The sequence below is a fragment of the Pochonia chlamydosporia genome, chromosome 5 (assembly GCF_001653235.2).
Source record: "Pochonia chlamydosporia 170 chromosome 5, whole genome shotgun sequence".
In the NCBI taxonomy this organism is placed as follows: domain Eukaryota; kingdom Fungi; phylum Ascomycota; class Sordariomycetes; order Hypocreales; family Clavicipitaceae; genus Pochonia; species Pochonia chlamydosporia.
Window position 1 is genome coordinate 3,564,028 of NC_035794.1, and position 216,852 is coordinate 3,780,879.

At 49.9% G+C, this 216,852-nt stretch overlaps 72 protein-coding genes and 1 non-coding gene across 73 annotated transcripts; 38 read left to right on the forward strand and 35 right to left on the reverse strand.

The window, feature by feature from the left end:
* Nucleotides 1–658: 658 nt before the first annotated feature.
* Nucleotides 659–3,874, forward strand: VFPPC_06382 (nitrate reductase; the record flags this gene model as incomplete). The annotated part of the gene is made up of 3 exons (XM_018285424.1): nucleotides 659–2,828; nucleotides 2,881–3,777; nucleotides 3,834–3,874. 3 exons carry the CDS (start codon nucleotides 659–661, stop codon nucleotides 3,872–3,874), a joined length of 3,108 nt encoding a protein of 1,035 aa, XP_018142552.1.
* Nucleotides 3,875–4,015: 141 nt separating this feature from the next.
* On the reverse strand, nucleotides 4,016–5,941 carry VFPPC_14025 (sugar transporter; the record flags this gene model as incomplete). Its single annotated transcript, XM_018291796.1, has 6 exons — nucleotides 4,016–4,278; nucleotides 4,342–4,558; nucleotides 4,622–4,718; nucleotides 4,807–5,615; nucleotides 5,682–5,808; nucleotides 5,865–5,941. 6 exons carry the CDS (start codon nucleotides 5,939–5,941, stop codon nucleotides 4,016–4,018), a joined length of 1,590 nt encoding a protein of 529 aa, XP_018142553.1.
* A 2,720-nt stretch (nucleotides 5,942–8,661) lies between these two features.
* On the forward strand, nucleotides 8,662–9,889 carry VFPPC_06384 (NADP-dependent alcohol dehydrogenase 6; the record flags this gene model as incomplete). Its single annotated transcript, XM_018285426.1, has 4 exons — nucleotides 8,662–8,733; nucleotides 8,790–9,066; nucleotides 9,117–9,324; nucleotides 9,373–9,889. 4 exons carry the CDS (start codon nucleotides 8,662–8,664, stop codon nucleotides 9,887–9,889), a joined length of 1,074 nt encoding a protein of 357 aa, XP_018142555.1.
* A 223-nt stretch (nucleotides 9,890–10,112) lies between these two features.
* Nucleotides 10,113–11,078, reverse strand: VFPPC_06385 (dihydrodipicolinate synthetase family protein; the record flags this gene model as incomplete). Its single annotated transcript, XM_018285427.1, has 1 exon — nucleotides 10,113–11,078. The coding sequence occupies one exon, from the start codon at nucleotides 11,076–11,078 to the stop codon at nucleotides 10,113–10,115; it is 966 nt and encodes a 321-aa protein (XP_018142556.1).
* A 634-nt stretch (nucleotides 11,079–11,712) lies between these two features.
* Nucleotides 11,713–13,246, forward strand: VFPPC_14026 (mandelate racemase/muconate lactonizing enzyme family protein; the record flags this gene model as incomplete). The annotated part of the gene is made up of 4 exons (XM_018291797.1): nucleotides 11,713–11,895; nucleotides 11,948–12,553; nucleotides 12,603–12,860; nucleotides 12,914–13,246. 4 exons carry the CDS (start codon nucleotides 11,713–11,715, stop codon nucleotides 13,244–13,246), a joined length of 1,380 nt encoding a protein of 459 aa, XP_018142557.1.
* A 136-nt stretch (nucleotides 13,247–13,382) lies between these two features.
* On the reverse strand, nucleotides 13,383–15,439 carry VFPPC_14027 (C6 finger domain-containing protein; the record flags this gene model as incomplete). Its single annotated transcript, XM_018291798.1, has 5 exons — nucleotides 13,383–13,575; nucleotides 13,625–14,272; nucleotides 14,331–15,173; nucleotides 15,234–15,323; nucleotides 15,387–15,439. The coding sequence occupies 5 exons, from the start codon at nucleotides 15,437–15,439 to the stop codon at nucleotides 13,383–13,385; spliced, it is 1,827 nt and encodes a 608-aa protein (XP_018142558.1).
* A 390-nt stretch (nucleotides 15,440–15,829) lies between these two features.
* Nucleotides 15,830–16,045, reverse strand: VFPPC_16318 (hypothetical protein; the record flags this gene model as incomplete). Its single annotated transcript, XM_018294071.1, has 1 exon — nucleotides 15,830–16,045. The coding sequence occupies one exon, from the start codon at nucleotides 16,043–16,045 to the stop codon at nucleotides 15,830–15,832; it is 216 nt and encodes a 71-aa protein (XP_018142559.1).
* A 1,335-nt stretch (nucleotides 16,046–17,380) lies between these two features.
* Nucleotides 17,381–17,833, forward strand: VFPPC_06386 (hypothetical protein; the record flags this gene model as incomplete). The annotated part of the gene is made up of 1 exon (XM_018285428.1): nucleotides 17,381–17,833. The coding sequence occupies one exon, from the start codon at nucleotides 17,381–17,383 to the stop codon at nucleotides 17,831–17,833; it is 453 nt and encodes a 150-aa protein (XP_018142560.1).
* A 4,351-nt stretch (nucleotides 17,834–22,184) lies between these two features.
* VFPPC_06388 (hypothetical protein) lies at nucleotides 22,185–23,036 on the forward strand (the record flags this gene model as incomplete). Its single annotated transcript, XM_018285430.1, has 1 exon — nucleotides 22,185–23,036. The coding sequence occupies one exon, from the start codon at nucleotides 22,185–22,187 to the stop codon at nucleotides 23,034–23,036; it is 852 nt and encodes a 283-aa protein (XP_018142562.1).
* A 1,094-nt stretch (nucleotides 23,037–24,130) lies between these two features.
* Nucleotides 24,131–25,133, reverse strand: VFPPC_17920 (hypothetical protein; the record flags this gene model as incomplete). The annotated part of the gene is made up of 2 exons (XM_022429591.1): nucleotides 24,131–24,689; nucleotides 24,730–25,133. 2 exons carry the CDS (start codon nucleotides 25,131–25,133, stop codon nucleotides 24,131–24,133), a joined length of 963 nt encoding a protein of 320 aa, XP_022285355.1.
* A 167-nt stretch (nucleotides 25,134–25,300) lies between these two features.
* VFPPC_17919 (transaldolase) lies at nucleotides 25,301–26,629 on the reverse strand (the record flags this gene model as incomplete). The annotated part of the gene is made up of 5 exons (XM_018294072.2): nucleotides 25,301–25,703; nucleotides 25,761–25,914; nucleotides 25,968–26,277; nucleotides 26,343–26,527; nucleotides 26,581–26,629. The coding sequence occupies 5 exons, from the start codon at nucleotides 26,627–26,629 to the stop codon at nucleotides 25,301–25,303; spliced, it is 1,101 nt and encodes a 366-aa protein (XP_018142563.2).
* A 1,479-nt stretch (nucleotides 26,630–28,108) lies between these two features.
* VFPPC_06390 (sugar porter (SP) family MFS transporter) lies at nucleotides 28,109–30,235 on the forward strand (the record flags this gene model as incomplete). The annotated part of the gene is made up of 6 exons (XM_018285431.1): nucleotides 28,109–28,209; nucleotides 28,269–29,035; nucleotides 29,128–29,383; nucleotides 29,451–29,734; nucleotides 29,784–30,009; nucleotides 30,067–30,235. 6 exons carry the CDS (start codon nucleotides 28,109–28,111, stop codon nucleotides 30,233–30,235), a joined length of 1,803 nt encoding a protein of 600 aa, XP_018142564.1.
* Nucleotides 30,236–32,146: 1,911 nt separating this feature from the next.
* VFPPC_16320 (deoxyribonuclease nucA/NucB domain-containing protein) lies at nucleotides 32,147–32,931 on the forward strand (the record flags this gene model as incomplete). The annotated part of the gene is made up of 2 exons (XM_018294073.1): nucleotides 32,147–32,507; nucleotides 32,567–32,931. 2 exons carry the CDS (start codon nucleotides 32,147–32,149, stop codon nucleotides 32,929–32,931), a joined length of 726 nt encoding a protein of 241 aa, XP_018142565.1.
* Nucleotides 32,932–35,914: 2,983 nt separating this feature from the next.
* VFPPC_06394 ((trans)glycosidase) lies at nucleotides 35,915–38,591 on the forward strand (the record flags this gene model as incomplete). The annotated part of the gene is made up of 7 exons (XM_018285432.1): nucleotides 35,915–36,204; nucleotides 36,311–36,509; nucleotides 36,573–36,777; nucleotides 36,833–37,265; nucleotides 37,320–37,891; nucleotides 37,945–38,334; nucleotides 38,392–38,591. 7 exons carry the CDS (start codon nucleotides 35,915–35,917, stop codon nucleotides 38,589–38,591), a joined length of 2,289 nt encoding a protein of 762 aa, XP_018142566.1.
* A 446-nt stretch (nucleotides 38,592–39,037) lies between these two features.
* Nucleotides 39,038–39,889, forward strand: VFPPC_16321 (RNase III domain-containing protein; the record flags this gene model as incomplete). Its single annotated transcript, XM_018294074.1, has 3 exons — nucleotides 39,038–39,413; nucleotides 39,463–39,692; nucleotides 39,740–39,889. 3 exons carry the CDS (start codon nucleotides 39,038–39,040, stop codon nucleotides 39,887–39,889), a joined length of 756 nt encoding a protein of 251 aa, XP_018142567.1.
* Nucleotides 39,890–40,280: 391 nt separating this feature from the next.
* On the reverse strand, nucleotides 40,281–41,432 carry VFPPC_06395 (hypothetical protein; the record flags this gene model as incomplete). The annotated part of the gene is made up of 1 exon (XM_018285433.1): nucleotides 40,281–41,432. One exon carries the CDS (start codon nucleotides 41,430–41,432, stop codon nucleotides 40,281–40,283), a length of 1,152 nt encoding a protein of 383 aa, XP_018142568.1.
* Nucleotides 41,433–42,523: 1,091 nt separating this feature from the next.
* VFPPC_16322 (fungal calcium binding protein domain-containing protein) lies at nucleotides 42,524–42,824 on the reverse strand (the record flags this gene model as incomplete). The annotated part of the gene is made up of 2 exons (XM_018294075.1): nucleotides 42,524–42,696; nucleotides 42,749–42,824. The coding sequence occupies 2 exons, from the start codon at nucleotides 42,822–42,824 to the stop codon at nucleotides 42,524–42,526; spliced, it is 249 nt and encodes an 82-aa protein (XP_018142569.1).
* Nucleotides 42,825–45,908: 3,084 nt separating this feature from the next.
* On the reverse strand, nucleotides 45,909–47,089 carry VFPPC_06396 (yip1 domain-containing protein; the record flags this gene model as incomplete). The annotated part of the gene is made up of 4 exons (XM_018285434.1): nucleotides 45,909–46,279; nucleotides 46,341–46,603; nucleotides 46,655–46,814; nucleotides 46,879–47,089. 4 exons carry the CDS (start codon nucleotides 47,087–47,089, stop codon nucleotides 45,909–45,911), a joined length of 1,005 nt encoding a protein of 334 aa, XP_018142570.1.
* Nucleotides 47,090–50,454: 3,365 nt separating this feature from the next.
* Nucleotides 50,455–51,811, forward strand: VFPPC_14028 (dienelactone hydrolase; the record flags this gene model as incomplete). The annotated part of the gene is made up of 5 exons (XM_018291799.1): nucleotides 50,455–51,159; nucleotides 51,208–51,237; nucleotides 51,281–51,342; nucleotides 51,390–51,451; nucleotides 51,498–51,811. The coding sequence occupies 5 exons, from the start codon at nucleotides 50,455–50,457 to the stop codon at nucleotides 51,809–51,811; spliced, it is 1,173 nt and encodes a 390-aa protein (XP_018142571.1).
* Nucleotides 51,812–51,958: 147 nt separating this feature from the next.
* Nucleotides 51,959–56,134, reverse strand: VFPPC_06397 (ankyrin repeat protein; the record flags this gene model as incomplete). The annotated part of the gene is made up of 6 exons (XM_018285435.1): nucleotides 51,959–52,939; nucleotides 52,986–53,227; nucleotides 53,274–53,831; nucleotides 53,877–54,030; nucleotides 54,085–55,421; nucleotides 55,471–56,134. 6 exons carry the CDS (start codon nucleotides 56,132–56,134, stop codon nucleotides 51,959–51,961), a joined length of 3,936 nt encoding a protein of 1,311 aa, XP_018142572.1.
* Nucleotides 56,135–56,900: 766 nt separating this feature from the next.
* VFPPC_14029 (cupin, RmlC-type) lies at nucleotides 56,901–59,486 on the reverse strand (the record flags this gene model as incomplete). Its single annotated transcript, XM_018291800.1, has 4 exons — nucleotides 56,901–57,205; nucleotides 57,263–58,525; nucleotides 58,587–58,994; nucleotides 59,057–59,486. The coding sequence occupies 4 exons, from the start codon at nucleotides 59,484–59,486 to the stop codon at nucleotides 56,901–56,903; spliced, it is 2,406 nt and encodes an 801-aa protein (XP_018142573.1).
* A 661-nt stretch (nucleotides 59,487–60,147) lies between these two features.
* Nucleotides 60,148–61,053, reverse strand: VFPPC_14030 (50S ribosomal protein L27; the record flags this gene model as incomplete). The annotated part of the gene is made up of 2 exons (XM_018291801.1): nucleotides 60,148–60,749; nucleotides 60,837–61,053. The coding sequence occupies 2 exons, from the start codon at nucleotides 61,051–61,053 to the stop codon at nucleotides 60,148–60,150; spliced, it is 819 nt and encodes a 272-aa protein (XP_018142574.1).
* A 31-nt stretch (nucleotides 61,054–61,084) lies between these two features.
* VFPPC_14031 (hypothetical protein) lies at nucleotides 61,085–61,706 on the forward strand (the record flags this gene model as incomplete). The annotated part of the gene is made up of 2 exons (XM_018291802.1): nucleotides 61,085–61,439; nucleotides 61,513–61,706. 2 exons carry the CDS (start codon nucleotides 61,085–61,087, stop codon nucleotides 61,704–61,706), a joined length of 549 nt encoding a protein of 182 aa, XP_018142575.1.
* Nucleotides 61,707–62,000: 294 nt separating this feature from the next.
* On the reverse strand, nucleotides 62,001–63,602 carry VFPPC_14032 (Glc8 protein; the record flags this gene model as incomplete). The annotated part of the gene is made up of 3 exons (XM_018291803.1): nucleotides 62,001–62,663; nucleotides 62,737–63,434; nucleotides 63,536–63,602. 3 exons carry the CDS (start codon nucleotides 63,600–63,602, stop codon nucleotides 62,001–62,003), a joined length of 1,428 nt encoding a protein of 475 aa, XP_018142576.1.
* A 2,109-nt stretch (nucleotides 63,603–65,711) lies between these two features.
* VFPPC_06398 (N-terminal binuclear Zn cluster-containing protein) lies at nucleotides 65,712–67,965 on the reverse strand (the record flags this gene model as incomplete). Its single annotated transcript, XM_018285436.1, has 2 exons — nucleotides 65,712–67,085; nucleotides 67,180–67,965. The coding sequence occupies 2 exons, from the start codon at nucleotides 67,963–67,965 to the stop codon at nucleotides 65,712–65,714; spliced, it is 2,160 nt and encodes a 719-aa protein (XP_018142577.1).
* Nucleotides 67,966–70,071: 2,106 nt separating this feature from the next.
* Nucleotides 70,072–70,693, forward strand: VFPPC_14033 (HHE domain-containing protein; the record flags this gene model as incomplete). The annotated part of the gene is made up of 2 exons (XM_018291804.1): nucleotides 70,072–70,317; nucleotides 70,379–70,693. The coding sequence occupies 2 exons, from the start codon at nucleotides 70,072–70,074 to the stop codon at nucleotides 70,691–70,693; spliced, it is 561 nt and encodes a 186-aa protein (XP_018142578.1).
* A 2,376-nt stretch (nucleotides 70,694–73,069) lies between these two features.
* Nucleotides 73,070–73,762, forward strand: VFPPC_14034 (alpha/beta hydrolase family domain-containing protein; the record flags this gene model as incomplete). The annotated part of the gene is made up of 1 exon (XM_018291805.1): nucleotides 73,070–73,762. The coding sequence occupies one exon, from the start codon at nucleotides 73,070–73,072 to the stop codon at nucleotides 73,760–73,762; it is 693 nt and encodes a 230-aa protein (XP_018142580.1).
* A 1,578-nt stretch (nucleotides 73,763–75,340) lies between these two features.
* VFPPC_06400 (bZIP transcription factor domain-containing protein) lies at nucleotides 75,341–83,698 on the forward strand (the record flags this gene model as incomplete). Its single annotated transcript, XM_022428508.1, has 3 exons — nucleotides 75,341–75,876; nucleotides 82,568–83,431; nucleotides 83,527–83,698. 3 exons carry the CDS (start codon nucleotides 75,341–75,343, stop codon nucleotides 83,696–83,698), a joined length of 1,572 nt encoding a protein of 523 aa, XP_022284322.1.
* A 469-nt stretch (nucleotides 83,699–84,167) lies between these two features.
* On the reverse strand, nucleotides 84,168–84,815 carry VFPPC_14035 (ankyrin repeats (3 copies) domain-containing protein; the record flags this gene model as incomplete). Its single annotated transcript, XM_018291806.1, has 1 exon — nucleotides 84,168–84,815. One exon carries the CDS (start codon nucleotides 84,813–84,815, stop codon nucleotides 84,168–84,170), a length of 648 nt encoding a protein of 215 aa, XP_018142582.1.
* Nucleotides 84,816–88,840: 4,025 nt separating this feature from the next.
* On the reverse strand, nucleotides 88,841–92,220 carry VFPPC_06403 (calcium-transporting ATPase 3; the record flags this gene model as incomplete). Its single annotated transcript, XM_018285438.1, has 3 exons — nucleotides 88,841–89,533; nucleotides 89,594–91,035; nucleotides 91,086–92,220. The coding sequence occupies 3 exons, from the start codon at nucleotides 92,218–92,220 to the stop codon at nucleotides 88,841–88,843; spliced, it is 3,270 nt and encodes a 1,089-aa protein (XP_018142583.1).
* A 2,679-nt stretch (nucleotides 92,221–94,899) lies between these two features.
* Nucleotides 94,900–95,749, forward strand: VFPPC_16324 (ring finger domain-containing protein; the record flags this gene model as incomplete). Its single annotated transcript, XM_018294077.1, has 3 exons — nucleotides 94,900–95,021; nucleotides 95,103–95,237; nucleotides 95,350–95,749. The coding sequence occupies 3 exons, from the start codon at nucleotides 94,900–94,902 to the stop codon at nucleotides 95,747–95,749; spliced, it is 657 nt and encodes a 218-aa protein (XP_018142584.1).
* Nucleotides 95,750–96,629: 880 nt separating this feature from the next.
* Nucleotides 96,630–98,456, forward strand: VFPPC_06404 (UV-damage endonuclease; the record flags this gene model as incomplete). Its single annotated transcript, XM_018285439.1, has 2 exons — nucleotides 96,630–97,031; nucleotides 97,209–98,456. 2 exons carry the CDS (start codon nucleotides 96,630–96,632, stop codon nucleotides 98,454–98,456), a joined length of 1,650 nt encoding a protein of 549 aa, XP_018142585.1.
* A 656-nt stretch (nucleotides 98,457–99,112) lies between these two features.
* On the forward strand, nucleotides 99,113–100,687 carry VFPPC_06405 (SET domain-containing protein; the record flags this gene model as incomplete). The annotated part of the gene is made up of 4 exons (XM_018285440.1): nucleotides 99,113–99,242; nucleotides 99,302–99,891; nucleotides 99,946–100,179; nucleotides 100,238–100,687. 4 exons carry the CDS (start codon nucleotides 99,113–99,115, stop codon nucleotides 100,685–100,687), a joined length of 1,404 nt encoding a protein of 467 aa, XP_018142586.1.
* Nucleotides 100,688–102,888: 2,201 nt separating this feature from the next.
* On the forward strand, nucleotides 102,889–104,016 carry VFPPC_14036 (hypothetical protein; the record flags this gene model as incomplete). Its single annotated transcript, XM_018291807.1, has 3 exons — nucleotides 102,889–102,912; nucleotides 102,974–103,829; nucleotides 103,886–104,016. The coding sequence occupies 3 exons, from the start codon at nucleotides 102,889–102,891 to the stop codon at nucleotides 104,014–104,016; spliced, it is 1,011 nt and encodes a 336-aa protein (XP_018142587.1).
* Nucleotides 104,017–104,572: 556 nt separating this feature from the next.
* Nucleotides 104,573–106,113, reverse strand: VFPPC_06406 (AP-1 complex subunit mu-1; the record flags this gene model as incomplete). The annotated part of the gene is made up of 4 exons (XM_018285441.1): nucleotides 104,573–104,653; nucleotides 104,715–105,812; nucleotides 105,870–105,998; nucleotides 106,075–106,113. 4 exons carry the CDS (start codon nucleotides 106,111–106,113, stop codon nucleotides 104,573–104,575), a joined length of 1,347 nt encoding a protein of 448 aa, XP_018142588.1.
* A 2,958-nt stretch (nucleotides 106,114–109,071) lies between these two features.
* On the reverse strand, nucleotides 109,072–109,320 carry VFPPC_17918 (hypothetical protein; the record flags this gene model as incomplete). The annotated part of the gene is made up of 1 exon (XM_022429590.1): nucleotides 109,072–109,320. The coding sequence occupies one exon, from the start codon at nucleotides 109,318–109,320 to the stop codon at nucleotides 109,072–109,074; it is 249 nt and encodes an 82-aa protein (XP_022285356.1).
* Nucleotides 109,321–110,565: 1,245 nt separating this feature from the next.
* VFPPC_16325 (hypothetical protein) lies at nucleotides 110,566–111,006 on the reverse strand (the record flags this gene model as incomplete). The annotated part of the gene is made up of 2 exons (XM_018294078.1): nucleotides 110,566–110,766; nucleotides 110,812–111,006. 2 exons carry the CDS (start codon nucleotides 111,004–111,006, stop codon nucleotides 110,566–110,568), a joined length of 396 nt encoding a protein of 131 aa, XP_018142589.1.
* Nucleotides 111,007–111,262: 256 nt separating this feature from the next.
* On the forward strand, nucleotides 111,263–113,064 carry VFPPC_06407 (clock controlled protein; the record flags this gene model as incomplete). The annotated part of the gene is made up of 2 exons (XM_018285442.1): nucleotides 111,263–111,641; nucleotides 111,743–113,064. 2 exons carry the CDS (start codon nucleotides 111,263–111,265, stop codon nucleotides 113,062–113,064), a joined length of 1,701 nt encoding a protein of 566 aa, XP_018142590.1.
* Nucleotides 113,065–114,306: 1,242 nt separating this feature from the next.
* VFPPC_14037 (transcriptional regulator) lies at nucleotides 114,307–115,715 on the reverse strand (the record flags this gene model as incomplete). The annotated part of the gene is made up of 2 exons (XM_018291808.1): nucleotides 114,307–115,382; nucleotides 115,436–115,715. 2 exons carry the CDS (start codon nucleotides 115,713–115,715, stop codon nucleotides 114,307–114,309), a joined length of 1,356 nt encoding a protein of 451 aa, XP_018142591.1.
* Nucleotides 115,716–116,611: 896 nt separating this feature from the next.
* On the reverse strand, nucleotides 116,612–117,313 carry VFPPC_16326 (hypothetical protein; the record flags this gene model as incomplete). The annotated part of the gene is made up of 1 exon (XM_018294079.2): nucleotides 116,612–117,313. One exon carries the CDS (start codon nucleotides 117,311–117,313, stop codon nucleotides 116,612–116,614), a length of 702 nt encoding a protein of 233 aa, XP_018142592.2.
* Nucleotides 117,314–117,625: 312 nt separating this feature from the next.
* VFPPC_17917 (hypothetical protein) lies at nucleotides 117,626–117,805 on the forward strand (the record flags this gene model as incomplete). The annotated part of the gene is made up of 1 exon (XM_022429589.1): nucleotides 117,626–117,805. The coding sequence occupies one exon, from the start codon at nucleotides 117,626–117,628 to the stop codon at nucleotides 117,803–117,805; it is 180 nt and encodes a 59-aa protein (XP_022285357.1).
* Nucleotides 117,806–118,116: 311 nt separating this feature from the next.
* VFPPC_06408 (hypothetical protein) lies at nucleotides 118,117–119,184 on the reverse strand (the record flags this gene model as incomplete). The annotated part of the gene is made up of 1 exon (XM_018285443.1): nucleotides 118,117–119,184. One exon carries the CDS (start codon nucleotides 119,182–119,184, stop codon nucleotides 118,117–118,119), a length of 1,068 nt encoding a protein of 355 aa, XP_018142593.1.
* A 1,316-nt stretch (nucleotides 119,185–120,500) lies between these two features.
* VFPPC_06409 (cholinesterase) lies at nucleotides 120,501–122,302 on the forward strand (the record flags this gene model as incomplete). Its single annotated transcript, XM_018285444.1, has 4 exons — nucleotides 120,501–120,783; nucleotides 120,837–121,073; nucleotides 121,132–121,817; nucleotides 121,865–122,302. 4 exons carry the CDS (start codon nucleotides 120,501–120,503, stop codon nucleotides 122,300–122,302), a joined length of 1,644 nt encoding a protein of 547 aa, XP_018142594.1.
* Nucleotides 122,303–123,119: 817 nt separating this feature from the next.
* On the forward strand, nucleotides 123,120–123,575 carry VFPPC_06411 (hypothetical protein; the record flags this gene model as incomplete). Its single annotated transcript, XM_018285446.1, has 1 exon — nucleotides 123,120–123,575. One exon carries the CDS (start codon nucleotides 123,120–123,122, stop codon nucleotides 123,573–123,575), a length of 456 nt encoding a protein of 151 aa, XP_018142596.1.
* A 1,998-nt stretch (nucleotides 123,576–125,573) lies between these two features.
* On the forward strand, nucleotides 125,574–125,941 carry VFPPC_16327 (fungal hydrophobin domain-containing protein; the record flags this gene model as incomplete). Its single annotated transcript, XM_018294080.1, has 2 exons — nucleotides 125,574–125,849; nucleotides 125,903–125,941. 2 exons carry the CDS (start codon nucleotides 125,574–125,576, stop codon nucleotides 125,939–125,941), a joined length of 315 nt encoding a protein of 104 aa, XP_018142597.1.
* Nucleotides 125,942–127,739: 1,798 nt separating this feature from the next.
* On the forward strand, nucleotides 127,740–128,889 carry VFPPC_06413 (aldo/keto reductase; the record flags this gene model as incomplete). Its single annotated transcript, XM_018285447.1, has 3 exons — nucleotides 127,740–128,179; nucleotides 128,251–128,787; nucleotides 128,847–128,889. The coding sequence occupies 3 exons, from the start codon at nucleotides 127,740–127,742 to the stop codon at nucleotides 128,887–128,889; spliced, it is 1,020 nt and encodes a 339-aa protein (XP_018142598.1).
* Nucleotides 128,890–131,573: 2,684 nt separating this feature from the next.
* Nucleotides 131,574–132,715, forward strand: VFPPC_06414 (1-aminocyclopropane-1-carboxylate oxidase; the record flags this gene model as incomplete). The annotated part of the gene is made up of 2 exons (XM_018285448.2): nucleotides 131,574–131,936; nucleotides 132,005–132,715. The coding sequence occupies 2 exons, from the start codon at nucleotides 131,574–131,576 to the stop codon at nucleotides 132,713–132,715; spliced, it is 1,074 nt and encodes a 357-aa protein (XP_018142599.2).
* Nucleotides 132,716–133,149: 434 nt separating this feature from the next.
* VFPPC_06415 (vitamin H transporter) lies at nucleotides 133,150–134,808 on the reverse strand (the record flags this gene model as incomplete). Its single annotated transcript, XM_022428509.1, has 4 exons — nucleotides 133,150–133,310; nucleotides 133,358–133,522; nucleotides 133,572–134,078; nucleotides 134,130–134,808. The coding sequence occupies 4 exons, from the start codon at nucleotides 134,806–134,808 to the stop codon at nucleotides 133,150–133,152; spliced, it is 1,512 nt and encodes a 503-aa protein (XP_022284323.1).
* Nucleotides 134,809–135,467: 659 nt separating this feature from the next.
* On the forward strand, nucleotides 135,468–136,625 carry VFPPC_14038 (arylsulfotransferase (ASST) domain-containing protein; the record flags this gene model as incomplete). Its single annotated transcript, XM_018291809.1, has 1 exon — nucleotides 135,468–136,625. The coding sequence occupies one exon, from the start codon at nucleotides 135,468–135,470 to the stop codon at nucleotides 136,623–136,625; it is 1,158 nt and encodes a 385-aa protein (XP_018142601.1).
* A 594-nt stretch (nucleotides 136,626–137,219) lies between these two features.
* VFPPC_06416 (C6 finger domain-containing protein) lies at nucleotides 137,220–139,291 on the reverse strand (the record flags this gene model as incomplete). The annotated part of the gene is made up of 5 exons (XM_018285450.1): nucleotides 137,220–137,800; nucleotides 137,854–138,077; nucleotides 138,137–138,577; nucleotides 138,659–138,958; nucleotides 139,056–139,291. The coding sequence occupies 5 exons, from the start codon at nucleotides 139,289–139,291 to the stop codon at nucleotides 137,220–137,222; spliced, it is 1,782 nt and encodes a 593-aa protein (XP_018142602.1).
* A 1,532-nt stretch (nucleotides 139,292–140,823) lies between these two features.
* Nucleotides 140,824–141,232, reverse strand: VFPPC_16328 (hypothetical protein; the record flags this gene model as incomplete). Its single annotated transcript, XM_022429009.1, has 2 exons — nucleotides 140,824–141,116; nucleotides 141,220–141,232. 2 exons carry the CDS (start codon nucleotides 141,230–141,232, stop codon nucleotides 140,824–140,826), a joined length of 306 nt encoding a protein of 101 aa, XP_022284324.1.
* A 185-nt stretch (nucleotides 141,233–141,417) lies between these two features.
* Nucleotides 141,418–142,206, reverse strand: VFPPC_14039 (ThiJ/PfpI family protein; the record flags this gene model as incomplete). The annotated part of the gene is made up of 2 exons (XM_018291810.1): nucleotides 141,418–142,026; nucleotides 142,129–142,206. 2 exons carry the CDS (start codon nucleotides 142,204–142,206, stop codon nucleotides 141,418–141,420), a joined length of 687 nt encoding a protein of 228 aa, XP_018142604.1.
* A 1,143-nt stretch (nucleotides 142,207–143,349) lies between these two features.
* On the forward strand, nucleotides 143,350–143,580 carry VFPPC_16329 (hypothetical protein; the record flags this gene model as incomplete). The annotated part of the gene is made up of 1 exon (XM_018294082.1): nucleotides 143,350–143,580. One exon carries the CDS (start codon nucleotides 143,350–143,352, stop codon nucleotides 143,578–143,580), a length of 231 nt encoding a protein of 76 aa, XP_018142605.1.
* A 1,265-nt stretch (nucleotides 143,581–144,845) lies between these two features.
* On the forward strand, nucleotides 144,846–144,917 carry VFPPC_17298. Its single transcript has one exon. It is a non-coding gene; the product is annotated as a tRNA-Gly (tRNA).
* Nucleotides 144,918–145,662: 745 nt separating this feature from the next.
* VFPPC_06417 (cell wall glycoprotein) lies at nucleotides 145,663–146,988 on the reverse strand (the record flags this gene model as incomplete). The annotated part of the gene is made up of 1 exon (XM_018285451.1): nucleotides 145,663–146,988. One exon carries the CDS (start codon nucleotides 146,986–146,988, stop codon nucleotides 145,663–145,665), a length of 1,326 nt encoding a protein of 441 aa, XP_018142606.1.
* A 1,269-nt stretch (nucleotides 146,989–148,257) lies between these two features.
* VFPPC_06418 (major facilitator superfamily domain-containing protein) lies at nucleotides 148,258–149,941 on the reverse strand (the record flags this gene model as incomplete). Its single annotated transcript, XM_018285452.1, has 4 exons — nucleotides 148,258–148,761; nucleotides 148,816–149,230; nucleotides 149,292–149,424; nucleotides 149,506–149,941. 4 exons carry the CDS (start codon nucleotides 149,939–149,941, stop codon nucleotides 148,258–148,260), a joined length of 1,488 nt encoding a protein of 495 aa, XP_018142607.1.
* An 835-nt stretch (nucleotides 149,942–150,776) lies between these two features.
* VFPPC_06419 (enoyl-CoA hydratase/isomerase) lies at nucleotides 150,777–151,770 on the forward strand (the record flags this gene model as incomplete). Its single annotated transcript, XM_018285453.1, has 2 exons — nucleotides 150,777–151,153; nucleotides 151,254–151,770. 2 exons carry the CDS (start codon nucleotides 150,777–150,779, stop codon nucleotides 151,768–151,770), a joined length of 894 nt encoding a protein of 297 aa, XP_018142608.1.
* Nucleotides 151,771–152,372: 602 nt separating this feature from the next.
* On the forward strand, nucleotides 152,373–153,844 carry VFPPC_06420 (TAF6-like protein; the record flags this gene model as incomplete). Its single annotated transcript, XM_018285454.1, has 2 exons — nucleotides 152,373–152,766; nucleotides 152,841–153,844. 2 exons carry the CDS (start codon nucleotides 152,373–152,375, stop codon nucleotides 153,842–153,844), a joined length of 1,398 nt encoding a protein of 465 aa, XP_018142609.1.
* Nucleotides 153,845–154,117: 273 nt separating this feature from the next.
* On the reverse strand, nucleotides 154,118–154,746 carry VFPPC_14040 (succinate dehydrogenase cytochrome b subunit; the record flags this gene model as incomplete). Its single annotated transcript, XM_018291811.1, has 3 exons — nucleotides 154,118–154,562; nucleotides 154,608–154,659; nucleotides 154,707–154,746. 3 exons carry the CDS (start codon nucleotides 154,744–154,746, stop codon nucleotides 154,118–154,120), a joined length of 537 nt encoding a protein of 178 aa, XP_018142610.1.
* Nucleotides 154,747–155,620: 874 nt separating this feature from the next.
* On the reverse strand, nucleotides 155,621–158,199 carry VFPPC_06421 (C6 zinc finger domain-containing protein; the record flags this gene model as incomplete). The annotated part of the gene is made up of 4 exons (XM_018285455.1): nucleotides 155,621–156,976; nucleotides 157,030–157,503; nucleotides 157,610–157,930; nucleotides 158,080–158,199. 4 exons carry the CDS (start codon nucleotides 158,197–158,199, stop codon nucleotides 155,621–155,623), a joined length of 2,271 nt encoding a protein of 756 aa, XP_018142611.1.
* A 4,145-nt stretch (nucleotides 158,200–162,344) lies between these two features.
* VFPPC_06422 (tRNA delta-isopentenylpyrophosphate transferase family protein) lies at nucleotides 162,345–163,816 on the reverse strand (the record flags this gene model as incomplete). Its single annotated transcript, XM_018285456.1, has 2 exons — nucleotides 162,345–163,658; nucleotides 163,745–163,816. The coding sequence occupies 2 exons, from the start codon at nucleotides 163,814–163,816 to the stop codon at nucleotides 162,345–162,347; spliced, it is 1,386 nt and encodes a 461-aa protein (XP_018142612.1).
* Nucleotides 163,817–164,398: 582 nt separating this feature from the next.
* Nucleotides 164,399–166,071, forward strand: VFPPC_17916 (protein transport protein SEC61 alpha subunit; the record flags this gene model as incomplete). The annotated part of the gene is made up of 3 exons (XM_022429588.1): nucleotides 164,399–164,408; nucleotides 164,580–165,924; nucleotides 165,996–166,071. 3 exons carry the CDS (start codon nucleotides 164,399–164,401, stop codon nucleotides 166,069–166,071), a joined length of 1,431 nt encoding a protein of 476 aa, XP_022285358.1.
* A 3,303-nt stretch (nucleotides 166,072–169,374) lies between these two features.
* VFPPC_16331 (hypothetical protein) lies at nucleotides 169,375–169,772 on the forward strand (the record flags this gene model as incomplete). Its single annotated transcript, XM_018294084.1, has 2 exons — nucleotides 169,375–169,426; nucleotides 169,510–169,772. 2 exons carry the CDS (start codon nucleotides 169,375–169,377, stop codon nucleotides 169,770–169,772), a joined length of 315 nt encoding a protein of 104 aa, XP_018142615.1.
* A 1,767-nt stretch (nucleotides 169,773–171,539) lies between these two features.
* Nucleotides 171,540–176,709, forward strand: VFPPC_06424 (ATP-dependent bile acid permease; the record flags this gene model as incomplete). Its single annotated transcript, XM_018285458.1, has 2 exons — nucleotides 171,540–171,607; nucleotides 171,705–176,709. 2 exons carry the CDS (start codon nucleotides 171,540–171,542, stop codon nucleotides 176,707–176,709), a joined length of 5,073 nt encoding a protein of 1,690 aa, XP_018142616.1.
* A 1,213-nt stretch (nucleotides 176,710–177,922) lies between these two features.
* On the forward strand, nucleotides 177,923–179,152 carry VFPPC_06425 (ABC transporter; the record flags this gene model as incomplete). The annotated part of the gene is made up of 1 exon (XM_018285459.1): nucleotides 177,923–179,152. One exon carries the CDS (start codon nucleotides 177,923–177,925, stop codon nucleotides 179,150–179,152), a length of 1,230 nt encoding a protein of 409 aa, XP_018142617.1.
* A 1,308-nt stretch (nucleotides 179,153–180,460) lies between these two features.
* VFPPC_06426 (beta-hexosaminidase) lies at nucleotides 180,461–182,580 on the forward strand (the record flags this gene model as incomplete). Its single annotated transcript, XM_018285460.1, has 2 exons — nucleotides 180,461–180,512; nucleotides 180,557–182,580. 2 exons carry the CDS (start codon nucleotides 180,461–180,463, stop codon nucleotides 182,578–182,580), a joined length of 2,076 nt encoding a protein of 691 aa, XP_018142618.1.
* Nucleotides 182,581–182,721: 141 nt separating this feature from the next.
* VFPPC_06427 (alpha and gamma adaptin binding protein p34) lies at nucleotides 182,722–183,729 on the forward strand (the record flags this gene model as incomplete). The annotated part of the gene is made up of 3 exons (XM_018285461.1): nucleotides 182,722–182,758; nucleotides 182,847–183,263; nucleotides 183,326–183,729. The coding sequence occupies 3 exons, from the start codon at nucleotides 182,722–182,724 to the stop codon at nucleotides 183,727–183,729; spliced, it is 858 nt and encodes a 285-aa protein (XP_018142619.1).
* A 13,880-nt stretch (nucleotides 183,730–197,609) lies between these two features.
* On the forward strand, nucleotides 197,610–202,276 carry VFPPC_06433 (phospholipid-translocating P-type ATPase, flippase; the record flags this gene model as incomplete). Its single annotated transcript, XM_018285466.1, has 2 exons — nucleotides 197,610–201,793; nucleotides 201,862–202,276. The coding sequence occupies 2 exons, from the start codon at nucleotides 197,610–197,612 to the stop codon at nucleotides 202,274–202,276; spliced, it is 4,599 nt and encodes a 1,532-aa protein (XP_018142624.1).
* Nucleotides 202,277–203,107: 831 nt separating this feature from the next.
* Nucleotides 203,108–204,273, reverse strand: VFPPC_06434 (zinc alcohol dehydrogenase; the record flags this gene model as incomplete). The annotated part of the gene is made up of 3 exons (XM_018285467.1): nucleotides 203,108–203,581; nucleotides 203,629–203,671; nucleotides 203,726–204,273. 3 exons carry the CDS (start codon nucleotides 204,271–204,273, stop codon nucleotides 203,108–203,110), a joined length of 1,065 nt encoding a protein of 354 aa, XP_018142625.1.
* A 2,370-nt stretch (nucleotides 204,274–206,643) lies between these two features.
* Nucleotides 206,644–208,422, reverse strand: VFPPC_06435 (heterokaryon incompatibility; the record flags this gene model as incomplete). Its single annotated transcript, XM_018285468.1, has 1 exon — nucleotides 206,644–208,422. The coding sequence occupies one exon, from the start codon at nucleotides 208,420–208,422 to the stop codon at nucleotides 206,644–206,646; it is 1,779 nt and encodes a 592-aa protein (XP_018142626.1).
* A 481-nt stretch (nucleotides 208,423–208,903) lies between these two features.
* Nucleotides 208,904–210,902, reverse strand: VFPPC_14041 (choline transport protein; the record flags this gene model as incomplete). Its single annotated transcript, XM_018291812.1, has 9 exons — nucleotides 208,904–209,014; nucleotides 209,076–209,158; nucleotides 209,206–209,251; nucleotides 209,301–209,841; nucleotides 209,914–210,175; nucleotides 210,226–210,381; nucleotides 210,434–210,503; nucleotides 210,554–210,758; nucleotides 210,805–210,902. The coding sequence occupies 9 exons, from the start codon at nucleotides 210,900–210,902 to the stop codon at nucleotides 208,904–208,906; spliced, it is 1,572 nt and encodes a 523-aa protein (XP_018142627.1).
* Nucleotides 210,903–211,851: 949 nt separating this feature from the next.
* Nucleotides 211,852–213,523, forward strand: VFPPC_06436 (monoamine oxidase N; the record flags this gene model as incomplete). The annotated part of the gene is made up of 5 exons (XM_018285469.1): nucleotides 211,852–212,026; nucleotides 212,081–212,328; nucleotides 212,378–213,181; nucleotides 213,229–213,272; nucleotides 213,337–213,523. The coding sequence occupies 5 exons, from the start codon at nucleotides 211,852–211,854 to the stop codon at nucleotides 213,521–213,523; spliced, it is 1,458 nt and encodes a 485-aa protein (XP_018142628.1).
* Nucleotides 213,524–213,647: 124 nt separating this feature from the next.
* VFPPC_14042 (fungal transcriptional regulatory protein) lies at nucleotides 213,648–215,260 on the reverse strand (the record flags this gene model as incomplete). Its single annotated transcript, XM_018291813.1, has 4 exons — nucleotides 213,648–214,143; nucleotides 214,221–214,629; nucleotides 214,699–215,160; nucleotides 215,236–215,260. The coding sequence occupies 4 exons, from the start codon at nucleotides 215,258–215,260 to the stop codon at nucleotides 213,648–213,650; spliced, it is 1,392 nt and encodes a 463-aa protein (XP_018142629.1).
* Between the last annotated feature and the right edge of the window lie 1,592 nt (nucleotides 215,261–216,852).

The following is a 216,852-nucleotide window of genomic DNA, read 5'->3' on the forward strand; positions in this document are numbered from 1 at the left end:
TCGCTCTGCAATAAGTGGTATCCGCTGTAATGCAAAAGTACAAGTTGTTTTCAAATTTAACGAACAGAGATTTAATCACGCGTTGGAGGGGCCTCGGAAGATAAAAGAGTTGGGCGTGGTTTCTAGAAGCTGTATTCACGTCACTGTGACGTTGACGTGGGTGACGGCACTTCTTGGTACAACTGCCATAGATTGGATGCAAGGAGTACCATGTTCTTCATCACTGTCGACATGCAGGAACTAATCGCGCTGTACTTGATTGTCGGGTTGCGTGTACTTGGTTGTATATTTTTGGGCTGTTTTACAAAATGTGTCTGGCCACCTAAAAGGAAATTCGGAATGTGTCAAATGCGACCCTACCAGTATGGGAACTCTTATCATGTTCATGCCCATAATTGTCGGAAACTGACAACCTCGATGCTAAAGTCCCTTGCGACTACTGTCTTACACTGCCTTCCGCAGCTAAAACTACTAAGAGTGTGTCGTTTTTGGGCTTTGAGTCTGAAGCCCATGTCGTCTATGACCACGATGAGTTAGTCGTCACGTCACTGTGATGCGACCACTCACACCCACGCCCTCATGCACAAGTCTCAAGACATAAATCATCATGATATAGTTATTTAGAAATATAAATAATCGCAAATCGACCACAGTCAAAATGCCAAGAAATTGGGTCGCTCAAATTGCAGAGCATCCTGGTGCATCATTGGAGCAAATCCAAGGAGAGCCTGATTGGAGAATCAGGCACAACCATCGCACAGGATTCAAAAACCACGACGGTCGCAGACCAGGATTCACAGAGGAATTGCTTCGTGAAGAATTGGAGGATGAGGACGTTGTGGAAGACGCGGAGAAGCAATTTGAACGGCTCCGTCGGAAAGCCCATCAGAATAAGCTCATCAATTTTCGTGACCTGGTGCACGGTATCAAAGACTTTCACTTGGTTCATCCAGACCTTCGGCCCTCAGGTTGGCGATACGTATTGGAGAGTACGGAAGATTGGATCAAGTATGGTCAGAACTGGCCCTGTAACTTGAGACGCCAGGAGCAACAGGAGCAGAAGCAAGGGGACAATGCAGAAGATGATGAGCATAATGCTGAAACCGAGAGTTCCGCTGATGGAACGTCCAGTGATGATGATCAGGAAAAGCCAGACGGTGATGAGTCAACTTCGAATCTGGCAACACTGCTGAAACGGGAGCGGAAATATATCGACGGTCTAGAGAGCAATGATGGACTCGGCAAAAGTCCACAGGCTGCGGCTCGAGTAGATTTAACAATCGACGAGGCAGATCAATTTACCCCAGACAACTGGTTCCCTCGGTCTCCGGAACTCATCCGTGTTACAGGTTCACATCCTGTGAATGCAGAATCACCGCTGACAGAACTGTTTACGGCCGGTCTCATTACACCAAACTATCTGCACTATGTACGAAATCACGGCCCTGTTCCCCGTCTCCACTGGGAATTTCACAAGCTGGAAGTCCTTCACCAAAACAACAAACATGTGTTCTCTATGGAGGACCTAACGACCAAGTTCTACACCATCAATATCCCTGTGTTCATGGCTTGTGATGGAAACCGCCGAAAAGAGCTGAACCAGATAAAAAGATCCAAGGGTTTCAATTTTGGCCCAGGAGCAGGAGGATGCGCTTATTGGAAAGGCGTGTTGTTGCGGGATGTTTTGCTTGATGCTGGCATCGATGATCCACTGTCAGTACAAGGACGGAGAAAAACAGATGTACCTCGCTGGGTAAACTTTGAGGGATCAGACGACCTACCTGAAGGCAAATACTCTACTTGCATAGATCTAGAGTATGCCATGGATCCTCGAAACGACGTCCTACTGGCGTTTCAAATGAATGATAAGCCATTGCCGCCTGATCATGGCTATCCCCTACGACTGATCATACCAGGCTACGTGGGTGGGCGATGTGTCAAATGGCTCAAGCGCATATGGACCAGCGATAAGGAGAACGACTCCTATTATCATATTTGGGATAACCGCGTTTTGCCGTCCTTTGTCACGGACAACAACGGTGAACTTGCAGAGGAGTTGTTCCGCCATAGGAGCACAGCATGCAATGAACAAATTCTCAATTCCGTAATCACACGCCCAGAGCAAGGAGAAAGAATTCCCCTGTCGACAGATCCGGCGGAAACTTACCGATTGCGTGGTATTGCATTCAACGGAGGTGGACGCATCGTACAGCGCGTGGAAGCGTCTGTTGACGGAGGTAGATCCTGGCTATATTGCTTTCGCAAGTTCCCGAAAAGACCGATTCGTCACACGGATAAATTTTGGACATGGATCCATTGGCACGTAGACGTACCGATACTTGATTTGATGAACGCAAAGGAGATTGCAGTTCGGTGTCTGGACGTTTCCAATAATATCCAGCCGTCTGAACTTACCTGGAATGTGATGGGAATGATGAACAACGCGTACTACAAAGTGCAACTGGAAATCACCATGTCTGACAATGAGAATGGAGTTGGTACGCTGCTCTGTCGACACCCAGTTGAGCCTGGGTCCGGTGACGGAGGGTGGATGAAGCCAAGCGTAGAGAACACTATTGAGCAGAAGAAACTAGAAGCTCGAGCGGGGTCTACCGGGAAGCGATTCACACGAGAAGAGATTGAGAAGCATGATGAGGAGAACGACTGCTGGATTGTGGTGGACAAGGGCGTTTACGATGCAACCTCGGTGCTATCATGGCATCCTGGTGGCTCTGGCATTATCCTCGCCCATGCAGGCAGAGTCCACCAAAAAGCCACAGAAGAGTTCAACAGTATTCACGACTCTTATGCATGGGAGAAACTAAATGGTGCGTAAGATTTTCAGGCAGACTATTTTATTATCTACTAACAATAATCTAGAATGCATGATCGGCACAGTGACAGACAAAGTAGCAAAGTTCCTTGATCAACTCAAAGTCCATGAAGAACAGGCAAAGAAAGCCTCTAGCAATAACACCAACCAAGCACTTCAAGAACACCGGTGGACAAAAGTGAAGCTCATTAAACGGGAAGAAGTCAGCCCCGACACGCGATCATACACGTTCCAGCTCCCGGAGGGCAAGAACGTCCTTGGTCTCAACAACGGTCAACACATCGAGTTGGGTTTTCACATGCAGGACAAGATGCTCATCAGACCATATACACCCACACTACCTATCCTACCTCCACTTCAGGTTAATGGCTCTGGAAACTCCACGTCATCTGAGGAGCTTCACGATGGCAAGGGCACATTCGATCTCACCATCAAAACGTACTTTCCAAGTCAAGACGAGCCCGGTGGTGCCATGTCCAATATTCTCGACACTATTCCAATCAATGAAGAAGTTGACATTCGCGGCCCAAAGGGAGAGATCATTTACAGCGGGCATGGACAATTCAGCATTGAAGGCAAGGCCTGCAACGTGAAGTACATATCTTTCGTCATGGGCGGAACGGGAATCACGCCAGGATACTCTATTATTAGCCGTATTGTCCATACTGGCGATGACAACACACAAATACGCGTGTTAGATGCGAATAACACGGAGAATGACATTCTGCTCAAAGACGAGTTCGACTACTTTGAGAAGCACAGTGATGGGAAGGTGAAGGTTGCGCATGTACTTGCCAAGCCGGATGAAAGCTGGGGCGGTTTGAAGGGATTTGTGACAAAGGATATGATGCAGGAGCACTTGTTCCCTCCCGGGGAAGACAGTATTGTACTAGTTTGCGGTCCGCCGGCTATGATAACGAAGGCTGTTCTTCCTGGACTCAAAGGTTTGCTTATCCTATTATACTATTTAAGGTTACGAGTTTATGCCAATGCGTTGCAGAACTTGGATACGTTGAAGATGAGAATATATTTGGATTTTAGAACGGAGTAAATAAGTGCGTTTTAATGAACTCAGCAGAAATAGTGCCACTCATACTAGCACCAACAGTCAAACTCTCAATTCTCATCTCAGAATATCCCCTAAAGCTTGACCCCAGTGTCTCCTACCTCTGTAAAAACGACTTACACACGCTCATAATGGGTCGTGACAGAATCTTTAATGATCTCCTTGCCCAGCTGCTTGTTCTCTGCGTCCGCAATACGCTGTGCTTCAGCTTCAATAAATTCCTGTGGTCGCTCTCGTTGCGTCAATACTCTCTTGCCAAATACGAATGTACCAGGATTCTGAATGAAAATTTCGTCCATATCTTCCAAAGTCCTTCTCGACGTTTCAGGGTAGAGGCAATACACGATCGGAAAGTAAGACCAGCAGAGAATGGCATACACTAGAAGTTGCATTAGTCACACCCAATAAACCAAACCCTAAAACGATGTAGGCAGGTACTTACTCAGATAAAACCTCCATTTGAGGTTGTTTGCACCGACTTTGGTGAATTGGGTCACGATGAACCCTCCCATCCAGTTGGTGGCCGTGGCAGCAGCAGCACCACGAACCCGCCAGCCTAGTGAGTTGATCTCGGAGTTGTAAACCCACGGGACCTTGGCGAAGCTAGTGCCGTAGAAGAAGTAGTACAAGAAGAACATTGATGTTGTTACTCGGCCGAGCTGGTTTGCGCAGATCCAGTTAGTCTATACTATACGTCGCAACAGAGGGCTGCGTCTACTCACAATTCCCTTCCGTGAAGGATCGCTTTCCGCAGTCTTGATGCAGAGCGCGGCAATCAGATAGCATGACCCCATTGTCAGAGCACCATACAGCATCATCCTTAAAATTCGTTAGCTCGCAGCTCAAGAAACCATGGGTATGTACATCCCTGGAGAACTGTTGGAGGGCTAAATGAGGGTAGACTTACTTTCGACGCCCGAAACGATCAATGATCAATAGGCAGCACAGCGCAGCTCCAAGGTAAATAGTACCATTCACGCCAGTCAGAAGACGAGATTCCTGTTCGTTCAGACCGACACTCTGCTGTAGGAGAGTGGGCAAGTAGTATCCCAGTGCATTAACTCCGCTGAACTGCTGCATAAACTGCGTTCCGCACGACAGGAGAAGCCGTCGAAGGTTCTGGGTCTTGTCACGGCATAGAAGTACCTCAGTAGTAGACACACGGGCTTTCCTCTCCATCTCGAGTGTAGACTGAATGGAGAGAAACTGGGCAGCAACATCGGGATCATGAATAGTTTTATCCTTGCCTTCGAGCCGAGCAATGACTTCGAGAGCCTCCTCATGTCTGTCCTTGAGCAGAAGCCATCGAGGAGACTCGGGCGAGAACAAAAGAGCAATAGCCACAATGACGGGAAAGATGAGCTGAAAACCCAAGGGAAAGCGCCACTGCAGAGCGCTTCCTTGGAAATACAGACCGTAGTTCATCCAGTTCGCGAGACAGAAGGCGGCAGTGTTGGACATGGAGCCTACGACCACCAATTTGCCTCGAACCCGGGGCTTTGAGCACTCGGCCTGGTAGACGGGACAGGTTGATGAAGTCAAACCCATGCCGAATCCATTGATAATTCGTCCGATGATCATCTGGGGAAGGTGCCATGATACAATTTGTAGAATTGCACCAACCAGGTTGCAGGTCAGACCGATGGCAACTGACTTCTTTCGTCCGAGTTTATCGCCAAAGGTAAAGGCAACAATGGCGCCAAAGAAGGCTCCAAGCTTTGTGGTTACAGTCAGTAAGATGATGCCATACGGAGCACTCTTCATCGCGATTCTGCTACTTACGGAGAAACAACTGGAAGTAATGCCGGAAATGTTTGGGTCTAACGTCTCTGGGAAATGTTTCTTAAAGTCTGCAGAAATTAACACTCCAGAAAAGACACCTTGGTCGTATCCAAACCAAGCCATTGAACTTGATCAGGGTCAGTATGTCTCGGCGCAATAAGGCAGACCTATAGTGCAACATACCAGGCATTGGCAATTGTAATGACAGTAATGAGCCATGTCCCCGTGAGACGGCTGGAGAGCCCGCCGCCTTTCGCCATATTTAGCGAGGCAATGAAGGTGGTTGATAACAATGTTCCAAGGAAATGTATCCAGAACAACCTGGTGAGAGGCTTGGAAGATGATATGAGTCTTACTTCCAGCAATGAAGTTGGAGTCAACAACTGCGATCGTAGGAAGGGTTCGTTTGAAAAGTCGTCAGGAACTTGCCGACATTAATAGTTGTTTCCTCCAGTCCGGAAATACTTGAAGTCGCCAAGCCCAGTTGTGAACAGCTCCCAGCGACGGAAGACGAGAAACAGCCGAGTTACGCCACCGAAGCCCAGTTGCCAGTATCCTCAACAGCAGCCACACAGATCTCAGTCAAGCGACTCTGATTCGAGAATTCCCCCAAAGTCTCAACTCCTTCTCACTCTCGGTTTGTTCTTAGCGCACCATCCCCGCGCATTTACATGGTGCGGAGAAAGTTGCAAGGAGACAAATTGTCCAAACCGGGGGTCCCCCATGGGGTTTGAAGTGTGGCTCCAAAATCATGACTTGGTCCCGACGCGTCGTCCAGAGTGGCGGCTTCGGTGCCATGACCGGTGACATCTAGGCCGAAGAGTCAATAGACGTGGAACTAGTGGCGGGGATGAGCGGCAGACCCATTCCGTTGAGTCCATCAGTTGGGGTGGGTATAAGCGGCAGTCAAGGATTTAACTTGAGATGGTCTTGGATGCCAACTCTTATTCCCGAAAGATGGCGTTCAGAAACGGTAATCTGAGCAACATCGAAAAGCCAGTGCCAAAAAATGAAGTCCGAGAGAAACCTACTCCGAATCGCCTGCTTGGAACAGTTGTTCACTCCACGTGGTCATCAGGCATCACACTTAGAACACGCAGTCTCTTTTGTTCATTTTTACAGACAAGTAATAGTTTTTTAATACTTTCTTCTGGCGTTCAGATCACCAAGCACAATGGCTTCGCGATTTGTCCTCGTAACTGGCGCAACTGGCTTTATTGGTGCTCACATTGTTGACAACCTACTGTCTCGCGGCATCAAAGTCAGAGGCGCAACTCGATCACTGGCAAAGGGAAATGCCATGATAAAGGCTCGTCCTCAATATGATGGACAACTCGAATTCGTGGAGATTGGAGATTTTGAGAAGCCAACTGGCTTACTTGATGCCGTTGATGGTGTTGACGGGGTCATTCACACCGCAAGTGTAAGTTATTTATCCAGAGGCTCTGGAATGAGCTAACCTTGTTGTACTCCCACAGCCATTTACATACGACACAACAAACAATGAAAAGGACCTTATCATACCCGCAATAAATGGCACGAGAGCCATCATGGATGCCGCCGCTACAAATCCAAAGATAACACGAGTCGTCATCACATCATCCTTTGCCTCAGTTCTTGATGCGAACCGTAAAGGGCCACCTTATTTCACATACACCGGCGCAGACTGGAATCCTTTATCATATGAAGAGTCAATTGATCTCGCAACGAGCGCAGTGATAGCCTACCGAGGCTCCAAAAAATACGCAGAACTTGAAGCGTGGAAATATGTCGAAACGAAGAAGCCCAACTTTGACATTGTGGCATTATGCCCTCCTATGACATTTGGTCCGGTGGTTCATCCTGTTACCAGCGTTGACAAACTGAATGAGTCGAATGCTATGCTTTGGAGAATAGCTAATGGCACAAAACCCTTGCCAGTGTCTCGTGTGCCGTTTTGGATTGACGTCAGAGACCTGGCTACAGCCCATGTCGAGGCGTTGCTGGGGTCGGACGTTGGAGGCGGCCGGTATATACCAGCTTCGCCGGAGCGATTTTCGTACGGGCTTGCGGCTAGAATCATGAGCGAAGAGTTTCCAAAGCTCAAGGGAAATGTGTGCCAGGAGGACCAGTTCATTGATGATAGTCACGGTCTGGACGGCGAGACAGCAGCCAAAGTTCTGGGATATGAGTACCGTTCATTCAGGGATACGGTGCGTGACCTGGTCTCGCAAGCGATTTCTATGAACAATGCTCAGTTGTCGTAGCTGAACATGACACAACTACACGATAGATAGAATAGGCAAGTTCTGTAAGTATATAGTGATACTCTGAAATGCTTCTGTTATATTCAGTGGAGTACATTCTCCAAATTGCGTCAGATGTGATCTTAGCTAAACACCAAAATTGCATTGCTTCATGACAATACGCTTAGTCAATACAGTCGGCGTCCCGTCTTAGTCCCCGTCGGAGTCTTAATCCTCGCGTCTCGTGTAGTGCGTTCTCTACCAGATTACATTGCAAAAATACATGGTACTCGAATTTCATCCGGCGTTAGGGCGGGAAATACACGCCGGTGTCACGGCGATAAGCCACATTGAGATGCAAAGTCGCTGCTTACCGGTGGAGAGAATTTTCGATGTCGGGCTGTGAGATTTATTGAATTGGTAAGCAATAAATCGTGTCATTCGCCATGGGCATTGTATCTGCCATCAGGTACTGCTCCATTTCGTGGACATCATTTTGGTAAAAGGACGGGGATATGCGGCAGACAAATCCGCAGCGTAAACCTTCCCCAGACTATAACGCAGGAACGACACGGAGTTTCCTCAAAAGCTACCGGTTACCATACAGCGAGTTTTTTAGGAAAACTATGAGACTATAACTGCCTTGCTTGACTACTGTCACAATATCGCCTCGAGCTTAAAGTCTAAACGTTGGAGCTACTAGCGACGATCCGATTTGGCACAGCATCACACGAGTAGTCACAGAAGCACAGAACATGTATCCCAACACTTTTGAAGGCTTTGCTATTCCATCAGCCAAAGAATGGAATAGTCCAAAACGATACGAGGTATGTCCCCCCATCCATCTACATGACTTCTCCCCCTCTAACACTCCCATCAACAGTTTAAGCCAAAACCATTTGGAGACCACGACGTCGACGTCAAGATCATCGCATGCGGTGTCTGCGGTTCAGACGTACACACCGCAACTGGTGGATGGGGAAACAAAATTTGGCCCGTGATTCCCGGACACGAAATCATCGGCTATGCCACGAAGGTCGGGCCCAAGGTCACGGCAATCAAGGTCGGACAGCGTGTTGGCGTTGGTGCCCAGATATCCGCATGCCTCGACTGCGACACTTGCAAGAATGACAATGAAACATACTGCAAGAAACAGCAAGGTACTGCTCTCATGCCATTATACGCAGAGCTGCTTACTCAACAAAGGAAGATACATACGCCTCAGTCTACCCGGACGGCACCATCGCTCATGGTGGCTACTCATCCCACATCCGCGCCCACGAGCACTTCACGTTCCCTATTCCAGAGGGTCTGCAAACGGAACTTGTTGCGCCTATGCTTTGCGCGGGATTAACTGCCTACTCGCCACTGGTTCGAAACGGAGTCGGACCAGGCAAGAAAGTTGGAATTCTTGGAATGTAAGTCTCAAATCCCACCATCATATCAACATACTCACGATATTGCAGCGGCGGTATTGGACACTTTGGCATTCTTTTCGCCAAGGCTCTCGGCGCAACTACCTACGCCATTTCCCGGTCGCGCTCAAAGGAAGCCGATGCTCGGAAAATGGGAGCGGATGGCTTCATTGCCACCAAGGAACAAAATTGGGCAGAGGCTCACGAGATGACGTTTGACTTTATTCTTTCCACCACATCCTCGGATGAGGGGTTTGATCTTGCGCCTTATTTGTCACTTCTCAAGACTCACGGGCGCTTTATTGCGGTTGGACTCCCTGAGGGAGAGGGCTGGAAGGTTCGTCCTCAGAGTTTGCTGGCGAATGGGTGCTTGATTGGTAGTAGTCACTTGGGAAGTCGAAAGGAAACGTTGGAGATGCTAAAGTTGGCGGATGAGAAGCAGATTAAGAGTTGGGTTGAGACAATCCCTGTTGGAGAGGAGGGTGTAAAGGAGGCTTTGGAGAGAGTTCATAATGGAAATGTGAGGTATCGGTTTACCTTGGTGGACTATGATCAACAGTTCCAGTGAATAGCAGTAACTAGAATAGAGATAGCAGAGAGTTTAGAACAAACCAGGATCATTCCAAATCAGAAATCGAGTGTAGACATGTGTGTAACTAAAAATGTAGCGCAATGCTCTGCGAGCTTGTTACGTGTGTTCAAGAATCACCCCAGTGACATTGCTCATCACTTACAAACAGAGTACCAGGTTTGGGCCATCATCAAGAGATAGTGATCCAACAACTTCAACTCTATACAGACTCCAATCGTGCTTCAACCTCCATCATCCACGCCACATCAGCAAACAAACTCTCCTTCTCAACCTCATCCAAAGCTCGCATTGGACCCCTCGGAATACCACCATACCCAAACCACTTCTCCAAAATCGCTTTAAACCCAGGAACGGCCCGCTTCGTCAGCTCCCAATCCGCCTTGGCAAGCTCAAGCTGCGCCTTCATAGCATCCTCCCTCTTCCCCCTCACAGCCAAATTATACGCATTCACACACGCCCGAGGAAAGACGTTCGCTGCACCCACGATGGCACCACTGCCGCCAACCTCGACGGAAGGGGTAATAAAGTCGGCTACACCAGAAAATGCAAAGTAAGGTGTTGCTGAAGATGATTTGAAGGCTTCGGAAACGGGGGATGTTGCTTCTGCCACTCGAGCGAGCTTTCCGACACTGCCGCATGTAAATTTTGTGCCAATAATATTGGGATGCTCCGCGAGTTGAATCAATTGGTCTGAATCTAGATCAATTCCTGCAACAGCACCTGGGTAATTGTATATGATGACAGGGAGGGGGCTCTTGTCGGCAACTTTGACGAAGAAGTCCTCGATGGTTGGTTTGTCCATGGCCCATTTGAAGAAACTGGGTACCATTACTAGGACTGCGTCGCCGCCTGCGTCGGCAGCATCTTCACATAATCGAATTGTTCCCTGGATCGATTGATCGGACGCGCCGACTATGATGGGGAGATCAGAAAAGCCAGCGCTGTTAAGGGCAGCCCTTGTGATGCGTGTGACAGCCAGGCGCTCTTCGTCGCTGAGATATACAGCTTCTCCATTTGATCCGTTGGTTACGATTCCTGCAATTCCGGCTTTTACGAGTCGAACGGCATGTTTGCCAATGACTTCTTCGTCAAGGTGTTCGTCGCTGCCTGTCTTGTAGAATACTTGTGTCGGTGCATATATCCCAGGGCGTAGCGGCTTAGGCATTGTGATAGACTTCGCTGCAATGGCCAGTGACAATAATCAGAAACTACTAGGACGACAATGAAGAAATGCCTGAGTGCGGTGCTGCAATAATCTATACATTCGTTTTCGGCTATAAGCCGTTGACAATGCTTACACGATACGTGTGACATCGAGTCCAACTCTTACGACAACCCGAAGTCGAGCATGCGGGATTCTATCCGGTGGCTTCCAGTCTCATCCACTGAATAAGACCCCAGACAAAGCCACTAAACAAGAACTACCCCGACACCAAGAGCCGTCGGAAATAAGCCACGACTTTGATAGTGCCAATTTAGTCGCGGGGGGAGGCGGCAACTCCACCATCTTGTCCCAGTGTGGTCAAACGCCTCAAAATGCAAACAACATGGCTGATCCGCTGATCCCCGGGTGGCAGGCATTATCGATCGATACAGTCTTTGGCGGACGGCGGCATTAGCTTGTGCTCGTAATCAATCGACCAGGTAGCTCGCCGCCGTACGGACCGAGATAGCAATGCGGTCCACACCAGTGACATGCAGGTTGAGAAAGCCAGATTCTTCTCGCCATATTTTATGACTTCAACTTCTGTCCTTTCTGTTTCCATGTTCAACAAAGCTCTGTTTCAGTAATCACCAATATGGGTTCTCTTCAAGCAATCACGGAGCACAATGTGCTCATCGAATCTTTTGAAGTCACCGACTTGCGCTTTCCCACAAGCCTAGACGGTGTCGGTTCGGACGCAATGCACGTTGGAACAAATGGATCACATCCATACATTCAGTTAAAGACGAACCGGCCAGACCTCATCGGTGAAGGCATCGTAAGTTGAGAATTCCCTGAACCTGTTCCAAAGTCTGACTCAATGATGATAGGCATTCAGCAACGGACGGGGCAGCGAGCTAATCTGCATGGCTCTCGAAATCTTTGCCAAACGAGTTGTCGGTAAGACAATGCACCAATTGACCCGTGACATGGGTAAAACATGGCGCTACATGGTCTCCGACTCGCAATACCGGTGGATCGGACCCGAGAAGAGCGTCACACATCTCGCCGTCGCTGGTGTTCTGAATGCGGTCTGGGATCTGTGGGGTAAGATTCTCGGCAAGCCAGTTTGGAAGATCGTCTGCGATATGAGCCCAGAGGAGATTGTTCGTTGTATAGACTTCCGGTACATCACTGATGTTATTACACCGGAGGAGAGTATCGAGATGCTTCGCAAGACGCACAAGAACAAGGAGGCGCGATTGCAAGAGGCGTTAGAGAATCGGGCCGTCCCCGCTTACACGACTTCTCCGGGCTGGCTCGCATTTTCTGGTGATCGCATGAAGGAGGTGCTAGAGGAGACTATTGCGGCTGGCTATACTGTGTTCAAATTCAAGGTGGGAACTAGTATTGAGGCTGATCGAGAACGGCTATCAGCTGTTCGAGAGGTGTTGGGATATGATAAGGGTCATCAGATCATGATTGACGCCAATCAGGTAAGGGTGGTCGGCCCCTCTAGAGTAGAGCTTGCTGACAGAAGTATAGGTTTGGAGTGTACCACAAGCGATCGAGTATATGAAGCATTTGGTCGAGTTTAAGCCCGTCTTTATTGAGGAACCAACGAACCCAGACGATGTGCTTGGGCATGCTGCCATTCGCAAAGCCCTCAGACCATATGGAGTCGGAGTGGCCACTGGTGAGGCAGCTCAGAACCGTGTTACCTTTAAGCAGCTCTTGCAGGCAGAGGCTACGGATGTTTGCCAAATCGATGCTGTGCGGCTGGGCAGTGTCAATGAATGCTTGGTAAGTTCAAAATGGGGCAAGAGAAATAGGATCCCTTCACTGACCCTTTACAGGCTGTTATGCTCATGGCTCTGAAGTTCAACGTTCCTTGTGTCCCTCATAATGGTGCAATGGGCTTGACAGAACTCACTTCGCATCTGAGTGTCATTGACTACATTGCTATTAGTGGCCAGAAGTCGATGCTGGAGTTTGCAGACAGCCACCGGGAGAACTTGAGGCACCCTTCGAAGATTGAAAATGCCTACTATGTTACACCTTTGGAACCAGGGTACTCGACCGGCTATGCGGAGGGTGTGTTGGAGAAGTATACCTACCCAAATGGTACTTTCTGGTCGAGTGATGTAGGGCAGAAAATAATGGCTTCGCCGACGGGTGGAGAGCTATAATATCGCATAAGATGCGGCATTTATGGGTAGTTTTATGAATCAAATTGTTCTGTAGCGTTGATTCCATTGTTGAGTGACTCTATGTGCTGGTGTGAGCCCAGTGTTCCCATCGTTTGTCAGCGTTCTTAGTCATTCTTCAAACGCGGGACAAAATTCGTTGCTTCCTCTGTACGTCTTCTAAAATGTTCACCACCGCTTCAAGGCTAGAGAATGCCCACGGTCGTATGTTGTTAATGGCAACACTTTGTAGGTCATCAATATCAGGAACCAAATGTCGTAAATCCGGGCTCAGCGAGGCAAGAGTCAAGACCACAATGGCCCCAAGAGACCTTGGACTGTCAGCGCATGCACAAAATTGATGCGTTTAGTAATACTTACGACAATGAAAACGTCCATGTGTACTGACTCGGCCTCTGCAGCACCAGAGTTGTGTTGTGAATATAATTGCGACAGCTTTCAATGCACATAGCAGCCTTGTCGACCATCGACTCTGAGATTTGCTCCATACCATGCGTTGCTATATACAGCAAAAATGGTCTGTAGATAATGTGTCGAGCCGCAAAGTATCTGATGCGTAAAACGTGCTCACGAGCGCTGAACTGAACCTCGGGCGAGCCGATGCCGAGAACGGGGCGGTATTCCGCGGGAATTGAAGAGTGCCAAGTCTCCAATTGGGCATGGAGCTCGTCGCACACCGAAATCATAGACGACACGTCTTGGATCGAGAACTCGTCGGGAGCCATGAGCGTTGTAGGCGAGAGGGTTAGAACATGTTTCTTGTTGCTGTAGATGGAGTTGTGCACGCGATTGAGAAGTCTACGAATCGAAATTTCGGCGAGGTAGCAGGTGGACTGCATCAAGTCTAGATTAGTGCAACTCGGAAGGCTTATTTCATCAGTAAGTTGTTGTAGGCCGCTACGTGGTAGTTCAAGCTCGGCCAAGCGGTCGCACTCCACCAGGAAACAGGACCAGAAAAGGCGAATGATGCTCTCTCGAGAGTTTGGTCCTTCTTCTCGAGTACCAATGCTGTATTTGAATGGCAAGTTAGCGCCATGGTATCAACAGTGGCTTAAGAACAACTCACCCAGATAGCTTGAACTGAACTATGGTACATGCCGAATAGATTAAACGCCAGCTCTGAAGTGGGCGCACAATGTAGGCAAAGTAGATACTTGCCAGTACTAGCGCCTGTGGTAGTAGCAGATCGTAAGAAAACGACCACGACGATAAAGAGATAAGCGTAGGCATGGCATGTTGCATGTATTGCATGCCAGGCGGCGAGGTGTCGAATATGTGGGAATCGGGGTCTGCTCCAGCAACGGTGCCCAGCGCGAATATCACCATGCACAATGCAGACGCGATGCTTGAGTCAGGTCCGTGGTCCCAAAATTGCGAATATACCTGCTTGAACTCGTCCTGGTCCAGTATGGGGTGATTGTGATGCGCGGTTGAGAAAAATGTTGCGACCAGCTCATCGGCAAGGTCCCTCGGTATGTTGACTGCCGGACGGGGAACTGGCCATTTGTCAAACGATAACTCGGGCGGTAGCGGGTTTCTAGACTCGAGCAAGAAGAATAGATCATTAGGGTACTCCCCGATCAAGGCTTTCATGGCCGGTAACCCGAGCAGGTAGCTTGACGACGTTTTGTGCTTGACTGGGATGGTCAACGGGGGCAAATCGGGAAGATCGGACGAGTCTTGCAGACCCGGAAAGGACCAGGTACTGTAGCGGGCTCCGACATTTGTTCGAACTCCTGTCATTGGTACCGAAGATTGGCTCTGGGGAGACGTTGTATTGATACCATGTGAGATTGAAGCCGGATTCTCCGACGACAGGGACGCAATTTTCTCCGACTGAGAATGCAAAAGTGTCTCGATATCTCGAAGTCGGTTCAATATCTCACGGCTCCCACCCGATGTGTCAATTCTGTAGGGCTTGATCAGTACACAGCGAGATAGTAGAAGGCCCTGGGGATGGGACGCTTACCTCTGAGATGGCACATCATCATAATGGCAATCAACATCCAACTCCACACAATTCGAGCATGCCGCCTTGCGGGCGTCACATCGACGCTTTCTGCACAGGATGGTATCAGATGCAGGAATCAAGTCAAGTATTCTGGGAATGGTCAATGCTCACCGGCTGCGGCAAAAGTTGCAGGCCAATGCAACCCTCTTCCTGTTGTAACTCATTGTGCATTTCCAACGTCGCGTCAGGAAGGTCGAAGTCAAGTCTGCTTAGTCATGGCCGTTGTGCAGGAAGCCCATGCTCAGCAGACAATTTGCCCGATAACTGCCGATTCCCGACGCACCAGCTTGCTTGGAACGATGAAACTTGAGAGCACGGACTGGGGAGTCTTTGATGAACTGATGATGTGGGTTAGTTAGTTCCGATTCCTTGCACCAAGCTTGTTTGCTGCATCAAGTGCTCAGGTAAGCCTTCTGCTAGTGCCTCTCCACCACCGGAAACTCAAGCTTACCCTACAGCTTCCTCTATAAATGAGCGAAAAGTCGCTTACCGGTCTTGACTTCTTGTGACATCTTAGTAAATAATCCTACGAGGTGTTACACAGATGCCAATATTCAACAACTACTGGTTAATACATGTATCGTTACGTTGCAGAATTTAGCGAGATGACTTGGCAATCTACGACACATCAAGAACTTGTGTCGCAGAGATCCGTTTACTCGAGTTGCCACAAAACTAAGGGAGCTGGGTCTTATACTTAATTCATCATACGAAAGGGCAGATAGAATCAGTTTCAACAAATCCAAGGTTGTAAAAGCGACCGTAGCCATGTGTTGACACACCTTGGTGAGATCAAATGTTGAGCCTACGTCCGTCTGAAGTATTATGTGGAGGGGCAAGGAAACGAACAATGTTAAGAAAGACAGACGAAACTTGGCTGACGTTACAATAATTAAACCGCGCCATAAACTCCAAAACTTACCAGCTTCTCAACCCGTTGGCGTGCAACTCTCGCCCCTTCCCATTGTCTGAGGCAAGCGAACTCCACAACTGAGAGTTTGATGCAGCAAATCCTATCGTCACGTACTCTGCAGACTCTAATGTCACTAGCGCGTGTCTCCTGTTGGAATCGAAACCAGTGGACGAACTACGGAGAAGTCCGTGCCGTCTGGATCTTATCTTAGCCTTTTTAGCATCCCCGGCTGACGTTGGCGACTCAGTGCCCTGGTAACTGGCGCCTGGGCCAAATAGATCAAGGGCATTGGTTCAAAGTGTTTAAGTTTGTTGTATGCCGGTGTGTTTTGGTACCTGCATCTTACGCCACTCCCGAAACGACAGGTCACAATGCCGTCACGTTCCTCTCAGCCCATCCTCCTGCTTGAAGGATTCAACCAGTTCAGGTTCTGCGCGTTTGTTGCTGGATCCGCCGCTTACGGGTGATGTCGTTTAATTCTCTCACCAGTTGCGTGAGCTACGTAGATTTTCGCGAAACTTTTGGGTATGGTGAGCGATTACTGTTGCTCAGTGTTGGTTTCCAATTCCTTGTGTGTAAGTTGTGACACCGAAAGGGCAATGCGCAACACCGAAACTGGGGGAAGCACCAAGAGCCAGCGCCCAGGTTTTTGGTCCCCGACAACAGTCAAATCCTCCTGTTCCTAAAGAGTTAGTCACGTTGCTTAATCCAAATGGCCTGAGTTCCTGTCGGCCATGTAACATTCGCTGTAGAATTGGCCGCACTAGGTCCGCTTACTAGCCAATCCTCCTCTGTATTCCCACCAATCACGACTCAAGACGGATCTGTACTGGGCAAGGTCGCTTATACTCAGACCCCGAAAGAGAACCAGAATGAAGCCCCTTGGTGCAATATTATGCCGAAACCAAGTTCTAGAATATGACTTCTGCTCCTGATCCTTCAGGTGAGTCTCCGCCAGGAGTCTATACAGCCCAGGACGTGACCAGGTTGGTTAGGTTGTGAGATTATGGTTCTCGGCATCACCGTACTGTTGAAACTATGCATCTTCGCGATCCTAAACCAAGGTTTGAAACGGTAAAAGTATAAAAGGAGGCGATGATTCTCTTCAGTCAATGGGTTTTGTACAGCAACAAGAACTCAACCACAACCACAATAACAAACTCAAAAAGCAAAACCTCACTTCAGCTTCAAGATGCATTTCTCAGCCCCCCTTGCTATCCTCGGCCTTGCCATGACTGCTTCCGCAGCCCCAAGCTCAGAGAACACCGCCAGAGCTGTCGTCAGTGGCAACAACCAAAACGGTTCCATCTATCGATTTGGTTCTCCCACTGAGTGCCGCCAGATTTTCAGGCAATATGGTGCCTGTGGCATCAGCACCTATTTCAAAAACGTTGACCCCAACGCCTCTCTTGTTGCTATGCCTGCCGAGGTCTTTGACAGATATGGTGCCGCTCAGAACAACAAGCTGTGCGGCAAGACCATCACCATGACTCGCAATGGTGTTACCCGAAAGGCTGTCGTTGCGGACCGAAACCTCAGCAATGACCACTCTATCGATATGTGTCTGGATATGTGGCAGGCTTTCGGGGGCCGTGATAATGACGGCACTGTGATCCACGGCTTCAAGTGGACTGTCAATATTTAAGAGCCGTAACAAGGCTTGGTATCATGAGTCTGCAGGAGAAAAAGGGGAGGGCCTGGTGTATGTGAGAGCATAAGCACTGGGCCAACGTATATATGTGTACATACGCAATTGACTTGACATATCTATCTAAACTTATGCAGCAAGGTGACGTATCTTGAAAAAGATATAAAAACGGACAAATTCTTGCAGTGAGATGAAATGCAAATTTAGCGTGGTTCATAGCTTGTGAGGCAACCAGTCGCAGATGGTATGGTGGATAAGTCGCCGGATTTCAAGATGGAATCAATGGGCTCCCATAGCCTAATCTGTAAGAGGGACGCCTTTCCGTCATGTAAGGTTCGTTATTTGGTCTTAAAAGTCTGGTTTAATTTTGGTAGTTTTGGGTTTAACGACCCAGCCTCTCTGTAATTGCGTGTGGGCTTCGTCCCAAGGAGGAGAATATTTACGCTGTGCGACTGGAACGTTTTGTTGTCAATGAACTGCGTGGAAGCTGTGAATGCTCTCTGTGAGCACACCAGACAACATGGAAGAGACCGGGCTATGTGCATCTTACTAACAAGTGGAAGGCCTCTGGATGTCCTAGAACCCCAGCAACATTTGAACATTAAAGTGCGGAGGGCAAAGATCTAGCGATCGACAAAACTTGGGCTGGCTACGTTAGAAAGGGGGAAAACAAGCTCGCCCGCGCGTCTAAATCGCCATGCCGAGTTAGTATACCGGACTAGGTAGCAGGCAATTGTGACAAATACCAGGCATATCTTGCTTCAATGTTCTTTATTTCTTGATGCCAGGCACTTCTCAAGTTAGTGGGAGATTCCGATTCAATCTTGACCAAAGCTCCAGATGTCTGATGGCAGGGAGCTTCGGGTTTTCATATTTCCCCCCCGTGCCAACATGAACACATCATACCCAAAGCACAGAACGGGAACAACAACTGCTCATCAGTCCTCGCCAAACAAATCAACATTCAAGCAACGCGTCATATGCGGCACCGCGGATGGCCACTGGGTATTCGATACCTGAAGCCAGGGGTGCTTTCTAGTGTTAAAAATAGCAAAGCAACTATTACGACAACATCAAAAGGCACAACTGTTTCTCTACTAGAAGAGGAAAAGTCCTCGTCATACGATCCTGAGAGCTACTACCCAGCACGGATTGGAGAAACGGTCCGCGGGAAATATTGGCTTGTTTCAAAACTAGGATGGGGTACTGCGTCAACGGTTTGGCTTGCAGGAGTAGTTTCACGGTGAGAAATTGGAGATTGCCTCTTATCTTCCCTGCCCACTTTGGTCCGCGGATGCAAGAGACCATCTTTCTACATAGGCGGAGCGTCCCCTTTTGCCAGGGCAAATGACCCAGTGGCCAGTTTTGATAACTTTCTTAGCCCGCAATACTGACTAATCAATAGATGGCCATGGAAAAACCAGCGCTATGTAGCGTTAAAGATAACAAACAGTTCACCAGCTATTCGAGAAGCCGCGCGGAGGGAAATTGACATCTTAAACCACATGTGCTCTATGTGGACGACTCACCCAGGCCAATAGTATGTCCGCAAGGTCCTAGACTCCTTTGAGGTTAAAGCATCTGGGCGGGCACACCTCTGTCTGGTGTTTGAACCGCTCCGTTAGCCACTCTGGATGTTAGGACGACAGACTAGCCCGAATGGTCTTGTACAGCCTCGCATTCTTAAGGCCTTGCTGCCTGGCATTCTTGAATGTTTAGATTTCCTACACACAGAGTGTCACGTTATCCATACAGGTTAGTTGCAGACTGGCATCTTTCTGATTACCTCAATAAGCTGCTTACCGCCCATATAGATCTCAAGGGAGACCACTTTATGCTCCCCTTTGAAGACCCAGCAGTTTTAACGAACTATGTCCGTGAGCAAGAGGCCAATCCCGCACCATTTGAAGAACGCCGTGGCTACCCAGTTTACGAATCACGACCAGATTTCGGCCGCCTTAGGAAAGGAGTGGGTTTCGTCAAGCTGACAGACTTTGGCCTTGCCGTGCGTGGGGATAAATCTACAACGAATCGTCATGACATCCAGCCTCTGGAATACAACGACCCGGAGGTTATGCTGCAGGCAGGGTGGAGCTATCCTGCAGATATTTGGAACCTCGGCCAGGTGGTTTGTTATCTTGGCAAACGGTCATCTATCTTAACGTCGACTAGCGAAATCTAGTTGTGCGAACTTCTAGCTGAAGTTAATGTTCTTGATGGAAAATCGCCCGGAAACCCGAATTTCTCTTACCTGAGTCGATTCGCTCAGATGGTTCGCCTCCTAGGGCCACCTCCCGCCTCCCTGCTTTCCAGAGCCGACAAAGACATATATTCACGACTGTACGACGATCAAGGCATGTTAAACGCTGACTATCCCAAAATGATGATTAAATTAACATATTGTAGGATCATTCAGGTATCCGGAACTAATCCCTGGCGAAGACTTGAATGTTTCCAATAAAACCACAATTCTGGAAGGGCAAGGGAAAGCCCTGTTCGTTCAATTTGCGAAAAGGATGCTTACTTGGCTGCCAGAGGAGAGAAGCACGACCAAAGAGCTGCTTGATGATCCTTGGCTTAAGTCGTAGGCCCAAATACATAATATAATCCTTATGATAGAGGGGGCAGATATGATAGTCCTCCGCTAAGAAGTTGTTGATATTTTGTGCTTCGGAACGAAGTGACTTGGGTACTTGCCTACATTGAAGTTCTACAAACGTCGTTCTTGTATTTTCTATCTAGAGCTCAGGGAAGAAACAGGAGACATGGCAGCTTGGTTCAAGCTCGTAACCATGACTTTAGAAATGCTAGGCACAGTAAACATGGCCATGCGATCCGTGGGCAGTTAAAACTACCAGACCATTCATCACTTCTTGGACTTCTCCTTCCCTTTGCCAGTGTTTCCCACTTGATCCGCTGGGCCCTCGTACAGCCAATATGCACTGAATGAGACGCCTAAACGCGTCGCGATCAGAAGACACCCAAACGAATCGTTTAGGTTCCACAAAAACAGCACGCAGTTTCTGCGCCTTGCTGATGACGCGGTTCTGAAGTGTTGCATAGTTTTTAAGTTAGCTGTATTTGGAGGGCGGAAAGGTGTAAAATCACAACCAGAATTGACATGAAAGTACGCATGGCCAAGAATCTCGGCCTCTAGGTCTGGGAGATTGCCACCTTCACCGTTCTCGTTGATGTAATAGCATTCCACATGTTTTTGACGGGTACAGAGAGTCGTGGTTGGCCTCCGTATCTATATCAGGTGGCGATCGTGTCAGTTGCCATTTGTACATCAATGCGCATAGCAATCTAACATTGAACCTTTATTTCGCAGTGGCATGATTCTGAATTAGTATGCTTAGCATAAGCCACCAGATCCCGTCAATACTCCATAACCCCATTCATTATTGCATTGGCCCTATCCACTTATTCTTTCTTGGTCGCATTAATAGAGCGTTGCCAAGCATCGCGATGGATTGCGGAGGCACACAGCCTTGGGATACCTCTCGTCTTATATCATTAATAGACTACATGGCAATATAACGGAAAACGAACCGAATTATCATTTAGCGTGCCTGATCTTACTAGTAGAGTAAATATTGTCGATCGCTATTACAGATGATGTCAATTAACCGGAAGGGCATGCTATTTTGTTAGAGGAAGGCATAACAATTAGCGAATTGCGCTGGCATATGCTCTTGGACCGCGGAAATTAGTTGGCTAGAAATGTTGTCGACCCATCGCCTCTAACATTAAAAGCTTTTAAACCACCAAGTACCTGTAGTTACTGGTCATCAATGCGGAACTACAGGTCATCAATGCGGGTATCTCGCCACCGCCAAGATCGCCGTATGGAAGAGAGAGGGGTCTCTAAAATGACACTGCTCATGTCAAAGATAACTCCGCAGCGCTTAATTAACTTTGTGGCAGTAACCATACTAATGCATCTGTAATTAAGGAGTTTGACTAAAGCAATTGTTAGAACTGGCCTCGTATAATGGAATAGACGAAACGGTACCAAGTAATTCAATATTGGATCCTGATCCGTAACACTCAGCCTACTAACCCGCCAGGTACCTTGTCAAGGACCCTGTAAAAGCTAAAATTGCCTACGTCACGACGATAAACCGCCATACTCGACACCCTGCAGTTGGTGTAAGCGAGCTTCACAAGCTGCTCCCGCGCGCCGGTCCATGCACCATGTATGGATCAATACACCGAACCACGGGCTATATATACTGGAGATCATCGCTCCCAACTTCAAAAAAGTTATATACGCTATCCTCAATCCCACGCTGCAATACACCTCATAGTCACCAAAGTCCTGCTTACTGCCTCGTCCTGAATCACAATGTTGTTCAATCTTGCCATTTTATTCGCTGCGAGCGTTTACGCCGCACCAACAACGCAGGCTACCGACCCTGTCCCAAAACTGACGCCCGGTAGCGAAGACTATCTGCGAGCGTACTATCAGTATCTTGGAGGAAAGGTGGACATTTCAAATCCTTTCTTTCCACCTAATTACGTCTCAAATGAAAAAGATCTGAGCTGTGGTGGCGTCACGAAATGGTATACACGCAACATGCTGAAAAACATTACGGCAAAACAGGTCGACCGCACCTATGTGGAACTCTTACGCTATGCCAATACTCTCACAAATGAGGTAGAGCTCAAGTTCGAGGAAAAGGATATGGATACCAAGTCTACCACGGAGGGTTGGAGCATATCAGCCACGTTCGGTGGCAAGATTGGAGGCGAAGTGCCCGGGACTCCAGAAGCCTCTCTTGAGCTCTCGGCATCGTACAGCAAGTCCTGGACAACTACAGTTGGGAAGGAAGTCACAACCGGAGTTGCACCCAAATGCCCGGGCAATAACGAATGCATCATGCAGAAGTGGGCTTTCTTCGGTACCTTTAAAGGACAGTGCAAACCAGTTCCCTTTGCGACCAAACTCGACAGAGAACATCAAGCATGCCATGTCAAAGACGACTGCCCTGCCATGGCGTCTACGTTCTGCCAGGATAACGGCCTATCAGAATGCTCGGTTGATGTAGCGATCCGTCACTCAGATGGCAGTCCGATCACGGCAGTCGTAATGCTTTATCAACCCTTGCCTTCTATTTCAGCTAACAGGCTGGGTGCCCGAAGCAGCGGAACTTATGGCGATCGTCCCTGGGATATCAAAATCGTTAAGATGTCTTAGAAGCCATAGGCGGAGCTTCAGCGCTAGACTAGTCCAGTGCGTGTAATTCATTACGCCTAGATTGCTACACAGAGACTATACAGGCGAACCTCAAGCTCGATTTCTCCCTTTCTTTCTTTCTTAACTTGAGATAGCTATTACGGAACTTGGGACCATTTGATAGGAGCAAACCTGTTCATGGGAGCTGCTTTTCCCCTCTCTCTTCCCCCGTTTTCTTGCAGCTATAACTATCTTCACACAGTCCGTTTTCCTTCTGTTTCTCTCCTTCTAGATAGTCTTTTTAGGCTCTTCTTTAGATTTTAGATACTTGTGTTAGTCGCCTAGCTAGTTATCAATATACCTGCTTGGACGGTTACAGAAGATGCACTTGAGATGCGTTTTTAGTGAAGTTTGATGAGCCGTTAAAACATGGTGTGTCGGTGCGCCCACATCGAACCACTGCACGTTTAACAATAAAATTCACATTAATTTATACACGTTAATGCGCTCAATCAGTTTCTGAGTCTCCTAGCTAAAAGCTGCTATCGAGCAATGAAGCACCAGCATGTCTCGAGTCGAATTTGGACGCCTCTGTCAACCCGTCAATAATCTAGTTAATTTGCAGATTGGTGTCTGGAGCCCAAAACAGGTGAAGATGTCTCGTTCTGCCTTAATGTGCGCCTGGAAGCTGATTCCGCTTCTCCTCGGCCAGAAATGGGAACAGGTCTCTCGTGTACATTCCCACCGTAGATGAGAAATAGCGTCAACGAAGCACGAGCTGACGCTTTCCCCTCAACCGTTGAGAAACGCGTGATAGGTACTGGAAGGTAGATAGAACGTGGCTCTGGTTCGCTTCGTGGGCATTGTTGGTACGCTGGGTTCAGCCGTTGGTGCATATTCGCCGTCTTGTGCTTTGGGTTGCACCTGGGCAAGCGTAACCAATCATTCGTAGGTCATGAGACATGGCAGATGCCCTGTAACTTAGGGACAATGCTAGACGTATAAGTAATAGCCCGTGGTGCAAGCTTCATACATGATTTGCTCGCCACCAATCCGCGACTCATTACTAAGTTTCGAAGTCCCAGAATTGGTTCGGAGCGGACCCTTGATAAGGATTACGTTCCCCCCTCCATCAAGAGGCTTGATTGCATGGCATAGTTTGGCACTCCCACAACAGAATCACATAACTCATTTGTTTGCCAAGATGTTGGATCGAGAGGCAGGCCGTCCAGGTCCAACGACTCCGTGCCCTGTGGTATAGCCCCCATTTCTCCAGGAAATCCGGAATCAGAAAATGATTCGGAACTCGGGAGTGGCAATTCCAACTGTCCCTGTAATTGCTGCAGGGGACTCAAAACAGTCACGTCACCTGCACCTGCTACTAAAGCCGGCGTGTTTGTTGCAGGTTCTGCATGAGCCACCTCGGCCATGTTGGAGGGAAACGCATGCGATTCCATGCCTGCGCTCGCTCGCCACATGTTGATTTCGGTGAGAAGTTGCTGCCGCTCGGCGAGTAGTGAGTCTATGACCATCTGGGACTCGGCTGCCTTTTGGTTCGTCGACTGCAGCAGCGATATTGTCTCATCGAGAACAACATGCTTGGAGAGTTTGTTGGAGTCCACGGATTGTAATGAGGGAACTAACGCGGCTAGGTTCTTGTACAAAGTCAGCCTTCTGATGGTAAACTCAAGAGGTTAGGGTGAAGCAGGAACGCGAGCTCACCTGCAACCCTTCCTTGAACGCTTCCCGCCGTGAGCGCTCAAAGACACGGTGAACTGCCCGATCATCTGCAGTCCAGTTCCGTACTCTTTTCTTCTTCTTTTCCATATTTTCTGAATAAGAGGGAGCCATTCCCAGCTGTGATAAGGCGCGTACCAAAATGCCTTTTGCTTCACTGTTGTTGAGAGGATGAGCATATGGCCGAGAGACAGAGATGAGGGACAGGAAACACTTGGGTGGAAACATTCTCCGATTTAGGGAACACTGACTAAATGTATGTCCCCCCAGGTTCTCAGTCTCAGCCAGGGTACCCCAACTGCGGAGCGCGGGGGTGGAGAATGCCGTCAAATGTTTGAACATTGGAGGTGGTGGTTGTGCTATCAACTGATGCGCCATCATGTGGGACTTTAACTCTCTAGTGGCAATAGTACAAATCCCACTCTGTTATTTAATATGCAGCTGGTCATTATAACTGTGTTACAGTCTCAGTTTCTCATATAATTATCGGGACACATGCATTGTATTTTGCAGTTACTCATCTAACAACTAACAAGACAAACGTTCAACTAAACCACACTTTTAAGAGCAACCTCAACCTTGTCTTTGCTCCTCAACTCACCTCCAGTAAACAGCTCCAAGGCAACCGCCAATCTTTCCTTTGTGACCGGATCCGCCTCAATCGCCTTGGCAAGCTCCGCACCACCATTAGCCAGGTAGTCGACATCGGTGCTGGCCAGTTTCCCATCCCATCCCGTCGGGGCTAGCGGATCAATTGCCGCCAGCTTTTCGAATCGCTTCGGTGGCGTGACTGGGGTCTTGTATACGTGGGAAGGCTTCGGCTTTCCCTCCCCGGGTTGCGCGGCAGGATCGTACTTGAGTTCGGCGAGTTGGTTTAGAACGGTGTGGGAGATGGTCGCGGAGTGGCAGCCGAGTTCGCCTGCTGCCATGGCCTCCTGTGGGGAGATGAAGCTGTGTGATGATGAGTTAGAAACAAAAATGTATTATCGTGATCGAAGTTGATTGTACCTTGCATTCTTCAAGAGAGGCTGCTCCTTGCCAGTCTCCTTGTATAAGCGCTCGTACGTTCGTAGAATCTGGTACAGACGAGCGCTCATGGGATGCTCTGTCGCGGGATCCTTGACATTGGGCCAGAGTTTGTGATCATCGTGTGCACGAGTTTCTATGTCCAACATTAGCATGGAGTTGCCTAGTCGATGAATAACTACGCCATACCGTTGTAGTAAGGGCTGATGTAGAGCATGCCAGCTTGGCTACAAGCAATGGCCTGCGCAAGACTGAACAGCGCTGTGCCAAGGGTGGGAATACCCTCTGCACTCAGAATCTTGGCCGCGTTCAAAGCAGGACCAGTAGATGGAATCTTGATGCAGTATCTATCTCTACCGATGCCGGCACGGGCGAACTCTTGGTCGTATAGGCGAGCATGGGAGAGGGTGGCCTGGGTGTCGTAGGCTTTGGAGGGCAATGTCTGGAGGAGGACTCGACCGCGGATGAGGTTGATGTTTTTCTTGCACATCAACACAGCCTGAAAAAGTTTATCAGTCACGCTATTCATGCCAAGCGAAGCATTGGGGCAGAGGTAATGCACACCATTCGGGTATAGATGGCCAACCATCCCTGGTCTTTGAGCTCGTTTGCAGTCTGAGCAAGAAGCTCGGCATTAGACTCATGCCCAAGTTGGATATCGACCCAAAGCTGGTTGCTCGTCTGGTCATGAGGTTTGATTGGCATGGATTTGATGTACTCGGGGTCCATCCAGTCGACATCAATGTTCACTACCAGACATTAGCATTGTAAAAGGAGTCACGTTGATGTACAGGCGACGTACGCTGTTCTTCCAGCTTCTCAAGCCAGGTTTGAGAGTCTTTACTGCCCATTTTGTTGTTTTGCTTTAGCGTGTTTGTTGATGAAAGTTGAATTGGAAGATGTCTGGGCACTGGGCTAGAGGATGGTTTATATGCCCAGATACTTCAGACAGGCCTGGTTAATGTATGCCCAGATCTCTCTAAACTACTCCACCTTATACAACCCATCTTTATCTGTGTGAAAACGGGTCAGCAACAAGCATCTTAACGGCCCAGTAGAGTGGTCGGTGACCCATTGGTCCTGTACAGGTCGGTCGGCTATCAATATGCCGATGTATAGGATATGCTAAGGAGGATATAGGATGTAGACAATAGTTTCCACTAATAAATTTTGATATAGCGGCATATGCTCAAGAGAATAGATCATGTTCATGAATTATTGGTGTTATCATGGTGGTTTCAGCCATCGTTAGCTCTCGATCGTGCTATTCTAACTAGTTTCAGTGGCTATCCGAGTTGACGCAATAATGAAGGTATCAACAACATTGTCATCCTTCCAGTCTACCAGCAACTGTCCCGATGCTGTGACATTAACTTCTCCCATGATATTGAGTAGTGGCGTTGTTGCACTGCACAGGACACAACCAGGTCTAAACGCCAATCCCGGTTGAAGACACAGAGACAGCCAGACTTCAGTGGCGGCGGGGCTTTCCACTGCATCCTGCGGGGTGACAGTCTTCCGGCGGGGTTTCCAGTTGTTGATTGAAGCAATTAAATGATTGGATAATTGTCAAGTTGGTGTGTTGACCTGCACAGGGACACCACGCAGGGCATCATGCACCTCACCACATTCCGAAGTCGGGTCGCACTTACACGAGAGGGGACACACGCAGGGCATACACCAATATTTCCACTTGCCTGTCGGGGTATCGTGTTCCGGTATGCTCCACGCGTGCTGCTTCCGCGGGTGGAGATTTAGGACTGACAGGACATGTCTTGTTGGACGATGTTCATGTTGGCTTTGGGGTTTGGGTAGCTCAACGTAGATTTTGGCCAAGGTACTACGTGATGCATGCATTGATTCCGGAAAAAGGACATTTAGAGCCATGTACATCGAGTAGCTATGCAGCACAAAGGTCTCCGGGCTCGTTAGGCGACGCGTTTGTCCCAACACATTAAGCCAACAACTGGAGATGATGTCCTGCACAGGGAATCTCGGTCTTCAGCCGGGAGGCGCAGATGGAACAATAACGAAGCGCAACTGCCGCTTGCCCGCCTATTGAAGCTTTGGAATGCTCCCCCACACTTCCAACAGTGGCGTCGCGGGGATGAAGCTAGCAGTAATCATGGCGCTGACCATTCAACCTACATGGCCTTCATCAAGCGGTCATTGTTCCGATCGATCAATGAGTCGTGTATAAATATACAATGAAGCTCCAGTAACCCCGTCTTGATATGAGAACTCGAATGGATCAACATTATCATCACGTCCCACAGCACAAAACTGTGTCACCGAGCACCTCAACGTTCTTCTAATCTGTGGCCATCAACATGGGTGCTGAACCCTCAGTTCACGACGTGGACATCAAAGCTGATGCGTTGAGCCATGTCGAAGATGCAGCCCCAGACTACGCTCGCAACATCTATGCCAAGTTCGTACCACAGCGACTGATGAATCCTGTAATTTTTGCCTTGACTAACACAATGTTAGAATCCGCAACCCTCTTGCCGGTATTTCAAGAGATGACCTTAGATTTCACGTATCTTCCTTTTGCCAGGAATACAACCTCGTTGAGAAGGAAGACGTTTTCTTTCGTGGGGCCCTCGTAGCTCAATCCCCAGAGGACTACAACTCAATTCCCGAACTCAGCGATGACGAAAGGCACTGGTTAGCAAAGGAGACAACCCACAGATGGCATCTCCCCAAAGCACTATACTACACCATTGCGCTCTGCTCACTGGGCTCCGCCATCCAGGGATGGGACAACACCGGCGCCAACGGAGCAAATCTCTCGTTCCCCAAAGAATTTGGCATCGAGCATAACAGCTGGCTGATTGGGTGCATCAACGCCGCACCAACCTTGTTTGGCTTGTGCAGCTCATGGGCGGCCGATCCGGTTAACAACTTGCTTGGTCGACGAGGCACCGTCTTTCTAACCGGCCTATTTTGTATCTTTCCCGTACTGGGGCAGGGATTTACACGGAATTGGTGGGAGTTGTTGATATGCAGACTGCTCATGGGCTTGGGCATGGGCATTAAGATCTCGACTATTCCGGTGTACACTGCTGAGGTATCTCCTGCTTCGATTCGAGGTGGTCTTGTGACTAGCTTTCAGATGTGGGTATCTTTTGGCATGTTTATAGGGTATGCTACCAATCTTATTTTCTACAAGGTTGGAAGGTTGGCATGGCGGTTTCAACTGGCTGCTGCTTTTGCGCCTGCTATCCCTGTTGTGATTTGGGTTTGGTACTGTCCTGGTAAGTTGACCCTTGAACATTCACGGTTCCATGCAAGCATTACAGGACGTCTTGCAAAGGCGAAAATGAGAAGGGATACTAACTTGCATTAGAGTCACCCCGTTGGTTGATGAAAAAGGGCCGTTACCTCGAGTCCTTCAAGTCCTTCTGCAGGCTACGAAATACCGAGCTCCAGGCCGCTAGAGACTTGTACTATGCTCACTGTCAAGTCATGGAAGAGCGCGACGCCTTCGCAGGTGCATCTTTCCTTAGCAGAGCGTGGGAATTGGTTGCTGTTCCTCGTTTGCGTCGCGCCACGGTTGCGAGTGCTTGGATTGTCATCAGTCAGCAGTTTTCGGGAATCAATATGTATGACTATCCATTCTTTGAAAGACTCTTTGAGAGATCTAAAGAAGCTAACTAGACCTCTTGACAGTATGGCATTCTACAGCTCCACCATTTTCGCCAATGCAGGCTACTCTGTGCTCAGCAGTCTTCTTGCCTCTCTCGGTTTCGGTATCGTTCTTTTCGTATTTGCTTTCCCGGCAATATACACAATGGATACGTACGGTCGTAGAAATCTGCTTCTCATTACGTTCCCGAATATGGCGTGGTGTCTCCTAGCCGCTGGCCTGTGTTTCCTCTTGCCCACCGACTCTGGCGCGAGGATTCCATTGATTGCTCTTTTTATTTACATCTTTACGGCATTCTATGGACCCGGTAAGCAACAAGCTCTGCAAATATGATGTTCTAGACTGACCCTGTCCAGGTATGGGACCATTGCCATCAATCTACTTCTCGGAGGCATTCCCCCTGTCCCACCGGGAACTAGGAGCCGGCATGACCATTTGCATAAACAACGCTGTCGGCAGTGCATTGAGTCTCACGTTTCCTTCCTTGTTAGATAAAATCACTCCAACTGGCGCGTTTGGCTTCTACGCAGGTCTCAATGTTTTGGCGTTCCTAGTAATTTTCCTCATCGTCCCCGAGACTAAGTACGTATCATCCGGCGTATACTCCATCACCACAAGATGTGTGCTAACCTATGATAGGAAACGGACCCTCGAAGAGTTGGATTACATTTTCAGCGTTCCCACACGAAGACACATTTCATATCAGCTGGGAACTTGGCTTCCGTGGTGGTTCAAGAGATACGTGTTGTTTAATCGAAAGGCTCAGCTCGAGCCTCTTTATGCTCTTCAGGGTGTCACCGATACTTGAGCGCGTGAAAGCGGTCAATTTGTTGTGGCTGGGGTTTGCGTCACTTTAGCACTACTTTGTTCATTTAGTTGAGTTCGGACATGAATAGTATGAATAGTATTACCTAGATTCGTATACAGAGGCAAACGTCACTATAGCGAATGGGTTGCCAATGAGATAAACGTGTCTTTCCGACCTGTTTATCGGCTTTCGCAAGTGGCCTTGGGCAGACTTCGGGTGGAATGATCGGTGAAAGATAGGAACGGCCTTCCTTGTATTCGCCAGGTCCGACTCCGAAAGGGGCATATGTGGTATTTTAAAAAAATACCCATTTGTTAACGTGGTCATATCGCGCTGGGCCAATAAACTCAACTCATTGAATTGTTTACAAATAATTAGCTGCTCAATCTATTAATAAATCACAAGCAAACGCTCAAGGCATATGCCACCAGCCTCACATGCTCATCTTCAGGTAAGATAGTTAGTTAACCTAGTTTATCAAGACAGAACACATCTATAGCGTGCAAGATGCACTTACTTAGATTGCCAGAATGACCGATGGCTATTTTTACGTAGATGCCTATCAAGCGTGTGACGCCAAAAGAGGCGAATCTCCGATCCTCACCGGCCGGACAGCTTCCGAGACGCGGTCCTGGTTCCTGCTTATGGGAGATTCAGCTTACAGCCTCACATGTCCCAATTCAGAATGCAGCGGGAGATCAGTTTCCTAGACCCATTTGTAACTGCCGTATATGTTTGCAAATAATTTTGGGGACTGTTCAGCTGCTCGGCTTCCCGGCAAGAGTGATACGATCGTCGTTACAGTGGACCAGACGGCATATGTAAGCTAGAGCGAGCGATGCAGCGAAAATCATATTCCCAATTTTCCTAATTTGGTGCTGACTGTGGGTTATGCACATGCTGGCTTCGACTGTTTCTGGCCTTGCGATGATCATAGTTGGTTGAAAGAATTTGTTGTTCATATGCAATGAAATATCGTTGGACACAGATCAACAACTCCATTGTTTGTTCGCCCTGCTTATTGTCCATGAGCTATTTCTTCAGTGTAACGGCATGAGACGGAGGTCTCGCGGCATATGCAGCTTACACGCATAGCCCCAACATAAATGGGTAAGCTGTACGAGCCGTCCCCGAATATTTGTTTGGTTTGGTGGTGAGATTGGGCAATGCATGCATGTAGGAACAGCCCCCACGGGCAACTCACGCCGGGAGAGCAACTCAGGCAACTCCTGCGTCCATTATTGGAACCAGCTTGCCGTCTCGCATGAAATAGAACAAAATTAGGCGTGCTGGGTGACTCGTTCTGGGTGGCAGCATCAGATCATTGATCGGACATCTTCCATGTCTTTTGCAATAATGAGAACCCGGACGAGACTTTGATCCTTCACAGACTTACGAACCGCGTACGAGCTTCTCTACATAACTTATGTCTGAAATATTTGTCATTCTGAGCAATATCTTGTGATATTGGAGGTCAATCATTGCAGGGATTCATTATTGAGTGCGGCTGCGACATCCGTATTTGTGCACAAGTCGAATGATACCCATATCAGTCAGCCTTACTCGATGCTAAGAGTTTCAGTAACCAAACCCGAGGCTGGGTATTGTATCATGATAGGCTGAGGACCGTAACACTTGTCTCTTTGGTTACCATACTGTCAGCATTCCTTTGTAGATCAAAGGGGAATCGTCGGGGCAGTGCCATAATTTCGGATTGCAACGGAGTAGAATATGCAAGTGAGATTATATTACTTGATGGAAAATGCTTCACTAACAGTCTCCTGTGTTGTCTGGTAAAATCTGATAACTATTTAACTGCTTGATATTCGCTTCATATCAACGTCCAGATCATTACCATCAACTCTCAACACAAACAAGTCACTTATTCCTCCAATATCCATCACTTTCAAAATGCACGTCACTGTTGCTACCGCTGTTATTCTTCTCGCTGGCTCAGCTGCGGCCAAGGGTGTCGTTTACGACTGCGAGAAGACTCCAGAAATCTGCCTCAACACCTGCTGGGCAATCAAATGCCAGGGCAACACTGCGACTCTCCATGGCGGAGGTCAGAGCAAAGCCACTGCTAAGAAGTATGGCGATGACAACCGCAAGAAATGGAGCTACGACAAGGATCCTTGCAAGAAGAAGGGCTGGGCTTGGAAGGGAGGCAACTCCCCTGACGAGTATCCCTATGCTTCTTCCAAGGAAGGCGGTCAGAGTGACTTTGCTAAGAAAGTTGCACTTCGATGTGTTCCTGGCAAGGAACAGCAACGTAAGTCTCCTTCTCCACTCACTTCTGGCTGTCAACTTTATAGCTAACAACATTTACAGGACAAGGACGCAAGGTTAGAGGCATTGCGACCAGCAAGAAGGGAGAACAATGGAACACCAAGTGGGACAAGATTAGCAAGCTTTCCCAAGACTGGTGCGGCCCTAAGCCGAAGTGCAAGAATGATGGTCACCAGTTTGTTTCTGGCGGTCCTAATGGTCCTTGGAAACTGGCTTCTAACCCTAAGGTGGCTCGTGACGTGTTCAATTACTCTGAGGATGGCGACAGCGCTTGGGTTGAGAGCCGTGACCTCCCTGAAGATGTTGATATTCCAGAGGACTTTGAAGAAGATGACGGTGATGACGGCGAAGTGGAAACTCGAGAAGTCGAGGAAGAGAATGATGTTGAGCTCGAAGCTGATGAATAAATACGAAACGCTGCCGGCGTTTGTTGAATAGCAACAATCACTTTGTTGGAGTGATAGAGGGTAGATGTGGATAGAGGATTACTACTGCACTTGGAAGTCTCAAGAGCCGGAGAGATCTATGTACACTTTCATTCTTTAGATTGCCATGGTTTTACTTTCAAATTGAACTCTTTCATCCATTAAGTCGTCTGTCATTGAACTATCAGAAATATAATGTCACAATGATTCAAACTACTATTGCAGGTCTTAGGTGAACGTCTACTTATGACCCAAGTTTAGTGACATAGCAAGCAGACTATTCTTCTTTCTTTTTCCTTACTAGAGGAACAGCTCTTAACACTAAATGCCGTTCAATCAGCGGACCGTTCCATAGAAAAAACAGGGGCAGCAGGCTATGCTTTGACTATCCAAGGGCCATATCGCCGATCTGCTCTCCTTCTAGGGTTGCGTGTTGTTAATGTGGAAAAAGTGTCCCATTGTTGCTTACAGGAGTCAGCATGTGCTCCAGTGTACATCACAATGGTCCATGTAAGATTCATTGGGGCAGTGCACTAGAGATTTGCCATGTTGCAGATCGATCTGAGTCGCCCATCCAACTTGAAGAGCGTGAACGAGGGCTTGCCGTCTTTCACGCTCCGCATGGAGGCGGAATGTACAGTAACTTGGCAATATCAAGTTTCTCATTCTCTTCTCATCTTGGTGATGCACATATTTGCTCCACATTTGTTCAATGTTCTATTTCAGATGGGCAAATGCATGTAAGATGACGTGTTGAATTGGCTTGCATGAATATAACGTAATGTATGGATGGTCCACTCGGTGGTTAAAAGTTGCCTATAATAATGCTGTTGCACTGTGGCTTGGCTTTGCGCTCACAACTTCTCCAAAAGGCAGCACGACCAACACCGCAGAGATTCTACACACACATATCCAGTCTTTCATCAAATTCTAACAAACTTCATCAATACGCTCCACTATTTTCATCTCCTACCATGGGTGTTACGCTGCGTAGCGAGTCTACCAAGACCGTCAAGTTCCCAATCGTGTGCACGGTAGACATAGATGTCCAGGTTTGTTGCAACGCGCCGTCTCCAAAGAACCTGAACTTAACCACGACTAGATCTTGAAACCCCTTCTGTCCCACAACGAGCTCGTACTAGCGGCCAGGAAGGATCTCTCAGAATTGATAACAGACGAAAATGACGAAAGGCTCGACTCGTTTCAGACTCCCTTCACAGAAGATCCTCCGGAGACCTATGACGCGCTGGGGACATTGATGGATGCACTCAAATCTGGACGCCAAGGTGAAGTTAGTCAGAAAGCCTTTGTGATTCTCGACGAAAGAACTGCAGGAGACGGAAACACGTGCCAAGTCGCAGTTGACGGACGAAATGAAGAGGATGGTAACGAGATCCAAGTCGCTTTTCGTTGCGAACTATCATCAGCCACTCACGGCCTTGCAGCTGTTGAAGGATCTACAAACAGCCAGTTAACCAAAGTCATACGCGATCTACGCAACGAAGCTGCCATGGTCGGCGGGTTATGGAACAAGCAGCGCGTAGATGAATTGAGAGCCAGACCCAAACGTATTGATGTCGGCGACTACCCTCCCCATGAAAACTGGGATGATGCTTGTGGGCCAGAAGACCCAGACACAGATATCCCATATTATCCCATCTTTAGGACCGCAGACATTAGTCTCAAGGTAAGTTCCAGAGCTGTATTAGGACAACACGAGCTAACACGATAATCCCCCAGACGATCAACCAATTTCTCCAAGAGAGCTACGACCAGGACTGGGGCGATGAGGAGATCGCCGGACCGTCTATGGCATTTGTAACTTCTATTGACAAGGCTCCATTCCATTCTGGAAAGGCTGGGAAACAGCTTGATTCGGTGCCGCATGTGCCGTCTGTCTTGATTGGCGCCTCTGCAATTGAATGCGATGCGATTGTGCGCAGCCGCTTTCCTGTAAACGGGGCTGATTCTGAGATGAATTACAACTTGTTTATTGTCCTGGACGAACTTACTGAGAAGGACAAGACGGTTCTTGTTGCGGCTAATAACGAATTGGGTGGCCAGTTGCTGTTGGGCAGGACTGACTTCAAGTCAGCCTTGACAGTCTTGGTGGCACCTTCGGATACGAGTTTGACGGTGGACAGCCAGATCAATAGTGCTACCACTGAGGGATCGGGGATTGTATATGACGATTGAGTTTTGGCATCAGAGATAGATTAGTCATATACTCGACAAACTTTGACAGTCACAAGTGTGTACAGCAAAATTAAACTGCCATGGAAAGAAACTCTACTCCACTTGCATTAATAACCACATCGTGCTAAATTGGCCCATAACAATAAGCACTTCATTGCTATTTACATTGTGTTGTTGGTTATCAGATACGTTAGTTGTCCCAATTGGGAGTGGCCTTACTGATTGCATAACTAGTTCCATGTCTTAACTCAAACAAGGATTAACCGTAACTAGCACTTACTCCTTCCCAAATTAGCTCCCCGGATGAGTCTTTCATTCAACTAATTTTATCGAGCAACAATAGTGCTGGTTTTGTCTTTCTACCCTTGATGTTTCCCACATCTTAAGTATTAATACAGTTGTCGAATACCGTCCCATCATCAGAAACTGGCATTTCCGTCCTTCAGCTACCGGCAACCTCTTTTCCCATCCCAGACGCCTCAACCAAATGTCAACATGCGTAGTGACGTACCCCCCACTCGGGCAAGTAACCAGAATTACAACCCCGAGTCTTGAGTTTAGCTGCATCTTGCAGCTTGAGTCCCAGCACAGAAACAAGCCGTGGGAGGTGGTGCTTCGCTATGCCCCAGTCCATTCCGACACATGTAACGAAGTCGTGTTGACTCGCTCTCAACGGGCTGTCTTGCACGCACATAAACAACCAGACACGACAGATGAGATATTATACGAGACAGAGATAGAGTTTACTACTGCTCTTCAGTTTGAGATTATGTACAGAATCGGTCACACAGAGCCGTGGACGACAGCAGAGCAGGAAGCAAAAGCCAATAGCATCATCGTACTAGCACCGCAAGTCAGTGATCTTGGCAAGAAGTCCGCCAGTCTAAATGACTATCTCGAAGATTTGAATCGCGATCTTAAAGTACGACTTCTGTCCGACAGCGCAAATGCAGAAGTCACATCATGGCTGGTAGAAACTCCAGTTGCACCAGCGCCCGGAGAATTTCCACACATGGAGCAAGTCATGTTGGGGCAACCGTTTGGCGGCAAGTTTCTGAGGTAAGCTTGGCATGTAGGCTGTATTGAAGAGTTGACATGTACGCGAGAGTATCTTTGGATCACATTTCAAATGTTTTATTTGTATCATTGACTTATATTTCTATAGGTGGTTTGGTATTTCTCGGAACAAGAAGTCCTGGATGGCTCCTCGACAAGGCAAAAGTTACTTCAAGATTGATGTTTCAGCAATATTTTGCTCGTTCCTAAATGCCCGTGGTCAGCATCTTCAAGTTCTTGGACTTAGTGGCCTTGAGAATGTTATGACCGTTTTCGGTGACAATAATGAGGGTGCACTGATGATAAAGGTTCGTGAGCCTTCTCAGTTATAGCTGACAGACCTCGCCTGAGAATCTTACTGATAACCTTAGATTCGCAATGAACGCCCCTTTCCAGGTTACGGAAGAGTCATTGTCAGTGTTGGAGATGACTTTGACAGAGCTCTAGAGAGCACTATGCAACAAGCAAGGGCAATATTTAGATCCGTGGAGCTGCCAAATCCTGAGGCTGGGGATCGGATGAGCTCAGGTGTCGAGCGAAGCTGGGCTGACCAGTGGCTTAACGGGCTGCTTTACAGTATGTTTTGCCATGGAGTTTAACAGTTTCACTCAGACCACTAATCCGTTTCAAGGACCCCCAGTTAATGACGGCAAGCTGCTCACCGCAGAAGGGATTGCGGCATCTTTGGATACTCTGACATCTAAAGGAATCAATCTCAGTGGCGTCATACTACCCGACGCCTGGCAAAACGTCGATCATAGTAAACCCAGTCGCTACCATGCCGGTCTGGTAGATTTTGAGGCCGACACTACCTCGCTCAAGTTAGGGCTGAAAGATATCATCAGCAATATCAAAACAAAACACCAATCCATTCGACAAGTTATCCTCAGCCACCCGATTTTCGGACACTGGGGCGGCATATCGTCAAATGGGCGCCTCACGGAAAATTATGCAACCATACCGGTGGAGAGATCGGAGGCTATTCAGCCAGGAGAGAATATCAACCTCACCATCCCACTGATCGCCCCGGAAGATATTAAAAGGTTCTATCACGACTATTATAGGTAAGCTGCCCACAGGCCCAGGCCCCCCATTACGCTTAAACTAAACGTCTGCAGCTTCCTATCTTCCTGCAACATTACATCCGTCCAAGCCGATGCAGTCTATTTGCTAGAGACTCTTTCCTCAGCAAGTTCGCGTTGCTCCATAGCAGACCGATACCTTGATGCTCAACATGCTGCTGCACAAGTCAACTTTAATGAGCACAGCCTGGTCAGCATGTCCTTGGCACCTTGCGCTCTGTTTCATACACTCAAGGTCTCCGAGACAGACAGAAAGCAAGTCGTTCGAAATAGTGCCGCGTTTCCGAATCACAAGGAGTACATTTTTGTCAACGCACACAACGCAATCCTTTCCGCGGCCGTCGGCAATATCCCAGATTGGGGTCCAATAGAAAGTACTAGCGAGCTCGGTGCCTTCCACATAGCTGCGAGGAATATTTCCGGTGGTCCATTGCAAATCAGTTCATTTGATGGCTCAGATGAAGATGACATGCGGCTAGTGCAACAAGTATCGGGATCAACAGGGTTGAACAAAACCGTAGTCCTTCGACCTACTGGGTTGGGCAGAGCGATCAATCCGTACATCGCCCGTGAGGATAATGCGCTTCTGAAAATTGGAAACACACATGGTAGCTATTAGCCACTGCCTTACTCTGTAATCAATTTACTGACAATTACTCAGACACAGAATTCTCAACTATTTCTTTTCTTGGGCTCTTTAATACTGCAGACCAGACGGCGACAGAGCTCATCAGGCTCCAGGATTTCCCAAGAGTGAACCCCCAACAGAAGTATATCATCAAAACATCGTCTTCAGGTGTCATCAGCAACTTCGAGAATGGCGATAGTTCATCCTCGCTGCTGGTGCATCTTCAGCCCTCAAAATTTGAAGTTTTGTCCGCCTGTCCATTGAAAGAAATCTCTCAGGCAGGCGCTAAAAGCAATTTCCAAGTCGCTGTCCTCGGCCTCCAGGGGAAGTTGATTGGTGCTACCGCAATAATGAGTAGCGCCTACGAGCTCGAAGACGGCCAACTCTGCGTCAAAGCTGTGCTGAAAAGCCTCGGCATATTAGGTACAGGAGGCCCAAAGATTGCCCATGGTAGCTAAAAACTGACAAGGCTTGACATAGAATTTTACATTTCAAACCTTTCGCAACGAACAATCGACGAAAGCAAGATGAAACTTCGAATTCAAGGCAAGAAACTCTCTTCATGTCCATTCGTCGTCGACGTGACACGGCGAGTGCTCAGCGTAGACTTGGAGTACATTTGGAAGACGGAGAAGATTGAGAGCAAAACAGATGAGATATATGTAGAGTTACTTATCTAAATTCTCTATATGCTCTCTCTGGCGTTCGGGGTATAAAATGTCCAGTTTAATATTATTGGAACACAATCCCAAACGACTTTGCCTGGAGACGGGGTGAAAGGGCTGGTTGTTGGATTGAGGGTTAGGGTTAGCAACACCGCGCGGGACAAAACATTTCCGATTGCGTTTCAACTCATAAATACTTGCCCCACGAGGCATATTCGTGCAATTGATCTCTCATCGATTAAAGCTGCCTATCTAGGTCCCTAGATAGGTATTTCACTCCCCTTTCCCCCCATTGCCTCTGAATCGCGCGCTCTCAAAAAAGTTGAAATCGCCAACCAAGCACCCCGGTAGGCCCCTACACCCGGCACGTGACCTCAAAAAACCGCCATCTCTTCGCATTTTCAAGCATCGCCAGACCGTCCATCCACGACAACCATCTCCAAACACCCAATCCTCACATCATGGCCCTCCAACCCTGTCGCGCGCACCTCCCACGAGCGCGTCACACCCTCCGCGCCCTCACGCCCACACTACGCACCTACGCCACCGAATCAACACCCGAATCCTTCAAAGCCCCATCGCAAGAATCTTCAGTCCCAAGATGGAGCCAAACGCCCGCAGGCATGAAAGCCCCCATGCAGCTCGATTTCGCGAAATCAGTCAAAAACAAAATCTGGAGCGTCAACAACGACCCCGCGAAGCTGGACGACATGTATAACCGACTACTTGGGCCGGGGGGCAGCAAGATGCTGCCAGAGGAGTTGAAGTGGCTGGCTGTCACGCACAAGAGCTTCGATCAGGGCAGACGAGGGTTTAATGATAAGTTGGCGTTGATGGGTAGGTTGCCTGTAGTTCTCGGGTAGGGAGGATGTACTGACTGGTGCAGGTCGATTGACGCTCATTATGGAAGCGACCAAGGAAATCGTGAGCAAGGCCCCTATGAAGGGGTCACGGCAGACGGACGCGTTTGGGAGAACTCCTTTTGAGCATGAACAGCTTGCTTCGGTGGATAACTTGAATGTTGAGGGGCCAAAGGACGTGGTTGGTAAGGAGAAGCTGTATGAGCTGGCCTCGACGGTGGGCATTTTGGATGTCGTGCGGTGGAAGCCGAGATTGGTAAGTTTTTCTGTTGCGACTATGGACCTTTGTCTGACATAGTGTAGCCCCAAAATCTTGAATCATCGGGTGTTGAAGTCGTCCTCAACGGAGCGATACTGGCGATTATCGGTGCGATTACGCTGCAGCACGGGTCGGTCGTTGCGTCCAAGGTTGTGCGGGAGAGAATATTGGCGAGACTGCCGAAGAACGAATAACGCATAAAAGTTGGACATCTGTTTCTGCCAACATATCCAGCACGACCAATTGAGACGTGAAGATTAGCATTGCGAGCGGCAATTCGCCGGTTTATGCCTACAAGCTCGAAGCCGGAAGAATATGCAGCTTGTTGAAGCGCCTGGCATGGGCTGGATCCGGTCTCGCCAGACCAATAATGCGTCTTTACATTTGGAACAGACCATGACAACCTGTAATCATACCATGTATTTTATATTCTAAAAGGAGGGACAACGCTAGACTCTGTATAAATTACGCTACCAAGAGCTTATTAGAAACTGTACTCTGCCATGTGAAATGCCAAAAATGCCCATCAAAAAGAACTCTGCCAAATCTGGTTCATGCTCAATATCGCCCTCAGCGTCTCAAGACTCACTGAATAAGGGGTGTCTCTTCGTCGGGATCCCCACCACGCTCCTCGTCGTTAACTTGAGTTAGCAACTGCATGATTAAATCGGAGGTAATCAACTTCTCGCGATACAGCCACCCTAGTGCGGTACCTGCTCCCGGCCCCAGGAAAATGGACGTGATGACAATAGCCAGCGGAGCCCTCCAACCAACTTCTGTGAACACCCAGTATAGAATCGTCAGTCCGATAAACTGCGAGTCAATCTCGATAAATTTGACCGCCGAACGGGTCATTTCCTTCCGATCATCAGATTTGGTCAAGTTGCCAATGATGAAGCCGTGCGAGAGCAGAGAGCACAGAATAGGAACAGCATAAACAGCAATAAAAGCCTTGGTGTTTGCCTCCATGTGAATCATCGGTCCATCCTGGAATCTCCGCAATTTATTCAGCACATACCGAACCCCTTGCCTGATGAGAGATACATAAGCCGGGAAGAAGAGCCATGTCCCAATAGTAACGGGGTTGTTGAGCGAAACCATCAAAGTTGTTGGAACATAATAGCCCAACGCGACAGCAATAGGAATGGCAATGACTTCCACAAGCTTAACCTGTCTTCCCTTATCCATCTGCACAGGGTCGCGCTCCTCATCGCCGTCCCTCTGCACAGGCTCATCCACATGACCAGTGTCAGTGATCAGGCGTCCAGTACCGGGAAACGGCCAGGCCTTGGCTCCCAAGATAAACGCAGGCACATAAACGAGCTGCCAAACGAGCGCTCCGCCCGCCAAGTTAAACACCAACCACGGCAGGGTTGGTCTCGAAACAACGACGTTCTTCTCGTTCACTTTGCGGGCCGACTCGACCGTGGAGACTGTCAAGAGTGAGCCTACGAATGACAGGATGACGGACATGACAGCCTTGCTGCGGAAGGAGTCAAGCGCTGCGTAAAAGAAGCTGACGAGGAAGCAGGCTGGTGTGCCTAGAATAGGGATACGACTGAGGGTGGGGAGGAGTGCGTGCGAGTGGCATTGCGACCAGAGGAGGGCGGCGTTGACGTCGGAGTGGACGAAGAGGGCGATGGCGGTTGCGATGGCAAGAATGGCCGGAACGACGGCGAGATGGGGGAATAGGGGAAAGTTTTGGGCTGGACGTCGCCAGCGAGATGGCTCTGGCATCTTGTTGTGACTTGGGAGTTTGGTGATGTGGGAAGTTCTGCGTTGGAAAACGAGAGGTTGGATGTTGAAATGAGACCAGACTGATAAGGTGAGTTGAGATGAAATGAAATATTGATATTAAAGTGGCACAAGTCGCACTTGACCTGCGCCTGGCTGAATTGGGACCCTGCAGCGGCCAAGATGGCGCTAGCCCCTGCCGAGCGTAGTGGCTGTTCCGCCTGGAGTTGAGTGTCTGACAGCTGCCAGTTGGAGTGGCCGTTTGGAGGGTCAAGCAACCAGTAGGAAGGAGCGATGGTCAAACTGCCCCTCAGTCGAGACCACGAGACTGACTCTGGGTGAACAGATGATCTACTTGTGAGCTGCGTCAGGCGACGTGTTGCCGAGTATGGAATGAGGCAGACGTTATTTAACCAAGGGCATAAAGTAAGACGTAATGAAGGTGTTCAAGACAAAACACGGAAGAAATAATTCGGGTCTCGATGCATGCAACTTGGCCGGCCTACCCGACATTCCCAATGATAACGAAAAGTGATATTGATGAGATCCCAGCCCAAACAATGCAAGCTCGCCATGCTCTGATACAACGTAAGGTTGAGCTCTGTGCTTTTGGTTTGCTATTTAATTCTTCAAACAATAGATGCCGGCGGCAACAGCTAGAAGCTGAGGTGGTTGCACCTAGTTACACACCGGTGCAGGGGCCTCGAATCATTCCGCTCACATCTATGACGATTATCGTCACAAACTCTTGCTACGCGTATACAGGTATTTACATTCAAAAGAATGGGTGGGGATTACATACTTTACGGAGCCCTTCACTCGTCTGATACTAGGGGCTTCCTCTCACTGTGCAATATCACTCCCGGACAAAAGCAACATGGCGAGATGCTAGACTTGCGAAAGCATAAATTCCTCACTACCAGGATAACTAGCTACTCTGCGGCACAACTTGGCAAGGGTGAACTCTATGGAAACCTGAATGCTATTTGGACGGCAGCAAATACTCGTACTTCCTAAGACAGACATGGCGAGCAAGCTTCCCCAGTGTAGCTCATAAAGAGATCACCGATTCCTTCGCCTTGGTACTTTCCCACTTATTTCTCAATAACTGCAGTCTTATGGGGGATACAGTGCTTGCACTCGTCAAACTTTGCCGCAGTGCTAGCAGCAGAACCAATGCAGCTGAGGTCGGCAGCTGGATTGGCACCAAGCTCGATAACGGCAGCGCCACAAGAGGCAGTGGTACCAATTAAGTGAAGTGCGCACTCTGTATAACTATTAAATATTGTTTCTATTCATGAGAATAGGTCAAGACTTACTGGTAAGGTCGCCTTTGCTGCAACCTGGAGGAAGAGAGATCTCGACCTGGTTCTCAACGGGAACGGCGAAGGCCATGGTGGCCAAAGCAAGAGTGGTGATTGCTGTGAAGTGCATATTGAGGAGGATTGGGTTTATTGAGGAGGATTGGGTTTGTTTTGCTGATTTAGAGTTGTAGTAAAATGGTCGTTTATTGATGAGCTGTTGGTGGTTGAAATATTGAACTTGAGGAAGAAAGTGCCCATTTTATACTTCGACATCGTTACTAGATATTTGAAAAACTTACTTAAATGGTCTCCGACATGTAAGCTGTGCATAATCAAGCTCCTCATGAATCCTTCTAGACGTGATTGTCTGGGAGTCGTATACCAGCTGCAGCTAGAAGACGCTATTACTACACGCCTTGATACTCTCCTCCCCTCTGAGTATACGAATTCAAGGAAATGGTTCGGATTCGGACCGTTCTTGGATTTCGATCCTTCACGATCGGCGTCAGATAGATCCTGAAGGAAGCCAGCAACACTAGCCGCGAGCGCAATAATTCCCAGTCTACTTTCAGCGAGTGCCTTGGTGTTTCTAAGCGAGGTGATGGCTGTGAGGCTGTCACCACCATTCGTATAGCCGTTCTTGCTTCCACAGCTTCTCCCTTCATAACAACGTTCGTCTATCGGTCAAATTAATTCACGCGGTGATATGTACAGGTTCTACTAAGTTAAAGACGACTGGTAAAAGTTCATCTAGGCAGAATATGTATACGGTGATAAAGGATGAAGCCACACCAGGCCTAATGTAATTTATCCCGATACTCTTGCTGACTGCCTTATGACTCGATAAGACCAAAAACAACATAGAGCATATACAGGAATAGGTATCACCAACATGATACGCCACGAACAACGCGCGAAGAAAGCCACCAAATCAAGGAAAAAGCGAACGATACGTACGTTCACGCCGCAGAGTGGGATCAGACATTCGGATATATTCCGATGCAAGTAATTAGCGGGTTGTGCGTCGTGCTTACAGGATTGATATCCATGTCACCTTTGCATTTTCTCTCACAAACTTCGGATGCTACTGCCGGGACGTGCTAAAATGTAACCCTATATGCCCAATAAGCTGCTTTGTTAAAAGGAGGAATTCTTTTAGTGGTGCCGATGAACCGAGTTGCAACGACCCGTGTAGATGATCATCGTAATTGACGTAACAATCTTCATTGCGAGGAAGAGCCGTGAGATGACGGCATAGGAACTCGCTTAACCTCACTTTCGTCTTAAATATTTATTATCTTCTGGAAAAGCGAGCTTTCGGCCATCAGTGGCCGCTCTCATCCACAAAAAGCGCAATACCTCACTCCCCTACAACTATTATCGCACAACCAGAACAATACAAATCTTATCATTATGGGATGCGGCGGATCTAAACCTACCTATGATAAGGGTAACGCATATGCCCAACCTATGGCCAACGGCACACCAAATCCACAAACTGGCTACAGCGTTGCCCCTCAGGCTCAACAGCAACCCAACAGGAAGAAAGAAAAGGCAGTGAAGGCAGGCACTGCTGCTGGATTTCTAAGCATGCTAGCTGGGTAGCAGACACGAGTCAGACTGAGATTCAGCCGGAAGTGAAGGAGTAGTGAAGGATGGATTTTGAAGATATCTTATGCGCATACGATTATACAATGTATTTGATAAGATTTGAGCTGAGATTATGAGGTTGGGTACATGTATTCTAGCTTAAACGCCAACCGATAAGCACATTAAAGCGAATCATACTGGAGTGACAGTGACAGAGTACATAGAATCAAGGTCAACGGCCCACAAGCTTGTCAGATAGCTGATGCAATATCCGAGGACAAAACGCATACCACAGGATACCTAACGGAAGCATTAACCCGAAATCCTTGCCGGCCGTGATTGATGGGCTTCTTTTCGAAAGCATACGCCATATACCAATAATGTAGGAAGCTAGCGCCCCCTAGTCTTGCGAGGCACTAACGCTCCTTCGCATGAAGCACCCTGCTGGACATGCTTCTGCGGTCATAGCATCTTCCCGAATGATCTGAGCCTAAGCCCTATCCGAGTAGTTTGACCCTGCTAAGGAAGATCGACGGTAGATCGAACGGCACGCACGCGCCGAGTGCGATCCTTCCAAACGGAATCTTTCCGAAATACATACTCCCGAACCTGCATCCTAATCCGCAACCACGCCAGAATTGCCGCTGACATCAAACTTTCCGAGTCTGTAACGCGGTATGTGCAACCTTGATCGTCACCTGCCAGCTTCTTCGATCGCGCAAGAAGATCCCGTCCCTGAAGGAGTAGTATGAGTAAGCCGGCACTACTTACTCAGCCTTCGTAGCTTTTTATATCCATGAAAGACGTCATCGCGATATACAATGCGCTGGGCGGAATCTTCCTCATGCATACGCAAGTCCTGATCTTGTTGACACGTACTGCCTTTGGTGTACTTCTCAAGAGCCGTGTAGAACGTTAGCTTCGTAGGAGATTCTGCAAGCCCACTGGTTGTAAAATGAAGTGATAAATGGCGAAAGCTTCTTGTTAGCGAAGAAACCAAAACCCTAGGAACTATGATAAGGCAAGTAGTCACTGGCATATTGGGCTCGTGATCAAGCACTTGATGCTCAGGCGCTTATATTGTAATCGTCAATTCTTTATAGTCTCAGCACCTGATGATGCTTAAATGCATTTCATGGCAAATTCTTCTTGTTTTATTAGTTGTCTCGCCCACATAACTTGGCTTGGTGCCTCGTCTCACAAACGACAACTGTGGCGCGCCACAATGCATATTCGCGGCCCCCAAGGCTCACTTCCACATCATGTGTGCCAAGCTGAGCAACAATCTAGTCACACCAACATCCGTTGGATTACCTTTTTGAAGCTGAGAGCCCATCTAGAAATGGTGTTGCGCATTAGCTGATACACTCGGCCTTGACAACTGCCATGCCGCGACTAATATAAATGTATAAGCTTAGTACAACTAGTCCAATTGCACTTCCAGGTACAAAGCTAACAGACCGACCAAACGCATGAGTCCATATTCACATTATAAGGAGCGGAAGATAATATCTACCGACATTCCCCTCACCGCAAAAGGAAACCTCAGCCACGATGCACACTCAAATAGTGCTCCCCACCTCGCCTAAGAGTTGCTGGGCATCTCCTGTATTTGTCTTTCCTGTCTCAAGATGGGCATTTCATATGCGACGGACTGCTCATGGCCCATGTTGTAACCTGGAGAATTCATCGCCGCAGGTGTGGACGTCTGACTTCCGTCAAAAGTGGCCTGGTGCTGGTATCCGGGGGGACTTGACATTGGCATGCCAGATACCGTGTTTACCGGCGATTTGGCCACACTAGATCGATTCATACGGTCGTAATTCGGATCGTAACCCTGCATTTGGTCCAGAGGGGGTGGATGGTATTCGGTGACAACGGCCCGTTGAGCATTGGCATTGTTTTTCCGTTGGCGAAGGATGAGGAAAGCGACTAAGGCTAACATAGCCAATGCCCCTAGTTTTGGAAATTAAGGGTCAGTCCAATACGCTCAGTGCAGTTCGATTCATGGTCTTACCAATTCCCCCTACTACGCCGCCAACAATAGCACCGACCGGTGTGGACGACGACGACGACGGAGAGGTTGTTGCGACGACAGGCGGGCCGGGAGGCATTGTAGTTGTTCGACTGCCGATGGTAGTCTTTATACCCGTCTTGTTTAAATAGTAGTAGATGGGCAATGTTTCCGCGGCTGTGCCGCACACTGGCCGAGTGAATCCATGGTACAAGGACCCTGCATATGAGAGAACAGCACAGGAAGGTAATTGCGGATCGGTACTACTGCCATTGGTATAGTTTCATCATGATGGGTGTCTTTCAGAGCTGGCTTACCAAAACGTCGTGCTATCTGCACTGGCTACTGAGGCCGGCGACTGGGAGTTATATGGTTGACACGACGTGGCGAGATCACAAACGCCTGTTCCACAACAACCAAGGACCGAGTAAATGGAATCGAAGTGACAAGTGTCGCCGCCGAGGCATGACGACCAAGCTGACGACGTTAGTTCCGCTCTAGATGTAGCAGCGGTAGCGTTCCAACGCAGAGTATGACTTACGGACGGTGCCAAAGACATATCCGCATAATGTAGAGCCATCACGCTTCATGAGCTCGGGAACGGGAGATCCCGTCAGAGGCGGTGCTGTCACCGCAGCCGGTAATGGCGGGGCATCGCTCGTACGAGTCTGGTAGATAAGGTTGGCGTTTGCGAGGGTTATTGTATATGTAATGAAAAGCACCGTGGTGCTATAAGGTTGATGTAGCAGCATATTCATCACCGTCTTGCCGTCAACTGTAGTTGGGTTATTTACAAGCAGGTTCGGGTCAATGCAGCAGTGCTTGGGTTGGGTACCAAGAGCACATACTTGTAGGTTCTTGCTGTCTGTGTTTTTGCTTTGTTGGCCGCCTTCCCCAAGGAATAAGGCTTCGTCACAAGTACCGAATGAGGTCCTCGGCTGAAGTTGGGCACTTTTGGCGTTCAATAACTTGTGTGCTGAGACACAACTTCCAGCTATTATATCGTTCAGCGTGGCTGTTCGGCACTTCATCTGCAGCCGCCATCCCACGCCACAATGTACATGACTCCCGCCAACATAAGGAACCATCCCCGACGCGGGGACCATAAATATCGTTGCCGAGGCTCATAGACTTTATCGTTCACTGTATATTCTCGAGTCTCAAGCTACGTTATCGTTGCCATTCGCCGGCCATGTTGTGTTGTTGAATGTAAACATAGACCACAACTCACTTTGCGTGATATAGCCAAGGTTGACCATCATATTTATGAACCAAGTCAACCGTTTCCGGCTTGAAAACTAGAGCTAGAGTCCTGCGGCTCGCAAGTACATATGGACAACGTGAATGCGAACAAAAACCTGAATTCGCCAACTGCCCTCAAGGCCCCAATCACCAGTAGCAAGGATGAATTTGATGGACTGCAATGGAAACCACTTTCAGTTATAGTGCATGAATATAAAGGTCAATCGTCAAGATGTCTCGGCAAGAGGTATGTACGAACGGGAGCAAACCAAACCCCACAGCAGCGACTAGGTCATTGTGTTGTTATTCTTCCAAGTGGACGGGTTACAAACCTTTACGGCAGTGATTGGAGCAAAGTTCATTGGACACACGAAAGGCATTCTTATTTTGTAACAAAGCACAAGGATAGTTTTGATCTCGGGTACAAATGAGCTCTGTTACCGTCAAAAATTGTTGAATGTGCAAAACCCGCCACCTTTGAGTGGTAAGCAAGCAAATACAACTTGTCTTTCCCTCAGATCCTTCCGCAACGGTGAACATCATTCCATCTCAGTTTCCATGGCACGGCTGATTTTCTGATGCCTTTTGGTCCCCATACAGCCAAGGCACTGAAACGTCACACATATTCAAATCTTGATTTCAGTAATCCCTACCGCTCGCAATGCCGTCAAACGATCCTGCGACGAGCCAACCTGCTGAATCTTGCCTGTGCAACGATCCAGATACAGCCAATCCGTGCCATTGTAGGTAACAGGCGTTCCCTCTGGTACATTCCTACATTTGAAGTATCAAAACACGTCAGCGTTAACCGTTTCGAAAGTTCAACAGCCTCCAGCTTGGGCGTCACTTACACTGGGATGGTCATCTTGTCAGGTGGCCCAGTAATTGCATTCAAAGCCCACCGAAATACAACATTATACCCGTCACCGGCAGTGTTCCGGACATCAATTTGGTATTGATTCCATCCTTCGCGCGCCCTCTTCATAAATCTTATAAATTGAGTGGAATTTGTGATGCTGATGGCTATGGTACCTTTGGGCGAAGGCAGTCGGTCTTGGTAAAAGGTGACATCGGGAGTGAAGGTTTTGTTTTCAAGACTAAAGTCTCCATTCCAAGTGTCAATGTAGTTCTTTGCAGCTTGATATAGAACTTGAGGGGAGACAACGTCGCATGGTAGAGCCGCGGAAGCAGATGTGGCAAAGGTTGCAATGGTCGCTGCCAAGAGGAAGTTGAGTCCGAGCATTGTGTTGGTTGAAGTGGTGGTGGCTTTAAATTTGTGAGAAGTAACAATATCTAGTTGAAGATGCTTCGAAATAGGTTCGTCGGATACAGATCAAAGGACACGGCTACCACAGAGAGGGTAGACACCGTTTATGTACACAATATCGCAATAGTGCTAATCATTTGGAGTTAAATCGTCTCTACCTAACTCGAAGGCTGCACCATAACGTGCTGCTAACCCAGACGGACAGTCCAGAAAGCAAGTTGACAAAAAGAATTGTGAAGTCTCAGTCCGGGTTGCACAACCCGTGGACTAGAAATCGTCACTCGTGACGGGTCAACATGCGCAGAGAACTGTATTTGGAATAACGGGATGGCGCACTGCTTCCTATCTGCCTTGATGAACCAACACTCCTGTGGCACCGTATTATCATGATGTCTTACACGGTGGTTTTGGCCATATTCCTAAAGATTCAGTAGTCCGCTACATAGTTCACACCTATGAATAATAAAAGTTGACACACAAGTAACACACTGGGAAGTTAGCTCAACTCATTTATACTTGTCATGCCACTATGGCTAAACTTTTGCTAGTATTGGCGGCGTGGATTATCTCTGCCGGTAAGCTTCGGAATGAGCTTAACTTCCCACGGTCTGTATCCATTCATGAGCCAGTTTAGAAGACCTTCAGCAAGCAAACAGGTCGGTGACGTTCACCGTTGGCAGGCAACGTGTCTCACTCATTTGTACGACTCATTGTACGACTCACTGTGCTGACGTCTCAGGAATGTTGCCGCCGTTGGTCTACGTAGCCTGCTGTGATGACGGCGATGACGGTGACGTGACTCCAGGCCAACGACGTTGCAGCGCCAGGCGGGGGTTCTCAGACCTGTTTCAGTATCATAAACCAGATCTGGCCTTCGATGAGGAATAAGGATAGATAATTGAAGTAAGTAATTGAAGTATCACCAAGCTCGTCGTTGTGTGGTAAGTTGTCTCAAGTTCTTGACATTGAGATATGTCATCACTGTGGTACGCGATGCAGCCAACTGCTTCTCTACATGAGCATATATCACGTAATTTACGACTCCTCATATCCAACTTGTCGAAGTTCATGTTCGAAGTATTCACCGACTGCACATTACATTGAGCGTATGGCTGACAAGGCCCGTATGTAATTTCAGGAATCATCACACCCTGCATCTGATAACTACCGTGCGAAGTAATAAAAGTTTTGCTCTTATTCATTAAATCAATCATCAACACGCCATTAGTAGTGTTTCCCTAACGATTTTTAACCATACCACAACTCACATTTGGCAGAACAGTATCAACATACAAGATATGCGAAAACAAGTATGGGTTTTTGAGAACTATCCAGATCTCATTTATTACGATGACGATTAGCATGGACTGACGTCCACCAGTAACTTCCTTTGCGCCGTTTACTTCCCTTTTGCACACACTAACTATTTTTAGATGGCTCGCAAATTGCAGACGCAAGAAGCTAATGCTGCAGCCACAACCGATCCGATCCATAATCATGATCCCGCAGCGGGGAACAACACCACACATGGACATCTCCATCTCACTTCACCCTCTCCAAAACAACGAACACCGTCACAACATACCCAACTTTCCCATCAATCACAAAATGCCAGACCAACCGACCTTTTACGATCCCACCTCTCCCAACGAACAAGCTCCTCCCCTCCCATCCGCCCCCCTCCAACAACTCACACCCCAAACCGTCCTCCAACCACCACTCTCCCGCCGCGGCACGGGCCCAGGTCTCATCCTCCTTCTCCCTCCAAATATAGACCCAAGCACACGCCCTGAAAAGCCACTAGATCCGGAACCCGTTCAAAAATGGGCAGAAGAGGGCTTCACAGTCGTTGGCATCACAGGCACATCTGACATGGTCCCTCTCATCACAGACGCAGTGGACATTATTAAAACGCACGAGAACGTCAACATTAAGGATAAAATCGGGATTATAGCGTATGAATGCCCCAAGGATCTGTCCACATCTCAATTACCGCCTGAAATTGTCTGCGTGGCTGCATTCACAGAACCAACCACTGTGCACCTCCCGACATACTTCCACACATCTACACAGGATTATAACAAGACACGCAATGTAACAGTGTCAACATACCCAAATGTTAAACAGCACTTCGTACTGCCTAACTCGAGCAGTTATGATCCGCCCTCTGCCAACATCGCACATACCCGGAATCTCGTATTTCTCAAGAAACACATTGGCGGACCAGAGTTTGACATTGAAGCTATATGGGAAGAACACACATATTGGGAATTTGAGAGAAGAAGCGTAGCACAAACCATGGCTACAATGGTTGTAAGTATGTCTCTGACAATTCAACAACAACAACTGCTGAACCCTTAGGCCGAGCCATATGTGAACCATGTCCCAACAGTAAGTTACACTCTTCCAAGATAAGCAGCCGCTAATTCCACAGATGACGGGCGGCATGGGACGCAAAGCCCTCACAAAATTTTACAGAGACCACTTTATTTTCTGGTATTTACGCTCTCACATACCCCCATGAACAATCTCTAACAACACAGTAATCCACCCGATACGGCTCTACAACCCATTTCCCGAACCGTAGGCCAAGACAGAGTCGTCGGTAAGTCTTTCCCTCACGTCACACTCACCACATACTAATAATGTAGATGAATTCATCTTCTCGTGTACTCACACGTCTCACATACCGTGGCTACTGCCCAATATCCCCCCCACAAACGTCAAGCTCGCCATTCCTATGCTGGGCGTCATCAACGTCCGTGGGGATAGACTGTATCACGAGCATATCTGGTGGGACCAGGGGACTGCGCTTCGGCAGGCGGGTTTGCTACCTACGCATTTACCTGGACCTGATGGGCGGATGTTGCGACTTCCTGTTGCGGGGGTAGAGTGTGCGAGACTGTTGGTAGATGAGACGGATGGGAAGAGTAACGAGATGATTGAGGGGGAGATTGGCTATTGAAACTGATCCTTATGAAGCTTCAGTGCTTGAACATCCATCATCCTGAGTGGAAGTCGGCATGCTTCACCAGATCTGTCATCCCCAGCCATAATTCCGCAAAAACAATGTCATATTCAACCAAGGACACGCTCGCTCCATGCACATCCATCAGCCCTTGCTCTTCCTCTCCCTCCCACTCACCGTCCCCGTCTCACCAACCCAAACCCTCCGCCTATTCACCACCGGAATCCTATACCCCCTATCCCTCTCTGGCCGATTCCTCTCCCAGAAATCACTCGCCTCCGTCTCCAACCTCCTCCTCCTCCTCGTGCCCTCCCTCTCCTCCCCACCCCTCCGCCACCTCATCCTGCCCCCCAAATCAACCGCCTTGATGACCACGGGCGCACAAACCTCAAAGTACATCCACCGCGCGACATGTCTATACCGCTTGTCCAACCACCTGAAGAACCGACGAGCACTCGTACTAAACGCAATCACCAGACTCGCAAGCACCAAAAACGCACTAGAAGGAAGGGCAATAGACCCTATCGTTTTCAGGGACAGGTTATTCTCGCCGCCCCATTCCTGGGTATTCATCCCAAACAGACCCGTGAAGAAGGTCAGCGGCAGGAAAATCACCGTAAAGGTCGTGAAGATCATGACGCTGCGCGACTGGGCGCTAGCCAGATCAGCATGCAGTCTGCTCAGACGGACCTCGTCGACTTGGGCTTGCCGCTGGACCATTTGCAGTAGTTTGTCGTAGTCGTCCCGTGTAGACCGTACACGTTGAATCATTTCATTCGCTTGCTGTGCGTATTCGCGGAGGCGTTTCAGCGCTTCGGAGAGAAAGGAGCGTCCATTGACGGTTTGTTCACGCAGTTCCGGGCGATTGTAGATGGAGTGCATTGATATAATTACTTTGGACTGCCTTTCAAAGAGGTGTAACAGTGTCTGCAGCTCGTCTTCAATGTCGCGCAGTTCAAGGAGTGCGGATGTGTTGTCGCGGTTTTCGCGTTCGGCGCGTTGACCTTCTTCCTTGTGGCGCTTGCGGATGTTGCGGGCGCCGTTTTCGACGGGCTCATAGTCGAATGCTTTGTCGCGAAAGCCTTCTGAGCGGAATTCTTTGAGTGATGAGGTCAGGCGTTCGGTCTGGACGGTTAGTACTGACTGTCTTGAGGGAGGGCGGTGGACTTACAAGCACGCTGATGGCTTCTTCAAAGATTCGGAATACTTCGAGATCTGGGTGCGATGATCGATCGAGCAGCACGCTGATTGCGTGTAGGGCAGCAAGGGCAGCTAGATCAAGCGCATTCTCGCACTGCCGTGTGAGATCAACATTGACTTCGTTGAAGATACTATCTCGCAGATCGGCCTGCTGATACAACGGTCCTTCAATGGGGTCACTCTCCCGTTTAGGGAAGAAAGATATCACCGTATCTAGAAATATTAGCATCTCAACAACTTAAAAGATCAGGAAACTCACGAGACTGAATCACCCACAGCCACAACTGGTCCACCATCAAAACATTCCCATTCAACACCCTGTCCTCCTCATCGCCAGGATCTCGCCCCAAAAGTCGTTCCCTCCAACTACTCCCCGAACTGCGCTCACTCCCACCACTCTCAGAAGCAGCCACATTACTCGAGCCTTGCTTGCTGAGCACAAACCCCTTGGGGTCAATAGCAGGCGTTCGTTCCTTGGTGAGCTTGTACAGCATCTGATCGTCATCGCGCGACCGTGTATCACGCAAAGACGGGTACCTATACTGATCGAGTGTACGACGACAATTAATGGGTGGATCGTGCCCGAGATACTCCCAGACGACTTGAAGCTCCAGTGAGTCCGACTTCGCAACCACTTCCGGAACGGGATGCGCTCTGCCCTGAGAGAGTCGTTGGATGATAGTATCCCGGCGTCGAATCAGGCGCTTGTACGAGTCAAAGTGCAGATATGGCAGAAATAAGCATGTATATGTAGAATCGGCGCTTCGAATAGGCGGAGATAGCGACTGGTGTCCAACAGACCGGTTTCGCGGAGACACTACCACATCAGCACCCGTTTATATCACAACATTAATCAACTTACAAGTCCTAGGAGCAGAAAAGTAGCATCCCGGTTTCGCATAATACGCATAATGCTGCGCATGCCTCCCCCTCGTATGCTTCGTCATCCAAAAGTCCTGCCCGTATAACGACGAATAATCCTTCTTATACGACACCTCGAGCGTCTGCAGCACACTCTGCGAAACATCAGTCAAAATATACTCATTTTCCGCAACGCACATTAGACTCACCTTGACCCAAGTCGGATTATTAAACGGCACATGCACCCACACAAACTTCCTACTCTTCACATCCGGCTTCACAAACGCCATGGGCACCTCATCCACGATAACCGTCTCACTCACCCCCTTCTCATCCTTGACTGCCCGTCGGATAGCCACCACCGCGTCCGGCAGCCTCGGCGACTCGAGATCCTCGCCATCACTGCCAAGAACGTCTCCCATCGCGCTACGACTGCGCTGCGAAAACGGCGGAAAATCTCTATACTCGAAGCGAGATCCGTCGCTGCCCAGACTAAACGAACGGCTTATAGAGCGACCCATGCGGCCGCGGAGCGGTGGCGAGAGTCGATCAACCGCGAGGTCTTGTTCGAAATCGGCACGTACCAACGGCGACGCATGACGCATAGGACTCGACTTTGGTGATAGTGCGCGTGAGGGCGGCGTAATTGGACCAAGGGGCGTAGTCACCGGTGCAGAATGCGGCACCTGTCTATGAGAATCAACAGGTCGAAATACCGGCGACGCAGGGGACGTTATAAACCCAGCACTAGACAACGTATCCTGTATGCCGAGGGCGTTCTTGACCGTCAATGGATCCGGCGCCGTGACGGGTAAAGGCGTAGGCGCAGCATTGCTCTTCGACATGAGGGACGTCCTGCCGCGATGCCTCAGAAACCTGCCCTCGTCCGGACTCCCCTCCACCTCGTTCAACCGCTCACTCAAACACTCATCAGGCCCTTTATTCAGAAACTCCCTCAGCGGTAATCTCGTGCTCCACGCCCGCACGGTCGGACACTCATTCTCCTCCCCTTCCTGGTGCTGGCTCACCGGCGGATCGTCAAAGAACCCATGAACCTCGACATTAACCTTCTGATCGAGCCCCAGCTTCCACGGGCCGGTGACTGCCCCCTCCGTAACATTCACATCGGCATGGTGAATCTGATGAGACAGCTGTTTCAGGAATAAATGCAATGTGTGTACATTATGTCGTCCAAAGGACGCAATGTTCGCATGGTCGCTCTGCAGGGGGAAGATGCGCTCCTGTCGCATCCCCAGGATAGCAGACTTGATGGACGTCAGGGGCGCCGTGAAATACACGTCCCGAGCGTCGGAGGAATTTGTGCTTCCCCCCGAGAGACGCGAGTCGATGGTTTCGTAAAACGTCCATACCTGCAGGTCGTTGGATACTGCTTTGAAGTCCTCGTCAATATGGATGAGAAAGCTGTTGCCCACGCGCAGGTCATCCGTTACAGAACTGGGCAGCGGTGCAGAGAGCTGTAGCAAAGACTGGATACTACATGCGAGACTGGGCATGGAAAAGTAACTGGACCCCTGGTGAGGCGTTCCTAATTCCAGTTAGCAATATAAACACAAGTCGAACAGATTCAAACTCACCGAAAAACGCAATGCCATAACACTCCCTCAAGATATTCTCATACCTCGCATCCCTACCGGCCTTTACAAGCGCCAATTTCACCACCATCCCCCCAACACTATGCCCAATAAACACCACCGGCCTCTCCTGATCCTCCAGCTCCCTCAAATGCTGTAAGTCCTGTAACAGCGCATCGGCAAGCGTGCTCAGCGTCGTGCCATCCTCCACGCCAGGATGCTCATACAGCAATATACGCGCCTTGTCTGCCTCCCGTCGTATTCCCTGCCTCACCCACGACGGTGACGGCCGCTCACTCTCATCCTTCACCTCCGCATCTCTCATGGACAGCGCGCCGTAGTAACGACTCATAAGCCCATCGCGGTTCCAGCTGCGTAACGGATGCCCACCGGGACACGGCACGGCGACAATATCCACCGTGGTCTTGTCATGAGTGAGTTGGCCGGGGGGGTCGATTGTGAAGCGCGGCTGCGGATCATTCTGCACGAGTGGTTCGTGTTTGAGGTCCGAATCAGAAGTAGATGAGGTTTGGGAGGGCGGCGACAACGGCTGCGGCGATTGTAAGGATGCTCCATCACGGGTAAGATTCGGCGGACTTCCAGGGTTGACGGCGAGAGATGAAGAGTCTCGAGCGATGGTGGGAGAAGTCGCTGAGCGGGAGAGCATTTTGCTTGCGTGTGATGCTCATAGTCCGCAGGTGAGTGTTTTTAAAAATTCAATCAAACAAAATAAAGTATAATGAGAAGAAGCTCTAAAATTATGTCAGTAAATATATCACCGACTCTTACAACCTCGCTTCCATTCATCATCACCTGCCTACAGCTCCATCACGCATCAAGTCACGACCCTCCATTTCACTCTCACAGCGGAACCCCAAATCACCTCCCTAACCACGACGACCTTGGTTCATGCATATTTCACCTCCGAAAGCAACCCCAAATAGCCCGTGATTTAAACCAAGTCCATCGTATTTTGAAAAGAGTCCCGCTGTAAGCCCTGTTCGTCGGCCGTCTACCTTGTTGCAGCGGTGCAGAGAGCTCATGTGAGATGTGGTCGCCACCGCGTGATGCTCGTGATGGGGGGCGCGTGGCCTCCAACCCTGTGACCTGGGCTAGGTACTACCACCACGGAAACTGCAATTTATATTGCAAATATATTTAGGCTCCCTTTTAGTCGTATTTATTTACAGCCAATGCATCTGTTGAATCTATAGACTTTCGCAAATGTGACTGCCAAAGCACCCACTGCCACAATAGATTCCCAAGCCGCTCAAGTCTGCATTCAAATATCCGCCCCAAGTTGACCAGTACTCCGTAATTCCTGTGCAAATAGGCATAATAACAGTATGCATCAAACACCCAGGTCTGCCGCCAAAGATCGCAATGCTCGTGCACCCTACCATGTCCCAAATGATTCCCAAGTGTCCCTAACCCTATGCCAACTCATAATCCTTCACCGTCGTGCAGTGAACCATCGCCTCAAAGTAAACCCTATTCTCGATAATACATGTCTCGCCCGGTCGCACTGGGAAAGCCCCGTTGGGACCCAACTGCACCGTTTTGCCACCCGTCGTAACTCTCACTTTACCTGATGCCACCGAAAACACCTGCATCTTGTCCTTTTTTACATCCACGTTGAAGATCTGTCCGGGTCGTATGGTGAGAACATGGAAGCAAATATCCGGCGAAATAGTAATAGGTGTGGATGAGGTAAGAAACGCGCCGGAATATGCTACGTCTATCAGGTGGTTAGTTTCGTGCGAGCTATCACAGTCACAGAACGTGCAATACGTACTTCGAGAAGCATCTTCACTCGTTACACGACCAGGCGCAATTTCCCAGTCTTCCATCTCATAATCTGGCGTCCCAAACTGCCCCGGCTGCACGCCTGTTACGCGCTCCGACCCCGACTCCTTGTTAGGTTGCACACTCGGTGACTTTGTCTGCGTTCGTCGTTTCGCTACGATACGTTCCGGCTCAGCACTACTTCGTAAACTCGGGGACGCTGCTTGCGCTTGTCCTCGACTTCCAATATTCTCCTTATCCATCTGCAATCGGTTCAGGACACTTTGTCTCACCGGCCGTCGACTAGCCAGCGTCAAATCCTGTTCCTTAGGAGAATCGATAAGGGATCCAGGCGGTGGCTGCTGTGGAGCTGGTTGCGAAGACCGAACCACGGGCATCGGTCGTACTGATAATGGCCGGACCCCAACCGGTTGTCCATCATCAACACGTGTCTCGCTCCTTTGGACGTTCAGTGAACAATGATCCGGTTCACCCGTGGCGTGAGATAAGTATGCACATCCTACACAGATGTGATGCTTGCAAAACTTGTTCCTCTGCTCCTGATCCAGGCGTGGTAATACAATGCATTTCTCGGACAGCCGTGCCAGAAAGCCAGTGGCTGCATGGCAAGCCAACGGGCCAGAAAGCTCCACGCCAGTTATGTAGGCAACAGCACACGCATACGTCTGGTGATCCATCATTGTTCCTTGGTGATGTTCTATAAATGAAGTTGGCAAATTCCTCAGCTGGGGCATCTTAGCCATGGCGCTGATGTCCGGTCGAACAGGGTGGGTGTGCCCTTGATAGTTAATCCGACCCACGTATGTCAAAACATTCATATCCTCGGGCTTTGACGTTTCAAAATGCAAGCCAAGATGGTCCGCCAACCGGAAACGGCGTTTAATCGCCGCAGGCTCAGCCGGTTCTTGGAACTGACGCTTATATGCAATCCCTTTCATCTCAGTGTCTGAAAGACGGGGAACAGCAAGACCTAAAGTCTTATCGGATAGAGGATTTTGTGATATAACAATAGCAGGCGAGCTTCCCGCAGGATTTTTGTAAGTCCCAACCTGCGAAAGGGTGCCATCGCCATTATCGTTAAGCGTTAGATTCTTATGGCCGGCACCAAAGTGGCCACCCAGAGCCATCAATGTCTTCAGTGTGCGTCGACAGCTTCGTATGGGGCAGATGAAAGGATAAACAGGGTCATCGTGTAACTCATAACCAGCCGGAATTAACGCTCCTCTCGCTGAGGTCAACTCTCCATCAGGTTCTACAATACCAAGTTAGCAATTTTAGTCCCTGTGTTACAGTCCGTACTGGCATTTACATACGACAATACACCGAATACGGCCTTCCATCACTAGCAAACTCCACTGCCATGGCAATATTCGGCCGTGAGAGTGCCGCAGTAATTGCCTGAAACGAGTTTGCAGATAGCTTCCCGCTCGGTGGTCCGCTCCGCCAGGTGTCCTGGTTCCCAACACTTGAGGGTGGCGCTCTCAAGTCAGGCAAATTAGCCTTGGGCGGTCCTGAGCTCGGTATCGTGTGGCCGTTAACAAACGACGCAGAAGCACTTCGACCTATTGCTGGCGGGAGCGGAACAGGTGTAGGAGTAAAAGAAGGACCCTTTGCGACAGGTGCAGGAGGTAGGCTTGCTCGTCCTGATGGATCGAGGGCCGGAGTTGATGGAGTGCCAGCCGTCGCAGCATTAGCAACTGTAGGTGGCAGCGGAACAGGTGCTTGAATAAAGTCAGCCACGTGCAGTGAATCACAACACTTGCTCAGGGTCAAGTTCACTCACTCTCCTTGGGTTGAGCCGCAATGGCAGGGATGGAAGCCAACGAGCTATCAGAGTCGGTACTCTCCCGTCTAACAGGTGTCAGGCTGCTCTGTTCTCCTGTAGGTGTAAACCGCCCAGAATTCATGTGGTCATCCATCCACCGCTTCTGCTCTTGAACAATTCTTGCGAGTTCCGAAAGCCTCACTCGTGGTGGTGCTGGTGGCTCACTCTGAGCTGGTCCCGCACTGCCATCAAACTGCGGAATAACATCGCTCACCACTGGAGGAGGAATAATCTCATCAACATCCATCCCCGACTCCTCTTCGTCATCATCTGTACTGCTTGACCAGTTTTCGATGGCGTCCTCGTTCCACGTCGGATCGCGCTCCTCCTCCTCCTGCACGGGACGCTGATGCACAAAACCCCCCAGCTTCAGTTGCGGTTCTGCCATTTGGGGGGGCGAGGCACGTCGAAAAGCATACCACCTGTAGTCTAGGGACAATACGAATGGGCAAATAAGAGACTATAAACACCCGCGAGTCCAGATGAGATGGTGGACCATTGTCCTGCGATGTGAGGTGGATTGCGGCCAGGGCTTGACTCAAACGGGAGGCTCTGATGGTGAATCAACCTACCAGGAGGTGAAAGCTGCGGTGCGCCAAGTGCCTCAGTGATTAATACACTTGACCGTTTGAAGGTAAGCTGTGTCGGAATCTGGAGCCTGGCTTGTGCCAAGCGATGTGGTGAAGTGAATGCACTCGACCAAGATGAAGTTGAGTGTGACGCGCCGTCAGCCAAGTCGCGCTCCGCTTCAATGTTCCTAAAGTGGCTGCCAGCCCCTGGAGTGGATCTGGGGTCGGCGAACTCATGCACCAGGGAAGTGCGTGATACGAAATAGCAAAATCACACTTTCATCCCAGTTAATAACCATATTTCTACGGAGTACCATGACCCAAAGACCCATAACTTGACCATTCGAGACGAAACGTGCACATGTTGCAACATCACCCACACCATCAGTCTTATGAATAAAACAGCACAGTGAATTGTCTAATGTAGTACACATCGCTATAGTACAAGGCCCTACACCCCCATCACAGCCCATCTTCCCTCTATTTACTCTTCTTACCAGCCTTCTTGGCCGCCTTCTTCGCAGCCTTCTTACTAATAACCTTCACGCTCTTCACCTCCCCGCTCTCCGCCCTCATCTTCTCCGCCTTCCTCTGCCCCTCCAGCTCCCTCTCCCTCCTCCACCGCCGATGCCTGAACCACTGCTTCCGCGTCCTGAACCGCTTGGTCCGCAGGCCCGTCGTCTTGACCAGCCGTCCGATGCGCCAGTTATCCTCGCGGTAGCTGTAGTCCGACCGCAGCTTCAGCAGGCGATCCGGCTCGCCAGCCTCCACGCGAGTCACTTCAAAGGGGATGCCCGAGGGCGACAGGGTCGGCTTTTCGGCCGCTGCTCGGATGGGGAAGGCAGTCATGTTGAGGCGGCGCTTGCGTTCTGCGTTCTGCGGGTAGGGCAGGGAGTCGGCCTTGTCGAAGACGACGCCGATGTATTTGCGGTCGGGGTGGAGGGACGGGTCGCGGTAGTATTTGACGTAGCCGGTGGCCATGGAGTGGATGGTGTGGTCGCGGCCCATGATGCAGTTTTCACCGGGCCACCAGTGCGTGCCGCGTTGTTTGTAGATGATGTTGCCGGGGATGACATATTGGTCTGATGGGAATGTGTTAGCTGCTTTCAGGAACAATTGGGGTGTGTTGCTAGTCAATTGCAGCCTTTCAATGGAAGTGAATGACTTACCTCCCGTCCTCTTGGCTCCCAGTTTGTTGGGAATCCCCCTCTTACTCTTCTTCTTGTACGCTCCCTGTGCCTTGACCGAGGCGTGTCGTCGTCCCAAAGCCAGCACATTCGCCAATTGTGCGCAGTTCGAAGCAACACCAGTAACAGTCGGTCTACCAATGCCAACGCAATTGGCAGCAGCAGTCAGCAACGGCCGCTGCATCGTCAGAAACCGCATCGTGGCGTGCGATTCTCCGTCGGTCGTCGAGATGCCCCAGATAAAGATTGCACAGAGCTCCCCCAGCAATGACCAGTCGGAGTTTTCTGCTGAGTCAGCCCGTCCCCTGCCCGCTGCACCTATCGATAAGAAATGTGGACAGCTCATCCTCTCTACCTACAGCACGACCAACTCTCAACCAACTTTCCATAAGAACAGTTTCTGCAAAATCGACAAGATGCAGCTCTTAATTATATTCATGTCCTTCCTCTCCCTGGCCACCGCACAGTTCGGCTTCTTCGACCAAATGTTCGGCGGTGACGACGGCCACCAGCACCAGCATCACCAACACCAGCCGCAAAATAACCCCAGCGACGCAGGACACTACAAAGCACAATACGAACAATGTATGTTGGATGCGGCAAATCTAGAGCCGGTACAATTAAATAAATGTTGCGATGTCATGCTGACTCCTTCTAGCTCACTGCGATAAATACCTCTGTCCCGATACCCTTGCCTGCGTCCACTTCCCGCACCACTGTCCCTGCGCATGGGATGCCAACGAGGAGAAATTCGAGCTGGGCGAGGGGAAGAGGTTGTGTATTTCGAAGGGTGGGTTTAAGGCTGGTGAGGCGGCGCGAAAGGTTGAGCTTGCGCGGAAGGGGTTGCTGTAGATGACTTGGAGGGTGAATGCATACACTGGAGAGGGCATGATAGACATTTTAACGGGTACATAAATCAATAAAGACGATAATGAAAGGGTCACTCTGGGCAGTGAGCCATAAACGGAATGTATACACGGTAACATAACGACATGACATGCGTTGAGCACACAGAATGTTGTTCAGAAATATATGCTAGCTACTTCCACCCAAATACGTCATACAAAGGAACTCGAAACGAGTGCAAAAACGCCAATAACTTCTATAGATACATATCTGTCATGTTCCACCACGCTTCACCCTAATTCAGGCACTTCGTAACCCAAGCCCGAACAAAAAGCTCCTCCGTTTTGGAGATGCATCCACCGGAGGAAGAGGATCAGTCTGTGTCCCAACATCCACCATGATACGTCGGCGCTTAATAACGATAGGAAAGATGTAAATCAGGTACCGGTTGCGTTTTCTCTTGGTTCCAGGTCTGCGTTTTTGTAACCTGTTGCGTTTTCGCGCCGATCCAGATGAGCCAGATGTCGACGGCGGGATAATTGCGATATCTGGAGATTGCATTTCGACTTCTTCTTGGCGACTTAGAGAGGCGAGGCTGCGTAGTGAGGGGAGTGACAAGAAGCTTAGTCCTGGAGACGCTGGTTCCGGTACTGGCGGTGAGGTCTTGGGCGACACTTCTACTTCTTCGGGTGGGCGGTTGAGAGAAATGACGCTGGGTATGGAGGATAACGATAATCGGCGCAGAAAGGTTGGGGAAGATGGCGGTGCTGTTGGTAATGGCGGCGATGTCTCTGCAGGCTTTGGGGACTGGATTTCTTCTGGCTGTGCGCCAAAGGAAACGTACGAGCCCAGCGACGGCAACGACATCCAGCTCAAGCTGCGTGCTGTTGCCGACAAAATTGGTGACAAACCACCAGGAGCGGGTTCCTTCTCTTCAACAATAACATTGGCGGCACCCTTGGACTTGCGCCTCATCAGCTTTCGCAATCTACGGCTCTTAATGTGAGCCATTCGGCAGTGGAGGCATTGGGGGCACCTCTTGGTCGTCTTCCTCGTCGTCCGGGATGGATTCTGGGTTGCCAAGGAGTTGCGCGACGTTGTGCATATCGTAGTGCTTCTTGCGGGCGGCTTCGAACTGACGGTGCTTTTCTCGTTCCTCTGGGGAGATGCCCACCAGCTCCTCTTCGGCGGAGGGGGTGGCGTCTTGATCATCCACATGAACCGTCTTTTCGGAGGGTTGGCGCGCATGCGCCGGAACGTCTGCTTCTGCAATCTCTTCCTCCGGATCGCCCAGGCTAAGGCCCGGAATGTCATCCTCACCGCCCGGACCTGAAGCTTTACGCCGAAGACTACCACCCTCCAAACTATCCTCGTCGTCTGATGGGTCCTCGGCGGGGTCGTAGTGTTTCGCATAGGGAGTCTTGGGTTCAGTAATCTTCATAGTAGAGGTACGCTCCTGTTCCGTCAGGTACAGGTTGGCCTCGTCCCACTTGAGGCGCTGTGACGACTCGGCTTGGCCGTCGGGATCGTGGGTTGAGGAGCGGCGCGAGCCGGGAGGTCTGGTAGCCGAGGAGGAAGAGCGTCGATGGCCAGCGTTGATTTGCGTATTGGCGAGAGTGAGCTCCTTGCCCGACATGGACCGCTCGCGGCCTTTTGGGGGAGACGTGGATGGGGCCGCGGCCGGCGGCGGGGATGTGTGAGAACGAGAGGTGCTGGAAGAGTGCTTCAAGATTCCTGAGTCGAAATAGTTAGCTAGTCTGCATTGTGAGGCATTTCTTCAGGCAATATCGCCAGCAAAGGTCAAGTCGTCTTGGTGATACCCCGCACCGACGTACCTCTTGGACGTTTCGCATCATGTCCCGGAGGAGAATGCGCTGGAGATCGATCTACTGTTGAAGCCATGGCGACGGATCCTTTAGTAGTTGAAAATGGTGTTTTATCAACCCTATCGTGACGGCTAGCGGCCTCTTGAAGAGATGGGAGTATGATGGCAGGTTCCCACGTCAAGTCTGGTGGTCTGGTACAAGCTCCGCCGCCAGGTGACTTGGACGAAGCTCGGAGCGTGAGGCGACAGCGCACGAGGTGAAGGAGAAGTAAGCCTTGGAGATATGTGCTGTACTCGTGATAGACCAGTGTTAAGAGTGAAGCTGCGGTATGTGTAGGCGCAGGAGGCGATTGACGTAGAAGTGAGATGAGCAAGCTCTGGTGATGTGAGGTGATGTGATGTGATGGAGGTGCCGATGATGTCTTGGATTGTCAAAGGAACAGGGCACACGAGGTAAATGTTCTGGGCTGGAAACGAGACATGTGGGGTGATGGAAGCGGGGCACCGCCAGATGCAGTCAATTTGTGGCACAGACATCAATGTTGGGCAGGATGAGCCAGGCGTTTGAGACTGGAGGAATGACAGCTCGATCTTCAGCGGGGTCAGGAACTGCCACGGGCGCTATGAGCGTCAGAGAGCGCTGGAGCATCCGAGATTGATTTGATGGCCAACATTGAATGCTGCTGCATCTGTTCATGCATCCAGTCATGGCTGGGCCAACTGGACATAACACGCCATACATGTACTATGTTGTCATCCCCAAATTTCACAATCATCAAATCCACGTCTAAAAGTTATCCTACCAGTCCAAACCAGAACCTCCCTCATTCAAATACCGCATAATCTTGATTTAACATCCCACCTCCCGTGGCTTGCAACCGTGGCGCGTGGCACAATTCCGTGGCGTGGCGTGAGATCCGACTCTCCATGTGCCAGGTGGTGTGAACATCATGTCACCAGACTCCCTCTCACATCCACAAGTCACAGACCACGATCATGCAGGAACATGTCACCACCTGTGAGGCCACAACTCTATCTTGCCGGGTCACTTTGGAATATTTTTCTGCTTTTATTGAAAATTCCTGAGGGATGCAGACTCCCAGCCTGACATTGGACCTTTCTTAAAATAGAAATTCCAGGGTTCAGCCACCCTATACGTCTGCGAGTCCATAAAATTCAGCCAACTTCAGCTGCAGCCTTGTCTCAATGCTGGAATGGTAATGTTCAAATGTAGATGATTCCTTTTGTACTGAGTGCTAGACTCCTGGCTCGTCAAACAATTCCTATTGAGCTATTATGTAGTCTGGCTACACTGCCTGGCACCCTTATGGCATAAATCTCGCATGTGTCTCAGCAGGTCCTAGTTAGCTGCCATCTCACAACCTCGTCGGCCCGTGACCTACGGAGTACAAATGTCAATATTTGCCAATCACAACTCCTAGTATTCTTCAGCTACCTCGTTCCTCAACGTCTGCAATCCCACATTCCGAGCAGCAAGACAAGCCTCTATCCCCGTTCAGCCCTCATCCCCAAAGCTTAATCTTAGACTTCCATCAGCAGCGCCTCATCCTTGCTTTGCGACAATCAACACAATTCCCAATAACTTTAAAACAAGCGCCGCCTACGTCGTTTAAGTTTCCGTTGAAATTTAACCCTGGTATCTGATTCTACACCAACAGCTTAAACGCGGTGCTGTGTCGTAGTCCGAGTTTCCGTTACACCAAGCGATGTTCATAAACCGGCAATTTGTGCAAAGACCATGGCGTCAGAGTATGTAACGTCGATATTGCGTCAAAGTCGTACATTCCTGGCGCTGCTCCCAGTGTCACGACATAATATGTTTATGAAAAAAAGTTGTGAACCACAATATATAGAACCAGACCTCGCGGTGTAGTACTCGCGGAAAGAAAGCCACCATGGTATCGTTTAGAATCAAATTGTAACCCGCCTTGCCCATATTTACCCCAGGCATAATATCGCTACCAAATAACAGAAGTCGTTGTCGCAACACCAGATAATACCACATTCAAGGCAGCACAACAGCCTCAAATTTGCGAAAATAGACAGTCTATCCATAGCTTCATCATCATGTGGCTTCATGTCATCACAGACCCTACCATCCATATACTCTTGTCTTTCGAATCAAATAGCACACCACAAGATTAGTCAACGAATCCCAAATTTGTTCAAGTGTCATCCGACTGAGCTGCTCGTGCTCCAGGGGCATCCAAAATCACCATGAGAGCCTGCAAGATGTGATACCCCGTGCGCCAGCATACGCTCTTCTCCTGCTCCCCTGCCCAAATGTCAACACAGCTGACGAGCGTCTCGAGGATAAGTTGACGCGGAGGTATTAGACATCCCGTTGCGGCTGCTTCACTTAGCGGCGCATCCTGACGTAGCATGTGTACGCAAGTGGTCAAAGTCGCCGAAAAGATATCGAGAACGAATGGCCTACCGACCAAGTCAAGTGCTTGCGTGGTGTCTGGGTCCCAAAGCTCACGGTAATGAAATAACAATGCCAGTGAGCACTCCAAAGATGACCAGTACGATTCTGGGAACATGGTAGGACCGTCTGCATGAAGTGCAAACGGCCGATGCATGACCATGAGACATCGCCTTAAGAAGATGTCGATGGTGATGCGCTGCAGCGGCGCTTGACAAACGCGCTTCGCATGTCCCATCAGTTCTCGAAGCTGCGCACTGTACCGCAGGACATCGGGGTAGGATATTGGGTCTCGCTTCGAGTTCATCTGTGCGAGAATGTTCAGAACAATCGGCAAGGCTTGGTAGAGTACCATCTGGAGACTGTCAGGGGCTCGCCAATGAGGCATGTCTCGTAGACCGCCGAGTTCTTCTGGTCTTGTCAGCGGCGGCATCCCTGTACACATGGACACTTTGATGTCGAGATACAAAATCGTCAGCCACAATTTCCGCCTCGTCTCCTTTTCCTCGGGGTCGCGCAGCTCTTCATCGTTGTCGTTACGTTCCTGCGGCAAGCCGAGGATAAATGCCAGGCGGACCAAGTGTCCCATGAGGGTGTAGGATGAGTCCATAGCCCAACACGTAGCGTTGCATATTTGTTTGGCCACAACCATCAGCGTGAACGTTCGGACAGTACTGATTGTGGGCCGGAACATGAATGGTGTTTGCATAATGCATGCCTCAGCGGCCATCATGAACTCTATGGCGACAGCCGGGTCGTCTCCAGACGTGAAACTGCCGAGACCTAGGACCATTAGGAATTGTGCAAGCCAGCATAAACCGACGGTGTTTGGTTCCTGCCAGTATCGCTCAATTTCTTCTCTGAACGTGGGCATCTCCACGACGGGATTGACAACCTCTAGCATGTCCTGGTATCGGCCAAGGTAATCCTCGACGTTATCCCTCTCGCCAGCTATGAGCCTGGTGATGGTATCTCGAGCATAATATTTCGTGGCCCCGGGCGTGCCAAAGGGGAAGTTGCCTGGCAAAGAGAAGTTCGCCAAGCAAGCATTTGTGGCCACACCTTCTAGGATTTTGGCAAGAGGAGATTGTGCCATTGGCGTAAGTGATCCAATCTAGAACAAGAAAGAGTCAGCAGTGTGCTTGGTTGGCACGTCTTGTGAAACAATATTTCTGTTCAGAGAGTTGACGTTATAGTTTATGACATACCTTGGCCATCAGCTCTCGCCAATGACTCGATCCTCGGACTTTATGGGTTATCTGCCACGGTGCTAACTGAGGCTTCTTGCTATCTGGGTCCATTGGACCTCCGGATGGCGCAGTAGGGCAGGGAAATTTTCCGCCGTTAGGCCCTTTGTTGTAGCTGTAGTAGCACTCCCTTCCATTACCACTGGACTTGCATCGCCCGCAGGGAAGCTCTTTGTCACATTTGACTTTGAGGCGATGGCAGCGCAAGCAACTTAGGCAATTCCGTTTCCGCTTTCGCACAATGCGTTGACCTTGCTGATTACTGGAGTCAGCTCCGTTTTGGGCTGCCAAGGAGTCGGAAGAGACGACCCGGCTCGGCTCCGGGCTTTCGACCGTTGTCGTGGGTGAAATTAGGCCGTTTGCTGCGGGATCGCCTTTGGTGTTCTGTGTCGTCGACGATGGCGGTGAACGACCACTAGTAAGTGAGCTGCCTGATGCTCGTCGTGGCAGAGGTGCAGAGCCTGATTTTGGAATGGTCGACTCGGATGAAGAGGCTAGAGCAGTAATTGACCCCGAAACTGGCACTGACGCATATCCTGCGGTGTTGTATGGCAATACGGATGATGAAGCTGTTGGCGAAACATTTGTCGTGAACTCATGAGATGCAGCTGCTGTAGTGCTTGGGACATCGAAACTGCAGCGAACTCCGGCCTGGATACATCGGGTACACGAAGGTTTGACAAGATCGCATCGCCTCTTGAAATGGCGACATCTGTCGCAAGTCTTGACTTCCCGCATGTGTGGCATTGCTCCCCGAAATGGACCTCAAGTGGATGAAGGACGAGTAGTCAATCAACCTGCGCTGTGCCTAATAAATGGTCGACAATATGAAAGATGAGGCACAAAATAAAACCCACAGTGGTCCACTGAAGCTGTCAAGAAATTGTCGTCACCGTCGTTAGCAAGCAAGACTGAATGCGCCAGGCTGTTGAATCAAGCTTCCGAACCGCCAGCGAAGCCCATCGGTCGATAACAGTGCGCCAGTGGGCGGGTGCCCAATTCCAAAACTCTTCAAACCAAGTCAGCGCTCTCACGGTGAAAGTCTCGGCGAGACCCTGGCTCTGCGCTTGCCCGGCGCTACGACGTCAATATACACACAATCCGAGAAAGTTTGGTGGATGGATGAAGAAGCCAGCTGAGTAAGAAAAGGTGGATGGGCGGTTGACAATGGCGTGGTCCACCAACGATTTGGGTGCGGGCGGCAGAAGTGACTTCTGTGTAAAGCTAGATGGAGAGAGCTGAGACCGCTGATGAAGGATTCAATGAACCAGGGATGTGAGTGGCCAGGACAAGACCGCCGTCCCTTCGTGAGAAAACTTAAAGCTTCCAGTCTCAAAGCAGTCCGTTGTGGATGCTTGTGTGTAAGCATGCGAAAGAGTTAGCTGTTGGACCAGGGGTTCAGTCCCTGTCAGGTCGTACAACAAGGACAGGGCTGACGAAACTTACGGCCAAGCTAGCCCAACATTCTTCATCCCTCACATAATATATAAGGAGTACTGTTCGCCTCTTCAGTGGCTGTAGTTTTGAAGCTCAACTCTGAGCAAAGTCTGGTTCGTTTTGAATCATTAGTTCACAACTACGACTGCGGGACGGGGTGTTTCCGACAAGTGAACTAGCTTCGCGCGAACCCACCTCACACAAGTTGTTTGCCCGTCGAGCCTCTTTAGGTGGCCCGTTCCTGTACGGTGGTAGACACGGAGGTTGGGCTGCTCAGCGCCGTTGAAAAGAGTTGGTGACAATGTTCCATCGAGGGTTGCAATGAGGCTGGAGGTTGTACATACATGGAGGTGTGAGTGTGGAGACGAAAAACTTGACTCAAGCAACGCGAGATTTCACAGGCCAACAGGCCAACAGGCCAAATGCCTGAACGAGGAGATGGGGAGTCATCCAAGAGTGGAACAGCCAAACCAAACTCACTCCAAACAAAAGCACCACAATCCATAATAACCGCAACATCTGCTGAACTGATTGACGTAAAGTTTGAGGAACCCCTGAAAGTACGGAGTAAGTCGAACCATGTTTGGCGATAATACCACTTCATTCGTTGTTTTTTACGGGCACTGGCCAATGTGTTGCCTGCAGCTCCCCAGCTTGGTGTGCTGTTAGTTATTGGGGAGTAAAAAACAAAGGAGGCTGACTGAGGCTGATCCTCGACAGTAAGTCCACAAACTTTTATAGTGAGGGAAAGTGAATTTGCAAAATGTAACGCAATACGTAATCGAGTACATTCCGTCATTGTCTCGTACTCGTGGCTGCAAGTTTACCATAACTCGAATGCATGTTCTGCCATTTGAGTAGTTGGTTCCAGAAGGCAAATGTTTCTTGAATTGTCTGTTCCCCACTGGGAACGTGGAGAGGTCAACTGGTTTATTCCGTTTCTTCGTGCCATACATACAGGTTACTGCGTCGAACATGGTACTGTAAGACAACACACGGGTCTCGGGATAGACTGTACCCATGGAATGGTGACATTTGGCCTTAGTAGATATGTTCCCTTCTCCTGCGATGGTAGGCACATAGTTGCGAAAGTTTGAACTGTCTCGAATCAGAGTGGCCACTCTCGGCCGAGTCGAAGGCTGGACTGCCACACGGCTTGTGTTTGTGGCGGCGGCAACGCAAGGTCCAGGTCCTGGTGCATGCTCCCTATGCCACAGTGGCGCCACTACAGTCTCTCCATTTGTACGGAAGTGGGTGCAGGTGACTTCATTAGTTGTGAGGATTCGACGCAGAACTCACCTCAGCATTTACCTGAAACACTTATAAATCCTAGTTTGCTTACTACCATCACAGACGTCGAGAACCAGAAGTCATCATCGGACCAGAAACCTTAACCAGATTACACGCAGGGTCAGAATGTCAAATAGTGCTCTTCTAAGGATATCCGAAGTTATCAAGCTTAACCATCGCGAACTAGAGCAGTATTACGACAACATTGTCAACAGTGGAGATAAGAGTGTGCAAGAACGTTACCAAAATATCTTTATCTGGGAGCTTGCACGCCACTGTATTGGTGAGGAGATCATTCTGTACCCCGCCATAGAGTCATATGTCAAGAATGGTCAGCTTGTAGTCGCGAGACATCGCTTAGAGAACCAACAAGTGAGAATCCTATTCAGGCAGTAACTCATCGTACGCATGGGACAACTGACTTCTCTTCTAGTTAATGGATACACTTCGCCTTTTCCAGAGCATTAGACCCGGAGATGCTGAGTTTCTTCTATGCATTCAATCGCTGTTTAAGGACCTAGGGAAGCGGATCAAAGAAGAAGAGGCACAAGATCTTATTCCCTTAGAAAAGGCTCTGGAGAATCAAGACTCATACACCTTGGCAAGCAATTTCCAGCGAACTAAAGGCTTTGTACCAACGCGGAGTCATCCAATGTCTTCTAAGAAGCCACCTTTCGACACTCTGGACGCCTTCCTGGCAACCCCAGTTGATAAGTTGGCCAATCTACTCCCTTTAACTCTAAACTGATAGTCCACAAGGATTCCCCTCTTCGTGCTTGACAGCGAACTCATATGGTCTACGGATTCAGCCATTCCTTGTCAGGTATATTAATTGCGGGTAAACCCAGAAACTGGATCAACAGAGTAGCGGGGGGAGCGAAGATTGGATTGGAGTTCGTGTGGGGAGCAACGCATGCTCACTCCTCTCAGTCTCATTCTGCCACATCTTTTTTACGCATACATGACGTCAGGCGTCTGGGTCATTACACTTTCCTGATGATAAAACTAGGGGCACATGTACACAGACTGCAATTTTTAGTTCTCAACCCTTCATTTTTGGCTTACAATTAGTTTCTGCCTTATTATATACTGCCGTCGTGATTATGAGTCCATTAGCCCGTCTTTGAAGCACCTGTCACTATCATCATTGCAATATGTCCAACGCAAGGTACGACGACTTTCTTCTTCTGAGAGCAAATACAATCAATACACCATCTATTCTATTCATTCAGTAAGCAAGTAGCCGCTACTAAGACACGTTCGAGGGGGCCGTCTAATAACCATCAGTTGTATTATCAATTCTGCCTCTTGGTACTATTTCGGCCTTTTGTCCGGCTTGTGCCAGATAATTCACTGATTCAGCCAAGCGAGATATGCGCCCAGTCTGCGCAATGTATATTGTCACTCGCGCAATCATATGATAGCCTTTTCACTCTACGACGGATATCGGGATTTGCCTCGTATTTTGTATTAGCCGCAGGCTTATATGGCCGGGATATGGCAGGCAGCAGCTCGCCTATGGATTCTACGTACGTATATCAACCAAAACTGAAAGGATACCTAGAGAGAGCGTATAGGGCTACGCAAGAGCAAGATCGCTTGCGTGAAGAACTTACGCTACGGGAAAACGTTAATTCAGTTAATGCTAAGCAAAGAGTCAGATATATGTCTGCGAGGTGTCATATTCTCCTCTAATGCCAGCTTCCAAATCGTGCAGAATGGGTTAGGCTTGTGATGGATGTGACGGAGAGGGTTGTGTCTGCCATCGACGGCCACGTCAGGAAAACGTGCAACTGCCCGTCCTACCAACTGGTTGGGGTTCCCAACCAGGTCCACAAGGAGTTTAACGCCGTCATAGACAGCTGCGATTTCTACACATGGAGGGTCGTTGCTATTGCTCGTTTCGATATGTCTATGTCGCCAGCATAAAGCGAATTCACCTCCCCAACCAAGGTGCCCGTTCGCGATATTGGTCTGGTAGAGCCTTATCTACAGACTAGGGATTGACACTATAGCAGCATTGTACTAAGTAACTCAATATTGTATATCTGTGTCAGGGCGGGATGAACGCTCTTCTACTTCCCTTCCCCGGGACCACCCAATGTCTCAGGCAGGGGGACGAAATGCTGATGGAATCATCCTGGGAACACCATGCCCAAACATTCCGTAAGGTACCGTATTGGCGGAATTTGAGGCTGGTGGCGGAACTTGACCGGCCTGAGGTGCTCGACAACGGTCGGGATTCCGCCAGTGTAGAGTGATTGGTTGGGCTGATTGGGCCTCCTCGGCGGCGTATATTGGCGGCATTCGTATTTGGCGAAGGTGAATTGTGCTTGGAGCAGAAACAACGCGACAGGAACCAGCGGTTGTTGAAGTTGTGGTAGCTTCAAATTTCCAGCGGGTCAGAGGCGGCAGAATTCTGGTGCGTACCATAGGCAGTAACAGCTGTGGCAGGAGCGCTAAAAGTGCGGCGTCGCCAAGGATGCGGCCCCCGTATCAAAGTGGTGCGGCGTCCCAATCAGTTGCCATTTAGTTAGTACCATGACAAATTTGATGGGAACTGCTGTGCCCGATCTACCCGTTAATCGGATGCTAATCACGGCAACCGGCAACCCTCAGAATGCCCGGGGTCCATCCAAGAGGCCAAGTTCCAGCCAATCAAACCGACCACAATAATGACAAAAACGATGCCAACACCACAATCTGATCTGATAGCCGACCTATGTGCCGGGCGGAGTTCCTTGGAAGCTGAAAACAATCTCAAATTATCGATCAATCCCGACATAAATGCAACTGGGTATGTCGGTGAGATGAGGATCCTTCCTGTCCCCGTCCTTGAATATTCATCCTAGTGAAAGAGTGGAATCTCATTATTCCAAATCTCAGCGGCCTCGCCAGTGACACGATGCCGCGCGACTGTGATGCGGGCGGTTCTCGACCGTTGATTATGAACTTTAATACAAGGTAGAGAAAAGTTTATGTGCGGCAGATACCTAGGTACACGTTTTGATCAACATGTATTTAAGGACGGCAGATGCCCACCTTCAATGGACGCGTATAGTCAACAGCAACAGCTTTCCTCCCAATTCTTCAGACACAGAGTCACCAACATTTGATCTACACAATGACCAAGCCAACAATCATCCTCGTCCACGGCTTCTGGGGCGACTCCGCACACTGGGCCGAGGTTATTGTCCTTCTCAACGCCAAGGGCTACAAGCAACAGGCCATCGAAATCCCATTGACCTCCCTTGCAGACGATGCTGAACGGGTGCAAAAGGCCGTAAAGCAAGTCCAAGACGACGTTATTCTCGTTGGCCACTCATACGGCGGGGCTGTCATCACGGAAGCTGGTAACCTCCCCAATGTCGTTGGCCTGGTATACATAGCCGCCTTTGCACCAGATAAGGGTGAAAGCGCAGCAAGTATTTCCGCTCAGTATCCTGCTTTTGCGGCGACAGAGAATCGTCTACAGCCCGATAGCGACGGATACTTGTGGATCAAGACAGATGGATTCCACGAGACCTTCTGCCAGGATGTGGCCAAGGACAAGGCATTGGTTATGGCTGTGACGCAAAAGGCTCCTGTGGCTAGTACCTTTGGCGATACCATTACCGATCCGGCGTGGAAGGCGAAGCCATCGTGGTATCAAATTTCCAAGGATGACAGGTGTATTAATCCTGAGGCTCAGAAGTTCATGTCGTCGAGAATCAAGGCGAAGAAGGTGATCGAGTTGAACACTGGGCATGCGTCCCTGGCTTCGCAGCCTGAAGCTGTTACCAATTTGATCGACGAGGCTGCAGGTACGGCGCGATGATGGATGTGTGGTCTATCGTACTGATCTTCTTCGGACTCAGACCGTTGCTTTTCTGAATGTATTCGCTCGCTATGTGTTTGGCTGTTGTATAGTTGTTAGCTTTATAAGACAAGTTCGGAAGACAAGGCTTACCTTAGATGACTGACATGAAGTAGACAGAGCCACAATGTATAGCACGCGGTTGATTTATGGCCAAAAAGATTCATCTTTACAGCCCTTAAAGAGGATAACGCCCTGGGCATCGTTGGAACGTCAGCCAAGTCAGCAACGCAGGACGTTCTGCAGTGTCGCAACTCTACTCTCGTGATACTCATAGGTCTCTTACATCATTCAACGCAGTCTGAAACTCAATCTCATTTGGTGAGTAGCCTTTCAAGCAGACCTATATGCCACTACCATAGTTTGTTTGTAACCCAAGAAGTTAGAGTATGAGCTGGTTTGATATCTTCGCGGGCAGTTGTGACAAAAGCAGAGCGCAGTCTACCTAACTCATAAAGTCTCCCACTCGCTCCAACACCACCGGCCCTCTCAGTTGCCCCCCGCCAACGGACGATGAAATCGATGATTGTAACCTACACAGCATGGAGCAAGGCTATCGGATTCTGCTCCCTAGATCTACTCCAAAACCTTGGGCGCAGGCTGCAGAAAGGACAGCAATTATGGTCAGACGCCGCTATCGTGGGCCGTCATGAGGGGCCACGAGACCGTCGTGCGGCTCCTGTTGCCACCATATCCCATGCGAATGGTGTAGAATTGATTCCAACACGTAAGTGACAAGTACGTCAGCCTTGAGCGCCAGAACCGGCCGTTGAATCGGCTTCAAATGATGGCATTTTGACAACGGTAATTCTTCATGTTGCATCCGAAAGATTATGCGATCTAGCCAATCAAGGTGTTTGAAAGCGTCAAGTGACAAAAACGCCACGATCTGATCCGGTAACCGAGTCTCCATGCCGGTGTATCGCCCAAAAGCAGGGTGTTATCAGGCTGGTTGTAGACTTGTGGCGGAGGTGGCATGTGCGGGGACTGGACTGTAGTCTGAGAAAATAAACCGGTCCAGGGTCATTGGGAACCCTGCCCCGTGGCTCGTACCTCCATACACACTCAGTCTGGGCAACCAAAGAAGCATGTATTCACGGTAACCGTTGTACGAGTGCACATTCATTTTAAACCCGCTTGGGAAAAAGAAAAAATCTAGAAGCAAGCCAAACATTTGTCACCAAGGCGTGATAACCACCACAGCCATTAAGAAGGTTACCCTTAACCCTGGAAGTTCTCTCGCGAGGCTTCTATAAAGTAGCATAGTCGCTCCCATATCCACTCTTCTGGTGAACGATTGGGAAATGCCAACAATGACGGCAGCTTTCTGTAAGGAAGCCAATAGTTCTATAAACCTTTCTCTCTATACGCCTTGCCATAGCCTTTAAGATGTCTAGCTTGCAGTCAGGTTCCTCAACGAAGGACACACGTCGAAGGGGTTAGTTCGTTTAGGAAGCGGGGCCTTCCCCCGGACATGGACGTGCAAGTCATACTGACCCTTTCGCAGTCCTTAACTTAGCATCCCGGACTGCATCCACCATGAGTCCGGCTCAACTTGCGCGGAAGCGTGCACAAGATCGCGAGGCACAGAGGATGGCGCGCGCTAGAACCAAAGAGCGAATAGAGAGTTTGGAGCAAGAGGTGAAGGAGCTTAGACAGAAAGCATTAAGTCACAACAACGGTGACGCAAATACGATCCAGAGGCTTCTCCAGCGCAACAAATTACTTGAGGACGAGTTAGCCTGCTGGAGAGATTACGTGCTTCCCGTCAGCGGAGCCACATCTCCTTTCCAGGCATCAGCTGCTCCTACACAATTAGCAGGCGACACAGCTTCTATGGTTTATCCCTTCAATTGCCAGCCGGAACCCGATCTATGGGCACAGAATAATAGCCTCATGACGGGGGGCGGCGTCATGGCTTGGCAAGCAAACTCTCCCGTGCCAAACGAACGGAGCTCACATTGCTCTAATGCACACGCGGATCTCGCCCCACCTTTCAATGATGGTGCAGACAAAAGCTTCAATGCCTCTGGAACTAGAGCCCTCGCAATACTGCCTCACATAACGTCACGATTGTATGCTGCGCCACCACCCATCTCTGCGAGCGCACTCGGCTTATTGCCAGCGTCAACAGAAGATTCTTGGCACGTCCAAAGCAGGACAGTAGGAGACGAATACACCGGTAATTCGTCACAGCAGAAATGAAATAGATAGTACGCTATTGTTGTCACGTTATGAGATTCATGGTTAACTAAGCCTTCCTAATAAAGTCATTGTTCTTGCTTGTCCTGTTTCTAACCTGCCAGACGGGTTCATGTCATTTATCTTAGTTGGCGCACGTGTCCCAGCACCTGATGAAATCCGGGTGGCTGGCCAGCCTTTCAAACTTCTATCTATAATTTTATGACATCTAGCAATTACGTCAAAGTCGGCTTGTTCAATCAACTGTCACGTTATGAGACTCATAATTAGACGTCACTTTATGTTATGGCCCACAGGTAGGCTCTGTCGTTAATCCGTTGTTCTTGATGGTCCCTCTTTAGACACCATTTTCTGCAGCCGTTTTGCCTTGAGGAACGAAGAGACGAGAGGTTCTTCCTTCCGGGCCCTCTTACACACGGATCGCATAGCGCCCCGAGCCCTTCCAGCCACGACCGTGCCACCTTCCCTCCATCCATCCCTCCGGCCAAGCCATGCCAAGCCAGTGCCGGTCAGCCACACTTCCTCTTGTGTGTTCTGAACCCTTCTTCCGTCCCCGTCCCGTCCTCGTCCCGTCTTGCCCGCCAGCAAACAAAAAGCCCGACCGTTGAAGGTCCGCTCCGGCCCCGGCAAGACGCAGGGCTATGAAGGACGCCCAAGCGGACGAGTTGGCCGTGCACAGTCGCTCAAGCCAACGGAGTTCAAGTGCACATTCACGTCGATCGATCAGTGACAGTGACGTTGAAAGAGATCAACAGATTCAAGATTTGGAGTCGAAAGTGCTCGACCTGACTGAGACAGTAAGCAGCTTGAATAAAACAGTGAGCGTACTGGCAGACATGTTCAAGGAGTTTATGAAGACTTTAGTATCAGCTCCTGCACCAAAATAAATCAGAGTGTGGCATTTGGTTGACTTTTGTCGCTCGTTTCGGCTACACACTGTTGCTTTCGCTCATGTTGGAATAGCGTCACCAAATTTCTCTTGTTACTATTAAGGTTGTTCTTAAGTACCAAGCTCCACAGAGGGGGCCACTGCAATTATGGGCCTTGTACAGTGTGCTCCGTGTAATTCCGAGTTTTTTGTAGCTAGTTACACCGAATTTTAAGCTGAGATATCTGGCTGTTCTTGAGTCCTGTTGCTTCTGCTCTTATTCCAGGAGTGTAATTGGCGAGGCGCGACAGCAGGGACATTGAAACCCAAACAAGTCTCACTGTAGAATGGTGTTCCAGGAGCGGGCTGGCCATAGGTGTGAAGCTCCGCCTACCTCCTTCCGCTTGAGTGATGCCAACACTAACATTCGAGTTGGGTGGTACACACTATAGTGCCTGAAAACTGCACAGCTCATCATTTAACTAGTCGAACCTATGTAGCAACTTCGCGGAATTTAATTACATCTCCGTCAGAGTTTTTCGAGCCTATAGCTTCCAGCCTTAAATCCCTATTATTATAGTCTAATGTAGTCTTTCTAGTTACTAGCGGGTACAGTTTCTCCTATAGGTTAATGGTAAGTATAGGGTAGGAGTTATAAGACGAGCTAACTCACCAGGTTAGAAGACAAGACGGGAAATAACGGATTATCTGTAGACTTATAGTTATAATGTTTCTGTTTCCGCCGCATAAGTAGGTAAATATCCGCATTATAACGTTGGCTTAATTGGTTGCACCTTTTCATAAAACGAAAAGTTACTCTGATAAAATTGTTATTCGTCCTATCTTGTTTACTGACAGAAGGCAGATCTATTTGTAGATAAGGCATGGAAAGCTATAGTTGCCTCATCCTAAATCTCACCCTACCACCAATCTAGAGGGTGGCTTTATGGTTAGTTATTTCTGTGTTATGCGGCTATTATTGGATTAAAGTTCTTTGGTTGGAACCTATACTCTTACATATGATCTAGTTTAAGCTTTTTTGGTCCATATTAACGTGCTACTTAGATACCGCGATAGTGACTGCAATAGCTTTTATGATTTGTTATAAAACCGAGGTGTTGTGAAGCTATTATTGGCTGGTAGTGTATGCTTTAGATCGAAAGTGCATAATGCGGCTGTGGGCGGTTAAGATCAGCGCTAGTTCACGGAGAACGCAGGCTCGCATATACATGAAGAATGGTCTAATCTATTACACGCACCGAACCTTCCATTGCCTGGTCAGACAGAAACAAACCTAAGATGTGCGGTCCTCGCATTCGTTCCTGGTCCAGTAGCTTAATGCGATGCATTTTAGCCACCTAAAAGTGGTCTTTCAGGTGGCTAAACAATATGGCTAGTGCCTGTCTTACAAAACAGGATCTCCGATGTAAGGAAAAGAGTGATAGTAGTCCAGCCAGCAAAGCTACATAGCATAATGCCACCAAAAGTGCTACTACAGTACTTCAAGCAATCATAGTGGTAGATTGGCACACAGGAAAACCTTTACAGCTAATTTGCGCGTCCCTACTGTATTATATCCGTGACTGCTGCCCTTACTATTTGGCGTTAATTTAAACTATTATGACCGCCAGATGTGGCGGGAAAAAGTCTGCGAGACGCTTACGTTAATACCCTAAGCAGTTAAAGCTTTTACTGCTAGTTTAAGCGTATTTTTTGTCTCTAAAAGCCCGTTTTGGCTATGTATCTTGAGGCTGATCGTTTGCGTGTTTTTCCTAATATCCGCCGAGAATTGCAGCTATGGTCGCTATAGTGGAAGTAAGTGTCTACAGCGAGTCCCACAAATAAAGTTTTACCTGTAGCGCAACCCCTAGCACCTTAGCTTGCGCTAGAACAGGCTCTATTATGTGTGAGCGGGAGTTCTCAAATCACATCTTTAATGTTTTGATTGCCTACATCGGCTGCAAAACAAGGCGACAGCTCCACCGCAATTACACTTCCAGCTAATAGCTTCGTAAATCCGTAGGTTAATGACGAACCATGAAAGCCATTGCAGTCACAATCGGGACATCTATGTAGTAAATACGTTACAAGGATGGGAACAAAAAAGGCTTAAACTGAATTTATAGGAGCATGGATTCCGACCAAATAACCTTAATCTAATAATAGCTGCACAACACGGCAATAACTTACGGCACATAAAATCTAAGTCGGACGTCTGGCGCCGCAATGCTAACATGCTGTCTTAAAGCGCCACGATAGTTAGCCCTCCCCACAACTTAAAGGCTAATTAGACGTCGTCCCTGTGAGGTAGACGTAAGAGCAAAGATGGGCTACGCATGTTAGGTGGGTGCGGCTATAAGATTTGTAACACGATTCCCTTGGATGGCAGCTTGTTAAAGTTGGGAGGGGGAGATTATTAGTTAATCTTTTGCGTCATGAACGCGTCCCAGGGACAGCAGGGAAAGGAGGCAGTAGATTCAATCAGCGAGGCGCTGTACAGACCTTGATTGGGGTATACGGTATGCAAGACGGGAGAGCACTGTCTCACCCAAAAAAAAAAAAAAAAAAAAAAAAAGAGGACTACCAGCCCGCAACGAATCTATGCTTTCCGGTCTTGTAGTTTTTGAGAAGATTCGAGCCCGTGAATAAGTTTATACCCAAACTCCGTTCGCAGCTCTAGTTGTAGAGTCCGCTGACTGCCTGTTTAGCCACCTAGAAGCAAACTTTCAGGTGGCTGACAATGGTGGCTGACTCTATGATCTTCAGCCTTAGGCTTGTGACCTGGGGCCTGGGGTGGAAGGTTCTAGAAACATATTGACACAACGTATTAATATACATTTCACTTACTGAGTCTAGAAGAAGGAAATGCACAGAGTAGACAACAGTAATAGACGCAATTTAAGCTTTAGCAACGCAAGTGATGTGCGAGTTTTTGAAACACTGCGATATAAGTGATCATAGTCTCGAGCCTTTTAATCAAGCTATTCTCGATATTGCTACCTAGTGACATGGCATTTGGCTCATGACATCTCAACCCATTGTCTGAACTATGAGACTGCAACCACAGACTTGTGGTTCTATGTTTATGGACGATAGTTCAAGATTAATATCGCGATGGCTGCCAGCAGCTATTATACCAGCACTTGCCCCTCTAGGCTCTTCTGCCGCAGCTGAGTTCCTCTCCCATGTGTCATCCTGCGGCGTTGCCCTTATTTCAAGCGTCTCCAGTTCACCTGCTCTATTATTCTCAATGAAACTTTATGGACAGATTGGACATAATTCTGAAAATAATCCAAGTGCTAAAAAACCTCGTCCCTGCATTTGGGATGATAGCATGCCAACGCGACACCTTAAGCCATAGCGGCCTCCCGTTCTGTCAGATGCTGGTCGTTAAAGTGGTTATTTTGTATTGTTGGATAACACCACTAAAATGTGCGCTTAGCAGTTATTAGCCGCTTGTCGCTAATACAATTAGGGCACTAGCTGGCGTTCATAAGAAGAGGAAATAGATTAGCTTTACACCACGCTTTAAACGCTGGAGACTCTTCCTTAACAAATTGGTGGACAGGAACTTGCACGGGAGGTATTAGTTAAGACTGATGGGGCTTGCTGGTGTCCCTTTTGTCGCAAAGTGCAACCATAAGGTTAACCACCTTGACTCTTAAGCGGCAAATTTGTTTATCCGTCAAGTCTTTAGGCTAAAAGCAGAGTATCTTAGCTAGTCTAGCGCGTTTAGGGATAATAAGGTTAATAGCAAGCTCTTTATACTGCTCTTCTACCTTCCTGCAGGCTTGCGCTTTAATGTCCCAGGTCGGATAATAGTAGAAATATGTAACGGTCCAAGCGAGTATATTGACAACTGGCTAGGTGACTAGAACAAGTATCCAAAGCTAAGGAGAAAAGGAAAAGGAGAACAAGAAGAAAAGAGCTTGCAGAGCTCTTATAGGCCTATAAGCTTGCTTCTGCTAATCTCGCTTATTGCTGGGGGTTACTAGCGACAAGGCTGGGGACGAAGGCGAGAGTGTAAGCCGAGCCACCATCGGGCTCAGCCCGTTACAAATTATACTATTCTCCCTTTATTCCTCTGTGTATTCTTATAGTACTTATATGCTAAGTAGATTAGCTTGCTAGGCGATACGCCTAATTTAGTTTGCGACCAGATAATGCGGCATAATCCTAGGTTTTCCACCTTCTTTAGTGCGTACCTAAATAAGATTATAAGGTTTAACCTCTAAAATGCCTTCCTAGAAGAGGAGAAATAGAATTAGTTATTTTAGATGTTCGCACATATTAGCCTCACCTAAGACCCCTAAGCAACCTGCAATATAGTGCTAGATAAAGTATAGGCTTAGGTGCTACCTAATCTAGATATTACAGAACTAGAAGAGGAGCGTGCGCAATTAAAGCAGGGCTAGTATTAAATTGCCAGCTATAAAAATAAAGAGAAAATACAGGAGCTTACAGACAAAATTAGAACGAAAAAGGCAGAGCAAGAGAAGCGGATTGTTAAGAACTATTACGAGTATTATTTTGTAACGGGCTAAGCCCGATGGTGGCTCGGCTTACACTCTCGCCTTCGTCCCCAGCCTTGTCGCTGGTAACCCCCAGCAACAAGCGAGATTAGCAGAAGCAAGCTTACAGGCCTATAAGAGCTCTGCAAGCTCTTTTCTTCTTGTTCTCCTTTTCCTTTTCTCCTTAGCTTTGGATACTCGTTCTAGTCGTTCTAGCCAGTTGTCAATATACTCGCTTGGACCGTTACATAATTAGCTTACTATTAGCAGTATTAGCAGCGCCTCTACGAGCAAATCTTAGCGTCTAAGCCTTCTTATGCCTGGAATTAAGACTTTACTGCCCTGTATTGTAACTAAGTTTTAAGTATTATATTGCCTTATTAGTAGAGAGGTTACAGCCTTAAACGCGGCGGAAAACTGGCACCTTAAGCATCTTCTCTTTCCACCGCAGCAGAGTGCACTTAGTTAGACCCTAGACCTGTGATTTAAACACACAGGATGCGTTGGTTAGGCTTGCCTGTCGCGTGCTTCATTTCCCTTCTTTGAGTTGCATGAGATATTTCTCCACTTGGCCTTGCACATGTTTTCACCGTCCGTGCAGGCCAGATTTTAAGTTTTGGCGGCGACATGGGCCCTAGCAACTCATGGGCCCCTTCAGGCGGAGCCCAGACCCGAGGCCCGAAACTAACTAACTACGGACAGCGGACCCCTCCCATCATCGGTGGTGAGCAATCGGAATTAGTGCCTTGCAGCGCCACGGCCGGGTAACATACAATGTGATGTGGGTGCTGTGGCCGCTGAGCATTCGGCCAATTACTCGGAGCGGATTCGAAGCCGATCAGCGGCGAATGATGGAAGGTGATATGAGCCAACTGTTCGTCAGTGCTTAAACCTCTTTGCCGTCTGCGCCACACCCCAATCACCCGACCCCATCTTGTCTTGCCGTACGCCAAGAAGGCTTGGTGGAGTCCTGCTCCCGCCTCGTGCGGTAGGCCCACAACGCCCAATTTCTACGTGCGCCAAGAACCGCCCCACATACGTCCTGAACTCTGGGGTAAACAGCTGTGAGCCAATTACGGTGTAGCTGAACGATCTCGTTATGCATCAACTTTCGTCACGCCCGCTCCCACGCAGCCCGACATGATTAAGTCGTGCCGCAAGTTCCACTTTGTGGAGTCGGGGCAGAGCTGCGAGGATATTGCCCTCTCGCAACGGCATCACCGTCTCGGACCTCACCTCTTGGAACCCCAAGGCGGGCAGCGACTGCTCGCGCATCTACGGCCAGACCTGGGCCTGCGTGGATCCCATCCGCAGCTTCAACTTTGATGACGGCTCATCGCAGCAGTGGAAGACGGCCTCTGGCTCTTTCGATGCCTCCTCCAAGAGCCTGGCCGCCAGGTCATTCTCCAACAAGACTTACTACGACGTCGTCTTCAACGACGCCGCCTTTGAAGCCCAACTCAAGCTACCCTCTGGCCGCGGCGGCAACGCCGGCCTCATGTTCCGCGCCTCCGACATTGGTTCCGGCGGCGACGCCTACCAGGGCTACTTCGCTGTCATCAGCGCTTCTGGAGATCTTATCTTGGGCCGCGTCAACAACGACTGGCGCGAGATTGGCCGTGCCAAGGTCCGCGACGTCGCTGCGGATCGTCCCTTTGCCATCAAGGTCGTGGCCAAGGGCGACTACCTTTCCGTGTACGTCAACGATATGGACAGGCCTGCGCTGTCGGTCCGAGACGGCACTTACAAGTCTGGTCGATTCGGCGTGCGCACGCACGAGACCGAGGCTGTCTTTGACAACTTTGCTGTGTCGACGGTCGTCTTTGACGATTTTGAGAGGAACCTGGTCAACTGGAAGATTTACGACGGCGGCTTCGACGCGCGCACAAAGGAGATGGTGGCTGCCAACGTCCAGAGCGGCCAGATTGCCTACCAGGCTGAGTTTGAGGATGTGGTAGTCGAGGCGGATGTAGCCATCAACAACAACGGCAATGGCGGCTTCATCATTCGCGCGTCCAACATTGGCAATGGTCCTGACGCGTACAGGGGGTACTACATTGGCCTGGACTCGAGCAGCAACGTCGTGCTGGGCAGAGCAGATGGCGGATGGCGACAGCTTGCGTCGGGCAGTTTGACATTTGCAGCAACATCAAGTACCATCTGCGCGTCAAGGCGCAGGGCGACTACATCCAGGTCTGGGTGGACGAGAATCTGGTGATTCAGCACCGCGACGGCAGCTACAGTAAGGGCATGACGGGTGTCAAGGTGTTTTCGACGGGTGCGGTAGTGGACAACTTTACTATTCAGAAGCTGTGAGCGGTATTCGCTTGTCCAAGATGTATTACTAGTAGAATAAAATTAATTGATTATGCTTCTGACATAAGGTCTAATATACAGGAACATATAACTCTGTTCATGATCTTACAGGAACCAGCACACCTACGTCTCCCCTCCTCTCATACCTCACATTAGTCGCACCCTTCTCTAAGAGCGCCTTAAGCGCTTCAGCATACTCTGGATTATCATGTAAAAGTGCCACTATAGGCCATCCATTCGACGCCGACTCGGTATTGTCCGGCTCCGCCCCTGCATCTACAAGCCATCGTATTACATCTGCTAGCTCTCGGCGTCTCGCTTCTGTACTCTTGTCGCAGCACTCAATCTCGAAGTCATCTTCGCGATCGACGTCGCACGCATAGCTCAGCGCATTCTGGATCGCCTTTTGCGAATATATATGCCCTCTTGCCAGTGCCTTGATCGTCTCATAGTGCCAATTGTACGCTGCCTACGACAGAGCGCAATCGTAGTCCCAGTCGGTACTCCATCCCAGCATGTCCTCGACCATGTCGGCGTGTCCACACTCAGCAGCGACGGCGAGCCACCAGTTGCGACGAATTCCACCGTTACCGGGTCTTGGATCAGGGACATCCTCTGTAACCTCCCACATCCTCCTGACCAGCTCCATCATGTGCTTGTGGATAGCGCGGTACGGAGCCGCAGCCCGTCCTCCGCCATGATAGCCATACATCTGCGCCATATCCGCTCCAGCGCTCATAAAAAGCGCAGCAGCGGCTTCATTTCCGGCTTCAATAGCGAGATGAAGCCAGAGCGTCATCTCCCTCTCGTCTTCTGGGATAGCAGCGATAGTATTTCTTAGTTTCTCAAGATCTCCTTGTAGAATACCCTGCCAGATAGCTGGGTGGACTTGCTCCGGGTCTGCCCCAATGTAGAGGAAGCGACATTCCGTCTCCTCGTCCCAGCACTCCTCTTGGATAGCCCCAATAGGTAGAGGCCCTCGGTACATAACAGGCAAGTGGTGAAAGGCGACCTGCCGTTGGATAGTACCAGCGCGGAAAGGCAAGCGTCTGCTCGGCACCGGCGATCGGAAAACAAAAACACCTCTGCCGAGACGCCGCAGTAGCCGAGTCGACATTTTTTGTTTGCTAAGGCTCACGTTGGCAATTTCAGCGAACGAGCGAAAAGATAAAATTGAAATAGACGCGAATCAAAGTGCCGTCGCCAAGGCTGTGCAGGGAGCAAAGATCGCTACCAAGAGTTAGCAAATGGCCCCGTAACAATTACTCAATAAAGCCCAAATTACAACCACAAAAAAAAAAAGAAAGGAAAGGAGCGAAAAACTTTCCTTGGTTCTCCGATGGATGCTTCAGCAAGTGGAGATACCTTCAACGTCAATTAACTTTGAGGCTTGGCAGGCAGGGTACCCGTGCAGCCTTAGGCGCTAACACGACCTGATGTGTTAAAACGACCTTGGCGGGAAGCTTAAACTAACCCCCAGTGAAAGCAAGTAATAATTTTACAAATTGTAGCTCGTTTTCATGATTTTGAGTTGTTCTGTAGTGTAAATGGAATTATATTTCTCTAGGCTAGAAGACCTGCAGCAAACTCGTGCATAGTCACTTGACAAGTAGCCTACGCTGCTACGGGACCGCAGAACCAGTGGCTCGATGACCTGCGCCTTTGGGGTCAAGATTTGCATCAGCAGGGTTATGTCTCCCGTCCCGCTCTCAACCTGATCCTTAACCGACCCAATCCCAGCGCTGAGCTGGGACCGGAAGACAACAGGAGACTGGTGCTGAACAACGCCATGAATCGCTAGAAGTTGAGCCCTATCACTGGAACTTTAGAGTCGAAAATGGTCGCATTGTATTTGACACGGACAAGAATCCGCCTCGAACAAAGGACGAGCTGTAAAAAGAGTAGAATAGAAAAGGACAGGTCGATAGAAGAGAAACTTTAAATGGCTCAACATGTAAGGAGCTTAGTTTGTTTGGCGCGCAACTCCCAGACCCCGGTTTCTTTGATCCAAATTCAGCTTGATCGCTCCCTCACAGCACGGATTGCCAATTCATCCAACTCCAACCAATCCTTGCTGTGAAAGTTTCCAATCGATCCAATCTGGGGGTCGAGTTGGTCGAGTTGGTTGGAAGGACACCCTGGCCCGCAGGGTGCCCTTTCACAGCATTTCGACGACTATGATAACCGCACCAGCACTGAGGGTTACTTGGAGAGGTGCTTAGCGTATCATCCCAAGTTATAAATACTTGTTTGTGGCCTGAACAACAAAAGCAGCAGGGCCGACCAGCATTGCCATTGCGGTTGATGTCCCCGGTAATCTTTATAGTAGCCGCTTTGTTGCAAGATGAACAGGTTGGAAGCACACGAAGGGGAAACCCCCCATTTATTGTAAGAGCCAACGGAAATCGGAAACAAGATAGTAATGAAGTACCGAGGCCGTATGTGCCTGCAATGACGAGTTGGGAACGAGTTTGGCTCCCAATACTGATTCATAATGATACTGTTGGATACGTGTAAATGCAATTTGACGAAACATATACGGCCTAGCCGGTTCAAACACAAAGAAATCTGCCTTGCCGGTGTACAATGATTGTGGCAGTGGACTTGCACGACCCCGGATATAACCGCATACATGTTTTCGGTCTTTGCATGCAAGCTATATCGATACCACGACACGGATACACAGTGGGAACTCAATCAGCCTCGGCATGAACATAGCCTGCAATAGTATGACCGAAGCCCTGCCCCATGGGCCATCCGGTGGGTGGGTTAAAAAGTTCCAGTCAACTGCTGTATTCTGGCCCGCAAGCCTGATTGGCTGGCACAATACTTGGCAAGACATGCTTCTGGAGTGAACCGAGAAGGTAACTTACAGTTCGGGTTACCCCTACTGCGGTCTGTCCCCTGGGGCACACCGGCTATCCTAAGGTTCTCGGAGACTCCCTACCCAAGGGAGCATAATGTGGGCTAAGAGGGAAACCGAACGTTATGGCCAATTCCCATTTTTCTAATCTCTAAGGATTAGTTACATATAAGACCCTTCGGTGTGTTCCCTGCTTAGAACCCTCAATTCATGCAACATATACCTAGCCTTAGTTTACTATTTTGGATCTGGTATTCCAGTCACAGATTAGGCTGCACTTAGGGACAGCATGTTAAATAAACTTGCTAAGTAGCATTATGCGCGCTTATATACAAGATTAGCATAGTATACTAGGGGATATAAACTAATAGCCTTAGTTGTGCAGCTAAATAAGTAGCATATATTATGCGTAAGATCTTTAATAATATTAGCAATATTCTAGAATAGCAATAGAATAGACTTTACATAGATCTGCTAGAAAATCTTATTATGCACAATATAATAGTAATATAAGCGTGTAGTTCTCTAAAATATAGCGTATACCTGTAGAAAGAAATCCTAGCTCTACACTTTAGTTACCCTATAGTTAATAGTGCTAGGTGTTACAAACCAACTAGGACTCAAAGAGATAGGGAAGCTACAGCTGCAAGGCAGCCCAGTAGGGGCAGACAACTAGGCGCTTAAGGAACCATTAGTAGAGGTATCACGTGATTAGGCGCGTGACAGATAGAAGCACTAGAATTACCTTAGTAATCTAAGTGAGTTAGAATGCTAGAAGTATTAGGCGCTCTAGAGCGCTCTAAGGGATTAATAAAGAGATAAAATAAATATATAACGTAAATGCATAGCGAGTGCGCCAACATAGCGAGTGCGCCACCTAAAAACCCCATACAAAGGGGGGTTTTTATATCCCTGCAAAAAAACCGCATTTATATTTAGAAATAGCTATAAATTTCACATAGAGTATTTAACTACTAAAAACACCTAATTCTAGATTTTCCAAGCCCTTATTAGGCCCCTAAGTGTGAGCAATTCCGCCCACATACTATATAATGTAAATTAATGTAATATTATAAATATTATAGCTTGTAGTTTTATGTTATTGTAAAATTAATTTAGCAGCAAGTTGCGGAGCTTAGCTAATGTGCCACCGTATTAGCTTCCTGCCTGGGCCAAAATAAAGTACTGGGACCCATGGCAACATCCACAGACTCAACTTATCACTTTCGCACCGCGGCGAATCATCCAAGCTCTAAATTTAGTTGTAGACAATGGATCACAAACAAGGAGAAACTTACAAGGCTAGTACACTATGCAAGAGCACAAACGAGCTTTGAAAGTCAATATCAATAGCACAGACAATGCTCACAGACCCAAGTTTGCGGGTGTATGGGGAGATAGGGCTCAAGTCTGGGGAAGTCAGTTGCTCTGCGTTCGACAAACGGAAGGAGCGAGCAACCAACAACTTGCTCAATCTCCGACATAGAAAGCTCATGCAACACATGCAACATTGAATCTGCATCATTGATGACTCGCCCACGCCCGTGGAAATCGTCTAAATGTGGAGTTTAAATGCAAGAAAGTACTTTCGCCATGGTCTCCTTGCTGTCGTCTCACCTTGACCGATGGAACTGAGGTACCACCGTAGTGAGCGTTCACAGTGGGGAGGGGAAGGCATACAAACACGTTCAGGGTATCGTATACCGCATTATATAAGGTATAATAAGGTGTTTTGGTGTATACATAGATGTTCTAAATAGTGCTTTTTTAGACTGTAAAAAGCTAGCTGGTTCTGAGTGTCTGGTGGTCGCTTGAGCCTTGGTAAGGGTCTGGCACGGGAAGTTTTGTATGTAGAAAAAGGTCTACATTGACGATAACAAGCGAGGGACATTCATGCAGAACAAATGAAGCCACCATTGGAACACGATATCTAACCACTCATTTTTATTTAAAGGCAACCTTATATCATCGCCGATGTTTTCTACTTGTACTAAACGACTTGTACGGTGCATTTCACCACCACGCCATGCAAAAAGAATGCGGCAGTCCCGACTAGCAACAACAAACTCACCTTTTCCGCTAAACCTACTTGGCCATTCTCTCATGTAAAACATTTCAGAGCTCACACAAAACTCTCTCTTACCATGCATAAGTGCCTTCACACACACTAATTTTGTGTCATTCAGTGAGCGATGGGCATCCAATGTCGCCTGCAACAACATGACACGACAAACGAAACGCACGACAATCACGATGGACCTTCCCGGTCCTTCCTCATGTCATTGAGCTTCCTTTTCCCCGTTGGCGCCCGTAGAACGATCCCTCTTCTCAGAGTTGGCTTCACTGTCCACATTGGAACCATCTTCATCCTCGCCACTAGCATTGCCACTCTTAAAATAATGGCCAAAGGTGCGAGTCTCCAGATCAGTCTGATGATTGGTCCTCTTTCTCGCCTGTCGCCGGAAGTAGACTCGCTTAGCCCACTTCCAGGCTTCAATGCCCAAGAAGAAGAGGACGGCTTCGACAAAAACAATGCCCCATTCCCAGCTGATGCTGGCGTGCTTAAACACAACCGTGTTCAGACCAGGGATGTAAATAATTGGGAACATGGTGACAAAGCCTGCGACAATAGCCCAGAAGAGGAACTTGTTGCGCCAGACATCGATGATCCATTGCGTAAAGTAGCGCTTGCTCTTGGGCTGCATGCGGAAGAAGGATCGGCGCATGTTGACCATTTCCCACGCCAGGAAGAGAGCAAACCAGGTGAGGCATGCGAATGTCGTGGCACGAGCGCGGAATACAACCTTACACTCCTCAGAGTACTCGTTGTTGCAGTTGTCACCGAGGTCAGCAGCGCCGTTGCCAAAACCATATAAGACGAGGACGAAGGACGCCAGGCAGAGGCCTGACATCCAGAGGCCGTAGACCACCATGTCAACCAAAAGTTCCGGGGTAAAGACACCTTGCTTCAACTGAAGTCGTGTTGTTAGTAAATGTAACTCCTGTTTGAGATGATTCATAGGATGACTTACGTTCTGAGGTGGTCGTTGCATGATATCCGGAGCAGCAATCTCAAACCCGAGACCCATATCAGGCATACCAGAGGTAATCATGATAATCCAAAGAATTTCCACAGGAGCCAGAGGGAACACGGAAATGCCGCGCTTGTCCTTAAAGACGAGACCAATCAAAAGAGTACAGGCCTGGGCGATGTTTTCCGCCAAGACGTGAAGAATGAATTTTTGGATGTTGTCAAACATACGACGGCCTTCTTCAACGGCGTTGAGAATAGAAGCAAAATTGTCATCCGTAAGCACAATATCGGAAGCCTCTTTGGCGACATCGGATCCAGCTTGTCCCATAGCAATGCCAACGTCAGCGCGCTTCAAGCTAGGCGAGTCGTTGACACCGTCACCCGTCATGGCGACAAAGCACTTTCGACGATGGAGAGCTTCAATCATGCGAACTTTGGTCTGAGGGGCGCATCGGGCGACGACAAGGGGGAGCAGAGGAAGCTCGTCAATTTCCTGGTCAGTTAGTTTGTCGAAATCTGATGCAGCCATTACCATGGTCTTGGCCACATCAGCGGCAATCTCATTCATCCTGGTTGGTAGGATTCCAACCTCCAAGGCAATAGCACGGGCGGTCTCTGGATGGTCACCAGTCAACATATGAACGCTGACACCGGCTTCATGGCACTTCCGCACGGACGGCGCGGATTCGGGACGAGGGGGGTCATAGAGGCCAATGAGACCGCGAAAGACTAAATCCTGTTCGAAATCGCCACGCTCCAACTCGGCCTCGTTCTCCTTGACATGGGGAATATCCGTTCGGCTAGCCAGGGCAAGCACACGAAGGCCGAGGCGAGCCATGGCCTCCATGTTCTTGAGCACATCTTCCTGAATATCCTCAGTCAGATCTTGGATTTCGTCACCCACAGCATATTGAGGGCAGGAGTGAAGGAGGCGCTCAACAGCACCCTTGGTGAAGAGCCACTGCTTCTTGGTTTCCTTGTTTTCGAAAATGACAGACATCTTTTTCACATCAGAATCAAAAGGGAACTCGGCAACCTGCTGCCATTGGGCGTTTTCACCGGCGGATAGGCGGAGACGATTCCAGTTGAATCGTGACGCGAACACTTGGATGGCGATCTCGGTTGGGTCACCTCGTCCATGCCACTCATCATCCACCTTGTGTACGGAGGCAAGGTTGGCAAGCGAGGCAATGTTAAGATACTCCCTGAGCGTGGCATCCGAGGTAGCAGCATCAGCACCATCAATAGGCTCACCATCGGCATCGTCGCCGCGGAAATTGATATCCTTGGGTTGGGCAGTCTTGAGGCCGAGTTGACCAACCGTTGGGTTGAAGGGCTCGCTGGTAGTCCCGACGGAGTATGTACCACGCCCTGGAACCCAGGCTTTTTTGACAATCATGTTACCCTGGGTAAGGGTACCAGTCTTGTCGGAGCAGATATCTAAGGGCAAGTTAAGCGATTGACAGGGTATAAGGGGGTGCGACGCTTACTAGAAACTGCACCGAGAGCTTCAAGACTCTTCAAGTTGCGAACAATGACGTGACGCTGGACCATGCGCTTCGTACCTGCGGCCATGGTGATGGTAAGAACGACAATAAGCGACGCAGGAATCATGGACAGGCCTGTAGCAACTGCATAAATGATAACCTCTTGTTTGGTGTCAAATTTGTTGGCGCCAAGGACAATGATGGCGCATACAATAGCCGTGCCTAGCAGGAGCAGGGCGAGCTTGGATAGTTTCTTTTGAAGAGGGGTGCCAACATTCACACCGAGGAAGCGGCCAACAGCGTCTGAAAATGTGAGAGACCACGCTTGAAGCCAGCGGCCGAAGCTAGTAGTGCCATCATCTCGACGCTTGGGCTCACGTCGTCGCGAGCTTTTGCCACGGAGCGCAGCAGCAATCTGACCGATTTCAGTATAAAGCCCAGTAGCAAATACTACGCCTCGTGCTCGGCCTTTGGTGACAGTGGAAGAGCTGTAAGCAACATTGAGACGGTCGCCTGGTCCAGTATCATCTGCATATGTCGGAACAGGTTCCTTTCGAACGGGGAGAGATTCCCCGGTCAGCAGCGCTTCGTTGGTCTCAAAGTTGACTGCTTCGACCAGACGGATATCAGCAGGAATTGTGTCTCCGGTCTTGAGCTCAACCATGTCACCAGGGACGATTTCTGCCGTGACAACAGTCTCATTGTTGCCATTTCGAATCGCTTGTGCAGTAGGAGAGCTGAGGGATCGAAGGGAATCCATGGTTTTGGCAGCCTTGAACTCTTGAAAGAAACCGACAACGATGTTGAGAATAATAACAGCACTAATGACACCACCTTCGATCCAGGACTGAATGCCAAAAGAGGCGCCCATAGCCAGAATAAGCACAAGTGTCAGGGCATTCGCGATTTGTCCAATGAAGATCTTGAGCGGCTGGACACCCTCTTGCTCGCCAAATTCGTTGCGGCCATACTCTTCCAGCCGTTTCTTGGCCTCATCGGTGCTAAGACCAACTTCAACGTTGGCCTGGAGCTGATCAACAACATCGTCGATCTTCAATGCGTGTGCAGGAGCAGTCATGGGCTTGTTTGCCTGCCCACTGACATGCGCCTGCACCTCATCACCTTCTTTGCCGGCCATTACTGCCGTTCGCAAATCAGATAACAGGCGTTGTGTATTTTCCTTATCACACGGATTCCGTTGTTGTTTATAAACGTAGTTGTATAAAGACTCCGCTTGGGCACGTAGGATGAGTTGTTGAATCAACCAGCAAGGTGCTTCGGATACCCCAAAGAGCTCCGAGTTACGACGACCAAAATGAGTGGCACACGGAATGAAGTTGAGAAGCCAAAGGTTGAGGGAGCAGAGAGCTTTTTAGGTTGTCCGGGGAGGCGTCATGGTGGGTAGGCAGATAGAGCACATTGGCGAATTGACGATGAGAAGAAATATGAATGCCAATGTCAATACTGGGATACCCAGGCAATAAGCCCCATCCTCGATTTCATCACGCCGCAAGTTTCCATGGTGAGATGGGGACTTTCATTGTTAGTTACAGGATAGTGCCAATTCGCCAGTCTTGGCAGCTGGGCCATGGTGATGGTGAGGTATGGAGTCAATACAGTGCCGCACAGTCTGAGAAGTTGATGGCGTGTATGTGGATGCATAAAACTCCATCTGCACCAAGATGGGGTCACTGCCGTTTTTCTCGTAGGGAAGTCTTGTTGGAATGGATAAAGCAGTTTGTTCGAGGCCATTAGCATGAAAGGGGATATTGTCGTTGTTTTGTTATTATGTTGTTGAGGTACTTGTCCTCACCTGTTGGAGTTGTCTTGAGATGTCTTGCATTCGGCATCTGAGATACCTGAGACCAAGTCAGACAATCGGACCAGATTGCATGGTCGTCCCACTTGTGTCGCAGCATGTTGGCCAATGGCGGGAATACTATGACTGGCATCGAGGCTAGGGCTGTATCGTGATGATAGCGAACGGACATCTCCAGCTTCACCTGTCAAGCAAGGCTGACATTTCACACAGCCGAATTGCTACCAAAAAACAAACGCAATTCTGAGCTTAGGGAGTTGATCCTCGTGGGTCATACACACGGCGCTCTTTTAGCAGTCTGTTACGCAGGTTAGCACTATAGAATACTTCATAGAGCTGCCTGCTCAAGTTGTCTGGAGAGTCAACCGGGCCTCAGGGCTGCCTACAATACGAGCGGACAATCCACAATTTCAAATCTGCACAACGAAGGCGTAGTGAAGACTGCAAGATTCTTCAGATGCCGACGATAGCAAGATGATCCAGTCCGTGAGAGACTATATCAGTTTGTACGACGGTGATTCGCAATAACTCGCACTTTGCCCGAATGGTGAGACCCATTGCATCTGCCATTCGCGTCGACCGTCAAACCAGGCAACTTCCGCTTCACAAAACAAGCCTCGCAAGATGACAACCACAGCAGGTTTGCAGACACTGTGTACCGGGACGGGTTGCACACACGTATCCAACCGCCATGTCTCGTACAGGCTTGGCGGACCATGGATTAACGAATAAGCATACCAAGGCGGTCGAGATTTTTCGCCACGATGTTCGGCGCCAAGCGATAAGGTTGGAAGATTACTGACGGTTAAGACCGTGGAGGCGAGAATTCTGGTGCTTATGGGCCAACATGATGCGGGTCCAGCAACCAAAGTTTGGTCAAGGTGGGAATTGGGGCTTGGCTTGCATTGGCTTTGCTTTCGTCCTCAACTGTTGGCTGTTGTGGAATGTAATCATTGTCAAGTGTGCCCTGCCAACTCCGACATCGACCAGCCAAGGCCAGTCTTGTGTCAGTGTCAACGGGGGTGGACCACACTAACTTGGCTTGCCGTTGCAAATTGAGGTCTTCGTCGAAGCCCGAGAGAAGCAGCCCAGCTCAATCTGGCAAAGTAGGAGCCAAGCGTCGTCACCGACAGAAACCATCCGTCTCCGTCATAACTGACCGTAGTGCAATTGCATCATCACATGCAGCATCTCCATATCTCAGTACCGATTGGATTGTCGCTAGTTACCGCTTCATCAAACCCATCATGGCACAGACATTCTGCCTTCGGCATACGGAGTATGGGGAAGGAAATATTCTGTCGCATCTTTCTCCACTGCACGTGCGCGAGTCAGCATTGCCGATGCTCCAGGCGGTCATTGCCTGTCCCTGCCACAGTAATAACTCGATAACAAGTGGCGGTAATTGACGGTTCGTTATGACGCGTGCGGAGGTGTTTTTGAGACAGCGGGGTGTATGAGCGTGTAAATAGTGCAAGACGTATACAGTCTGTGGCTAAAGTATTTGCCTACCTAGTATATACTAAACATTAATATATCATAGTATCTATTGGTATTCAATGCGAGAGAGAGACCGCAAGAGAGAGAAAATGAGAGAAAAGCAGGGCAAGAAAGGAAAAGACAGGGAGGGGATGCAATTCAATAATAGAGATGGAGAGAGACAGAGACAGAAGGAGCACGAAATGCCAAAGTTGAATCATATGACTCCATAGAGAACTTGACCATCAAACGAGGGAGGAGGACTCAAGTCACTGGTGATTCTAGAGCAACGTCTATCACCCGCCTTCCTAAGTTGAAACTGTTGGCAGCTGGCGAGTCTCTCTCTTCTAAAGTTCTGTCAGACTTTGCCAGCTGCCAACATTCACGAAACATTGATCTCTTCGCCGACAACACCAAGGGTACCCTGAGTCCCTACACGCTCGTTACTACATTACTATTGCCCTCGGGAAACTCATATTCTCATTACTTACGTACTATTCTCGAATCTTATGCTCCAACATGTCCGACATTCTCCGTATCTTCGCAACCGTTCGACACGACCTGCATGTGGCTGCCCAAGTCATGGTTGGCTATCTTGTGGCAGTTCTGGTAGCGGTCCTATGGTATGGCTTCCACCACGTGCAATTAGTCTTTGGGAATCCATTGGGCTAATCAATTGTCGGGGCAGCCTGTTCTTTGCCAACACGCTGTATCGCCTATAGGGTCGGCGCCGACGTCGACAGGAATGGTTGCATGCACAAACGCGAGCCACAAGTCTCCTGGTCGCTCGACGTAACCTTCGAGAATCGGTGCGGCGTATTGCTATTGACAGATCCGTTGGCCGGCGCAGTGTTTATGCTCGCACATTTGGTGAATTGACGGGTGGGAGTTGGTGAGTCAAAGCCCCCGATGGTCCATATTGCCCTCCTGACTGATAACTAATCATGGGATCTGTCTCCGAATACAAAGCAAGCTATGTCGCAAACCTCTTGTGCTTGAATCTCACTACGGAGATCGAAACAGTCTATGGCGCCGGGCTATGCAAAGAATATCGCCGTTCCAATTATCCGATCGTCACACAGATACGGGGTCTTTTGACAAAGAGCAATCGGCAGTAGCTGATCTTGTAGCCATGAATTACGACTGTGAAGTATCACAACTACTTGTGTGTGGACACTTCTTACATTCTAAATGCTTAGCCAAGTGGTGGTTGGGGCATGAAACGTGGTGTCCTGTCTGTGGAAGGGTATACTGGGAACCGTACGATCCTGACACCGAGACAAGTACCCAAATGACTGATCAAGATGGCAGCGAGTTTGACCAGCAGTCTGTCATTGAGTCGCTACCGGCATCATTGTGTCAAGTCTGAAATCGGGCGGTGAACCATCCCGCGCCTGCATTTTAAGTTGGACATCTGCCGTAAAGCGCTAGGTTGTAAAGCATCGTCTTAGCCCACAAGCATCATCTCAGCGATAGAAAAATACGAAAAGATGAGCGCTATTCCACAAGTCCGGAGCAGAATGCGAGAAGTTCGCTCCCCCAGATGAAATTTGCCCATTTTGGTGAAATTCGGATGCAATTCCGGCTCTCAATTCGTCAACCGGTTCCCTGGTTCAAATACGCGCCAACCATGGTGCGGGTGTCACTCAGAAAAAGTGGATCTATGACGGGTGGCTCGTGCCAGAAATCATCGATGACTGCCGATCATCACCCATGACTTCATCAAAACGCCCCCGTTGCAATCGAGGAATCTTGCCAACGATCGGGCAGACGTTTTCGCCCGCACGACCACTCCGTATTGTGTTCAGTAACAAATGGCGTTACCAGGAGCTGCAGGTCTCACCCAGCGCTCTTTGGGAAGGATATGACGCGCGCGTGACTTGCCTGGTTGTTTTTTCGGAGCTTCAACTCCGGCTGGATCTCGTAATATCATTGGCTGCTCCTGCTCCTGCTTGGACTTATTCTTGTTGAGATGAGCTTCGGAAAGGAACCCTCCCTTCGTCTCGTGGTCGAACTTCTCGAATACACCAATGGAAGCGATGGAATGTGAGATTTAGCTGTTCAGCATCCAAAGCTGCCGCCTCTTCGCATCGTATGAAACTGCCGCTGCCGTTCCGCGGTTAGGTGGCCGATTCTGGTGCATGCGACTTATCAGAGCCTTGAGCATATCGCATCAGGTAACTCGAAGAAGCGCCTATCCCGCTCCGCAAGTACCTATCCTCACAGCTTTGGGCTCGGGTATCACGACAATGCCGGTCAAGAGAAAGCGCAACGAGCCGCATACGACACGACCTCGACCAGAGCCTCCGAGACGCAGGAGCAACAGACGAGGTAAGGAAGGAAATGGCGGGATATCTAGGGGCGTCGAAGGCAGCGGTGGGCGCATTGCCGGACTGAGTTCTACAGAGGATGTGGAGCGGGCAATGCACACTCTATCCGAAATGGAACATAAGCTTTTGGGCGAAGCAAAAAGACAACGGCAAGCAATCGAGGCGTCCGACTTGGTCGCTCCCGCTGCCCAAGACGACACATACGGCTTTCAGGACGCGACGAACGGGTCCATCAAGTGCATCAACACAAAATCCTCACCGAATACACCCACGGCACAGATCACCGACGATTTAGACGAAGATATCTCGCCAGAAACCGAGGTAGGTGAGAGAGGAGCCAAACGCCCACCAGCTGTAAATAGTGACCGGATGCCTTTGCCGTGGACAGGGCGACTTGGATACGTAAGTATAGCCACTTCTACACCAAAGTAGGAGCTGGTCGCGTAATCTCTCTCTCAATAATACAAGTTGCTTGTCAACGACTAACAACCGTGATAGGCGTGCCTCAACACGTACTTGCGGACAGCAAATCCACCGGTATTCTCTTCCAGAACTTGTCGAATAAGCTCAATCCTTGAACACAGACACCCTCTCCGGGATCCTTCACAGCCCGAGCACCCAACTAAAAACCGACCTGACAAGAACGAGCCAGCTGACGTGGAACGTGGGCTGGAATATGTCAAAGGGATCGGGCTGAAAAACGCCAAAGACATTGGTAAAATGATAAAATGGAATGACAAGTACGGAATTAAGTTTATGAGGCTAAGTAGCGAGATGTTCCCCTTTGCAAGTCACGCAGAGCATGGCTACAGCTTAGCTTACGCATCTGAGGTCCTGGCAGCTGCTGGTCGGTTGGCATCTGAGTTAGGACATCGACTTACCACTCACCCTGGTCAATTCACACAGATTGGCAGCCCGAGAAAGGAAGTAGTGGCTGCTTCTGTTCGCGATTTGGAGTATCATCATGAAATGCTCTCACTGCTCTCCCTGTCCGAACAACTCGACAGAGATGCAGTAATGATTCTACACATGGGAGGCACTTATGGTGACAAACTTGCAACTTTGGACCGGTTCCGCGAGAATTACGCGAAACTTTCAACTGGAGTAAAGAAACGACTAGTGTTGGAGAACGACGATGTGTCATGGAGCGTACATGACCTGTTGCCGATTTGCGAGGAGTTGAATATTCCTCTCGTGCTCGATTTTCACCACCACAACATCATATTCGACCCAAGCGTCAGAGAAGGGACGCTAGATATCATCGGTTTGTTTGACCGCATCAAAGCAACGTGGACGAAAAAGAAGATTACGCAGAAGATGCATTACAGCGAACCAGTCGCGTCTGCTGTAACACCTCGTGATCGCCGCAAACATTCTGCTCGTGTCAAGATGATGCCACCTTGTGTGCCAGACATGGACCTGATGATCGAAGCCAAGGATAAGGAGCAGGCCGTGTTTGAGCTCATGCGCACATATAAACTTCCAGGGTGGGATTTATTTAATGACATCGTCCCTCATGAACGACTAGATGAGCCGACAAAGGCGCCCCCAAAGAAGGCTAAGAAGGACGCAAAAGGGAGGCCACAAGTTAATGGTGACGCAGGCGAAGAGCCCGAGACAAGTGCCGACCAACTGAACATGGGCGGGCCAGAGAGAAGGGTATATTGGCCGGAGGGTATGGAAGAATGGCTGAAGCCAAAGAAGAGGGAAGGCAAATCTGGGATAAAGATTGCTGCTGAGGAGTAAGTCATTGGTTGGCGCGTACTGGTTTTAAGGCGTTCATGGAGACTATGGGTAATCGGCTGGTAGGCAAAATTTGGGCTGCAGAATACGCGAGGTTTTTGTTGGATAAACTTGTACCATGCTCCATCACACACTGTAGAAATTGTACTAATTGGAATGCTATGGATGCCGAAATAACGGAGGGGCTGCTTGGTATGTTTGTTGCTAGCATGGGTTACCCTGAATGAAATTTGTGAAATTGAGCATGCTCAAGTGCTGAGGCGATAAATGAGGCGTTGGGACCGTTTTCTTGAAAAAGACCATACATTTCTTTGCCATGAACGGATAAATCGCTGTTTGGGATGAATTGTGAATTGTCTCTGTGGTATTGGTCAAGGGCGATGGGAACATTGAAGAGTCAAGACCTTGAGATGGTGCATGGTTTTCTCTGCCACTTGAATTGGCGCCACTGCCGTGGTCTCAGGGTTGGCAGGTCCCCACACTTAAAATTTAGACGGGAAGGAACTCAGGAACATAAGAGCCAGGCGTTTCTACCAAATCAACTTCAATCCAGCCATCAAGCGACTCTATTTCTCATTATTTGATCATCAGACCGAGTCTGTAAAAGCAATAGGAGGCTTGTACTAGCAATACGACTCACGCCACCAAGCAGCTGCAACATGGCATCTGAAGACTTCGCTGCTAAAACAGCTGCCTTTTTGCAGTGGTTCAAAGCTCTGCCAGGAGCCACGTTTTCTGACTCAATTGAGATTGTTGACCTGCGGTCCCGCGATGCAGGCCGTGGAATAAGTTTGTTCCTGATGATGATGACGGCTGTTTGACAGACGAGACTAATCTGGGAGACGCAGTTGCTGTTCGCGATATCCCGGCTGATACAACTCTCTTCACCATACCCCGGAGTGCAATCATCAACTCCGAAACCTCTTCGTTGAGCCAGAAGCTGCCGATTTTGTTTGAGAGCCATGGAGACGAAGATGATGAGCAGGCACTCGATTCCTGGAGCGCGTTGATCCTCATCATGATGTACGAGTTCTTCTTGGGTGACCAGTCAAAATGGAAGCCTTACATGGATGTACTGCCACAGACTTTCGACACGCCCATGTTTTGGTCTGCAGATGAGCTATCGTACCTTCAAGCTAGTGCTACTGTGAACAAAATCGGCAAGGTCGACGCCGAAGAAATGTTTCGCACACGGTTGTTACCTGCTATTCGCAGCAACCCGTCCGTCTTTCTATCAAGCGATGGCTGTAGCGACCAAGATTTGATTACGCTAGCGCATCGTATGGGTAGCACCATTATGGCTTACGCATTTGATTTGGAGAATGAAGATGCCGATATTGATGGCGAGTCAGATGGCTGGGTGGAGGATCGAGACGGAAAGTCAATGATGGGCATGGTTGCAATGGCGGATATTTTGAACGCGGATGCCGAATTCAACGTATTGTACAACTCTGTCCGCGTTGATGATGGCCAGATTGCTAATCACGAATAGGCACATGTCAACCATGGAGAGGACGACCTTTCCGTCACTTCGCTGCGTGATATCAAGGCAGGGGAGGAGATCCTCAACTATTATGGCCCGCATCCCAACTCCGAACTGCTTCGAAGGTATGGTTACATCACAGAGAAACATTCAAGATATGATGTGGTGGAAGTGCCCTGGGAAACAGTACAAAATTCCCTCATATCTCAGCTTGGTGTGCCACACGAAGTCATGGACAAGGCGGTAAGCTGGTTAGATCAAAGCTCACCGGTTAGGACACTGCAGCTGACGAGTGTGGTAGATGAAAATGATAGATGAAGACGACTTGGAAGATGTCTTTGTGTTAGAACGGGAATCCGGCGAGCCAAATGCGGATGGAACATTCTCAAGCCCTGCTGTTGTGGACGGGATACCGACAGACTTGAAAGAGCAGCTAAAAACGACAGTCAAACTGCTACAGAAAGTGAATGGCGATTTGCTTTCGGATAAAAGAAAAAGAGATGATATCTTACAGGCTACAATGATCGCAGCGCTTCAGGCCATCGCGTCGCGATACCCAACAACAGTTGCCCAAGATGAGCTTCTGTTGTCAGGACAAAATCTCACCCGACGGCAAAGAATGGCTATTCACGTCAGGATTGGGGAGAAAAAGCTTCTACAGGAGGCATGTGATCAATTCTCGGGGAGGGCTGCCCAAGATGCGCCTGACATGGACTCTGCGGCAACCAAAAAGGCAAAACGATCCGAATAGCGCATCCGTCAACGAATGATAACCACATAGCTGAGAAAATAGAGCGCCATTCACGTTTTCCTAAAAATTTTCACGAATCGTAACTATTGCTTACCGAGAACGATCGTCATTCACTGCCTTGGATCGCGGCGTCAGAAGTAATGGCGAAACCGGGCTGTAGGCTTCGGTTTGTGCATGTCTAAAGCGAAGGAAGACATATGAGAGGAATGCGCGAGAAGTCTGACCAGACGACGGTGTGCGCGACCCAACCGATTCTACTGGGTTGCTGGAAGCCGAAAAAAAAGCCAGTCGCCAGAATAGGGATCATTTCTTTGGTGGACCAGCCCATGTGGTTTCGCTCGCTGCCTTTGCGTCATGTCTTAACCTTGGTGCATTGTCTGGATTGCAATTCCAAATCTGGTCTATTGTCGTTGGATTACAGCAATGTCCCCTGGTTTGAGTCCGCGCCATGCTTCTTACATTTCACTCCTCCCGCACGCGGGCGGCTACGAAGCCTGAGCGCATGTGTCGAACTCAGTCAACACGTCGTGTACGCCGTGACAAGTGATGTACAAGTAATATATGCGGCAAGTAGCTTGGATTTCCGGAGGCTGCTACGTCTACTCCATACACCTTCAGAAGGATCAGATCGCAGAGCCGAGCTCATTCGGAAGCATCTATGACGTTGGATCCGCCATGCCACATCCCTGGCCAGCTTGGTGCAACATCAACCATGCTTGCAAAATGTTGTTCCGGCCGGCGTGTAATTACGGCCGTTAGGGTAGACATATGCGGGTTTGCCTTGCCCGCGCATCTTCGGGAAAGCCATGCCCTGAGGACAGTTCCAATTTAACGGCCATCGAGGCCCTGGTTTTATTCTCTCATTCTGACAAGGTCGAGTGTCGTGCAATCGTTCCGGTAAGATAACTTCATTGGATGACAATGCAGAATGAGGCTGATATTATGACGGAACAAGGCAAGGCTAGCCTGGCTGTCTTGTCTTGAGGCAACTCATAACTAACTAAGCCCACCCACACAGTTGCTGGAGGCCATGTGTCATCCAGGGTCGAAATAGCCACGCCGTTTCCCCAAGAGACATGTTTGAGACTCAAATGCAGAACACTCTTCTTGAAAACATTCTTTTTAATACGCCAGCGCAATTAGACGAATATGACGTTATTTCCCTCGTCTCCATCTCAGCATTGGTGGATAAACTCGAGAAAACGCTTTGCACGCCCCAAGCTCGCGGCCTAGACCGACCTTCTTCGCAACACAACTTCATGGCAACAAAAGCCACAACGATAAAAATCGTCACCAACTCCGAAGAACTCCGCTCAAACTGATTGGTCGTTGCGAGACCTGTGACTGCGTTTGGGCATTACCCAACATCGGGTGCGGGTTGCTCGCCCCAGGAAGGTATTCAAGGCTATCTCATGGAGCACCCTCGGCAACACACTAACGAGTCATCAGTTGTGTGAAATTCGGTCCGTACAGAGCTACCTGGCCTTTGATATCGTATATCAGCCATGTTTTGATTCGAGGAGCCCAAACGACCTGGACATATCCATGTGGCAACCTTCTTTCTCCAAGCCCGACATATTCGGGTCCAGGGGCAATTGTGCATATGCACCTGCTGCTTGACGATTGATCGGTCAGAACTGACCTAGCGTATCAGCAACTACCGAAAAGCCAAGCTCACCAAGTGATTGGTTTGACCCAGCTTGTTCACCAAGTCGTCGAGAGACCATTTAGTTGCTCACGGGATGAAAGTATTATGTCGTCCCTGCGCCCCCACCCACGATAACCCCAGCCCCAATCTCGGTGACCTGCCCGCCTTGCTGGTGTTGAAGCTGGTGGTGTATGCTACAAGATGCAGGGAGGCATCCGAAGTCTTACCTTGGATCCTTGAAGACGACTTCGTCACAATAGATGAAAAAGGCACACAACATGAGGGCTTGGCCTCACCGATGCTGGTGGGTGTGTCGCCTTGGGCAGCTAAAACATCAATGAGAAAACATACCGAGAAGAGGCGTCACGATGTCAGTCATGGAGGCACGGACCCAAGAAGTGTTGATATCAGTTCTTCTATAAAAGGTGACGGAGTTTGGCATGGATGTCAACTATCTCGTGGTCTATCGCAAACCAATTCAAAGTCCTTCACCCAAGTCTGTCCGCACTTCAAAGCACCTCAACGCACTTCAAAAGAGCTCAAACTCATCGCAATGTCAAGCATGTATCAGGACCGTGTGAGTATATGGAAGCCAAGCCTTTGCAGAAAGGCATGTGTCTAGCTAACATGGCTATTAGTCTGGCTCGCGGGGCACCACATCGTCCGACAGAAAGCATAAACACCATAAAGGCACCGGCAAGCCTTCCAAGTCTAGGGCTTCCGAAAAGAGCAGCAGCGGACTTTCGTGGCCCACCAACGCGGAAGTGAGCTTTCTTTTCGTTGTGAACCAGTTGGAAATCCAGTTCGGCGAGGACGAGGACCCTTGCGGTTCAGGCATGCGAAGGGATGAATGGTTGAATGTGCTCCCCCCGGAGAATCCCATGTTCTACGTACCGGAGGGCCCGCATCATGTTAGCCAGGTTATGAGATTCAGGAACGGAGAAGTTACGGCTGCTGGTCCTGCTTACCGTTGGGTACGCCAGCAACAGTATGGTGAAGGCTGCATCACGATGGCGGCGGGTGGCAACGAATATGCACTATCCAAGTATAAGTCAGCCTCCGTTTTCTCCTGCAACCCGTCACTGCCCATTATTACCCTCGATGGCGATGCAAGGGTGAATACCGCCCCCGAATTTCACCCACTGCAATTCTATCATGTGGTGAACAGTGACACGGGCGTTTCTCAGGCAGCGTTCTCTGGGCATATTTTCCAACCTGCCGCTGCGCAGTCCGACCGTTCTCCCGTTCCAGCAAAGTTTGTGGCAGGCATAAACGCTAGCTGGATCGCAAGCTTAGTTCCTGACATTTGCCGCAAACGTTATGGGTCAGCGCAGTCCATCGGGCTTAGCGGCCAACTTGGCATCGTAATCGGTTTGATGGCATTCCATGCTAGAGACGGTCGTCGAACTATCAATGAGGTCTTCCTCGGACGTGAAGGACACGGAGGACTATGGAAGGGCTATCGCTGGCGAAGCAATTCCCTACCTATTGGTTGTATGTTTTTCTCCTTTAGAGCACGCTGACCGCGTATACACTAACACCATTTGCAGACCCGGATTCCGAGCTCGAAACTCCTCGCGGTTATCTTGTGCACATTTGTCTGGACCCTGAGAACCGAGTTGGCTCTACGGAAGAGACGCTCTCGATGCTCGAATGGAACAGCATCCTCGTTCAGGGGTAACCTGTAAAACAAGCTTGAGCCCCTCACCTGAATCACATCAACAGTCGTGGCGATATAGGATCGCCACTTAGATGACTTTTTGCTATTGCATCGCAGTTTCAGTTTTGCTATTAGGCTAGACGATTGTGTCAGGAACACACACAAGGTCCTTGTTACCCAACAAACCTCATCTTGCCGAAACGTGTCAGGAACACCCTCACTCATTTACAAAACTTGGATTATACAAAAGGATAGACGGATGGGAAAAACAAAAACAGGCAAAAACAGAAAAGGAATGCAAAGAAAACAGATGAGGATAAGCAGTGTGTTTTAACATTTTTATTCTTGTCTTTCTCTATACTAGTTTTGAATTGATTGCTTTACCAACCTTGCTCAGTCAGTCCCCTTTATGTAAAATCCCCTACTAGAAGTGGAACCCCTGATGGTCTGATGGTGATAGATGCACATGTGCCCTGCCATTGTGGCCACTCGGTGTAAATCTTGAGCTATGCTTTTCGTGTCAATGTCAATGTGCAGAATTAAATAAAGTACCCCTTTTTGCTTTTTGCCAGCAACACTAAACAGCATCTGGTAGTCGCACGGCAATATCGCCAGACTGAGTAATGTATCTGACCCATGGCAATGACGGGTATTGCAGCTACAAACGTTAGTTACCTCTTCAACAACTGTCATAACATCATTGGGGGGAGAGTAGTTACCTTTGGTTCTGTAATCTTCAGATACCGCACTTGGATACCACTTGTTGTAAAGTACGGAATCTCAAACTTGACTTGAATAGGCCGCTTTGCCCCTTTCCCCATGCCGCTCACACCACCCATACTGCCACCGAATCCACCCGTCATGCCGCCGCCGTGTTCATCATCACCCCTCACACTCGGTAGACCCAGTTCTGCACGCATGAGGAACTCCTTCTGACCACCAAACTGCTTGATCTTCCATACAATGGCGCTCTGTTCGGGTGCGTAGTGCACGGATCCAATGTTTGTCCGGAAGCGTGGGGAGTCGGCGTCGTCGGGGACAGGGACGATGATCTCGACGTTGTTGGCTGTGCTGCGGCGCTTGAATTGCGCGCGTGCCTTGAGCATGTACTCGATGCGGGAGCCGGAGTGGGATTCGACGACGCATTCGATCCAGATGAGGGGCTTGACCTGGGTGTTCAGACGGTATGACATGAGTTCGAATTCACCGTCCGGTGGGATAAATGAGATTGTGCGGTCGTTTTCAAAGCGCGCCAGACGAACGCACTGGTGGAACTTGACGTCTTCCATCTCAATGGCCTTTCCGCGCGTGGTCCTCCCGGTGGTTTCAAACATGACTTTGTCATTGAGACCTAGTCGTAGCTCCGGCATTCCACTTAGATAGCACTTCATCTTGATGGCGCCGAGGATCTCGCTTCTCAATACATTGCCGTCCGCGCTGACAAGCAGGTTCAGACTCTCGACTACATCTAAGAACACCTCGTTCTTGCGATACCGGATACCTTCTGAGCGCCAAGACACAGCATTGGTGACGGCAATAGGGGGCCGTGCTTGGATTTCCAGCTTGTGCGATTCTTGGGTGATATATTCTTGGAGGATTTTCGACTCCGTGGTCTGCGGGTAGCCAAAGTCCATCATCTCGTCGAGCAGTTCGTATATAATGACGAAGTTGTCGCGGATGGACTCTTCTTCCAGCGCTTTGAAGTACTCGGTGAACACTTCGACGATTTTGTGCAGAAAGAGGAGGATTTCGGCGGCGTTGGTGTTGCGCTTGGTCAGGGCGAGGAGGTAGAGGTTGTTGTGGCGGATGTAGAGATACTGGGTTGTTTTGTTATTTCAAGTATATTTTCATGACGACAGAGGACATATACGTACATTGATGCCTTCGTGGGAGAAACATGGCGGTACGGCGGATGATTCTTCTTCGGCGTCGGATAGGAGGACGGGGAACTTTTCGACGGCGGACATGGGAATGTCACCTCTGTAGTTGCGGGCAAGAAGGGTCTGTTGCGGCAATTGCGTTAGATGAGATGCTATTTGGATGGTGTGTTTAGTTGAGCGGGGTGGTATTCATATTCACCTTGCCCTTGAGATCTAGGAAGAATATCGCCGAGGCCATGATTGCGTTTGGCCGTCAACGGAGGTTGACGCGGTGGGGGTTGAATGACAGAGGGGTAGGAGGTGAGAATCAAATGGCACGCGGGCCAAGCAGGATGGTGTCGAGGAATTCGTGCACAGGCCGCTTCGTCATGCACTTGGCTTCGTGGATATCCAGTTAGGGTATATGATTTGCAACAGACCCGGCAATGAGCCCGTCAATATCGTGGTGGTGACCAAAAGTCGTTGGTCGTGATGTGAGCGATGTCTGGAAATTTGGCTTCAATGAGCTTGCCTCCTTGTATCCTCTGCGTCAGTGTGTAGCTCATGCCAGGCAGACGCCCATTGGCGGTCATTGATAGCAGTTGGCTTGGCAATGTCATTGGACGGCAAAACCACGGCAAAGTTGCTCCCAGCAAATGAGGTCACGTGCCCTGGAATATTTTCGCCCACTTTAAAATAGTTACAGTTTCAAGCTTTGAATTTCTTCCTCTTCCCTTCCCACCAACGCGTCCGTTAGACAGTGCAGCCCATCCCCCAGCCCGTGCTCGACATGACATTCTGTTGCGTCGTTCTGCGGCGCCGTGGACGGAAGCTGCGATTTGGTGGCGCGGAGAGGGAATATCTTTTGGCTTCATTAAGAGCTGCCCGAGTACTTTTTTTCTTTCCGTGGCTCGGGCGGCGTCAGAGGAGCCAGACATTTTATTTTACCATGACTACATGCCCATGATTATCGAACTGCATTCTCGATCGACTGGAAGGTAAGGCCGCAGGTCTAGCCAAAACGAACCAGACTGCTACGCAAAGTTTTACTCGCCCATTCTTCCGCAGTTGCAGTTACCGCAAGATCACTGCTGCTAGTAGTCGATAATGTGCCAATCCCGTCCTTAGCTGCACGAATAGCTGGCGTAGATCCAGATTGCATACTTACCCGCCCCAATATGTCAAGTCAAGGACTCGGTTCTCGATGGAGCTACGTCTTCATGTGATGCTGTCGGACATCCCGCCGGAAGCAACGTGGTTGGCGATAAGCGCCCATGTGCATTATCGGTGTCGTAGAGTGCCATACACTTCTCTGAGACCTGCAAGATAAGTATCTCGTGCTGGTAACCCGAAGTAGGCAGATTACGGAATGAGACCCTGGATTGTGGCTTGTGCGAGGTGACAATTTGCATATCTAATGTGCCTGGCACTTTCGACAAGTCACAGCCTGCGGTAAAAAGTATTTGCCCGCATCTAAGTATATGCTATCACAGCTCGATAAGTCGTATCATACAACGTAGTATGCGATACCTTTCACCGCCTAGTTAGTTGGAATACTTTTGACCCCAGTGTACTGTACAGGAGAGCATCGTAGAGTGAAGTGTCTGGTCGGTGCTACGTAATTAGCAAACAGGTCATTGTCACAGCATTGATATGCCTGAACGAGCCCAAAGTGCGATCTGGGCATGCTCTTTGGTCACGGCACATCGTGTGCAAGCTGCTGGTTGTACAATGCGATTCCGTGACCAGCTGAGACTGGGTTGGTTGGATGAATACTGTAGCCCATGCGGTTTTACCGTCTGGGGACGATCTGACCATTTTTAGATACCGATTAGTCCGCATGAAGCGCCAGAAATTGCGCACAGGCACGGCAAATGTACCTTTTTCACATGAAGCAATGTCCTGGCAAACTGAGTGCATGGTACGCTCAAGAGATCATGCTACCCCTTGTCCTCTGTCACTGTCCTATCTCACCATGGTGGAGCAGCGGAATATTCCTCATGGTGGCGCTGGGCACAGACAAACTGATACATATCTCATCATGCATGCTGTGTTATTAATATAAGTTCAGAGGTTGTGCTGGGTTGCGACCGTCACCAACGACATTTCAAGGTCAGGGGACCAGGGAAGGCAAAGTCGTCATGCATATTCTTAGCTTGCCTTCGTGTCAAAAAGTTCTTGTCCCATGTTTAAGCCAACCTGGCCAGGCATGTGATTCTGCCAAAGTGTAGGTCCTCCTCCGTGGGCAAATATATGTAACTGTCAGGCTGACGGCTCATGCCATTGCCGTGGACGTCCAGTGTTGAATATGGTCCCTCTCCTATGGAGTTACTGTACCTTTACTCTGAACCATATGGATTCATATCCCAACAAAAAAGGACATCAGCCGTCTTGGAATGGGTCTTCGTGTTGCAGATGAAGTGGATCGTGAGATGGGCTAGCTCCCAAGAAGGGCAACTCCCGCCTGCTTTGCGGGGACGACCCCTTATTGGTGGACTGTTTTGTAGGCATTTGGACTTCAGAAAGCATCGGTGTCGAATGGTCGCACGGTAGGTAATCGAATATCGGAGCAACAAAGTAAATTGCGTAGTTTGGCATCATATGACCAAGGATTGGCCCGTGCAATGGGTAGTTTGTAGGAGACCCCCAAGTTTTTGATTGTCATGTTCCTTGCTCCTCCTTCAATCAACCCTGACTATGCATTTCATCCTGGCTCTTTTGGGCAGGGACCCAGTAACATGGCTCAGCTGGTGGCTACCTTGAGGCAATTCTGTCCTAATGCTTCAATCTGGGGAACAAAGTCCGTCGGTGATTTGAGGGGGCATTTTCACTGAGCACTTGGCTCTCCCCTGTTCAAGAAGATCTTGTACGTAATACAGGGGGCTGAGCTTCGCCGCCATTCACGCCAACGTCCGAAGGATATGAGAACTGGACATTGCATTTGCAAGAAGTGCCAGAAATTGAAGCTGACGATCTGTAACAAGGCAATATCCAGTTTAGTAACTGGGTTGTGGATTGTCCGTGGACATTGAATGATGGCGAGGCCATTATCCAAATCCGTGACTGCTGTCAGTGGCTTGTGATGACAATCGCTTTGCTTCATCACCGTCGCTCGTTAGGGTTGGAATCGCCCAAGAATGATAGCGAGCATCGTGCGGAAGGTGCCAATTTCCAGCTTGGAACAGGCTGTTCGGCCTGTGACATGCCTTCTGTTGGGTTAGCCGTGCTTTAGCCTGATATCACAAGCTGGGGTTTGCTCCAGCTTGGATGCCACTAGCGTTTCTGGGTTGTGTAATGGAACTTCTATTGTGGTACTATTGCATGTGATTTCCCCACCTGCCGGGTGACGAGCAGCACGTGTAAATCCAACCAGCGAAAGAATGTAACGGAACGGGACGGCCGTCGCTTTTTGCTCAGCACGGACATGACCAGACAATAATGGTGTGGAATCGACCAGCATTCTCATCAGGCCAGTGGTGTGCTGTGTTCCAAGAAGTACAAAGCCACTGACTGGGACAACCCTTCTCCATGTGCCTCCGCTATAAATCTTGCTTACATGTGCCAAGACACAAGTATGAAGCAATCAAGTGCTGCGTCTTGCAAATATGCTGCGATTTGGCGGCTGTGATTGATGAAAATTGCCCCGGCCTCGAAGGCACGATATGATGTGTCCTCAATCAAGTTTGCGAGGTCAAATATTGGGTCCTGTCATTTTGAGAGTCAAATGTGATGTGGCAGATGTCTGTTGCCACTGGCTGGAAGGCAGAGCCAGAGGAAACCGAATGTCTTCGTAGTGTAGCGCAGGGGACGGCGATCATCGGTGGGCAAGGTGTTCCCGAACTCCGGCTGGACCCCCAATTCTCCCATCATACCCAACAATGGTTGCAATTCCTTGCAGCTGAAGGCGGGATGGCGTCTGGAGATCAGTGCCTTACAGCGGGGGTCATGTCTGCCACCCATTACGGCATCGCCTGGAGAACACCACCGGGATGGTGACAATTGCTGTAGGAGTATCTCGTTGACGCAGAAATGGCCAGTGTCCTACTGGAAGCTGGCGGTAATGGTTGCGAGATGCCAAGTTTTTGAGGCGAGGTTATTCAGGATTGTTGGCACCAGCAGAGTGTTGATAACAAAATCAACATTGAATGCCACATGCGGTTTGAGATGGAGAATTCTCCCAAAGGCAGGCTTGCATCTAACCACCCAGCTCTTGCCTAATCAGCAATGAAAGCACCAAGTGCCAACCACAAAAGGAGCAGCGAGATGGGCAGAAATGGCCGGGACGCTCTTACCTTTGGGCGATAAGTGTGAAAGGGAAGGAGCATGCCAGATGACCGTGGTAGGGAGTTTCCTCTATTCACAAGTACCAGTTCCTTGCTTGGGCTGCAAAAACCAACATCATTGACTCCATTCATCGTCTATTTTTAATCACAGACAGTCAGCACGACTTTTCGGTATGCACATCTGCCAAGCACATCCAAAATAGTTCCTCTCTGTGCTCCGTACTGCACTGTATTTGTTCCTATTACAAATTACAAATGTGACATCCGACATACATCTGTTGTGACAGGTAAGTGGCCAATTGTCGGCGCACTGTCAGCAGGCCCCCAGGGCCAGTCCCCGAAATTTGTTGGGGCGCTTGCCTGACTCGAACAAGAAGCAAAAAAGAGACGACCAGTCTTGGACCAGCCGACCACCAGCCAGCAAGCCACTACATAAGCGAATGACGGCAGAAGTCACGGCTTGAGACAACGCGAGACCGAGAGAACAGAAAAAGGGGACCCGCAATACCTAAGCCAAATGGGGCTTCAGCGGTAGCACCAACAGCCGCCCAGCGCTTTGTGACGAACGAGATGAACCAGACCAGAAGAGTGCTGCGACGGACCAGATTGAACGAGTCTGGCTTGTCTGGCTTGCCTGGTGCAATCACATGCTCGGCCCCCCCAGATCATCCTGCACTTGCTTTGCGCTGGTCGTGAAACCGCCTCCTCCCAACCAGACCAGACCAGACCAAACTGTTGCTTGCTTGTGCTTGCTCAAGCCGCTGGTTTTGTCTCACAACGGTCCTTATCCTCCCCAACCCGCCTCCACACCCATCAAATCTTCGTCCTCCTCGGGCAGGTGCTGTCACATCTTGCACGGCTTCTCTCATTGTCGAACGAGTCTTCTCCCACGCCCAATCCTCTAAACTTTTACAAAACCACGGACTGAAACCTCCTGTCAACCTGATTTGCCCTTGCACCCGACCGACTCCGCGTCGAAAGGCGACTTTGGTTGACTCTTTTTAATAGAATCGCCAGCCCACCGACCCTGGCGCTTCATCCCAATTCATCCCTCCGCCATAATTCAAACTCGAATCATCAAGCCACGTCCCAAGTCCGCACCCTGGCCAAGGCGCCGCTGCTTCAATGCAGTTTTCTCCTCCTCCCGATGTCGATGCTTTGTCGACAAGACTCCCGCCGTTGAATCACCATGACAATGACAAGATGCTGCCGTCACTAAGCAGCGTGACCGGAGTCCATGCGTTTCGCGGCGACCATATGCTCGATCAACAGAACCTCACCTCACAACCGCCTCAGTGGCCTCCGCTGAACGGACCTTTGGCATATCGTCAACCACCTCACCCTTCTACTCATCGAGCCGACAGTCCCGCCACTATGGACCTCGATGGCAGCAACAGCGTCACCAGCGCACCGTCGCCAGACCGCCACAGCTCGAACAATAGTCTAAACCTGGACGATCCCGATGTGCGGCTGGCTGCGGAAGCGCTTGGCGACCTACGAGCAGGTACGATATGCTGTGATATTGTGACCTATTTTTCATTTTTGCTCTTGTCGTCTGCATGTTTTTCGCCCTCACAGGCTAGGACTAACACAACATGCTTGTAGACTTCGTCTCGTCGCCGCCTGATACAGCTAGCCTTGCTCCGTTGAGCCCGAAGATAAATGGACACCACAGAACGCCGTCATCCTCCCTACCTAGATCCCCTCAACCCGAACCATTGTTGTCTCTGTTAACAACAGCTCATCCCTTTGTGGCCAGTACCATCGGCGGCGCCAGTTCCGCGTATGGCGGTGCAAAGAACTTCTCCCCGCGGTTCAAGTCCGGCGCAGAATACGTCGAAGGATATCTGACGCCGCTTGCTAAAACGGTGAATTCGGTCGGTCGAGTCACCGGTGTTGAAGGGGGCGTAAGGTGGTTCTTAGGAAACAGGCGCCAGCAGAACTCAACGGATTCTGAGACCAATGGTAACTCTAAGAAACGACGAAAAGTTGGCGAAGAAAACGATGGTGCCAACAAAAAGAGCAAGGATATGACAAACGGTGACACGGACATGTCGCCGCCCACACCAAAGAGCGAGCGAAGATTGTCGTCGGCCAGCACCGTTGACACCTTGCCAGCCTACGACGAAATGAGATCACCAGCGTATACGGAGACGGCGTCTAATTCACAACAAGCGCCACGCTCCACCTCGTCCAACGCTTCATGGCAATCGCGACTCATCATGTCAACGTCAGGGTTGAGTGTTGCCATGAGTGCTGAAAGTTTAAGGAGTTTAAAATACTGTCTCAAATGGCTTCGCTGGACAAATGATCACATGAACCAAGTCATCGGTAATTTGAAAACTACTTTGGAGGAATATGAGAAGACAACTGCTCAGGCCCAAATTGAAAACCCGGAAGGGAGCGAATCGCAAATCGATGATGGAGACGGGACAGGCAAACCTAATGGCCAGTCCAACAGACAAACTCCAGAGCAAGCGCGCACCGAGCTAACCAGCAAGATCAATACCTTGAAAGTCGATGTCCTGAAAACCCTCCAAGAGACCATCAACACTGTGTCAAAGTATGCTGGCGGCGCCTTGCCCGAGAATGCCCGTATCCTGGTCCGCCGCCACCTGACGAGTCTACCACAACGTTTTCGGCTAGCCAGCATGTCAGATACTGCTTCCGAATCGGGTGACAAAGATAGCGACTCCGCAGTTCGTGAAGGTGCTCAAAAAGTCATGGTCTTGGCAAAGGAAGGTTTGGATATGGTGACGCAGATTACTGGTGTCTTGGACGGCACCATTGTCAGCGCAGAGCAGTGGTGTGAACGGATGGGCAAAAGACGACGGCCGACAAACGACAGTGACCAGCTTGAGTCGCCTCGACTCGAATCGCCCGCGACCACTGTGGAGGCTAACGGGGATGTCAAAATGGCTGCTTAATGCGCCTTTCTGGTAATGGTTATGGGTCAGGAGGAAGAGAAACGAGCAGTGGGAAATGGGCGTTGATGATACAACTCGGAAAAACAACAAAATGGTGTCGAAATATGGGCACATGCTAGAACGGGGAACCGTGGCTGAAAGATCAGCCGCGTAGCAGGCAAAAGATGCAGTGACCGGCATTTCTCGCCGTTGTGGAATCTGGCGAGGAGAGCTGGGTGTTGTCCCAAAGGTGCCCACCTTGAAATATGGGAAGTTTGGCATTTGGACGCAGCAGTCATTTTGGGGCAAAAGAACATTGTTGGTTGCTTTGTTGATTGGTCCGTTGAGATGATACCTTTTGCGTGAATTTTTGCGGGCAACGGGAACGGGAACGGGAACGGGATATGGCTGATTACAGGACATTCGTTCACTCCACTCCCTGGAATATGGGATCTGGTGTTACAAAGTGCATGTGATGCACTGGTTTTTACTTCTTTGTCATGTATTCTTGTTTAGAAGCACGTGGGAGCCGTGACTGTGCTTCATCTTCTTTGTGTGTAAATAATGGCGCTAGGGTGTTACGAGTGGCCTGGAGCTTCGGATTGCACAGCACAGCAGGTCCTTGAATTGATGAAGTCAAGTTGGAATGAAGCGTATTACTGTGGATGAACTGGGATGCAAGGGAACATAATGGTTGCTTGATACCTATGTTTTAGCTTACGTTTGTGAGATAATACAGCTAAACAATATATGTCAGTATGGATGACCGCATTCTCTTGCTTCAAAGCTCTGGTTCCAAGTGTGAGTCTTATATCAGTTGATCATGCTAGCTCGATGTGAGGTAGATTATCTTTCTAAACCTATAGACACCCGTAATTTTCTCTCAAACCGAAGACTCAGCGTTTTATGATGCCTTCATGCGGTTCGATGGTCCCCAGTGCTGGTTAAACAACAGCCGATGACCAACTATTAGTTTCAATTTACCTTTCAAAACCACCTTGGATGGCTTACTAGTAAAGCCCTGGGTTGTGCATAATTATGTTGCCTGTTAGTGATTGCGAACGGAAAATAACAAAAAATACAGTAAAATTTAGAACAGTAGCATTACACACGGCACATTACAAAGTAGATTGACAAAGCTGAATACATGAAGCCGTCTTACAATGAAAGTATGACCCTGAACAAGGGAGTCACACAACTGACATGGCCCGAACCTGGTCGTTTCCGTCATAACTCATATCGCCTTCATCCGTCTCCTGCAGGTCATACATTCACCTTGAGCGCAAATACACCCCTCTCAATACAGTTGAGAATAACTGTACCAGACTTGAACCACATGTACGAGCTCCACGCACCACTAAACTCAGCTTGAGGATCGTCATCATCCTCCGGCCAGCAGTCAAAGTTAGCCACCTCCTTCATATTACCACCGGTAGGATCCTCCGCCAGCCTGGAAACATCCACAACGCGTAGGCCAGAGCCATAGTTGGCCATGTACGCGAGTCCATTCACAACGTACAAATTATGATCAATAGCGGAAACGGGACTCTTATACTTCCCCGTCCACTTGGGCTTTGCGAGGCTCGAAATATCGAAAATGTACGTCGTGGTGCGGGTGTCCCCTCCCTTCCGACCCCGGTACTCTTCGTCTAGTTCATCATCAAGGAGGAGGTAGTTGTAGTCTTTGTCGACAACCCAGCCCTGATGGGTGTACGCTCCCTTTCCTTCGAACCCGTCGTATGTAGACTTGGAGACGATGACAGGGTTCTTCTTGTCCGTCACGTCGTACACGTTAAACGTGTCTTCATTAAAGGTGAGGCAGATTTCGTGCCCGTAAAACTGCTTATCCATTCCACGGTAGGTCATGCACGTAGCATCGTGGATGTAGCCGTCCTGGCCGGCGCATCCAAGGAGTTTAGGCTTAGCTGGGTCTTTGACGTCGATCATGACAAGTCCGCCATTGGAGCCTTTACACGCGGCGTTTGTTTCGGCGCCCACGATGTAGATCGTGCTTGTTTCTTTGTTGGCGATGACGTTGTGCGCGCTGCCGACGAGGTCAAAGCGTGCTGTTAGGTCGGACTTGATGTCAAAGACTTTGGGCTTGTTGCCAATGGTGAGCAGCTTGGTCAGGTTAAAGATTTGTATGCCGTGGTTGGGGGATTCAGAGCTGATGTAGGCGTGGGAGCCGATGACTTTGATATCTCGCCAGATGGCTGGTGTGGTTTGCGTGGGCAGACGGCCAAGATATTTGAGGGAGCCGCCCTTGAGGACTTCAACGAAGGCGGTTCCGTCGGTTTGTCCTACCATGGCAAACTCACGGCCATCATCTGACGTCCATCCTGTTTAATGTGTTAGTCTAGTTTGTCAAGCAAGGGAGTTGAGTGCGCCGCACCCCAAACATCGTTGCCTTCTCGGGTTGTGCTCCCCATCGCTTCGTGCGTAAGGGATCCCAGGAGGTCAATATTTTTGCAGGAATACTCGCCAGCCTTGCCATTTTGGCACTTGGTAGCGCCCATGGACTCGTAGGCACCTTCCCTAAAGACACCGGCGGATTTCTTGACATCATGATGGGCAGTCTTGAGACTCATCAGAGTACCCATCATGTTTATGGACATATCCTGCGCGGCACAGCTGGCGGCCAGGGCCAGGGCAGATAGAGTTGCCAGCCTCATAATAACACTGCTGTCTGCAGAGTACGAAGACACATTTGTAATAACTGGGACTGCTGGCACAACTCTGAGGTTGGATGTTTCTGATAGACTGGAGTTACTCCTAGGACTTGTACATGATATCTGGACTGTCCAAACTTCTTATACTTTCGCATCAAGCTGCCCTGCGTGATCATAATTTTACGCCAAGGATGTCCGAGTGCCATGTTATGAAACGGGCTACTGAAGGTCTCTTTTGTGCTGGGGAATCACAAGGAGCTCTGGCCATGTAGGAAGGTGGTTCTGCTGAGTCTGCTTTGAAGTCTGTGCAAGCTAGTTCTGTGGGATACGCACCTCATTTGTATGCAGGTGATCGGCAGCACTGCCTCTATTATCATCTCTTTTAGCTCTGCTACATCGATGGGAAGCCGTTGGCACACGGGGTGTTTCATTCTATTCTGCTCCAATATACCGGCTGCCCTTCTAGAGTAAGTAGATGAGCATTCTTGGTTGTACACGTGGGAGAAAAGTGAAGGTGGTTGTGCTCTGGTGCACACTTAGCTCGGTTGCTGCATAACATGGATATGTTTACTTTGACTCACCTCAAGAACGAGGATCGTTCAGTACATCGTCTGACAACTTTTTGACCAAGTTGTTTGCATTACGTCCATTTGATGCCTTTGTCTTGTTTGAAGCGCCACTTGCGGTTGGGCCGCCGGATCCTTCCTTGGCGGTAATGCAAGTGTACATCTCGAACAAACACCTGCCGTATTTGTGGCGCAACTGTTGGCATTACTATAACAGGCATGGGCATACGAACCATGGCGACGTTTAGGACTTTAAAGGGATGTGAGACGGGCCGACGGTGATTCGTTTCCGACTAGCCGCCTAGAGCATTCTTGTGTCTCCATGTCATGTGCTTATAAAACGTGTGTCGAACGAAAGAAGGGCATAAGGAGTGACTGCTTTCCTATAGTTATGAGTAATACGCTTATAGGTGAGTTGCTAGTTCTTAGTTGCGAAAATAATACCAGTATTTTCCCTTTAGAGAATACGTAGGCAGCTCCATGCGAGGACGGCATAGAAGATAGACTTCCCTTTTGCCGCGCCAAAAGGCATAGCAATATCGCGAAACCAATTCCTGTTTGCGGCCAGCATATCACGAAGCACTCGACACTCAACTTCGCTACCAGTCCAACTCGAAAATTGCATGGTGTCTGAGTAAAAGGCGTCATGAGATGAATCATCGTCATCTTTAGGCGTCCCAACACACGGACCAGTGCAACTCCGCAAGACCCCGTAATTATACCAAATGCCACCTCAAAAATGTGCACAAAGGATAGAAACGAATCCTTCGCTTGTTTCTTCTGCCGGTCGCTCACGGCGGTCCTCGGAACTGGTGCAAACAACGCCTGCGAATACGGCCCTGAGCAGCCGGTGATTATAGGACGTCGGCAACGGCGCCAAGCGGCTGGTTCCAAAGCCGGCGTGCTATTATCAAAGTGTTGTTGGTATGGGGCCGTTAGTGGGCATGTTGGTCGCGTTAGGGTGACATCCAGGTCCGAAAACAAGGCAGTATGAATATGCGGTCCTAAAAAGGAAGGCCAAATCAATATCGTCATGTGCTCCGTTGCAGAGGTGCGACCACTGGTTGTGAGTCTGTGACTCGTGAGGCTCGTTATGACCACTCATTGACTTGTCGTCGGCATTGCAGTTTCCGGAAAGGTGACTTGAATTGATGGTGATGACTTACACAGCCATCGCTTGCCCTCATTCGCGTCACAGGCACCATGACTGCAATATTTGCTACTAGCAATGCCTCGCTTCGTTGGTTCAGCCGATGTGATGTTACTCCGTAGATCTAAAGCTGCGAGTAAGGGTACGGTGGCATTTACCATATCGTTAGTGGAACACGGGGGACTTTTACAACCACGATGGCTATGGCTCGAGCTCTTGAGCCAATGCCCATTGCTTGTAAGCCAACGCACATACTTCACTTCCATCGAATCGCATCATATCTTTGCGTTTGGATGGGTGCCATGGGGCGATCTGTCAGTTTCTTCGTATACTCCGTACAATATCGTAGCATTTCAACATCATACGTCGGGCATTGAGCTGCATTGATGGGGACACGATCGGCCAAACGATGCTATCGTGGAGGCTTAGCAGACATCGTGGTCACCTCCCACCTCTAGTTTAGTCAGATTCATAAGAGCTATATTATGGTATGTGGAAATGATTGTGCGTGAAACCTGGAACTTTGTCACGAGAACCTATTTGTCCAGCAAAAGCCTCTCGCTATCGGGTTACCTCGAGTTAAGAAAGCTCGTATATCTGTAAACTAGTCAGCTAAGCAAACTGCTATCTTAATTCTATCTCCTCATGTGAACCGGAGTAGTAGCACTGCATGTGCTGGCTGTCTTCATCACATCTCGGGATCCAGCGCCAGGTAACGCCAAATCGTATCAACTTGCTGCCGCAACGTCTCAATCTCTTCGTTTCTGTCGGCAATAATTGCCTCCAGCGCGACTGATTTCTCCTCTTGGGCAATACATCGACTTTCCAGTGCATTGAGTTTCATTGGAAGCGTCTCCACGTCGTTGGAGGACTGCCTGCTGTTTGTCTTGCGCCTCCTGACCCGTAATGTTGAATTGCGGTTCCTTTTTCGCTTGCCGCTCGTCCGTTCGTCCGCTCTCGTGCTGGGTTCTTGGACGTTATCTTCTCCAACGTCACCGGGGTTGTTACAGGCTGGTTTGATACTAGCCAGTAGCCCATCCTCCTCAGCCGTTTCGGTTTTGATCTTTTTAGGACCTGCCCCAGTGGAATCTGCTTCTTCCTTGATGCTTTCTATGCCCCGAAAAATCTTTTTCATATCACCCTTGATATCATCAAAGCCTTGCCGAATCCAACCTAGGCCATCAGTATCTTTTTTGGCCCCCCAAGCTTCAAACTCCTCTTCCTTCGCAGTCGCCTCAGTCCTGGGAATAGGTCGGGGCCTCTCTTGGCCTAGATTTATTTTCTTAGACTCATCCTGCTCCTTGGAAACCCCTATTTTTGTGCCATCGCCTTCGATATGGGCTCGCCGTGCTTCCCCATCATCATTACTGCCTGACTTCGCTGCGGCCTTCAAGGCTCTTTTGTCTTCACTGGTCACTATACCTTCCTCGTGTGGGTACGGATGAGTCCGCTTTTTGAATTCAGCCCCCCAAACAAGTCTTTCTATGTTCTCGGTACCAAACAGAGTGCTAAGAATGATGTATTCAGCATCTGTGGCCTTGCGTCCGCATATTGCCCGGTGCAGCTTGTGACTGCTCGCTATGCAGGTACCTGCAGTAACTCGAGCGTGCGGACAAAGGTTTCGAAATTCTAGCCGTACTTTCGGCTTCCAGGTTTTAGCGTCTTTTCTCCAGATTTCTGTGAGTCGGGCGGCAATTTTTTTGTCGATTTCATTTTTGGGATGGAAATCAGGCTGTGCTTCTGGTTCCGTAGTCATGGTGAAGCCTAGTTCAAGTTGGAGACATGAGTGTTATGTTAAGTGATGAAACACGGTGATGAACTGACATGAATAAGGCAATACTAGATAATCGTGTGTTCCAAGGTGATGAAGCCGTCATTTGAACCACTTGAGAAATGGACCGAATATGTGCAAGTTGGAAACCTGTTGAAAAGAATAAAGAGAAACCCCGACCCGAGGAAAGAAGCCCGATAAAAATATCTGCTAAACCTTTGAGAAATAATGCAATGCAATGATGAAACGATGTAAAATGTGGTTACTAATCGCCTGTTTCGATGCAATAGAAAGCTGCAGTAGCGGTGCAAATATGTGTAATTGAGAGGTGAATGTGACGACGAGGTGGTTTGGTGGGAAAGAGTCTGAGCTATTTTGTAGAGGTGGCTGCCAGCCCTGCCAGCTGTCAACACTTGGAATCTCACGACAACCACAGCTGGGCTTGGAGTCATCTAGAGAATCGAGTTCTCCGATATCAACATCACAGTATCGGATTGTATATGCAGATATACAGCCCATACAAGAACACAGCCGCACATAGCGGCGTAGAAAGTTCAACTGAGCGCATGGCAAGTTGAATGCCCTGGTCGACGTGTGTGCCCATCTAACTTCCTCTTCTTTGAATAGCTTTTCTTGGAGAGATGACAAACCGAAGCTGACAGTATCAAGTCGTTCTCACCGACGTCGTCTAGCATCCTGTCAAGCACTGGGGCCAGGTCGACGCCAGCTAGAGCTACGGTTTAACAAATATACGGAAAACAGACAACGGCGACTCGCTGGTCTGGTCTCGAAGCGTGGACTCGAGTCTGCCGGACGATCGAAACCGCACGATCGGCAGCCATTGACGACACCAAGAGGGACAACATGGGCAAGCGCAAATGGAGCCGGGAATAACAAGCAATTTAGGTTGAAGCTTGGCGTAAAGCCATAAAGCTGTGGCAGAATGCTCGCCCCACAACATTGACTCCGTATGCATCGTATCGACGCGATGCCGTGAACGCGGTGACGATCTACCCAGCCAGCATCCCTGTTTGGCAAATTTCACACACCCACGCCATCACCATTGGCCCCAGTATCCTGGTGCAGTGATCATGGCACCCACAGCCCCATCAGCTGCCGTTAGGCATCCAGATACCGACCTTGACGAGATGTTAGCAGAGTCTAAGACGAGCGATGATGGTCTTGAGGACAGACGACAAGGTCGGGAAGAGCGAATATATAATAAGTCTGGGCTCGGCTAGTCTTTATCTTAGCATCCACATCGAGGAACGCTATCGGCATTTGACTTCTTTTCCCTTACAATGAAAGTCTCGGCTCTTCAGATTGCCTTGCTCCAAGCAGCGACCACAGCTGCTGTAGCTGCAGGTCATAACACCGCACCAACAGCAACCCTCGACTCAGGCCCAATCTTTGGTGCTGCAACTCAGCTACCTGGTTTACCTGGGGCTGTCAATAAGTTTCTGGGAATACCATATGGAGATAAGCCCGAACGGTTTGCGCTGTCCAAGAAGCCCAAGAAATGGAATTCTCCCAGGAACACGACAGCGTTTGGAGCGTCCTGCTACCAGCTTGTTGTGAAGTCGGGTAAGTTGTAGCCGCACTCTGTTCATAATAACCTTCATGCTGAAACTGCCTAGACGTCGGGCCGGGAGAAGATCTTCTAGACGGCTTATTTAACCAACACCCGCCTCAAAGTGAGGACTGTCTGTTCATGAATGCATTCGCTCCCACAACAGCTGGTCCTAAAGACGGCCGTCCCGTGGTTGTTTTCATTCCTGGCGGCGCATGGCAGATGGGCAATGGTCTGATTGACCTGTCTGGGTTCGCTGGGTATGAAGACATTGTTGCATTTGCATTCAATTACCGAACTAATAGTAAGACCGTAGTCGATTCCTTCACCGGAGGCTTCACCACTGACAATCGATTCAATAGTATTCGGTTTCCCCAATGCAGCAGAGCTTCCTGTGCAACAACGAAACCTCGGTCTATACGACCAACAACTCGCCCTGCAATGGGTACAACGAAACGCCAAAGCATTTGGCGGTGACCCTTCCAAAGTCACCATTTGGGGCGAGTCTGCGGGATCGCTGTCTGTCGATATTCACCTGCACACGTACGCCAACGCCAACAAGCCCCCATTTCGGGGTGCCATCATGTCCAGTGGTGAATTCTCCTTCGGCCTGGTTGGCACGACAGTTAACCCCAATGACACAAAAAATTGGGATAGCGTGATCAAAGAAGCCGGATGTAAAAGCACGAGCAAGATTGACTGCCTGCGAAAAATCCCCGCCAACAAGCTCGTCAACATCACTGAAAAAGCCGGAGCCAGTTTCACGCCGGTCCAGGATAATAAGTCTGTTCCCGCCGCTCGAGCAGCAGCATGGAGACAAGGTAAAGTTGCCAAAGTACCAGTACTAGCTGGCACGATAGCACAAGAGGGTCGAGCACTGGTCAATCACAACATCTCCTTGGATCGATTCAACGAGGTGTATCTGACGGAACCGTTCTTCAGCAAAGAGAAACGCGATCAAATCTACGCGCATTACAAGAAACAGCCAGGGCTAAAGACGGACTTTGATGTGGCTGCGGCTATTTACACGGACTTTTTGTGGCAATGCGTAAGTACTTCAGCGTCAAGTCAGGAACGGCGACTAACTTTGTGCAGCCCATGCAAAAGTTGACTAGCATCTCTGCATCCATCAAGAACCCCACATGGCGATACTATTTCAACATCTCCATGGTCGACAGACTGCCCAAGGAGTACGATTATCTAGGCAAGTTTCACGGCAGTGACTTGCTACTGCTCTTCCTGTCTCCCACATACGACGACTCGACACCGGCTGGAGCACTGTTCACTCCTATGCTTTCCGCATTCACCAATTACTTCCGAAGCGTTATCGGTAGATTTGTGCGTAATCCAGGCAGTGGCCCAGGCTGGCCTTCAGTTGGTTCATCTTTCAAGCCGTTTGATTTGGTGACGCTTGGAGATGTTGGTGATGCGCATGCAGCTGGTGCGACGCCAGTGAACCAGACCGTTGTGGATGCCAACTGTGCATTATTCAAGGATGCGTTGGACATGTATGAGAGATATGTGGGCTCGTAGTGCTGGGCCTGCATTCTGTGGTGTTTTAGATGCATACGATATAACAATTGTCTCAAGCTCGTTCCACCTTCGCGGATCAGCGAGTCTCCTTCGGTATCCATCGTGATCGCTTCCAAAGGTTCTTTATTTCCGCTCCATCGCTCCAGTTCATGTGGAGTTTGAAGATCTGTGTCACTCGTTTATGCTTTGGCATGTAACTTGCCTCAATGGGGTATCTCGCCACGACTTTAGATATGAAAGGCTGTGGTCAAGGATAGGGCTCAACTGCGACGTATACAAATTACTCTGTTACAACAACCAACATCGAAAAATTGCCTCATACAGGGTAGAAAGTCATTTCCTTCCCACGACTGTTGAACAGCATCCATGGGCGGGCAGGACTTGCACCCAACAACACTTGAGCCTCCCGATCCCGAAGGACTGCTCAGCATCGACGATTCAAGTACAGTATGGCCTCTCAAGGGCCCTAGTAGCGTCTTCAAGCTTACTTAAGTATTGATCACAATTGCCGCACAGACCGTTATGGTTATTGACGTATCGTCAAGGCGTATTGAACTATGACAATATTAACGTACTATCCGTCACAGAACATATATTGGAGTATGTGTAATGTGTTGTGCGATATGTGGTCTGGCATGAAGGGTAGTGTCTTTTGCTGCCTCATAGAGATAGCCTCATGCAGAGTTATATATATAAGGGAGATACCCCCAGGTGTCTGTCTTCAGAATGTCAATTCTCAACAGTTCATTTCTATAAAGGCCTAGAGTGCACATCTCACTTTCTAGAAAGTTCGATCCTGTACTATACATCTTGCAACATGGTGCTCAAAGCAACTCTACTCACGGCCCTGGGATGGCTCCTTCGAGGAAGTCTCGCGGCGCCAACTAACGTCACCGTCCACGACGTCAACGACCTGGGCTCCGAACTCACACCTGACGCCCACGGCACGACATACTTCACAGCAGAGGGCTACTCCAGCAAAGACTGCACCGGGAAGAAATACTGGGCCTATGAAGTGTCTTGGGGTACACCTCGCTCGTGCTTATCTGAGAAGCAAGAGATTGCATCAGTGTGGGTTCGTCACTACGGTGAATGTGGCGACAAAAAGGTCAGGATTCAACAATATTCACAGGTTAATGTCTGCAACGATAAAGAATGGAGCACGCAGCGTACCTCACGGGGGAAATGCTTGACTTTGCGGAATAAGGGGCGCGGGGCGTGGTATATTCGTCTTGAGTGTGAGGGACGTATGGGAAGTGCCTTTACTTTTTAGGCGGAGTGAGTGTTTAATGGGTTTGCATGAGGGATTTACTTTGGGTTCGGATTTTTTGGTTGGGTTGGTTGTCAAGTTTGGTTTCAAATGATTAATTTGATGTTTGTTAGCTACGGATGTTTCGTATTTCAAGGTTTGTGGAAGGTACCACATGTACCAAAGACTCGTGGGATTTAGACCCTTGTTTTACTGTAATATTGAATACAGTGCAAACTGGTCGAGTAGTTCTTTTGCTTAACTGAAACCAATTCCGGGCGAGACAGGACTCACCACTCTACACCAGAATGTTAGCAAGACCGCCTAATGAAGGTGTTACAAACAACTCATCGAACATTATTAATCCAGAACGGTGAGGGGATCAGGGGCTGTTTTGCCCGGTCAACCTTTGACTGACTCGGTCGTCTTGATGTTGTATACGGCCAACAAGTACCCGAGCCAGAGCCTGCCCTGTGATGCAGGTCTGATGGAACTTGGGGCCTGGAAATACAGAATAATGTGCACTGGCGGTAAATATGCATATCTATAGTGCACTTCAAAATAATTTACATACACGGAATACGTAACCGCAGGTTATGAGCACATGGCATCAAGGTGGTGAGATTATGTCTGGCGGAAAGGAGGGTCACTTAAACCATTATGTCTGACTTTTTTGAAGAAGAAATCTTTCGTAATACCTATTAGCAAGACATGGAACGTGTGAATTTAGCGTCGAAAAGAAAAGACTAGTCCAAAAAGCAAGTTACGCTGCAACTACCGACGATCACCAGGAGCTTCATCCACGCAGATCAGTAGGGAAATTTGAAATTACAGCCGAGCAGATCGGGACTCATCGTTGGTCATCAGAATAACGGGTAGTTTAGTGCCGGCCCGAAAAATGTTTGATAGTATGCATGAAATCAAGTGGCCATTAAAAAACATCGACATTGGTGGTTTTGGTAGTACGGAGTACCCAGAGTCGCATTAATTACCAAAACAAAGAGTTTCAAAACGCACTACCCTTAGTAGAGACTTTGCCGATGATCCGTTCTCTGTTGACCAGTATGTACTTCGTTCAACCAATTCGTAAAAAGCATTACCTTGTTGGGTCGGCCGGCATAGTGGCTTGAGTCAACCCGCAGCCCAGGACACATGGGTTTCACTTCTCCATGCCACTTGTAATGCCCACGCGCAGTCGCTTACTACTGTCTCAGTACTCTATAATGTCTCCGGTAATCAGAAAATCTTTACCCGAAACGATACTCCCGATGTTGAAGGTTTCTTTTCCATCCCGTGGCATAGGGACGCCACGCCGCCAAGATCATAAGCCCGACGCCACGGATCAGGTTTGCCAGCCAATACAAGCTTGCCGTCATACCTTTTTCGGAACATCGGAGCTGTTTATTGCCGGTTCGAAGGATTAAATTAAAATTATGATATTCTGGAGTTTTGACTTGCACGGAGTATGTCCCGCCCTACGAGAACTTGCTTATGGATTGAATGTCCCTGGTTGGAAAGTGAAATCGCCCACGTTACTAACAAGCCACATTCATCTGTTCTCAAACAGTTGGAATAAGTAGAGAGGATCACGATGTCGGGAAGACGTGCTTCCTGAGTTTCGTCAATCAGAGTGATTACACTGTTGTGATGAACGCTTGGACGACTGACACTATCCTAGCCCTTGCCTTTTATTTGCTAGTAATCTAGACATCTGGATCCATTATTTTAATTTCTTAAACATCGAGGCATCACGAGGTCGGATTTTCTTCTTGTTGATCCAGGCCATAAGTCTTCAAGGTGTGATGTACATTGGCACAGCAAAGACAAAGCGAAGTGTGGAAGTTACAGAAAGAAAAGAAATATGCCAAAAGAATACGTAGTCTTCGTCGCTGTCAACTCGAATATAAATACAGACCTCTAGACCCTCAAAGTCGAACATCTCATCAACAATCATCTTCTCCATCCTCTTCTATCTCAGCAATTTCCACACCATTCACCTTCACCACCACACCAACCTTCAAAATGTTCAAGGCCGTCATCCTCGCTCTCGCCGCCGTCGCGGTCGCCGTTCCCACCGCCAAGAAGGGTGACTCCTGCGGAGCGAACAGCGTCGTCAAATGCTGCAACTCCCAGACTGCCGACAAGCTTTTCAACAAGGGAGGACTCCTCAGCAACCTCGATCTTAAGAATCTCCTCGGCAACTGTAACGATGTTACTGTTCCCGTTGTCGGCGCCGCGGTTCCCGTCAAGAGCCAGTGCTCTAACCAGGCTGTTTGCTGTGGCGAGACTCACCAGAATGTGAGTACTTGATGCACTGATCTGATTCTTGGCTTAACTAATGATTTGTTTAGGGACTCGTCAATGTTGCTTGCGTTCCTGTCAACGTGTAAGCAGTTTGCCAGCTATTCTTGAGTTCAGCAGTTGAGCTATGCAGCGTGCAAGCGATGTGTTTAGATTTGTTAATGGTGGTGGTTGACTTTTCACTTCTGTAGCCTATATGGCGGTAGTTTATGACAAACTCATGTTTATATTTGCGTATTGCTTTGCTTTTCGTGCATGTTGCGGGTGCTGTCCATTTGAGTGGTACGTATTCTCAATTAGGTGGTGAACACGCTCCAGCACAAGTTAAATGCAAGCGGGGACTCTGTTTGGATCTACGGGTATTCAGCATGACGATGTTCAAACTTATTGCAAGGTAATTCGATTAATGATGCCAAGCAGCATTTTCTAACAGCCCAGTATACAATGAATCCATCTCTCTGCCGAGATTCATGCTACGTATAAGCTCTTTCAGACTTTCAACAATAGGCAGGCAACATCAAATTAGCGCTGGCTAAGTGAATGATGGCTGGAGCCGTGGAGACGGTATCTGGTGGTCGAACCCAGTCTATTCCTCTGTAGCATTGACGATATGCGGCTGACTCGGATATGAATGAATTTGATCTCACCAGGCCAGTCCAGAGCGGAAAAGCAGCCATGAAAGCAGAGCAGTTCATGTCTTGGGCGAGGGCTCACTTGCATTTTAAAGAACACAATTCGTCAGTCTCATCTAACTGTATCCAGTCACTAATGCAACTAACCCTCTAACTTGTTGCCAGGATTTAAGGGTGATGTTATTTCCGTTCTCGCGACCTCAACCCCGAATCGCGAGGATGATGACATGGTCTTGGCGGGTATGCAGGAAGTCATCTAAGGGACGAAGCAACTGTGATCAAGTATCGGAAGTATATGCCTTTCAGTATCTTAATTATGCGGACAGGTATCATGACCGAATTGGTAAGTATGTCGAGAAGTTGATGACAAAGCCTGAGAAGGGGAGTAAAGAGTACGACCTGTATGGTGTGTTTCGGAAAAACATGCCTGGACGTTGTAAACAGTGTTGAGCTTTGGTAACATTTCATGCATGTTGTGACAAGTCAGTGCCGTCGCCTCTACTTTGTCGCCCATATTTAATAACCAACAGCTCACTTTAGCAAAGACTCATCGATTACTCAATGCTTTCGTCTGTACTTGTTATTTGATACATCAATTGAGGTGCGTAGGGTTATGGTCTCGCCGCAACTAGGTGGCGCCACCTACATTGTTGTGAAGTCATCAGGTTACTGTTTACGTGAACATTCCCGATCTTACAAAAGTGCCTCCCTTATTAACTGATACTCAATTGACACACGGCCATATATCACCGAGGTTGTATAAACTCCGCATATGGCACGGAAGCGCGGATGAAAAGCGAGGACCTTTAAAGCTGGAGTGGGCATAAGGGTCCTTAAGTCCGGGAAGTTATGGCGCGCATTGACAACACAGTAGGTAAAACAAAGTATTAATAATTGGGATCCAGTATTAAACACGGCACAGGAGATCAAATAGCGGAGACTCTAGTCCCAATTCAAGATGCTAGGCGCGATGGAAAGCAAACGCCGCGCTGCACATTTTCGGCTTTAAGAGCTTCCACAATAACGTCCAGCCACTTATGACATCAACCGAGCTAAATGCCGCTGGCCCCTCACATGGTTCCGTGCCGATGAAGAAATGAAGAATACAGTTTCCATAGTTTGTAAAAGATATATAAGAGGTGGCTCGCTCTGAGAAGATTTCGGAAATTTAAGAGTTGGTGTATAAAGCTACAGTTGCAGTCAACATCTAAATACATTACCAACTAAACCTCCTAAGCGCTTACAACTACAAACCATGTCTGCCCCCACACGACAGCTCGGCCGGAATGGCCCCCAAGTTACTGGTATTGGTCTGGGGCTTATGAGTTTTGCAGGCTGGTACGGCCAGCAGGACACTAGTGTTGAGTCGTCTCTAAAATTCCTCGACAGAGCTCATGAGATTGGCGAGCGGTTTTGGGATACCGCAGATGCCTATACTGGTAGTGAGCAGAGAGTTGGTGAATGGTTCAAGAGAACAGGCAAACGATCGGATATTTTCCTAGCGACCAAGTTTGCCATCAAGGCGAATCCAGATGGAACACGAACAATCTCCAACGAGCCGGCATGGATCAAACAGGCGTGTGCTAACAGTCTGGAACGACTGGGAATTGATACCATCGATTTGTATTATTGCCACCGAGTTGACGATAAGACTCCAATTGAGCATACCATCCAAACAATGGCAGAGCTGAAAAAGTAAGTCTCGCTTTGCCGATGTAATGAAACAGAAATGGTGTCGGCGATTAAATGCTAACATTATGACCTAGGGAGGGCAAGATCCGACACATTGGACTGTCTGAGTGTTCAGCAGCAACTATTCGCCGTGCTCATGCTGTCCATCCTATCTCAGCATACCAAGTCGAGTACAGCCCTCTATTCCTGGATATTGAATCTGACAAGACGGAGATTCTGAAGACTTGTCGCGAACTGGGGATCACTGTAGTTGCTTACAGCCCAGTTGGTCGAGGTCTTTTGACGGGATCAATCAAATCGCTCAGCGACTTGCCTGAGAAAGACTGGCGCCGAGGAGTACCCAAGCTCATGGACAACTTCCCCAAGATTATGGCTCTGGTAGACAAGATTCAGTCCGTGGCTCAGAAACACAACGCGACACCTGCTCAAATTTGTCTGGCGTGGGTGGCGGCGCAAGGTGAAGACATCATTTCCATCCCTGGTACTACGACGATCAAGTACCTGGAAGACAACACGAATGCTCTCAAAATCAAGTTGACGGACGAAGAGATCAAGGAGCTGAGAAAGTTTGCAGAGGAGACGGAGTTGCCTGGAGAGCGGTATCCAAAGGGGTGAGTTGTGAATCTTGAGAGGTCCAAGGTGACGATGCACATTGCTAACTTAGATGTAGAGCTTCCACCACATTGTTTGCGGATTCTGTACCTTTGAAATAATCGGATTGTTTAGTCGGCATTCGGAGGGGACTAAGACTCTGAAGCTGGGCGTGGTGGGTGTATGGATGCGTCAGGCGTCGCTGACATTAAGATGTAAGCGAGTATGTACCTTTGAAGATGACACCTTGGTCACAAGGGAAATAAACCGGATTATTCACATATATTCTTTTACCTGATTTAAGAAGTACAAAAGCACAAAATGTTGCAGAGACCATCCATCTGCTTGCGTGTAGCCCCGACTCTGTGTGACATACCGCATGTAAGGGAAGTTGAAATTGTCAAGTGCAACCCGCAACACGAGCTCCTGCCTGATATTTATGATTACGAAAGCACTCAACGTATATAGGAAGGCGTGAGCATCTGTGCTGGTAAACAATGTTCAGACTCGCCCAGCTCAACTCGTTCTTGTTGGCATCTTTCACAAATCCGTGACCATCCTCGCCACATCCATCTCTACCCGTTGCATCAAATACATAACACTTCCACTCGTTTTATCTCCTTGAACAAAATTAATAGGAAACAGCACAGAGAGTTTGACATAGCGAATATTCGGCGGTTGGAGCATTCTGGGTGAAGCAGCCTCCGAGTGACTGCGTCCCATCATCATTCAACCAACAGCAGCATCGCAGGATCAGCCTAATCATATCTTCTCCAAGGCAGCAAACGATTCACATGATAGTGGTTTTTCGACACGCTGAAACGACTTCAGCGACATGTCTGCACTAGGCCAACCAGGCGCAGGAGTGCCACCGCCGTCGTGTAATACAGAGTCTTTACGCAGACGCAATTCCGTCCTAATCACTTTGAATGACTTACCCTCAGAAGTTCTGGACCACATATGTCGCTCTCTTTGCACACATTGTGAGGATGAAGAGAAACTTGGACCTCCCGTATCTACCGAACGAAACAGGGTCTCAAGAAGTTCTCTTCTGGCATTGACGAGAACCAACAGGCGACTGCACGACATTGCAGAGCGTATTCTGTATCACCGACTGGGAAGCGAAAGGCTCTCTGACTTTGACTGCTTCGTCTCGGTCATCAGCAAGCTACTGCTCAATCCTGCGCTTGCAGCAAATGTCCGACAGGTCTTACTTTTCCCGTTAGTCGTTGACTCGGACTCGAGCGGCCGTGGTTACACGATACTCAGAAATCTGGCCGTAGGGAGCGGGAGCCAGCACTTTCCAACGTGCGAGATATGGACAAATTTCTTGTTGTTCACTCTCACACAGAGTGAGGCTGACGCGAAGTGCCCTTCAACCTTTTACCTGCTTTTGCTCTCTCTGACACTACGGGTGGCATCTGTGGAAGTCAACATGCATGCGGCTAGGCCACCTATGCCCCCAGCAGCCGGATGGTGGCGAATCCTACGACCAAATGATACGTATAAGCTCATTGAGGCAATTCGAGTCGTATCCCGTTGTAGCAGTGCCCTGCATCTGCTTGAAGAATTGATTATAAGACCAGACACTGGCGTTCAGGAGAGCTATTTTGGAGGCGACGATGTATTATCCATTCTGGACACATGCCGTCGCCTAAAACATCTGAAGTTCTTGGGAACTCATGGACTACCCTGTCGCCCGCATCGTGTTTCCACGCTTCATGAGTTATTTGTGTCAGCAAGTACGGGTATTCCGCCTCTTGGGCAAAGGATTATGCCGGCCCCTTGTCGACTCAGCTCCCTGACAACATTGGTATTCCAAGCCCTACCCGTATCCAGTGGCTCAACGGAATATAAGCGAACTGGTTTCTACTCACTCTTGCGTCAAATACATTGCCTGGAATACTTCGTATTTACCATAGACCCACGTTTGAACCTGCTTTTTCCTGAACTTCTCCTTCATTCACACATTACTCCTGGGCAAATAGTCTCCATTGTGGCGGAACTTCAGCCCAAGCTCAAGCATTTAACTCTTAATTTTTGGGGAGCAGACCCATCCATGTGTTTGTATTGTAACGAGTGGCTTATTTCAAGCGATAAGCTTCCCTACCGTCTTCCGGAGCTCAGGTCATTGAGTCTGAGTGACAACTGCTATCGAGTTGGCCTTGGTGAATAGAATGAACTTACTTTGCAAAGGATAGCACACGGCCTGGCAACTTTAATAGGGCCAAATCTTGAGAAGCTCGTGCTTCTCACCAACGAACCAGAGCCTTTGTCAGTAGAATTGAGGTGTCTTGCTGATGGATACCTCAAGGGCAGCTACACCACGCTGAGGCGCATTGACCTACGATTCATCAACGAAAGCCACAGGTCCATACACAGCCTACGGCGTTGGAAGGCACAAATCGGTTGTGTCTTTAAACACACAGGCATCTACACTCAAGTAAGATGTCAAAGTAGGCGATGGCAAAATGGCAATATACAAGTTTACACGGCAGAACTTACAAACGGGCGACTCGGTGCAGGGCAACGGTTCCACCGGCTTGCGGAGTGCTAACAGAGCCATTCATGATTCTGTGGAGAGCCTCGGTAACTACTTCTTGGTCTCCGATGGCGTTTTCGAGTATGCGGGGAAGCCATCTTTGACAATTCATGTTGGAGACGCTCGGCCCTCTCGACTCTCATCTTCTCAACCTCCACATGTGTGAAGAAGAATATGCATTTTGAAGTTGCCATCTTAGCCAGCTAAAACCAAGACAACTAGCGACAATTTTTACAAACGACGTACCTGCAGTCCTGGACTATCATGGATTCCGCAGAAACTACCACTTACAAGTCGGGCCCACCATTTCCCGATGATGTTCCAACAGCTCCTCTACTTCGGCTTTCACTTGCCAAATTGCAAGCCAAGGATCCAGAAGAAATAAAACGATTTACAAGTGCCTGTGAAGACCTAGGTTTCTTTTACCTGGATCTTCGTGGGCCTGGTGATAAGATCCTCCAACAGTCAAGCGATCTCTTTGATGTGGGCAAAGAACTGTTTGACTTGCCCCTTGAAGAGAAAAAGAAGTACAACTTCGAGCACTTGAAAAGCTATCTGGGATACAAACACATGGGTGCATCAGTCGCAGATAAGCATGGCAACTTGGATAGAAATGAGTTTTACAATGTAAGTGGACTACTCGATAACGTCTGGGTAACTCAGGAGACCAAACTGTGACTGATGGCTTTGCAAAGGTAGGCAAAGATGACATGTTTGAGATTGGGGAAAAGTGGCCAGCGCCTGGCGTTCTTGAATCACGACGTGATCTCATCAAGTCCTTCATGGCTTCCGCATATTCTATTGTCTCATTGGTTCTGGAGTTACTAAACGACCATCTTGCACTTCCTCCTGGTACACTGCAGTCGATGCATCGTCTGGAAGGCCACGGAGGGGACCAAGTCCGATTCATCAAGGCTCCTCCTCAACCACAAGATGACCGTACCATTGCCCTTGGTGAGCACACTGACTTTGGCAGTGTGACTGTCTTGTTCAATCGTCTAGGGGGACTACAAGTGCTACCCCCTGGTGCAGATGCTGAATGGTGTTACGTGAAGCCTCTCCCAGGTCATGCCATCATCAACCTCGGCGACGCAATGGTTAAATTCACCAATGGGCTGCTGCGATCAAACATCCATCGCGTCGTGTCTCCTCCCGGCGAGCAGGCCGATTCGACGAGATACTCGCTGGTTTACTTTAACAGGCCAGAGGACGATGTGATATTGCGACGTCTACAAAATAGCGACCGCATTCCGCCATTGACTACCGGCTTAGTCGAGGATGAAGTCACCAGCAAAGATTGGATCATCAGAAGAGCATTAGGGTCTCGGCCGGCATTGCACGGAAAGGACGCCTTTGACTTGAGTAAGAGCCGAGGCACAGAAGCCATTTCGCAGCGAGTAAATTAGCGTACTTTCATATTTTCTTGTGTTTTAATTCATAGCAGGATTTTCACTCTGAACAAAACATAACTCACAAAGACTCAAAAAGACTCAGTTGTGCCTTGGCATATGACGACAACCACAACCGAACCACATTGCGTCATTTGACATCTGTCCCGAATGGTCATAAAATGATCCAAGATGCCATGCCCAATAGCCCAACTGATGTCAACATACTGCGAGCCAGCCTACTAAACCTCGTGGCACAAAAAGACAGTCCAGCTCGATCGCAGGATCCTTCCCGTGGCGCCGCCACATGCAGGGAACAGCCGGGGATGCATCAACAGTAACATCACGCCACGATCTCATGTAACAAATCAACAATCCAGCTAACATTACTGGAAATAAGACACGGCAGCTAAACTATACACGCTCGCTCAATTACATTCACACAGAGCAACTCAGTCCTGCTCAGGCTCCTCAGCCAGAGCCTGCTTCCTCTCCACGCCCCCGTCACCTCCATCAAACAATCTATACAAAAGCTTCCATACTAAAATGACGACTGTTGCGGCAATGGTGCACGACGCGGCGATTATAAGACCGCGTTTATACCGCGGGGCATCTACATCCGTCAGCGTGATAATGAGTGACTGACCAGATAGGACATACCTTGTGTTCGGAAGAGCTGGTTGCCTGGAAAATTGGCCAGTTGGATGCTCATCACGTAGGCGGCCAGGGCAATGGGCCGTTTATGATCTTCCATTTTGGCCGTTAGCCATGCGGCGCTGATGGCTTGTGCTGAGCCCATTCCCATTTGTGTCCATACCACGCCCCCTGTATATTGTGAGTGCGAGTTCATAATAGCTGTCTTGTGCAAACATACCGTAAAGAGTCCACTTTCGAACATCGCCTGGCGCCAAAGCCAGCCAGAGAAGTCCAGCAGCACCAATTAAATACCCGACTGCGATGTGAATTCCTCGCTCTTTGGTCTTGTCGCTGCTGAATGCGAGAGAGACAGACACCACGAGCGAGCAGATGCTTCCCACGGAATTAAGGCCATTGGCTTGCAGCCTCGTGAAGCCGAGGGCCTTGATAATCGACGGGGCGTAGGTGTTCATTGGCGCAATCATCACCATGGATAGCAGAGCGGCGACAAGATGGCCGTAGAGCCGCCAGTCCAGAAACGTCTGTAGAATGTGCGACGGCTTGACGGGTTTACCCCAGCGGAGCGCCTTGGTTGGGTCATTGCGCATCACGCGCGTCACCAAAATGGAGGCTTCTCGCTCTGTGAATATGTTGAAGGACCTGCCGAGGAAGGATTTTGGCTGTGCGGCGCTGTGGGGGAGATATAAATATGCGATAACGCCCAGGCCACATGTGAGAATACCCTCTGCAAGGAATTAGCTTTTACTCTCACAGCGTTAGAGAAAGGTAAACATACCAATTAGAAATAACCATTGCCAACCCTTCAAACTCGAGTTATCCCCCAACGACAAAAGCCCAATGCTCAACGGGCCCCCCAACGCACCAGCAAACGCATTCGACGCCCAAAACAGCGCATACCGCAACGCCAACTCATCATTCGTATAAAACTTGGAAATGTACAGCGCAAAACCAGGGATGTACCCCCCCTCCAATGCGCCGATGAAAAACCGCACGGCACTCAGCCCCGCGCCATTCTTAACAAACACCTGTGTCCAGGTCACGGTGCCCCAGAGGAACATCGTGATAGGGAGGAACCGCTCGGGCCCCATGTACCGACTAATCAGGTTGAACGGCAGCTCGGTAATCACGAAGCCCACCGTGAAGAGCGTCTGGGCCAGATTGATGTCCGAGTTGTCCACGCGGATATCCTTGGCGAGCGTGTCGGTCAGCGCATTCCCGATGTTGGTGCGGTCGAACTGCAGGAAGCAGAAGCAGAGCATGATGAACGGCAGGATGAGCAGGTCTACTTTGAGTAGAGCGCGTCGGGCGTCGGCGCGGGAGATGTGAAGCGCCGCATCGTAGCCTGGGATATGGCGGATTTGGTCTTCTTCATCGTGCGTGAGGGAGAGTGTGTTGGGAGCGGGTTCAGCCTTGTGGCGCAGATTGTCTATATTCGGGTCCTTTTCCGGTGTCATGATGTGCCGAGACGTTTGAAATGCCGAGACTGTGGTTCTTGGGTTTGTGCTTCAGATCATGTCTTAGGTTTCTGTTCTGTGGTGGTTGATTTATATGTCTGTGGTCGGCGTGCTCCGATGAAATCAAGACGCTTTATCTCATGGCTTGCTCGTGATTTTCAAAGAACGATACCAATAGTTGAAAGATATCATGGTCTTCCAGAATGACGTGCTGATAACATGTCGTTGCTTCAAAGTATGTAGACCCCTATTGTTGGCGCTGTTTGCTCCATCTTCATGGTGGTTTTGTGGTGGAGTGGTGGAGGTTGGCCGCGGTAAGCCGCCGGGATGGCCGTCGGGATGCCGTGGGTTGATATGCGGCGGGTTGAGATGCGCATTCGAGAATTGACTTTTGTTCACGGAGTATAAGATATCGTATTTTACATGTGCCAACCTTTTTTACATTCTAGATAAGAAGGCTGTTTCTTTACTATAAAGCTGCTTTGGTATCTTGGCTGATTAAAAGTTGGTGTGACTGCTTTTGCGCTAGCGTTGAGCGATATTCAGCTGGTTGCCTGTGAGGAAGCAACTCATTCATCTCAAATTACCCGTTTTGGAAATCTGCTTCATTTACATCGTCAAGCACATTCTGCATTTTATTCTATTTGAACTGCATTGCAATGGAGCAAAATACCCTCAAGCGCAGAGGCGTCGGCCTCATCGGCGTCGACAAGCAAAAGTCCTTTGGCGGATATACTCTCTTCTGCCCCATGACCAGCGACGTCGCTCATCTCATCGACATTGACGGCAAGGAGGTTCACTCGTGGAAACTACCCGGCCGAATTGGTCGGCATGCTAGAATCTTGCCCAACGGTAACCTGGCAGTCAATACTCTTCGCCCATCTCCTGAAAACAAGACCAAAGATGGCGGGCCTTTCCCCTTCCCCTTCTTCAACAAGTATGGCGGCGGAATCATGTCAGAGCTCGACCCGGAAGGGAATATTGTTCGCCAATTCATCGACCCTTTCGGCCACCATGATCAGCTCCATCTGGGGGATGGGCGTATACTGTACGCCAGTCTCGAGGCCCTCACACCCGAGCAATCTGCCCAGGTTATCGGCGGTGTTCCTGGTTCCGAAATCGACGGCATCACCTACGCAGACATGATCAACGAAGTAGACGCCCAAGGCAACTTGGTCTGGCAGTGGAAGGTCTCAGAGCGACTCCCACGGGATGAGTTTCCCCTGCAGCCGCACTACACTCGTGAGCACTACCCACTCATCAATTCTGTCCTGCCCCTCCGTGACGGCAAGCACGTTCTCGCCTCTTTGCGCTCCGTCTCGGCGGTCATCATCATCGAAAAAGCCACCGGAAATATTGTGTGGAAACTAGGTTCCGATGTTCTCGCTCAGCAGCACAACGCCACTGAACTGGACAACGGCAACATTCTCATCTTCGACAATGGCACCTTCCGCGAGGGCGAGTCGATTACATACTCCCGCGCAATAGAAGTTGATCGCGCAACCAAGAAGATTGTCTGGGAGTATAGGGACCGTTCATCGCCCATCTGCTTCTTCACACCATTCATGGGGAGTGCCCAGCGACTGGCAAACGGGAACACATTCCTGTGTGAAAGTGCTTTTGGTCGCTTGTTTGAAGTCACCCAGGACGGTTACATCTGCTGGGAATATTTGAATCCCCATTTTGCAGAATATCCAGACGAGGAGACGGCCAAGATCTTCCCTGGGGAATCAAATGCCCTGTTCCGAGCGTACAGGTACGGGTTGGATGAGATCCCGTGGTTGAAGGCCAAGCTGGAGAAGAGTGGTGCAAGTTAGAAGAAACAGTATAAAGGGGTATATATTTGGTGAGACTAAAGGCAAGACCAAGTCAGTCTGCTTCGTCGATTTTGTCCCAAGACAAAAGTGAAAGATATAATGCACAAAATTGCGTAAGCGTGTCCCGTTCTGTTGCTCCGCGGGGCTTCTCCGGGAAGCTTTTTTCTCTATGTCCTCGCCGTTACTCTGTCCAGCCAAAATCCTTTTGGCTTTTCTTCCAGGTGCTTAATCCTCCTTTGCGTGTCCTCAGCTAGTCCCATGGCAGTTGTGGAGCTCTCGGTCCAGGTCATTGCCCAGGCCGGATCTCTTGCGGTATCATAGTCTTGTCTTGCCAGACTCTGCCGCCGAATTTGTTTATATTATGCACTGCAGCTCTCCCGCGTTGCACATCGTTACAACTAGTTCATGCACACACCCCTGCGTTAATGTGGAATCAATTTCCTGCACCGGGCAGTGCTGCCTCGGCGCCGTTAAGTTCGTTTCGACCCTATGATCAGATGAGCTCTCCCAGTTCGGATAGAGAGCACGGCGCACAATGAAACTCTCAGTGGGCCGCACTTGTCATGCCAATACTTATGCCACTGCCCACCTGTTCTATGCACATTGGGGCCATGGCATAGTATCATCATTGACAGCAAACAGATCCAACCCGATGATGTTGGGGTATGTAAATGCAATGCTAGGTCGATGGGGTGACTGCTCATCAAATAACGGCAGAACTGCCTCATTGCCGACTAAATTATAGGCTGGAGGCGTCTCCGAGGGTCGGAACTCGGGACGCAACTTTTGAAACTGCGCCGATATTATATCCCCAAGGATATGAGCCACATGGCATCGAAGACCGATTGAGCCAAACCAGCTAATTAGTGTATGTATTATGGAATCGAGTGCATATAAGTCATAGCCAGATGCCGTCAGTTGCGGTTCATAATTATGAATAAGTTGACAAAGAGTGAGAGCTGAAAAGGTGACAAGATGGTAAATATGATCCGTCAAGTGGCGCGTGCGCTCATCGGCTGTGTCAATCGCAAGCTTAATAGTCGTCTCTGACAATCGTATCATTTCGGACAAAGTATTTATATCCATGACGGTTTGCGGTAATTTGAGACACTGGTAATACGCGAAGAGGTGTGCGAAATGAAACCCCATTTGCAGAAACTGAGATCGAGGTTGATCTAGAGCGTGGTCAGCGAACAATTCCGTCTTTGCCAGCACTGCGAGCGCTTACCGAATAACGCCATCCATCGATGCTGCCACAGCTGTAAAGCACGGGTTACTTCAAGGACGTCAACTCTTGGACCACAGCATTGTTGGTATATCACCCAATATAGCTGTACTTCAGCAACCATCCTGGTTTCGTAATTATTTACATTGTCGGCCTCAATGAACCGCAAGCAGCGATCCACTTCCGCTTGTGAGATTATTGCGCGTCTCCTCATACCAACACATGAGCTATGCAAGCTGTTAGAGAGATATAATAGAACAAGTATGGGTTCTCTAAAGAAACTTACTGAAGATGCGCTAGAGTCAGATGTGTCCAAAGACACCACGCGTCACAATGTGCTTTGGTAACAGGCGCGGCGACACTGCAATGAAAAGCGTCCATAAAGAAAGGGCTCGCCATAGCTTGCTGCAGAGCATACCCCGTCAGCATCCAGCTGTCGACACTTAGGGGCACCTGGCCGATGGTTGTTGACCATAGACTTAGAATAACTATGGCACGGTAAAACTCAATGCCCTGGGGAACATTGAGCAGTGCGGCGCTAAGTAGTCGCTTGGCCTCTTCGAACAACCTTGGAGCCAACTTGTCCGCCAGTTGGTCAGTGGTGTGGCGCACGGCAATCAGGAAGATGCTGCAGAGCAGAAGTGGTGATTGTCGAACTTGGATCAAGAGAGCCTCGCTGGATACGTCCTCTGAGAACTTGACCCATCGGCCGTAGTGAACGTGGAATCTTCCAATTTGTCAGTTTTCTCGGCTTGTGCAATGACCTGTATACATGACGGTGCTCGGATGAACCGAGAATAAAACGTACATTCTGAGCAAAGTATGTGCGGTGGGTAGCGGAACGAGCCCTGCCGATATCACATCCAGCGTTGCGCCGTGTTCCGGATACTCGGGAGACCCAACTCCAGCGTCCGTACACGCATCACGGATGAGAAATACCGGGGCCGGGTGACTCTCTCGCTGGCGGGGTATTGACGTTATTCCCGAGTCATTCTCACTTAGAGGAGGAGTGCGACGGTGATGCTCTTGTGGTAGGGGTGAGATATTATTGATGGTGGACTCCAGACGGTTAACAAGCTTTTCCACCAGTCCCTCCAGTCTCTCGAGCCTATATGCAAAAATGTCAGATCAGAAGCTCTGATGATGTACAAGTCAATTGTCCAAGTCGACCATAGACAGTCGTTGTCAAGACACCGTCGTCTTACCTAGTATCCACCACTGTAGCATGAGAGGATGCTCCTTGGGTCGCAATTGTCGCAGCTTGCTCGGAGTCAGCAAGCTGTGCATTCCTTGTGAAGTCTTCCTTCAGTGAGCAGTCTAGCGACAACGTTTCACATCGCAGACAGGTGCCGCTCGACTTGCTCGAGGCATAGCACCGAGTCTTGTTCTTGCGACATGAATCACAGGCTTTGGAGGCTCTGCCAGTTCGGAAGGCCGGCATTGTTCGAGGGTGAGGGCCAAAGGTATGGTGTGCAGTTCGCCATGTATGATGGATGATGTATAGTTCAGACGGAGGTGGAAAGCAGCAGAAGTTAACAGCTACACCCAAAGGTGAGTGATAAGTCGCAATGGCACATCAATTGAAAGATGTCTGGTGTGCAAGGGTATGTGCCACCTCTTTCACGGGTGTGTGTCACCGTCTCTGTCACCGTCTCTGTGTCCGTGTGATGGAAGTCGGGATGGTGCGATAAAGACTAGGCCCCATTTGCAAAGGGGAAGCCCACAATTCCGTTGAGTTGGGTTGGATGTGCTCCGTAACATAAAGAGACGGCCCCAGAGCGGGTTTGGAGGTGCAGATTGTGGATTGCAGATTGCAGATTTGTAGATTGAAGATTTGTGGTGCTCTGCGTTGATCGATGAGGCGATATCACGTGGGGAGAAGGAAAATCAACCGGATGGGGGGCCGGCTACCAGGCTGGACGAATTACTCCGTGCAGATTACGGACTAACGAGTAATGATTGTGAGAGGGTATCGTGCTTTGACCATATTTGGCAGCCGACGTGCAAGTGGTGGATTTATTCTTCTTGTTGACGATGGTCCTCTTTGCTGATGGGTGGCAGATGGGTGGCAGTTGGGTTACCAGCAGACTGGAGTCATGGCATGGACCAGGCGAGGCTAGATCAGACAATTAGTTGCATGAGCATTACCTGCTACTTGGAATGCTGGCCAGACAAACGTTTAAACAGCAGCCTTAAATTATAAAACCAGTAATTGAGCAACAGAACGTGGCTTTTTGGGTAATATTTTAGCGCTGCATCCAAGACAGACGCCAACTTGAGAACTCCACATGCATTGATTGACTGTCTCTTTCTGGACCCTGCCCTGCCGTCCAGCCTATCTGTACCAGACAACCGGACCAGACTTGACAGTAGACAGACGCAAGAGACGTCAGCCTGACTTCAATCTGGCCAGAGTTGACATCTTCTTTGCTGACAGGACCACAAGGCGGGATTACAAATAAGGTCTGGTGTGAAAATACCGGTTGGTCTCTTGCCAAAAGCCGCCTAGCACGGACAATTCGGCCAGGCTAATTGTCCGTGTGGAAGGAGCGAATTGATTGACCCGTCCAAGTTGCCATCCAAACTACCTCCTTCCCTGTCATATTCTCTGTCACTTTCGGATCCTTTCCGCAGTCATCCACCCACCGGACAGACCTCATGTCTCCTTGCCCTCACCACATCCATCTACCGAGTCTGCTCAAACTGGACCCAAATCTACACAGTATCCAACTGCCTGTCGTCTCCAATCCCCTCCTCCATGGCATGTCCCGCCCTTCCCGCTTCTAATCATAGCTCCGCCTTCCGAGACCCATTGTGCATTGTGCAAAGGTCATGGGACTGTCATCGCACTACAAGTTGAACTGGGCTGAAACTAGCGGCGGACACGGAAATCGACTTCCATGTATTCCGTTGTTCCATGCCTGTGTTTGAGTCAGGGGGCGGGCATCGGAGCAGCTACTTAAGTACGGAAGCTCACCAATCTAGCAGCATCTCGAACCCCATGCGGGCTTGTGGGACGATGCAGCCCTCCGAGATACACTTGGGCCTGTGAACAGCCACCATTGCAGCCCAGAGCTGGGGCTTGAACTTTGAAATGGGCGGAAACGGGCTCAGCCGACCGGTGGGAAGCACCCACCCCAGGCCTCGTGGCGTCGGCAATTGGGAACCAAGGCAGCACACGCGGCTCATCTCATGTGGAAGCAGGGCCACAAACCCATCATGGGAAACCCCATCACGAAGCAGTACGCAAGCGAGATACGCTTTGACTCGCGGGGTCAACGTTTAACAGGTCGAGAAAAAGCTTACGCAGCATCGTCACATGCGGTCAAGCAAGCCTGTTCCATTCTTTGTCTCTAGGACACGACAAGCCACCAACAGCCATCAACTTGTTCTGTCAGATTTCCATATATTTGCTTTTTATTTTCACCAGATCTCTAGTTCACATATCTAAAGCCACTAGGAAGATCCTCAACTCTAGAAACCATTCGAGGACAGCCACATTATGCTCGAGTCTCGTTTCCCACGCCAGCAAGCCATCATCAATTTCTTGCATGTAGATGTCTCATCTCAAACTCCAATGGCTTTCGCAATTGCCTCGCCAACACCCTTGGCCGACGCAGGATTCTGTCCCGAGATGACCAAGCCATCAACTACCACTTTCTCCCCCCACGGTTGGTCAGCAGCTTGGAACTTTGCGCCAACCTTTTTAAGCTCATCCTCGAGCAAAAATGGCATGGCGGCACTAAGTTGAACCTGGTCCTCCTCGACGTTGGTAAATCCAGTGACATTCTTGCCCTTGAGAAGCGGCTCGCCGCTCTTGTCCTTTACATCCCGAAAGACGATGGGACCATGGCAGACAGCGGCAACGGGCTTGCCTGCACTGTGGAACTCCTCAATGAGCTTGATGGAGTCTTGGTCCGTGACTAGGTCAAACATGGGGCCGTGACCACCAGGGTAGAAAATGGCGTCAAATTCACCTGAACGACCAACAAAGTCCTTTAGCGGTGCTGTCTTCTCCCAGACTGACTTGTGGTTGTTGAGAAAGTTGACAGACGACTCGTCGCTCTTGAACATCTCAACAGAGCTGGGATCAAGAGGCGCGACGCCGCCCTTTGGCGAAGCTATGACGAGCTCGACCTTGGGAGCCAACACGTCGTACGGATGGGCCAATTCGGGCTGTCAGGCATGATTAGCAGCGTGATCCGTGACCTGGGTACGGAGTACAGGGACTGGGGACAGATTGAAGCATCATAACAAGCTGGGGAGGTTCGTGCGTACCAGGTACCAGCCAGTGGGCTTGTCCAGTTTGACAATCTTGTCAGCACTGGTAAGAACGACGAGAACCTTTTTAGCCATTTTGGGAACTTGATTGTGTTTCGTAATTTAGCCGAGCAGCATGCGATTTGTTGGTTGATGGTGAAGGTGAAGCCTAACAATGACAATTGAGAAGAGGCGTCGCTGAGAGTGCCGTCCAGAATCAAAGAGTTTGGAAAGTTTGAAGCGGGGTATTGACTTATGATGAGATTCGGTTCTCAGTGCCGCCACTCGATCTCCAAGTTTCTGTGGATGGTCGACAAGACGAACCAGACGGGATAACACATCACACCCCACTTTCACCACCATGAAGCCCCAGTAATGAGCACAACATTGACGTCAAGAGTGCTTGGTCGAAACAGTGGCGGAATTCGGCATCTGGCCTGTGCCGTCCAGGCTCTGCTGTGGCGGCGCTAGTGTCAAGCAACTGACGGCTGACGGCAACGAAGATGGAGCGTCCAAAGGCTTTTAGGCTCTGTCAAATTTAAGGCCTGGAAAGGAACAAGCCTTGGAAGCAAACCAAGACATGGTCCTTGATGGCATTTGTGTCCTCCCAACCTTTGGCGGTCGTCGGCAATCATGGCTCACATCTTCTTCGGATATCAGAATACCGAAAGTAGTCTCAATCTCCGTCTGTAAGCAATACCTTACCAATACTTGCACCCACGACTTGCCAAGACCATCCGCCGTGGCAACTGCTCTCAGTCCTGGTACTTAAATCCTCCAGATATAGGGTTAAACGCCCGGCAATCCTGTCGTGTGTCTTGCAGCAGCGTATATGTTGCATCCGACGATAAAGTCAGAATGCAGTTTAGTCACACCTCTACAACCACTATCGTAAGCTACTCACAACGAGATGATTCGCGGTTGCCAACACATTGTGGCGTTCTCACTATCGCCTCCTGCGACTCGGGCAAATAGTTGAGAGCTTCAAGAGCTTCAACCCTGTCCTTCCGAAGTAGCAGCTCGAGTTTTCCACGTTCCCCAGCTTTTGGCCCACGTGGCGAGTAAATGAAGAAGATGTTCATATACCCGATTGGACAGGTGTCAATGTTTTGGACGTTATGGAGGGCCGGAAGATGGCCTCATCCTTGCCCGGGGAGGCAGTTGGTGTCGAATTGGTTCTCTCGCGAAGTTTGCACTTTTGTAGTGTGATACCTACTTCCGTTGTTGTAGACTCGGCAGATGGGTGTGGTGGTCCAACATATGGCACGGAGGCATGCTTCAGTTGTCTTGAGTGGACAGATTTGGTCGAAGCAAAAAGCCGCATGGGGATATGGACGTCGGTGCGAAGAGGGTGACAATAATTCAATTGACCATGACTTATTCTCGTGGCGAATTTCTAATGGTACTGGGACAGGGAAGGTTTTACCACGCTATATTGGGAAACCGAGTTGCCGCCTTATGACGGTCTAGAATAAACCGGAATCCCCACAGACCCTGTTTCTGTTCTCAAAGGAGCACTTGAAGTCCTAGGTAGTAGCCGCTTCAGCCTGTGCCACCCCAAGTAGCCCCTTCGCACCCGAGCATCTCCTAGAGTTCCTAATGTACGTGCCATTGATGGTATTTTAGCACTCTCTTTGGACGACTCTAAAGTGAGTCCGCAGACTCTATGCTGCCTTGAGACACAAGCCTCTTGTAGGAGCTAGCTATCTACCAGGTACCTACAAGTATCTCTATTTGCAGTAGTATAATCCTCTGGGAGTAATATCGATCATGAATCCGATTGTGAAAACGGTCGTCCTTACGGCAGAAGCCAATCTTTGTAGTCATACCCTGTAAATACGAGTAAACGTCTAGTATGCCTACATGCGCATAAACTAAAATCAGTTCTAGGCCTCTTGCCTCCATACCCATCACAGCATGCATCATCACTAAACAGATCGTCTAAATGGGGATCTTTGTTTTTCCGTTCTGGAAATGTTTGCTTGAAAGTGTCAAGTATTACTCGCGCATATAACATGTGAGCAAGGTTGGCGACTATAGAAACAAAGGGCTCATCACTCCTTTTGATATTTCTTACTGAGATTTTAAATACACGTTACACCAGACATTCAGCAACATTTTGGGCGCATGGTTTCATGTAAATAGGATAGAACACAATGTTGGCTGTTTTTTACCCGTATATTGTACTAAGAGCTGTGTAATGCCTGAGATATTGGATCCTGCTGCAAACGGGTTGGCCGCTATACTTGAAATACATGCCAGGAGATGGTCATTTAAAGGCTGTTGGGATAGGCACGTCCAACCCACCATCACATAACCACGGGGTGAATGACAGTGTCTTGAGGGTTGACTACTTCGCATCCTGATCGCAGAGCTATAACGAGTATGACAACCGTAACTGTCCACTAAACTTTCCACTGAGGTTCCGTCAACCGATTGACGTGGCCGTGCGTCTTGTATGTGACAAAACGCTTCCCGTCACAAGATTCTTGCAAGTCAATGAGCTGCCCCGATGAGGCTGACTTTGTGGCAAAGACGACAAACAAAATAGTATACTTTAGCTAAGTAAATAGACGAATGATATATCTGACATAAGTTTATTTAATTGAATACATGTTATTTTGGCGAAACAATTGATCGCATCGGCGCTCGACTTACACGTAGGGTAACAAGCCCGGTCCCCACATCGTACACCTCATAGAGCTAATTAAGAGCAACTCCACTATATCCCCATGGCGGCCATGGTGTAACGGTTAGCATGGCTGATTTCCATTCAGCCGACTCGGGTTCGACTCCCGATGGCCGCATGTATTTTTTCTTTTTACCTTTTTACAGTTTACCGTTCCGGTCACTTATTTCTTTTTTGATATGATCAAACAATATGACCAGTCTTGCTGCAAAGATGTACAACATGGTGGTCGCTGGAGGTTACTGTGCAAATACATTTCGTACATGGGCACACAAGTGCTGTATGAGCCGCCACTGGTCTTATTCTGGACGACCAGTTGAGATATCCTAGTACGTCGAATAGTGCAGCAATATAGACATCAAACCGCGACGATATAAAAGCGATAGGCTAAGTAAAACTCTAGATGTCGTTTGTATATCCTATACGAGGGTAAAACACCACATCCATGGCATAAAGTTGATGTAAGCTTACAACACCTTTCTACTTCACAACTCAGATGTCAGGGAATTTTTAGAAATACGTTTTCCTTCCAAATGTCCCATATATATAATTGCTTCATTCGAATTTAGTGCAGTAATGGTGACGATGCCCACTGCCAATAACAGCCACGTACAGAGCACGTTATCCCGATTTGCCAGTGAACTCGTTCCATGTTGTCATTTAAATCCAATGGATCAACGCCCTCGGCAGTTCATACATTCACGCACATCAACAAAGCCCATTCATAAGACATCTCACTCATTATCACCATCAAAAATATTGACAGTTGAGAAATATATTAGGACATTAGATTAGATTACTACTTGACCATTTTATAAAATCCCCCAACACCCCAACATCCCTCAACGCAGTCAAGAAACCCCTCACAGCAAAGCAATAGCACCCAGCGCAAGGAGAATCTTGGCAGGAGCCAAGGCACCAGCACCGGCGGTAACAGGAGGGTTCGTGCCGGTAGGATTACCAGTGGCCTGAGTACCAGCACCAGTAGGCTCAGTCACAGCACTGGTAGGCTCAGTCACGGCACTAGTAGGCTCAGTCATAGCGCTAGTAGGCTCAGTAACAACACCAGTAGCAGTATCAGTAGCAGTTTCAGTAGCAGTAGCAGCAGTAACAGCAGTGCCAGAAGAGCAAGCCGTAGGCGTCACAAGAGACCCGTTGCCATCAAAGGGGTTATACCCCAGACATCCCGCAAACTGAGAGGCACAGAAGGACATGTTGGCGCCAGGCTTGCCACGGCACATGTTATACTTGTCGTAGCACATCTTGGCGCAGTCCTTCTCAGCAGGCTCCGACTGCGTGGGAACAACGGGGTTGGTAGGAACAGCAGTAGAAGAGGCAGCGGGCTTAGAGCAAGCGGTGGGGGTGACGAGCGTACCGTTCTTGAAGGGGTTGTAGCCCAGGCATCCTGCAAACTGAGAGGCACAGAAGGACATGTTGGCGCCAGGCTTGCCACGGCACTGGTTGTACTTGTCATAGCACATCTGGGCACAGTCCTGAGGAGGCTGGACGTGCGTCTCAGTAGGGCAGGGAGTGCTGACGGCAGTGGAAGAAACGAGAGGCTTGCCGGAGCAGGCGGTGGGAGTGACGAGGGTGCCGTTGCGGCCGGTGAAGGGGTTGTATCCCAGGCAAGAGGCAAACTGGGAGCCGCAGACGGCAAAGTTGGCGCCAGGAGCGCCGCGGCACTTGTTGTAGGCGTTGTAGCAGTTCTTGGCGCAATCGTCGGAGGTGGCAGTCTGCGTGGGAGCCTGAGTGGAAGCTGCAGTCTTGGAGCAGGCCGTGGGCGTGATGAGCGAGCCGTCGCCGCCAAAGGGGTTGTAGCCTAGGCAGGAGGCGAACTCGTAGGCGCAGTAGGACATGTTGGCACCGGGCTTGCCGCGGCAGGCGTTGTAAGCCCGGTAGCACTGCTTGGAGCACTCATCGCCAGGGGTGCCCGTGGGGTGGACGGGCTTGCTGATGGTGCAGGGGCAGTCGGTGATGGTCAGCGTGGTGGCAGAGGTGACGGTGTAGGTCTTGGCGCCGTGGGTGATGGTCGTGGGACCAGGGCAGTAGGTGGTGAGAGCCGTGACGATCTCGGTGGTGTAGACGACGTTGGGTGTAGCCGCCGTGGTGGTGTTGTGATAACGTCCTTGATGCTTGGCAGAGGCACCAGCTACGGCTGAGCCGAGAGCAAGCATTTGCATAGTCTTCATCTTGATGACTGTTTCTGCTTTGGTAAACGAAAGACAAGTATAATAGCCTAGCGAGGGGAATGAGGCTCAAGTCTAGCCGTCAAGTTTGATATGCCAGTTGGATATCAAGTCTAGCCGGACCATCGGGGGGCAGCAAACCACAACTTTATACCACACATTGTTCTCGTGTTGCCCAGCCGTGGACAATGGGTCCAACGTAAAAATAACAATTGCATGACATCACCCTGCAAAGGGCATGTCCGAGATATCGTGAATACAATGGAGCATACTATGTGGCTCTTTCGCTCAACCAAACCGAAAGCCATCGAGCCGAGCACCCGGGACATCTAATTGGAGAGACTTCACCACGACAGTCCCACTAAACGGAGAAAAGAGTGAGAATCCGGCGAAAGAAACGGAGCTTCTTCAGCTTACTTTGCCCTCCGTCTCATGCTTTGTTCGTATTTTGCCAAGGCCATCTGGCCATCCACTATGGCGGTGCTCAGCCCGAACGCTGTGAGTCCGTGTTTTCTTGTTCCTGGGCCGTTAGGTGGGTTCCTGGCAAAGCAAGTAGAGTTTTTTTCGAGTGTAAGTGGGTATTCGGCCGTTTCCCACAGCCACTCGTATCCGGAAGATGGCCTCACCATTTAGAGTTTGATAGCTTGGGGCGGCATTGTCATCATGCTCGGCGCCGTGATTTCTTTTCTGATTTTTTTTTTTTTGGGGTTGTTTGATAAACAACAAGAGGAATCTCCCAAGTTGTGCCTGAACATATTGGTGAATGACCTTGTTCTTGGATGTTGTGACGTTTACCAGTTCATAGGGCCCACGACCGAATGTTCCGGCTGCCTTGGCATCCGAACCATCACATTCTGATGATCGAGATTGCTTGATTCCGTGGGTTGTACAAAGAACAGCCCTGGAATATGCTTGGAAGCCCCAATTATGCTGTTGATACATGACGTCAAGCCCAGTGGGTGGAGAGGGGCAATTGTCGAGATCCATATTGACACGAGATATCGCTTTGCTATGCCTCAGTCGCCTGATGGCAACTGGGCAACGGGCGATCGGCACCGAAACCGAGTTGACTTTGGAGCATAGACAATGCCTCACAGTGGCTGGGTTCGAGCTGCATTGTAACGTAGTTTCCGCCTGCATACAAAGCAGACAGCTAGTTACGGTCTGAACGTGCTGTAGATAACAACGTTTTCCTGCTGGTGCGCCACAAATAAATGCCATTAAGCGGGAGCTAGTTAAGTGTCCTGCAAGACCAAACCCCGGCCAGTCGGATCACACAGTCTCATCTGATTCATCAGCCTCGTCGCCATCGCGAATGCTCAGCGTCAACACAGTCGTAACCGCATATAGAATAGCCAGCACAAGGAACGGAAACCCACGAAGAATGGCGTCCGAGTTCATGCCCAGCGACCACAGCAAGTCCAGGACCGGCCGTCCGATCAACAAAGCAACCGCCCACACACCACCCACCAAGCAAAACAATATAGCCAGGTGCTGCTCCCCACTGACGAGTGATATCAGGCTCCTGCTGAGGAGAAGAAAGCCCCATACTGGAGCCATTAACACTGTTCCGGCGATGACGACGCCTGCTGATTTTGCAAAGCATGTAAGAAGGGCGCCGACTACCAGTAAAACGGGGAGTACTCTCATGAGCCATAGATCCCTTTTAAACGGTGTGAGGTGGTACTGCTTATGGAGCCCGTAAGCGATAGGCGGTAGAATGACTGCCGTTAGCACAAGGCTGGATCCCATCGAGATGTAAATCAGATTGCCCATCTACACGTTCAATTAGTATCGTAAAAGAGAGGGTGATGTGAAAGAGATCCTCACTTTTTCCATCTCGAACCAATCGTCAAGGCTAAACACCAGGAAGGTAATGCCGAGTGCATACGGCGACATGCCGAGTAGAAAGATGCCCAAGAAAATGGCACTCAGTCGTCTATCTCCCCACAAGGCAGCACGGACAGTGGAGTGAATCTCTTTGGATGCTTTCTTCACGCGATTGCCTAGCTTGGACCTTCTGCTCTCTGAATCGTCGGCTTCGAGTGTAATTTCATACCGACGCAGGGAAGAAGCATCACGAGTAGCAGGAATAAAAAGTACCAGCACTGTCGAGATGCACACCGTCGCCAGTCCGAGATAGATTGCTACCCAGGGATCCTTGTTCGCAAAGAATCGGGAGAGGCGAAAGCCCAAGAGGCTGGTTAAAGTTGTGACGGAGCCCAGGAGCAGGAATAATATGGACCTGGGTTAACGCGGTCAACATGACAATTCGTCAAAGGGTCACGGTCACTGGATGCACATACCTTTGTGCTTGGGTCGACACATCAGTCGCAATGGCGAATACCAACGCATAAAAGACTTGAGGGCCACCGCCTATGAGTTTGAGCACCGCGGTGAGCCATATCAACCGCAGGGGAAAGACTTTTGGAAACATGCCTATGGAGCGTTAGGTTTGCAAATCGTGGGTACGTGGGAGAAGTTGAAAACTTGATGCATCAAGTTACCGCGCGTACGTACAGACAATACTCTCCGCAGCCGTTGAAATCAACACTCCGCCAACGCAGAGTGCCAATAGGTTTCTCCGACTATATTTGTCGGCAGCCAAACCATATGGCATTGCCGTTAAAATGCCCGATATCACGGCCAAGATGCCTCGGACTCGTTGGATGTTGTCGAGTTCTGCAATATATTCAACAGGTATGCCGGGAATCAGGCCGCATGTCTCGTTTCCTCCATGCTGGCGGCAGAGAATCTTAAGTTGGACACTGGACATGGCATTGACGGAGGATATGTTGCCAATGTCGATAGTGAAGAGGATGAGGGAGAGGAGGACGACGACAGTCACCCGGTCGGCGGTTGCGAAGTTATCCTGGGGTAGCTCATGCTGGGTGTCGTCGTCATCGAGGTCTTCGGGAGGTCTGGCGAAGAGAGGTTGGCGCTCGTCTGGCTCCATCGTGGTGTCGTTTGAAGCTGACGATGAAGGCGTGCTGATTGTTGATGATTATTCGATGGACTGGGCGCGAGAGTGGACATGTATCGTCGGATGTGTTCAGGGCAGATGGACCATGGTCTTGGACGTGGCGGGATATGCCCTTTTGAGGTTTCCAGTTTGGTTGACTCCGGGAGCAGTAGCCGTCAATATTGGTCAGGAAATTCGGATGGACCATTTATGGCTGGTAGCCTGGTAGAGACATTCGGATTGATGCATGATGCCAGGCATCCAGGTCGACCGACCCCTCACTGTCTGACTGGTTGCCGTGTGACGCCGCTTCGAGGTGTAACGACACAAATTGATTGACCGGGTGCTTAGCCACAGACGGCTCAAAATGGTTTCATGGTGTAAGGTGTGGAATCTGGTTATTCAGTCGTACATCAGATAAGATGTTGACGCGAGGTCAAAAAGTTTGGTCAACTTTGGCAGGTACGAAAAATACTGTAAACAAAATAACGGCTTTCCCCGCAATCTGGCAGTCAACGTCGACACTGGACAGCACAGTGAATACAACAGCCAATTCAAGCATTCAAACCTCGGCTCCATCTCACTTCTACATGTCAGCTTCGGACCTGACCAAGACATCCAACGCGGGGTTCGGTTCACCGAGTAAAGCTCAAAACTTCAACTCGAAATCATTTGCCGGATTCCGGTTCCCTGTCTGAATCCCTGCGGAGCTCGAATCGAATTTGATACTTGAAGGCCATCCTCCCACCAAATTCACAGACAATTGACATGATGTTGTAAGCATCACGACCGAGACAGGCTATGCCTCCAAACAACATCAATCATCAAAATGTCAACACAACCACAACTTCGTTTCTCCATTCCAATTCCCCCATGTGGCGAGCATCCCGGAGGAGCGATAACATGTACCGAGCCCCAACCAGCCGTGTACGTTTTGACATGGACATCACCGCCAGAGAATCGTATCACCACGCCATTTCTGCGCGCCTTGCTGACCGCCCTTGATGTCATTGAATACGGAGATTTCAAGCGAGGCGTGGTCATCACGACAAGCGGTATTCCGAAATACTATTCCAACGGTGCTGATCTTGAGCATGCCTTTAACACGGACGGATTTTGGCAATTGTTCCATGATACATGGGCTAGGTTTTTGACGTACGTGCTTCACCTTGTCACTGCTTGCTTCGCCATACCTATCTTCTACGAGTATGAACGCATATATCACATGAGATCCGGACAAGATTCTCTCATACTACACTACACTGCTCACCTGTAATATTCAACCCCTTTCAACTAACCAACCCAGATACCCCATGCCTACCCTCGCCCTCATCAACGGCCACGCCTTCGCCGGCGGCATCATGCTCGCCATGGCTCACGACTATCGCCTCGGCCCAGGTTCCAAAGGCTGGATCTGCGTCAACGAGCTCCAATTCGACGCTCCCCTCATGAGACCATTCACAGCCCTGTTTCGACAGCAAATTCCCCTTCTGCACTATCGAAGCGTCGCCCTTGAAGCACGGCGCTTCACTGGCGAACAGGCCATGGAAGTGAGCCTGGTCGATGGTGTAGCACATACCTTTGATGATGCGTTAAAATTCATAAACGACCGAGACCTGTTGGAAAAGGCCAAGAGTCAATCATATGCGCAGATTAAGACGGAAATGTACGCTGATCTGCTGGCTGATTTGACGCCCAAGGCTACGGATCGAGCTACGCGCAAGACGGTGGACGAGTACAGTCGTGCGGCGGAGAGGAAGGAAAAGGGTCGGGCTTGGTATAAGCGGTGGGTTGCGGAAAATAAGGCAAAGTCGAAGATGTAGATGTGAAGAGTGGTGCTTTTGTTCACTACGCGCTGTCATTGAAGTAATGGCCATTGCTGATCGAAATACTTTATATTCTTGGGTGTGACGAGATGGTAGACGCGATATACCTGTAGATATATGGAGATATTTATCTGCAGTTACTTGCGTATTTACAATTTTATTGTACTTACATAAGTTTCTTTAAAGCAAACAGAGAAGCAATGCATTGATTCCAATTCCTAGTCCACTCATGAGCTTCAATTCCGTCCCAGCCAGAGCATTGCTTGTATTGTAGTATTGGTTTTTTTTTAAACTTTCTTGTATTTTGTTGTATTCTGTTAAAATAAAATGCACCTATTTTAATTTATCGTATTTATATTAAAATACAACGCAAGAATATATTTGTATTGTCTTGTATTTTATTTTGACATTGCTCTGGCCCCAGACCATCTCAACCCACCCACTTGACATCTGACTGTTGACTGTTGGCTCTCAAGCTTGCAGCAGCCAGCTGTGGGGCATGCTACATGCAATTCCGCCACCAACTCAACCTCAACCTCCAATCTCCAGCCTCGTCCTTCACCTCTCTCTCACCACCATCACGCACTCCATCGCCCACCATGGCGAACGAGGTTCCCAAGCCAAAACTCCTCTGGAACTCCGACAATGTCAAAGACGTCGCCGAGTCCGTCGGCATCAGCTCCCTCAATGATGAAGCTCTCAAGGCCCTCACGCAAGATGTCGAATACCGCATCGGCCAGGTCATCATCGAGGCACTGCGCCTGATGCGCGCAGCTCGTCGGACAACTCTCACCGTCAACGACGTCTCCCTCGCCCTCAAAGTCCTAGATGTCGAGCCCCTATACGGATACGACTCCACGCGACCACTACGCTACGGCGAGGCAAGCCTGGGCCCCGGCCAACCGCTATTCTACATTGAAGACGAAGAGGTGGACTTTGAGAAGCTGATCAACGCGCCGCTACCAAAAGTACCACGAGACATGAACTTTACCGGTACGTCCCAATCTACAGCATCCCTCTAATTGTATGCAGCCACGCGCAATCGTCGCTAACCTACCGCCGAATAGCCCACTGGCTCGCCATCGAGGGCGTCCAACCCTCCATCCCTCAGAACCCAACGACCGCCGAATCCCGCTCACAAGAACTCCTCCCCAAAGGCCCCGGTGCAAACCCCGCGCTCGCCGCCCTCGCGGGCAACGATAACGTTGCTGTCAAACCATCTGTTAAACACATTGTCAGCAAAGAGCTTATTTTGTACTTTGATAAGATCCAAGCCGCCGTCCTCGACGACAACCCCGACGAAGAAGTCGTTCGTTTGCGTCAAGCAGCATTGGGCTCTGTCCGTGACGACCCGGGCTTGCACCAGCTTGTCCCCTACTTTATCAACTTCATCATGGACAGAGTGACGCACCACCTGGACGATACGTTTACACTCCGCCAGATGATGGAACTGACGAATGCCCTCATCGAAAACAAGAGTCTTTTCTTGGACCCCTATGCGTCGTCATTGTCAGCACCGGCGCTTACTTGCCTCATGGCTCGGAAGCTTGGCACAGACGATGGAGTCGACGCCATGAAGGATCAATACGACTTGCGACAGCTGGCAGCGTCATTGGTAGGACGAATTGCCCGCAAGTATTCAGGCTCGAATACTCTGCTGCGACCGAAACTCACGCGCACGTGCTTAAAGTACTTTTTGGATCCAACGAAGCCACCTGCCGTTTTGTACGGAGCCATCTACGGACTCTTGGAGGCTGGTGGTCCAGAAGCCATTCGCGTCTTGGTGCTACGAAACATGAAGACATTTGACTCGGCTATTTTGCAGCCAATGAAGGAGAGATCAGAGGGGAGCATCGAGTACGAGATGCTGGTGCAAGGTCTAGTCCAAGCAATTGCGTCGTTGGCGCAACGCGGCGAATTAGGCGCAACGAACGGTGTCAATGGTGCAGCGTCAGGTTCAGAACTGTCCGACCTGACTGAGTTTATTGGCCCCATCGTCGGGCGCAAGATTGCAACGGCAGGGAATCGTGCGCTGGTGAAAACCATTCTCGACGCCCGGTCATTGGAATAGAACTTCTAGTTGGGAGGGCAGGATATTTGGCGAATTGGCGTTTAGGAACGATATCAAAATGGGTTTGATTCACGTACAAGCAGCACGTAGAACACAAGTTTAGCAGACAAGAACTAATGAAAGAATCGCCGCACGGCTGATATTCTACATTTACATGGAAGCACGACGTAGCGCACTGTCCATACCTCCCTTGACAAAAGGAATTCCTCCCAAACCCCATAATACACATTCTTCCATTTTTATTTTCCCCAAATCCCTCCATCCCCGGCATCCTTACAAACCGAAAGCCAAGAACAATCCCCCCAAAATACTCGACGTCCAGAGCGCCATCTCACCCTTCTTAATACTCGGCTTCGCAAACCCCTTGCCCAAATCAAACCACAAGTGTCTCAACCCATTGATGAAGTGGTACGCAAACGGGAACCCCAGCATGAACTTGATCCCGCCCTTAACAGCAAACGGCAGGGCCGCAAAGCTCGACACAAGACTCGCCGTCTCGAGGTGCCACCCCAGAAGCGGCGCGCCCAGATACGCCGTGAAGTAGAGGTACGCTGCGCCGGAGAGGGTGCAGCCCGTGATGCGCGTCCACGCCGAGTGGCCGAGCCAGGTCTGTTCGATCTTGTAGATGCCCAGGTTGGGGGAGACGGGGCGCTGCAGGCGCTGGTTGACGAGGATCTGGTGGCCGTCTTCTTGGGAGATTTTGGATGTCGTCACCGGTCTGGATTTGTTAGATTTGTCGTGGTTGGGATGGTTGTGGACGTACCGGGTTTGAAGGGCAGCTGCTCTGGGCAGTTGGGCGAATAGCCCGGCCGGACCTAATTGAATTAGTATTAGAATGGCAAATCTCAAGAGTTTGTCGTACCTCTGCGCAAAGCAGTCACGCCAACACGTTGGGCAATCATATCGTCGAGTAGGTCAGTGATACGGACCGATGAAGGTTGCAAGGACGGGATTCCAAACTGCACGAGGAAGCTAAGGGAATTCGGTTCCTCGGTCCAAGCTACCAATCATGGGGTGCCAATTCCTCATCTTGCTTGCACGTGATTAAGTCGCCTATATGAGTCACGTGCCACAACGAGATAAGCGCGGGCGGATCTGCGCTGTGATTTTTTTGTTTCTTCTTTCCTTCTCCAGATAGTCACGAATGCTCGCTGCAGGCTGTTTTGACAAAATGTGCGACAGCTGGTAGCACGGTCTTTGGACTGCTGGGCTTTCGGAGAGGGATTGATCCGTCGTTAATCTCGGCATCGGGTTTTAGCTGTCTCGGTGCCGTTTCATTTTGAGATCTACATTTTTTGTTCTTGCTGTTTGCATTGCGTGATGTTGGAGTGTCGTGTACTCCGTACATTTGTGAAGTCTGCATGCCGACTTTTTAGTAGAAACCTGAGTGACTTTGATGATGTCATCTGACAAGTTAGTTGAGATCAATTTTGCGGTGATGGTTCTACCGGCAATTGATGCTAAATGTTGTGCCGGAGGTAAATATCGGTCCACTGCCTGGCACATCAACCCTCACGAAACGCTAATGCCTCGAGAAGCGATTATTAGCATTGTCGGTCCGCAAGTCTGCAGACACCTATAGTAGAGTTTTTCCAATCCTATCTGTACATGCATCCGGGAGGATGTCGTCGTAAAACCTCATATACGCCTAGCAAGAGGGGAGACGCTCCCATCCCCTGATTTTCTACCCAAAACAAAACGCCGTCGCAAATCAAGCTCATCCAAAGATTGTATTTCCAATCATGTGGTCCCATCCGTACTCCCTATCATGCATCTCTATCGAAATTGCCCCGTATTCATGTTATTGGAATTGCCTGCTAGACTGCCGTCGGTCGCGCCAGGAAACCCGCCATATCCAAACATCCCTACAGAAAGCTGTTCTTGGGGGTTCATCATGTCCCCAAACATGTCCCAATTTACGCTCGACATGTCGAGAAGGCCGCCCAAGAAAGGGTCCACATTGGCACCTTGCTGCTGCTGCTGCTGTTGCATGAGATTCGGCTGAGGCATCTTTTGCGTTTGGGGGCTTTGAAACAAAGCCGTAGCTTGCCGCTGAGACTCGTTTTGATTGAAAATGGGAGGGGTAGCGCCAGACTGCGCGGAGGATCGCGAATCATATGAAGGTAAAAGCTCTCGCAGCCGTTGGATGAACTGTGGTGTCTCCAAGTGCTGGCCAGCTTGCATGAATGCTTGCTCACGCAGTTTCCAGCCCTTCAGTGTTATTTGGGCTTGCACAGAATATTGCTTCTGTGACATGTCAAACAGCTCCGTGTGGTATGTGTATAGTCGCTCGACACCTGCCCACCCGCGATCCGCTAAGCTGCCAGTCGGCCGCTGGCATAATTGCCCAGTCATAACAGCAAACACATCTAGCTGAAAGTACGATTTCACAAACCACATAAACCCGCACTCGGCCATGGGAGGGTACTGATCCAGTCTCTGTTCCGTTCCCAAGACGAAAATCTTGAAGAGATTGTCTTTGGGGCCGAAGATTTCAGTGCCGTACTCGGGTTGCTCGTGAATTGGTACCATCATATCTTGAATTCTCCCCATGAGCATCTGCCGGATCCCTTTGGCCGCACGATGCACATTGCCGGCATTGACATCAATGTATTTTTGCTCCATTGATAGTAATTTCTCATCCAGCTCTCTGCATTGTTGGCGGAACTTAGCAAAAATGTTCTGATGCATAGCATTGGACGCCTCCTTATCTGAACTCAAGTCTTGTCCCAAGATCGCAGCTTCGAAAGCCGGCCCTTGGTTGTTGCTGTCTGCATGCATCTTGAACTTGTATATCTCGTTCATCATCATAACAAATGCCATCTCGGTTGGGCCGTCACGAGGTTGAATCTTCTCTGTTGAGCCGGGGAAGAGATCTGCGTCATTGACGTTTTGGGGCGTCTTGGTATCCCAATGTAAGGGTTGCAGAGACTGGCTGAGGCCGGACAACATGGCGTATTTGGAGTCTTGAATAATAATCTGCCACCAAAGGCGCCGGCGCATTTCTGTCTCATAAGGTTCTAGTCCAAGAATTTCGCCGTCGCGGTGGTAGCCCATCTTTTGCGCGATACGTACAATGGTGCCAGTAAGAACCCAAGCGGCATGGCGATCATACCGTCCTTGCAGGCAGTGCTATGTCAAAGGGTTAGACTTGGGACGTGAAAGATCTCAAACACAAAACATACCATGAAATGAATAAGCGCCTGCAATGCAGTCATATTATAGTTTTTCAAAAAGTTAAATCGTATTAATGCCACCTTTGTGCCAGCCAAGAATTTTTGAATGGCAGACTCCCGGGACATACCGAGCAGCTGAATAGACTCCGCCTCTGTCAGAGAAAGCGCGGCAGTTGTGTAGATGGACAAAACAAGCGCCTGTTGGTGGTGAGGTAAGTTGCTAATATTTGTGGCGCCTTCCATTACCATAGGCTGAACTGTAGGAACGTGTACCACCTTGAACAAGGGGTTGACGCGATCCAAGAATAGTTGCCATAGTTTGAATGCATGGATGGGGTCTGGGACGAGGTCCTCGGTGTTGGCAGTGGAGAGATCACCAGGGAAGAACAGGTCGGTGTTGTTTTCTGGTGTTAGCTCTTCTGAGCCAAGTATACTAGAGTCCTCAGGGTCCTCGGTCTCAACAATGTCTCGCATGGCTTGCAGCTACACATGAGTTAGCGTGAATGAATAAAATGACTAAAGAAAGTATTGGGTGCCCGGGCTGACTTGCAGTTTAAGCTGATGCCGCAACTGTCATTTCACAACGTACCTCTTCGTAAACTGTAGCCCAGATGTAGCTATCCATGAATCGAACACTTCCATCGTCGTTGACCATTCGACAAGCAGGTTTCCAATTTCCCTGCTTTTCGGTTCCGAGAGGTGCAGACTCCGACCTATCCGACATGACAGGTTCGCTGACTGCTGGTGTCGCCGTCTGCAGCGTCGGCGGCGGCTGTTGGCCTGGTGCAGAGCCGTCTGCATATTGCTTCAGTAGTTCTTCGCATCTTGCCAGACGCTCTTGTAGGTCTTGATTAGGGCGGCGACGTTTGCGCGCAGGCGCCGGTGTACTCGGAACACATGTGACGTTTGCCTAAGGCGCGGTGAGCTGAAGTTTGGTGGAATCATTCTGCCTCGTCAAGAGATCCAGGCTTCCAGAAAGCGGGACCAAGGCACAAAAGGTGGGATGAGATCGGAGATGCTTGCCCGAACCCATGGTGCAAAAGCGAACGAGCAACGTACCTTGATACAGTTAGAGCAAGGAGAATTGCGATCACATTTGATCTTGCGATGCTGGCAGAGAACACATGCGAGAATTCGAGCATGCCTCTGCGGCGCAGCAGGCGAAACGGTTGCTGACATGGCTAGCCCACGAGTTTTCTCACATGCCAGATAGTAATACGTGTGGAGGGGTAGTCGAGAATCGTGAGGATGATAATATCAATGCCAATTGCTGAATGAGCCGGAGACCGGTCACCGTAGAAAGATGCAGTGTAAAATCGAAGCGCAAGTGACGTATCTGCCGCGCGGGATATGCAATCGGCGCTGACAAAGATCAGTTGGAAATCAGAACGAAGTCAATTTGGAGGTGTGGCGAGGCGCTAAGGGAAAAAGGATCCGTCCGTTTCAATTCCGCAACAACGCAACGGAGCAGAGGTCAAGTGAGGTGGAGGTGGGAGGTGGGTTTGGATTCTCAACGGCAAGGCCAACAGGCTGACCGACCAGGCAGAGAGGACAGATAACTCGGTCTTTGCGGACTCATCAATCTTCAAAACCTCATCTCGATATTTAAATCAAAGAACGGGCTATTAAAAGAAACAATATGCCAAGAACAGAGGAGGGTTAGCGTTTCACAAAAGAGCTGCCTGGTCTTGCGAATGAGACGATTGAAACCATCTGCAAGGGAAAGCGAGGGGACAGAGAGGCTTCAATTCAGGGACGGCTCCGCCAAGGACTTTTGATGAAATAAAAAGACACAAAAAGAAATCTTTCTGCCTACCTTGGACTCGATTTGAGATGGACAACTGGAGTTTGAGCAAAAATGACCGTCGCGAACAAACCGAACAACGGACAACGGACAACGGCTCACGGACATCCGCTACGGGGGTCCGACATTTAAGGCCTCCAGAAGCATAACTTCAGGCACATGGCATTGGCGCTCATTAGATGCCTGTCTCCCTCTCCAGTCGTGTGGTCACCTCAGGTTCGGTCCAGCCAGTCTCTTCTGCTACCATCGATCTTCAATGTTCAAAGTACTCATACGTCAGCCATGTCAGCACACCCTCTCCCGGCCGGCGCCAAAAGCCACCCACCTAGTTACTTACTGCCTAAGCCTTTCCGCTAGACTTTTCGCCGGCAAACTTCTTTCTAATCCACCCAACCCATGGTTTGAGCAAATTCCTTGGCCAAGGGTGCAAGTCGCAATACATCAATGGTACAAATCCATTGGTTGAAATTCGACAGGCAATACCAGACTGCCAGAATATTCTGGGCAAAATTTCCCCTTCTTGCTGAGAAACGGGATGGACTAGGCTGCTTGAGGCAATCACGCCCGCCAAATGCTGAACCACCAGCAAGCGTGTAATTCGGCAGCCTTGAAACTCACAGAAGAAGTATCATCGCCCCGACATGTAAGATGGTAAGATGGTTTCGGAACTCCGGTAACCTTCGTGGTATTTTCTGCTTGTCGGACGTGTTGTCACGGTTTGTGCTCAGAAGAAGTATCATCGCCCCGACATGTAAGATGGTAAGATGGTTTCGGAACTCCGGTAACCTTCGTGGTATTTTCTGCTTGTCGGACGTGTTGTCACGGTTTGTGCTGTCAACTTGCCGAATCGCAGCCAAAAGTACTCTTCAGAAGCTAACGGGCGGCAATGCCGTGAGCCATAATGTGATGCTTGGCCAGGCGCCAGGCCAGGCATCGAAAACATGGTGTTTGAGGCAACAAAATTAACCCCCCTTGCGGTTGCATTTGATCCGTCACAAAGGCAACAGTCACAGGGATCAAACCTGACTGCAATATCAATCTTTGGGTACTTGGTGGGGGCTGTGCTAGAAGATGCCAGATCTTCGGTCTATTCGTTTGCACCTCAATCCGTGATATGCCGTTAGTTTTTAGTTCACCGTAGCAAGCAAAATGCGAGACTAGACGGCGGAGCTCTTCCCATAGCGCATCGCGGATTACCACTCCGGAGCAGGCTGGCGGAGTTATGAGGGAGCATGCGCCGAAGAAGTCCCCGAGCGATCAACCTGTCAAGAGAAATCCCTCCGCAGCAAGTCCACCAGGCTCAACAGCGCGGTCTACTGTGCTCTACATAGTCAGTACTGCAGTTAGAGGTTGCTTTTTGTTTGATTGTTCCAATTGTCGTCATCTCCGCAAGGATATCAAGACGCCGCACCGATATCTCGCTCAGCACACCCAGCTTCCTCCATGGTGATGGGAACGCCTCATTTTGGACGAGTGCACACCGTGTCCGATACAGCATGATTGCAACGTCACCAGTTTCGCGGTCAATTGTGAACGTGACCGTGAGACTCTGTGTTGGAAATGCACTTGGCAATTGCCCGCCTCTGCCACGGCTGTGACCCATGACGACGCCGATGACTCGACGGAGCTCCGCCTATCAGTTCCCCAGATGCCCACTCAGGGACGTGCGAGCCAAGGTTCAGGGTTCCATGCACAGCGGCGTCGTTGACCCAACAGGAGGGAACCGTTGATCCCTGGTCGCGAGTGATGAGTCTGGTCGGAAAGACCAGGAGCCAGCCCAGCCCAGTCCTCGCATTCTCTCCAGGTCGCATTCTTGTTGCAGAACGAAGTGGCCTAGTCGAGCGGCTGATGGACAATCCGCCCCTACCTCTGCAGCCATCATGCTTGGCTTTTCGGATCTGTTTCCCGATCCCATTTCGTCTCCAAGACGGGCCGTCAAGATGTTCAGGCCTCGTGACCGATGACTCGACTGCGTCTTTTTGCTTCCTGGTTTGACAGTTCCATTTTTGGCTTTGGTGAGTATCAGACATTCTAGAAGATCCCGGCAATTCTTCTTGTTCATTCCGTCCCGGTGTATTTACGACGAACCCGATTGGCCGCGGTCAAACGAGAAATAATTATTGCAAGGTCGTGTTGATGCTGCATAGGAGTTTGAATGGAACCAACCACAGGGTACGGAGCGCGGGGCACCACCAGACATTTCAAATTTGGTGTCAAGTTGAATCTTCAGGCGGGAAGGAGCGATGGAGGCATGGGTAGGGCAACCAGCATGTCTCGCCAATCCAACCAATCAAAGAAGTCCTTTGGCATTTGCTCTGCATTGCTCGATGCGAAGGCAGAAGCATTCAACATTGCAGACTTCCTCCACTATTGTCCATGTTCCTTTGTCAATGCCTCAATGTGAACCAGACAACAAAATTGATGATGACGGAGGATGGCTCATGATGGCGTCAGGGAGTTCGTTACAGGGCATTTACTCCGTTCACTCCCAACTTCTGGACCTGGTCAACGGTCTCAGTCCTCAACACCAGCCCACGCCTCTATTGTGGTACTCCCGCTTGTCAAGCATACCTTGTTTTGTTACTGTAATGCTCTCCAGTACTCAACCTCCGCATTATGATCGCCATGTTAGCCTCAGGCCTGTCGAATAGGTGAGGTTTGTAGTGGTCCTGACACAGTATCGCTTTAAACAACAGAGTATGTGATGGTTACGGCCTGTGCCGTGAAGCCCTCGATTCCTTGTCAACACCTGTGAATCTCGTTTGCTCTCAAAATCACTTAGCCTGATACAAGATATTTGCAGAGCATCACTGATGTCCACTGAAACGGCAGCGTCTATGTGTACAGGCATCTGCAGATATTATTATCCAGTCTATGTACCTAGCTAGTCAGCGAATCGGCCATGAGGTCGCTGGAAGGCTGTGTGTTGGAGCCATCATTGAGGCATGTCACAAAACGTAATTGTTCATGGTGATATCGATATACCAATTAAGGGCCATGTCCATTTGCCTCCTCCCCCTTTCCCAGTTCATGACATTGGGTCATGCCTTCGGATGCACGATTCGATCAAACCATTTGTAGTTTCTCAACAACACTTAGATACTGGACTCTGAGGTGTTGCCAGCAAGCAAACATATACTGGGGACCAAGTGTCCTCGAAGGTTCAAATTCGCCGTCAAGTCTCTTTGCTGGCATCTGCAACAGAAACGGTCACGACAATGGCATTGTAACTTCAAGTGGATGTTGCCATGGAGATGGGATGCTTGGACATGGATTTAAAGGTGGGTGGGCTACATATGTCGCAATGTGAATGAACGTCTAACTCTTCGATGTGGGAATTATTACAAGAATTCAGCAAGAAGGCACAAGTAAGGATAACGGGTTAGGACGAACCCAAATTATTCCCTTGACTTGACAGGTTGACAATAGTTCAATGCATCGCTGGGTGTGTCGATCGAAATACTTTGTATCCCCAAGCACCTTTCAGTAGTCACCTGAATGAGAAATATGTCGAATTGCATCAATTGGAAAATATTGAGGCTATATCAGGACTTGACTCTCGTGATGCATCCGATTTAGCCTCTGCTTCATTTCCAGTATTCCCTCGAGCTTTGTCATCAACAGAAACAAGAGCAAGCCTTGCCTTTTTCTTGACGGCTCGTCTATGCCCCGCGCCTTGAACATGCCTCTGCCACGCCTGTTCCGTCACCAGCACAGTCCGGCACACTTCACATGTCCTCTGTATAGGTGTCTCCTGTGGCCGCAGCTCAACCGCACTTGAGAGTACTTCTTTCGCTGTCTCGGAAATGTCTACCGGAGCAGGCCGCTTCTCTCCCTTTAGAAACAACTCCGCCAGTTTGGCCGCTGGTTCGATAACGTTCGTCTGAAACTGAGATACATCCGTACTGTCAACTAGATATAAGCTGCCGACTGCCTTGGGACCCTGATCCTGTAGGCGTCGCATCTGTTTAATGCGGATCCATTTCGTCTGGTAGTTTGCGTACCGCCTTGTAGCAGCCTTCATATCCTCCAAGCCCGCTAGTTTTAACTTTTGAATCTCTTTGGCGTCTTGGCCTGCTTCAACAGCTTGGAGATATGGCTCAAATTGTTTGTAGCCTATGGATTGCCATATTCCCTTTGTCATGTCCGTGATTTGACCTGTTTGGTCTATTTTCTTCTTGAAGTCGTATAATTCGTGGACTTCATCAAGCAACCCAGAATTGAGCATCTTGTCGCAACGAGCGTCGAGACGCTCTGTGAGAACTTGTTTGTCTGAATAGACCCAGAACAAGAGCTTCTCCCATGGGGTGGGCGGAACTTTGCCGCTGGCTATAGATGCTTTGCGCTCTTCTTGCTCTGCGTAGAATTTCGATGCAGGCTTCCCAGTCTGTAAATAGATTTCCAAGGAGCGCATGATTTTACGCCGGTCGTTGGGATGCCATTTGGCTGCCATGACGGGATCGCATTTCCGCAGCTCGTCTAGCAGAACTTCTGTTGGTTGTTCGAGAATTGGGAACGACCCGGTTTGCTGGACTTCATCGAGAATAACATCGGAGAACAGCAATGGGTCGACGTAATATTGCGTTCCACCCACGAGAATAGGCAAGTTTCCCCTGGAACGGATTTCACTAATGACTTTGGTGGCTTCACGCTTGTAGTCCTCTACGTCCCAAGGGAGGTCGTGAAGGGGAATATGGCCTAGGAGGTGATGAGGAATGCCTTTTTGCTCAGCCGGTGTTATTTTATTGGTGATGATGGGGAGGCCATTGTAGAGCTGCATGGCATCCGAGTTGATGATTTCTCCTTTGAAGCGAGTGGCGAGTTCTACAGCTAGCTATATTATTATGTCAGTTACGATAATGTGTGTACCTTAGGTATTCGCATGTATCGCCATATAAATAAATATGCCGCGCAACTCACATCTGATTTACCTGTGCCAGTAGAGCCCAGCACTACCACTAGGGGCTTGACCGGAGCTTTTATCGTCGCCATAGTCGAAGCATTGCGACGAAATAAACAAGCCAATGGGCCGAGCATCAGTATCTGGAGCTTCCTAAGGCTCCATTGCAGAAATATCTACGGCTAGAAGGCTAAGATGTGACCGTGAGCGCTCCGTGAGCAATGGCGATGTGGTCCCCTCTTGGCCCAAGTCTTTCAATGTTGTCTCATCATCCCGCAACAAGATTTTCTCCAACATTGGAACTGAACAAGCTCCCCACATGCAGCTAGCCACTCACAACACATTTTAGAAACGCGCTAGTAACGCCTGTCCTCAGGGTAGCACCTGCCATCCAAAACCCAGAACCCAATAGACACCTCTGGGCTTCAGCTGTGGAGTTGCGGTCACGTGTCCCCCAGTAATTTTGGATTGGCCACATCTCCAATTTTGGGGAGGGCTGCTTGAAGCCAGATCGCCTACCTCCCTTTCTCTGTGCCATTTCGCCCATCAACACCTCCCTACCCACTTCTCGGGCTCATTCCCAGCTCGATTTCTTTCCTCCTCTTTTCTCTCCTTGGATGAATTAGTTCGTTCTTTTTCTTTCGTCCTTTCCCCCTTCCTTTTCAACCGCCACGATGAGTTCCCGTAAGTATTTGATGCTATTTCAATCCCCTCTTGTGCGACAAATCTGGGTTGGTGGATTTCGACGAAGGAACTTGCGAGCTTCTTGAACTCGATGCACGCGCCTCAAACTCCCCAATTGACGCGCAATTGGGCTGCGACAACATTATGCTAACCGGTTCGATGCTGCTATAGTCCGATTTCTTGACTTGGTCAAGCCGTTCGTGCCGTTCCTCCCTGAGGTTCAGCAGCCGGAGACCAAGATCCCTTTCAACCAGAAGATGATGTGGACAGCTTTGACCCTCCTCATCTTCTTGGTCATGAGTCAAATGCCCCTGTACGGCATTGTCTCTTCAGACAACTCCGATCCTTTATACTGGCTGCGAATGGTGATGGCCAGTAATCGCGGAACGTTGATGGAATTGGGTATCACCCCAATCATTTCCTCGGGCATGGTTTTCCAGCTCCTCGCTGGAACTCACATGATTGACGTCAACCTCGACCTCAAGTCCGATCGCGAACTCTACCAGACCGCCCAGAAGCTCTTCGCCTTCATTCTGTCCGCTGGTACCGCCACCGTTTACGTCTTCACTGGTCTCTACGGTCCTCCCTCCGACCTTGGCGCTGGCATCGTCTTCCTTCTGATTCTTCAGCTCGTTGTTGCTGGTATGATTGTCATCCTTCTGGATGAGCTGCTTCAGAAGGGCTACGGTCTTGGCAGCGGTATCTCTCTGTTCATTGCCACCAACATCTGCGAGTCCATCATGTGGAAGGCTTTCTCCCCCACTACCATCAACACGGGTCGTGGTCCTGAGTTTGAGGGTGCTGTTATTGCCCTGTTCCACCTTTTGATGACCTGGCCCAACAAGCAGCGCGCTCTCCAGGAGGCTTTCTACAGACAGAACTTGCCCAACATCATGAACCTCTTGGCTACCATCTTGGTTTTCGTCGCTGTTATCTACCTCCAGGGTTTCCGCGTTGAGATTCCTGTCAAGTCATCCCGCCAGCGTGGTGCCCGTGGTTCTTATCCCGTCCGCCTGTTCTACACCTCCAACATGCCCATCATGCTGCAGTCCGCTCTGTCTTCCAACGTCTTCTTGATCAGCCAGATGCTGTACTCTCGATTCTCTGAGAACCTCCTCGTCCGTCTTTTTGGTATCTGGGAAGCTAAGGACGGTTCATCGCAGCTTCACGCCGTCTCTGGTATCGCCTACTACATGTCTCCTCCTCTTAACTTCAAGGACGCTCTTCTGGACCCCATTCACACTGCCGTCTACATTGTGTACATGCTTGGCGCCTGCGCTCTTTTCTCTAAGACCTGGATTGAGGTGTCTGGCTCCAGCCCTCGCGATGTTGCCAAGCAGCTCAAGGACCAGGGTCTCGTCATGGCTGGCCACCGCGATCAGAGCATGTATAAGGAGCTGAAGCGCATTATTCCCACTGCTGCCGCTTTTGGCGGTGCCTGCATTGGTGCTCTCTCTGTTGCCAGCGACCTCATGGGCGCTCTTGGCTCTGGAACCGGTACACTTCTCGCTGTCACGTAAGTTTTGAGCCAACGAACTGCCTTCGTTCCTTCTCCCCCTTGACTAGCCGAGCTAACAAACAATTCAGTATTATCTACGGATACTTCGAGATTGCAGCCAAGGAGGGCGACCTAGCTGGTATGAAAGGCATGATGATGGGCTAATTTGCATATGGTTCAAAAGTTGATTGAACACGGAAGCATCATCAACATGGATCCATTTTCCCGATTGGAAAAAGCCCTTCTTCTTTGTAAACACGGCTTCTCTGTGCCCGATAATTAGGGGGAGCATGCGGCACATTGTGTAACAACATATGACGTGTCAAGAACCAAGAAAAATTTGGCAGGTTAGGAGGATATCATAAATACAAAAAGAGGCATTTGTTTACTTTGCTCGTTGAACATTGCGAATTGAAGCGAAGATTAGGGAGTCTGGGGTTTGAAAATGCACATATTTTCTCTCAGTCAAAATTTGGAAATGGCATCCGGCGAATGGAAGGAACAGGCATGTTGTGTCCTTTGGTCATGGGTCTGGGGCCTTTTCATAAATATGAATAGAAAATCAAATTATTTACGCCAGACTGCTCCGTGCATGATCTTGTATTTCGAAGGGTGTATGATGTAATAGGCATGATGTAAGCTTGTTCTTGGTCCGAACTCGTTTGGTGGTCAAGCTTACCCTAAAGATGTTGAGGGGATTAGATACATATGTAGTCTATCTGACAAAGTCAGCTCAACTTGGAAGCTATTCAAGAATCCTAGGAGAATTGATTCATGTTCCATGTATTTTCTTGCTCTTCTCGTTTTTCGGATACTTGATGCGCTCTTGGTCGTAAAATTGTGAAAATCTAGCCTGCGGTTAAAATGAAATATTCCTTCATCGTTATCAGTGTCCACATGTGAGTACAGGAATTGGTCTTGATCGAAAACAAAATCAAGTCTTTTCCTGCGCGCCAGAATGAGTCACTCGTCATGTCTGGTTCCAAAATGCACCACCGGAGAGTAAACTGCCGAATCGAGCAGGCCGGGGAGGTCACGATTTGCAGATCACGAATTATCCATGGTAGTCAACGCAATCTTGCAAAGGAGTTCGCCATGTCCCACGCAAAGGTGTGGCAGTTCGTGAAGATTGACCATGCACAAGCGTTCAGGCAAAGCACTAGGGAATGTGTGAATCATTGTGAAGAGCCGGGGGCCAAATTGATTAGCTGCAGTTCACGATTTGAGATGGTGTACAGGCGTTATGGTGTTGAGGACAAGGAGTCATACCGTGGACAAGAGGCACACTAGCCGTGTGGTGGAAAACTGAGATTGGCTGCTGCGAGGTCCAGATTCGCGAGCCGTTGGTACTTTTCCCTGGTTCAAAAGGAACCATGTGAGCGTTCATTTTTGTGGTGCGGCCTTGCACGGGTCGGTTGTCCCGTTCAGCTCCAGGTCAAGCTCTGGGGAAGACATTCGGTGACTGCATTATGCCGAATTACACTTTTCTGTTGTGAGCCAAGGTTGGAGGGATTCAAAGTGCTTTGAAATTGACTCCAGAATGTGAACGAGGCCCCAGTTCTGTCCTGATAGGCCAATACGAATTCTCCTAGGCGGACAAAGGTGACGGGACTTTTTGCCGAAGACAATCTCCTGAGGAAGCACAAGGTTGGAGGAGAGGGTAGAACGCATTGATGAAGCGTCTGACTCTGAGTTTGTTCGGCGTCTCAGATATGTGCGGCATCACAAAAAAACACGGTCTCGAGATGCGTTCCAGTAGCCCGACCCAATTGCCAGGTGGAGCCAAGAACCACAGCAATTTTGTGTTTTGTCTCAACTGAATCATATATTTCTGTCACCTTTCCACAAAAAGTATGGAATGCTCTATTGGAACTCCGGACATGAGAAACCCCTTCTTTCCTGCAATAATCGGAATTTTTGACTGGGCTTCTGGCTGCAAAAGTTGATGCTTGCGGGTCAGATGATTGAAGGCGTCGAGAATCAACAGACAGACCAGACGATGAGGCAACATCCTGACGACTTACCGCCTGCCGACCGCTCTTCGATTTGGTGGCTGCAGGTGTGGCCGGGTACTTCGTCCGGCTCCATACTTTAGCCATGTTCATGTACGGCGCGCGGGCTGGTTATCTCAGGACTTGAAGCAAGTGGACTCTTCAGTGCTGTGCCAAACAGCGCTTAATCTGCTCATGCAGGTCAGCCGATGGTCATGCATAATTGCAAGCAGGAGTCCGGCCAATGCCTTTTTGAGGCAGAGTCATCATGAGACAGCAGCTCAGTGATTAGACCCTGATCGTCGAAAATTCTCGAGCATTCACTCTGTATAGCGCACGCTGGTTGTCAGTCTGTTGCACAGTCGTGGGGGAAGTCTGACAGATCGCATGTGAGGAACAAGTCTGATCTGGTACAGGAATGGACACACAAAAAGTGGTTGACTTGACCGCTCTCGACCTGGTCTGAGCTTTTGCAATTTGTCAAATCAGATTGTACAAGGGCATGTCAGGCAAGCGCAACAGTCCTGCCTTCCCAACCTGTCGACAAGAGCAGAATTACGTGCAAGGAAGATGCTAAGGATCTGAGCTTGAACAGAAACCGCACAAACACTGTAGCTTTGATTTGCATCTAGCAACTTAAATCGAACTTGATGTTCAATGTCCACAAACCCATCGCAGTTCCAGCGGCAATTACGACTGACAGAGTCACGGAAACACAGAGCTTGATAACAGCAAAGTCCAACAAGGCCTCACAGCGCAGGCCATGCCTACTGCAGATATGACAAGGGTTCAATGATTGCAGCGGGGTTTGCGATTGACCCATGTACCTGTACCTCATGTGGCACCAGGACAGTGAAGTCCATCTTCCGACATCACTCAAACATTGACAACGGAGGGGACTTTCTCAGACAAGTCCGCAAAATTACAATAAGACCATGGATGCCATTAATGACAACCGATTCCATGGAGTATGTTTGTCCCTACCAGAAGCGTGCAGCACTCCACCACTGAGGAAAACAGGCAAAGGCAGAAGAAGACACCACACCAGCGTCAGTTCCCTCAACAGCTGGGCTGCCATGGACTGAATCCATTGCACTTGGAGACCAAATGTCCTTGGCCGGCCCGAGGCAGTGATGAATCACTCACCGTGCAGTAAATGGTTACAGATGGTGATTTGGTGGTTTTTAGTCCGTACTTGGCTTCCGCAGGTTGCATTCATCATATCACATATAATCGCTTCTCCAGGAGCTCCATTCTTGCCGGACCACTCTGCACACTGGAACTGACATGGAGTCGAGGAAGGCGCGCACAAACACATGGGTACCTACCTAGGTAGGTAGGCAGTTTGCACGTTTCAATACAGCAAGGCCTTGGGAACGCCAACCTGACCCTGTGAGCTGGGTAAAATAGTCCCTACCCCACAAGCTGTCTGAACGGGATCATGGAAAGGCCAGAAATATTGCGGTAAGCTGGGACCATGACGGCTCAGCATGCCGTGCATCTCGTGGTGACAGGCACCGTATTTGCTGGCGCCGTTTGGTTTGAAGTTTTATCATTTCGATGTTCCTTCTCCACTAACATACAGTTCGCCTGCCTGCATGTGCATTGTTAGCACCAGACCAGACCAAGACAGTTCAACTCCACCAACCGTTGTGGAACTGGGCTCGAGACGAAACTGGGCCTTCCTTAGGAGCACATCCCTTTCACGTTTTCGCTTTGGATGTTAAAAAGGATCGAGTGGAACTGGAAACGCACGCCTTGAATCCGGGGTCGTCTTGTTGTGCAGATGGGAACCAGCGGAACACAACCTATCAGTATCTATCAATTACTAACTGCATCACGGTCATCTCAGGGTTGACAAGTGGTGATGCCTGAATATATCAGGCTCTACGGCTGTATGTGGCCGGAAGCTCTCCAGCTGTGCAGCTGATGACAGCTGACGCCGTACTCTCACGTCCGCGCATCAAGTCGCAATGAGACACCGAATGATTGTTATTGGAAGCGAACATATGGTTCTTCCGCCGATTTGCCGGCCAAATTCGATTGTCGTTACCCAATGATTGCTCTATGGGCGGCTTCTTGGACTTGCGCTGAGTGAGATCATTGATCCTTTCTTACCCCGATTGTCTGGATTGCGAACACTTGGAAGAAACCAACCCCATCATTGCTCTGGAGCGGTGATGTGCTTGCGAATGTGGATATTAGGTTTGGTGTGCTACAGAGTTCGCAGTCACCAAATGGCTCTGATGAATCTCTTCCTCATGCAGACATATCTCGTATCTCGCTCCCGCTCCCGTCCCACCAAACACTCCTGCCTCTCATTTCCTGCTCAGCGATGACAGCCACAGCGACGACAGTGGCAAACACTCAAGCCCTTTGTTCACAGACCGACCTTTTGTTCTCTGGATGTGAACGAGGTACCAAACGGTCCTAGCCTGGACCCAGATCCAGACGCCATCTCCACTGCAGCCCCTCCCACGGCACCATCGTTGTCATCTGTCAACAACTGATGACTCCTCGACCGAAGGCTGAACGATCTGTTGGTGGCTCCAGGACGCAGGTCTTGCTCACCCCAGTCCAGTCCAGCATCCAGTTCCCCATAACATGGGAAGTCGCTTGCATCCATGCTGGTGGCTGCAGGAGATACAGTAGGCAGGCGGGGGCGACCAGAACCACAGGCACAGGAAGGCTGGAGACTGGGAGCTGGACTTTTATTTCAAGGGACATTGACGGAGTATTATTAACCAGCGCGTGCGTTTTGCGTGCTCAGGTGGAACCATTGTGGTGCATGTGGGTTCAAAGGTCGAGGTTCCCAATAATAATTATCCATTCACCCTCTCCCTTGGTGTCTCAAGGTCTTCACTTTTTCACATCTATTCGGTCATCATTATCAATACTATTGGGGTTGAATTCCGTTGTTTACCTTGGAGTCTCCGATTTCTTGCTGCCCGCCTCTGGCATAAGCTCGAAACGTTGGCTTATCGAGCCCTTTTCGCCCGCGACTTGTATCGGAGATCTGCTCGGAGACAGCACCGTGCAATAAGTCAGAGAGCCCTCGATTTAAGGCTAGCAAAAAAGCACCGGTGATTAGGCAAAAATCGTAACGACCGTGACATTTTGATCGAGATTTACCAGATTTACAGAAAGGAACGAGCGGACGGTGCAAATAACAGCTTTTTTTTTTGTCTTGCCTCATTTTTGTTTCTTTTTCTGGCTTGGTACCAGCACTCGGGTTCTTCCATCAACAGTGGAAGCGTTCACGCCGCCACGGAAACATTGAACGACTTGACTTCTAGTGCGAATATTGAAGACACACCCCACGCCACCCGCCGGCGCCGGCGCTCGCTCGGCCAGCCTCCACACCTTAGACTTCGTCAATTCCTTTGCCCGCACTCCGAACCAACAAGCTCTAGCGCGTGTCAGTGGATAACAAAAGGCTTTTCAATCCTTTCCTCGACAACTCGTACATTCGCCGAGAGTCAAAGCTGCAAAAGCGCCCGTTTACTCGACGACTTTCATCTTCACGTCCACCGCCACTGCACTGCCAGACAGCGTGTGCGGTTGAGTGTGTGTCTTCGCGCATGAGTAACAGCTGAAGCGGCCAGAACCGGCACACCACACAGCCGCAGCCTCTCTCCTACCATGGGCTTTGCTCAATGTTCTTGGCCAATATGGCGGGTCGATGATCTCACCTTATGCTTCCAACAAGAGTACGTGCGACGACACCATTTCGGAGCCATCCCGAGTTGGATAGGTCAACCGCGCGCGATGATGATGATGATGATGATTGCTGACATTTCTGCGTAGCTACCTCAAGGTTCTGTTCCCCTTAGCGGTTATCGTCGTCTCGTTTTTGCGCCTGGCTTGGTCCAACTGTAGGCGGCTGCTTTCCTCTGGCAAGCCCAAGGGTTACAAGCCCATTGCGAACGACCATACTGCTCTGCCACCCGACGACGATGACGAAGATACCGAAGAAGACTCTGATCTCGAAATTCATGGCGGCCGACTGACACTTGCTAAAACCATCAGTCGGGGTTCCATCGTCGAGGCCGACACACCTCATGGCCAGCGGACATCCCAAGCGGTAGAGGAGCTTGCCATCATCGGACTGGTTGTTATCAATGCCATTGCTCTGATCAAGGGCGCCTATGGCTCCGCCGGACGATTTGCGGCCATGACGGGCCTTGTCACTTGGATATATGCTCTGGTTTTGGCCTCTCTGCGACTGTTGTTGGGTGGCACAAAATGGCGTATCCCTTACCTTTGGAACCACACGGCTAGCATTTACGCACTGAACTGGGTGTTTAGCCTCTTCATTTTCCGGTCCGCACTTGTCAACCCCACCTCTCAGCTCGTCCAGATTCTTGTCTGCACCGAGTTCGGACTCATCACACTGCTCTTTGGATTAGCCGCGACAACTAGAAAGGGGAATAAGACAGTGCTGATGGAATGGGAGGACGGGATCGAACCTTCTCGCGAACCGCTTGCAAGTCTATTCTCGTTGGCGACTTTCTCTTGGGTAGATGCCATTGTGTATAAAGGATGGAAAAAGACTTTGGATATTGAAGATGTCTGGAATCTGCTGCCCAAGGATAAAGCCGCCGCAGTAATTGCTGACTATCGCCAACTGAAGAAGACCGGGGCACTTGCCTGGCACATGCTTAAATATTTCAAAGGAATGCTGCTCTTCCAGTGTTTCATGGCCTTCGTCTCCGGTCTCTTTACGTTTGCCCCGACATTGCTCTTGAGGGCCATTCTCGAGTACGTCGAGGATCCAGATCGCGCCCCGGTCAACGTCCTTTGGCTTTACGTCATTGGACTGCCAATCCTCGACACCATACGATCCTATGCCGACGGTATGGCACTGTGGACTGGACGAAAGATTTGCATTCGTGTTCGTGCCATTATTATTGGCGACATTTACGCCAAAGCACTTCGACGCAAAGCCGCCGCCGGCAAGGACAAGGTCCTTGGAGAGAAGCCGAAGAAGCAAAAGAATGACGTCGACTCGGACAGCGAGGGCACTATTGCCAAAATTAAAGGTGCTCTTGGCCTGAAGAAGCGCAGCAAAAACAAGAGCGCCGCCCAAAGCGATGCCGAGTCTGCCGGCAGCGTCAATGGTGACGACAATAAGCCAGCTGGCGACGACGATCAGGCCAATCTGGGAACCATTATTAACCTCATGTCCGTCGATAGTTTCAAGATTGCTGAAATTACGGCATACCTCCACTTCCTATGCGCCGCCGCTCCTACACAGCTTATCATCTCTGTCGTGTTGCTGTGGCAAGTGATGGGCCTGAGTGCTATTCCTGGCCTGGTAGTCATGGTGTTTTTGCTTCCCGTCAACTACTTCCTAGCCAAGGGTTTCAACATTACGTCCAAGAACATTATGAAAGCTACCGACAAGCGAATCAACGTCACGAACGAGGTCCTCCAGAACATTCGTATTATCAAGTACTTTGCCTGGGAGGATCGTTTTGGACGTTCTATTGATGAAAAGCGAGAGGTTGAGCTCAGGGCGCTCCGGTCACGATTCACCCTCTGGGCTTGCGCGGTGGCTATCTGGAACTCGGTTCCAGTTCTCATCACCTTCTTCTCGTTCCTCGTGTACACACTGATTGAGAAGAAGCCACTGTACCCCTCCATTGCCTTTACTGCAATTTCTCTCTTCATGCTCCTTAGGGTTCCATTGGACCAGCTAGGTGATATGTTTGCCCATGTCCAGGAAGCCAAGGTCTCTATTGACCGTGTCGAAGAATTTTTGAACGAGGACGAGACTGAGAAGTATGAGCAGCTTGGGCAAGACAATGTGGACGAAGACGGCGTAAAGCGCATTGGATTCAAGAACGCAACACTGATTTGGGGCGGCAAGGACACAGTCGCCGACGACGGCTCACGAGCATTCCGTTTGATGGACCTGAACATTGACTTTCAAATGGGCAAACTCAATATTATCGCAGGTTCCACAGGCAGCGGGAAGTCGTCAATGCTCATGGGGCTCCTTGGCGAGATGACGCTGATGGAAGGCAATGTTTATTGTCCTGGCGGCCGAAGCCGAGAGGATGTCAAGATCGATCCCGAAACACGGCTGGCGGACACTATTGCATACGTTGCCCAGTCTGCATGGTTGGTCAATGCCAACATCCGGGACAATATTCTCTTTTCGGCACCATACGACCCGCAACGATATAGAGATGTCATTGTCGCCTGTGCCCTGGAACGCGATCTCGAAATTTTGGACCACGGCGACGAAACACTTGTTGGAGAGAAGGGCATCACGCTCTCTGGCGGACAGAAGCAGCGAATTTCCCTTGCCCGTGCCCTGTACTCCACCTCTGCTCACATCCTCATGGATGACTGCCTGAGCGCTGTTGATTCTCACACTGCACAGTGGATCTTCACCAATTGCATCCGCGGCCCTCTCATGGAAAACCGGACTTGTATTCTTGTCACCCACAATGTGTCACTTTGTGTGCCCTCGGCAGACTATGTAGTCTATCTTGACAATGGCCGGGTCACCTCACAAGGATCTGCTCAAAAGGTCATTGCATCCGGCGTCTTGGGCGAGGAGATTCAAAAATCGCGCCCGGCTTCTTCAGCAGGTTCTCGAGCTCCTTCGCGAGTGCCGTCTAGGGTGCCATCAAGCGTTGGTGACGGCGAAACCATGGTCAACAGCAATGGCGACTCCCTAGATGGTATGGGGGCATCTAAAAAGACAAAATCGAAAAAGCCCCAGGTCGATGCAATGGATGAGGGCAAGGCCACCGGTGCTGTCAAGTGGCCCGTCATGAAGGTGTACGCTCAAGCCATGGGCCCCTGGTGGTTTTGGGTCCTGGCAGTCATTGTTTTCAACCTTCAGCAATTAGCTACAGTGGCGACCAATGTCTGGGTCAGAGAATGGGCAAACCAATATGTCGAAGAAGAAACTAGTATTGCGGTCGGCACAATGTCGCAATCGTATGGATCTGAGGCATTCTCCAAGGGGTCTTGGGCCTCTATCGCTCGTCTGGGTGCCACCGGTAGTGTCTCCGAATCGGGTACTGGCAAGGTCTACGGTCAGGTGTCGTTTTCCGCGCTGGCCACACCCCAAGTAAACGTGGCCTACTATCTAATGGGCTTGGCTGTTATTGGCATACTGGGCTCTTTTGCGGCGTTTGTGCGAGATGTCTGGATCTTTTACGGTTCTCTGACAGCTTCGAGAAAGCTCCACGATCGACTGATGGGCGCAGTGACGCGGGCCAAGTTCAAGTTCTTCGATGTGACGCCCCTCGGGCAGCTCATGAACCGCTTCAGCAAGGATCTCGAGGCTGTCGACCAAGAAATTGCTGCTACTGCCATTGGTGTCATGTCCTGCGCGCTTTCTTTGTTGGTGACGGTGGTCTTGATTGCGGTGATCACGCCTGGTTTCTTGATCGCGGCGGCCTTTATTGCGGCGATTTTCTACTTTGTGGCGACCTTCTACCTGCGTGCGTCTCGCGATCTCAAGCGATTAGAGTCTGTCCAGCGAAGCCCTCTATTCCAGCAATTTGGTGAAACCCTTAGTGGTATGACGACAATTCGAGCATACGGCGACGAGAGGCGGTTTATCCGCGACAACTTGGCCAAGGTGAACACGCAGAGCCGACCCTTCATCTACTTGTGGGCATGTAACAGATGGCTCGCATTCCGAGCCGACCTTCTGGGTAATCTGGTTTCCTTCTTTGCAGGTGTTTTCATCATTCTGAACCTGGGCAAGATTGATGCCGGCGCGGCGGGTATCTCTCTGAGCTACGCGATGAACTTTACAGAAAACGTGCTCTGGCTGGTCCGTCTCTACGGCATGAATGAGCAAAACATGAACTCGATGGAAAGAGTCAAGGAGTATCTTGACCTTGACCAGGAGGCGGCGCCCGTGGTGGAAGACAATCGGCCACCGGAATCCTGGCCAGACAAGGGTAACGTCGAATTTGTCAACTACTCGACCCGCTACCGAGAAGACCTGGACCCTGTGCTCAAGAGCATCAGCCTCAAAATCAACGCCAAGGAAAAGGTCGGCATTGTGGGACGAACAGGAGCCGGAAAGAGTTCGCTGGCATTGGCCATCTTCCGCGCGCTGGAGGCTGAAAAGGGCCGCATCGTTATTGATGGGGTAAACATTGGCAAGATTGGTCTCCGTGACCTCCGAGAGAATATCACCATTGTACCGCAGGATCCGACCTTGTTCATGGGCACCATCCGATCCAATCTGGACCCATTCGATCAATATACCGACGAGCAGGTGTTTGAAGCTCTTCGACGTGTCCAGTTGATTGGCGCCGACGAGTCCACAACCCACCCCGCCACGCCAACGATTCAAGTGACTTCGGAGTCCCAAGTCATTCGATCACCAGTGCCTTCGTTAATGACGAACAAGAATGTCTTTCTGGACCTCTCATCGCCAGTGACGGAGTCGGGATCAAACTTGTCCCAGGGCCAACGACAGCTACTGTGCCTGGCTCGAGCCATGCTCAAGAAGCCGACGGTACTGGTGATGGACGAAGCCACTGCGTCAATCGACTACAACACCGACTCCAAGATTCAAGAAACCATTCGGGAGCTTACTGGTACAGTCATTACCATTGCTCACCGTCTACAGACGATCGTGGACTACGACAAGGTGCTGGTTTTGGACCACGGCGAGGTGAAGCAGTTTGGACACCCTTGGGAGTTGATCAGCGATGAGGAGGGGCAGTTCCACAGCATGTGCGAGATGAGCGGTGAGCTGGATGTGTTGGTCAAGGCAGCGAAGAAGAAGTGGGATGAGGACAAGCTGGTGGATGTGGGCGACGCTTAAAGGATATGTTTTGTTTATTTTTCTTTATTTTTCATTTGCAGGGTTAGGGGTAGGAAGAGAAGGAGACGAAGAAGATGGCACCGGCACCACTATTGGAATGGATATACCAAGCAAGGAAGTATATATTACAGTGTCCCAGCGACTGTACAAAGATGGAAGCGGCCAATGAATTTAGGAGGATGAAGGGACTGAGACGATGACGGCTGTGGAAGCCAGAACGAGCATCATGTGTAGTCTCACATGATGGCTTGGTTGGGCAATGGATGGCCAGCGTGGAAAATGCAGTTTGGGATTGATTTTGAATTGTATGCATGTAACGGAGTAAACTTGGTTGTATGGGTAATACAAAAGCTTCAAGATGTTTGGTGTAGTGATGCAGAAGTGTTCAACTCTGCTGGATAAAGTGAATGTGTGAGTTTGCAGCTCGTGGTATCATTCCTGATTGGGAGATGCCGATGTCGATGGTGAATCTGTGGCTGAGTCAAGGCCACGCGTGCGGGCAGGGGCACGAACATGAACAAGAACATGGAACAAGAACATGGGAGGGTGGCTGGACTCGGACGACGAGGGACCAAGTGTCTGAGGTGGTAATTAATGTCAAACGGGATCGGGTTCAATGATAGAGAGTGATCTGTTTTAAAGGTGTTTGCAGCACAGTGTTTCGTGCATACATGTCTGTATCTGGTCTGGTGAGCCAGTTCCAACCATCCATTTGATGTTTGAGGCCAGATCAATGATTGAAGATACTCTGTCAAGTACTCTGGTGTCAGTCGGTTCTAATTCTAGGCAGCTTGCGGGGCAGAATCAACGAAAAACGCCACTTTGCACCCGTTTGCCATTAGCATCGGGTTAATCCTTGACATGTCAGGATAAATTGCGTGGCCGTGGACCAACCAGATGGGCTGGTTTCGGGCTGAGGTGAGAGCTGCGTTGCGTGTCGTGCTGCTGATGGGTTTGAAACCAGTTTGCCTTCCCGTCTCTCTTACTCGCATTTGAATCCCCTCATCCTCTGTTGGGCGGCTGTTTGTTTCTTTCCCTCTTCTTCTCACCGGTGCCTGCGCCTGCATTTGCTGTTGGATACAGTGCTTTGCCTTTATAGTTTCGGTTGCGTGCGTTTATCGCTGGCTGCGTCTATTACTCCGCCGCATACAAACCTCCGACTCTGAACATCACCAACATCACCAACATCACCAACCTCACTCCCACCTACACAATGGGCAAACAATCAGACACCGCATCTCCCAACCCATCCTCCACCTCAACGCCCTCTCACCTCACCGAACCGCCCGCATCCATCACCCTCAGCAGCTCATACTTCCCAAGCGACCACCACCCGCCCCCCTCCCATCGCTACTTCGACGAAGACCCAACCGAAATCTCCAACGACGACCTTCCCCCCCTCTACTCTGACCATGAAGAATTCAACTCTGTCTCCTCAGCGCCCTTCGACCCTCTCCTCCCGCAGGCCACCCGCGGTGACACCTTTGAAACCGTCCACTCGTTCCGCCACGACGAAACGTCAACCTACTTCCTGGACCCGCGCCTCGACCGCGACCCCGACTTCCTCGCAGACCACATCCACAAACTGTCCATGATCCCGCCCCGGCCGTTCGTCAAGATCGTCGGCACGCACACCGAGAAATCGGGCGACAAGAACAAGGAGACCAAAACGATTACCGACTTCGACATTGAGATCGAGCTCACGCACCTCTTGTACAGCGACATCCGCACCCACTCTGCGTGGCGGTCCCTCAACACGGCGAGCAATTTTGAGAAAGTGCACCGGGGCACAATCTTCGCGACCAGGGCGCCTGGCTTCGGCGGCAGCGGTGCCATTCCCGAAGAGGGAACACCCTCCCTTAGAGAATGGTGTCGCCGGTACTGCGCTTCCAAAGCCACACTTAAGTCATTCACTATGGAGAGGAAAGTCGAAGGCTACGACTGGGATATGCTGCGTCGTCGATTGGAGGGTCTGGTGCGGGCGACGAATTACAGGGGCCGCGTGCAGATTACGTTTCCGGTGCGCCATTCGCACATATATGTGTATAATGAGTGTCGTGTGAACCGGTGGCGGTTGACGAGGTGGATTGCCATGATTTTCATGTTTACGCTCTTGTTCCTGTTTACATGGCCGGCGTTGTGGCTGTCTACCAAGAGGTGGGAGGTTGTGACGGCGGAGTGGAGGCTGAGCGAGGCGAGTGACGTGCCGGGGAGGAAGAGGTATGTCTCTTTGAGTGAGGAGGCGTGGTATGGGATGTGGGCGGGGACGATTCAGAGGGCCATGCTGGAGAGGAGGAGGGGATTGCTGGATCAGGGGGATTTGGAGAGGACGAGGGCTGGGGAGGGGGATGGGGAGGGAGGGTTGGCGGGTGTGGTGAGGGCGGGGGTTGAGGCGATGGGGGTTGTGAATAGGAGTTTTGGATGGGGGGGAGATAGTTGTTGATGATGATGGTGAAGGTGGTGTTGTGCTGGCGTTAGCTGGGGTTACTTGTTTGCTGTGACTGTATGTATAATGGTATTACATATTCCAATCATTTTATGCTGGTAGCCACACTTGATGTTGACTTGACAATTCTATTCCACTGGTTCAGAGTTGTAGACGTGAGTTTGAAGGAAGCGGGCTTTGCCTATTAGAATGATATAAGAGTATTTCTGAGCCTCTAATGGTTCCGTCAAAGTTGGCTGTATGCCGTAGCTCGCCGCAGGCGGCCCCCGGCAGGGCTCCCGGAGGGAAATATGGAGTGGAAGCTCTGGAGTCAGGGAAATGAAAGGGGGATAATTCAACCAGAAAGTTTTAGAGGGTTGGTTCGTTGGCAGCAGCAGCAGCCGTTGCTTACTCCTTATCAACGATAGTGTTGGCATAGGTGTGGTATCTTATGCTGGTTTGCGTATAACTTGGACATCATTTTGACTTCTGTGTTGCTGATTGTATTTGATATGCATACCTTCATGACTACCAGTTAACATCAGCTAACTGAGGCCAAACATTCTGGTGTGGGCTTTTTCTCATAACAGTCTTGATACGAATCTATGTTATTAGAGCACCTAACAACATTACATAGTAGCATGTACGACATAAGTTGTATGATTAACATGGACTTTGAGTTTCTTACCACCGCATTGACATATCTCCATATAATTCGAGTGCCAAAACAAATTCGTACAATAAACATGGACCACAAAATATGTTTAGAGTAATTGTACCTTGAGCTTCATACTCTCCCAATACACAAATCCACATCATTGGACGGTAAACACCATCGACGATGCAAACGCATACAACAAATAAAGCAACGTTCAACTTCATACTCTCACTTTCTTTCCCATTGCATAAACGATTCGACCCTACACATCGCATCTACACACATCTGTAACGTCGTCGTCCTGCACAGACCCTTATCTAGATACCTGCAATGATCGACACTGCATATCCCCGCACCTCGACGTCCTCACCTCGCTTAGCATCAACATATCAAACCGTACGAGATTCCCATCGGGCGGGGGATGTAACGTGGCGCGGAACACAGCCGACGGGTTTATTCTCAGATCGACGTCATGTCCTGGAGATGGGGTTTTGCGGACGATTTTACCCTTATACTACGTGATCATGTAACCTTGGGCGGCTTCATTGGTGCGGCTGGGAGTTGGTGAACTAGATAGGGGATCTACACTGGCTATGGATGTCTTATAAGTCGACCAATGTTCCGTAGATTTGAGGATGAGCATCAAGGTTAACCTTAAACTTGGCAAAATGAAAGTCTGGCACCTTGTATCTGGTCTACTTGCCTCGCAAGCCCTCGTTGGTGAGTCTCCATCACGTATCAGCTATCAATTCTCATGTAAATAGGGCTCACCACATCCCAACTCATCGGCATCCCAACCGTTCCATACCAACAATCCGACCAAACGCTCTCCTTAAAAACCATAACCTCCATCATCGTCGACAGCCGTCACGCCAACGCCCGCGATGCCAATGGCTCAACCCTCATCCCCCCCACGCTCCACGACTTCGCAACCACCTTTGCCCAAGACCTCCACGACACGCTCGGCATCACCGCCAAAGTAACCATCCAGGACACCCCAGCACCGCAGAGCATCTTCCTCACCCTCGGCAACCCATCCCACTACCTCGACGCAGCATCGCGTCCCACATCTGAGGGCTACACGCTGTCGACCTCCTCGCACGGCATTACTGTGACGGGTGCTTCTCCCCTCGGCGCCTGGTGGGCAACCCGCACGATCCTCCAGCAGGGAATCCTGAAAAATGGCCTCGTGCCCCTTGGAAGTGGTGTTGATAGCCCCGGCTGGGCTACCCGCGGGATGATGCTCGACTGCGCACGACACTTTTATCCCAAGGACTTTCTGGTTGAAATGTGCGGGTACATGTCCTTTTTTAAGCAGAATACTTTTCATGTCCATCTGAGCGATAATGTCATTGTGCCGATCACGCCGTCGAACTTTAAGGATGTGTATGCCCGTTTTCGCCTGTGGTCGGATAGTCCGTCCGTCAAGGGATTAAACAACTACCAGAACGAGTCGTACACGCGCGCTGATTTCGAAGAAATACAGCGCAAGTGTGCAGCGAGAGGCGTCACGATCTTGCCTGAGATTGAGGCCCCAGGACATGCGTTACCCATCGTGCAGTGGCGGCCGCAAGTTGGATATAAAGGCGCGCTAGATCAGTTGAACATCTCGCATCCGGATACCATTCCCACCATGAAGACGATATGGGGTGAATTCCTGCCCTGGTTTTATAACAAGCGTGTTTCGATCGGTGCAGATGAGTACCAGGGCCCAGAGGCTGATTACAAGGTCTTTGTGAATGAGATGGCTAGGTTTATCGCCTCCAAGGGCAAGGAGACTCAGATATGGGGAACGTTCCCTCCAAAGAACGCCAGTGTCGAGATATTTCGAAACGTTACGATCCAGCACTGGGCGTATGCGTTTGGGAACCCGAAACGGGATTACATCGGCAATGGGTACAGTGTCATCAACTCAGACGAGATGTACTACGTTGTTCTAAAAGTGGGTGGGTATTCTCGCAGCGTCGACATTTCCAAGACATTTTCGGGGAATCCGGGCGGAGGGAAATGGGAGCCCAATATATTTAGTTTGAAAAAGAAGCAGGATAACGTGGATAGGGGGGAGAAGCTGCTCCGCGGGGGGATTACGCCGTTGTGGAATGATAATGGTGCGAATACGAGCGTCTACTCGGAGGCGTATTATGCTTGGAAGAAGGGGATTCCGGCACTGGCGGATAAGCAGTGGGGTGGGAATCTCACCATGGGTGAGTTTGATGGTGTTTTGGCCAAGTTTGGCGGGAGGATTCCGGGGGAGAATCTGGAGAGGAGGGTTGCGTCGAAGGGTGAAGTGGTGATGAATTATACGGATTTTAGGGGTCCAGAGGTGGTGGATTCGTCGGGGAATGGGTATAATGGTAAGACGGATTGCAAAGCGAGCGGTGGAGTGCTACATATGACGAGGGATTGTGGCCTGAGTACGGGTTTGGAGTCCAAGGGGCGGAATTATACGCTCGAGATGGCGATTAAGGTGGATAGTCTGTCGGGGGATACGGTGTTGGTATCTGGGCGGGACTCGGTGCTGATGCTGACGCCGAATATTACGCTGTTTGCGGGTGGTAATTATTTCAGGTTGAATAGGACGGTTGGCTTGGGAAAGTGGCTTGATTTGAAGGTTGTTGCGAGGGGTGCGAGGACGTATGCTTCTGTGGATGGGGAGGAGGATGAGTTTCTGGCGGGGGTTTCGAATTATGGAAAGGGGATTGTGTGGGCGGAGATTGGGATCGAGGCGCCGATTGAGAGGGTTGGTGGGTGGGAGGGGGGATTGAAGGCGTGGTCGTTGAGGGAGTGAATCTGGCGATCATGTTGTTGGTGTTGTAGTTGCGAATAGAGTGAAGTGAATCAACGAATGACGTTTGTCCGCCCCACCATTTTCAACTTTAACCACAATTGACTTCACCCCACCAACATTCAACTCTCCATCTTCATCACCATGGAAGTCTCTAATCCCCGACGGATACTGGCCGTCAGCCTAGACACACAAGCAGACCACCTAAGTAGAGTCATCAAAGGTGCGGCAGCTCCCATAGCCTCCCACTTCAACTCTAACGTCAACAGACCTCACCGGCTCATCACCCTCATCCTCTCCATCCCTCGCCGGCTCAACGCACAATCTCCCCCTCAAAACGCAATACTACACCGCCACCGTCCCCATATGGCTGGACCTCATCGCCTCGCCGTCCGAGTGGTCCGCATCCTTTCTATCCGATGAAGCAGGCGAAGTGCTCGCTGTGCTAGGCGGCTTGATTCTCATCTTTGCACTTCCAGAATCGTCAGACGTCGAGAAGGCTCGCGACCTCATCAGCCACGTAGGTCAAGTTGTTAACGAAGGTTTGGGGGGCTGGGAATGGGACGGCGTCCGACTTGCCGTTGGTGTGGGGGAAAGCGATGCAGATGAGTGGGATGAGTTGTGTGCGGAGGCGGGTTTGGAGTTCGTCCAGTTGGGTGGGAGGCAGGTCACTTTGAACGAATTTGGCGGTATGTTGAGTTTCTACTGTATGAGTGCAATCGAGGGGCAGATTGCTAATGTTGAGCAGAGAAAACGGGCATTCCTCGCGTCAAGGAGGCCCTCGAATCAAATGACTGGGCACAGGAACCGTCTGACGCAGACGACTTCAATCCCGTGTCTGACGACGAAACGGAGCATCTGGATCCTGAAAATCTAGACTTTGGCTACGACCGCGCGGATTTTGAGGGTCTTAAGAAGGCGATATGGGAGGCTAGGCCAAAGGACCATGCTGAGCCTGCTGAAGGCCCTGCATCCAAAGAGAATGCCGGGCATGAGGGAGGTGGAGATGAACTGGATGATGATGAGGTTGTCAAGGTGGAGAGGATGATGCGCAAGTTGCAGGCTGTGAGGGAGGCTGGTGAGGGATTACCTGAGGCGCAGAGGAAGAGGATGGCTGCGAGGGCGGTGGAGGAGGTGATGAAGCAGCTTTGATGTGGCGTGTAGATAATGATTTATGGGTTTGTACGGAGTACTTTTATATGCTGCATGGCATTGACGGGCGTTTTTGATGGTTGACGTGTGGTAGGTTAGATTCTTTGGCGTACGACGGGAATTGATAGTGCTCTCGCCTGTGTTCCATTTTGGCGATGGTCTGTCGTAAAATTGAACATTACCTACGTGTGTATGTTGCGAGCATGGATTGCATCTTCGTCCGTTTGGTTGGGATCGCTGTGTGATGTTCTGGTATGCGCTGGTCCAACATCTTCAAGCCACTTAATCTTCCACCCACTCACTGATTCTGCAGTGATGAATGCTGTATAATTCCCCTGATAGCATTTCCCCCTATAGCACATGGAATCCTGCCTGCCAGGTCCTACAAGAACATGGCCAATTCCATTTCGTGTTGCGGGCCTAAAATTTCATCGCCGTATAGGGTATCAGCCTTCTCGGATTTGGGACATCCCCATTGCCGCCGCAACAGCAACCATAAGCTGAAAAAGGTAAAAGATCACCTGTACCACCTTTGCACGTCTATTCCTTGCTCTGCATCTCGTCATCGTCAAAAGCGGTCTTCTGCAAGCATAAACCGCGAAGCACCACGACTCTTCAGGCGACCAGTGCTAACCACCTCGTCCACCTGGATGTCCAGCAAGGCGGCCAGAGCTCAGGCTTTGAACGCAACTGTCACCACACATGCCATGTCCATCAATGGACGTACCTGCGACCAGGTTCAGCCTTGAGCCTCGATCATCACTCGCCTATGCGATCGCCAGCATTCCCCGTCCGGCTAAGGGACCGCATGAACGCGACATCGAAATAGGGAAAAGGGGAGAAACGCTTATGCCTATGGAGGCGACACAACAATGAGACCAGACAAAGCAATGACACATGGAGTTAGTCAACTCGATTCCAAACTATTTACGCGCGACACCAGCTCGTGCAGCCACAATGGGTCTCACATTCTTAGTCAAAGTCTATGCGAACTCCATGTACGGAGTGCAGTAGACGGAGGCGTAAAACGCAAGTCGAGGGCAACCATCTCCCAGTCTTCTGGGCGCGACCAAATAACAAAATGTGCTCACACAACCTCTTGTCAGCTGTGGACATGCAGCTTTGCATGTATGAAGGATTGTGTTCGGCGGCATCACAGAATTGTTGATGGTAGGTCCAAATCAAGGGATGGCCAAAGCAACACTATGAGGAGCTAGATCAGCCAGCCGGCATGCCCAAAAAACTCACTCACAAGAAGGAAAAAGAAAAAATCTCAGCCATAACAACGGCACTCGAACTCGTGATGCGATACGCGCCGATGGCATGTGGCCGTTGGGCGAGGCGGAGACTAGAAACTGGCTGGGGGCTTGATGCACAGACAGGGTCCAAGTCAGGGGTAAGCATTTGATGTCTTGATGTCTCTCCCGGTGGAGTGGAGGGGTGGGATTGACGAGAACATGGAAGCCAACCGACATGGGCCTCGTCCAGTCTGGCTGGTGCAATTGACATCTATCTGCCTGATCCGCCGGGTTCATCATGACACCCATTGGCATCATCAGGAGGGAAATGTAAAAGTGCTGCGTATTGATGGTTCAACGTTGACGTTGAACTTATAAATATGAATGATCATCTTGTGCAAGAGCCACATTGGTGATAGAAAGCAAGGTAGCGAATAGAATCCCAAGTCGATCTGGTGGGAACAGCACTGGTGTCAAGTCTGCCCTCTCCTCGCACCACCACCAACCCGGCTGGTGATAACTTTGGTGACATGGAGTCAGAGCCGGTGCCAGCCTATTAGACCAGACAATTTGAATGCTTGCCCAGCCACCAGACCAGACGGTTCAAGATCAAACAGAAGCACACATGCGGTCTAAGCCACTGTAGAAACCCCCAAGCTAGCCCGTTTCAATAGACAACCTTATACAGTATATACTTTGATAGACATCTCGAGTTGAGTTCAATATTGGCCAAGAGTGTGGATGTACACAGCGAGCAAAAGCCTCAACAGGGACAGAAGAGTCAACAACCCAGCGGCGGCCACTTGGGGTCGTGGGTTGACCGGTAAAAGCTTCAATTGAGCTGAGCAATTGAACCAGACTTGACCGCATATCGCGTCTGATACGATGCAGACTGAGAAATGCTCCTTCCTTGGAGACAAACGAAGCGATGCAGCTGGAGGCTGACTATACTGATATCAGACGGACGCTGCATGACAAGACATGAGGACCTTGAAGCATCAAGTTGCCTTGCCTTCATTGCAAGCGCCCTGAGGTCCACAGGGAATTGAGCAATTGCTCCGAACAAGACGTGGCGGTGTTGACCAGTAGGATCGGATATCCGACATGTTTGTGCCAGGGGCATGGAGGCGGCAAAAGGAGTTGAGCCTGGCATTTGTTGCAAAAACCAGTGCAGCCAACTTGAAGCTAGCCAAGCAATGATGACGACACTGGACCAGGGTCCTGCCAAACAGTCCGGAACATGATTGACACGAAAATGCGGTCAACCACACGTCTCCAGCTTGTGGCTAAACCAGTCTGGCTTCGTGTGACTGGTGACCGGCAGCATCTGGGCTGCATATGCCAGGAACAAGCGGTCTGGTACCATGCTTCAGCCGTTTCCTCGAACCACATCATGTTTCCGCCGACGCAGCAGGGCAAGGGAGGAAATATTCGATCACCTCAATTCGGTGTCGCACGATACATGCGCTGACGTCCGCACAAGGAGACATGTGCACATATATACTTCAGACAGCTGAGCCACCACATGCTCAAGCTCGCTGGGAAGAGCCCAGCGCATTGTGAAGCATTTGAACAGAACAGAACAGAACAGAACAGAATAGACCCGGCCTGTTCCTTGACGGACATGGCTCTCAGGGGCAGTCAGTCAGCCAGTCATTGTTTATTCGTCGGAACAGTCTCCGCTGCAAGCCGACGGGGGTCTTCCTTGTGCAAACAGCACGCGCCCTACTGCAGGAACACTGGCGGGTCTAGTGGCCCTCTCCACAGTCTGGGCATGTCTGGTCAACTGGTGGTTTTTCGCGGCTTTCCTTGCGTTCGTTGGGGTGGTCCTGTGAGCCTCACCATCAGAGTGCCAGCACAGGTCCATCATGGGTATAGCTTGCGTCCAGAAGCAAAAGTTTCTGCAATTTCGATTTTCGCCTTGTGCCCATGAGTTATCATTGTGGCATGTTCGTTTCCATTCGCACATGGCGCTCCTCGTCTTGCGGCAGACACAAGCCCCAATACTGCCACCACTCAAAAAGTGATATATCATAGACTTTACCTGGGTGCTTGTCTCCTCCAGCTTGGCGGAGGATTCTGGAGTCAAGGGTATCGGTACCGCACATGGCAGGGAGCACTTGCATGCAGCACATTTGCCGACCGATTTAATAGATCATCCGACCACAATAGACGTTCCCAGTCGGGAAAGAGCAACTAACGTGTCTTGGAGCAGGTTTATCTGTTCCAGTCTCGCGGTACAGAGGACGGAGCGGCATGTGTCTCATTGAACGCGCTCTTCATAGCCCCTGAGTTGTCGTTGTTGATCACCTTTCTGCCCCCTTTTTTCGGGACCACTGTGTGTTTGTGCCTGCATGACGGACCGGATGAAGGAGGGCAGAGAATCAATGCCTCTGGCTACCTGCTCAGCAGCCCCGGACGAGTCGGATGGTGTGTAGCTGTTCTGCACTCTGTGTCATTTACGATCAGTTCAGTTTCGAGCAAACTCGCGCCAACCTTGCACTACAAACATGTAGCAGCACTTGCCTGCAATCATACCAGCGTACTCAATACCCTGTACTATGCGCCTCGATATGCGGATTCGTCGGCTGGTAGGGCGAGCAAGAGTTGACCATGATCCTGTGGAAGCTGGTCGTGTCATTCTAGAGACAATTGCCGTGTCAGTACGGAGGAGGTGTCGGACCCTGAAATATCGGAAATCAATATTTGAGCTAAGCGGGGACGACACCAATTCTGCGTAAAACATACTCGCTTTGCGAAGCAGGCCCCAATGCAAGTTGAAATGTTAAAGTATACAGATTAATTACCAGAAAACTACGGACATCTGGTCTTATGCGCTCAACGAACTTGACAATTTGTTGATGTCTTGATCTGAATTTGGCAGGAGCGACGGCCCACCAATACAATCAGGGGAAGCACCATGACGTTTTCCCCAGACAAGGAAGGCCCAATCCTGCTCTCAAGAATTTTGGTCAAAACTTTCCCACAAATTAATTCTACGACAACTTTACTTCCGCAACTCAGGTGCTCGAGCATATTAGGCGTGATCTGATCTGCAAGAACCTACCAGACAGGGTGCCACATGGCGATGCCCTCACCTCAACTCTTGATTCCGCTTCGCCAAGAGCTATTCAGAAGTGCACGGTCTGGTACTCCCTATTCCATACTCAAGTACTCCGTACTAGGTGATCGACCAACATTCACGTTATGCACGGAGTACTGTCTCAACCACGACACGCAAGCCAGACTGGCGACATGTAGTGGGCCATTCGATAACTTTCCAAGACATCGAAGCAGGAAGGGATTTGGAAGCACCGTCGTCGCGACTCGGCGAGTATTGTATACATTACATTACTCCGTATCCCACCAGCAAGGTCTATTCACCGGGGCTGCATTTTGAGTCGTCCGTTGAAAACTACCAGAGTACCGCGTTGACAACTCAAATCATCACCTAGATTGTGAGACAGGATTCACTGCACAATGGCAACGGCCCTGTGGTAATTTGGCTAATCGGTAGCACAGATCGCTTTGAGATCGTTTCATGGTAAAGCGAGCCAATTGCTCGTAGCCCAGCCGCGAACTGAACCGATCAGCCAAAGATTTCGCACCAGCGGCTCCAACAAGACTCCTTGCTGCGCTCTAGAGACTTGATGGGCCGTGCACAGTCAGCCCCGAAGACAGAGACATGACGCATGTACCAGCTGGGTTTGCCTCTTCTTTAGGAGACACCGCCTTGTTGGGACCAGATTCTGACAGATCTGCATGGTCTCTGCTCTGCTAGTCAGAGGAGGGCCTTTCCACTCCATAATGGCTCCAGAGTTGGTATGGAGTACGGATGCACTTCAAAATGCTTCTTTCTAGCCTGGGTACACCAATGAACCCATCGAGACATCTGATAGCGGCCTCGCTTCTTTCGCAACAAAGTGCATACGGGTACCTTGCAGCTTTCACTCCAGGAAACCCGCCACCAATGACATCTGCAGCTCAGTTCTGGAGGGCTTGGTTCAAGAGAATGGAGCTTTGTTGACCATTGCCATCCACTCACCCGCGCCGAACACGGGGCAAACCCTGTGCAACCCGGCACAGTTATGTGTGCTATGCATGTACCGCCACCTGTTGTGCTTGAATCGGTCCCATGTGTCTCTGTGCCGTGAGATGACCAGGGCAGCACGGCTAGCGTTCTGACCAAGGAGGCAAGACAATGCTCCTGAGGTCGGCATGGCTGAGGACTGTGATCGATCACTTTCCCCCCCACTGCGAGAGTCAAGAACCCCCTTGCAGCTGTGGTCCCAGCACGAAACGGCTTGGAAGATAAGACAGCCAAGTCTGGGAGAAAGTCTCAACCGGCACAATATTTTAGCATCATGAATGCCAACGTACAGCTCTGCCGGCATGAGCAAGAGCTCATAATGTTGTCGAAAGGGACCAACGAAATAAACTGACACTGAGCTGCTACAAATGCGTCTCAGTAGCTCCCCTTTGGATCAGACCCTTGACCCTAGAGCAGCCAACACCATTTTTCGCGAGCTTCCTCGGCGCATTTACAATGGAACATTATCATCGCCCTCAAAATAATATGGAGTCTAAAAATTTCATCGTACAGAACGGTACGGAGCCGTAATTTCCAAGACAGATGAGTTAGTCGTATGAGGAATATGTTGCTACTGTTTATATACCAAAACCGCCGGATTGGATATGTCGAATAGGTCTGTCCTCCCCATTCTGCTTCAATATCCAGAGTATGGATACTGTTGCACTGTGTGTCGAGGTTGGTTGTTTTCGTTGCATAAGACTCCGTGCACATAGGCTATGTTGTGCAAGGGCACGAAAACCGAGTTTTAAAACTGGCCAGTTCAGCCACCACGATCCCACCAGTCCGCTCGGCTCTTATCTACGGAATATTATCCAATAAATTTCAAGTCTGGCGACTTGTGGGTGGACATTCGTGCAGTGGGCTCGGCTGCCTCAGACTTGTTCTTGTGAGCTAGTGCGATTCACTCAGCATGGAAGAGCCCAGCCCCAGGAACGAGTCCATTGAACCTGGTCGAAACCAACCAGCTTCGAGGATGGCGCAAAATACAACAAGTCACCCATTGACGCGGACCCCTGCTGTTCCAGCAAAAGGTGGTCCTGCTGCGTGCCTGAGGTATGGAGACCATGCAACAGCGAAGGGCTGGCGCGACATCAGAACCCCTGATAGGATGCTAAAAATGTACTCGACTCCATTTCACACACGTCGATGATAGGAGGAGTTTTCTTACGATGTGCTTTAGTGGGCGTCCTAAAACAACGCTGGGCGAAGTCGGCACAGGGCGAAAACAAGACGGCACAACGTCCTGCGAACGCCCTGGACAAAACCAGTGGTGTTGGCTTTGAGTTTCGTCTGGTTCACCAGACCATGATCATCGAGGTCGCGTTGAAGCAGAAGGTGGAGCATGAGCTCAGGCATTGAACAAGGATGTGGTCGAGAGGGACGGCCCCGAGTGGCGCGACGACCATTTAGGGGAAAGACCAGGAACGAAGAGTTCAGGAACCCGCTCATCTGTCCACATGCGCTCGAAGCCATCCCCACAACGCGCCAACCGCCGGCAACAGAGCAGTAACAGTGTGGCGACCTGTTGGTCCATGAACTTTGACGATCTTTTACATGGACGACCAGTGGTCCTGCCAGCAGGTATGGAGTACGGAGTGTACACCGACTCAATGGATTTTAGGCCGACACGAATGGGGGGTTTCGTCGAGCGAGAGGAGGGCAATAGCCAGCCATGAGAGCCAGTGATTATCGGCGTAGGGCTTCTTGAGGTTATTGATCTCTCAACGGTTTGACAGAAAAGGAGCACTACACGGATAGCTTGTTGATTATTCTCGCTCAGGCAGCAAGTGCTTCGACTGCCATTTCATCAACTTGGCGCACTGTACTTTGTCCACCACATTGGACGGCAAAGTCATGTGGGAGACTCGACGTTGACACACAGTCTCCGCTCGAGCCACTCAGCAGCCATGCAAGCGCAACACGCCATGCGCCGCGACCTTTTTGAGACCAGTTATGGAGAGCTGGCACACGCTGAAAACCAAACGTCTGGTTGTTCAAGCCTGGTGTGCTGAGAATCAGTCTCGTGCGTTATGGGTGTCTTGCATGCCTTGTCCTTGGCCATGTCAGAGCCAGTCAGACCAGTCGGGGAACCAGTCAGATGGGTGGGTGTGTGGGCAAACAACATGCGGCGCCAGCCCAGAAGCCAGGAGGGTACCAGGGCCAATGAGTGGCTGTCTACCAACAGCAAAGTACCCCTGTCAGATCTGATGCGTTTGAGTGGACAGCGACTGGAGCCCGGTTCGAGTTGGCGCAATGGCCTGGCTGGTCTGGTGTTTGTCGTCAAGTTCCTTTTCCGAGTTCAGCGCTCAGGAACTGGCCCAGCACGGCCGGGCACACCAGGCATGGGATTGGCACCTCACACAAAGACACCAGGCCAAACCAGACGAGACCAGACACGAAAAGTGACATGGAGGGAAGGCAAAGGGGGTCCGGCCGCCCACTCACTCACTCACGCACCACGTCACAATCGGTCGGGATAGTTTGGTGCCTGTTCCTGCAGACGTTAGTGCAGCCTAGGGTTTGCAACTGGGCTTGATCCAGCTCCGGACCCCCAACTTCTCTGTCGATGGCTGCCATGGTTGGCCACGGTAGTCCTGTCTGGAAGCCCAAGTCTCGAATCCAGGCACGGGTTCTCCCAATGCTCAGAGCCGTGCTGCCACCCCCCCATCGTTGAGCCCCCTCTCCCCTCTGCCCGTGCTCACACTGGTCGCAGGGTTCCTTTTCCTCCCGTCTCTCCCATCCTTCGGTTTTCTCTCCTCCGTCTCTTCTATCACCATCCCTCTCGCTTCGTTCTTCTGCTACTTCCTTTCCTTCCCCGACCTTTTCTTTCTTTCAAGTCACTCTCTTGTTGTTTAGTAGCCATTTCGGTACCCGTCACTCTTTCCGGGACCATTACATTCATTCGGCTCCTCATCGACGACTCTTGACCATCTCATCGAGACGACGTCCTCTGGAAAACCTCCAACATCTGCCCACTATAGGATTTTGGAGTCTCACATTCATTACATTTTCTTGATATTTGCAACACATCACACGCTTTCGCTACGCCCCTTATTCTTAGCTTTGAACCGCGAAACTATTTCGGTATCCAGGTTCGACTCGCCTACACCGAAGTAGCCATCATCCTGTCGGCATTCTCTTCAGGAATATACCAGACTCTCCTTGACGAACGAAGGCCCGTCGACCACGCCATAAAACAATCCACGAAGGCGAATTGACTTACGATTTCGACGTTCCTTGATAACCTTGTGGCTTCCGAAGGCAATCCCTTAGTTGGGCCTAGCCATTATTACGACTTGACGCGACACATTGCATTCGATTGGTTCCTGGCACGACACAACACAATGGCCACCGAGGTCGAGCACCCCATGGCCTTGGCCACTGTTACTCCCGTTCCTGCTCCAATTTCTGCCTCTGAGAGTGACGTTGCCACACCCACATCCTCTACCAAGTTGTCCCCATCACAGTCAAGCTCCGGTGGCAATGGACAGTCTAATTCGAAGCGACCACCCAGGAAGAGCACATTGACCCAGCAGCAGAAGAACCAAAAGAGACAAAGAGCAACCCAGGATCAGCTTACTATTCTGGAGGTTGAGTTTAACAAGAACCCAACCCCCACTGCTGGGGTTAGAGAGAGGATAGCGGAGGAGATCAACATGACCGAAAGGTCTGTTCAAATTTGGTTCCAGAACCGGTATGTTTCCTAGTTGTAGAGTCATGTGGCAATCCTTTGATGTGAAACTTGGAATACTGATCCCAGTTGTAGACGTGCAAAGATCAAGCTGTTGGCGAAGAAGAGCCTAGAAACAGGCGAAGATATCGATTCTATCCCGGAGTCAATGAGAGCATACCTCGCTATGCAAGCCATGGAAACAGGCAAGGGTCTGGGCGGCAGCTACCTTGGCCGAACGGGCTTGATGCCGTTTGGCCACAATGGCATGCTCCTTGGCGGCGACCAGGCCCAGGGTAAAGTTTGTAAGTCGTGCATCCATTTCTGGTCGGCGCTCTTCAAACCTCAAAGTGCTTTACTGACTCAATCACGTCTAAGTGATTCATCACCTTACTTGCCGCTCCCTCAGCATAGGAAAGTGGACTCGAGTTGGACAAAACACCATGGATCTCATCATCTTCTACTCGCCCGATAAGTGCACCATGACTTATTACATCAACAACGAACAGGCGGGATACAAGATTGAGTATCCCTTTTCGTATATCAAGAATATTTGGCTGGAAAACAACGAGACTGATCCAAGCAAAATGGGCGGCATCGTCATTGAACTGAACCGCGCCCCGAATTTCTTCATGGACTCTGCGTCACAAAGCAGTGGCTTCTACCAGGTCGGTGATTTCACCGAAGACCTCCAGGCTACGCAATGCATGATCCACCATCTGGGAGGAAACCCCAAGGTCCTGACAAGCCAGCTCGCTAAACTGGTCTCTCTCGACTCATTCATGAATCGACACAACCCGCAGCACTATGCCGCCGTCGCCGTCGCCGACCCGCATGCAATTTCAGTGTCTGCTCCTGTGTCGCCAACTGCACGGCCTGCATCACAGCCCAACTTCCATCAACCCCATGCCGGCATGATGCAAGACCATTGGGGTATGAACCAGATGCACTCTGCCATGCGCCCACCACCACAGGGCCATAAAAGACAGCGCAGTCGATCCGTCCCTGGCCCGATCGACTTCGCCATGTTTCAAAACCAGCCCATGCCCTCGTTCTACATTCAACCTCCGGGCGACATGGGCCCTCCTCAACACAATCCGAGCATTTACGCACCTGTTCCTCAGCAACCAACCGGCATGGGTCACAACTTGAGGATCGACACACAAGCAGGATTCGGACTGGATATGCGCCAATACCCAATGTCAGCAACAACGGCCTCGCCATCCGAGTTCCCTCCCAGCCCTGCCGGCACGTATTTGTCGCAAGGGCCTGAGACAGGACCTCTTCCAGCGACCAGTTTTGGGACCCCTTACAGCAACGGTGCCTTCCTGTCTCCCATGGTTGGCGCCGAGAATGGTGGAGGAACAATGTCGCCAATGCCATACAACGGTGCTGGCGAACCGTCCATTGTCGAACAATCTCCGCCAATGTCGATGATGGGGCGACCTGGGTCGGCTGAACTCTATGCCACGGGCCATGATGGCTCTTGCGCTGTCTCGGAGGATGGCGTCAGTCTAAACGAAATGTATTCCAAGCACACCATCAATTTGCCTATGCATGGTCAATCACCCAACAACTTCGTGCAACCGCAACAAGGCGAATTGGACATGGACCAACTGGTGCAGTTTGACCATGTTGAGCCTGTTAGCTTGTCACCCGAGTCCGTCGCTCATCATTGAAGATGAAGGACTTTGGCCATGGAGCACCCGCCGTCTCTGTTGGTGAAAAGTGCGGGCAACGTTCTGTTGGCACCCAGCTACCCAGGAGACTACGGTTGACCAAGAAGGATTTACACATCATGCAGGCGTTGGCTGTTTTTGTTTTTGTCGGTCAAAAGCCGTTGATACCACGGGCTATTGTCCGGCCTCGGATTGGAATGCTATACCCGTTGCTCGTTTTTGGGCCGTTTGGAAGGATTTTACATACCCTGTCTTGTACCCAGATGGTTGCTATTTATCCCATCTGCCTTGTACCATCGCCTCTCGCCAAATTTACTCATCTGTACCTTACGACGCCAATTCAACGTGGTGGTCGATCTCGTTCACGACGATGACCGCCACGAACAGATTGCATGATGACGACACCATGTGATGTTGCACATGCTTGTCTGGTATAGCGATCGTACATTTGCTCCTTTTTTACTCCTTTTTTTTTTGTGTTTGCCAATGGCAATCGCTTTTTGCAACAAACATGGTTGACGCACAATATTCTGATATTCTGCGAATTTACCTACCCTGGTGGCCTGTTTTCATGTTCTACTCGGCCAGTTACAACTTCGCTTTCTCTTCATGTTGGCTGCTTCGTCTTCTGTCCATTCGAGTATCTGTCCGTCTAAGGGTAGCGGATTTTGCCACCACGCTATACCTGGGGATCTAATCTACATTTCTTGCATATCTTGAGTAATACGGGTCATTTTTCTCTTTTTGTTATTTGCGTTTGATGTTGGCGACTGATTTGGGAGGTGGGCCCAGGAGGCTCAAGCGGAAGGTTCATTGTTCTATTTTTTTTTTAAAGCTCTTTTTTTTTTTTTTTTTGGGCAAAGGGGAAAGTGATGGATTTTATGTTCCTTGAAACTAGGGAAAGAGACGCCTTTAAGCAATAGAGAAGCAACACAAAAGCAACACGGGTGTGACCGCGAGGGGGATCACGACAGACGATCTTAAGAGACGTCGTCTTCTTGGGCAATTTGACTGTGCACTTGAGAATAGTGGACAAGAGGTTGGCTGGTGAAGGCGAGGTTAGGTTCGTACTTGTGGCCGCATTTAGGAATACAATACAAATGGGTTCAAAGCTTTGAAATTTCTGGTATCTTTGCTATATGCAGTGCTGTGCGTTGTTGTGAATGGGGTAAAGTGATCTATTTATCGCGGCATGAAGGGACGGGCTGAGTTGGGATATTAAAATTATGAATGCCAAAGGTGACGCTACAGCAAAAGTGGCAAGGTACGTGGGCAAGTACTGAGGTGAGATCTGATAATGTCGAGTATAGGTGCCTTGGTGGTGAGGCGGCTTTCGATGGATAAGCCACTCCATGATACATGGTAATGACATGGGGGGCTGTGTGACGATGGGAGACGTCGGTGGCAGAAACAGGAACAAGTATGTGGCGGTTGACGACCGAGGAGAAAAGAACATGGAGATCTTGGTGTGATACTTGTTCTCATCTTGGACTACTTCAAGTAGAGACTGTGTGTGTGGTGGACACATGTGCGGTGGGAGGTTGTTTGGTCAATTGAACCAGTTGACGGGTGGTGACGGACATGGTCCGCTCTGGGGGACAGAGGACTGGGGCACTGGGGAACTGGGGTACGTAGGGAGAGAGGAGCGACTCGAGTGGCTCACCCAAGTCATTGTCCTTCTTCAGGCTTTGTATCTTTGGACTTGACCAACAGGAGGGAACATTGAATGGAATCCCCTCCTGGGTGGGAGTTGGTTGATGGGTGCGTGGGAGACAGACTGATGGTTGGATGGGATTGAACAGTGCAGCCATTTCAAGCCAGGAGGGGAAGGCGGCTCCACTTGGTGATGCCATTGATGGCTGTGCAGGAAGGACTTGACTCTGACGAGTACAGTACATGTAGTGTTTGCTGCGTTGCCAGGCTCATATACTCCGTACTTCAGTACCAGACTCCATACAGTCTGACACAACATGATGGCGGTGTTTGTCCTTACGAGTTTGCGGTGTGTATTGTGCGCAAGGGATGATGTTTCACCAGCAGACTGCACTGTTGGTGGATGCTGGTGACGGCGGCGGCTGTTCATGCGCACATCTGGTACTGTGGTCGTACTCGCAGCCATTTTGGCAGATGGACAAGTGCTGCTTAAAGTATCGACTGCATCATTCGGCATGAGTACAGCAGAGTTGAGTGTCTGCCACAGAACAGCATCCTTCGAGTTGTCTTGGATTAGACTGGACGTTGGATCGTCGCTTTGGCTCTCGGTTGAAGCTGCGCCACGTTGCTCACGCTGTACGGAGTACGTCAGGACAAGACGGGGCCACGCAAGTGCCAAGATCTGACTGTTCGTCTGCGTTCAATAATTGCTGTTGTGATTTGATGGACCATTGAACTGATGCTGTGCAGTGCTGCACTGCACTGGCTGCATTTACTCTGCAGTCGCAGTTTGTGCCTTTTTTACTTTTTTTTCCGCGTCAGAGTGTTGCGACAGGCGGTGTTGCTGCGCCTGGCTGACACGACTTCAAATGCACATACTCCGTATGTCTGGTTGACTTTTTTTTGGGCTGGCACTGCACAGTACTCCATACAAGCATCAGGCCAGACTCGACCGTTGGATTGATTGCAGGCCGGCGGGGCATGGGGACAAACTTGGACGCCACGGGCCTGGATCATCATAGATTTCTAGACGTTATTGGACCGTAGCGCCGCCTCGTTGCAAGGAAGCGAATTAAGTTTGGTGTTGGAGCACCATTGAGGCTGTTGGGCCTGGGTACCTATCTAGGTACCTAGCAGTCAATTCGTGGTGGCTGTTCCAAATATCGCTGTTGCCGAAACTGGTTTCCTTCAATGTTCCGTTGATGTCTTCCCTTTAATGTTCCATGTCAATCTTCTCTCCAAACTTGCGACTGTCAATTCTGCGATATCCTTCTGACGTTGGCAAAGCGTCACGTTTTTTTCTTTCTGTCCATCACAACCGTGCTTCTGCTGCATATTTCCCTCGTTATCAAGTCTATCTATTCTCTAGCGGCCTGCTTTTTACCTGATTGTATTTCTCCTTCTCTGCAGGCTTCTGGACCTTGTTAGCGATACCCTGACACGGAAACACATACTTCTAGCAATATCCATTGTTTCAGTCCAACGAATATGCATCTCATCACATTCCAACACTGAGACACTGTCGATTATTTTTCCTTCCTTGGACTATGGCTCCTGCGCGACCACCAAGTCGACATGGCGGCTTATCGTCGCGCGACGAGGTCAACGATAACAACGACAACTCCCACGTCGCACCCATGACGACACACGACCAGACTCCAAATTTGCCCCGACGAGCACCTCCGAGGAGAGCAAATACCGACCCTGTACACCAGCCCGGCGTCGTGCGGTCGGTGTCTTTCTCAGAAGACTCGAATAGGCGGTCACACGTGGACTCGACGAGACGGCTTGGCCACGACCAGCATGTGCTGCTTACGATTCCGTCGAGAGATCCCGACGCCGAAATGGGGTCTGCATCCGACAATGCTGATAAGCATACAGACAAGACGACCTCTGCCGAGACCACAAGACCCGTGCGCGACAAGGCGACTGAGACGTTGAGAGATTCCATTCGGCGATTTCGACCCGGCAAGAAGAGAAAGGACAACACGAACAAGAGGCTGCGGAAGCCGTCGTGGAAGGATGCATTCAAGGCCTTTCTTGTTGCTGTATATCAAAAAATCATCATCGAGTGCTTGTTACGGAGGAAGCCGATCCCGCCGAGCGTCGATGGGCGACACATTCCCATAAACTCAACCGATGCGCTAATTGACGAGCGGAGCCAACGGCCGTACATTAGCAACTTTATTCGGTCTTCGCGATATACGGCCTACGACTTTGTGCCCAAGCAGTTGCTGTTTCAGTTTAGCAAGCTGGGTAACTTTTACTTTTTGGTCATGGGCATCTTGCAGATGATTCCTGGCTTGAGTACTGTTGGACGATGGACGACTATTGTGCCGTTGGGCATCTTCGTTGCGTTTAGTATGCTCAAGGAGGGATATGATGATTACCGGAGGTATCAGTTGGACAAGTCGGAAAATCGAAGCATGGCCTGGGTTCTGAACCACGGACGGCGACAAGGTTCTACTGAAAAGAAGCAAGAAAAGAAGCACCACAAGGCGGCAGACACAAAAGGGCATGCTTCAAGTGGCGATGCTGACCTTGAGAGCGGCGTGAATGCCAACGACGACGACGGCAATTGGCTGCACGTGCAGTGGCAGCACGTCAAGGTTGGTGACGTGGTGAGACTGAGCCGAAACGATGGCGTGCCGGCAGACATGGTTTTGCTGCATGCTACGGGTCCCAATGGTGTTGCATACATTGAGACGATGGCTTTGGATGGCGAGACAAACCTAAAGAGTAAACAGGCGTGTCCTCTTCTTGCGGAGCGGTGCAACACCCTCGATGGCATCAAGTCGGCGCAAGCTACCATTGTTTCCGAAGACCCCAACATTGACCTGTACAGTTACGATGGCCGGGTTGCAGTTGGAGAAGAGACGCTGCCTTTGTCGTTGAACAATGTCGTCTATCGAGGATCTGTTCTTCGCAACACTACAGAGGCCATCGGTATCGTGGTCAACTCTGGAGAGGAGTGCAAGATTCGCATGAACGCCAACAAGAACGTTACCGCCAAGAAACCCGCCATGCACAACATCATCAACAAGATGGTGCTTTTGCAAATCATCATTGTCATCATGCTTGCCGTTGGATTTACAGTTGGATACTCTCTCTGGAAGAAGGATACCCAAGACCATTCCTTCTACCTCGTTTCCAGCGGCCAATGGAGTGCCAATGTGCCCTTTAAGGAAATCTTTTTCGGATACCTCATCATGTTCAACACACTTATTCCGCTGTCCCTGTACATCAGCATGGAAATCATCAAGATTGGCCAGCTGATTTTGCTTCAGGATGTCGACATGTACGACCCCGTAACAGACACTCCCATGGTGGCAAACACGACGACCATCTTGGAGAACCTGGGACAAGTAAGCTATGTATTCTCAGACAAAACTGGCACATTGACCGAAAACATCATGCGGTTCCGCAAGATGAGCGTTGCTGGTGTAGCCTTTCTGCACGACATGGACGTGCAACGGGATGAGGATGTCAAGCAGAAGAAGATTGAGGCTGCCACATGGAGTCGTCGCAACAAGGGCAAACAATCGCAACAGGTTGTGCCATTGTCGCCGCACAAGGCCAAGTTCTTTGACCACCACGATGAAGATGACATTCTAGAAGAAGACGAGGAAGATGATCGCCCCGCACCGCCCAAGAGAACGGCATCCGTTGCGAGTGCATCGCATTGGAAATCGACGGTACGACCGAATGAGGAGCCTGAAATCAAGACGGAGGAGTTGCTGGACTACATTCGGCGAAAGCCAAACACCGTCTTCTCCCGAAAGGCGAAGCACTTTTTGCTGTGTATTGCCTTGTGCCACACTTGCTTGCCTGAGAAGCAGGATGGCGACGACATTTCTTTCCAAGCTGCTTCCCCTGATGAACTGGCCTTGGTTGAAGCCGCTCGTGACATGGGCTGGCTGATGATTGACCGCCCGGCGCAGACGATCAAGCTGCAGTCGCGAGATGAGAAAGGCACCCTCCAAGTCGAGTCATATCAAGTCTTGGATGTGATTGAATTCAGCAGCAAGCGGAAGAGGATGTCCATCATCATCAGAATGCCCGATGGCCGTATTTGCGTCTTCTGCAAGGGCGCGGATAACGTCATCACGTCTCGACTCAAGTTAAGTCATTTGGCCGAGCAAAAGGCAAAGGATATTGGGCGAAGGGCTAGTATGCGCAAGACATTTGAGCAGGACAAGGCTCGAACGCGAATGAGCATGGCCAGCGGAAGAGGTACGCCAAGAACGAGTCTTGCCCTGAAGCGAGGCGAATCAATTGATCGATTGGAGAGCCTGCGACGTAGCATCGGCAGACTATCAACCGACATGAACAGGCTTTCGCACTCGGAGGGTGTAAGTTCCTGGTTGGCTCGACGAGAAACTGAGGAGCTGGGCACGCCTCGAGCTTCGATGGAGGTGTCGCGCAATGGACGACCTAGCCTTGGCAAAGCGCCGTCGTTTGTGGAGAATGCAGACCATCGAATTGACGAGTCTATTGCTGCAAATGAAGCCGCTGTTTTTGAGCACTGCTTCCAGCATGTTGATGACTTTGCGTCTGAGGGTTTGCGAACACTGCTCTACGCCTATCGGTACATTGAAGAGGATTCATATGCTTCATGGAAGGAACTGTACCGTGAGGCTGAGACTAGCCTCGTCAACCGCCAGGAGCTGATTGAGGAAGCTGGCGAGATTATTGAGCAAAAGTTTGAGCTCGCTGGTGCAACTGCCATTGAAGATAAGCTGCAAGATGGTGTGCCAGAGACCATTGACAAGCTTCGACGAGCAAATATCAAGGTTTGGATGCTTACGGGTGACAAGCGTGAGACGGCCATCAATATCGGCCATTCTGCCCGTGTTTGCAAACCATTCTCGGAAGTCTACATCCTCGATGGTACCTTGGGTAATCTCCAAGATACCATGACTGCCACCCTCAACGACGTCTGCCGCGGCATGGTTCCCCATTCAGTTGTCGTGGTGGATGGCCAAACGCTGGCAACCATCGACGCATCCGACGACCTTGCCGTGCTCTTCTACGACCTCGTCCTGCGAGTCGACTCCGTCATCTGCTGCCGCGCATCTCCATCGCAGAAGGCCAACCTCGTCACCTCGATCCGCCGCTTCATCCCATCCTCCATGACGCTTGCTATTGGCGACGGCGCCAACGACATTGGCATGATTCAATCGTCCCACGTGGGCATCGGCATTTCGGGTCGCGAGGGCCTCCAGGCCTCTCGCATATCAGACTATTCCATCGCCCAGTTCCGCTTCCTTCAGCAACTACTCTTCGTCCACGGCCGCTGGAACTACCTCCGCACAGGAAAATACGTCCTCGCCACGTTCTGGAAGGAAATCCTCTTCTTCCTAGTGCAGGCCCACTTTCAACGGTTCAACGGATACTCGGGCACTTCGCTCTTTGAGTCGTGGAGTCTAACAGTGTTTAATAGCCTGTTCACTTCGCTTCCCGTCATCTTGCTGGGTATCTTCGAAAAGGACCTGAGTGCCGAGACGTTGCTTGCCGTGCCGGAGCTGTACACGTTTGGACAGCAGAACAGGGGCTTCAGCTTCAAGCAGTACTTTGGATGGGTGTTTATGGGCACGGTGGGGAGCTTTGTCATTTATTATTTCACATTTGGCGAGTATTGGAGCGCGTTGTTTTCTGTGGATACGAGTTTGTACGCCATGGGAGCGGTGTGCTTTACCGTTGGTGTGATTTTCATCAACGTGAAGTTACTGTAAGTTTGCTCTACACTACACACACACTATACTACGCCACATGTGATTATGAAACTAACTGTGATAGAATTCTGGAGCTACACTGCAAAACGGTAATCACCTTTGGAGGCTTCATCATCTCCATTGCGGGTTGGTTCCTGTGGTGCCTCATCCTCTCGGCCATGTACCCTAAGAAAGTAGGCAAGGATATGGTCCGCCGCGGCTTTCTCGACAACTTTAGCCGCCAATTATCATGGTGGACGACGCTGCTTGTCGCACTGGCTACGCTCGTGGTGATGGATTTGGTGGTCCAGGGAGTAAGGCGTGTGTACTGGCCTACGGACCAGGATCTCATGCAGCGTATCGAGAAGGATAGTAGTGCGAGGCGAGCGTTGCGCGAACATGCCGCTTTGCGGGAGCAGGGAGCGGGGGATGATGTTGAGATGCAGGATTTGATGGTGCAGAGGGGGATGGGCGAGGAGGGCAAGAAGAGTGGATTGTAGGCATGGTTGAGGAATGATGAGGTTATGTGATTTGGTTTTAGAATTTGATACCATAGATGGGAAGCATGGCGTTGGGGTATCTTTTATGAGAATTGATACAAGTATTTTATGGTATTTGCTGGGATGGTGAATGCTTTGATTGTATGTTTGACCGGTGTTGACGTTGAGTGCTGGTGGTGTCTGTGACTGGGTTATATGCCCGTTATCATTGCTTTGGAGTGCTTGAACATGTCGGCGGGGGGGTTTTGGTCCAACTAGGAAGGACTAGTCAGTTAAGAGGATGATGGTCGGGTATAGATTGTAAATACGATGGCTTGCTGCACTGGCTAAGCGTACAATGCTATCTGTCATGCAGACATCTCATGAAGCAAGATAACTACACGCTTAAGCTACAGGATTATAAGCTATGCTATATATATTACAAGGACGGCTTGTTAACTACACCTCACAATGAGGCAGAGACTATTACAAGGCGAAACGAACCATTATACATGCCATATGCATTGGAGAGTAGACGCTTATTAAGTACAGAGCACATGAAAGAGGAAATTACACTCAATTACACGGTGTTACTTTATATTTTATGCTGTGTGTTAGAGAGGAGAACTTGTTAACTGCACGGCACATAAAAGATGTAATTTACACTCGACTTACTCATTATACGTCCGCCATATACATTAAGCGTACACACTGTCAGTACACGTCACCTAAAGCAAGATACACACTCAATTTACACGATTAATTAATGCCACACATTAGAGAGGAGACGCTTGCCAAAAACAAACCCTGTACGCCAACACCCATGACCATAATAACTCTTCATCCACGCAGCTAGCACTCGTCATCACCAACATCTCTATCAACCCTCACCATCACCTTCCCCCTCGCATGCCGTCCCCCCAGCTTCTCATACGCCTTGTCCGCCTCGTCCAACGGCCAAACACTATCCCTCACAACCTTGACGTCCCCCCTCCCCAGCATGGCGACGATCCTCTCCCTGTCGGCGAGGGTAGGCGACATCATGGACACGCCTTTCCACAGGCGGCCTACGCCGCCGAGCCATCTGCTTACGGGCCACCACTCATTCAGTTTCATCTGGATGACAGCGCGCAAGAAGTCGGGGACGTCAAAGGACGGGGGTTTTATCCCGGCGGAGGAGTAGATGCCCCCTTGGACGAGATACGCCGGTGAGTGAGCGTATATAGCGTGGAATCCGAGCGTGTCGATGATGGTGTCGAACGGTTTGGAAGAAAAGGTTGCTTTTAGGTGGTATGGTAGGTGTTTATGCTGCGTGTAGTCAACCACCTACACCAGTCAGTTTATAATGAGCATAAAACGTCGAGTAAACAAACCTCATCTGCGCCCAGACTCTTAACCAAATCCCCATTCTTGCCACTACACACACCAACGATATACCCATCGTCTCCCACGATCCTCCTCACCATCTACACAACCATGGTACCTATCCCTCCACTCGCCGCCACAACGAGCACCCTATCCCCCTTCTTGGCGCCCGACTCCTCCACCATCTGCGCGGCCGTCATCCCCGTCAGCAGACAGCCCGCTGCGTCGGCGAAGCTCACATCCTCGGGTTTGCGGACGGCGTACTTGGCCGGAATGGCGATGTATTCTGCGAGGGCGCCCGTCCCCGTGGCGAGGGCATGAGAGGCGGGCAGCATGGCGACGACTTTATCGCCCTTTTGGAAGCGTGGAGTTTGTTGCGGGTCGGGGTGCCAGACGTCGGTGATGGTGCCGCTGAGGTCCATTTCGGGGGTGCAGGTTGCGGCGCGGAGAAAGGTTGGGATGAGTGTCATTTGGAAGATGGCGCCGATGTTGAGGCCCGCGAAGGCGACTTTGATGAGGATCCATTCTTCGGGGAGGGGTGAGTCGCGGGGGAGGGGGAGGGATGGAGGGAGGGTTGGTGTTGGGGTTGTTGTGAAGGAGAGGACGGTGGAGGGGGGGCCGCGGGAGGAGAATGTCCAGAGGCGGGTTGTCATGGTGGTGGTGGTGGTGGTGATGTTGAGGGTTGGTGGTGATGGTGGTGAGAGTGGTGGTGGTTGAGGTGTAAGCTGCGTAACGTATAAAAAATGAATAATGAAATGAAATAGATACAGATGTATATTACACGACAGTATTGGGCTGATGATTTATTTATGCTCCTGTTTACGTGTTTACGGAGTTTAAATGTATCAGCTTGCAACGCCCCACGCAGCTGAACTTGAAGGCTCCAAGACCGTTCTGCCCAGCCATCACCATTCCGCGAGCCATGAGTGAAATCTGGCCTCTAAGACCTTGACCATCATCGTGGCTTGAGCTAAACGTGGACGCGGAACGACACCGTTTGTGGATCAAAGAAGCTTAGAAGCTTATTCTTCTGTTACGATCGGATGGTGCCGGATCTGCATACCGAGTACTTGCTGATGGGACTGATGAGATTGTCTCACCAGAAGTCAAGTTAATTGCATCAAGTCTGGTCACGCAATACATGCCTAGGTAGTTAGTCATCTTGTGGTACCAAATCCTCCGTGAAAGAGCCAAGTAAGTCGGCGGCTTGATACCGTCTTCTCGTCAACGCCTCCCCATTCAGGTTAGCGAAACGGTTCATTGTTCGGTGATTCCGTGTCCGCCCATGGATCCGCCTCGTGGCCACAGAGCCGATCATCCGACGAATCATGGCTTTGCTGGTCTTTTGTGTTGAGGCGTTTATGCGGAAACCTTGATTTAAGGCTGCTGCCAAGGCGCGCATGAGGATATTTGTCGTAATTGTATTGACTGCTGTTCGCTGGCGCATCGGGATTGTTTCTATTGAATTGAAGTTTCAACAGATATCGGTATCGGGTTGTGTATGTTTCACATGAATGAATAGGACGATGATGTATTGGTTCAATCACAAATGTATGGGCTGCATGGGCGATGTCTTCGCGGGCCGGCATATGAGGCTCATACGCAACGCAGCATCACATCTTATCAATCAGTTTGATCAAGACCACATAGTCCTGAAGAGAAACTGTACTGTAATGGTTGATGCTCGACTGTGTTAGTTATATTGAGGACGACCGGCAGGGGCTATGATACCTGCATGTACATGGCTGCTCTCAGTGCAGCTCACCACGCTCATGAATCACCTCAATGACCTCAACTTCTGACCGCCTCTACATAAGTATGCGCCCTCCAATCCAACATCAGGCTAGTCCAACAAATACAATCGTCGCCAGTTGGAACTTGGAACCTACGCTGCGCCTCCCAAGATCTCGACCATGCCCACAAATCCCCTGTGTGTCTCATATGCTTGGGGAAACTCATTTTCGTACGGGTTGTTATGTAAGAAGCACTTTGACAGCGTCGCCTCTTAAAACAAGACTTCAGATAAAGACGCGCATCGGATCAATGGACGTCTATGCTCATTTAAAGAGCCTCTAGGATGAAACGAGCATGATTCCAACAAACTCCTACATCAGCTACATCAATAAGGCGATGAATGAACGCCCCGGAATCGGTACACATCGCACCAAGGAGGAGATCATCCGAATAACATTGAGAACTAGCTGCAATGTGCGCATGTCAACTAATTGGACGACAAGCACAACCCCGCCGATAGGGACAGATAGAATTGCCAAACTACCCTTAAGGAATGGGTGGGCGTAGAAGCTGTAAAATGAAGCAGACGGCAAAGTGTCCGTAAAATGGCAAGTGAAACGCTACGGTGTGATGACTGCTTTCGTTGACGGCGTACAGTCTTGAAGCAGAGAAGGCGGCCAAGACGGATTCCACGCCCGGCAATTTAGGCCGCCGCCATTTACATCAAGGTGATGAGAGAGCACCCGGTCCATGTTGCATATACTCTATGCCAAGTACGGCTGCGTGGCTAGGACCTGCAGAGCACTCCAGAAGGGCATGAGGTCCTCAACATCCTGCTCATGAATCTCAAGGTATTTCAAGAGTATGTCAAACCCCTTGGCGGTGAAAACAGGGAGAAATACGCTACCGCCAAACTCCCATATATAGCGTCAGAAACTGGGGCCTGGGCGTCCCTCTTCCAAGACAGTGGCTTTGATGAGCATGAATTGTCCAAGAAGCCGTTCTACTAACTATCCTCTGTATGTTGGCAGAGTTCCCCTGGCAGAAACTCGGCCAAGTAATGAGGCAACTTCCGGGACCGGCGTATGTGGTGGTATGATGCGAAGTAGTACCTTGGGAGTGTTGATGTGGAGCTTGTGCGATTGTGTATAATGCGTAACTAAATGTAGATATATACTTGCTCAGCAGCTTCTTACCATTGTGATTGAGCATATCCAACTTATGTACTATACATGCCTTGTAACCAAATCTAGCTCACAGTTGCTACAACGTCAATGTCAAAGATAACGTCAACTCCCCATCTGCACCCTCCCCAACACCTCCTCCAACCTCTCCTCCTCCACCTTGTCGTCATTCCCAAATATCAACGCATACAATGTCCTCGCATCCATCAACAAGTCCAACTTATACGACATCTGCACGTTCCCATCGTCAAAGTACTCATCCGCCAACACATCCCTCACCGTAATCGCCGTCCCACACACATGCATCCTCACATTATTCGAGTGCTCCTCCTCCGCCGGCCGCACCACCACCCGCTTCATGGGAAACCCGTCGATCCTGCACACAAAGTCCCCCTGCAGGGCGTCCGGCGCCACAAACGCCAATTTGTACGGCGTCTGGTCCCACGGCGTAGACGAGATCTTGAGCATCGCCAGCCGCGGTTCATCGGGCGTAGATGTGCGGTGGTTCCATGATCCTTCTAGCCCGGGAGGGAGGTGGCGCTCCTTGTGCATGAACGACCAGTAGGGGCCGTAGATTTCGGGCCCGTGGAAGACGACTTTGTGGTTTTGGAAGTTTGTGCGGTTGACTAGTTTTCCGTCGGGGGCGTCAAAGATGCGACGCATGAGATTGTCGTTTTCCATGTGTGCGCTGTCGAGGTTGCCCCGGTACATGCGCTGGAGCTCTTCTTCCCACGCGTCGGTGAGTTCTAGCGAGGAGAGGAGCTCGCTTGCTGATGGGCCGAGGGATACAATCACACCGTAGACCTCGGCGAAGAAGGAGAGTGCTGAGAGGGCGACTTCGTCGGTTGCTTGTTTGTTGTGGGAGTCGTAGAAGGATTCGTCGCCGGGCGCGTGGTGTAGTTGCACAACTCCGGATACAGATCCTAGCTCTTCACCGCCGAGGAGGTCGCGCACAAGACTGCAGAATTGGACGCGTTCGGCGCAATCATCGGGGAGAAGGTCGTGTCGACTCATGAAGTGGATGGTGTCGGTCCATACTTCAAGCAGCGTCTTGTTGTAGTCCATGGGGAAGCCTCGTCCGTCTGTGGACAGACCGACCAGGCCGTAGATTTTGTCCCTGGGGTCCTTGGACAGGGCTGTGGCGTGGTTGGTGAGAAGTTGTCTCAGCGAACAACTTCCGTCGTATTTGTCCTTGCGTAGTCTATCTAGCTTTAGGGGTCCAGCCTCGTCTGCCACGTCGTCGTGCTTGCGGATCCATGAGATGAACCTGTCCCATTCGGCGGGCTCTTGTCCAAAGCAGAGGTGAATCTTGCGCGCTTTCCCGATTTCCTGCAAGATCCACACTCTGTCCCAGTACCCGTCAGAGATGATTTTGTCTTTGATATCTGCGTTTGGTTCCGGGTCTGACTTGGAGTTGGGGCCTAGATTGATGGGTAGGTTGATGTATCTGCCGCCGAGCCATACCAGCGTGGAGGTCGCACGCGCGTAGATGTGCGGCATGATGCGCAACTGGCTACTACGCTCGGGAATGTCCGTTTGGTTGATACATATGGCGTCTATCCAGATGGCGTCTTGGCGGGCATGTGCTCGGAAGTAGTGCAGCGCTTCGAAGAGGTTGGCTGTTACGCGAAAGCGCACTCCGTCGACGATGATGGTCTCCTTGGTTGACTCGTCGCCCCAGCGGTATGAGAGGGTTTCGTACCGCGGCCGCTGGGCAAAGGTTGTGGTTTGCAAACGGCATGTCAGGAGGCCTTCTGGGTTTAAGTCTGGGTCAATGGTGACGAGACGGATGCCGTCGGCGGTGGTGTCGAGTTGGCGACTGAGGTATGGTTCGGGGATGGGCGGAGGGGCTGGGGTTGGTTTTATGCGTGATGATGAGAACATGGCCGACGTATGCTTATGAACTATTGTTCGTCGGTGAGGCTTGGCGGGATCAATTGGATGGGAGTTGTCAATTGACGTTGAGGAGGTGAGGATGTAGGAAAAGTGGTGAGATTGAAGTTGAAGTTGCGACGTCGAATCTGGGGAACGTTGGACGTCACACGAATGGGGCTGATCCAGGCACAGGCACAGACAGGCACAGGGTCCAGTTCGCATATTCAGCCTCAAACCCACCACGGCTTGCGTCACACAGACCGTGGTACAACATTGACTCAAATACTATTTCAGTGTCATAAAGTCTTGTTGCAATTATCTTTGCAACATGTGTGGGAGCAAAGCAGCCCAAGACTTCAGGTCTGACAGATACATTCACGCCTGCCCAACGCGATAACAGTTACATATTTCATTGAACAATGGCATCAACTCATTGCTAATTGCGACTGACCCGACAGTTTCTCAAAGATCAATCTACCCTTTCCCCCAATTAAGCAATCATACTACCCTCAGATTGCTCCTTGTGGCTCGTCTCTACAGCCACCTTATTACTATCTGGCGTGGGAATACGCTCCTGTGCTCCTACAATCATATCAAATTGCTACCATAGTTAGTATATCTCATCAATTGACCCTTTCAAACTTGACCACAACAAAACTTACAGGTCCATTAAATGTCTTGCCGTATATTATCCAGTACAGGCCGATCAAAACCGCCAAAATGCCCAACACAACCACCACATAATCTAAAAGAGTCAGTTTCCCATCTTCTCACAACCAGAAAAGCACTCACTCATAGTATTAGACGTAACGGGTATACTCGTCGGAAAGCAAAAGAACTGCAAAAGTTAGCACCATCCACACACATCAGCCAAAGTAAAAACTCACCACCGACGTAACAACAAGATACAAAACAGCCACCCCATTCACAAAATACCCCAACCGCGGTCCCATCTGAAACGGCGTCCTGCTCGTCCTATGCGCGACAAGCACCCCCCTCCCCCTCACGAGCAGCACCACAATCGGCACAGCATACGAAATGTCCAGCAGGATAGTGCAAGACGCGACGTAGGCGCTAAACGCTACCGTCGGCCCCAAGTACAACAGCCCGAAGCACACGTTGAAGACGTAGCAGAAGAGGATGGTGCGCATCGGCACATTCAGCTTGGGCTCGATGTGGGAGAAGAACTTGTGGAAGACGACGCCGCGGTCGCGGGCCATGGCGAAGAGCAGGCGGCTCGCGCTGGTGATGCTGGCGTTGGAGCCGTTGACGAAGCAGACCGCCAGCATGAGGGAGAGGACGGTTGTGCCGGCGCGGCTGTTGGTTGCGCGGTAGATCATTTCGACGATGGGCATGCCGGTGGCGGTGCCGAGGATGGCTTCTGGGTCGTTGAAGCAGAAGAGGATGGCGAGGATGAAGATTGTGCCTCTGGAGGGTGTTAGCTTCTGGGATGAGAAGAGACGAAAGGAGAGAGGGGAAGAGAGGAGGCAAAGGGCATACGTTACGCCGCCGACCATGATGGCGTAGATGAGGGCTCGCGGACTATCGCGAGATGGGTTGGGCATCTCCTCCGTCATGTGGAGGACCACGTCAAAGGCGATGAGGGACAAGGCCGACTGGAGGAGGCCGAGGATCCAGGATATGCCGTCGGGCCAACCCGTTGTGTTTTGGAAGTTGGTGAAGACAAAGTCGGCGTCGGTCTTGTCCGACATGGCGAGGAGGACGATGCTGATGATGATGACGCCAGCGATGGACCAGTACACTAACGGTGTAAGTCAAGCTGGAACGAGTTGAGTAGTAATGGGAACTTACGCGCTCCGTCATTCCACCGGCCGAGGATCTTGTTGCCCCAGATATTCACGGCAGTGGTGGATGTGAGGATGGCGAGGAAGATGCCGTACGTCCTGGCGGCGGTGATTTCGTATGTGCCACCTGACGCAATTACTGCCGCCGCCGAGATGAACTGAGCTACATGGAGTCAGTCAGCATCATGATATTTTGCGTATTCATCAGAACGTACCGCCAAAGTAGCCTTGCACCGTAACAATGACCAGCCATCCAGCAATGCTGATCCATCCCACGGCAAAACTCTGTCGACATTAGTACACGCAGTGACTTCTTAACAAGGGGACCATCGTACAAGAGGCAGCTTTGTCTTTTCCGAACTCAGCGCAAACACGAAATGATACTGCCCCCCTGCAGTCGGCCAAATGGCGCTCATCTCGCCCAAGCTAGCCGCCACGCAGAGACAGCACAGGACGCAAAAGATGAATCCGTACAAAAACGCAACAGATCCGCCGGACGGCAGAATCAGCCCTATAGAGCCAGCAAGTGCAATCCATGTACTACCAGAATATTAGCAGTGTAAAACACGAAGAGGGAGCAACGTACTTGAGGATGGCAAAGGCCATGGCGAGCGTCGACAACGTCGACAGTCTTTGCTGCAGAGTGCCATGGCTCGCAGTCGGTGTTATCTCTGAACCACCCATCGTGCTAGTTTAATGTGCAGTATGACGATGGAGTCGAAGGCAGGTGATGGGGTTTCATGGGCACGATGCCCGAGTTATATCTTCATGGGCGAGATAAGTGGCTGCGAGAATGAACAGGATGAAGAGCGCATTCCGACATTCGCGACCAGGGATGGCGTTTTGCCCATCCCCAGCCCGTTATCACAGCCCAACTGCCGCTGACAGTGCGGTTTACACGAGATTAGAGTCTGAGACACGGCACGGGTGAGCTGGCCGGGATGAGATGGGACAGTGTAAATGGCGTCACTGTCGATATTGAATACCGTGTGGAGAGTCGTTACCCCAGACTTTGGGACGGTCCGAAAGAGGAAATTCTGTGAGAAAAGGAGATAGTATCGTTTTGGATGGTGGTGGATGAGTGAATGCGGGGTAGTTGTGAATCCGAATAGTCTCAGGATGAACTTGGTGTTAATCTGGGGTAAATGGGGTTGCTGTTCGCCTTGATTGTGGAAACTATTGGATTTGACGGACATGGAGTCATGGCTATCTGATCGGTATCGCGTGGTGATCAAACAGGTGGGGATGACGATAAAAGCTATCAATGATATTGGAGAACCTAACGGCTTGAATTGTTCCAAAACAGGCAATTTCTCGAGAATTCGACCCAAATTCACCACACTACTCCCGCCAAGCCACGTACGTTGGTCCGGGGAAAGCTCCAGCTTCAAAGGGCCGTCAATCGCCTCTCAGAAAGGCTAATTCTCGAGAAATTACCCATTACGAAAAAGACCTATCTTCGTTTTTGACTTCAATTATCGACGGCAGCTTCGCCGACTTTCGGGGCCGAGCTTCCATCAACCCCGCTGTGTATTCGGAACGACAAGTTTACCGAGAATGTGGGAATAAATATTTTGTCTACACGGGTGACTTCACTCTCGCTCCTCATTTTTTCTCTAGTTGTGTTGCGAATATGGCTTCCAAGGACGGCTACTCATGGACAAAGGCGGACGGCCTGCGTCCCGGCATTCCTTGCATCGGCGCCATTCAACCGCCTTCGAATGTGAAGGATGTGCAGGAGTATGATGTGATTGTCGTTGGGGCAGGATACTCTGGTCTTACTGCTGCTCGCGATGCAAGCGTAGCTGGTGCGTTTACCACAGGAAAGAAGATGAGAATTGACTGGCACTGACACTGTGTAGGCCTCAAAGTCCTCCTCCTTGAAGCTCGTGATAGAATTGGCGGCCGCTCATGGTCCTCCAACATCGAGGGATACCCCTACGAAATGGGCGGCACATGGGTATATTGGGGACAGGCAACTGTCTGGCGAGAAATAGCCCGCTACGGAATGCAGGACGACTTGGAGATTTCGTACGACTTCTCAAGAGGCATCAACAAGTTTCTGTTGGCAAGTGCCCATGGGACACAGGACTTCACCCACGAACAAGAAGTTTGTTTCCCCATACACAAGCTGTTGAAAAGTAGACTGACAATACCAGGACGCCCTCATGGAATCCGCCCTCTGCAAGCTCGTCAACATTGACGGCACCCACGGCCGCGACACCATTCCCTACCCTCACAGCGGGATACTCAACCCCCAAGCCCGTAAATACGACTACGTCTCCGTGGCAGACCGCCTCGCCGAGATAAAACACCAACTCACACCCAACGAACGCCTCTGCGCAGAAGCCTTCATCCTGCTCTGCAGCGGCGCCACCCTCGAAACCACATCCTTCTACGAATTCCTCCACTGGTGGGCCCTCTGCGGCTACTCCTACGAAGGCTGCATCAACCACCTCGTCAAGTACAAGTTCAAAGGCGGCCAGTCCTCCTTTGCGATCCGCTTCTTCGGCGAGGCCCTCGCCTCCGGAAACCTAAGCTATGCGTTCAACCAGCCCGTTGCCTCTGTAAAAGACTCGTCCTCCGGCGTCGCCGTCACCACCCGCACGGGACAGACGTTCAAGGCCCGCAGGATGATAAGCGCCATGCCGCTGAACGTTCTGGCCGACGTTAAATTCGAGCCGCCGCTCTCCAAGGGCAGAGAAGCGGCTGCCAAGACGGGGCATGTCAACCAGACGGTCAAGGTGCATGCCGAGATTAGCGATCGCGACTTGCGCTCCTTTACCGGCATAAGCTACCCGCATAATAATTTGATTTATGGATTTGGCGATGGCGAGACGCCCAAGGGGAATACGCATGTCGTTGCCTTTGGTGGCCAGCATAACCATTTCCATCCCGAGGATAGTATTGAGCGGACGATTGAGGCATTCAAGGGGTTTGCGCCGATGAATGTGGAGAGAGTTGTAAGTAGAGTCTGTGGATGTGATGATGTTGTTACTGACTTTGGTAGGTGTTTCATAATTGGTCGAGAGATGAGTTTGCAAAGGGAGCTTGGTGAGTCTTTGTCTTGTTGGATGGGGAGTAGTATGGAGGAATTGGAATGGCTGACAATATGCAGGTTCTTCTCCGCTCCGGGTTTGCTGGCAGACCACCTCAAGGATATGAGAGATCGACACGGAAATATCTTCTTTTCCTGCTCCGACTGGGCATTAGGCTGGCGTAGCTTCATTGATGGTGCCATTGAGGAAGGGGGTAGGGCCGCTGCTGCGGTGCGGGCTGATCTTCTAGGACGCGCCAAGATTTGATTGCGTTTTCATCCACATTGATTCAGGCATACCGTGATCAAGAGTAAGAATTGGCATTAAACTTGAAAATTAGGCTATACACACTAGGCTGTAAGCATGTTCATACTTCGTAAATAACAGACCATTACATGATCAAAATCTGCCGCTCGTGCGTCACAATCTCTGTCCAATTTGTCGAGTCTTGTTTCGACCATATGTAGTCCAAGGTCTGCAGGGCAAGCGGAATGCTACCAAACCCTGTGCACTCAAAGAGTCCCTTTAAACGATTGTAGAAAAAGTCGCGGTGCTCCGGCAGAATACTCTCGGCCGACGCCACAAAGTACGCCCATACAAGCGCGTGGCGACCTTCAACATTTGGGTCCATGTCAATGACAGTCTGGCGAAGCTTCTCAACTGCTTCAATGGACGATTCGCGTGTGGCCTCGTGTGAAGCACGACTTCTGTAAATGTAGCATGCCTGTCGAATGATATCCTTCATAATCATGACGTTTGCATAGGGTTCTGGATCCATTGCAAGCGAAGGGTGAGATGTCATGAAGTCCAGATAATGGTCGGGTGATACGGTCAGTGTTTCGACGCCCTTGCTCTGGCTTGATAAGGGAAACCCGAAAAGTTGGAACCTGTAGACGGGATAAATGAATAAGGGGGTCCCAGATGAAAGGCTGGGATGTTTGCTTGGCGGGAAGGAATGTCTTACATTTTGGTCTGTTCCAGTATGAACGCTTTTGTCGCCTCAGAGAGGGTTGGCTCCTTGACGGCTAACTGCGCTAGGCGTGAGAGTAGCTGAAGTAAATAGACGTAGTTGTTGGAGCCAGTAATTGTGTCGCCAACTAAAAGAACCAGTATGGTCACCCAGGTTGACATGCTGAACAGGTTTTGGGGTTCGAGGTTGAGGGACTGGTGCCGTAACCGTGACAAGATGAGTTCTTGCCCCTTCTCAGCTGCCATGTGCATAGAGGGCACTTTTTGGGACAAATGAAATGCAGCAATGACGGATACCGCTTGTCCGACCAGGTCATCCTGCACTGCCATGGGCAGCACTATTTGGCGGTAGCCGTTTCCATTGAAGTCGAGGACTACCATTTTAGAGGCAATGAAGTTTGAGACTGTCGGGTAGTGGTTAGCGATAGGTGTTGCCGGGCATTATCAGTTATTGGGTGGATGGAGTTAGTTACAATGATCAAAGAGCATCCTGGACTTTGGAGGCACTATTTCCATGGCCGCATGGGGCGACGAGAAGGACACAACCCCCCTCTGACTCTGAGGTGGTTTGCCTTGCCTGTCCCTGACCAACTCTGGCCCTCTCCGACGAGATGCCAACACTAAGCTCGTTGAGCTTGATGGTTCGGGGTAAGACGCAGCCGTTTCTTGGGCAGGTGTTGTGGAAAATGTTCCATCTTGCCCGTTTTCCACGTTTACAAACTGGAAGCGTTTCGTCGGTTTTGACGATGTACTGGCACCAGTACCACCGGCCAGTATGGTAGAGGCTGAATTCGCAGCCTGCTTTCTTTTCATGTGCTTACTGAAGCGACACTCAATTCCCTGGCCAGAACATTTAATACCCTTCTTCTGACATTTGAAGCATTCAGGTTCCGTCTTGTCGCAGCGGACGCGCCGCATACGACACTCGTAGCAACCTTGGTAGAATGGTCAGCACTGCAGAGTCCCAAAGCTGTCTCGTCTCAGAAGCACGGTTGCACCAGAGCACCTACCATCGTTCCTCTTGGCCAACGACATGTCTTGTTCAACGCAGTCGTGAGTTGGTACCTGCGAGTGCCGCCCACCTGACGACAGACATGGTCGGCGTCCACGATAAGCGCAAGCAGCCAAAAGTGCTTGGAGAAAAGTCGTGCGCTGGTGTCACGAAATGAATCCGTCGGGTCCGGTAGATAGATGGATTGAAGCTCAAATCTGTCCGTCTGAATCTGGGGGAAAGAAGCTTCTGGCGCAGCAGATCAGGTGACATGGCTGAAGGCGTCACGTCCGTCTGGCGTGATGACTGGTGGATGCCCTGCCAATGTCTCATTTGCGAGCTGTTGCTTGACCATACTTGGTGGCTCAAGGAGAGGCGAAGCAGATCAGTCCAAATTACATATCGAATCAATCGACGTGGGACGGGTAAACGGCTTGACTGCCTTGGTACTTACATTTGCACTCCATGTCCATGAAGTATCAGGGAGAAAAATGCCACAGCCAGCAGCTGATGTGGGCTGTTTGGGTGGTTTGGGCAGGTGCGCCACTGCATTGCTCCTTCTCTCACCGTCGGCCTGTACTTGCCTTACCCTAGACCTGTACCTTGTCCATTTGTCGTGCTACAAGTTGAGCAGAATAAAGGGAGTCTCTGGTACATTGTGGCTCTCAGCAAGAAATAAAGGGAAGCATAAGAAAACGAATTACACATAAGTAGATAGAGACTCGGAGAGAAGGAAGACAGAGGGGAGGAGACGGTGGGTGAGAATGAATGAACCTCGATGATTCCCAACCATACATTTGCTTCACGAGATTCAGAACTAGGACTCCTTTAAATCTCAAAAGCAACCCAAGTAAATGGGAATGCTATGTGGCATGCATCCATTACCCTCATGACTTACTACTACGACCTTAAAACCTGTCTATTTTTTTTTGACTCTACTCTTTTTTGTTTGGTGCAGCCCTCGTCCGCTGCCGACCTGACACTTTTTACTTCACCACCACAGCAATCGCATAGCAGCATGAGCTACAGGTATAACTACCTGGTATATGAACAAATTTACTTCACTGGCTTGAGTTGCCTTGATAACAATTCCTCTTCTGCCTGCAACCTCGTAGAATCATGCTGAAGATTGGTATGACAGAAGATGACTACTTGTTACTTTGTCTATTTCATGGCATTAACACCGCAAATTACATAGAGACAACCCCTCCAGTTGTTTGATCACAACATCGACAGCATTAGATTGGAACACGAAAGACCAGTATCGTCTAACCCTGCAACAGGACTCTGTACGCTCCCCTTCAAAGATGTGTTGATTGCACCTGCACCGAACCGGTCATAAAGTCTAACATCGTATCATGAGGCACATAATAGGTAGCCGGTACTTTCGACGTTAGCATTGTAATAACAAGAGACTGGACGGATAAGCGGGAAACAGAAAACAATGCGAATCCTTGTCTCCTTTCCCACCAAATCTAACAATTACGGCTCGAAGCCAAAACGGATATGTCTGCTCCGAGTGTGCATTAACATATTTCTATAAGCCCTAGCAAATAAATTGATTTGCGATACTTTTTACCGGGACGGATGCTTCTGGACCCTTCAACGTAGTATTCCGAGAACATGCATGCTCGGC